This window comes from Cloeon dipterum, chromosome X (assembly GCF_949628265.1).
Source record: "Cloeon dipterum chromosome X, ieCloDipt1.1, whole genome shotgun sequence".
Lineage (NCBI taxonomy): Eukaryota > Metazoa > Arthropoda > Insecta > Ephemeroptera > Baetidae > Cloeon > Cloeon dipterum.
In genome coordinates, this window is record NC_088790.1 from 29054310 (window position 1) to 29332319 (window position 278010).

General features: G+C 38.1%; 9 protein-coding genes across 16 annotated transcripts; 4 read left to right on the plus strand and 5 right to left on the minus strand.

Moving 5' to 3' along the window:
- Positions 1–18016: 18016 nt before the first annotated feature.
- On the plus strand, positions 18017–21162 carry LOC135947027 (uncharacterized). The gene is made up of 7 exons (XM_065495581.1): positions 18017–18319; positions 18429–18493; positions 18843–19078; positions 19140–19324; positions 19996–20157; positions 20219–20384; positions 20442–21162. The coding sequence occupies exons 1-7, from the start codon at positions 18270–18272 to the stop codon at positions 20568–20570; spliced, it is 993 nt and encodes a 330-aa protein (XP_065351653.1). The 5' UTR covers positions 18017–18269; the 3' UTR covers positions 20571–21162.
- Positions 21163–26081: 4919 nt separating this feature from the next.
- LOC135945834 (uncharacterized) lies at positions 26082–42052 on the minus strand. The gene is made up of 15 exons (XM_065493742.1): positions 41942–42052; positions 36920–37416; positions 36683–36772; positions 36261–36423; positions 36153–36197; positions 35829–35867; positions 35593–35683; positions 35332–35537; positions 35099–35280; positions 34903–35038; positions 34628–34850; positions 34308–34564; positions 34034–34248; positions 33902–33980; positions 26082–33839 (listed from the first exon to the last, which is right to left on the minus strand). Exons 2-15 carry the CDS (start codon positions 37340–37342, stop codon positions 26566–26568), a joined length of 9423 nt encoding a protein of 3140 aa, XP_065349814.1. The 5' UTR covers positions 37343–37416; positions 41942–42052; the 3' UTR covers positions 26082–26565.
- Positions 42053–44942: 2890 nt separating this feature from the next.
- Positions 44943–205322, plus strand: LOC135946215 (diuretic hormone receptor-like). 7 transcript variants are annotated; one of them, XM_065494334.1, is made up of 15 exons: positions 44943–45086; positions 91754–91816; positions 134934–135090; positions 137734–137959; positions 165112–165301; positions 169708–169801; positions 169883–169976; positions 173791–173871; positions 181487–181560; positions 183750–183887; positions 188724–188909; positions 195932–196098; positions 202264–202444; positions 203480–203574; positions 204169–205322. In XM_065494334.1, the coding sequence occupies exons 3-14, from the start codon at positions 135052–135054 to the stop codon at positions 203558–203560; spliced, it is 1551 nt and encodes a 516-aa protein (XP_065350406.1). In that variant the 5' UTR covers positions 44943–45086; positions 91754–91816; positions 134934–135051; the 3' UTR covers positions 203561–203574; positions 204169–205322. The 7 variants fall into 7 exon arrangements, 6 of the variants coding, with proteins under 6 accessions (XP_065350406.1, XP_065350408.1, XP_065350409.1 ...); XM_065494336.1 differs by having other exon boundaries at positions 195932–196050; XR_010575498.1 differs by lacking the exons at positions 203480–203574; positions 204169–205322 and adding an exon at positions 198899–199020 and having other exon boundaries at positions 202264–202399.
- LOC135946470 (uncharacterized) lies at positions 61988–65029 on the minus strand. Its single transcript, XM_065494694.1, has one exon. The coding sequence runs from the start codon at positions 64551–64553 to the stop codon at positions 62760–62762; it is 1794 nt and encodes a 597-aa protein (XP_065350766.1). The 5' UTR covers positions 64554–65029; the 3' UTR covers positions 61988–62759.
- Positions 205323–207350: 2028 nt separating the features above from the next.
- On the plus strand, positions 207351–218834 carry LOC135946387 (gastrula zinc finger protein XlCGF26.1-like). The gene is made up of 5 exons (XM_065494597.1): positions 207351–207551; positions 207629–207707; positions 211981–212631; positions 217924–218663; positions 218739–218834. The coding sequence occupies exons 1-5, from the start codon at positions 207351–207353 to the stop codon at positions 218832–218834; spliced, it is 1767 nt and encodes a 588-aa protein (XP_065350669.1).
- A 1559-nt stretch (positions 218835–220393) lies between these two features.
- LOC135945908 (uncharacterized) lies at positions 220394–222198 on the minus strand. The gene is made up of 2 exons (XM_065493853.1): positions 221619–222198; positions 220394–220611 (listed from the first exon to the last, which is right to left on the minus strand). The coding sequence occupies exons 1-2, from the start codon at positions 222017–222019 to the stop codon at positions 220446–220448; spliced, it is 567 nt and encodes a 188-aa protein (XP_065349925.1). The 5' UTR covers positions 222020–222198; the 3' UTR covers positions 220394–220445.
- Positions 222199–227307: 5109 nt separating this feature from the next.
- Positions 227308–228712, plus strand: LOC135946388 (zinc finger protein OZF-like). Its single transcript, XM_065494598.1, has 2 exons — positions 227308–227379; positions 227429–228712. Exons 1-2 carry the CDS (start codon positions 227308–227310, stop codon positions 228710–228712), a joined length of 1356 nt encoding a protein of 451 aa, XP_065350670.1.
- A 1333-nt stretch (positions 228713–230045) lies between these two features.
- Positions 230046–249089, minus strand: LOC135946508 (uncharacterized). 2 transcript variants are annotated; one of them, XM_065494736.1, is made up of 5 exons: positions 248789–249088; positions 248199–248729; positions 247156–247608; positions 231286–231827; positions 230046–230286 (listed from the first exon to the last, which is right to left on the minus strand). In XM_065494736.1, the coding sequence occupies exons 2-5, from the start codon at positions 248721–248723 to the stop codon at positions 230121–230123; spliced, it is 1686 nt and encodes a 561-aa protein (XP_065350808.1). In that variant the 5' UTR covers positions 248724–248729; positions 248789–249088; the 3' UTR covers positions 230046–230120. The 2 variants fall into 2 exon arrangements, with proteins under 2 accessions (XP_065350808.1, XP_065350809.1); XM_065494737.1 differs by lacking the exons at positions 230046–230286; positions 231286–231827 and adding exons at positions 242679–242919; positions 243918–244459 and having other exon boundaries at positions 248789–249089.
- A 404-nt stretch (positions 249090–249493) lies between these two features.
- On the minus strand, positions 249494–250288 carry LOC135946096 (uncharacterized). Its single transcript, XM_065494145.1, has 3 exons — positions 250005–250288; positions 249777–249944; positions 249494–249711 (listed from the first exon to the last, which is right to left on the minus strand). The coding sequence occupies exons 1-3, from the start codon at positions 250152–250154 to the stop codon at positions 249505–249507; spliced, it is 525 nt and encodes a 174-aa protein (XP_065350217.1). The 5' UTR covers positions 250155–250288; the 3' UTR covers positions 249494–249504.
- Between the last annotated feature and the right edge of the window lie 27722 nt (positions 250289–278010).

Sequence of the window (278010 nt, forward strand, 5' to 3'; positions counted from 1 at the left end):
ATGAAAACCCTGGGAGGAGTAGGCTTTGGCGCGCGGCGCGGAAGGGTTTTTTAGCTCCCATAAGCTTAACATTGGAAATAGGAATTCGGATTTCGGGCCGAAAAAAATTCTTTTCGGCCGCGATTGCTGTGCCACGCTCTTCCGCCCGGCGAAGAGTCCCTGCAAACCGAATTTGGTGGAGATCCGGCCCATAGGCGAATTACGGCGACGCATCGAAAATCCGCGATTTGCCCAGCACCAAAATGAACAGGCTAAAAAAACGCGCATCGGCGCCGCGGAGCCGCCGCGAGTTTAATCTCGAATTTGACCATCGCAGACCCACGGCTGAGTGCGCGGGGGTCTGAATCCAAATTTTTACCATCGTAGCTCTTCCAAAATTCATTTTATAAGGGGTTTTCGGTTTTGGGTGTGCAAAACGTGTGCCCGGCGGCAGCGTGGTACGGCGCGGCACCGTGCCGCACACATTTATTTTTGCCAAAATTCGAGTTTTCGCCGCAGGGTCGACCGCGACCCCTCATTCGAAAGCGCCCGCCGAGCGCTTCAACCTGGCACGGTCAAACGACCTTCCTCAGGGTCCCACGACCTGAGACCCTTCCGCAGGCCGAATTTAACCGCGATTTCGGCGTTTTCCACCAAGTTTGACGCTGCATTTCGTCGACCAGCCGCACTTCAAACCACCAACCTTCCCCAGGTCACCCACCCTGAGCACCTCCACTGCGCGATTCGGCCGGCCGCATCCACTCACTTCGCTTCTTTTGGCGCATTTAGAGTTCGAAAAAGTGCGTTTCGCATTCGCACGAGCGGCGCAGCGTGCGGTGCGGCACCGTGCCGCACGGATTTATTTTTGCCAAAATTCGAGTATTCGCCGCAGCGTCGACCGCGACCCCTCATTCGAAAGCGCCCGCCGAGCGCTTCAACCTGGCGCGGTCAAACGACCTTCCCCAGGGTCCCCCGACCTGAGACCCTTCCGCAGGCCGAATTTAACCACGTTTTCGGCGTTTTCCAGCAAGTTTGACGCTGCTTTGCGTCGACCAGCCGCACTTCGAACCACCAACCTTCCCTAGGTCGCCCACCCTGAGCACTTTTACTGCGCTATTTTGCCGGCCGCAACGACTCATTTCGCTTCCTTCGTCGCATTTAGAGTGCGTTTAAGTGCGCATCGTATTCACGCGAGCGGCGCAGCGTGCACTGCAGGCGCATTTCGCCCGCCGCAAAGACACAATGTAAATCATTTTTTTGCCAAAATTCAACCGTTCGAACTACAGAAATATCCTGCACAACAATGTTCAGCTACTATTTGCAGTCCTATAATTCATGAACTTTTCCTGTCCCGACTAGGGGCTGAGCTGGACATTATTACCCTTAATAGACCCTCTCTTGGGACGCAACCCTGATGCTATACTCCTCCTATTTCCCCCATTTTTAGGGTGTTTTTATTTTATGCAGTTACTCAGACGAAAAGACGACCAATCCTTTTTCTCACTATGTGCTTTCTATTTTTAAAAGCAATGAGAGGTATTTGAGCAGTTCGGAGATCTAATACTGGCTACCCAATGTCAGAAATGGCAAAAAGTGGTTAGTTTAGTGACTCGAATTGCTCGAATTGCTCAACGGGCTGGGAGGCGCACCGGCGCCGACTCGCTACTTGCTGGTTTGCACCTTTCCAGCATGCGTGATTTGGCTTCACGGGACGAATGTCTAGCGTTTCAATGCAGTCCTCGGTGCGGAGGCAAGTGGCCCTTCAGTGGTCTGGGTCCCTGTGCGGCCTGGTGCGCCCATGTTATCCGTTCGCGGTGTTATTGGGACCCGGGTTTCAGCATTCGTGCTAGTGCAGTGCGCGCCCTTCCCGGTCCTCCGGTCCTCGGACAGGGATAAAAAGAGCAAAAAAAAAAAAAAAAAAATTTTGACAAATTGTTTTTTAGCATGTATGATGTTTGGTGAGGATAACCAAGCAATCATGTACATAACGGTTTCAAGCACATCATTAAATAAGCCAAAATGTCTTCTGTTCCAGAGCTGCCCATAGGACCCTTGCCCGCGTGATTTCTGTCCAGCATGCAGAGCCAAAATAGCAGCACTTCGGTCTCGGCCATGCTATCTGAGGCTCACCGCCTCTACAACATTTCGCTGGCCAAGAGCACCCACTTTAGCACCATTGGCAGCCTGCAAAATCAATTGCTTGTGACCTCCGTGCTGCGTAAGACAGCATGCCATATTGTGGAGTGGTGTGCTTACTCGGACTGCCAGAGCTCGGACTGCGAGAGCTCGGACGGCGAGAGCTCGGACGGCGAGAGCTCGGACGGCGAGAGCTCGGACGGCGAGAGCTCGGACTGTGAGACCTTTAACAGTCCGAAGCGTCGGAAGATGAGTTATGAGTGTGAGATCGAACAGGCCGTCCTGTCCATCCTGCCAGAGAAGAGCGAGTCCGATTTGGAAGACTCGGCCGTCGTGGACCTGATCCTTGAGCTGGAGGAGCTTCCAGATTTAGAGGACCCGTCGTTAAGCGACCCAAGCGACCCAATCAACAGCCTTGTGTCCATGGCCAGCAGCTTTCCCAACCCGGATGCTGTGGCGGCTTGCTCTTCGTCCACCGATCTCATCTCCCTGCAAGTGGCCGAGAACTCGAGCGAGGAAACGAGCGAAGAGGGAATAGAAATGGCTGCCGCAGTGTGTGAAGCGGACGCTATTCTCTATTGTCATGTATTATAGATAGATGAACAATTCTTTTAATTTATCTTGAGTCGGTGTTAACATTGTTGACTCATTTAAACATGTCAAATAATCTAATCGAAGTTACGATTATACATATTTTTATAGCGATGTTATTTGATGAATCAAATAATGGTTGTGACTCCCATATTCCCTGCTCCTATATTTTTTTAATAAATTGCGCCGCGCGTACGAGTTCATTTATCACGTATTATATGATTCGGTTGGGAACCATTTATCTTGTTGAATCTCGAAAGATATTTGACCAGGAAAATGGGAATTTGGAATATTCTTGTGTCAGAGAAAATGCGCATCAACGTGACACTGTCGCGTATTTTTTATTGTGGCCTGCAATATACTGTAGTTTTCAACAAGCAGGCAAAAATAAAATTTAAGTTTAGTTTGTGAAAAAGGCATGATACTGAAAAAGCATGGAAAATGCTTGTTGCCAATGCAATAAAACTCATCCCTTAGGAATCAGTCAAAGCTTAAATTGACCTAAGAAGCACTGTAATTTTTTAGAAAAATTGGCTGGAAAGTGAGCTTGCTTTTCAAATGGTAATGGCTGTCTCCTTACTTGAAATCTGATTAAATTTCAAAACTAAGAGTTTGCCCAATAAGTGTCAGACACCGTTGGACAGATCTCGACGAAAGGAATCGAATAAATATGCCAAGAAAATATGATCAAGCACTGTAAATTTTGGAATTGAATTTGTACTGTAGGAAGGTCCTTTGAATTATTGCAAATTGTTGAAAAATTTGTTTATCGCTCAATTGTGTATAGCATCCAACAATTCAAACAATTTTCAATTGTTTGCCCTGTATTGTTTTAACCTAATATTTGTCAGCAAAATATAATTTTATCCATCAAAGGCAGATCAAAGAAATTTTATTTCACTTAAGTAAGTACCGGTTTCAGGATTATTATTCGGCAGTTTTAGCTACATATTTGAGCTTTACAGTGGTGAAAACCTATAAAAAGACACCAAGTTCAATCAAATTGGAAATTTTCGAAATTTTTTTCTCAGGGTCACGTCAGGGACAGACCCTGAAGGACGATTTCAACCTTCCTTGGTCTACCCTAGGCCCCATTGGTGTTTCTAAGCAAGTGAAATGCCAAAAAAATCAACTTGAAGAACGATAGGCAAACTCACCGCTCAAAGTGCATGCGCGGTCAAGCGGCCTCGAGAAGGTTTTCAAACTTCAAATTCGAATTGCAGCAAAACTAACGCGATTGCACCTATTAAACTTGGTGTGCTTGTGCAGAATTTCACGGGCTTCATTTCAGCCCTGAACCCCAAAAAAATCGTAGGGGGCTATCATCCCTTAATTTTGAATTTTCAAAAAAAGGTCGCAAAAGGTGACCTTGACCTTCAACCTGGGAATTTTTTTGTAAATGCAAAAGTTGTTCAGGATTAAAAACTAGGTTGGGCAGTAAAAGTTTCAAGGTGATGCCTCAACGCAGTCAAGAGTTGCAGTTTTCATTTTTTTTTTTTTTCACCTACATAGAATATGGCAGGTGTGGACCTTAGTTGGAGCGCCGAAGGCGCGACCCACCGCCAAAGTTGCGCCTCCGGCCGAAACCCGGGGAGCCCCGAGGGTTAAGCCCGCGAGCCCCTAGGAGCCCCGCGGCGCCCCCGCGACCGAGCCGCGTCCCTATGCTCGCGGGTTAAAAAATCGCCGAATCGGCGCCGATCGGCGCCAAACTCGGTTTATCTTTAGGCCGCGCCACCAGAACGAGGGTCCGCAGGGCGAAATCGGCGCCTTTTATAGGCACTACCCTGACGACCTTTTTCAGGGTCGCCCGACCTGAGATCCCTCCGGAGGCCGTTTTTTGAGGCATTTTTCGCCCTTTCCGCCTCAATTGGCCGCACTTTGACTTGATTTTCGACCCCCGCCACCGCCGACCTTCCTCAGGTTGATTTACCTGAGAATCGGATTTACGCGATTTTTTCGTTTCTTTCGCGAATATTGTGATACTTTGATGGTGTGGAGCCGCACTTTTGATTATTTAGATTTTGCCAAGCCCGCGGGGCGAGAATTTCCGCAGTGTGCGGTTTGGCGCCACACGAATCGCTTTTCGACAAAGCGAGCGAGAAGCGGCGGTGTTTTTGGTCGTGGTGCGGCGGTGCACACTCGGTTTCCGACGATTTTGCGCAACGCGCGAGCGGAGGTGCGGTTCTACGCTGCGCTGCGGTGGCGCTCGATCTGCCTTTGGACGATTTTGCGCGTTAGCGCGGAGGTGCAGCTTTACGCTGCGCTGCAGAGGCGCTAGATTTACATTTTGACGATTTTGCGCGGTGGCGCGCAGAGGTGCAGCGTTACATGGTGCTGCGCAGGTGCGCTCGATTTGCCTTTTGATGCGTGCGCCCACTGTCGCGCCGGTCCATCGCCCGCAGGGCGGCGGGCCGCTCGCGGCCCGCCGGCGCGCACGACGCCAAGTGGCGACGAGCCATTTGTTTTTAAAGGCATATTCTCTTTTAATGAGGTTTTACTTCCCTCAAATAATTCCCCTATATTAATTTAATAATTGTAACACACACAGTAAAAATGTTTTACAAAAATGAAAATGTGATTTAATTTAATCCATACGTTTTTACTGTTTTTTCTCAAAAAATACATGAAAACATTCATTTCTCCGATATTTAAAATGTGTTGATGTGCATTTTTAGCTCACAAGACTCCAACTCAGCTAAATAATAAGGCCAAAAATCGGTCATAATTATTACCATCTCGGCTGCTCATAGTCAGGCGCGGCCGCGAGTTGGAATAATTATGAGACGTTAGAAATATGAATTGCCTCACTACCTGCGTGAGCAGTCAGAAGTCAGAAATCTTCAGAATGAATTGTGCGTCTTGCTGGCCTTGCATTTCCTGAATTTCCTAATCAACCTCTAAACTCAAATAAAAACTAGCAAACAATGAAAATCGAAAACTGATTGGCTAATAATTAATCTCGTTTCTATAAATTACTTTCTAATCTTTGAATTCTCAAATGGAAAAGTACAAATTATATACAGTGGTGTGAGTTTGATATAATGATTAATAAGTGATTTATTGAAACGTAATTGACAGGTGGTTGCTACTGGGCAGAGTTCGAAAAACCGTCTTCTAAGAGTAAGCCCAAATGCAGCCTTCTCTCGATAACTCGTGGGGACAGAGATCGAGGTTGTAACTCCTGTTTAAAAGTGTTGGTTGCCTTGTCCAGGGTATGAATAGTAGGCTGAAGCATTGTACTGCTGCTCAGAATTCCCCTGCTCCATATTAATTTTGCCTTAAAGTAGAGCAAAAAATGCATTATTTTAATTTTGAATAGACAAAACTAGAATTATATTAGCTACCATTTCCTGCTTTCTGGTAAGGAAAAAATTGCTGCTCGAGTTTCTGCTCACTTCCATTTCCTTCGCAGTGATTTGAAGCGATGCCTGAAATAATTTGGTCTTAAAGTAGAGCAAAAAATGCATTTTTAATTTTGAATAGTTAAAACTAGAATTATATTAGCTACCATTTCCTGCTTTCTGGTAAGGAAAAAATTGCTGCTCGAGTTTCTGCTCACTTCCATTTCCTTCGCAGTGATTTGAAGCGACGCCTGAAATAATTTGGCCTTAAAGTAGAGCAAAAAATGCATTTTTAATTTTGAATAGATAAAACTAGAATTATATTAGCTACCATTTCCTGCTGCCTGGCAAGGAAAAGATTGCTGCTCGAGTTGCTGCTCTCTTCCATTTCCTTCGCAGGGATTTGGAGCGATGCCTGAAATAATTTGGCCTTAAAGTAGAGCAAAAAATGCATTATTTTAATTTTGAATAGATAAAACTAGATTTATATTAGCTACCATATCCTGTCTGGTAAGGAAATAATTGCTGCTCGAGTTGCTGCTCTCTTCCATTTCCTTCGCAGTGATTTGAAGCGATGCCTGATGAGTTTGAAGACATCGCATTTTGTGATATTTTGTATAAACGGTACTTTGGGCAGTACAGGTTTGTGCAGAAGCCGTCAATATTTAATTTTAGCCCGCAGCTAGCGATAGTACAATTCATTTTACTGAAGATTGATTACTGTTCCTGAAATTGATACAAACATTTATATAAATATGCTATTCACAATAGGATCTTTTATATATTGTAACTCAAATTATAAAAGGTAGTAGTAAATTTGTGTGTGTGTTTTTAAAATGAAACTGTAGGAGCCACCTTTTACAAAATCCAGGTGGTCTTTGTCTTTAAATTGGGATTTTTTTGTTACCCAAAAAGATGAAAAATATTCTGATGGCACAAAGATCGTGCAGAAATTTCGATTGCAAAATTATTTATTGGAGCAATAAGAGATACACGTATTTGCCATGGAACGCGCAGCTTGAAAACTATTGCGTTGACTGTCAGTTTAAGCAGCCTGCGCCCTCTATCATTGAACCGATGGGCGACGTTTAAAATAAATTCCACGAGAGGAACGAAATACAGGCGGACCACCTGCTTCTCTGCAGAGAAGCAGGTATAGCTGATTGTACAAAAGGCTGCGTGAGGTGTCTATTGTTGGGTATACGCGTATTGTTTGCCTTGGAAAACCTCCTCTGCCTAGCACGATCCATCAAATGGCAAAGAGTTTATTCAGGCACCAAATAAAAATAACAATTTCTGCTCGCAAGGGGTGCATTGAGGGTGCATTGTGCATTGCCGACACTCGGGAAGGCCAAAAAAGAATGTGCATACTTGTGCTCAATAAATGAATACAATCCCCTTTCATACAGAAGTCTTTTCGACGAACCATCTAGAACGACACAGCAAAATAAATCATTTCTTGAATCTATAAATAAGAAACCATTAAATAATGGGGTAATAAATTTTGTATAAACTTCAATCGGACTTGGGTGAGGCACGTCTTTTTCTTAAATTCGCTCCACTAGAAGCTACCCAAATAAATCTCCGTGAAAAAAATTGCAGATCTAACTTTTATAATGCAATTCTAGTCGGTTCTGGTTGGCCTGTATGCAAATTTTGTCCTCTAGTCCGTGAAATCTCTAAACAGTTAAGCAAGAAAAAATACTGCCCAGTTTGATACTTGAATTTATCATTATTAAATTGTACTTAAAAATAAAAAATAAATTTGACGGAATCTAGTCCTGTGCGCACGGGCGCCGCAACTGGAAATGAACCGCGGATAATTAGCTGTATTTGAGTTCTAATAATCGTTAGGTTTGCGCGACGCCTTAAAACAAGGCTCTATTTCCGGATGGGTCGGAGGAATTGTCTGTATCTTTAGTCTCTTTGGGAAAATTATTAGCTTTTGGCCACCGTCCGCACCCGGTAAATGAAAGGACTTGTTATAATATCATGCTTACGCTACGCAAATTGTACTTACACGACTGCTGCTAAAGAATTGCTCTTGAGAGAGAACTGAAACCACTGATGTGCGGGGAAGGAATGAATCAGCGAGGGATGAGATGCATTGCACTGATGACGCTGGCGGGCCGAGGGCATCTCTGGCCGTTGCTCATTGGTCAATCTCACATTTCCATTGCCCAACATAGTTGTGAAACCCCCTGCAAGTGAATAAGTGTACATATATAGGCAACCTGATAAACCTTCTTGCGACACAGTGAACCTTTTCACTGTACGCGGGGTAAATGTTTCGATTCGACAATTTCAGTGATTTAAATATTATTTTTAATTGGATGGAAATTTCGAGAACCCAGAACTTTTAAAATATATTGTGTTTGCTGAATTTATCTGAATTTGATTTCAAACCATTATTTTGATGACCATTATTAATCTTTAATTTTTATCGTAATTTTTATCATTTTCCTTTAATTTCATCACTGATGTTGGGAGATATTAAGGAGGAATGATAGTGGATTTCCCCGCAAAATCCTTTAACACACATACAGATTGGGTCCTAAAAATCATGTACAGTTAAAAAAAATACATAGGCAGCACTGTAAATTTTCGAGAAAATCGGCCTCAAACTTAGCATTGTTTTAAATGGAGAATTTTCAACGGAATTGTGTAATCACGATTTACTCTGAAATTCCGCATTTCCCCAAAAAAAGACTCTGGCTATCCGATAGATCTCGATGAGAGGATTCCAAATCATGTGAGAAAACATAGTGCAGCACTGTAAATTTCGGAGAAAATTGGCAAAAACAATCTGATTGGTCAGCGCCCAGCGCTGCTGGCCAACAGAGGGGGGCGTTTCACGCCGTCGCTTCTGGTTGCATTACAGAAGGTGGCCGGCGCGCAACTCAATTATCATTTTAATTACGTTTTCATTATCAGAAAAAATTGAAATTTTCGCACATGGTAGCAAATGAATCTGTCCTTGAAAAACAATAAAAAATTTATTTATATTATACGCAGTCTCTGAAAGCCATAAGGGTCCGAGTTTGCCTCTGAAAATCATTTAAATTATTAAATTAAAAGAAACATTTTTTTCTAAGATGATTCTTGAATAAATTAACTTAATTTTGGGTATTTTGATTTTTCCCAAAAAAAATTTAAACGTTCTTTAACGGCCAGCTGAAATTTTCAGACGATTTTTTTTTTCAAAAATGGTGAATTTGAGAAAATTTTGCTGAGTGGGGAAAAACTGAAAATTTAAGCAGTATTTAAAGCTACTATGAACTAGTGAATTTTAATGAAGCCAAACACAGACCCCTTTTGAAAATCTGCAATTTTTGAAAAAATAAAAAATTTCTTTCAAGACTCAAAAGCACTATTTTTCATTTTCTCACTGTTAAATTTTCATAAATTTTCTCACCCCGGAAGCAATTAATTTCCTATGCTAAAAAAAGAGGGCGTAACCGGTAAAATTCGAAAAATTAGATTTTGGGGCACTTTTGGTCAGATGTACATGGAAAAAATAGGTCGGTTAGGGTTAACTTTACATGAAATTTCATTTTTTAAAATAAAAAAATCACTATCATTCCACTTTAAGCATCGCTCAACTCTTGACTACTAATTTTTCACTGTGTTGTATTGTATTTTTTATTGTTGTTTTTTTTCTCAACAAGCAGGCGCAAAAAGTAAATTTTGTTAAAGAGGAATGATACACTGCAAAAGCTGAATTGTCTCTTTTAGCAAGGTGATAAATATGGCGATTAATTAAATACCTGTAAAAAAATTAAAAGGTACCCTCTGGTGTTCTTGACTAATCAAGACAAATACCGATTAATAATTGAAGAATTAATTAAAGCAGATTTAGCAGGATCTTGCATGCATAATAAAAAACTGACGTGTAGGTTTCAGTTAACGTGTATTAATTAATTAAGAAAACCTCAATACTTGTGCATATGATTTGTCAAATATTCACTCAAATCTTGATTCTTGTCAAGTCTTTTTCACTTGTGTGTCTTTCAGTTCGTTACTTCACTCGCTTTTGTATTTGTACTCACGGCTTGTTGACCTGGTCATTTATGGACCTGAATGGTATTGCTTTGCTGATCACCTCTGTGCTACTGCTGGTGACCTCTTGCTCTCATTGCAGTTTTCTTGTGGTTGCTTATTGTTGAAAACAATGATTTTCTGCTTCACTTGAATGTACCTTTCTAGTGTGGGACAGGAAAAGTAGTTGCTGCCCGTTTGGCTTGGCTCGGACACAGGGAAACCCACATAAAACCTGTATCGCAGAACTCACTCTCACCGCAGGTGCTGATAGGGCCTGATTGCTGAGTCTTTGGCCACAGTTAGCACTTTCACTGCAATTGGACAGACTGAGAAGACAAATGATGTCTTCTTAGTCTCGGGTGTCTCGAAAGACTGATCTCCAAGATCTCGCCTCGTCCGCTTGGACGCAGCCTTCGCAACAAACCTCCTTCAACTTGGTTGGTGGAAAATAACCAATTGTTGGGTCTTGTAATCTCATTGGTTCATATAATAATGAATAGCACCGTTTACAGAAACAATGTCTTGTCAAAAAGGTCGAGCACTCTCGCCCTTGTCATAAATCTACATTTTGTTATTATTCTATTAGCACACACATGTGCATGTCGAATTTGCTTATCCTGTTCGTAAACAATAATAGTTTCCTTAGAAAAACACATCTGGACATCATACAGAGAGGGTCAGTCAATGCATTATTGTCAAAGCACACAAAAGCGGACGGCTGCAAAGGAAAAGTTTGACCTGCGAGCGACTTTTTTAATTGTGAAGCAGCGCGCCCCCTTTTGATGCACAGCCTAAATATGTGCACGGGCTAAACACCCTCGATCGGAGGGTGCTGCGTTGCAAGCTCCATCTCTCGGGTCACAGTTGAAGCGAAATGAACGGCAAGTGTGACTCGCGGCAATCGTGCCCAAAGTAAAATTTTCAGAATTTAATTAAATAAGAGCAGACTCGATTGTCATGTTATTATCCTGATATCAACACACAATTTAAATATATACGATGCGAATTAAGCAGGAAATTAAAGATATTGTAAGCGTTTTTTTAATTAAAGTATAGCATTACTTTGAGGCCACAACCACCCTCGAAAGACCCTCCCTAAAGACGAAACCCTGATGCCACACTCCTCCTCCTCATTCGAAAGTGCCCGCCGAGATCTTTAACCCGCCGCGAACGGCCGACCTTTTTCAAGGTCCCCGACCTGAAATCCTCGGACGGAGCGCCACGGTCTTCGCCGCCAGACCACCGGACCGGCGGAGCGATTTTCGCGCGCGAAACCCTCCCCGGAGGAATCTAGCCGGCACGCACACCCCCTAACAACCCCCGCCGACCTTTCTCAGGGTGGCCGCCCTGAAATCTCTCAAATAGCCGGATATCTCGTCGTTTCCGGCGCCGACGCGCCCCCGCCCGGTGGTCGCCGCCTGCCACCCCTATCGGGGGCGCCTCCGAGTTGGCCCCCGCCCCCGAATTAGCCCCCGACCCGAAGCGAAGCGCTACAGCGCTTGTCGAGCCTTACAATATTTCATTTGTGCAGCGGAAAATTTGCCGTCGAAAATATTTTTTGTACGAATCTGAGGTCCATATGAATTCATAAAAGAAATGGAGATGGGTCAATTTTAAGCTTGGTAAAAAACAACAGAGGTAATTTATTGACTGAATTTTTCTGTAGCATATTATTTTATCCCCGAAAATTAGCTTCATAATTGCGTGGAATAATTTTTTCAACTATCTAATTTCCTCAAACTTCCTGGAGGACTACGCTCTCAGCTCTGATACAAAGGATTTTCCAGTCAAAATATCAAGTTCAGGGATAAAAAAATGAATTACTCGTCTAGTATTGAGTACTTTGATAGCCTATTTTTCACTGTCACATATTATTGATTGTTGCCTATAGCTTTCAACAAGGAGGCAAAAATTAAATTTGAGTTTAGTATTCGTCAGCAAAATATTATTTTATCTATCATAGCATCATAGGCAGATCAAAAATATTTTATTTCACTTAATTTGTGAGATTCTATTGTATATTTAGGACTTCACCGCGAATTATGTTGGGGAAATGAAATAATAAAAATACTCAATTGAGAGCCTGATGAATTTTATTATCAAAGAATCAGCTATGTGGTTGAAGGGGTTGGTAGAGGTCGAGACGAGTAAGTAGTTTTATACGCGCCAGTCATTGGTTGGTTTTGTCACGCGGCACTGGAAGAGATAAGTGCAATTAAATTTAATTTATAAATATATTTGATTTTTTTGTACCTGATGCTGCGTTCTGCGTTGCAACTCCTGTTGAAGTGTTTTGGTTGCTTGGTCCAGGGTGTGAATAGCTGTACTGCTGCTGGGCAATCCCCTGCCCCATCTTAATTTTGCCTTAAGTACAGGAAAAAATAATGCATTTGTAATTTTTAATAAATAAAACTAGATTTTTTATATAGCTATACCATATCCCGCCTGGTATGGAAACATTTGCTGCCCGACGTGCTGCTCTGTTGCATTTCTTTCGGGAGGATTTGACGACCTGAATGACGACTGCGTATTTCTTGCCATTTCATTTATGCGATGGTAGGTTGGGCAGTTGGAGTGGAAGCGGTATCCAATGATAGAATAATATTGCTGGCAGTATGGGCAATAATTCATTTTAATCAAGGTTGGCTGTTGATCCTGAAAGTAAAAAAAATGTATATAAATATATGACAACACTCTGAATGTGCATAGCGTTTCAATTCAGTCCTCGGTGCGGAGGAGTGGGCTGGGTCCCTGAAATGTGCGGCCTGGTGCGCCCATAACATGTATTATTGGGACCCGGGGGTTTCAGCATTAATGCTAGTGCAGTGCGCGCCCTTCCCGCTCCGAGAGGACAGGGATAAAAAGAGCAAAAAAAAATATAAATGCGCACTGTTTGCCAGAGATGAAAAGCAGGTACAGCCGATTGTACAAAAGGCTGCCTTGGGTCTGGTTTTCTGATGGGTGGTTTTCCTCGAAAACCCTCCCCTCTGCCTCTATAGCGCGAACGGCAGGGAGTCCATTCAGGCACAAAATAACAATATAACATTCTCTGCTCGCGGGGGGCAGGCCATAAAAGAAGGTGCATACTTGTGAACAATAACATACAGAGGTTTCCCCTTTAGACCCGAGAAGAATCCTAAGCAAATCGTTTTCCTAAATATGGCAGAATTAATTAATTTTTATGATATGCTATTCTCTTCGATTCTGGTTGGACTGTAAGCCAATTTTGTCCTCTAGCCCGTGAAACTTCTAAATAGTAAGCAAAATACTGCCCAGCAGTATGATAATTGAATCTATCATTATTGGGCGGTTTATATGATTAAATTTTACTTAAAAATAAAAAATACATCTGACGGAATCTAGTCCTGTGCGCACGGGCGCCGCAACTGGAAATGAATCGCGGATAATTAGCTGTAGTTTAGCTCTAATAATCGTTAGGTTTCGGCGACGCCTTAAAACAAGGCTCTATTTCCGGATGGGTCGGAGGAATTGTCAGTATCTTTAGTCTCTTTGTGGAAATTATTAGCTTTTGGCCACCGTCCGCACCCGGTAAATGAAAGGACTTGTTATAATATCATGCTTACGCAACGCAAATTGTACTTACACGAGTGAAGCTAAAGAATTGCTCTTGAGAGAGAACTGAAACCACTGATGTTCGGGGAAGGAATGACTCCGTGAAGGGACGAGATGCACTTCACTACTGACGCTGGGGCCGTGGGCATCTCTGGCCGCTGCTTATTGGTCAATCACATTTCCATTGATGCACAAGGTGAAACCCCCCTAGCTGCAAGTGAAGGAGTGTATGCTGAGGCAGCGGCTTTTGCCAGTATCTGCGCGTGGCAGCGAGCGGCAAAAGCCTGACAACGAAAATGCCAGGGCGGTAAATACCAGTATCTGCGTGTTTCCAATTTTTTCAGGAGCATCAAAAAACCGGTTTACCACAACACAGCAACAGATAGAATGAAAATTTGTCGATATTTTGTATCTGCACTATCATCCGGTTATTTTCATATGCTTTACCGATCATCAATAAGCCTTATCTGCAGGATTCACTTGCTCGAACAAGGCAATGTCGGGGGCATTTATCGTTGCCACTTGGTTTCCACGTGATAATAATGTTTTACAGACATGCTATTCAATTTTTATGGAAAGTTTAATATATTTTTATGGATATTTATTATTTCATTCATTTTATTTATTAAATTTCGGGGTCAACCTAATACACAGTCATATGACACTTTTCGACTTTTTGTTTTCTTTGCATCTCCAAATCTCGGGTTCTAACCATCAGAATCTTAAAAACTACCCACCGTTAGACTTGTCTTGACCTCCCCTGACCAGCTAAAGAGTTTAAGGGTGCTTACCCCCATCCCCCTTCATCCCCATATTGATACTATTTCGATAATAAAATTTTTAGCATGCATCCTCTGGCCTTAAAAATATATTTCAAATTGTCTAAAACTCCTTCTAAACTAACACCCCATCCCTTCTTTCAAACCGAAACAGACCAAATATTTAAAAAAAAGCACATTAAATACAAAATCCGAGAGCTTTAAAATGTTTTTCTTTTTTTAAGGGGGTTGACGTATAGCAACTTAGGGGTGGAGGGTAAGCACCCGCAAACCCTTTAGCTGGTCAGGGGAGATCGAGGCGAGTCCAACGGTGGGTAATTTTCGCTATTCTGATGTTTAGAACCCGAGATTTAGAGTTGCAAAAGTAACATCATGCGCGCCTGGGCATGAGTTACTAGTTGGCTGTATTATTGTTCTGGTTATTCTATTCACCCAAAAGATGGCTTCCTATGTTTGTAATGATGTAAAATTTTGTCAGGACGTCGGTCATCCCGAACAAAAACGATTTCGAGCGAAAACGTGTTTGGCAACGAAATGCAGATACTGGTATTTACCGCCCTGGCATTTTCGTTGCCAGGCTTTTGCCGCTCGCTGCCACGCGCAGATACTGGCAAAAGCCGCTGCCTCAGCGGTATATTTTGTACAACCATGAACAGTGCTATATAGAGAGATTGATTTTGAACAACTGTTAAAATTTATATAATACCTTAGCCAAAATTGAAAAAAATTTAACAATGTCCAAAAAATTATACATTATTTATTAATCTAATTAACCCAAATAAATTTAATAAGCCGAAACATGTTCCAGAAATTTGTGGGTCATAATATGGCAGTCGCCAGCTACAAATTCTAAAAAATTGAAAATTACCGGAGAAATAAATGCCTATTGACCTACAGCAGGTAGATTGGAATATTACAATATTTTTAATTCTTAAAAGACTAAAATATTTTCGTTTTTATTTTAAGTGGCCAGTCGCCAAAAGCTGCTGTGAATTAGGCTAAACTGCGCCAGCCCTGCCAAAAAGTAAAAAAATCGAAAAATACTGGAGAAATAATTCAGTCTTATATGTTCCGATTCATTCTCAATTTAAAATTTTGTCAGCCGGTGCTGTCGCCGCCTCACCGGGCCGAAATTCGACTACAACTGCCAGTTCAACCAGCCAAAAAATTACGCGGCTCGCACCTGACTTAGACACTTTTATTTATTATATTAACGAATAATCAATGTCTGGAGACTAGGATTTACACAAAAAACGCCATATACATAGCGCTGTTGTACATTATAATTTTAACAAGCGCTTCGCACTTGAGCTCCGTTTTAGGGGTTGACTCGGGGGCGGGAGCCAACTCGGAGTCGCCCCAAACCCGGTCGCGGGCGGCGGCGCGCCGGCGCCTGCGGCGCCGGAAGCGCGGAGAGTTCCGCCTCAGTGAGAGGTTTCAGGGCGGCCACCCTGAGAAAGGTCACCGTGGTTAGTCAGGGTGTGCGCGCGCCGGCGAGACGCCTCCGGGGAGGGGTCGCGCGTGAAAATCGCTCCGCCGGTCCGGTCGTCGGGCGGCGAAGACCTCAATTCGAGGGTTTCAGGTCGGGGGACCCTGAGAAAGGTCGGCCGGTTGCTTCAGGTTAAAGCGCTCGGTGGGCGCTTTCGAATGAGGGGTCGCGGTCGACCCTACGGCGAATACTCGAATTTTGGCAAAAATAAATCTGTGTGGAACGTTGCCGCTCCGCACGCTCCTCCTGCCGTGCACGCGCGTTTCGCACACCAAAAACCGAAAATCCCTTATAAAATGAATTTAGAAAGAGTTAGACCGGTCAAAATTCAGTTTCAGACCCCCGCGCACTCAGTCGTGTGGGTCCGATGGTCAAATTCGAGTTTAAATGCGCGGCGGCTCCGCGGCGCCGTCGCGCGTATTTTCATTTGCGTGCACGGCAAATTGCGGATTTTCAATGCTCCGCCGTGATTCGCCTATGGGCCGGATTTCCACCAAAATCGGATTGCAGGTACTGTTAGTCGGGCGGAAGAGTATGAAACTGCAATCGCGGCCCAAAAGAGTTTTTTCTGCCCGAAATCCGAATTCTAAATTCCCATGTTAAGCTTATGGGAGGCGAAAAACCGTTCCGCGCCGCGCGCCAAAGACTACTCCGGGGATCTTCGTCCGATCAGGTCGAATTTGGTCTCAAAATGTTTGCAGATAAATTTCGCATCGACGATTGAGCCAATTTTTTCATTTTTTGCCCAGGTCCGGAGATATGTCTGGCGAAAGATACGGAATGGAAAATGGGCAAAATTTGCCCGTTTAATAACTTTTTCGCTATGGGGCGGAAAAATCTTTTCCGCACACCGTTGGCTTTGTGCACTTGTCGCCTACTCGAATCTCGAATTTGGGGGCGCTGGGGTTCATAGGGACCCCGCGGGGGGGCCGCGAGTCCAAAAAAATCGCGTTTTTGAACTTTGAAGGGTCACCGCTGACCCTGAGGAGGTCACACGGATTTCATACTCGCTGTGCCTTAGTTTTTTGGGCAAACTGAAAGATTGGGTATCTTGGAATTTTGATCCCAGACAAAGTGGGCTCCCGTGTTAATCTTATGGGAGTTTTGACTTTGCCTGTTTTTAACCCTTTCGGCCATTCCAACTTCCGCGCGGTTCGAGCAGGATGGCGAACTCGCACATTAAAATGAAGCTAATTGCAGCTTCTTTTGAATGAGAGGTCGCAGCGGGCCGTCGGACGTCCTGGGCCTTCGTGGGGGCTCCTCAAAAAAAATAATTCTTGTCCAAACCACGTTTTTCGGCCTTTAGAATTTTATATCTCGGCACCTATGGGAGTTGCGGGCCAAAACCGGTGTCGGCTGAACTCGGGGTTAAATTCTGCAGCCGATGGCGCCAGTTTCAACCCTCCATCCCCCGCGCAACCCCCGCTGCCCCGGAAAGACCCTCCAAAAGGCCCATTTTGTTTTTTTTTTTAATTCGCCTATGGCAGGAATTTCGGGTTTCTCCGTTATTTACGCGTTTGTTGGCGTCCCTCTGTCGACCATCCGGGTTTCGGCCCGATCGGCCCCGTTTTGGCGATTTTTTTTACACAGGAGCATAGGGCTGGCTTCGAAGGGGCTCCCCGGGCCCCTATGGGGCGGCGGTGAAAAACCTCTCGGGCCCGGACCCTCCTCAGCCACCCCGCCCTTTAACTCTGCCCCCCTCCCCCCCTTGTCGATGGGTATTATTTAAGTAGGGTCCATCCATAAATCAATAAATCAATAAAATTCTTCCTCTATTGCATGCACAATACTTTGCAGTTGTAAAGTTGTTGCATACCTTACGCCGCACACATTCTGTTTCTGCTATGAATTGCCATTGTTGCCAACCTGCCACAGCTCCCGCCTAGACATCACCAAATGTGTTTGACTATCGATATAAATCGATATATATCGTCTGAAAAAATATCGATGTTAAAATATCGTCCTATATTACATATGTTAAGCCACAAAAAACATCGATAAAAATCGATAAATATCGTCAGAAAAAATATCGATTTTTATTTGGCCATGTCTACTCCCGCCTCCCTCCTCTGTCAGCACTGGTCAGCACTCACACTCGCTTTGCAGTTCTAGCCATGAATTTTTAAACATGGATCCGGAACCGTCAGAGCGCACATAATTAATACTACATTTACATATTATGTGATTGCCAGTCTGAATCAATATTTTTTTGTCCTCCCTACATTTTTATTGACATTTCCATCCGTGTGCATAAATCAACATATCACGGATCCTGTGTATCTATGTGTGGATTTTGGACATTCTTCAAGACAAAATCTTCCCAAGAATTTCCAATTTACAATGAATTCTCCGGGATCAAATATTGACGCAGTGGCCGCCGAAAGCGACGAGTAAGTAGCAAAATTCGCGAATGTTTTTCTGTCCCAAAACCCAGAATTCCTGTATGTAATTATGTAGCTATGTATGTACATAAATTAATTTTTCGTTGATTATCGACAGCGACAGCAGTTCAGATGAAAAAGGAGGACAGATTCCCGCTAAGAACGAAGATTCTGCTGCAAAAGGTAATTCAAAAGGCTTTTATTTTACATAAATGATGAAGATTTAATAATGCAAATTTTCTTAATCATGAAATTTTACGAATAATACATTTACATACCTTTTTTGCCAGTTTTTTGCCAGGCTTACGGAATTGTGTTACATATTCTATGCAAAAAAGCAATTTATGCGTTTTTAATACTTATAAGACGACAAAAATGATAAAACTTTCCTGTTTACCTATTTAAAAATTTAGTTTTACATACATGTGTACATTATTTTTATTAAATTAGAAAAGGCACACACATAATAATTGTGGTAATACATAATTCAGTTATGAAATTGTTACATTTAGCCATCGAAATCATGTTTTAGATTCATCAGAGAGTGAAGCAAGAACAGATGACTCGCAGGCATCCACAGTTCCTTACGTGGAAAAAACGATTGAGAGCCTTCTTGAGACTTCATTCTGCAGCAGTGAGGATAATGAGTCTATACATCTCAAAATATCAAGCAGTGAGGGAGAGGAAGATGTTTGCAAAGATCCATTCATGGGCATTTCCTTCTCTGATAACTCCCTGAAAAATTGGGTCAAAAATCCGTCACCCGAGGTATGTAAGTTTAAAGTTGGCTTTTTTTCATAAATTTGATCTCGATGTTTGTTAATCAAAGGAGCCGCCGCTTTCATCGACTCCAGTCTATGTCGACTCGTCTAAATTAAATAGTGGCTTCAAATTTCGTCCCTCCAACCAGTCTCTCAGTCCAAACCAAAAATCCACCACAAGGTCAGCTGTAAGCCCGTCCTGGTCGACAGATATCTGTCTCGATGAAGAGAAACCAACCAGCGAAAGCAGGAGGTAATTATGATTAGAATCTAGATATAAATTCTTAAGTGTGCTCCAAGGGAAAATATTCAACAGATTTTTTTTTAAAATTTTTTTAATAATATTTTTGTGTCTTTGTTCCAATCGACTTCTGATTGTGAGGGTCGAAATATGAGGTTAACAACTTTTCTGATGGAACATTTATTTGTTACATGCGAGCCGAGGTGCAAGGCAAAACGTACGTTGCTTCAGCGCGCAAAACGTGTGTGAATCTTGAGGTTGCTACTGCAAATGCGCCACCCCTCTGACCTCACTATAACTGCCGTGCTTCGTGTTTTTCACTTCGTCCATACCGCGGAAATTTTGCCGCCCACTTTTATATTCGCATCGCCCACACGAGTCAGCTGATCGAACTGAATTAATTTTAGCTCCATGTAGAGTACTATCGCCTAAAACTAACTTACCTTCCATCAAGCTGGATTGTGTGGGCGATGTGGGGATATAGAAGTGGGCAGGGTGAACTATCGGCTAAATTTCCGCGGCACAAACGCTGGCTGTGACGTCCTTGCGCCTCTACTCGCACGTCAGAAGCAATTTTACAACTGGAAAATTATTATTTATCAACCCTCAAGAATCAATAATTGGAACATACAAAAATGTGGTTTCAGTGGGTCTTTAATTTATAAAATAACCAATTTTTGTAGCTCTGATACAGTCAGAAACTTCAAGCCAAATCCCAAGATGCTCAATGACTCGACGATGAAGGACAAGCTGAATCGTTTTCTCGACGTGCTGATTGGTCACGAGCACGCACGATTTGTGTTTTCTCGAAGCCCTTCAAAATCGAAACATTTCGTCAGCGAAAGGTACGTTTTTCTTTGGGCCTATACCTGATCTGAGTTTTGTTTAAATTTCCTGCAATCACAGGCCCATGAACATTGAAGGTCTTCGGAAGAAGCTAAACGACGGACTGTTTTCGTCCGGAGAAGCTTTCTTGAGGGATTTGAAACTGATGCTGCAGGATGCAGCCTTGCTGAATCCCACCGAAAGTGGAATTCCTGAGAAGGCTTGCATCATGGAGGGCGTCTTGAGTGTAATTTTTACAATTTTAAGAGTTATATTTATTCAACAAGTTTTTAATATTTTGTAGTACCTGTGGTCAGCTACTTTCAAACACTTCCCTCTCAAGGACGACACTCCGAAACCTACGAGTTTTGATGCAGAAGCAGTGAAGACCAGTTTTCCCTTATCAAAGGGAGCTTTGGAGCGTCCACAATAATAACCAGCGAGTCAAAGTCTGTACACTTCTTTTCTATTTTGAATTTCAACTTATGAGAGGACTGAGATTTAATGGAAAATAATACTTGATGAAATTTAGTTAAGAATTTTAATGCAGCGAAGTAGTATTGCTTCCGTGATATATTATGGAATGCTGAAACAATAAAACCAATTGAATTTATAGCAGGAAACAATAATATGCGGTGTGTGTATATATATTAGCTGATATTTCATATTATATTCGGTAGAAATGAGAGTTAGAGTATAAAATTTAAAACGAATCTAGAAATTTTGATGACGGACAAAATAGTTATTTTTTCTTGAAAATAAATCGCAAAACGTCAAAATGCAGACACGAATCTACGATTTGCTTTGATGTTTTTAATCTCGGACTGGCATTAGTTGTCTAAAAATGTTTTGTTGTGCACTAAAGTGTTCGAGACACTTGAGAAACTCTTGAGTGAGTGAAATTGTTGAAAGAAGGGTTAAAATGTGCACCTGTAGTTTAAATTTCGTTCTAAGAATATTTATTCACCCTTAAATTATAAACATTGTATTTTGAACAGAGTCGTTTGGAAAAAAGGCGGACAATTATGGACTGTTGAAAATGCCTTTTCCACCACGAAATTCGATACGATTTTCTTTTTAGTTTCAAAATTTAAGTTTATTATGGGCTGACAGGGCAACTCTGCCCCAAATCAGCACACATCCATAAAGTAATGATACAATTATGTGGAACAACATTTGGAAGGAAGTAATAATTAATGGTAGCTTGAGAATATTGCTTCTTCAATTTTCTTCTTAAATGCACTTGAATTCTCGTTCATACACAAATTTGGTGAAAGACTATTCCAATGACGATAGCACTGCACTTGGAAGCACTGTTCAGGCACAGTAACATTTACACGCGGAGCCAGAAGCCTCAATCGATGAGCTCTGGACCTGCCTATCAAGTCAACATCGCGCATGGGGGTAACATAACATTTTAAATATTCAGGGCAATTATTGTACAAAATCTTATGTGTTTGTGTTAATACATGCAATTGACGTCTGTCTGTAATCTTTAAGATACGACACTTTTTATACAAAGATGACAAGTTTTGCCCGCGTTTGACGTCAAATATATACCTCATGAGGTTGTTCTGTAAAACTTGCAGCTTATTCAGTTGCTCCGCGCTAAGGTTACAGAACACGATATCACCATAATCAAAATGGGGTAGCATTAGAGTTTTTACTAGTTTAATTCTTATTTTTTCTGGCGTGACATTTCGAAATTTTTCTACATTTTTAAGTGAACCATAAACTTTTTGAAATATTTTAGAAATTTGACCCACCCACTTCAGATGCTTGTCAAAAACAACTCCTAAATTTTTTACTTTGTCACTATAGTCAAATTCAACACAGCCAGTTTCCACTTCATCACTGAATTGAATTTCAGTGTCGTTCATTTTAACTTTACTTAACTGCGCCAAGTTTAGCTTTGAGTGCGATCTCTCAGAGCCAACAACTAGCACCTGCGTCTTGCGCGGATTGAGCTTTAAACCGTGCTTTTCCGACCAGGCGACCACGTCGCACAAAATATTGTTCATAACCGCAATAGCGTGCTCCAACTCCTCAGGCTTGCAATTAATATACAATTGAATATCATCTGCGTACATATGGTACTTACACCGATTTTGAAAGAGATACACTACGTCGTGGGTATAGACGGAAAACAAAAGCGGACCGAGCACCGACCCCTGAGGAACTCCGGCCTCGATGCGGACCCACCTTGAGAATTTTCCGTCCTTGTCACGAATCGCGTGTTCTCTCTCACTTAGAAAGTTTTTAAAAAAATTTAAAACTGAATCAGAAAAATTTAGCTGCGTCAGCTTCCTGAGCAGCAGAGCGTGATCGACCAAATCAAACGCCTTTGAAAAATCAAGGAAAACCATAAGGGTTACCTCACCACGGAAATTAGAAATCCGCAAGTCCTCAGAGATTTTCAAAAGCGCTGTGGTCGTGCTATGCTGCCTGCGGAAGCCGGACTGGAACTCGTCTATCACGTTATGTATATTTAAGTACGTAATCAGCTGGTCGTGGACGATTTTTTCAAGCACTTTAGACGCAGTGCACAGGACGCTAATAGGCCGAAAATCATTACAAGCAACCGCGTGTCTAACTTTAGGTAAAGGCATTAAAATAGCTTTTTTCCACTCGGACGGGAAGTGACCTGTTTGTAAAGAGGCATTTACAATATTTGTTAACGATGGCAAAATTGAGTCAGCTGTCAATTTAAGCATTTTGGTACAAATTGCGTCCACTCCTTCAGCAGAGGAGACTATTCCGCGAAGTGCGTATTTTACCTCCAGTGGAATGACATGACTAAAATATAATTTCTCACCGCCCACGATTGCATGAGGCAGGCGAAAGTCCAAGTCAATACGACTCAAAACTTCCGCCCGCCGCCGCACCGTGAGCCCAACAACCAGCTCATCCACTGGAATAGGAAAATCCGCACCTCCCGTCTTTCCTCTCATCAGCCCTAGCTCACGCAATTTGCCCCACATGTGCTTAGTTGAAGCAACCTCATTTAAGGACTGGAAAATTATTGACTTTTTGAAATTAAGCGTTTTTTGTTTAACCTTATTGCGGAGTGATTTATACTTATTAAATGACTCGAGACACTTGTTCTTCTCGGCTACCTTGCGCGCTTTGTCCCGCTCTCTCGCAAGCTCATCAATGTCTCTTTTTAATTTGGGTTTAAATTTTACCGATTTTACGATTTTCTTTGTGGGCGCGACTTCATCAAAAAGAGAAATTAGTTTTTTTGAAAAATTTGAGACGCGCTGATCAAGAGAAGCCACGTCCATTCCCTCATGCCACTCGATCTCATGCGATCTCTGCTGAAGTTTTTCAAGATCAATTTTGTGAAACTCGCGAATGGATCTCACAACTTGATCTTTCAAAACAATCTTGACGTTTAAAATCGCAAAGAGAGCACTATGGTGAGAGAGTGGATTAGCTAACTTCCCAAAAGCGGCGCATGACAAATTAGACGAGAGAAAAATTGCATCTATTGTGGTAGTCGAATTAAAAGCTACATGAGTATCATTAATTGGCAAACGATTCAATGCGAAATCACTAAAATTATTTAATAGGCCATCGAGTTGTCCAGACTGCTCCGCGAAGTTAACATTGAAATCACCCATTATTACGCAATTATCAAAAAGTGGAAATAGGCTGTGCAACGTCTGAAAAAAGCGTCAAAATTAACGCATCTCATAGGGCGACGGTAAACTATGGCTGTCAGTAAACTTTTGGATTTTGTCTTAATTTCAAGAAAAATGAATTCAGCTGAACTAGAAAGTGTACACTCTGACTGCAGCACGATTTTAAAATTAATACCCTCTTTAACATAAAAAGCAACGCCGCCGCCACGTGTTTTAGGCCGGTCATGCCGCACTAACTTGTAACCCTCAATTTTAAATTGTTGGTCGATATCATGCTTTTCTTTTAGCCATGTTTCCGAGATTCCGATTATGTCTACGCAATTATTAGATACGAAGTGTCTGAGCAACCTCATGTGATTAATATTTGCAATAGATTGTGCGTTCAAACAAATGATTTTGATAAAATCGGTAGGCAAAAACTGTTTATCACACTGAAAATGAATTGATTCACCTTTGACAAAGAGCTCAGGCTTCTTTATTCCCCGTCCGACTGGCCGCTGCTGTTCGCCGCCTCGGTGGTCTTCAGCCTCTCGATGCTCCGCGCCGACCTGCCCCTCCGAGGATTGCCCACCGCCTTTGTCTGGCTTTGTTCTGGCTGATTGAGGGGCGCAGTGGCAAAACCCGAATGGGACGGGCCAGCTTGGGGCTCGGGAGGCCCATGCAGCTCTTCAGGAGAGAGCTGCGCTGCTGCACGGTTCCGCTTTTTCCTCTTGGTCACTGGTCGGTCAGCAGCTGGGGCCGACGCACTCTCACACTCGTCTGCATCATCATCATGGTGGAGGACTCCCGGTTGTTTGTACTTTTCGACCCAACCAAGCACTCGCGTATCCTGGACATAAACTTTTTTGCCAGCGACGAGCAGATGGTCGCGGCGCATCTTCACTTGTACGCTTGCTTGGAGGGCCGACTTTCTCGCTGTGTTTAATTCCCGTTTTACTGCTCGCTCTTCCGGTGTGAGATCGTCCGAAATCACCACATTCGTCCCTTTCAACTTGTAGGCAATCCGCAGCGCTCTAACTTTGTATTCCTGACTGAAAAAGCGGACTACAATGGGACGAACACGACCGTCCGGCCTGCCAGTGCGAAATGCAGATTCTACCAGCTGCTCCTGTGGGCGCTTCTCCAGTTCCAGGTGCTTGAACAGAACGTCTTCAAGGGCTTGTTCCAGTGTAACGTTAGACGGGATCCCAAAAATAACCATATTTCGGCGACGATTTTCAGATTCCTGCACGGCCAGTCGCTTTTTAAAATGATTTAAAATTGCCTAAATTCTTCACCAACAGTTTTGAAAGAGAACCGTCATATTTTCGCTTGGAATTTATAATCTTAGCCTACATGAGACATCTAATATCGTAAATGGGTGCTAAATTACAAAAATAAATACAAGAGAACGAATTCTTAACTAGTTTGCTTTTATTAACACATTAGAAAACATAGCAGAAAGTTTCAACCGTCTGGAAAAACTGGACGGACAAAACTGCAATAAACCCTGCTCGAAGCGTGAATATTTTAGCATGAAATTAAATTATTTTTATCTAAACAAGTCGACTTGTCATTAAAAAATGACTTAGATTCCTTTAAAATCTATTGATCAAATCACAAAAGGCCTAATTTTCTGGTTAATTAAGGCAATTTGAAATTTTTTGTCCAGAGATAAATCTCGTGAAGAGAAAGTAAATATTAGAAAATAATTGAAATGTAATTAAAGAGTAAGTGAATAATGCGAGTCGTTGAGTACCAGGACGTCACGGATTGTTTGCACGCGCGTGTGTGAAGTTGAGCGCGTCGGATTCGGGTAATGAAATGGCCCAGAAGTGAGTACAATCCATCTTCTGGGTGTCAAGCGTCCCTGCGAACGCTGGAGTGATGCTAGCTCGCGCCTCTCCGCTGGCCGAGCGAGCCGGCAACTCGCTCCCTCGGTCCTTCGTGTTGCACAGTTCAAATATCGACTTTTACCTAAACTCTAATACTGTTAGTTTTATGATATTCTAAAGTTTTTCAGAAACTGCAAAACATTTTTTGTACCGTGCTGACGAGCTGAGTGTTGAGCCATTTCAAAATGGTTAATTTAGTAAAATTCTCATGCTGTTTATCTATTAAGTCTGTTTATGTGTATTTTCCAAATTGATTGAATATTTATTAAGTCTGTAAAACCAGTAAAAATTAAATTAAATTTTTGAATGATGTTTTCGGAGAGTTAATGTTTTCAATTGAAATAAATATATATTATTGACTTCAATTTTATCGAATAAAGGTATTAAAGCTGGTTAAATTAGTAAAAAAACGTAGAATTTTTTCAAACATAAATTTATTCAAAGAACAATATATTTTACAAATATATACACGTCTTCTCTAATTGTGCCTCATGAAATCTGCATATCTGGTAGTACACTAATTTCGAGCCCGTGGGGAAATGTCACTTTTTATGGCGCTTTTCTGCTATCACGCTCACCCTCTGCATTAATCACAATTTAATTACAAGCGCTGCGGGTGTTTCAAGCTAATGAGTGATGGCTAATGGTCCTCAAAAGCATATTCTACTCAGCCACGAGCGGGGCCAAACAAAAACAGCGCTCGTTAAATAAATTGCAGCTTGAATTTTTTGTTATTTGTAAAACGAACAAAGAGACCTCATGCCGTGAAGCGAATGGAGGGGTAAATTTATAACTACGCAGATTTTTACAACATATTTTATGGAAGAAAATTAGGAAAATATTAAAGACTTAATTCTTAACTTAGATTAAGCATGCAAAATTAACTTGTTTTAAACCGACTTAAAAAATACTATTTTAAAGTTTCCATTATGTCTAACTGTGTCGTCTGGTTCAGTAGTTCCAGCCTTCGCACCAATTCCGAACGCTTGAAATTCGTGGCATATTGTAAAGCCGTGTTTCCTTCTCGGTCCTGTTTGCTGACGATTGCATTTTTGTCCAGCAAAAGGTCAACCACTGCCCAATTTTCATTCCGACACGCAACCAAAAGAGGGGTTTCGCCACTTTCGTTACTTTCATTTAAATCAACTTTGATTTCATCGAGGAGCCAATTGATCACTTCCATTGAGCCGCGAGTAATTGCCAAGTGCAAACTGGAGTTTTTGTCTTTAGAAATATCTTTCACAAGCTCATTGTTCAAATTGTGAAGGAACGAAACTGTTTCGATATGACCGAGGGCAAAATGCAGCACATTGAATCCGCTGCTGTCTTTTAAATTCAATTCGGCACCGCGCTCTAGCAGCGTTTTCACGATTTCTAATTTTCCTGACCCAGCTGCGTAGTGCAGAGCGGTTTTTCCCTCGGGGTCTTTTGCGTTGACGGCCACGTCTTTGGTCAACATGAGGTCGACGACATTCCAATTCTTACGCTTGCATGCAATGAGAAAGGCTGATTCGCCATTTGAGTTTAATGCGTTCAAGTTAATTTCTAGTTCCTCGGCAATGAGCCAAGAAATCACTTTCTCGTTAACATTTTTATTACGATCGACCGCCACGATCAACGAGGTGTTTCCAAGGTTGTCAACATCCCTTGCTAATTTACCGTTTTTCTCTTTGAGGAACAAAACCATTTCCATGTTTGTCAAACCAAAATGAAGGACGTTCCTACCATCGTTGTCTTTTGATTTTACGTCGGCGCCGTGATCGAGTAGACTCCTGACCAATTCTAAGCTTCCTGATTGAACCGCGTGGTGTAGAGCAGTTTGGCCTTTTTGGTTTCGTTTGCTGACATCTGCGTTCTTATCCAAGAGAAAGTGGACGACGTCTAGTCTGTTCTTCATGCTGGCAATCAAAAGTGCAGTTTCGCCTTTCTCGTTTGTACTGTCAACATCGAAATTAATTTCCTCAACAAGCCAGTGGATCACTTCAAACGAATATTCTTTTTTTGCGATCGCAAGGTGCAAACTGTTGCTTTTATCTTCTGTTAATTCTTTCACTAATTCTTCGTGTAAGTCGTGAAGGATGAAAACGACGTCGATATGTTCCAGGGCATTGTGTAGGACATTCTTCCCTTCGCTGTCCTTCACCGTCCAATCAGCGCCGCGTTCGAGCAGCGTTTGCACAATTTCTAATTTTCCTGACTCAGCTGCGTAGTGTAAAGCGGATTTGCCACCAGAATTTTTAATACTGATGTCCACATTTTTGGTCAACAGAATTTCAACGACATCCCATTTCTTATACTCGCATGCCTTAAGGAGCGCTGAGTCACCAGAACTGGTTAATGCGTCCAAGTTTATTCCGGCGTCCTCAATAAGCCAACGTATCACCTTCTCATCTACCTTTTTTTGCGAACACGCAAAAATCAAAGCAGTGTATGATGATTTCGACTTTTCTTTGACCAATTTTCCGTTTTTCTGATGAAGGAACAATGTCATTTCAATGTTGCTGAAGCCGTAATGAAGAACGGTTTTACTGGAGTTATCCTTAACTGTCAAATCAGCGCAGTGATCGAGAAGCTTTTGCACCAAATCAACACAACCTGATTTGACAGCGTAGTGTAAGGCAGTCCTTCCATCTTGATCTGTTTTGTTGACCTCTACACCTTTGCTCAACAGAAGCTGGATGGCTTCGCTACAATTATTTTCACAAGCAATCATAAATGGCGTTACACCTTTCAAATTAGTGGAGTTCACGTCAAGCTGCATTTCTTCTACAAGCCATTTAACAACTTCAAAGGAATATGTATCTTTACCGAAAGCAAGGTGTAAACAAGTGTTTCCGTTATTTATTACTTCCTTCACTAGCCCAACATTTAATTCGTGAAGATGGAACACTACGTTAACATGTTTTATGGCATAGTGAATCGAATTCATTCCTTTATTGCACTTCAAAGATGGTTCGGCGCCTTGTCTGAGTAGCGTTTCAACCAAATCCAAATTGCCTGATGCTGCGGCATAGTGCAGAGCGTGTTTCCCGTTTAGTTTTCTTTTATTAACATCTACGTTTTTAGCCAGTAGCAAATTTATAATTTGCAATTTATAATATTTGCAAGCAAGCATAAATACAGTTGAACCTGAGCGGTCGACTGCATTCACATCAACTTTAATATTCTCGAGGAGCCAGCGAACCACTTCAACTGATGAGTGCCTGGTTGCTATATGTAAAGGGGTACTTCTCTCGCTTCTTTCATTGGTTACTTGATTCACCAACTCCTGATTTTTTCCATGTAGGAACGAAACTATTTTTGAATTTTTATGTCTTGCGGCAATGTGCACGAGATTATATCCATTTTCAATCATCTTCCCTGACAAATCGGCGCCATGTTTGACAAGTTTTTGCACCATTTTCATTTCTCCCGATAAAACAGCATAATGAATGGCTGTTTTTCCTTTCCGATCAACCTTGTTTACGTCCACGTTCTTGGTTAGCAGATAATCGACAACTGGCCATTTCTTGTATTTGCACGCATATATTAAGGCATTCCGACCCGAAATTTGGGTCATATTTACATCAACTTCTACTTTTTCAACAAGGAAAAGAATCAATTCAAGTGAATCAGCAGTTGAAACATCAAAGTGCTCAATTGCCAGGTGCAAGGAAGTTTCCCCGTCTCTGTTCACTTGTTTGACCAAATTTTGGTCTTTTTCGTGCAACATTAAAGCCATTTTCAAGTTATTATACTTGACAGCGCGGTGAAATAAATTTTCGCCGAAGTTATTTTTTGCAGTTGGTTTTCCGCCTTGCTCGAGCAGCATTTGAACCAATTGTAAATGATTCTCACTCACAGCAAAGTGCAGAGCGTACATACCTTTTTTGTCTTGTAAATGAACGTTAGCGCCACTGTCGATTAGAATTTGAACGCATTCCAAATTTCCCTTTTTCACAGCGAGATGCAAGGCAGTATTTCCAACATTTGTTTGTGAATTTACATTGGCACCGCGTTGAAGCAGTGTTCGCATTATTTCTGGATGGTTTTTATCTGCGGCTACATGCAAAGCGGACCATCCTTTTTTGCTTCTCAAATCGACGTCAGCACCGTTGTCCAGAAGTTTTAGAACAAATTCAAGTTTGCCTGTTGATGCGCTTAAGTGCAAGGCGCACTGCCCGTGTCGGACGCTTCTAAAGTTTATTTCGGCACCGTGATCAATCAGTTTTTGCATCACTTCTAGTTGATACATTTTTCCTGCGGCTATTATCATATTGGAGTGCCCATCATTGTTCTTTATGTTAACGTCAGCGCCGTGCTTTAACAGCTTTCGTACTACACCAGGGCTGCCTTTTCTAACAGCATGGTGCAGAGCTGTAAACCCTTTCTCGGATCTTAAATTTATCTGAGCCTTATAATCAAGAAGTTTTTGCACCAATTCACAATTTTCGTCCCTGGCAGCCACGTGCAGGGCAGTCCATCCACGACGGTTTTGTACATTCACGTTGGCGCTACATTCAAGAAGCTTTTGAGTCATGTCTGAGTGTCCCATTTTAACAGCAAAGTGCAGAGCTGTGAAACCTCTTTTGGTGGTGACATTTACGTCAGCGCCGTGGTAAAACAACGTTTGTACCAATTCAAAATTGTTGTTTCTCACAGCGATGTGTAAAGCACTCCAACTCCCTTTAATATTTGAATTAATGTCAGAGCAGTGATCGAGCAGATTTTGAATCAAAACTAATGAAGTATTCCTTGGTCGTGTTCGGTTTATACCACAGTAGTTGAATTGCCTGAGTACTAATTCTGAATTGATATTTTCGACAGCAATTCGGAAAGGAGTCCCTCCGTAATTATTTTTCAAATGTGCGTTTGCCCCGAGTTTGAGCAGTTTTTGCACCAAACATAGATTATTTTGGCCTACTGCGAGGTGCAGAGCGGTTATTCCATATCTATTTTTAAAATTGACGTCTGCACCAAGTTCACACAATTTTTGTAACAACTCTTGATTGTTCTTTTGCACGGCTAGGTGCAGAGCAGTTGATCCATAGTTGTTTTCCAAATTGGTCTGTGCACCGCTCAAAGCAAGCAATTGGACCAAATCCAAATTATTCCTGTAAGTCGCGTAAAGTAAAGAGGTTGAACCATTTCTATCCGAGCAATTTACATCAGCGCCGAGTCCTACCAATTTCTGCACCAAATCTAGTTTTTCTGAATATACAGCGTGGTGAAGAGCAGTTTTTCCTTCTCGGTCTTTCTTGTTGAGGTCCACATTAATCGTCAGATACTTTTCGACCATGCTCCAGTTTCTGCTGCGACATTCGCGGAGAAGTGCGGTTCCTCTGTTCTTATCTGTGGCTTCGAAGCCATCTTCAAAGTCAATTCTCTTCTTGTGCAGAAACTCAAGTTTTCCTCCTTCTGTGACCAAATGCAGTGCCGTCCGTCCTAACTCGTCTCTCATGTCCAGGTCTCCACCCAACTCAATCCACTTTTGCAACGCTTCCAAGTCCCCTGGATTTGTTGCAAAATGCAGTTTCGGCTTCTCCCGCTGCTCATCTTCCAAAAATGGGTCATAGTATCCTGTTGCTAAATATGATATCAATATTTTGTCCAATCCTTTGACGTGAGCGATTCTGGAAGCTGTGATTTTTCGATTGTCCGAGGCATTCATGTTCACTTCACCTTCTTCAATCAGAAATCGTGCAACTCCAAGAGCATTCTCGATGGCAGACCCAAAAGAAAATTTGCTACAATTTTCAACTAGGATGTGCAGCGTTGTTTGACCTGTTTTCGTCCTTTCTTTCAGCAGGAGAGGGTTTTTGCTGTGCAAGAGTTCAATCGTTTCAATGCTTCTTTTCCCGTGGCAAGCAAAGTGCTGAGCGTTCCATCCGTTTTTATCTTTTGCTCCTATTTCGGCACCAAGTTCGATATATTTCAAGACCAGTTCAGTATACCCGTACTGGGCAGCGTAGTGGAGAACTGTCTTCCCTTTATTGTCCTTCTTAGTGACGTCACCTTCCAGCATCAGGAAGTGTTCGTAATTTGAACAATCGTATTCCATCATGTACATTTGTTCTTTAGTTGGCATTAAAAAGCTGTAGTCAGCGCTGGCTTCTTTGGCAAGCCATACAAACATTTTTCCTTTTCTCAGAACTACTGCCAACTGTAGGGGACTCATTCCATCTTTCGTTTTGACGTCTTTTAGGGTTGGGCTTTTTGAAAGCAAATACGCGGCAACATCTCTGCGTCCGTAGATTATGGCATATTGGAAAGGATTCCACATTTCCGTGCTCCCCTCAATTACGAACGTTACATTGTCCCGTTTGTATCCACTAATTTTGTCCTCCAAAAGACATTTGACAAGGTCCAAGTGCCCGTACTCCACAGCCAGAGTCAAAGGGTCATACGAAGTCTCTCCGCAAACAACTTTTTTAGCCCCGTGCTTTAGCAGAACATCGACACACGTGACACTGCCATGTTTGCATGCTCTGTAGAATATACTCTCATTCTCATCAAAGTCATCAATCGAACAAATTCCATGGAGTATGAGCAAGTGTAACAGTTCACCATAACCTCGTTGAGCCGCTGTGAATCCCAATTTGATGTTGCAGTGTAGGGATAGATGTGTTTGATTTCCATCAATTTCATTCAACAAAAGTGGAAAGTTTGAGATAAGCTTTTCAAACAACTTGGTTGCGTTATACTCCTCAATCTCTCTCAGCACTTCAGGCAAAATTTGGGTCAAGGTTGTGAAATCGATTACGCCCATTCCCACCAGTTCAGTGACAATTTGTTCACTTCCAATCGCTCTAATAAACAATGCGGGAAAGGGTTTCATGCGAATTGGAGCTCGCAGCTCCTCACTGAATGAAATGTGTGTCTTGACTATTTCGAAAATATGTCGCAGATTTTCTTCAGCTATTTGCATCATAAAGATATTTGGATCGACAGATTTAGCCGTGGTCAAAAGAGCTTTACGGTGCTCGTTTATTTCCTCCCTTTTCTTCAACGTTGGATAGAAATAATCCAAGAACTTCCTACATTGAGACAAGTTGTTCTGTTCGAACAAAGCCGTGTCTAAAACCTCAACCTCTTTCACAAATTGCTGTATGGCGAGGAATTCAGCAAACGTCTGATGCAAAAAAATCACTTCTCCGTTTAATACTGTTGCAACTCCCAAGTCATTCATCTTTTCCAAATCTTTCATATCCACTTGAAGATCCTCGCCTTTCATGAAACGAAATGCGATCAACCGAAGAAAGTCCAAAGCTTTTTCAATTTTCTCCTCTGCGACATCTTTGTATCCATTTTCCCTCACTAAACACATTTCAACTTTCTTTCGTACAACCTGATCATAAAGAAGGTACAAGTTTTCTTCACCATCGTTTTGTGCGAGCAAGGAAAGGTGAAGAGGATTCTTCAGAATGCCTTTCTTTTCAAATCTGTTCAAGAAACGCTTACTTTCCTCCTCGCTCTTCCCCTCAACAGTCTGCAGGAATTCGATTTGCTTTGCTCTGTTCAGTGGTTCAATTCCAACGTGAACTGCGTTCTTTGCAACATTTTTTATATACTCAGCCTCGTGAGGCCTTGTCCCAATCCAAAGAGAAATATCCTGTTCCGTTAAAACTTTAACTAATTTGAGAACTTTGTCCCTGTGATCTGGACAGATTTCGTCAAATCCGTCCAAGAAGACAACGGCTGTCTTATTTTCGATCCAACTTTTTATATCGTCAAGAGTATTGTGGGTAGTTTCTGCGAGGAATTCTATCTCTTTAATTTTACGCATTTTGGATATGTAAAGCGAGTGCTTCTTGAGGAAAACGAGCAAGACTTTGATTTCTGAATCGGATTTTGCCAAATGACTTGCAATTTCCTTTAGAACAGTCGTCTTTCCCGCTCCCGCTTCTGAACTTAGTAGCAAAAATTCACGTTTTTCCACTGATTTAGTCACTCTTCTCATTAGTTTGTCAAAGCTAATTATTTTCGCGAGGGATTTTAGACCGATTTTAAGTCGAAAGTAGGGTTGTACGAAAGACATAGGCCAATTGGGGAAGTCGAGAAGATATTGGAGCGTTGAATTGAACAAAACCTTATCACCCTGTCCTTCATTTTTGGAGATGAGTATCGGCACTAGCAGATCTTGGAGACATTTACCTCGTTTCAGCTCATCGCCTTGGAAAATTTTAACTAGCATCTTTGATGCCTCTGTGAAAGGTACCATATAAATTTGTGATTTATTTAGTCATTCAAAACCACGCTCTATATACCTTGGTCTTTCAAAATCAAAGCGAGCCATCCACTGTGGTTTGTTGCAGAGATGCTGTATTTACACTCTTCCACAGAGATCTAATGGAGAAAACAATACAAAATCACGACTTTAATATGACATAGATGCTCACAGAGTCGTTTCCTTGAGCCTCTTGATCCACAATGAACAAGACTTTTGGTTTTCCGATCAATCTGTCATTTTTTGGGCCAACCAATCCGTGCAAAATATCTGCAACCGGAAATTCTTTACCATCGACGAGCACGCACGCTTCTTTTCCTTCATTTTCACACACTTGGCCATATACACAAGTCAAAACGCAGCCGACATCACGTTCCAAGTCAGAAACTGAAAACCGCCATTGTAAATGTAAATCTGTCATTATCTAACTTAATTTAAGAACCAACCTTCTTTAAAATAGCAACCCATTGCATTTCTACTTAATTTACATGTCTTGGTTTTGAAGTCGAAATTCTGACGGAGAGCCATCTCCATTTCATGTGCTTCTCCCTGTTTGCTGTTGGAAAATATATAGGCTTGTCGACCCCTGATGTTTTTTTGTACATCCGACTTCCAAGTGAAGAATTCTGAATATGTAATCATTGAAGCTGATTTACCCTTCAATGCATCCGTGCGTGAATCAGGGTCTGATGTTTTTAATGGCCTGAAATCGCAATGTAAATTAAACACATATTATATATTCGTTTCCTAAACATGTCTTGCTCACTTTGAAAAGACGAAGTTTCTCTCTTGAGCAAAAATCTTAACTTCCGGTGTCTGACCCAGAGGTTCGCCTGTTTCAAATTTCATTCTTGCGCGAGACGCATTGTGGATATTGCTCTGTACCGCAGTGTAGAATCTCACTAGTGGCTTTTCACACGCTTGATTTAGACAAACGCAGAATCCTCTTACGAACCAGGATCCATATTCATCTGTGTTGGCCAAGGTTGCTGAAATTCAATAAATTTTAAACCATGATAGAGGCACTATTAAGCATCTTACTTTCAACAGTCGAATAAAATACAACCAAGTTACGAATTGCTGGATGAATCGTAATGCGACAAGAGTTTCTATTCTCGTATTTGTTGTACTCTTTGTTGGCGTCAAATTTAGCATCTTCCATTAATCCACGGCAAGGCTAGAAAATAAATAATCTGTATTTTAATTTCTTAAATTACGAGTCGGACGTAAAACTTACACCGAAATTTATGAGTTTAAGGCATTTGTCGAAGCTTGACAAGTTCTGGATCGATTCAAAGACGTCATCCGTAGTAAAGTGGACGAGTTTATTTCGATCCTCAGTGGAGTATGTGTCAGTATAAATTAAACCGTTTTCGTTGCCATGAGAAAGAACAAAAATTGCAAAAACATCTGGTGAATCTAAAAAAACGTGTTTAATATAAATGAAATCTCGCAATTAATTATTCGCACCAGTGGAGCTGAAAAAGTGCAAGAGTTTTTCCTGGTCGGAGAGGAGGTCTAGCAAATCCTCTTTACTCGGCGAAGAGAGCTCTCGGAAGTTGCAATTCCTGTTAGTTCTGTAGAATGTTTTCAGCTTTTTCACGTCCTTCGAATCCCCCACTCGTCTCCATTGTGGGTCATTTTTAAAGTCGTAATGGACGACCAGCACAAAAACGCTTTAAATAACCAAAGTTTTGAGTTTTAGACCGGTGAAGTATTTTGGTAATTTACCTGTCTGCATTTTGTTTCTCAATTAGGCTATCTGAAGGATTTTCAAAGTAACCTAGACTTGCTGGTCCTTCTGGTCGCCCCACTTTATTTCCTAATTAATTTAAACTGTGAGAAAGGTAGATCAAAAATAAAATTATAATTTTACTGTGTGCCTCAAACATTAAAAAACCAAAAAACATTTTCCCTGATAGACTGAAATCAGTGAATTTTGTTTTACATTTTAATTATTGCATTACCTCGGTTTAGAATTTCCTCCATTGAGCCTCTAGTCAATCCTGTAAAAGTTAAATTATTAATTATTATTTGGAGACAGAAACGCTCCCACTGAACTCGGCCGAAATGTGTTGTTAGTTGTATCTTAACTAAATGATTGTTTTGGTTTAACAAGGGTAATGGATATTTTTTATGCAACCCGCTCTAAAAGACTGTTTTGCGTCACAGTGTCTCCATTTGCAAGGCCTACATTTTTTTTTATAAGATTCCAACATAATAATAACCTAATAAGATTTCAAAATATTGTAAAAAAAATATTTCGCATCATTTTTGGAAAGGGACAATACCTCTCTGGGGATTGTGAGCTGCCTCTGCTTCCTCTCCTGCGTGTGCTAAAGGGAACATTAGAGCCATAATCAAAATCAGGAATGTGGTTCGTGAAAAATCAGTAATACCATCGGCTCGAGATTTTTTAGAAGAGTTTGACTTCTCCTTGAGACTTTTTGAGCACGATGGCCTGTCGTCTTCGTCGTTTCCATCAGAGTCGTGACCACTTCCGCGTTTTCTTTTTTTAGACTTTTTATCAAGCTTTGAGCTCGATGCCTTCTTTCCGGTTCGCTGAAGTGTTAGAAAAATATTTTGGTTATGATCACACAATTTTAACTATTTATAGACCGTCAAAAATAATATTGAGAAAGAGTGCAAAGATATCTTAGAAGAATAATTTTCGTTATTAAAAAAAAATTTGTAGAATGTCCAGATAAATAATTTGCCGAGAATTTTCTTATTGATTGTGCAAATCTGCAAAATCACATTTTCATTTTTTATATTTAATTTTTAAAATAAAATTTGTTGCAGTAAATTTTGCATTAGTTACCTCTGTGTCTTTTGTTTTCTTTCGCTTTCCATTTTTAGCTTCGATGTCCAATTGAGGACTTGATGCCTTTCTTCTAGATCGATGACTTTCCTGAATCAAAAGTGTTTCAAATTGTTTTCTTTTAACATCACGTGTTATATAAAATGACAAAATTTTGTCTCAAATTATAATAAATAAAATCTCTGCATCTAAAGAGGCATGATTTGACTTCACAGTTCTTAAATTCGTTTATTTTACCTTTGGTTCATCATCTTTTTCTCCTCCAGTCACAAAACCATGCTGCCGCTTCAATATTTCAGGAATTTTGATCATGTGACGTCCTTCATTTTGAATGAAATTTTGCAGTTCTTCTACGGATGAAGCAGTGGCAAGGACGAAGCAATAGCAATATTCTGCCGCTTGATCCAATAAATGCTCGAAATCCGCGTCAAATTTAAAATTTTCATCCAGAAATTTTCCGGTTTTCGACTCGACTTCCAATTTCTCGGACCATTTTGCTTGAAATACAGCATTCTGATACTCCTCTCCTAGAGTGACTGAACATATTCCAGGTGCAGCAACTTTCACTCCAGGACTCGGCTTTAAATAGCTGGACGGAAAAATTGCATATTTCTTGCTAGCCGTGAATAAACAGAATGCAAAGTAACGATCCGAATCCATTTTTATAGCAGATTGCCCACTGACTCCATTCTTCACAGCGATGGACTCGTGATTTCCTTAAGATTTTGTTTTATCTGCGAACAAAAGAATTTTAACGCTGGATTAAATACTGGAATAATTATTTATTGTGTCAGAAAAATCCTTAACAATTTGTTTTATAATTAAATTTTCTGGATGTATTAAAAATTGAGCATAAGTCAAAATTCAATTTACTGTACTCTGAAAGAAAAATGATTTCCTACTTTTTTATTTGGTGGTTTCGTGCAGCATTTAAATATGGGACCCTCCATTGAGCTAATCTTAAAGCGCACGAATCTCAAGAAAATATAATTTGTAATTTAATTCGTAAGGATTTTTGGATTGTTAGTGTTTGCGTCCGATTTCGAGTGGCGGCTCAAAGAGAGCGATTTAAAACATTTTACGCGACGTTGAATACCCGTGAAGGGGCTCGCTGCACAGTTTATTACCAGCGTTGAATATTCAGTGCAACATTTTAACATAGCCTACACTAGAGCTTACAATTCGAAAATAAATATTTAAATTTGTCTTCGTTTTTAGGGAGGCATACAAAAATGACAAAGCGTTAATAAATTTCGAATTTGTTAGGAATGACAAACATTCAATCGTCTTTATTTATTTTTGGAATTTGTGCTTTGGTTAAAAATGCAAGCAAACACTGTTGTTCGACCGTCGATCATACTCTCTCGCATTGAAAGTGGATGAGGAATATATGCCCCGTTGCTTGCGTCAAAATATTTCAGACTTGCGAGTAATTTGAAAAATTGTACTGGTGACGTTCCAATCGGTTTGTGCGTCAATTCACTCACGTCGGAAAGCCAGCAGTCACCGTGATCTTTTGATCGCACCAGGGAGAAGAAACTTTTATTTCGGAGGTACGTTTTATTTTGTAACATGAACAAGTGATTTTCTAATTGAATTGCATTATTTGGAAACAATTATTACTTTAAAGCGTACGTCAGTCAATACATATTTTTTTGTTCCATTCCGTGCATGTTCCAGTAGGAATAATATTTAACAATGACGATACGGTGCGATCATTGTACAAGTGAGACGGACGACAACGGTTTTTGCACCAACAAAGAATGCAACAGGTACCCGCACCCACCACTTATTTAATTTTTGATTAAATTATGTCCTTATGATTGGCAGCAAACCGACTGGACAGACAGGAAATATTCCGCAGCAGTCCAAAAGCGAGCCGTGTCAGAAAGATGAGACGATTCGTGATCAAACGACGAGCAGTCAGGTTATAAATCTGATGCAGCAGTTGCGACAACTTATAAGTATGCTCCTCTGAGAATCTTCATCAAATATTAATGATAAATAAACAGCGAGCGACGGCGAAATTGATTTGGCCCCTTCTACTGGACAAAGCAAGGCCCAGAATAAGGAATTACTTGATTTTCTCGCTTTTGATAAGAAATTTTCGGAGGCAATGGTGAAAATGAAACTGAGTAAAACGCCAATCACTCTACCTCGCCGCACTCCCAAGATTAATGAGTTTTGCAGGTAAGCTTTCCTCATAAGATAACATTTTCAAAACATTTTTATCTCTTTGAAACATAGACCACAAGCGCGGAGTTGCAAGACGGTTGACCAAACTCCACCCATTGAATTCATTCCTTCCTCCGATGCGGTTGATGCACAAAACGACGAAGCCCTTGATCTTACAAACCGCTCAGGTATGATTTTCTAAAGGTGGCGAGTCCTTTTTTCCCAATCCAAATAAATTTCCTTCGACTTTGGCACCTGGGTTTTTGATATTTAAAAGTGCTATATTTTTTAGACAATTTTTATGTGCGTGAAACCGAAATGTTCCGCGTCGAAAAAGCCAAAATCTGCCGCAGAAGTAACCGAGGGAATGTAATATGGCGGCGTTGTCACGACAGGCAAGAGTGCACTGCTCGCCGCTCAAAAGGGGCGTGGCGCGCCGCCATATTGTAGTCCCTCGGTTACGCCCCCCTCTTCGGCTGTTTCGATTGCGGTGTCACGTACATCAAACAATCAAGCGGGGCCAGATTCGTGCGACGCGCAGCTATGGCGTCCGGTGGAGTATGACGCGAAAAAACGGTCTTTCGTGTGAAAATGCGCGAAACTAATCAAGTTTTGGTCAATATTGTGACGTATAATTTGCATTTCTCTTAACTAATTGCGTCTTTTGGATCGTAAAATCAAACTCTTGACACTCGTACGGCAATCCAAAGAGAGCTTTTTGTTTCCCACATTGAGACGCCATCTTGGATCTGCGCAGGGCGAACCAATTTTATCGCACGTCTGGTTCCTGCTGAAAAAATCGGGCAAAAAATCTAGTTTTTTTTATACCAAAAACCCGGTTGAAGAAAACATCCCTAATCATTGATCTAAATTTAAACGATATGGCGTAATCTCCGTTCTACCATCCAAACCATTATTATCACATCTTAACATGTATTTTTCGGTTATCTAGGCACCATCCCTTTTCCAAAACTTCCACAAGTTAAGGGATACTACGCAGATTTTGGTTTAACGACTCTATCTCAGCCTCGGGAGCCTAGCCTTCCGACAGAAAAGCTAAACTCTGAACACCCTCGTGACAGACCAGTTTTTTGCGTGGTGTGCGAGATGACGATAACACCGGATGCTATTCCCCAGCATACTAACCACGCAGACACAGCAACTGAAGATTATACAAATATCGCAGGAATAAAATTTCCTGTTGTTGTACCCATAGGAACGCTTCTGGCTGATGAATTAGTGCAATGCGTGCGCTGTTTCGTGGTGGTTTACCACCAACGAATGCTCTCACACTCTTGCAGCGCTGAATTTATCCCATCTAATGTCCTTATCCTGGAGGATAATCATCACTATTGTCTGATGTGCCAAATATATTTCGACAATCGTGAAGCACTTTGCAACCACTGGAAAGATCGTCACGCATGCAACGAAATTTATTTCATTAGAAAAATTAGAGGGCTGGACACTCTTCTCCCAAAAACCACTGACCTCAGTGAAGCTCTAAATTTCTGCTGCGATTTTTGTCAGGTTTTCACTTTCAAACAACGCCGAAATGCTGTATGCGTCAAGCAATACCAGTAAATTGAGGTGATGAGTTTACATTTATGATGCAAAATACTCTTCATTCTAAACTTACTATAGGCAGTGCTATTCTGCCTCATTTTATAACCAAATTCACCTTACCTTTTGAGAGAAAATTTCGATCTGTAACACATGTAGAGGAAATATTCAGCTGATTCACTATACGCACAAGGAGTTCAGCTTACTGATCAAGCTTGTAAAAGTAATAAATTTTTATCCTCTATAAAAATCCGTCTTTTATTACATTCGATATCCAACGAAATTGTCTAAATCAGAACAAATATCTATAAATTATTATAAAAAAATCAGCGGGGGATAGATTTGCGATCAAATTGGTTCGCACTGCGCAGATCCAATATGGCTTCTGAATGCGGGAAACAAAAAGCTCTCTTTGGATTGCCGTACGAGTGTCGAGAGTTTGTTTTTACGATCCAAAAGACACAATTAGTCCACAAGTAATGCAAATCATGCGTCACAAAATTGACGAAAACTTGCTTCTTTTCGCGCATTTTCACGTGCGACCGTACTCCACTGGACGCCTTATCTGTCGCACGAATCTGGCCCCCGCTGAAAAAGCTCATGTATCGATTGAATTAAAATTATAAAAAATACATATAATTTAATAAGTATAGCACGCAACTATTCGCTTTTCTATTTTTCAATTTTAAAGAGGAATTATGCTGCAAAATCCTTGGAAATGCTTGTCGCCAATGCATGACTTTTTCTAAAATTCACAATAATAGAGGTCCTAGCTTAAGCATAAATTCCAAATTTACTGCGCTTATTGGCCACATTTTCTTGCAGATTTCGATGGCTCTAGTCGAGATCTGTCCAACAACCTTTTAGGCAAACACTTTGCTGTGAAATAAAGTAATATTTCGAGTAGGGGGACAGTTCTCTCCATTTGAAAAGCATGCAAACATTGCTGCTTTAATTTGCTTCAAAATTTACACGAATTTTTGCTGTTCATTATTTTTAAACACAACTCTTTAGGCAGTTTAATAAATCTCAATTTGGTTGAAGTTGAGAGTAATAAGATGATCTGAGGTTATAAAAAGAAAAAAATACACTCACTGTATTTCATTTAAAAAATCTTCGATTGAAAAACATTAAAAGTAAATTTTATTCAGCATAGAGGAAAAATATTCAATTTTGTTGACCCCTCTAATATTTAGATTAGAACTTTTGGTTACACAAACGCGAAAAACTATGTCAAGGTTAGGATATTCTCTGAGGGTTAAAGTCTAACTTTACCAAAATTAAAAGAGAAAGGATGTCCTGCAGACCTATATTTTGATGAATTAAAATTTTAAAGCAATATTTAAACTTGCGGTTTCATAAATAATGTCGGAAAATTAAAATTTATTGTTTTTTAGAACATCCAAAATAATTAATTCCGGTCTAAAATTCTTAAAATCAACAATAAACTCAAAGTAACGACCAAATTTGTTAATTATCGCAATTACGAAAGTTGTTGTTTGTATTCAACAGTTATTAACTCACCGTGGGAGATGTGCAACCAGCCGCTTTTTGCCGCAAATTGATAATTCCGATAATTCCGAGCACCGGCCCGCTCGTCGCACAGCTGGCGCACCCACAAGCAGCGAGCTGAACCCAAACAGTGTGTGAGGGCCCCTTGGAGTCAACGGATGCCAAGAGCCAATAAGCTAGACTTTTTCTCACCACGCGTGGTGCGCGTGGTGACGTTATTATATGCCTGCTGCTTTTTGCCGAGTCGAGAGTCGTGCTCCACCTCGTGCCCAACGAGCAAATCTTCAAGAAAGAGACGCGGGGACTTTAATTTGCAAAATAAAAATTCATGAATGGAATTTTCTGATAATTTTAATATTGGTAATAATTAGAAAAAATATAAGAACATGCGTCTCCAGTTAGATCATTAAAATTATTTTTGCATAATAATATAGAATTTATTTTCCTATTCATGGTCGATCTCGTCGATCTTCATTCTATATTAATTCAAATTTAAACCATTCAATAAAAATTCCCTAGCGGCTGATAATTAAATTTTAATTTAAATAATTAAATCTTTTTAGCTCACAAAGGCAAGAAGAAAGAGGAAAAAAGAGTTCAATCAGTTGATGGCATATTATCTTGGCAGCTGGAAGCCCGATTTCGCGCGCCTTTGCTAATTAATTGCTCAATTAGCGCGAGCAGGAGTGACGGTGGCATTGATCGAGTTAGGCGCGTTGAGAATTGGTTTTTCTTCGCAGCGCGCGAGGTCACTTAAATTATGGCAGAGGAGCTATGGCGACACTCTGATCAAATTTAAATTGACGTGTTCACGCAACACGCCGTCCTCGACTCCTTTTAACGCGACCCGTGCAATTAGCCACTTATACGTTCGTGCCCGCCGCGCGGTGACAGACAGACACGCGCTTACTTATTGTTAGAGCTGCTCGCGTGGGTGGGTCGCTCGCGGCGCTTTCTTTGTTTTACTTGCGCTTCGCACCTTCTCCAGACCGGTTTTTTTAATTCACAGGTTGTTCCTCGTCGTCCCATTCAATCGCGGAAACCTGCTGCAATTGATATCTCTGTGAACGGCAAATTTTCTTGACTTCTAAATATCATTTTGCTCATCGTCAGAATATAAAAATACAGGGCTGCGTGAATTTAAAACAGTTAAATTTTTTTCTGAGCTTTTAACCGTCGTTTTTCTGGCGAAACTCTCAGCTAAAAGTAAGTCGATTGCTTAAAATTATTGCAAAAAATAATTTTATGCAAATTTAGTTGTTTGAATTGATGAAAAAAGTCAAATTTTATCTGCAAGGGAATTTTGGAATGATGTCCGGAAAAATATTTCATGGCCAAAACCAATCTAATTAAATATCTCATTCCCCCCAGCAGGGTCCAGATTCGTGCGACGGTCACGTGAAACTGCGCGAAAAGACGCAAGCTTTCGTCAAAATTGTGACATAATTTGCATTATTCGTACTAATTGTGTCTTTTGGATTGTAAAAACAAACTCTTGACACTCGTACGGCAATTTTACGGTAAAGAGATAACTTTTTGTTTCCCACTTTCAGACGCCATCTTGGATCTGCGCAGTGGGAAACAATTTTATCGCACATCTGGACCCCGCTGATTCCACCTTGAGATTTAATTTTTCCAATTTAAAACGAGATAAATAAAAATTACTTGGTTTTTTTAAAGTAGGGGAAAGGAAATAAATGATACACGACTATGCATTTGCATTACTAAATTAAATATAATTTTGTAAACCAACTTGTTCATTTTGAACTTGATATTCCTGAGCTAAAAACGAGCCCCACTAGGACTAGGACCTTGAACTTGTTAATATTCTGGCCTTGTTTCCTACGTTTCCTACACTGTATTGAATTTTCTTTTACTTTTAATGATAATTACATAAGGCTCACATTAGTTTATGCTCGCCTAATTTAATCTTTAAGGAATTTGCCCAAAATGTTTTTTTTTGTTTGGAAAATTGATTGATATTCTTTTTGGACAATATCCAAAATATATATTTCACACAAATTCCATTCGAACAATGTGCACGACCCCTGCTCAGTTAAATTTTGTCTTTTTTGTCATTAGATTTTACAGTTGATCTAATTAATTAAAATTAATGGGTGAATAGCTAGAAAAGTACGTAAAACAGGATTAATTAATATATTTTAAAAATACTGCCGCCCCATGTTTGCATTTTCTTACCACCCGAATTTATTCACTACTGGTTTTTACCACTCAATTTTTACCAATTTCTTGAGCAAAAAATTAATTTATTCCATTTTTCCCTTTGAAAATCTAAAATTTGCGGTCGTAGTGCTCAAAATTCCCTCCATTGTGCAGATATTTTCTTTTAAATTGCCATTTGCTGCCTCAATTTCTCCAAAAATTTCTCTCTGACAATTTTTCAAGTCGAGGTCATGAGCAAACAAGTAAAAAATTATTTAAAACTGATGTGCAAATTGTGCCTGCAAGAAACTGGGTAAAATTGAAAAAAATACCATCGCACCGCATTAAAAAATGCGGGATTTTTGCAACCCTGTGCCGCACTGACCCACAAATTACAGACATTTTGTAAATTATCACATAAGAATCTCATACTTTTTTTCAAATCCTCCTAGACAATTTTTTTCATTAAATTAATTATATATTTTTTAAAACTTCAAGTACAAGAGGGTAATTCTTTCTTTCATTTAAAAATATTAATTAATTCTTTTTAGAAATTAAACTGATTTGACGGAAAAATTGGCAAAACATTGTTTTCCTTGCGATAGTCGAAAATATTCACTTACGCTTATTTCACTGCTAAATAATATATCTTTGTAACCTTACGTTTGGATGACTGTTGAGGGATGCAGGTAAATTGGGGCAGCGCAGGGGTGCATACATAATATTGGCCGCGAGAGAAGGAGCGAGAGCACCGGAGCGCCGCGCCGGCGGCGCGTGCGACCGAGGAAAGAGTGAGAGAGCGCGAGGAGGCGCGCGGATGGGCTGGGCTGGCTCTCTTCACTTCAGTCGCCGTTTGTCCTGTGCCGGCGCCGTGTCCCGCGCGAGCACCGCTGCTGCCGTCCTCCGCGCACTCGTTCGCACCACCCAAACTAACACTCGCAGTGTAATACGGGGAAAAAAACAGTTCTTTGTGTCCGTGTGCTACGCCTGAAAGGTAGGAAAAATAAATAAATGCCCTTTTTTGTTTTTGTTGTGAATTTTGGGTTGCTTTTTACTTCATGAGATTTTTGCAATTGAAACAAATTTTCTGATAATCTTGATTTAAAAATAACTGCGAAATTTTGACATTTTTTATCTGAAAATATAGACTTTTTCTTAATTTATCATCTGCATGGGTCAATTAATTTAATTTTTGAGAAATTTAAACATTAAATGGTTCTGACAATGAGAGCTTTGTGTTTGGCAGGCGTAAATGAAGAAAATTTCCACGCTTTGATTAAATTTTTACCTGCTGATCCGAGAACGAGTTTAAAGTTAAAGACCGCCAAGGGCGTTGCTTTTCCAACCATATAACTGTTTTAATATGAATCGCTGTGAATTTTAGTTAAGATTTTACGCAAAATGGTTAGTTTTAGACGATTTCTTGGTCTCGTGATCTGTATGAAGCGTAATTAGCTTATTTCAAAGCTTTAAACTCTCGGAGGAAAATATTTCACTATTTTTGCACGACGCTCTTGAGCAATTTGTTGCAGTTCAGGTTTTTAAATGAATTTTTTATGAAAATAAAAAAAAATTGTCTTTCGTAAATTACTTTTCCTTTGTTTTGAAAATTTTGGAATAAAATGACGTGTCTGAATTGTAAAATCCAGACAGTTATTGCAAGAAACTTGAAATTCTGAGTAAATTTTTTTATGTTTTGTTTCAAAAATGATCTTTTTTTAAATTTATTTAAATTCAATTACTGAGTACGCGGACATCAAGAGTTATTGTTAAATTCTAATGGCCTTGCGTCGGATCGTTTCTTAAAACATTTTCTTAGTAAAAAATTTCAGAAACAATTTTATGCTGCTCAAAATTAATTTGAAATTTTAATTTTAGCGTAAAATTTAAAGAATAATAATTTACAAAAATATTAAATGCATGAAAAGGAGCAAATATTTTGGTTAAAGAAGCCGAAATTATTTATATTGATTCGATTTGAGAGCATTAATATACTTTTAAGCAAAATGTTTGATAGTTTTATCTTTAAAATTATTATAATAGCAACAAACGGTGAATTTTGCCTTGAAATTCTAGTTTCAACCAATCAAAGTCAAGGCTAAATGACACACCAATGATATTGTAATCAAGATATTTTGAAAATAAAAAAAAAAACGGAAGATAATTTAGCTCTCCAGACAGCAGTAAATTATTTTAATGAGCAGGTTTTGTAAAACACAAAATTCAATCAAAATACGCATAATTATTCTAAAATTGCAATGTTCTGTAATAAGATTAATAAGACGATTTTCTAACATTTAATTCCTAAAACGCAACAAAAATAAGTAATCCAATCTAAGGAAATCTGATAACAACTGATTTTCTGATGTCTCGCTCGTCTCAGTATTGAAATCGCATTAAATTCAAACTTTCACAAAAGTACTTTTGAACAGGATGATTAACTCGAGATCACATTAACAAAGCGCCCTATGGTAATAGGGCTGGAAACTAATTTATTTGTAGCGACTCCAATTAATCTCCGAGCGTTTTTCAAAAGCGCAATTTCTTTCTTCCTTTCGTCGCACGCCGGAGAAAAACGAGAGCCTTTTGACTGCTGCAGTGTGGTGCTGCAATTTATTTTTCGTCGCCTATATATATACCGACATCTTTTTTTTCTCCGATATAAATTCTCGTTTTTCATCCAGTGAAAAATAACTCGTGTGCGCGGTGCTATAATATAGTACATATCTGCGCGGATGCTGAGCAGAGTGAGTGCGGTTTGCAGATCGCTTCTATATATAATGAGAATTGCTATGGCATTGGTTTCTGCCTACTGCCTCCCTCCATTAATTCAACCACAACGATTTTTTTATAAAATATTTGCGCGTTAAACTGCCAACATTGAGATAAATTTGTGTGTTTAAAATAATAAAAATTTATTTGATGCCTCTTAGTTTTAACTGGCCGTAAGAGCAATTCCACGCGAGATTGGACGGGTTTTTTGAGAATTATAATTAAATTATATGAAAATTATAAACAGAGAAAAACTAGAATTTTTGTTCCGAGTTAAGATGTAACTTGAAATTTTCATCTGCCACTGACTGTTGTTGTGAAAAAATATTAGTTTTTGCGCTATGGAGTGATAGTTTATAGGCCAAGTCTACTCTTTCAACCTTTATAGTCTGCATTCCGATTTTTCAGGGTGATAGCCCCCTCCAATTTTTACAAAATGCATTGTGTAGCCCAAGAAATTCTTTCTAAGCAAAGCACACTAAATTTCATTCACACATGCACTCAGAAATTCGAATTCCAGTTCGAAGCCGATTAAGCTTAACCCTGACGTGACCCTGAGAGTCGGGGTTTTGAAAAATTGTCTCAAATCTTCGAGCAACGTGTCGTTTTATGATTCTGGACCCGGGAAACTCAATTTTGGCGTATAATTAAAATAATCAATAGCATGATATATGCATTTTTATTCTGAATTAATGCATCTAATTCATCAATTAGCTTAATTTACCTTGTCTTTTGAACAAAAAACACTCAATCTCCTACAAAGCCTTTTTAAAATTTATTTTTAAATTGACCAGTTGTATAAACCCTTAGTTATTGAAGCCGCCAACAGATGGCGCAACCACAGACTTTCTTAAAAAATTTGTTTTATGCGGTTTTAAGGCATTTCCGCTACGATTTCAGACTCAATTTAGCTATTTTGCTGTTTTTTAATTAATTTGCTTTTTTTTGACGTGCTGAAAACCAAAATCGGTTCTGCCATTCGCCGTAGAAACGTTGGAAAAGATTTTTTTATTTCAAAAAATAGTTTTTCACGATTCTACGGCGATTGGCTGAACCGATTTTGGTTTTCAGCGCGTCATAAATTAGCAAATTAATTGAAGAATGCACAGTAGCTAGATTGAGTCTGAAATCGCAGCGGAAGTGCCTTAAAATCGAAAGTCTACGGTGGCGCCATCTGTTGGCGGCTTCGAACACTTAGGGTTTATGCAACTGGTGAATTGAAACACATATTTCGTAAGATTTTATTTACTTTTGCTAAGAGACACTAAGGCAAAATAAAATAAATAAATTTTATTAAAAAAATAAAATTAACTTTTTACTACCCTGACGAAGTAATTGAGCTGTTTCCTGCTGGATCTTGGAAAAGACTCAACTGTGGCGTTGCCGATTGCCGAGTCTAACAAAAAATATCATCCAACTGGCAAGTCATCAGAAAAATAAAACGAACACACTTCCCGGAAAAGGGCCAAACTTGGAGGCCTGCGCCTGCCGCGTTTGATAAACACAAACTCACTTTCCACGACCGAGCAGGCGAGCGCCATGCAGCGAACGAGAATGGAGCGGAAAGAGAACAAAACGACGAGCGGCAAGCCAATTTCAAGAGCGGAGAGTAAATATAAAAGGGAGTGAAAAGAAAGTCGATACAAATCAATGGCAGCAGGGTTGATTCAATTAAAGTGCGAAACGCTTATTGTTAGGCCAAGCCAAGCGAGTGCACTGCTTGCTTCTTTTTCCTCCCGCCGAGGCAAGCACAGAATTTATTATTTCTATTTCACGTCGAGGAGATTAGATCCGCAAAAAAAGATCCCCTCCGTCTTCCTGCTTGGCAGCAAAGACTGCTGGGCGCGGAAGGAAATTTTAATTTTACCGCCAAATCCCAGTATGGACCACTTTTCATCACGCAAAAAATTCAATTTAAAAAATTCATGAAAAATGTCAAGGTTATATCAAAATTATATCAGAAAAATTATTAAACCTGCAAGAAAAATTCCAGTAAAGGATTAATCTTTTGAACCTTTCAATTTGCTCTCTGAATATCCTTTTCTGAACGAGACTCCATGAATTTAGAACTTCTGGGTCATAAAAAATATAAAATAATTTACTTAAAATTTTATTTAAGCAGTTATTGGCTGCTCCCGTGGACGCCATATTGAATAGCTCTGCGCAAAAAATACAAAATTAAAAAATACCATCCGAAAAATTAAGCTCTTGCATAAATTTTAGTAATTTCGTCTTTTGCCCATTTGCTCCAAATAATACGCAAATCGCGTTGGCCGCTTCTGCGTAGGAATTATAGTACGCATTACAGTTCCTGTTTGAGTGCAGTGGTGCGGAATTCCAAAGGGAAGCCTGAGGCGACCGGTACTGAATTTTTCAAAGCCCTTGGGCATCTTAAGTGCTTAATTTTGCGTCGGCAGCCGCTTGAAAATTTGATGAATTTCTCTGGCCCGCTTAAGCAGGCTAACGAGAGTGCCTGCCTGCCTGCCTTTTTGTTCTATTCTGCTCTTCATCTCCCGGGACGAAATTTGCTTATGGCAAATTTGAATAATTCCGGCCTGCCCGATGCCAGATAGACTTCGCATCGTGTCAACAAGGAAATTGAGACTTTACTATTTTGCAGAGGAAATTTTTTCATAATTTCTTTCTGAAAGGAAAATTTTCACATATTGCTAAATCTATTTTGGAATTAATATTATATATTTTTTAATATAACTACAACAATTTTTGAAAGTGCTTAAACCAGCTCTGACGCATGCGCAGTTCTCGCATTCATATTGTTTTGGCGGGAAAAAACGTTCGCACGTCGCGCTGGACTTTTTGGCCAGAAAAAATATCCATTTTACCTAATTCGACCCTCAAGAATCGATTGGTGTGCTCAGAAACTTCATCAAAGACTGTCTTTAACCTAAATTAAACAAAATCTGACTTTTTAAATCATTTTTTATATTTTAAATGATATTTTAAACACCTGTAAATTGCTAAAATTCTCAAATAAAAAGTTCAAGACCCATTATATAAACTTGGCTCTCGTCAGTTTAAGAAAAAACAAATCACTGTGGACTAAATCCTAGAATGTTATGAGAGTTTTCTTATGAGATAGTGCGGTAAAAAACATTCTGTCCGTTCGTCAACTCGTCAGAAAGCAACCTTTTCCATCTGGACTGCGGTCGTTACGAACGAAGGCTTACTTTTGTGTTCAGCCAGCCAGTTTTGCAGCGCGCGCCGAGGATCAGTGTCAACGCACACACACATGTAACACACATATTACTCATTCACTCACTCGCTCACTCACTCCCGTCCACCGATGATAATAATAATAACAACAAAACAACGGTAACAGGAATAGCAGATTCGCGTTGCATTGCACGGTGCGCTTTTTATTCATTTATATAACAAAAGGCTTAAATGCCACCGAACACACACGTCTTTTTACCCTTTCGCGGGATGCCTGCACATTTGCAGCGCGCTGTATTTTTAGCGCCCGCGCGGTGTCGATGGTCTAACATTTTTGCGAGGTCTCTCCTAATAAAAAGCACAGTGGCCAAGCCCCACGAGTGTTATCTACGCGCGCACGCACGTTGTCGAGCTTCTCGCAATTTGCAAACGGCCACGCAAAAAAAATTATATATCTGACCTCAATATGGATGTGAATACATATTTCCTATTTTTTCATTGGTTATTCATGTTTTTGTTTTATTAGATTCGTTTTCCTTGTTCCTACGTCAGGGTAAATCAAATTATATTGTTAATTTGCATATATCAATTTCAATACTATATTTATTCCTCTTATTTAGATCAACTCCATCATTGGAAATTCTAATGAACGAATGACAGCGCTTTTCCATGGGGAAATTATTTTATTTAAATTCAGCCAGCAAGGAATAAAATTACGAAAATTATTCCTATTCGCTAAAATGTAATAAAAAGGGTAATCTTTACTGTACGAAATAGAAATTAAATCGAGTCAAAAGCTCACTCTGTCTCATTTTCATTGATGGGAAACTCTTTCAATCATGTAAATTTGCATCTTAGTTTATTTGTTTAAGAATCTAAAACGTATGATCTTTGTTTCTGCTTGTTTTTCAGTTATAATTTTTTCCTTCATTGGCGTCATTTCCACTGCGATCTGTATTGGTTCCCACCGGTCAGAAGTCAATATGGCGTCGAAATTCATAGTTGTTTGAAAATTATTCGCCCATTTTGAAGCTGCGCAGTAAATTTGTGCGCATCTTAAGCATGCGCAATATGGTCAGATCGCTTCTTAATCTGACAGGATGGCTGAAACTCATCACTGCGCATGCGTGACCTAAATTTAAACCTTCTGCGCAGTCATAATTGCCACCGGGGGCCTGGTTGCAATCTGTGTTGGTTTACCGGCAGTCAGAAGTCAATATGGCGTCGAAATAATGGAGGCCAATCAGGAGACAGTCCAGCGGCCAATCAGAAGCGTCGAAAAAGAGCCGTGCCGACCTAATAATTTCATTCCCGCGTATTCTGTTTGAGACGACCTACACCATGCAAGATATAACCTGTCAATATATGTCTGTATGTAAATGAGGAGTAGGGGACAAGCATATAAATAAAGCGCGCCTGCTCATATTCTAGATCATTCTGATTCTGAGTTTGCTACCTGGCCGCTCTAGTTAGCCGGCCAGAGCAGGAGCGATACAGCTCAGCTAGTTAGAGTTTTATTCCTAGATCCCAAACCCTAACTCGCTATCGGCAAGGGAGAAACCGGCCTGCGGTTTCCCCTGTACAGCCCGGCTGTTCGTCATACCGTTCTTCCGGTTGACGCCGATTGCGAGTGAAGTCCCTTTCTAAATTCGCGCGACCGGTCGGCTATTCCCTAGTCGTCGTCGGAGTGCCCGTCACGTTAGCTTTTGTTTTAGTATTTAGAACCTAAACCCCTAGACTAACCGGAAGGCCGCTTCAGTGGGGGCTCGGCAGTTTGTGATTCTGGATTAGGTTGATGGAAAATATCACCTAAATCTTTGGAGCTGGACATAGTGATTGCAGTGAGTCTCTAACTTTAACGCGAGTTCCGATTTTAATTTTTGCCTAACTCTATGTGAAATAAAGCTAAACCGATCTAGCGCAAGGTGTTCCTAACTTAGGTTCTTGATAGATCTTAAATCGGGTCGGTTTCAACTTTTATTAAGTATTTTTAATAGGCCGAGCCCCCACTGTAGCGGCCTACCGGTTAGTCTAGGGGTTTAGGTTCTAAATACTAAATTAAAGTTAACGTGACGAGCACTCCGACGACGACTAGGGAATAGCCGACCGGTCGCGCGAATTTAGAAAGGGACTTCACTCGCAATCGGCGTCAACCGGAAGAACGGTATGACGAACAGCCGGGCTGTACAGGGGAAACCGCAGGCCGGTTTCTCCCTTGCCGATAGCGAGTTAGGGTTTGGGATCTAGGAATAAAACTCTAACTAGCTGAGCTGTATCGCTCCTGCTCTGGCCGGCTAACTAGAGCGGCCAGGTAGCAAACTCAGAATCAGAATGATCTAGAATATGAGCAGGCGCGCTTTATTTATACGCTTGTCCCCTACTCCTCATTTACATACAGACATATATTGACAGGTTATATCTTGCATGGTGTAGGTCGTCTCATGTTACATTTCCATCAGCTTGATGTGCCATCTAACGGTCGATTCGCCAATTACCTTGCTAATCAGCTTTAAGTAAAGAAATAACAACAGAAATATTCATTGTGCTGAAGCTATTTTCATGATAAATTTTCCAAGCCAATTTAAATTTACGCTTGTAACTTTTCCGCCTGTTTAGTATTTCTAAAATTCTTCAAAAAACGTCTGGAAAACGTTTGCCATTTTGTTGCAACAATTTAGAAAAATCAAGGACTATTTTTTATGAAAACTTTAGTTTTTTTAGTGCCGTAGGAATTTAACACAAAATTCTCCCTGCACAAGCAAATTTTGTCGTTCCTTTTATATTGTTATTTTGGTCAAATAATTGTTGCCGACTTGAGGTTCTGCCCGCAAATTACATTAATAAACAAAAATAATTAAATAATCTCCAACTTCTGAGAAACGTTGGAGCGCCATTCTTTTTTATTCATTCTTCCTTCGTTCATGTTTATTAGGCTTCCCGTATAGTCTTTTTGCTCTCGAGGGTTTCCGCAGAGCAGAGAAAAAGCAACATAAGCACGCACTTTTCTGGCCCGCAGAGCCGGAAAGCTGCTCGTTTTTCATCATATTTCATGCAGAGACGGCGGGAATTTTCGCCAGTAAATTGGGCGGCAGGAAAAGACACGCGTAATAAAATTTGCAAATTATCTGAGAGCGCGCGCGCGCGCTCGCGGGGCTGCAAGCCCGAGACCGAGAATGCAATTAGTGCGAGTTTTTCGTCTTCCGTCGCGGCAGCAAGAGCAGTGCCGGCCTTTCTCTCTCTCGCGCACAATTATTCAAAGCGACTCTCTCAGCTGTATGTGGAATTATTTATCACCAAAGGTCATACCCGCATAATTCGTCCGCGTTTGCGTTCGCGTCTTTGTTCTCGCGGCGACTCTTGTATTCGTTTTATCGACAAACATTCAGAGCAAAGAAGAAGCGGCGAAAATAATTAATTAGTTTGCCGCCCGTATATATGCAGCGTCGGTAAATCAAGAGCTGTGTTTGGGCTTGTCTCGATTGTGCTCCCTGTTCAAACAGAACGCCAAGCTTAATTCAAAGCAGCTTTCCATACCCTCCATTTTGTTCGTAATTGAAAAATCGACTGTTTGACAAAGGGAACAAAACACCAATCAAGTTTTAATTGCTCGAAAAGCACTGTTTGGTATTGTTAAATTTAAATAATAAATTACTCCTGTTGTTAAATAATTTTTCTGAGATGATTTTTTATTTATTTTGATTTTTCCCAAAAAATGTTCAAGGTTCTCTAATGGCCAGTTGAAATTTGGTAAATTTGAGAAAAAATTGCTCAATAGGAAATAACTGGAAATTTAATCAGCTTTCTGAATATAGACAGTTTTTGACGCTATTATCAACTATTGAATTTTAATCAGGCCAAACACAGACCCCTTACAAAAATCTGCAATTTTTAGAAAAAAAACTTTCAATACTCAAAAGTACTATTTTTTATCGTCTCTCACTGTTAAATTTTCATATTTTTCCCACCTCGGAAGCAATTAATTTCCGTTGCTCAAAAATTTTTCAGGATTTTTGGACACTTGGTCAAAATAAAAGTAACTGAAAAAAATTAGTTGGTTTTAGGCTTGACTTTTTATGTAATACCAGTTTTTTAAATAAAAAAATCACTAAAATTCTACTCCAACAATAATTTACCTTGCGAGAAAAAATCTCGCGTGGCTTCAGCTCTTCCTCAAAAGAAACCAGGATGCCATTCACCGCATTCAGCACCAACGCTATGCAAATTGACTCAATAATCCCGATTTGGCGAAACTGCATGGAATTCCGCGCACTTGCCTCATTAAAAAGTTATAAACACACAATGTCATCTCGTTGATCCCAAGGATGCGCCGGCTCTATTCTCGATTCTCGGTGGACGAGCCGACGCGAAATCAGCGCAATAAGAGATTATATTTGCGCTGAGTATATATAACGATCCCGTAAAAGTGTCGCTTTTGCTGCAATGCTCACGCGTGGATAGCTACTCGCCGCGCTTCACGAGAAGTCGAGAAGCGAACCAACAATAATAACAATTCAATATTGCACGCTGCTGGACAAAGAAAGAAAAGAAAAGGTCGTTATCGTGCACACGAATCAAAACTCCAACTCTAAAACTTTCCTGCTTGAAAACAAGAAAGTATAATAAAAAATAGTCTCTTTCTGGAAAAAAAATGTGTAAAGGAAAGGAATCACCGCCAAAATTGAAAAAAAAATACTAAAATGTACAATTTATTTTAAATTGTGATTTTTCTTCCTAGCCGTAAAAATTCCTAGTGGAAAAAACCCTCAAAATAAAGTATTTTTACTGAATGTTCAATTTCTTGTCCTTGGAAGAGTTAATAACACTCGAAAAAAATTAAATTTTACGTTATTCTTGCAAAATCAGAGAGGAAATTGTTGCTGAAATGCATGTGTCAGCTTGGCCCAATAATCATACGCCTCTTTGAGACCAACGTTTTGAAAAAAAATTGATTTTAAAGTGGAATGATACTGGGCAACAATTGAAAACTATTTAAATTGTTGGATGCCTTAAACAATTGACCGATAAACAATTTGTTCAACAATTTGCAATAGTAAAAAAATGTCCTTCTTACGGTAAAAATTCAAATTTTGCCAATTTTCTCCAAAATTTCCAGTGCTTGAACATATTTTCTTGCCATATTGCGATTCCTCTCGTCGAGATCTGTCTAACGGTGTCTGCCACTTATTGGGGAAACTCTTGGTTTTTCAATTAAATCGGATTTCAAGTAAGGAGACAGCCATTACCATTTGAAAAGCACGCTAACTTTCCAGCCAATTTTCTCAAAAAAATTCAGCGCTTCTTAGGTCAATTTAGGCTTTAACTGAATCCTAAGGGACGAGGTTATGCATTGGCAACAAGCATTTCCAGGCTTTTGCAGTATCATTCCTCTTTAAAAATCCCGATTTATTTTGTTTATCTCTGAATACTTCTTGTCCTTTCTCCATTCCTTGAAGAAAATGCAGTTAAATGCATCAAAGAGAGTAGCGGAAATTCAACCAATCTGTTGGCAGCCCTCTATTGCTCCATATCTCCACCTCGTTTCTCGTTAACAACTTTGCCTCAAACCTGAAACTTCATGCCGCGCCGAAATGAGCAACGAGACTCGCTCCTCCGGCTGCTCTCCTCCACTTCCGCGTGTGTGCATGCAGTTAATTTTGCTCTCCGTTTGACGAGATGAGTTATCGAGTTTGAATAATTCACTCGGGCGCTAATTGCTCCGGCAGCGGCGATGATGATTGTGTGTATTGATCACGTCGTTAGCGCCGACTCTCAAGCTGCTCCACCGCCGCACTCACCACCACACTTTTACTCTCCTACCTTGACATCTTTTAAATCTCGAAATATTTGCTTTGGATTTTTGTTTTTACTAGACAACAATTAATTGGAACTAAACTGATTCTGAACTATTCAGTCAACAAAAATTGTTAAATTTATTATTCAACATCACGTGTCAACGACGAATAATTTTTTTTTTTTGCTTCGGAAAATGTCATTTTTTGCCATTGTTCGTGATTTCAATAATTTATGCATTTAAATATTTAAAAAGAGTAATAAACAGGAATATAATTTAAAAAACCTAAATAAAAATGAAATTAGTGAATTTAATTCTACTGACTTTACAATGGTTACTCCTACAAAGCTTCTAGAAATTATTTTCGCGATGTTTGAAGCACCTTTTCTATTTTTGGTTCAAAATTCTCTGCAGCTAATACTGTGTGGTATTTATGAATTTCGTTTTGGAATTGAACTGCTGCTGATCCTAAGTCTACAGGGCCAAAACAGTCGGTACGAGAGTGTGATATTAATTTTAATTTAAAATTTTTCTAATTGCTAAGATTGTGAAATTCCTGTTTATTCTCTTCCATTGTAAAATCAGTAGAAAACCCTTTCATTTTTTTAATTAAGCAGAGTAATAATGATGAATTAATCTTAAAATATTTACCTCCACCTTTACCTCGTTGAAATATTAATTTGTAAAACATTCCGATGTGATTTGACTGCAATTTTTTATATTAAACTTGACACATTTATTTTAAAATCAAAATAAGTGAAAGTATTGCTTACAGGCGAAAAAATTAATATTAAACTTAAAAAAATGCGAATTTAGATTGTGAAAACTATTTCTTCTACATATAAAAATGTAATTTGATTTAAATTTAATTACACTGTATGTCTCTTACACTATTTACCATTTTAATTAATGAACCTCATCTAACAAACGTCAATATATTATTACAAGATGTTGTCTGAGCGTTTGCCAGAGGCATTAAACAAGTTATGTAAACACACGTCTCGCTATCATGACAATTATATGTATATTTACTTTCCAAGCGACAGACAAATGTTATTTATTTTTACTACCGTAATTAAAGCTACTCTCCGTGAATCAATAAGGGCATATATACGCGGCAGAATGAAATTTATGCCTGCCTTTTTCCAATACTGCCTGAAATGGAGGAAAAACGTTTTCCATTCGACGTAATTGTGATTGGAAATAAATGAGTAATGAGGAAATGTGATGCGCGCGCCCTTCAATAATTAAACAGCACGGAATTGCGAGCTATATTTGACTGGAAACGGGAAAGAACGAACCGGGGAAAAGCAGGAAAGTTTTTCAAATATGCCAACTTCATCAAATGTCTGCCACCGTGAAAGCCGAATTCAATATCGCGCGCGAAAGGCTCCGTCGGCTGGACCACTTAATTTCATCGGGCAAAACTTTGCCAAGGCTGCGGCTACCAGGGGGGGAAAATAGAAAATAAGTCTGAACTATATTTTCCATGAGACAGAGAGGAATTTCTACGATCGAATTTATTTCCTAAATTTTGTCTAAATAATTATTTGAAATTAAGCATTGAATTTGAAATGAAGCGAGCTTTTAGTACTTCGCAATCTTTGTCAATCTGTAAAATAAGCTCCAAGTATTGCAGAACTAATAGAATGAATGTTATTTTCTTGTCACTATATGCGGCAGTGTGAAACGTGGATAAAAAGTCGCAGAATAAAGCAAACAAAAATACAGCAACTTGTCAGACATGCCATAAAACTGCCCATCTTATAAACCAGCTAGAAAAAGCTCAGAGCGTTTTGGTGTTAATCTGTTTGGCAGGACGAGAGCACCAAGAATTAAATTACTGGCTTCTTTGTCAGCGAGTGAAACACTTCTCATATCCTGGTCGTATAAAGCAAATAGTTCACTTCCATCTTTACAATTTTAAAACCTTTATTATTTTGCCAAACGTTATCTAAACACATGAATTTAATTTAAAAGCCTTCCTCTTACGTTAATTTAGTTACTTATCAGAGCATTTAAGACTTTACTAGAGATATAAATAATAAAAATGTAATGAATAAAATTAACATAATAAAAAGTAGGTATGTTTTTAATTTAATTAGAATTTTTGAACGTTTAACTAGCTGCTTATTCTAAAAATATAAAAAAATAATGTAAGTTTCCAATGAGATAGTTTTGCAAAATTGTTTGTTGGTTTGTTTGTTTACTTTTCCTCTAGGAATTTTTACTTTTTAACGAAAATAAAAGGCTCTTTCAAAAATATTCAGACCACGGGGGGCCTGGTTGCGATCTGTGTTGGTTCCCGCCGGTCAGAAGTCAATATGGCGTCGAAATAATGGAATCCAATCAGGAGACGGTCCAGCGGCCAATCAGAAGCGTCGAAAAAGAGGCGTGCCGATCAAATAATTTCATTCCCGCGTATTTTGTTACATTTCCTTTAGCATGATGTGCCATCTAACGGTTGATTCGCCAATTACCGGGCTAATTAGCTGTTAGTAAAGAAAAAACAACAAAAATATTCATTGTGCTGAAGCTATTTTCATGATGAATTTTCCAAACCAATTTCATTTTACGTTTGATTCAGTCCAGGAAAAGCCATATTAATTTTTAAAAAAATCTGAATTGACTATTCAAATTGATTGCGATTTCTCCTGATATTTTGTTGGCACGATTCTTTTTTTGATATTATCTACTCAACTGGATGGCGAAATTCATAGGATGCAGAGTGGATTCAAAAATTTATTCATATAATATTCTGACTGAAAAACCTTCTTTCCTTCTCCACTTGATAAGAAAAAAAGTAAAAGACGCACATAGAAGTGAATAATTCAAGCAGGAGAGAGTGCATTTCTAGGGAAAACTTGAGTGCGCCGAGTGCAGATCAAAGAGTCGAAATGCAAATGACGCAATTTAGTGCGCGCCAATTGAATAAGCACCTTGTCGGCTGCCGTGAAAAGTCAGTTTGAACGAACCCTTTGACGGATTATATGTATGCTTGCTCGGTGCGGCGTGAACGAGCGTCAAAAAGCGCGTTGTCTGCGCCGTGTCAGCGGCGGCAGCGTGTGTGTCGCCGCGGGCGAACTGCAAATTTAATTCCGCCGCTACCGCTTCCCTGTATTTTTTTTTTGCTGCTCTTTCTGTCTTTTATTAAGTGAATGAAACAACTTACTGCCGCAGATGCTTATTTACGGCCTGTCCGTCACACGCCGCAAATTGATCAGGTTTATTATTTTTTAATTATGCTCCCGGCCTTATCGGGATGAAGGGAATGTTTATTTATTCTGTAAAGTAATTAATTTGAAGGAGAGATTGGCACTAAAGGCGCTGTAATGCTGCTATTTTTATCGATTAGTCGCTCCTTTGAGTCATTTCGATATTTTAAAATTGTTTTGTTTTTTCATTATAAACTTTCAAAGCAGTGTTTGCAAACTCCTTTTAAGTCGATAGAGACAGAGGTTAAAGAATTATGTAACATTTCAAAGCAGCAGGAAATTCTTAAAAGGAAAAATGTCATTGTCAAGCAAGAGTGAAATCAGCCGATGCGTCAGGAAAAAAATCAACCAGCAAAATGATTTTTAATCAATTAAGGATATTATAAATAATACAAAATTATTTTTATATATTAGTAATAAATATTAAATCCTTTTTAATGTGATTGTTGGATGGATTTTCTTATATATCTCATGCATTATTAATTTTAAACTAAAAAACCGTCAATGGTTAACAAAGGGACCGATTAAAAAAATTCAAACGCCACTCTGATTTTTAGAATTTTTAGCTTTCTTACATCAAATTTTATTTATTTGCCATCCATGTAAATTATAAATAAATGATTTAAATGCATTTCATGCAATTATTAAAGCAGATTGAAATTCTCTTACAATAAAAATGCTTTCATGATATATTATATATATTTTTGTGTGCTGGAACTACCTGACGATCGGGTTAGATTTTTAATCTGTTTTTAATGGTCTGGTCTGACCTCAGGGATTGACTGCCTGCGTCAAAGTAATCCTATCGTGCGATTTCTAATTACTGGATACTAGAAAATGCCGATTTTTAAAACTTTGAACCTCCGTATCTGTGAGGCGTTAGTATTATAACTCTAACGCCCCTGACTTACTTTCGCTGGTCGCCGTGCTTGCGCGGTGCATTTCTCGTCTCGCTGAGTAGGCGGATGCCTCCTGCCGGTCGTCAGCCTGCTTCTTCACCGCTCGGACACTCCTCTACGCTGTCGGAATCACCTTTGCTTCGCAAACTTATCTCTAACCTTCTAACCTACCTACCCTTACTCTAGGCCCTAACAACTCGCCCCGGGGAGACCCGTGAGGGAGGGAAACGACAAACATTGGGAACAACCACGTACCTTTATTTTCGCAAACATGATGGTGATACAGGATGAGGTCGCAGAGAGAGAGAGAGAACCACGGGATGGATTTCCAAACGGATCTCTTGATGATGACTTCTCCTGGGCTCCAGACACCAACAGATTTAATCCTTCACTCAGTAGCACTTCACTTCACTCAACTGCACCCTCGGCCGCACCCGACCGAACTGTCCTTTTCTCCGTCCTTTTTCCACGTCGTCACCCCGTTCCTTCTCTCTCTCCTTCCACGCCTCTATTAATTGCAAGCACATGCTTTCACACATAGACATAATATGATACATTGTTTCTCTTTTTATTTCTCGACCCAAGCTATTCCGTTTTAATTACCCAACTTGGGTCCGCACACAAGCAATGCTGTTCTACATTTCCAGCTAACTCGTTAATTTTATGTTTTCGCCAGCTCGTTCAGTTTTATGCATTATCGACTGTTTTTAAGCGATTGTTTTCGTTTCGACACTTCACGCCTCGCCGGCGTGAACATTTTAATGATCTGTTGGCGCCAACTAACGACTGATCACGTGACCGAATTCTCCAGAATTCCGGTCACATCCTCCCCACCTGAATGTTGGGAGAATTGCATAAATTCTTCCAACCCTGTTGCTTGTGCACGGATCCCCTGTGGGAAATAGACCATTTCTGTTTAATGCTTTGACTTCGCGTTCGCTTTATCTTTATTTCAAAATTTTCATCCTTTGACTCTAGTAGTATCGTTCCCCATTTTTTCTATAAACTCATAAGATGTCAAAATGACTTAATACTGTTAGTAATTCAAACGATAGTATATAAAAATAAACTACTTTTGTTAATGCAAACTATAGAAAAGTAACTGCCTCTGTTCGTATAGAATATAGAAAGTTAAACTGCCTTTATTAGTACAAACTTCAATGAGGCACTTTATCATAATTGCCACTACTCTATATTATGCCAACGGGCGTTTTTCCTCTAATCGTCACACCGATATTGTCTGCCGACCAATCGTGAATTATTCTTTTGCGGTCAATCCGTGTTCGCCAATGAATGTTGCCTGTTTTTGACAAGAAAAAGAAAAAATTTCCTTTTCCTCGACTCTTCCTGGGTGGATAAAAGATATCCACCCCTCCCCCCATCAAATAATAACACGCACGCAGCGTGACCTTCACTCAAGCGTCCTCGCGGCGAGTATTGTTTTCCTCCAACAGCTGGGTACGCGAAGCCGTGAGTTATTGCATACGTCATCACAACGGCACCCATTCATTCCATCGAGCACACGACCTATGTTACGGCCGGCCCTACGCGGCGCGCCACGACTCTCCTCTTTCTGCCACGCGCTTACGATCGCCCGGTTTTAACGAGGTTTCCCAAACGCGCGCATTAAATCTCAAGAGCGGGCGGCTCCCTGCAATGATGTGATGGTCTGGCCCCCTTCGCTTGTATCGCGGTTCGGCCCTCGGGATCTTACCCCTTGTAGTGCCGCATGCAGCCACCGCCAACCCAGCCCCGTGTACTCATTCACCGCCCCGCGAGACGCTCCTGGCTAAAGGTCCTCGCTACCTCTTTACCTTTACTCATTATTTTGCGTTTCCCCAGGCAACCTTCCGTCGCGAACGTCCGCTCCCAGTTATTTAAAATATTGGCACTAGCGGCCGACAATATTTGTGTGAGTTATTAATATTCCAATAAAATAATAAAAGTTTGGATAAAATATTGATTAACATATTCGTTTCCATTTTTTTTTTTTTTTTTTTTTTTGCTTTTCCCTTCCCAGTCTGCGCCACTTCAGGGCCTTGAAGTTATTCAAGGATGAAAATTTTCGATCGGGATTGACGTGTCCCGTTTCCAACTCGCAACTGAGGATTTCTTTTTTCTATGTTTTTTTAAATTTTCTTTCCTCACAACGTTCGTACTGTATGGTCTCTTTCCCTTACAAAACAAAACGTTATTACTTGTTATGTATGCCATGCCGCAAGCGTCTTCGCCGTCTGCCGACCAGCTCCTCTTGCGGCGTATCTCCGCTCCTTCTCCATCGCCGTCTCCGCCTCCTGCAAACATGTGCAGCGATTAAACCTAATTCATAACTAAGCACCGCCTCGTGAGTGACGCCAGCCTTTTCGCTCAATACTCCTTCATTCTTCCTTTTGCGAAATCTTTCACAAAACTTGCATTATTCTCTATCTCCGTTCGGAGTCTTTTACAGCTAACAAAAAGTATGCTCCATACTCTTCGTGATAAAATATGCGTGCAATAAGTATATGCGCACGATAAGGATATTTGCACGATGAGTGCGTTAATAAAGGTATGCATAAAATATTCCTATAAAATCTAGTGCTCTTGGCGCGGCTCCATGCGCCTTTTGTGCGCCATGCGCCAATTTCTATTTAATGTACGTTAACGCTTATTGGAAGATTTCCTTCTCTTTTGTTTCTCTTAAACAATATTCTCTCAAGGCATAGCGATACTCACGAGCGGTGGAGGCGAATGCCAACTTGCGCCGGCATTGACCTCCCTTAACCTGCAAAGAATAAAATTAATCCTGTAAGAAGAAAAGATAATTAGAGGGGTTATTAAACGGGTCTGTCCCCCCTTACATCGGCCTCAGACTCTCGGTCCGCTTCCGGTTTGCGGTACGTTCTCATTTTGGCCACCTCCTTCCGAAATTTCCTCAACTCCTCTCGCGGAGGGGGTGTCCAAATTCCCGTCCAGAGCAGTCCCGGACTGCGAACGATGATCCAGGCCAACAATCCGCCGATAAGCCAAGTCGCGTAAGCATTTGTATGCTTCGGAATGGGCCAAGTCGACCAGTCATAGATCGAAACCGCGACCTCCTCCAACTGCGGCGGCCCTTCAAAAGCCGCGCCCCAGCTGTCATCGAGTACGGTCGTCACGTTATCCAGCGCCGTGACGTGCTGAACGAAACTCTTTTCTGCGCCCTTCAGCCACTGTTGTGGCATCACGATCTTTATCCCCGTGTAATTGTTTTGATGGATGCACGGGAATTTTGATTCCACCATGATTCTTTCCCCTTTTCGCAGCTGGCATTCGCACGGCACGTAGACGAATACCGCTCCCAAACTCCACTCCGTGCTAACGATTGTGCTTTTCTTTCCGCAATTCATCACTAAGCCGTTCGCGTTCGTTATGACGTAATCGCGCTCGGCTAAATTCCGCACTATCAGCGCCGTCGATCGAGTGCACTTCAGCGGGCACGCTTGTTTCAATTGATCTACGGTCGTTTCGGCCCCAAAGATTTTCTCGAGGCAATCGTGCATCTTGCGCGCCACGGGTGTTTCCTCCAGAACGGCGAGGCCGGCAAGTCTGCTTTTCTTCGTAGCGTGAAACACGCTCGCTCCCATGTCCCGTACCCCGCGCGCTACTTGCTTCGGCACCTGCAACGCACAAGTGTGATCTTTAAACCGAAAATCAATTGGCTGAAGATTCAAAATGCTCCACTCCTCCTTGATGCGCATGACGGGGACCTGCAATTGAAATTCCACTTTGTTTTCCCCAAAATTACACCGAACCAGGCCCGTCCCGTAATACGCAGCAATTTCCTCGATCGTGTACACTATTTTCCGATTATTTTTCTGCAAATGTATGTTTAAAACCAACAGTGCCTTTCTTAGCTCCTTCTTTGACACCACCATCGGGTCCAGTGACCTTGCCGCGCAGCTGTTTAGGATTTGCTCCATATATTGTACGTTCCAATTGTTCATTGTGTGCGTCTGCATATGTATCATTCGGATGTATGCCTGAGCCATGTTATCAATTAGCGCCGCATCTTCCTCCTTCGTCATTCGATCGACCATGTTCATTACCTGGTCGTGAAATCTAATCATTTTCTCCCGCATATGAGCCAAAAATTCGGTAACTTTCCGGTTGTTTCCCGTCACGGCATCGAAAGCCTCCGTGACCTGCTTATTTAATGCCCGCAGATGGTCGCGCATCGCCGGTCCCGTCGGGGGCAATTCATCTTCCGACACCACACCGCAGCAAAAGCTTAAAAACGTTCCGACAAACCCAAACAGCGCACGCTTTTCCCTCCGGAATTTCACCTGCTCTGAAACGGCGTCAAACTGTTCTCGCGCGAATTGCTGCAACTCCTCGTCCCCTTCGCCCAACACGTACGTCATATTCTCTAGCGCGTGTTTCGTCTTGTTGTTTCTGTTCGCATCGAACCTGATCCGCATTGGCTCAATGAACTGCGGGAGTTGCGCGCCAAACACAATTGGATAGAAATCAGAGAATACCTTCTCATGTGCGTGAGTGTACACGATCCCTGGATGGAGCTCGACCCGCGCTTCCGTCAGCTGGCTCGCGCTCGCCAGACAGAGTGCCGTCACCCACAATAGCTGCCGCATGCTCCCCCCACTCTTGAGCTGCTGGTGCTGTTCGTTTCGCGACGGCCGCTGAACATCTTTTCTTTTTACGCTCGGTGCTAAAACATAATTCCCTTAATTTATACGCCGCTCCTCTTCATTATGCTTAATCTATTTCTAACTTATTCTCTAAATTCTGCGCAAATGTTATCGCGCCCCTTCGTTCGTTTTCCTGATTACTTCGGTTCGGTTTCCACTTCAGGCAGCCCTTCCTCTGCTTTCGGCGGTTCTTCCTCTTTGTTCCACGGCTCTTCGTCATAGTTCGGTGTCGTAGTTCCGAACATAGAGTGAAGCAGCCCCCTGATCTCGTCTTCCAGTTCCGCGTCCATTTCAGTGGGTTTGCGCGGTTTCGCCGGTGGACATTTGTGACCCTTCTCAATCCACTTTTCGCGTTTTTCTTCTTGCGTCTTCGCGTAATCCCAGTCGAAGTCGTTGAAATATTTCGACACATCTCTACGTGGACCGGACGGCTTTGTCCTTGCCTTTTTCCCTTTCCACAGTTCTCCGACGTCCCATAGCTTTGCATCTTCCTCGTCCAAGATGACGATGACCCTGCGTTCACTAAACTTCGGAATTTCTCCGCTGTAGCCTGCTTTTATGGACTCCAGTTTATCTGTCATTCTTCCACGCTGATGTTTTTCTTCTCGTAGCTTGCCTGTAATCTCTTCGACCTTGTATTCTAAGTCATTCACTCGGCGTCGCAGTTGGCGTCGTTCGCCCAGTAATTCAGCCACCATGCGGCTGGCTTGCAGAACGAGCGGCATGTCCCCTTTTAACACAACCTCTTCTGCCAACGAAGTGGGATATTCCCTGCAGAGCTGTTTGAGCCAGCTGGCTCTCTTGCTCTCCATTCCACCTAGGAGTTTTATCAAATTTCCGCCCTTCTCCTTGTAGCCTTCCTCCAGCACCGCATTTTTCAAGTTGAGATCACCCACTTGCTTTTGCAGCTCCTTGATTCTGCTAATCGCCCCGTCATACTCGTCTGCAGTGCGGGCAAACACGATGGGCCGCGCTAGGTGTTTCACGATATGGTTCGCACTTCTTACCGCGATTCCTTTCAGATAGTACTCTTCCTCATCGCTATCGCACGCCCTCCAATCGTGCCACTCATCGTATTGTCTCTCGGCGATTTTTTCTACTCTCTTCCGCTCGTCCTTCCAGCCCTTCGGCATCTGATCTTCCACCTCTCGCCCCTTGACCACCGTCTTGAGTTGCTTGGTAATCCTCAGCGCCTGGCTCACTCCTTCCGTCTCGAAATATTCGTTCTGCTTCCATTTAAACGTCTTCAATTTCGTCTTCTGTTCCATCTTCGGCAAGAACTTCTCCCACGATTCTATGTCCGCGTGTACCGGGCGCTTGTAGTAGAAGATCTGGGTCGGCGCCAGGCGGAGATAACGCGCCATTTGCATCTCGATGTACGTCGCGAACTCGTTGGTGCCAAATTCCTCGACGGGTAGTTCCACCGCAAAACTTTGGTGCGAGTACCCTTCCCTCTTATGGAGCAAACGCAGCACCGACTGCAAAGCCGCTACCATCTCTCCTCGCAATTCTCCGCTCATGGTGGGCTTGGGATCCTCCGGCAGGACCCCCAACCACAAATAATTTTCCTCGGCCATTTGTATGTTAGTTTGCACAAGGTCTCCGGCCTCAGCCCCTATTGCGTGCAACTCACGTCGCACATCGAAATCTCCCATCGCATTAATCAGTTTCTCAGAAATCGTCGCCTCTTCCCTCAGAGGGCAAAACATCAACATAACATCAGCGCGCGCATGAAATATATCCATCCTCGGCCCCCCGCCGAGCTTCCTGGATGCAATTTGTGCTCCCTTAGGTAACATTGCAAGTTTACCTTGTTCCAATAGCGTCATGCACATCTCGTAATGATCCAGTGGCTCGCGGTACTCGAGGAGTGTCTCCACGTCGAGATTGTCCTAAAAAAAATAATGAAACCATGCTCCAATCATTGCCCGTTTCTGCAATTTTCACCACACAAATATTTGTCAGACCACTCAATCGCTTCAATCGCCTAACTCACAACCATTCTTTTTTCACGGCAGACGCGTCCGCCCGCCGTTGCGTCAGTCATTCATGCATTCGCAGATCTGGCAATTTTCATGTACATTCACTCGTCGCATTTTCTCGTTTCGCAATTAAAGAGCGCTCTTTCCATTCAACGTGGGATGGCGCCCACGCCCATTAGGTCGGTTTACTGTGCAGAACCCGTACCCCGCTATGGTTTCCCATGACCATGGATTCGTATTTCCCCAGTTACGTTCGTTTCCCTTTTCTTTTCCCTGTTCCCTTTCCCCAAGACAAATCCATTTCATCTAAGAGCATAACTTTTTGTTCTGCTGATATGCCCCTCTTTCGACAAAAAAAAATATCCAATATCTTCATCGTAATTATCCAAAAACAACAAAAAAAATATGATGCGCAGTCCGTCGCCACATCATCATTGCCGCGCGGCTAAATTCCAATATCCTCTCAATATCCTCTCATCTCACAAATGAACAACAAAACAAACGTCATGCGCCGCTCCTCACAACAACTCCACTTCTTCTTTATTTTCTCTCCCGGCTCATATGTCGCTCGACCCACATTTATGCGCTGAGTCATCTCGACCGTGACCTTGTGCTGGCTGGCTCTTTTTCCTTCCGCGTATACTATTTCGCCGCTCGCTTCGCTTTTTCTCTCCTCTTCGTCTACAGTGTATACAAACTAAATTCTCCCGTCTCGCGCCCCGCGCGTCTCACGCCTGTTACACTTTTATTGTTTCGTCTCGTCCTCGGTCTCCCATTCTCCGTCAGAGTTAATCGGCCGAATGTAAAATCGTCTTAGGCGGGCTACGTTCACCTGCTCCCGCCGAGAGTGGTTTTTGCTTCCGCGTTCGACGATGTACGTTATCGGTGATATTTTCTCAACAATCTTGCAAGGTCGCGAGAATTTCGGCATCATTTTTCTCGGCTTTCCCATAATTGATCTCGTCTTCAAGACCAACACTAGGTCTCCTATTTCGTATTTCTCGGCCTTATGCCGTTTGTCGTAATATTTCTTCGCGACTCGCTGGTGTCTGCGGTAGTTTTCTTCTACCAATTTGTGGCATAGCGTCTGCCTGCCTCCCAACCGCGTCACGTACTGTTCGTCGCTGTCGGCTCCTTTTACCCGCTGCTGCTGAATAATAGGCTGACGGCCGTACACTAACGCGTAAGGCGACTCCTTTAGAACCGCTGACACCGCCGTGTTTATACTGAAGGCCATTTCCTTCAAGTATTCGTCCCAACTTTTCGCATTTGTTTCGTCCGCTAATATTTTGCTTAGCATTGCTTTGACCGTTTGCACTGCCCGTTCAGCTTTCGAATTTCCCCGCGGGTGATAAGCGCTAATTCGTGCGATATAGATGTTATTTCTGTCGCAAAATCGCGCGGTTTCCTTACTCGTAAATGCCGATCCCCGATCGCACACAATTACCTTGATTCCGCCGTGTTGCAGAAGGTATTCTTCGTAAACGAATTCCGTCACTACTTTGCCTGTCGGCTCCTTACAAGCGCGCAGACACACGAAATTGGAAAAATAATCTACCCCGACCAGTAGATGCTTGTTTCGTCTTTTCGTTTGAGGAAACGGACCCGCAAAGTCCAGTGCAATTTTACTAAACGGATATTCGCCTCGCTCCACCGATTGCATTTCTCCCGGGGGTAATGTGGTTGCCTTATTGAATCTCTGACATATTTCGCACGTTTTTACAAATGTTCTAATGTCCTTCAACATGTGGCACCAGTAAAATCTGTTCACCAGTTTGTCATAGGTTTTTCCGAAACCTAAATGTCCGCCCCCCGCGGGCTCATCATGGAACGACCGCATTAGCTCCATTTTGAGCGAACGAGGCACTACCGGAAGATACAGTTTTTGCCGCAGGTTCGTTCCCTTTCGGCACAAAATTCCGTCGCGCACTACAAAGTTTTTCTCGCGATGAGTTATTTCGTTTGCACGAATTCGCTCTTTGATTTTCGCCAAGTCCGGGTCTTTTTCCTGTTCTTCCGCGAACGTTACACTTTCACACGCAAACATGGGCAATTCCAACGCCCCACTCAGGTCCCCTTTGTCAGCTTCTTCGCGTCCGGTGTCGTAACGACTCAACACGTCACAAAACGTGTGTTTCTTCCCGCTCACGTGACACAGGGTGAAATCGTATGCTTGTAGCCGCATCATAATTCTGCAAATGCGTCCCCATGGATCCTTGAGTTTCTTTAGGCTGCACAGGCTGTGGTTGTCTGAGAGTATCGTAAAATGCCGCCCAAGCAAATACGTTCGAAAGTGCAAAACCGCCCACATAACGCCCGTCGCCTCGAGCGTCAACGAGGGGAGTTTGCTCTCAGCTCGGCTCACTGCCCGCGACGCGTAAGCGACCGGTCGCCGCTCTTTCGGCGCGATTTCTTGGGACAGTATCGCACCAATCGCCAACGAGCTCGAATCGACTTCCAAATATGTCTTCAGCTTTGCGTCAAAATGCTGCAACAACGGAGGCTCAGTTAGCGTGGCTTTCAGCGCGTCGAATGCCTCTTGCTCTTTCTCTTCCCATTTGAATTCTGCTCCCTTCTTCGTAAGGTCGTATAAGCACGCTGCCTTTTCGGCCATCTTCTCACACGCGCGCCTGTAATAACCCATTAACCCGAGCACACTCTGCACTTCTTTCACATTCCGCGGCGCTTTTAATTCTCGAATGACCTTCACCCGATTCTCGTCGAGTGTTATTCCCTCACGCGTCACGTGCCAACCGAGCAGAGTCAGCTCATCGTAGCCTATCTTGCACTTTTTCGCACGGAAGCACAAATTTGCTGTTCTCATTCGCTGACACACGTCTCGCAACACACTTATTAGTTCACCAAAGTCCTTGTTGAATAAGTTTAAATCGTCCATATAGTTTATGAGACTCTTATATCGCAAGTCCGCGAACAGCTGGTCGGAGAGTAGCTGGAACACGCTAGGCGCCGTCGATAGGCCCATCGGGATTCGGGTAAATTCGAACTTGCCACACGAGACTTGGAATGATGTCAGAGGTCGGCTATCTGGATGTAGTCCGACTTGATAATACGCTGAGGCCAAGTCCAAACTGGAAAAATATTGGTTTCCCGCCATGCTTTCCAATATTTCCTGAATTTGAGGGATGAAGTATGTTTGCGGCCGCACTCTCTTGTTCAGTTCGATGTAGTTGATTACTATTCTTCCAGTCCCATCGGGCTTGGGAACTATAAAGGCTGGAGAGTTAAAAGCCGACGTGCTCGGTTGAATGACTCCCTTTATGTACAACTTCTCTATTTCCTTTTTCATAATTTCCCGCATCTCCGGCGTTTCTCTGTATGGCCTGATCTTCACGACGTCGGTGCCCACATAGTCGATTTTATATTCCATTTTGTTAGTCACGGGAAGAATTTCGTCGTCGCCAGGAAATAAATCTTTGAATTCCCACAACAACTTCCGTATCTGCGCAATTTCATCTTCTTGCAATTTTGGGTTTATTTGGACATCTTCCACCGTGCTAGGCCGCTCTTCGCAGTCGGCGCCCAGCGCATTTATATGATAGCACGGCACGGCCGGCACAGCACTCGCTCGCATTAGCGTAAATATGCGAGTCCCCTCCATCAGCCTCTGCTCCGTCTTGCCGGTGTTGGTTAGCTCCGCCCCACATTCTCGTCCGCCGCCGCTTGGCAACAAAAGTCTCGCCACTACTCCCGTTCGCGCGCGTAATGAGTCTATGACGTAATAAGTATCGTCAGCAAGCGCCTGTTCGCATCTCACCCGCACATATTTACAACTTCGTCCAGCTATTGCACTTTGTTCGTCTAAGACGATTTTAATTGCACTCTCCGCTTCGTTCGACTCTACCGCGTCTTCCTTTTTCACCACGGCGTTCACTTCCTCTACCGCCGCTGGCAAAAGCGAAATAGCGTGCTCGTCACAACAAATATGTACATGAAATTTTTTACAAAAGTCCATTCCCAATAGACAATCATACGACAATTTTTCCACAACGGCAAATCGATGCCAAAATTTCCGCCCGCCGATTTCCACCGCGACACTCGCGTGTCCACTGATGACCACGCATTGGTCACCCACTCCCACGAGCACCACAGGGGTACTTTCGTCCAGAACAACGCTCGGGATTATTCGTCGGCGTATGATTGATACCGCCGCGCCGGTGTCTATTAACCCTTTAACATCGCACTCGTTTATCCGCGCGTTTACATAAATTGCTCCCGCGCTTCTCCCGTCGTCTTGGACTGTTATTTCTCCGGTGGCCGCATGCGCTCGGCTTAGCGGCTCCGTCCACTCGCCATCCTCCACGCACGCATTTACTTCTAGTCCGTTCTCTACGCTACCCATATTTACACCTTTTAAACACAGTATGGGGACTTCCATTTTCCTTTCGGGCGCCCTTCGCTCCCCTTCTTTACGCCCGCTTTCTAGTTTCCCTGCCGCCCTTGCTGCTCCGGGCCAGGGCCCCTGTTGTTGCCATTGTTGCCGCCGCCATTGTTGTAATCGTTCCTTCTGTCGTTCCTGTAATCGTTGTTATTTCGCAGCGGTCGTCGGCAGTCACGCGCGAAGTGGCCCTCGCCGTAGCACCTGAAGCAAGTCGGCCCTCCTTGTCCCGGGCTGAATCTGCGCCCGCCCCCGTTATTAGTAGAGCCGTAATTTCGGACCGGCTGCCACTGAGGTCGGGTGCCGCCAGCATTGCCTTCGAGCGCGCGGCGCGCCAGCCCGAGTATGATGTCATTAGCCTCGCTTAAGCCCCTCCCTTCAACTTCGCTTGCTGACTGAGGCGCTTGCAGCTGACCTTGCTGCGGCACGATACCTGCGACATATCCGCCATGTGCTGCTTGTGCCGCTTGCGCTGACGGTGCATAACCCGGCGTCATGTTCCTCGGAATTTGATTTACGCTAGCCACTTCTTTTACCATTATCTTCATCTGCTCACATATCTCGTGCATTTTTTCCGCGTGCTCTGCATCCTTGCCCACGGCGATCATGTTGACTTCTTTCTTCTCTTTCTTCTCTTTCTTCGTTTTCTTCTCCTTCTTCTCCTCGTTGGCTTCCAGTTTTGCCATCAGCGCGTCCAGTTTTTTCATCGTTTCGTCCTCGCCCTTTCCGGCACTTTTCTTGTTCTTCTTCTTGTCCTTCCGCTTCTTATTTCTGCGATCCACCTCTTCATCTGAGTCCGGATCGGACGAGCTGTCCTCTTCGTCGGACGACTCCGGCGTTGAATATTCCGAGTCAGAGCTGCTTTCGTCGCTGTCCTTTGCTCTCTTGCTTCGCTTCTTTCCGTGTCCCTTTTTCTTTCGGCGCATTTTCGCTGTGTCGCGATACACGTCAACCTCCTTTACCCGGGCTATCAGCTCTTTAATGGTATCAGGGCAACGGCTGATTTTCTTGAAGTACTCGGAACGAAGCGCGCTGTGGATTTTTCTAGCTTGCCGCGCTTCTGACATGAACGGGTCCGCGAGTTCGAGTAATTTTCTCATGCGTTCCACGAATGTTTTAATTCCTTCGCCCTCCCGTTGACGCACAATCTCGAGTTTCGCTTCCGCCTTTCGTTCTCTCGTGGCGTCTTCGAATGCATCTTTAAAATCGCTCATGAATTCGGCCAACGTTGCGCGTGCGTTCCCGTTCTGGGCCATCCAGCGGATGCACCAACTCTCCGCTGTGCCTCGGAGCTTGCTCTGAAGAAGCTCCAATCCGACCTGATCGTCCAGCCGAAAAATCTCTTTGGTATGCTTGAATTCCCTTAGAAATTCCTCGACCGTCTCTTTGTCCTTCCCCGTAAACTCGGGTATGCGTTTGGCCGCGGCGGTGTATCGCCGGTTGCGTTCAGCTCCGGTGTCCGTCATCGTTTCGGCCTCTCGATTTTCGCTCCCGCTGACGTTAGCACTTCGCACGCCGCTATTAGCGCGACTTACCGCGAACGTCAGCGTTTCTCGTCTTTCGTTCTCTTCGGTCGCGAGCAAAGCTGCCGCCTCGCGCCCCTCTCTCGCTAAGTTAGCAAGTGCAGCAATCGGTTCCTCTAAATCCGGAATTTCGGCCACCAAACTTCGCAAATTTTCGGCTCGATTTTCGATCTCTGCGGCGCTATTTAACGTGGCTCTATAGTACTCGCGATTGAAATTTCCCAACGTGTCGTCCAAAAATCGCACCTCGATTTCCTCCACTATATCCGACAATGGAGTTACCGCTCGCGAGCCGCTCTGCCCTTGGTAATAATACGCATCGATTCGGCGGAGGGTTTCTTCCTCCGGCAGGCCCGCGGCTTCGTCGACCCGCCCCGGACGGCCTCGCTCTGCGTGCTCGACCGATTTCGCGCGCGTCCAAATCGGTGACGAAAAGAATTGCCGAATTCTTTCCTTCGCTCTCGACCCTTTCGATTGCGCAACGGCCGCTTGCCCTTCGGGGTGCACGGGTGTACTAGCTCTATTTTCCCCGGTCTCCGCGAGTGTTTCCCCGTTAAGCTCTGCAGACGTTTCGCTCGCCTGCTCCGACATGTGTCCGCATTAAATACATTCGTCCAAATTACGCCCCAGTCTCGCGAAAGGGACTATCTCGCCGGTGGAGCCTCCAATTACTGTGAGGCGTTAGTATTATAACTCTAACGCCCCTGACTTACTTTCGCTGGTCGCCGTGCTTGCGCGGTGCATTTCTCGTCTCGCTGAGTAGGCGGATGCCTCCTGCCGGTCGTCAGCCTGCTTCTTCACCGCTCGGACACTCCTCTACGCTGTCGGAATCACCTTTGCTTCGCAAACTTATCTCTAACCTTCTAACCTACCTACCCTTACTCTAGGCCCTAACAACTCGCCCCGGGGAGACCCGTGAGGGAGGGAAACGACAAACATTGGGAACAACCACGTACCTTTATTTTCGCAAACATGATGGTGATACAGGATGAGGTCGCAGAGAGAGAGAGAGAACCACGGGATGGATTTCCAAACGGATCTCTTGATGATGACTTCTCCTGGGCTCCAGACACCAACAGATTTAATCCTTCACTCAGTAGCACTTCACTTCACTCAACTGCACCCTCGGCCGCACCCGACCGAACTGTCCTTTTCTCCGTCCTTTTTCCACGTCGTCACCCCGTTCCTTCTCTCTCTCCTTCCACGCCTCTATTAATTGCAAGCACATGCTTTCACACATAGACATAATATGATACATTGTTTCTCTTTTTATTTCTCGACCCAAGCTATTCCGTTTTAATTACCCAACTTGGGTCCGCACACAAGCAATGCTGTTCTACATTTCCAGCTAACTCGTTAATTTTATGTTTTCGCCAGCTCGTTCAGTTTTATGCATTATCGACTGTTTTTAAGCGATTGTTTTCGTTTCGACACTTCACGCCTCGCCGGCGTGAACATTTTAATGATCTGTTGGCGCCAACTAACGACTGATCACGTGACCGAATTCTCCAGAATTCCGGTCACAGTATCTCGAAAACTGTTGGTTTCTTCATCCTAAAAATTTCTAGGCAATTTTATAACAGGCACAAACTTATGCCAATATTTCCATATGCGAAGAAAAAAATTTAGATGACTTATTTTTGTTATAAAAAATGTTAAAAATTTGGAAATTTGAGTGAACTTAAAAGTTGTTGGCCATCTAATTGGCCATCTTTTAACACCAAATTTTATCTTCTTTAGAACTCGAGATATTCACGATTTTTTCAACTCCATTTCTACAAAATTCACACTGATTTTCCGGAAAAGGTACTTCAATTTTCTCCTCGAAACAAATGAACAAAAACTGTGAAAATAATTGCAAGCCCATATAGAAAATCCCTCCTGGAAACATCCCCTTCAATTTTTGTTTCTATCGAAAGCAAACTTTACGGCAAAGTAATTTTTACGCCCTGATTCCAGATCACTCAATTTGCGTGTAGAATTCAATATCTGCTAAAGCTCTAAAAAGGCTTTTCGTGTGCTCTCATTGTTAGCCTCTTACTCTTAACCTCTACTGAGTCGCGGCGACGTTATGAGATTTCACCCTCTTGAGACCGAGAGTTTCTAAATAATACATCATTTTCTATCAATAATAACACACCGCAGTAGCAGCCGATAAACGGTTTTACGCATTGACCTGGAAATCGGTGTGCGCAAAGCTGCAGCAGCAGTCGAACGACAATAAAACAACCCAAACACACATACACACATACACGGCAAGGGCTTTTTCGTTGTCGTGCGCAGCCATAAAACGAACGGTCTCGTAATTTGCTCGGCGCGCGCTAATTAGCCAAAGTCGGCAATTTCGCCCTGTGCTGTGCGGGACAAAAACTCATTTCCAATCAGCGCAGAGAGATGCGAGAAACTTTTATATATATGCGCGCAGTGCGGCGGCCGGGGCAAACTTTTCCTTTTTCCATGAGCACGATTCCGTAATTTCTGGCCCTTTTAAGCCCCATTATTACCGGCTGAATTGCTTGTGTAAGTGCGAGAAAAGATGAGAGAGCACGAGCAAATATTTTCCGACTCCGAATTCCAGTTCATCGCGCTCTCGCACGTTCGATAAATGCCTTTCTCGTCGCACAAGCGTCTCCACTGAACCATTCGCGATTCTTCGATAATTATTGCTGGAAAAGGAGATCCGCTGATATGGAAATTTGTTTACTCGGGTTTTTTTTTATAAAAAAGATAGCAAAGGCGTAATCATACATAATTAAAGAGCACAAAAATTTATCTTATTTCTTAAATTTGCTAAACACAAAAATATTCAGTTGAGCCATTGCGAGGTTTTTTACTATTGAATTGTAAATTTATAAAATCAACCACCGGCGTCCGGGTTGCGATCTGTTTTGGTTCTTGCCGGTCAGAAATCAATATGGCGTCGAAATAATGGAGGCCAATCAGGAGACAGTCAAGCGGCCAATCAGAAGCGTAAAAAAGAGGCGTGGTGACCTAATAATTTCATTCCCGCGTATTTTGTTACATTTCCTTTAGCCTGATGTGCCATTTAACGGTTGATTCGCTAATTACCGGGCTAATTAGCTGTTAATAAAGAAATAACTACAAAAAATATCCATTGTGCTGACCGGTATTTTCATGATAAATTTTCATTTTACGTTTTCGTACTCTACCAGACGCCATATCTACGCGTTCGTGAATCCAGCACCCAGTGAAATAATCCAAATTAAATATAATCTAATAACATTTTGCTATTTTCGTTTGTAAACCTCATCAAAAATCTTTGAAGCAATTAACAATTAGTTTTCGCTAGGGGCTGTGCGCAACGGAAATTACATTAAGCCTCTCAACAATTACTATTATCATTGATTTCCTAATGAAGCCGAACGTACGTTGTACATGACGTCCTTCCTCCCGATTTCTCGCTCGAATGAGTGCAAACTTCACTGGCAAGTGCGTAATTGCGTTGCAAAATATATCGAATTACGGGCAAAACATGAAAACAGGCGGCCGAGTGAGTTTGCGAAACTCTGGTGAATCCGTGTGCCGCATAAACGCCCACATTATGCACTTTGCGGCGGCAATTGCGGTGCAAACTCCGCAAATTAATACGCCAGAAGCGTGCAACTCAAGGTTCGCTCGCTCGCTCATTGTTTGTTGGGTTTGATGCTTGCATGTCTGTCAAATCATCAATGATCGCGAAGAAGGAAACAATTGAGCAGAAAAGTCTTCTCTTAACTGGATATGGGTACATTATGAATGGATGAATGGGTTCGATTGTGAAAGAAAACTTAAGCATTCAATTGTAATTTGAGACGGAAGAGAAAATAGAATAATGTCATTGTTTCTCCTTTTGCTACACAAAGAAAAATAATAAGCTGTGGTTTGAATTTTGTGCCAATACCAAGGGAATTTCGCAAAATAATATTTTTTAATAATTAAAATCTCTGAAGCTATTCAAAGTTATTTTTTTCAAAAGCAAATTAAAATTAAATTTGTTTCATTCAAGCACTAGTTGAGCGCCAACCTTCTTTTTCGGAATGTTTTTAGGCTGTCATTTGTCTCTTGACTTGAATGTAAAATTAAATAATGTAGTGCATCCAGAAAATCTCAGGGCGAAATTTGAACAAAAAAACGGACCTCTCGACATTCACAAAAATGAAATTGTTTTTCAAGTTCTAATGATATGTAACATTGAAGCCAAAAGATGCTAATTTTGAATATACAATTTTCTTATCTATATTAATATTGCATTTTTGGGATTTTTCAAAGTTGAGTACTTTTAAAATTTAAATTTCATTTCTAATTATCTTTTAAAACAATAAAACATTTAATTTAGTTTTCTTTGCATGAGAAAAATGTTATCTTTTAAGTTCGAATATGTGGCATACGTATAAATTTTCAGGATGGTTGATAGATATGAAGGGTCTAAGGTCGAAAAACGGCTTTATTCAAGTTCAGGTGATATTTAAAATTGCATTATCGAACGATTTTTATCTGTTGAAAATGTTAGGGGATCAAAGAAGACCATGAAAACAGATAAAAAATAGCTCTTGAGTCAGGGTTAATTTTCGATCCTCGAGGATCGATATAATTCCCATTTGCAGCCCCTGTTACGATGCCAGACGGGCTTTTCCTTAATTGGTTCAATTTGCGAGATTTTTGGATTGGAAAAGTCAAGAATTCCCAGGATATGTGCAATAATTCGACCCTTTAGAAGCCATCAGGGAGCCACAATCTCATTCCTGAGCTCCTTGAAGGCTTTCCAAGAGTTGTATTGCACAGTTTTTGAAAACTCTCGACTTTGCTGTTCCGACAGAGTGAAGATCGTGTGAATTGAACAGTTCCTCGTAAGTTTAAATGGAAAATTCTAATTTAATTCAAACAAATTTTTTTTACTCCTACACGTAAAAGGTTTTAACCTACATTTATGTTTAAAGTTTAAATTCTCTTTTCCAGCAATAAATAAAACAACTGGAGTTGAGTAATAGTTCCAGGCTTGCCAGAGAGCATTTTGCATTTCCATCATCCATCATACACATACCCTTACAAAGTTATTAGTTTGGCATCATTCCAGCGTAACCGCCGCTATGATGCACTGCATCCGCAATATATGGAAAAATAATCACAGATGTAGAAGCTTTTCCGGAATGGAAGCAATTTTAATGAACTTCGCCCACGCCGCGCGGGAACTAGTGCATCTCCGTCTGTCTCTGAGAGTCTCGTGTGTCGTGTGCAATAATTTATCAGCACGGAGCCCTGTATGCGCGGCGAGGATGAATATTGAAGGCGCACATGGCAGATTCCTCGGAGGAAACGCATGCAAAAATATTCATGTCGTCTTCGAGAGAGCAGGTCAGGCTCATCCGGCCTTGTTGCTACCGCGAGTGAGTAATATTATGCGTCCGTCAGCGGCACACACATACAAGCAAGCAGCGAAATCCCTCGGCAAACCATGCGATCAGCAATGCTCGCAAGACTGGAGATGCATTCATATATGCACACGCTTTAATCTGAATTTTTCATTCCGCACTACGCCCTTTGCTTCATGTTTTTGTAGCGGATTTTGCTCTCTGGAGGCGAAGTTTATTTCCTGACGAAAAGAATTGAATCGATAAATGGTATTGGGTTTCGTCAGAAGTCCATTTTTTGCCCTACGTTTGTTGAATTGGAACATTAAGGACGCTGAATTGAGTCTAATGGTGTGTGGATTTTGATAATAGAAAATCTAATGGTTAGAAGTCTGATTTTGTGCCACCATTTTTAATTTTTTTTTATAAAAGACCATCTTTGACGAAGTTTCTGAGCACACCAATCGATTCCTGAGGGTCGAATTAGATAAAATGGATATTTTTTCCAACCAAAAAGTCCAGCGCGACGTGCAAACCTTTTTTCCCGCCAAAACAATATGAATGCGAGAAGTGTGCATGCGTTAGAGCTGGCTGGATCTGACAAAGAAGTCATTCGTACATAGGCGGTCTCTCTTCAAGTGCTCAAACCAGCTCTGTCGCATGCGCACTTCTCGCATTCATATTGTTTTGGCGGGAAAAAGTTTGCACGTCGCGCTGGACTTTTTGGTCGGCAAAAATATCCACTTTACCTAATTCGACCCTCAAGAATCGATTGGTGTGCTCACAATCAGAAATAAACCTCGTCAGAAGAGTCAGGGACTGGCGCCTCTAACGGCTAGATGAAGAATTAAAATCATTTTCCTGCTCACCTATTTTGTAATAATTCTATTGTTGAGTAAAAAATTTCTCTCCATTCAATACCAAACTTGAATTAAAAAAGTTCGCGTATTTATTCCCTCCTATCCATTTTATTTTCTTTTCGCAGAACTTGTCTTCAGTTTTCTAATTATATTCCGCGAGTTTTCCGGCTTCCGCGGAGAGTTTAGACCGCGGCGAGGCGCTCTCTCATTCTTTCTTTCCACAGCAGCCGAAGCCAAAGCAAGACGCAAATCGCAATCTCATTTCCCCTGGCCAAAGTATCAATTTCGACGGTCGGCTACGCGGCCGCTTGCAAACTACAACTCGTTTTTCAGCGCTACGCAAAGAGGAAAACAAAACGCAAAGCTGCTCCTCTCTGCCTGCCTGTTATATCCCTCGGCGAATTCGCGTTTTAATTAAAACAACCTGCATTATTATCGCGTCGCAGGCTGCGTTTCCAGAGCGATTATAAAATGACGGACGCTCGTCCCGACTCCCAGCTACAAATTAAAACCGTGCACAGCCACAGCTTTATCTCTGTGTGCACTGCACTGTTTTTTGGGGTCACCTCCTTTAACCTGAAAATTATCTCTGAAATGGTTTTTAGGGGAGGTTAAGATTTAAGATGACTCTTGAGGGTGTGAATTTTTGTCATTCTTATTGTTAGAACTGGAGATTTGGAATGACTTCTGTTTTAAAATTTTAGGTTCACCGCAGGGGCGAAGTCCCCTTAGTGTTTGAAGCCGCCAATAGATGGCGCCATTGGTTACTTACGATTTAAATGCAATTTTTCGCTTAGATGTGCATTCTGCTCCTAAAATTAATTCATTTGACGGCTGAAAACAAAAATCGGTCCAGCCAATCATCGGTATAAACTTCCGCATAGATTTTTTTCATCGCAAAGGAAGCGATTTGATGCTTAGAGATTCAAGCTTAACTACAAAAATTTCTTCAGGAGAGTCAGGAACTGGCGCCTCTAACGGCTAGAAGAAGAATTAAAACCTTTTTACCTGCTCATCTATTTTGTTTGATTATTTTTTTGTAAATCTGTAATTAAATTAAATGATCTTGTCCGTTCAATAACAAAAACTAAAGTCAAAAATTAATGCCTTAAAAACGTGAAGGATGATTTCGCGCAAAATTAAAAGATGGCACTATATTGCAATAAAAAAATTACCTGCCAAAATTAAAGAGGGTGGATTTATAAATAAAAAATCGATCGAGAGAAATGTATCTACAGGTGAACCACAAAAGCGACGGCATTTATTTCTCAGCCGCCACCACCGAGCCCTTTGGTGTCTTGCAAATTGTGTGTCGCGGTCTTGCCAAAGCGAAAGCGCGCGGTCGACAGTGCGGTTGCCGCGTGAGCATTCCACTACTCGACTGCTGGATACCAGCCAGCCCTTTTGCAGAGGAAGCGGAAGTGTTTGGGGGCGCGGAATTTGAGCAATGGCCTGCCTTATTGATAGACTGCCTGCCGCCTGTATACGCTCCCCGCAGCCCAGAGAGTGCTCTCCTCTCGTCGGCCTTTTAACTCCAGAGAGAGCGAGAGAGAGAGGCGAGTGCTTTCCGCCTGATTTAATGACGGTAATGTACAGTATTCGCACGCGCAGCAGATGCAGTCGCAGGCGGCGTGTGTGTCGTTTTATTCAAATAAGATGGATAGAGGCGGAGAGTGACGAGGAAAGTGCATTTTGCGGCAGGAAACCGGCTGAATGCGAATGAAAAACATCTGGAGCACGAAATTGCGCTGATGCACTCTACGTGTTTCTCTGATTTTAGTAATTAATTTGGAACTTATTATGACTACTCGAAGTGGACAGAGCACTTCTACAATACGAAATAAAAGGTGTTTTAGTAGAACTCTACGACCACTGTTTCCGCGGGGCTCTAGTTCGGGGCCTCGAAGCCCTATCCGAAAAATTCCAACGGTGGTATAAACTTGTCTGAGGGGAAAAAGATCCCTAATTGGTTTCTTCCCTCTCTGGTTAATTGTTGCGCCGCTACAATGAAAAGTGCGAGGGTAAAAAATGTGACTTTATGGAAAACGCAGGTAAATTTTTCAATTTTTTACATTTTTTGATCGTGCTAATAGGTTTCCTGTGATAAAATTTCACGGGGAATCCGAATTTGGCGCTATTTTTTCAATTTGCAATGTTAAATTTTTCAGGGAAGCTAAATTTAGAATATCAGGTTAGCCAAAATTGCGGTTTTTCCAAATTTTCACAGAAAAAATGAAGCACCGTATGGTTTCTGGGTGAGATTTCCGGCGAAGCCAATGGTGGTGTGAACAATCGAAAAAATTAAAATTTTTCATAAAAAATGGAGAAAATTTGAACTCCTGCCACACCTCAAAGGGAGACTGAGGAGGCAAATCTCGCCGAAAAAGGTTAAAATTTGTTATGCGGCTAGAAAATGGCAAACTGATTTGGAAAAATGTTTTAAATTAGACCAAAATTTTCCATTTTCATAAGGGCTCGTAATTCGGTCTTGCAGCTCGGCACCTATGTGTCCAAAACCAAAATTAAGCACAGATTCTGAAAGCTGATAAAATATGCATTCTTATTCGTGTGAAAAGAAATTTTCCAGCATCTTCGAATTTTCCGAAAAAGTATTGTAAACGTATTACTTAAATTTGTGAAAAAGGAAAATATCGGAAAAATTTGCCAAAATTTTGCTCAGGTCTTCATAAAAAATTAAAACATTTGTGCAAGCCGTTATCGAGTTGCACGAAATTTCCTGGAAAAGTGACCACCTGGAAAAGCCAAAAAATCGAAAGTTTACAAAATTGGTATTTTGGAATTTTAAGTCTAAAAAAAATTAAATCAAAGACAATGAAAACGTATAGTTCGAGTTTGATTTAAATTTTTTAATAAAATAATTTATAAAACTTTAAAATTTACTTGGTTTTTTTATTTAATTGACAGGGTTAATGTTTTTTATGTATGATTTAATAAATACATTTTATTGCATATAAATAAGTATTTAAAAAATTTGCTACACATAAGTTTGGATATTATGAAATTAAATTTTTTTACTACTTATTCTTGTGATGTTCCTGGTATGGCCTCGAAAGCCAAAAATGGAAAATTAAATTTAAAAAATATATTTAAGAGTGAATTAATGAAGTGGCAGCATCTGTTTTGATTCCATCGAGCACTGCAATATTCCTAATCTGTCTATAAAACTTTGAAACTTGAGCTCGAAATCAATTTCAGAGCTTTCGCAACAACTGCGAAACTGTTTACGGTGGCGATGCGTCGATGAGGAGGAAAGTGCAGAGAGTGCGGCGACAGCTGAGCTGAAAATTAACTGCAGCAATCAGAGTGGAAGACGGTGGAGGCCGCCGACACCTTGCATTGTGCGATATTAAACTTTGGCCTGGCTGTGCTCTGCGCTCTGCTCACTGCTCACTCGTCATGAGCTGCGCGCAATTAAGCGTGCGCGCGGCTCGAGCACAGTTTGCAAACTACTCGGCTTGATTTCTAACGAGATTAAAACAAACTTGTCGACGGCCGCCGTGTTGTTGCATCCCGACGAAATAATCATGCAAATTGCGCAACTACATGCACACCAATATATGTATTCAAGGCGCCGACGACGACGTGAAGCTCGTTACGAACGCGCTCTTTCTAACTCGATTTTCGGCGCTGATAATGCCATTAACTGCTTAGCCAGCTAGAAAATAACCGCACCCTCTCGTGAGGTAATCACCCCCCAACTCCGCACGGCAGCCAACACGAAAAAATAGCATCAAACTCGATCACGCTCCTGCGTTTTACGTAAAGATTTTTGTTGGCTTAGAGCAACAGAAGAAGCTTTTCGTTCCAAAAGTTGGATTTTTGGCAGAAATTTTGAATTGATGCGGCAAAATCCTGGAAAATCTTTATTGCCAATGCATGAACTCTTCCCTTTGCATTTAGTTGAAGCCAAAATTGAGCTAGGTAGCAGTGTAAATGTTTAGAAAAGTGGCTGCAAAGGGTGAGGACTGTCTCCTTACTTGAAATTCTATTTTATTTCCCAACAAAGAGTTTCTCTCAGAGGTTTCATAGGCTTTTGGACAGATCTCGACGAGAGGAATCGAAGTCTTCCAAGAAAATATGGTCAAACGCTGCAAATTTTTGAGTAAATTGGAAAAATTTAAATTATTACTGTTTAATTAATTATTAAATCAGGACCAAGTAACCGTCAAATTTCAGATTTCTCTAAAAATTAGGTGGTTTGTCAGTGATTTTTTGCTTGATTTCAAATTCCTCTCATTACGAAATATCCGAACGGTGTGCGAAATTTTGAGGAAAATTCCTCTGAAATAATCACAATTATCATTACAAGCAACAAATAATTCTGACACGTGGGCACAAGGGATATAAACATTTATTTACTAATTTTTTCTATTGCTAAATGGACAGTGACAATTAACTTAGCAAAGTTTTCTTGAAATGTACGTATATTTAGAAAATTTTGACCAATGAAATTTACTTTCAAAACAGCTACAAAACCTTAAAATTTATTTACGAGAAAAACTGGTACGTATATTAAAATGACGAGGAAAATTTTTCGTATTTGAATAACAAATTTTTTTAAGATTAGTTAGTTGTTGATATTAAATATAATGCTTTGCTTTAAATTTATAAAAAAAATTTCCGAGCACTAATTCGCATCCTAAGATATTTTAATTTGACATGCGAAGGCTGTTTTAAGAAGATTAAACAAGTTATTCTTCCTCACACAATTATATTAACTATCTTCATTTTGCTATCTCAAACTTTTAAAATAAATAAGTTAATATTCGTCCGGAATGTTTATCTTTTCCTTTAAATTGTTATTTTTTTTTATCAAAAATTGCGAATTCATTAGTTTTATTTCTTGTTTTGTCAGCGGGGTCCAGGATGTGCGATAAAATTGGTTCGCACTGCGCAGATCCAAGATGGCGTCTGAATGTGGGAAACAAAAAGCTCACTTTGGATTGCCGTGCGAGTGTCAAGAGTTTGTTTTTACGATCCAAAAGACACAATTACTACATTTTTGTCACAATATTGACCAAAACTTGATTCTTTCCGCGCATTTTCACGTGAACATACTCTACGGGACGCCATATCTGCGCGTCGCACGAATCTGGACCCCGCTGCTCACCACAAACTTTTGCAGCCGATTTTCTCGGGGATTTAGGAAATTTCAAAACTTTCCTACTTATTATAGAATACTTTTGTCAGAAGGTAAAACTGATTTTTCAGGAAATGCTGCACAAAAGATTTTTTAAAACAGTCCTAATTTTGCGCGTGAAATGAAAAATTCAGATAATTTTAATAAACAAAATTCACGATATTATTTTATAGAGAAACAAGCAATGCATGCGTTACCAAAATATCACACCACTATCTATTCACACCTCATATGAAATGTTAAGCGTGTTCCCGCTGAGACAGGTCATGACACAAAAACAAACGTGTCCAAAACGAGTTTATACCAAAATGCGGAGACACGCGCGCGCCCCCGTTGGGACGGGATTTTTTTTCCTGCACGCAGACGCGTTTGCAATTTATGCAAACAAGTGCGACAGCAGAGACAATTTTACGACACTCTCAAATGCTAAAACGAATTTTTGAGCGCACTCTCTTTTTTATATTTTTGCTCGTCGCCCGTTAGCATCAAAGAGGGAAAAAACACGGTGGCGGCGGTGTTTTGCTGCTCTCTTCCACGCACTTTTGAATCGCGCTTTAGAAAGCAAAAATAACAGCGTTGGCGATAATGTTGCCAAAACAAAGGTGACATCGCATCGATCGACAGGCGGACAACCGAAAAAAAGGTCCAGACGCGAGGAAATGTGCGTTTCGCAGATCCCATCGCGTCTAATTAATGGCCGCGTCGCGTGTTTTTTATCCCCGTCTACCCCGTGCGGATGAGGAAATATAGCGCGGCCGCACGGAAATATAAAAAAAATAGTTCTTATACTCCATCACTCACGATTTAAATCTCGATAAAACTTTTCGGGTGTGACATGTTTTTCGAGATTCTTGTGTTCGAGGCTGATTTGAAATGGCCTGTTGAAAATCAGAAATGCAACAAAGCGAAACCGGGAGTTTTGCAATTTAAAAAATAGTCTGATAAGTAAAAATAAACTAAAAATGAAACAAAAATTTCAAAATACACATTCAATACCTTTTTAATCTATTGTGAAATTTTCAAAATAAAAATACTGCTCTCTAGATATACATAAAAATTAAATTGCGGATTACAGGACATTAGTTTTCTCGTGGTTAAATTACAAATTTCATTTATTTTGATTCCTCTTTTCGAGCCCAATCGAATGAACATAAAAATTAACGTCATTAGTAAAGTTCAAAAGTCATTATGGGCCATTTTCTGAAATTGCAATCATTTTTTAACATTCTCTATTTATTTTAATCTGAAAAGCCCCTGAAAATAAGTCTAAAAATGCCACGTGATTGACATTTTTAAAATTTTAGATTGGTATATATGCACAAGTGATTTGAACAATGAAACTTTTAAAGCACACATTTCCATTACTTCCTGTAGCAAATTATTAATACTTGCAAATATTATCATTTTTAAATATATGAAAACAAAATTTGTTCAACGTTTAGACTCATCTTGACCTCACTTATAATAAGCTGTAGAGTAAAGTGTTCACCCTTCACCCCCAAATTGACCATTATTACTCCATATGACAGCAAAATTATATCACGTTTAACATTGATGAACACTGAGCAGCATAAAGTCACAATTAAAATATGACCAAAAATTCAATTATTAAACAAAACACTTTTGGTTCTATAAAAAATACTGTGCTGATGGTTAATATTTATAGAAACATTTTTACATAAATATTACAAATTAAAATATATATTTATAGTTAGTCCCTCCGGGGTCCGGATTGCGATCTGTGTTGGTTCTTTGCCGGTCAGAAGTGAATATGGCGTCGAAATAATGGAGGCCAATCAGGAGACAGTCCAACGGCCAATCAGAAAAGCGTCGAAAAAGAGGCGTGCCAACCTAATAAATTAATTCCCGCGTATTTTGTTCAATTTCCATTAGCCTCATGTGCATCTAACGGTCGATTCGCCAATTACCGGGCTAATCAGCTCTTAGTAATGAAATAACAAGAAAAATATTCATTGTGCTGCAGGAATTTTCATGATTAATTTTCCAAGCCAATTTTATTTTACGTTTGTAACTTTCCCGCCGTGCTCTACCAGACGTTAATCCTAGTATTTAAAATCACCCTCACAAAATTACATTTTTCTTTTCAATATAAACCGAAAATCTAAAATCACTGAAAACAATTTCTATTAATATCACCAAAACTAAGAAAACAGGAGCAATTTATTTGTTTAGAATTTACGAAAAGCGCGTGGTGTGTAACTCAAGAGTGGATCCAATCAGACAAGACACTTAACGTGCTGCTGCTCAGTCGTTATTGCAAATCGGCATGTTGACGAAAATCTTGAATTTCGAGTGCACAAGCTGAGCCTTTTCTTCGTCAAACAAGATCGAGTTTCGCCAGTGCGGAGGCCGAAGCCAAAGGCAGCTTTTTATAGAGTACACAAACATAATTATCGATCCCCTCATTCTCTCTCTCTCTCTCTCTCCGCCTTTTCCAATTAAGAACGAAAGATTTATAATACTCTTTGCACACAGCATTTTTCTGGCGGTTCGGATTAGCCCCCTCCCCTCCCCTCCCCTACCCTCGCCTCATCGCAAAATCTGCTGAATAATTAATTGCTTTCCGCGCGCGCACTCACCAAACTTTTGGATATGAAGAGATCTGTGATTCGTGCAAAATTCATCCGACTCCATTAAAAGTTTTCGCACCTGAAAAATGGGCAAAGCAGCCGGGAAATTGATGTGCGGGCCTTATCCGCCGCCGCGTCAAACCACTCGCATATTAATCCTGCAGCGCATGCCCTAATAAATCCACGTTCTTCTCAGCACAATCTTCAACATCAAAATTAATGGAAATTTCGATAGCATCTTGAGCAGTATTCTTGCCAATTTAATTGAAATTTACAGCACGGAAGGAATACGTAAGAGAGAGACGGCATATTTATGCCCTGTTGATGATTATATGGGCAGCACGATTTTTATACACTTTTACGGAACGACTACAGAGATGATGGACTAGAATTGAGCACGAACTATGATTTTTAGAAAATGGGAAATCATTTATTTTAGCCGTCGATGCCGATTAATCTTTTTTTTAAATTCACCTATAGTACAATTTCATGTATAGTATTTTACCATGACACTTTGCTGAGATTTATTCGAAAATTTCTATTAAATTTTCCGCCTCTTTTATTATAACCTTATAAACATTTGACTTGCAAATTTTTCCTTACGTCTAGGAATTTTTTGTTTTAAAATATAAAACATTAAAAGAAAATCAAATAAATTAAAGATATTGAAAAAATGTCAAGCGTATGAAAAATTTGTTAAATTAGAAATTAGCATTATGTGTAGGGCAGTAAATTTCAAATGATTGTTTTGGCCAAAATAATCGACTAAGAGCAAATTGGTCGGCCTGAAATGGTTTTATTTTTCATTGCTTCCTTCGCGTTTTATTATATATTTCACACAAATTCATATGTTTAACTTATTTAATGTATTTTTCAGAGCCAACCTACAGATAAATTTAGATTTGACGATTAATTGACAAGAATAATCACTGGTAGTTTTAAGTTAAATTGAGCAGTTTCATTAGAAAATAATGGCCCATTTGGACGGGATGTAAAGACTTTGAAAATTTGAAGTGGTTTTATTTGATAAATTTTATTTTATTTCTTGTTAGGAAATGGAGAAATTCCAGATTTTGTGGCCCGGAAGATTTTTTCATGATTTCAAAAATATAGTAAAAATTAAATTCTTAGAATCGAAGTCGGACTCCAACTTTTGATTGCGTTGAGATATCATCCTGAAACTTTCACTACCCGTCCTAGTTTTTCACCCTAAACAACTTTTCCTACCCTACAAAGGTTATGGGTCAAAAATCAAGATCAAATTTTGAGACCTTTTCCGAGAAATCGATTTTTAATTTAATTTTTTTTAGAGATAGTCAAATTTGTAGCTGGTGAAATTCTGTGCAAGTAAACAAATTTTCAGAATTGGCAGTTTCGTGGCAAACAAAGTTTGAATTTTTTTTAAACTGGTTTGAATCTGTTCTCCCGAGCATGACCTTTAATTAAAAAATGTGCCCGTCATTAAAAAAAATGATTTTCCGTGTCCTGTCTTCTTCAACGCACTGTGGGGGTGTGGGGATCGAAATTGAGCCACCATAGGTTGATTCCGACCTTCAAGCTCGTACCCTGACATGACCCTGAGGGTCAGATTGCGAAAAATACCCAAAATTGTAAAGTTTGGCGTCTCTTCACTGGGTTTTGACCCATCAAGTTAAATATTTTGTGTGAATATATTTCTCGGCATAAGAAAATTATATTTTTGGATATTTTGCATGCCAAACTTAGCTATTTGGACGGTGTTAGACGGTTTTTGGCATATTCAGGCAGTTTTATACGATTTTAAATGTGGCTTAAATAGCTTAAAATTGCATGATTCTTGCTCATTTGATAGTCTCGCAATGATCTGAAGCTTAGAAAAAAATAATCAACCGTCTAAAACTCAAAGCCCTAATTCTGTGTTTCACAAACTGAGCATTTGAAAAAATCAGGGCAACTGGAAAAATTGTCATCGTTCATAAAAACCTTTTCGACTTTATTCCATTTTTTCAATATCTTGCGTCGAACTACCGCAAAGTAAATCCCACATATCTTATGGAAAACCGTTGACACATTTTCAGATTTGCACATTTGAGTGGCAAACTGTACCGAGAATCACCATCCGACCACTTTCAGCTAGATCGATAAATTGGAGAGCGGGCGTTGTTGAGCGCACTTTCATCCAAATACACGGAGGATTTGTTTTAGCCGCGCGGGCGAACTGGCGGTGCGTTATGCGTCCGGAAAAAAAGTAAATATGCATTGTGCGTCAGCGAACAAATGGTACATATGCATTCTGCGTCAGCGAACAAAAGGTAAACCTGCACTTTTCACGATTTTACAGGAGGAGGTTTTATTTGTTTGCTGACATTACCTAAAACTAACCGGTTTAACGACTCCAGACATTGAATTTGAGACTGAATGCCGCTCATTTCAAAAAATGATTCGACTTGATACATGCAACAGAAACGGAGAAATGGCACATTTCTCTGCCAGCATGCACGAGAGCCAGCAAATCAATCGATCAAATTTCAAAATTAAAATAGAAAGCGAAGCTGATAAACCGATTTCCACGACACAGAACTAATGCCAACCGATTTAACTACATAATACGACCGGTATTTAATGAATTAAAAAACCCATATAAGAAAGAAATCTGTCGATTTTTGACTTGAGCAAAAAATACGAGACTCTGGAACGCGTCTTTTTTCGTCTCTTAAATTAAAATAGCGATTGCAATTTGAGGTTGCGGCATCTGTTGACAATAAATTATCAAAAATAAATTGCAAAGTTTTCGTGCATTATCCAAGAAGCACTCTGATAAATTGAGTCGCAACTAACCTCTTTTATCAAATAAAACGCATCACCAAATCTCGGGTTTGAGCCATCAGAATTGCAAAAATTGAACACCGTTTGGCTCGTCTCAACCTCCCCTAGACAGCCAACGGGTTTTGGGGGTGGTCACCTACCCCACCTACCCCACCAACCCCAATTTCTGCTTTTTTCTACCTCTGGAACTTTGTGCCACCCGAATCTCGGGTTTTAGTGGTCCTATTTACAAAGAATACGTACTGTTTGACTAATCTTTGAATGAACTAAGTAACTGAATTGGTTTGAAGAGGGCAATTACTCGTCAACGTCGTGCCAACGTGTTGAAACGGACGAAAAATGCTAAATTTCCCGTTATTGAGGGGGTTTAAAAGGGGGTTGGGGGTTGGTTGGTCTCATACCCCTTTATTGCACTTGGGTACGTCAAGACGAGTCTAACGGTATGCGGTTTTTCAAAATCAGATGATTAGAAGTTGAGATTTGGGCGATCATCGAGCATATTATTGCATCGCGTCTTGATAAAAAAAGCTTTGTGCACCCGAATCTCGGGTTTTGGTGGTCCTATTTACGAAAAATATGTACCGTTTGACTAGTTTTTAAGTGAACTAAGTAACTGAATGGGTTTAAAGAGGGCAATTACTCGTCAACGTCGTGCCAATGTGTTGAAACAGACGAAAAAATGCTAAATTTCCCGTTATTGAGGGGGTTAAATGGGGGTTGGGGGTTAGTGGGTCTCGTACCCCTTTAGTGCACTTTGGGACGTCGAGACGAGTCTAACGGTATGCGGTTTTTCAAAATCAGATGATTAGAAGTCGAGATTTAGTCGATCATCGTTTTTTAACAACCTCGAAAAACAAGGTTTTTCTAAGTTTCCATTTTTTTTTAATAAAACGAAGAAAAACTCCAATCCAAATTTTAATGTATTTAACTAAACTTTCTGTACTCTACAAAATGGCTATGGAAAAAATAAAAAATTTCAGTATATTCAATTTCAAATTCGAGTTTTAAATAAAAAATCAATTTTATGACCTTGACCTTTGACCTACCACTTTGAGGTCAATTTAAAAGTTGTTTGCCATGTTGAGACGAGTTAAACGGTTTTTTAATTTTTGTTCTAGAACCATCCTGAGCAAAGTTACAAAGTAATCAAAATTCCCAGATTTTGACTTTCGAACGCCCGCAAAACCCGCAAAAATTAGAAATTCGGAGTTTTTTCAACTATTTTCTCGGTCAATTAAGGCAAAGTTTGCGCAAAAAAAATTTCTTCAAAGTCCATTGATCCCTGGCCAAAAATTTGTTGATTTTCACCTTTTTCACAGATTTTTGCAAATGACACCTTTTGTCAGGCTATAAGCTAAATTTAAATTTTCCTTTATTTGCATATAGATGTCACTAGTGATGCAAAAATGAGTCACCCCATGTATTTTGACCCAAATTTTTCATTGGTGGAATAAAATCGTTTTGCGTCAAAAGTGCATATTTACCATTTTCACGATTTACCTTTTGACAGATGTACCATTTGTTCGCTGACGCACAATGCATATTTACTTTTTTTCCGGACGCATAACGCGGTGTCGAATTGCAAAAAGCATCGATTGCACTTACCTCTGCTTTCAAAGTGTGTGTTTCGCGTGTTGCGTATGTGCGAAAATCATCGAGCGGCCGCGCCTGATACGTTTGTCGCGGCCGCAAAACAGTCCAGCAGTCCGAGCGAACGGACGCGTGTGTTGACGCTGCAAAATTTGTATTTTGCTCTCGGGCATCGCGGCAACAAGCAATTGCGCCGAGCAAACACGACACGACGAACAATATTTATATTTATTTGCTCTCTCGATTGAAAGCGCACTGTAATGAAACAAAGCAAACGCGATGACAATAATAATTACAATTCGGCCTGATCGCACAAAGCGACACACCATTTCGTAAATTTCGTGGGTATTCAACAGGGACATGTTTTATTATTTATTTTTTTTTGTTAAATCAATTTGCTGCATATTGGAGCGGTATAATTTTTTATTTAATTCAATCGAACAGAACTCTGCTGGAAATTGCTAAATTGTTTGAGGTAAATGGAAAATTTTAAGGCTTGCAAACGCAAAAGCAAAATTGGAAAAATTGACGATTTTCCCTTTTTAAAGGTCAAATATAAATGTCTTTTCAAAAGAGAGTTGATCAATATTATAGTTCATTGATGCATGAAAATGTCAACAAAAAAATTAATAAAGAAAAGAAGAAAATTCGTGGACAGAAAAAATATTCAAGGGTTAATTTAATTTAGTTAGAATAATAACATTATTGCAGCCAATTTTAATTTTAAAAATAAAAATATCTCTGCTGCAACTTCTCTATCTTTTTTCTTTTATTAAATATTTTAATTGTGGCCCTTGGTGAGAGACTGTCCATATGTTTAGAAATGTTAATTAATAAAATTTATTTGAGGTGCATTCGCAGTAAAAATATTGTGTTTTTGATTTCAGGCGAAAAATTCGACTTTGCCGTGTTGTTTCGACCTTTGTGTTCCAACAAGACCAGCAGAACAGGTTAGAAATCAAATCCTGGTATCAGGGTAGCCCCTGAATGCTTGAATTATATCGATAGCCATGGAAGTGACTCTGCTGACATTTTACGAGAGAGATTATTGGGACAAAAATGGAGAAATATTAGTTACAATTAATAAAGGAAATTTATAAAATTTAAAGACTTTCTTTGACGAAGTTTCTGAGCCCAACAATCGTTCTGTTTTGATTATTGCACATTGTTGCTATCGTTTCCGTGAACTCGTGCCTCGAAAATCAGTTTGTGAATTGTTTACAAGGATTTTGCGAGAGTTTTTTCGTATTTTAAACATGGCGATTTAATATTTAAGAAGCGGCGGGAAACAATCAAACAGCAAGTAGTAGATTTTGTCCCAAACTTGGCTCGTAACAATCAAACTGAAACACTCTGCGCGCTCATAAACATTAACAACCAGCCGCCGGGCAGCGATGGCGTTCGGAATAAATTTTATCACCGCGCCGAACTAAATATAGATTTCGTTTCGAATTTCATCCGGTTGATAAAGCACAAAGCGGTATATATATTTTGTTAATGCGCCGCGCACACACATTATTTAAATACACACACACATGAGTTGGGCTGCTGAGTTGGGAATAATATAATGTGTTTGAGCGGCCATTAAGTGCGCAAAGTGGAAATTCAGTGCGACCAGAGTGAAATGCTCAAGTGGCCGTTTCATCTCGCGCGCGTCTCCATTCATATTATATGTATATTTTGGCCTTTCGCCGTACCGCGTGCGTGGATTATAACGAGCGGCTTTTTGCGGCGCGCGCGGCGCGACGGCCTCTCTCCCGAATTTACGGCTGCACTCTCAGGATTAACAATGCAGATGCGACCCCCTGCTGGATTTCGGCTTTGTTCGAGCCGAAAGATTGTGATCGATGTGCCCAAGTGGCAAAAAGCTCAACCTTTCTTATCTCCACTTCCGCTAAATTTGCTAGAAAATTACCTTTTGGCGCACAAAAGCCACGGATGTCACATGAAAAAAAAGAAGACAGCAAAAAATTAAATTTTGGAAAATCCGTAGCTATTTGGAAAATGAAAATCCTAATATTCTTTGGTAAACAAGTGTGGAACTTTTCATTTATTTGACAAATACAAATAACGATTGCAATTTTTTAAACATTTCTTGTGAGCAATGGCTGAGATAATTTTTGTGACACATTTTCCCGTCCAGGATGAATAGCAGCAGAAATTATCTGAAAACCCCACTGAAAAGTAGTTTAAAACTTGCAATTTGACGGTAATGCCATCTGTTGACTGATTAACACACAAATTTAGAATTTTGGGACAGACATATTTGCAAAAATGTTGCATTAGTTTTTTGAAAAAATTGTAAAAAATGAATTTTTTAAATGAGGAAATTTAGATTTTTTTTTAACTAATTGTAAACTTGGACTCTTACACAAATTTTAATACTTCTAATTTGAAAAATAGCTCCGAAAATCGATTTAAAATCCATAGTCTCTGGCCAAAACCGACATAAAATGACTATATATTGGATAAAAAAAACGCGAAATCACAAAAATGCGAACAGAAATTTAGTCTTCATCTTCTATAAATTTAATTTCGTTGTGGCAAAAATTTAGACCATTTAAAATTACTGTGCCGACATCTGACTGTTCTGCGTACGATGGCCGCCATCAGAGTCTCCACAAGAATGATTGAGTTTTAAAAAAGTGTAATTAATTACATAGCAAATATCCATAATTCCATTCCATTATGAAACTTTTGTAAAAAAAATGACGAGATTCTGCCCAACGCGATCGTATGACGGAATTTAAGATTGTGTGTATAAAAGTCCAGGAAATTATTGTTGCACAAAATGCATTGGTATTTTTTAACAAACCTGAGATTTTAAGCCGAAAAAACTTAACTATCCAAAATTCACAAGTTAAGTTATTTAAATCTTCTCTAAAACAATTTCTGCAGGTATCACTGCCAAAAATTCCCAGTTCTGTTCAACGATAGATTACTCAACAAAAAACCAGTTCTCAAGGTCAAAATCTCCAATGCTGGTGCCAGCTCCAAATCTCATATTTCAGACATTTGATAATTTATTCCACAAATCAAAAACCACCAGCGTCAGCATAAAAAAAATATGAAAAATAATGAATCTATTTATCAAGTGACAGTGTCATCCTGCTTTTAATGAAAAACGTGGGTGTTTTATCAAATTTAATTAAACAGAGCAGGAAGTTGTGGGCTGGGAAGCGGGTCGAAAAATTCGGTCTCGCAGCCGGTGGGCGGTGGGCAGGAATGAGGCGATGAAGAAGTGCGAAACGAGGAAAAAGGCCTCTCCAGCACGCTTCGGTGGTCTCGTGTGTCCGCGCCGCAAAACACGTCTTCTCCGCTGGCTACATTTGAAAAAGTGCCCGGCGGAAATAATGGAGCTCGCGCGCCCAACAAGCTGCACGATCGAAATATATATACGTCCCGACAGATTCTCCTCTCGTCTCTTTCTCTCTTTCTCTCTCTTTTCCAATTTTATCTCGGTGGCAGGCCGGCACGCGCCCAAGAACAAAGGCGCGCGCGGCGTGTTCGATTTGTCATGTCAGGGTATGCAAATAGACAACAAAGGTCAGTGATTAGACGAGGAATCCAACAGCCTGCTGTCGTCCCCAACGGCTGCTCTTTCCCAATAACATTGATTCCCTTTTCTGCATGTCACTCCCAGCTAGCCAATTCCAATATCCCACTCAATATTACGTTTTTGCTCTGGTGAACTCTTATTTGATGTGTGATACATTTCTTCAAAAATGACACAATTCTATGAATTTATTTTAGTATTATTTTACGTGTAAGAAAAGTTAAATTTAATTTATTTAACGCTTTATAGGGGGCATTTATGGCCAGTCAGGCCTTTTTCTAAGATCAGTTTTAAAAAAGTTCGCCCAAAATGTATTTTTTCCCTTTTTTTTCTCCACATGTTTAAAGGAAAACTCCCTAATTGTTCTAATTTTCCTAATTTTATTGAGATTCATCGTAAAAATACCTAAATTTGACCTCTTTTTTAACAATCGCTTTAAATGGGAATTTTTAATCTAACCCTTCTTGTGGAAAATGGTAAACGCACCATTACAAAATCGTCTGAATTAGCTCCAAACCTAAATAACAAATATCTAAACAGTCTGGCTACCACAATTATGGTTTCAGGATTGTCATTCGACAGTTTTGGCTTTAAATTTGAGCTGTACAGCGGCGAAAACCTATGAAAAGACACCAAATTCGATGAAATTGGCCATTTTCGAAATTTTTATTCTCAGGGTCACGTCAGGTACGGACCCTGAAGGTCGATTTACTCCTTCCTAGGTCCACCCTAGACCCTCTTGGTGTTTATAAACAAATAAAATGCGGAAAAATAGACTTAACGAACGAGAGGCGAACTGCGCATGCGCGGTCGAGCGGCCTAGAGCCAGATTTTTAACTTCAAATTTGAATTGTGGCAAAACTATCGTAATTGCACCCATGAAACTTGGTGTGCTGGTGCAGAATTTCACGGACTACATTTCAGCCCTGAACCCCAAAAAATCGTAGGGGCTATCATCCCTTAATTTTGAAATTTCGAAAAAAAGGCGCGAAAAGTGACATTAACCTTCGACTTGCGGAATCTTTTGTGAATTGAAAAGTTGTTCAGGAGCAAAAACAAGGTTGGGCAGGGAAATTTTCAAGGTGATACCTCAACTCAGTCAAGAGTTACAATCCTCCTTTCATTAACAGAATTCGAATTTTGTAGATGTTTGAGTTACCGAAAAAACTGGTAGCTCAAAATTGCTGAATGTTTGAAAAAGATAAATTAATTAATTAAATTCTCGAGCCACCCTTAGTTTTAACCCAGCTTTTCACGGTAAAAAATGCAGTTAACATTAAAATTACAGTAGAATTTCATACCCATATTGAATTTTAAAACAAAAATTAAAATGAAAACATCAAAAAAGTTAATTTAAAACTGGAGAAGCAGCTTTTCAAACGCTCTACTCTATACAGTGAATTCACAGCAAGAACAAAAAGAAAAACTTCTGCAACATGCAAGTAGCTTTCTGCCACAATCAAAGCAAACTTTGCGTTCGCAGACAAAACTTATTTTGTTTCGTTCTACGCAGCAACTTTCCATTTGCAAAACACACACACATGCACCAATTTGAAGTCGTCAAGAGAGACGCTCGAAGCGCAAAGTGTGTATTTGTCTTGAGCAGAGAGTTGCTCGTCAGAAACTCTGCTGTGAGAACCTCGTGAATGTGTTTGCCCATCAGAAAATGCTTTTGCAGCCCACCCGCCCGGCACAAAAGCGCCTCCATCGCCGACTTCTCTCTCTCTCTCTATCACTCTCTGTTCTTGGCTGGATTAGTGGCCACGATTTGCTCCAGTTTATCAGTTAATTTCGGTTGCAAAATTACAAAAAAGTGCAAATAATGGGGCTCAAACTATCCGATAATTTGAAGAAGAAAATGTCAATTTGGGATTAATTTTTTTCAAAGGAAAATGATACGTGCAGTTATTTTGGTGAAAATATTTGAATTCTAAATCGAATTAAATTTGAATTTAATTCGGCTTGTTTTACAATGGATTTACTCAAAAATGGCATAGAGAGATATATCATGTACGTATTTACCGCTGTGTTGTAAAATAAAATTTATTTTGTGGGTGTAAGATTTGTTCGGCTACGTGAAATATTTAAATACCACCATTTGTCTCCTTTTACAGGCGTGTATTTATTGTTGAAGTAAAAGTTGAACTGTAATAAAAATAAATTCTTTAAATATTTCAAATTTCTTAAATCGCAATTATAGTTTTGTAAAATTTCAAAGAACGGTAATCAATTATTAACAATATATAAATTAACCCTTTCAGCACAATGAATATTTTTGTTGTTTTTTCTTTACTAAGAACTCATTAGCCCGGTAATTAGCACATCAGGCTAATGGAAATGTAACAAAATACACGGGAATGAAATTATCAGGTCGGCACGCCTCTTTTTCGACGCTTCTGATTGGCCGCTGGACTGTCTCCTTACTGGCCTCCGTTATTTTCGACGCCATATTGACTTCTGACAGGCGGGAACAAACTCAGATCGCAACCAGGCCCCTGGTGAAATTAAAATAAACAAAATTGTTCCCCTTTTCGAAAAACTTCTTGCTGAAAAGTTTAATTATTTCTTGAAATAGATTGAAAATTCAATAATAATTCCAAATCCTTTGTCAAAAGCTGAAATAAAATGATCTATTAAAACGCTAAATTAAAATTAATAAGGACGCTTTAAGTGCTGACGACAGTTTGTTGTATGAGAAGATGCTTGCTTGCTCTCAGTGCAAATTATCGGCCGCGGGTCAATGCGCACGGACAATAACCGCGAATTGCATCAATAAGTTCACGGACCGAAACGGTGGCAGACACAGGGATGGTAAATGAAGTAATTCGGTCAGCGGGTTCGGTCACGTGACACGGTTTTGCCCAAAGCGGTATATGCAGTTTGCATTCGGTATCGATTTGGGGCGCGCGCGAGCGAGCGACCTATTAATGCTCTCGGAGATAGCGCCGGAAAGAGTGCATTCGGCTGCAACTTGCTTGGTCACCGCCAGCGTATCGAGAGGCACCCGAAGGGTTCTCGAAAACTCCTGACCTAAAATGGAAAAGAGAATTTTTGCATATACTGTTTATTAAAAATTACTTTAATTTGTAATTTACTCTTTCATTGACATTAAATTGTTTGTTATTTTTTAATTTCTCCATAAATATGTATTTTTCAAGTTACTGGATGGTGAATAATTTTAAATAAATCTAATTAGAACGAATAATTTAATTTTCCCCTTTTAAATATTTTATAAATTTGGCTAGAAAGTACACGTCTACTTACGATTAGGATAAATTTCTATATTACTATAGTACTTAAAAAAATATTACTCTGCACGGCCAAATGTATTTATTTCCTTAATTAACTTTTCCTGATATAATCAAGAAGTACAAAACAATTTTTAAACCATGCCAAAATGATTCCATATGGAGAAAGTTTTTTGTTTACGATAAAAATTACAAAATGAATTTTGGCGGACTTTATATTTACACAATTATCACCACCAGGGGCCTGGTTGCGATCTGTGTTGGTTCTTTGCCGGTCAGAAGTCAATATGGCGTCGAAATAATGGAGGCCAATCAGGAGACAGTCCAGCGGCCAATCAGAAGCGTCGAAAAAGAGGCGTGCCGACCTAATAATTTCATTCCCGCGTATTTTGTTACATTTTTATTAGCCTCATGTGCCATCTAACGGTCGATTCGCCAATTACCGGGCTAATCATGAGCTGTTACTAAAGAAATAACAAAAAAAGTATTAATTGAGCTGACGGTATTTTCATTTTAATGTAAAAGTTCGTGCATGTCCAATTCATAATAAGGATTAAATCACCTGATTCGTGTTCATGTGATGATTGAAAGCTGAGAAATAATATTAATTGACAACCGTCTAAAATTAACAGCTCTATTAATTACATATATGGCGTGTTCAAAGCCGCACTCAATTTTGTTCAATAATTATATCGGATTATAAGCTAAACCAGCGAACAGCAAAAGTTTAACACAATTTCCGTTCTATGAATAATTCAAATGAAGGCACATATTAAATCAATATAATAACGCGAGAGCAAATTAATTCATAGGCGGTCCAATCAACTCGGGCTGTTTGATGTGTGGGCAAAACACAGTGCAATGCAATTATGTGCTTTACGCACACACGTACTTGTGCATGTGTGTGTGTGTGTGCTCAAACACCATATATATGGTAGTTAGAGCTAGTTGATCAAAGTGTCTAATGAGATGCAAAGCGTGTCCTCGTGCATGCACATAGACGCTCTCTCTCGCATTCATCGGCGGGTGGTGTTGGGGGTGATATGGTGTCTGACTGGCTTGCAAGGGCTGCATCTCAAGGACGCTCTAGCTGCCGATGCCGATTAGGGCCGGAATAAATTGCCGAGAAGAGAAACAGGGTGCGATGCGAAGCGCAAATGCACGCCCCAATGCATAATGCACCTGTCCTCGCTGCGGCTGACCCAGATTTCGCTCCTTTATTTGCGGAAAGTGGCAATTTGGTTTCACTACGTCTTAAATTGAAAGCAAATAATGTTTATCGGTTAATTACATTGTTTTATTATTTTTGCAATAATTTGTGTAGTGGTAATCAGTTTTATCTGAGTGCAAAACAAGTAGGATTTTCAAATGAAATGATTGCTAAGTGTAGACGCTCGCAGCGGGGGCCAGATTCGTGCGACGCTCAGCGCAGATATGGCGTCCGGTGGAATATGCCTCAAAAATGCGAGTTTTGGTCAATCTTGTGACTTATAATTTGCATTACTCTTAACTCATTGTGTCTTTTGGATCGTAAAACAAACTCTTGACACTCGTACGACAATCCAAAGAGAGCTTTTTGCTTCCCACATTCAGACGCCATCTTGGATCTGCGCAATGGGAACCAATTTTATCTCACATCTGGCCCCCGCTGGACGCTCCCAGCTAAAAAACATCCAAAGCTAAATTAACGTGCAGATTTTAGTGGATTGATAAAGAGAAACAGTATAAATATAAAACTTTTGTATTTTTAGATCAATTTCAATTTAAATTAAACGCCAACATAAAAAATGCATTTAAATCACATTCCTTTTTTTAATCTGCTCAGCGAAATAAATCAAATGAATTAAAATTTCATACTTTTGGAGAAATGATAATTTCCTTTAGTTCCTATTCCCTCAGAAACGTGTTATGGAAAAAATCTGGAGCAGAAATATAACGATCTTTTTTAAAGATATTTTATATATATTGTTTATTCTTGCCAATTATTTCTCATGAAAATAATCATTTTTTGGCCTTTTCAAATTGTTTTGCTGTTTAATATATACAATTAAATTTTTAAAACAGATTTTCCGGGTAATGGGTATAGAGGAAATTTCTTGCACAGAATACTTAAAAAATTACAAATTTCATCAGGCATTCCTAAGTTGCCAAGATGCGATAAGTGTATAGCACTCATATAGCCAAATTCAATATCTTGTACTTAATTTGAATTAAAAATTATATTTAAATTTTCAAATCAGAAAAATTAATCTCTAGATTTCCTAATTTTAAACTTAATAACCAACTTTCCTTGCCAAAAATGGGATCTTGCGGTCTGGCTAAAATATCTAAAAATATACTAAAAAAAGAGACATTCACTTATAAATCACCACACTTACAATTTTTTCACCAAATAAAGCAACCGTTTAGTTAATATTTTCAACCATAGTTTTATAGCATATCGGATACAATAGTTTTCCTCAGATAAAAAGGATAAAATTTATGATTTTCGGAGCAAAAAATAGATTTTTTAATTAATATTTAACTAACACAGTTTTTGCACTGTTTTTTTCTATTAGTTGAAATAATTTTAGTTACCATAACATAATAAGGCAAAAAATACTGGCTATCCTAAAAACCGTAAATTTAACTCGGCAAATAATGTTTTAGAACGATAATTCTGAAAGAAAACCAAGTTTTAAAATCAAATAATACATTTTCTTGGCGATTCAGCTGGCGTTAGGTCCAAACTAGAAATAGTCGATTTTAAAAGAGAATTGATACTGGAAACCCTCTGAAAATGCTTTTTTTCTTTAAAAAAAGGCTACGAACAAACGAGCCGTTCCTCGAATTGCAAAGAGGAGCGATTTGCACAAAAGAAAGGCGGCGTTCTTGTACAAACAACGTTGGTATAATTAACCAGAGCAAATTGTAATTAATTCTATATGCCCGCTCTTCTCGTCTGCAGAAAAAAACGAGCTTGAAACTTCGATACTGCGCAAATAGCCGTTTATTTAACGTAATGTGTCTGTGCACAAAATGAACTTTAATTAAACCACGGTGCGCGTATCCCATTTCTCTATCCGAGAATTTTCAATTAACTCGGCGCTAAGAAATGAAGCCACTTAACAGCTGTGCCACTGCCACGTATTGCCAATCGGAAAAGTTAGATTGGAACTCGTCTCTGCGTTTGCTCCATTCAATATGATGAAGCGAAACTGAAACACTTCTCAACTTTTCGAAAAGGTAAGCTGAGAAAGTGCAGTGATAGTATATATATGCATTAATGCGCGCTAGAGACATACACATTGAGATGTAGATTCTCACTAAGTTAATTCCATTTCTATGGAACTGACGGCGGAGAGACTTTATTAGGATGTTCTGCAGAGCAGTGCGCTTACTTAAGAGTTAAGAGCAACTTACTTGTTCGGAGAGACCTGATTAATTGCGAAACTATATTTTTCTATTCGTTTGAATTTTATATAGAATTAAAAAAACAGACGTAAACTGAAGTAAATAGCTCAATAGATATTTGAGAATTAATCTGATGGTTTCGAATTTGAACCCCTAAATTCAAGAGTTGAGAGCGGAATGATTATTCAAATTGAATTCACCAGTTGTGTTTGGAGCCGTCAACAGATGGCGTCACCGTATACTTTCGTAATAAATTTAATTTTAAGGCACATTCGCTGCGATTTAAGACTTATTTCTGCCACTGTGCATTCTTCACTTGAAATGATTTCTTTTGACGTGCTGAAAATCAAAATCGGTTAAGCCAATCGCCGTAGAATCGCCAGAAACTATTTTTTGAAATGAAAAAAATATTTTTCGAAGTTTCCACGGCGAATGGCAGGTCTGATTTTTGATTTCAGCACGTCTAAAGAAATAATTCAAGAAGCAGAATGCGCAGCAGCAGGTTTGAGTCTTCAATCACAGTGCTTTAAAAAATCTAAATAAACCGCTGGCGCCATCTATTGGTGGATTCACGCAACTGGTGAATTTAATAAATTTTAAACTGTTTTCAAGCTCATTTAAGAGTCACGTCAATTGAAAAGCCAGGAAAAAATTACATTCCCATTTTTTGTGAGTAGGAAAAGGGAAAGTGCATTTTTTGTGTAGCTGGTGATTTGGTAAAAAAATATTTTTTCTTTTTATAAATTAAAAAAGACATCAACTAAATCTTAATTTTTAATTTCACCATTTACAAAAAAATGCATTCCGCCTGACTCGTCTTCATTTTACATAATGCGCTGAATTGGTTTGAGAAGGAATAGAAACTCTGCTCTGTTGCGCAGAGAGGCTTGTAAAAATTGCGTATTTTTACGCATTTCAGTCTGCATTTAGAGGGTTGCACCCTAAAACCCCTTTATTGGCCTCTTCGGAGGCCAAGCCTCGTCTAACGATGGAAACTTTTTGAAAGTTTGATGTCTAGAGGCTGAGTTTTAGAGGACACTTTTTGTATTAGTCGAAGCCTCGAAAGGAACAATTACTAAACTTTAAAATGAAATTAGCCATCATTATTTAAATTTTTCTTTATAGGTAAAATTAAATTCGCAACAATTTATATGAGCATTGCATGGGAAAAATTATGCTTTACGATGTCTGGCGATGATTTTTAAGTTTTCGACAGTATGTAAGTGACCTTGAAACTAAATGCAGGCTTGTTAAAAATTTAATTAGCTTTTAAATGGCGTTGGATTTGTCTTATTCACGCATCTGGAAGCCGAGATAATCGTATTTTAAGTATAAGTGACGTTTTAAACAACTGATCCCTGTTGAATTAGACAATTTTTGGATTTTTGGAAAAAAATCACATTAAGTTGATGCTCTACCTGGAGGCTATCATTGCCATATTGCATTCAAAACCATTGACAATTGATTACTATTTATTTTCTGATGGTCTGAAAGATTCAAGTTCATTCTAAAATCAACAAGTTGCAACAGTAGGGAAATTTTTACATGAAAACCCCGATTGTAAAAATGACCAAGCTTTTTAAATTATATATAAAGGTACTCAAAAGACACAAAAATTTAAAAAAATCCCTACCGTTCCAACCTCTCAAGTTTAATAGAACCTATTTTAGTTCTTGGCTGCTCGATGGTTATTATACTTCAGCTCCCAGAGAAGCAATAACTCATTTTTTGCAAGCCATTTTAATAGAAATTGCGCCGTTCAAATAAAAGTTGAGCTGCTCGATTGTAAACCGCAGTAGCTGAAAGTGTCTTTAAACATTTGGCGAACGATCCTTTTTGTTGGCAGCAATAAAAGCGATTGCGTCTGTTCGGAGCTAGCTAGCAAGTAGGAATTGCGCGCGCGGGAGAGTGCTCTCGGGGCAGATTGCGAACCGCGCACCGCACGCAGAACCTGGGCAATCGATGCGTGCCTCGGCAGGGGAGAAAATTGAATGGGCACTTAGAGGCGAAGCAACACGCACGTCTGCTCATCATAAATGCCGTCCTGTCGCACCAAAAAAATACGCGGTTTGTATTGCGTGGGATCCGCGCGGCAGCGCGAGTATATTTTCGGAACACCTGTGGCTCGTCTCGCATGCAAATTCGCCAAAATCATTTCTAGCTGCTGATCTGAATCGAGGATTTTATGCTCTCGTAAAATGCTTCGATTTATTTCGGAACTTCTATTTGAAGACACGTCTCTTGCAAGAGCTTTCTTCGATCTTTTTCCTCTGCCATTGGAGACAGTCTTCAGTTCATTCTTGACGTTTTTACTGCAAAATTTAAAACGATTTCTTGCACTGGAATTAAAGACCGTATTTGACGAAGTTTCTGAGCACAGCAATCGATTCCTCAGGGTCGAATTAGGTATATTTCCGACCATAAGTGCAGCGCGACGTGCGATTTTTTTTCCCCGCCGAAACAATATGAATGCGAGAAGTGCGCATGCGTCAGAGCTGGTTTGAGCACTTGCGGAGAGACCGCCTGTTACGAATGACTTCTTTGTCAGATCCAGCCAGCTCTGACGCATGCGCAATCCTCGCAAATTAGTTCATATTGTTTTTGCGGGAAAAATATCTACAAAAAGAGCAGTGACGACATCACTGCGCTCAGAAAATCGTGAGAATGATGAAAACGTGTCAATTTTTACACTAATTTTAGGCTCCTTCTTGGATTTTCCTTTGTTGCCCACGAATAATCAGTCTAGAAGGAACCTAAAATTCGCGTGTCCTGAACATCAGTGGCCTAAAAGGCCCCCTAATGATGAATTTTTTCACCATTTAATTAAAACGAATTATTGAGAAAGATTGTTGAGTAAAAACTACTCATTGGAATCAAATTGTTGGTGATTATACCGGCCAAACAAGAGTTTTCAAACATTAAAGTGCAGAAAGAGGTTTATTTTCAGTGGCCTTTAATACTGATGACGTCACACTGTTCTCCTGAATCCAACAATTGTACAGCAACGTGCGGCGGCCGTTTTAAAATTGCAGCTACACGGCCGGCTTTCCGGTTTTCCGAATTTTAACCAGAGGAAACTATTTTTTTTAGTGTTTGTAATTAGTCTTTTAAAAAACATAACGGTGTTAGATGGTTTCAAGGCTCATTTTCCACCGCGTTATATATTTTAACAACTGAGTACAAAATTTGCAACTTCCAGAGAAAAATTGGCAAAGTTTTATTTAACTTTTTGCAGAAAATAAGTGCATGCATGTAAAGTTAATTATCACGCGGCCAGGTCCAATTTGCAAGGGAATAAACACAACGATAACATTCCAATTATTGTCGATGGGGAGCAAAAGTGTCTGTGGCAGAAAGTTTTATGCTCCGAAAAACATTAAAAGGTCAAAGGCGAAAACTGGTCTGCGTGCGCTTTGACATTTTTCTCTCTCTCCCTGCACAGGAAAAAATGTTCGCCACAAATTGCCGCGAGCAAAGCTTGGCAAACAAAAGGAGAAGCAGGAAATATCGGAGTGAAGCTCACAATTAGCTTTTGGTATCTCTGCTGCTGTGGAGTCGAATTCAGAAGAAATGTTTCTGGTTTCTTGCGAAACATTAGCTAGACCTCATCAAATTACAAATTTTCATACAAGACTCTTCCGTAACTGTCTGGCTGTATTGATCTGCTCATTAGGAAAACAGATGCTGAAATTCCGCGGGGAGCTGCTCTCGTGTCGCAATCAATAACATTTCATTATGCATTAGTGTTTGTGGAACAGTACCAGAGATTACTATTTATGTTGCACTGCGAGCATCAGAGAGCAAATGTGGTCGGTCGCCTTTGCTGCGCGCATCCTACTTTATTCCGCACGCGGTTGTCGTGGTAAACAGTTTCATACACTCGACTATTTCAATTTTCTCCTACAACTCTAGTTCGAATGTAGGATGTATGAAATATTCAATGATAATCTAGAGTTAGGAAAATTATTTAGAGTTGTGCTGAAGCAAAAGGCAAAAGAGGGGAAGTCCAGCGGAGGCCAGCAGATTCGTGCGACGCGCAGATATGGCGTCCGGTGGAGTACGGCCACGTGAAAATGCGTGAAAAGAAGCAAATTTTGGTCAATTTTTTGACATAATTTGCATTTCTTGTATTGATTGTGTCTTTTGGATCGTAAAAACAAACTCTTGACATGCGTACGGCAATCCAAAGAGAGCTTTTTGTTTCCCATATCAGACGCCATCTTGGATCTGCGCAGTGCAAACCAATTTAATTGCAATTCTGGCCCCCGCTGATCCTTAATTTTTTTTATCTATTTAGGGGCTGAATTATTTGAGTAAAAATCCAGATTCTTTCATTCCGTGATTGGTCGTTCCCCTCTCTTCCTTTAAGCGAGGAGTGGGGCTGGCGAGGGATAAACCAATCAAAACCACCCTTCTGCGAATTTGCTCGTTTTCTCTTAAAACAAGAAACAAAATCGCTTAATGCGCACCTTTGAGATGCGAAACAGACAGAATTATTTGCTTGCTTTGCATGTAAATGTGTGTGTGCAACGGGAGAAAACACGGTCGGTGCTCGCGGAAACAACAAACACTGTGTGCACTGCGAGTTCAAGCCGCGCGCGCGCGTGTGTAAATGTGAGTATGAATGCACAATGAGGAGCAATAACTTGCACGGTAGTGCAGGGTGCAATTTGCAAGTATTGTGTTTGCGACACACACACACAGAGGCGTGCAGCTGATTTGCACATTGCTGTGGAAAACTCGGTGTGTCGGCGAGAAAGGAAATTGCTCGCAGTACGTCACACGCGGCGGCCGAGATAATTCCTGCCGCGCGGATTTATCGGCGAAGGGATGAAGTTTGCTCTGCATTCGACAGAAATGTGCAATAATGGGCTTTTACTGGGAGGGTTAATAATCGTTTGATAATAATTGTGGGGCGCTTTGGAATTCCTCCGCCAAGAAATAGCTTGGCCGAGATGACAAACAATCGCGGAATAGTTTGATCGAAGGAATGTTGTTGTCTATGCTTAAACTTTTGCTAGGCTATTCAGTTGAATAAATTTTCAGGCCAGAAGGGAATTACTGAGGGTTTTCTTGACTCAACTGACATACTTTGGTGAACTGTTGTGGGTTTAAGAAATAGTTTTTATTTCAAAATCGTCGACAAAATTTTCTTAGAACATATTTTTAAACTAGATTTTAAATATAAATTGCTTTTTGTTTAATATTTTATTCACAAAGCGATGAAATTGACCAAAAGACTCAAATAGAAGCGACGGCGGAACCGCAAGGAAACATTCCGGGGCTGAATCTCAGGTCGCGCGACCTGAGGAAGGTCGGTGATAGACAAGGGTTACAAAATCGTCACCGAGTATCGCCAAGTGTGCTCTAAATTACTGAAAAAGCATTAACAATATCCTGGGACCTGATCTCAGGTCGCAGGGTACCCTGAAAAAGGTTGTTAATGTGCCGCAGGTCAAAGCCCCATCCAAGACGTGTCAAATGAGGGGTCGTGGTCGATGATCGGACGAAGGGCTGAATTTTAAGAAAAATAAAACCATTTTCGCCGTCGCGAAGCCGAAAATAAAACAGAAAAAAATTAATTTTTCTATGGGCGCGAAAAATCTGAAAATCGGTTTCTAGACTGGCGGTGGTTCTTTGCATGCGATGAAGTCCGTAAAACTCTTTTAAGTATGCTCCGTTTTGAAAAAAATTTAATTCCATGCTATCCTTATGAATAGAGTGCAAAAATCACATTTTTCAAACTTCAAAATCTATCTAGTCCTAATATTTTGATCCGATAGGCTTGTATTTAGTCTGAAAATGTTTCCAAATAAATTTCGTGTTGATTTACCGTGGGGTTTGTCGCATGTTTTCCCCAACCACGAGATATTTTAAATAGAAATTGCTTTGTTTAATATTTTACTCACATTTTCAACAAGAAATTGCGTTTGACAAGTTCTAAACAGTTTCCCTGTGTCTTTTAATAAGAAAAGTCATGTTCAGTTTCAGTCGTCTGAGCGAAAGATATATTTCCCATTTGGCCTTAAGCCGGCGTTGCAGATCTTGTTGTGCAGACTTTTGCCTTCGGCCAGGGGAACTGCTGGCAAACCGCAAGTGAAAGCGAGCGAGCTAGCTTTCAAGTTCAAAGTTGAGAAGCCGTCTGAAGTCTGAGCCACAGCATAGCGCAGGATTTGCCGCGAGCAGGCGTTTCATCGCCGGTGCGCGTCTGTTCCGGGTGTCCGTCCGAGGTGGAGGCGCCCGCCCGCCCGCCCGCGATCGATGATTATTATTATTTTCTGGCCGCTTCCTGATTTCCTCCCGTCTCCGGCGTACGCACAGGCACACAGCAGTATAGGTTCATCTCGCCAGGAAATTGGTCCAGGCCGCCGACTTATTGCCGAGCAGCCTCCGCACGCTCGTCGGATATCGTGTTTGCGACGACCCTGCCGCAAATATTGAATTCTGCCCACTGCGCCGCCGTCGGGATTACTCTTTTTTTGTTTGTTTGCGGCCTCACGGAATCACCGAATAATTGAGCTGAAACGTGACCTTTATACCATCCACAACGGAGAACGGGTCATTTTGAGCCAGAGTAACTATCAGAAATCTGCTGATTAGATCGTTTTGGGAAAATCAGTGTGAATGGAATAAAAATTGGAAATTATAGAAAGTTATTTTTATTGAAATGGTTCCCGTTCAACGTGAAATATGTACAATAGTTTGATTCCAACAAGCAGTTTTTATTTAAATCTCTCCTACAAATTGGTTTCAATATAACAAAAATGACAAAAGCAAGACAGGTTTTTGATGAGCCTGGTTGTTGCAAATGGTATAATTGTCCAAAATCATTTTTTTCAATTCAAATGTCAGGAAGCCTGTTGATTTGGATTAAAGTGGAATGATACTGGGCAACAATTGAAAATTATTTAAATTGTTGGATGCCTTAAACAATTGACCGATAAACAATTTGTTCAACAATTTGCAACAATAAAAAAGGACCTTCCTACAGTAAAAATTCAAATTTTGCCAATTTTATCCAAAATTTCCAGTGCTCGAACATATTTTCTTGGCATAATCCGATTCCTCTGGTCAAGATCTGTCCAATTGTGTATGCCACTTATTGGGGAAACTCTTGCTTTTGAAATTAAATCGGATTTCAAGTAAGGAGACAGCCATTACCATTTGAAAAGCACGCTAACTTTCCAGCCAATTTTCTCAAAAAATTACAAAGCTTCTTAGGTCAATTTAGGCTTTAACTGAATCCTAAGGGACGAGTTTATGCATTGGCAACAAGCATTTTCCAGGCTTTTCCAGTATCATTCCTCTTTAAAAACATATCCCTTAAATTTCGTTTTAATCACAAAATGGTTTAAAAGAGACAAACTGTAGCATTAAATCAAAGTTCTGCTCGTTTAGATATTTTTCCGTACGTGTTGTACGCAAAATGGGCTTAAGTTAGTATAAATATTGGACTTTATTAACACAATTTAGTGTCAAAATAAATTCTCTGAATACTGAACAGACAGGATTCCCGGATTTTCCCTCTATTAATATGTTTTGCACTTAAAATATATTTTTAGTAGTAAAATAACAGTTAAAATCACAAGTGCAACAAAAAATCAAACTAAATAATAAGCACTTTTGTTGTAAATGCAAAAAACGTATAAGTGGGGCCTTTAAATTTGCTTCCATATTTTAATATTTTGTTTTCCCTTCCACGTAGAAAAAATTCCATGAATAATTCCAATAAAATTTTAATAAAAATATAACTGAACTTTCCGCGTTTGCCATCGCAAAACTCAATTTCCCAGCCAGATATTTCTCCGTTTCTCCGCTGCACCCTATTCGGAAAGGCCTTTATCAAAATTACAATTTAAATGAATTCCTGCTCTGTTTTATATTTTTTAGCCGCACAGTAAATACACCTCTATATATACGTCTTTTTATTGTGTCTCCCCGAAACAAGCTAGAGAGTGTGTTCTTTTCGCGTGCGCTCTCAAAGAGCCGCTCTCTGCTGTGTTTATAAACAATTCCCTTTGTTTATTAAATATATTGCGTCGCGACGTTCCAATATCAAGTGAAACTATATACGAGAAGCAGCGGCAGGATTCTTGGGCTGCGCTGTCACTGAGAAAAGGAAACAATTTGCATAACTAGCTGCGGCTCAGCCCTCAGAAGGAGCAGATATGCGGCATCAAACTTTGGGCAGCGTGCGCGCGCGGTGTTAGGCCGAAAGTTGGGCATAATAACAATAAAGCCGCGACTCAATTTTCAGAAAAGCAAAGAGAAAGAGAAAGGCAGAGATGGAGAGACTGCGGCTCAATTTGTTTCATTCTCTTCCTCTCTCACTGCGGGCTGCCTGTTAAACGTTTTGTTTGTTTGTTTGTTTGTCCTCTCTCATTACCAGCCGCTTTAAATTCCTTCCGTGCCTGCTGCTCGCGATTACGAGCGGGTTTCGCTCTGTGTGAGTGCGGCTATCTCTTGTTGCCCAGGATTAAACACAACGAGACACGCTGGCGGTTGGCGTGAAATTCGTCTCGGGCTGTTTCCAGAATAGGAAAACATGGGAACCGGCGCAATGTTCACCATTGATAAATTGGCAATTTGGACGATTGACGATCTTTTTCTGGGCCTCTGAATCGTAGCGGGATCATCGAGGGAGCATTTTCAGGCCATTTTGACACTCTAAAATCGTGATAATTGCATTTTTTTTCTTTGGAATAGGATTATTTCCAGGTTTTGCCAATTTTGCAATGCGCAAAAATGCACCACTGGTTTATTTTGCGCTAAAAATCAGCTGGAAAAAAACAACATTGTAAAGTTTTTCTGTATTTTTTCCAAATTTAACGCCGAGGAGGTCACATTTTGCTCCAAAATTTATTAATTTTGGAAAATTACGAGGATCGTGTTAAACCAGTGGTTGTTTAATGATTTGTTAAAAATGCCCTGCTTTTGGTCATCCACTAAGCTAATTTTTTATTTTTTAAAAAATTGCGCAAAATTGCAGAAAAACAGTTTTGTGCAATGCTGTGGATTTTCCGAGAAAATGCGGATTTTTGCGAACACTGCATTTTGTTCACTTTTTTTAATAGAATATTTGAGCGATTTTAGCAAAAAAATTATTTTGGATCGCACTTTGGAATAGATATGTATTTGTTTGAAAATATATGAAGAATTTACGGTCACGAAGAAAAAAAATAATTTCAAAATATTAAATTTATTTTATGGCTAGGCAGTAAAATCTCCTTGGCAGTAAATAAGGAATTAGAATAAATCAAAATATTATTAAAATAAAATAACATAAAATTTAATAAATTTTTTATTTTTTAAAGTTAAATCAAAATGTTTGTTTATTGTTTTGCATTTCTTTTTAGCTTTTGCGGTTTTCTTTTTGTATTTTTATATTGACTTATTTATTTTTAGAACCTAAATTTTTGCTTTCTTTTGAAAATAAACTTAGATTCAAGTAGGGAGACGGTTCTCGCAGTTTTAAAGAGGAATGATACTGCAAAAGCCCGGAAAATGCTTGTTGCCAATGCAGAAACTCATCTCTTAGGATTTAGTTAAAGCCTAAATTGACCTAAAAAGCACTGTCATTTTTCGAGAAAATTGGCTGGAAGGTTACCGTGCTTTTCAAATGGTAATGGCTGTCTCCTTGCTTGAAATCCGACTTAATTTCAAAACCAAGAGTTTCTCCAATAGGTGGCACACACCGTTGGACAGATCTCGACGAGAGGAATTGGAATATGCCAAGAAAATATGTTCAAGCACTCTACATTTTGGAGGAAATTGGCAAGATTTGTATTTTTATTGTAGGAAGGTCCTTTTTTACTATTGCAAATTGTTGAACAAATTGTTTATGGCATCCAACAATTCAAATAATTTTCAATTGTTGCCCTGCATCATTCCACTTTAAATGAAGCTTACTTTGCCGCCACTGTTATAAAAAATAAAATTTAAAAAATGTAAATTTTTACTTGAGCATTGGCAAAAAGGTTTTTTCAGGGCTTAAATTTTATAAATATTTGAAGAAAAACTCTAAAAACCGCTTAAAAACAATTACAATCCAGCAAAACTCGCTCAAAACGCATTACAACTTGTTGCTTTTCGGGGGAGGGGCATAGGCTTATAAATCCAATTCACCTCAGAACAACCAAACAAATTCCCGCGGGGCGCTAGAGATTTATTTATTTATTTATCTATTCACTCTCTCACTTTCTTACAAAAGGAGATTTTCGGGCTCGAGACTCACGTGTCGGTCGGAATTCAGCACATGAAAGAACCCAACGCAACACCGCGCGTGAACTGGCAATCCTGTTTACCCTCTCCGTGCGTGAACCCGGCCATTCGCGCGCCAGGAGCAAAGGTTTCGTTCGTCCTTTTGAATGTTGGCGAGCGAGCGAGCAGCACTCAGAGAGCCGTCGCCGCTGACTATATATATGAGAGGCTGCTCCATCCACGCACCCGCACCACACACACACACACACACACACACACACACACACACACACACACACACACACACACACACACACACACACGCACCCGCACCCACATACACACATACACACGTATGAAATATGCATTGTGCGCGCGGCCGGGCTCACTCACCGGCCATTTGTCAGTCCTCGCCTCTGCTTTCAGTTCGACCCTTTTTCTCCCGGCACACACACACACACACACACACACCCGCGCTAATTCCCCCCACACCGAGCTGTGGATAATTGAAGGGACGAGCGCCCAAGTGGTTTTATAATCGACGCCAATGGCCAAAACCGCCAGACACTGCCACTGCTCTCGCTGAGGTTGCATATTATAACCGCACGTTGTGCGGAGAAAAATGGCTAGGGAAAATCTAAAAATTTTACAAAGGCTCTCAAAAACCAATTAATTTTAAAGAGAAAGACTTAAAATACTGTCCAAGAATTTCTTATCCCTTTTAAAAGGAATAATTTTGGAAAGGGAGGGAAAATAGCTCGGAAATTTGCAACTGGGATCGATAATAAGAGAAAAGGACACGTTTTAAAGCGTATATTTTATAGTACAGACAAAGCTAACTATTTTTTTTACAAATTTAAGTTATTATTGAAACAACTGAAAGAAAAATTTATTTTTTGTGTGTAAGAAACTCTTTTGGTGGTAAAAATCGGAGCTGGAAATCGGACACCACATTTTGTTGCGGGCTAGTGTGACGCATAAATATTTATAAAATTATTTAGAGCTACATTGTGTAACACAAAAAATTGACCAGGTAAGTTAATTTGATACTGTTGCTTGAGATTCTGCTCCACACACGATATTAATTTACAATTTTGGCTAAAAATTCAATGTGAACAAATCCTTACAAAAATTAAATTTGGCAGACACCCTGAAAAAAGGTTAAAAAATAAAAAAAAGAAGAAATATTGTTTTCAGCTAGAAAAAAAAACACGAGAAATAAGTTTTTTAATTAAAAGAGTGAGAAATAATAATTACAAAGGATTTTCTTAACTATTAAAATTCGCCTTTGATCATTAATTTGTTTAAAAATGTCTATTTTTTAGTTATTTACATGCAGATGATATAAAATTTTGTAGGTTCACTTTATTCAACAAAAACCGAGATTGTAAGAAATCAGCCTAGCAAATTTGTCAATTTATGATTTCATAAAATTTCCTGCGAGTTTAATTTCTTTTATAAGTACAAACATAAAAAATGCTATTTTTCAGTAGAACAGAAATCTCCAAAATTGGCTTACACTACAACGATGAGAGGAATTGAAATCAGTCTTAAAAACATGGTCAAACACTGAAAATTTCGGATAAAAATTTGCAAAATTTGAGTTTTTATTTTCGATTGACAGCTAATTTTTAATTGTTGCCAAATTATCGACTCTCTTTAAATTAAACGCGTGAAAATGACTTAAATCGAGGAAACTAAAATAAAAATTCCTCGACTCTAAGTATTTTGACTATTGAATGCGAAAAATCTGTCATGAATATTAAAAATAAATCAGGAAGCATCCTCTTATTGTTAGCCACAGAACTGATCTGACGCGGTGGCAAAGTTCTTGAAAAAATGGAAAGCAGTTTCTTTTTCCGCCCTGATAATTTTCTATCTGCTCTCATATTAAAAATACTTTTCTCCTTGAGTGAAAAATCGGTTGGCGTTGAAGTGTTGGGGGAAATTGCCTCCGCAATTTATCATCGACAAGGCCCGAGAAGACGAGCTTTGAACGCGAGAAGAGGCTGTCTATGCTATTTGCTGGATTCGAGCCAAGCAGCACATTTGCACCCTTATATTTCACCCCGCGCGGTCGCCGCAACGAGCACCGCGCTGCTCCGCGACACACGATGCACAGACAGAAAAGCAGGCGCTTATTATTATGCAAGCGCGCGACTCTCTGCGATGGAAGTCCTATATAAAATACAATGCGCTCGCGCTACACACGTAAATAATCAACCTTGCGTAATTATATAAATTTACTCATTGTCAGTTACTCTGTAATCGTTCGCCGACATGTTTGATTATAGCTAATTACATTGATTATCCCTTTTATGCTATTTGCGTATCCTAACTGCGGGTAATTTGTTCGTTTCATGTTTGTAAAGAGGGGTTTAAACAAAACACTGTCGCTTTATGAAGTAAAAACATGAATAATATAATTTAGTTTAAAATTTTTGATAGGTCTGGCTTGCTCTAATGATGAAATTTTTATTGTTACTCTTCTAAATAATAAAAAGGTATAGCCAGTGATGGTTTCCGAAGCCTTACCCCAGTAGTGAACTGATCCCAAAAGATTTCTGCCAACGACCAAACCGCCTCCCTGTCTTCCTATGTTTAAAAAAAACGCCAAAAACACGAATTTCGGTGCCAAACCCGGCCAGTCGACGCCTCTCGGTGCCAAATGAAAGAAAAGTAAAGTCACAAACACCCTGCGGCCCATAGGTGAATTAATAAAAAAAATCAGAAGAGAAAAAGGGCATTTCGTGCAGATTTTGGAGGCTTTTCGCGTAACGGGACCGCACGGGGGCCGCTTTTGAGTCCATTCAACGCAGAATTTCATCAAGAGTGCAACAAACACTGGTTTTTGGCTGTACGACCCATACAAGCCGAGTTATTAGTTTTTAAAGGTGAAAAAAAAACGTGAATTGGACAGTACAAAATATTGGTTTTCGGGACCCAGTGAGGGCCCAATGGGCCCTACGGTGATAATTCTGGCACCAGTTGATGCCCCTTTGTAAGGCACGTCTGTCCGTGCTTGATTTTCTAAAATCTGACCATTTTTTTAATTACTGCAATTTTTTAAAGATCCGAATTTTAGAAAATCTAAAAATTTAGAATATAATTCTTAGCCACAACTCCGGCCCAGGAATAAATTCTGCACACCGAAATCTATTTCGATGCGAAATTTATCGGGGAACATTTTGAGACTAATTAAGAGCCGATCCGATCAAAACTCTGGGACGAGTAGACATTTGAAATTCGAAAAATGTGGTTTTTGGACATTGAAACTACCTGGGAATTGAAAATTCACCACTTTTTTCCGCAAATGGACCCAAAATGCGTTCTTTACTGTTCCATCGCACATGCAGACCCAACACCGGTCTGGTGACCGATTTTGAGATTTCTTGCGCCCATAGAAACTTTAAATTTCGGTTTTCCGACTTACAACTCGAAAATGGTTATATTTTTGTTAAAATTTGACGTGTGGAGGGATTTAAAGTCACGAGGTCTCAAACGAACCGTCTTAACAAGCCCTACAATCTGGACTATCTTGACGACCTTTTTTCAGGGTACCCCACCCTGAGAACGGTCCCGGGGCCTCTTTTCGCGATTTTTCCGACACCGCCGCGCCTTTTGCCACTTTCAATCGGCCGGCACCAAACGTCAAGTTCACCTTGTATAATCTGGATTCGAAGCTATAACATTTTCTTTAACAATCAAAAATCCATATCGCCTCTTGATGGAGAGGAGGAGAGAGCGGATAATATTATCAATTACTCGCAGAGAGTTTCGACAGGCCTCAATTTTGCGCGACACGAGCTCTCTAGCGCAGAACTCGCTTTGCCTTTGTCTCGGGCCGCTCAACCACACGCTTATTTGCGACTTTGACGGCTCCATCGCACGCACAAATGGGCTTTGTGCCGGGCCGGGCGCACGTCTTTAAAATCAGGCTTCTCTCTCGCGTTGCGTATAAAGCGAACGCGAGGGAGAGAGAGGGCGGTCGGGGGCTTCGTGCAGTTTGTCTGCGTCTGCACTCGACTCCACGGCAAATAGACAGACACACGTCTCATGACGCGCGGTGTTTGCTCATCCGACCGATAATTTGATTGGAGAGCTTGCCTGATTCATTGATTCCTCACCGGCTGCAACCAGAGAGTTATTGTATGTTTATACAAATACGGCAGAATCAATCGGAGGACATCGATACAAAAGATGCTGGGCCCTAAATCTCAGAAGGATAGGGATGTCTGACAATGAGGGACTATTTTGGACCAGTGAGCCTCTGTAAACAAGCAAACAAACGATCAGGGTTCAGGAAAAAGTAAAAGAACCGTCTTTGACGAAGTTTCTGAGCACACCAATCGATTCCTGAGGGTCGAATTAGGTTAAGTGGATATTTTTCCCGACCAAAAAGGCCAGCGCGACGTGCGAACTTTTTTCCCGCCAAAACAATATGAATTAGGGAAGTGCGCATGCGTCAGAACTGGCTGGATCTGACAAAGAAGCGATCTCTGCTTGTTCTCAAACCTTTAAAAAAAATCCGAGGGAGCCTATTTTAATTTTAATATTAATTGAATTGATAAAATGAAAATTGTAAATTTTTTCCAGATTTCACCTCGCTTTTTTGGAAAAGATACCACAAGTTTTTACGGAACCTCATATAATTTTACTTTAATTTTAAATTTGCACCTTGATTAAATTTCCCAGAATGTTGGCTTTGGACGCAAACGTTTCATTTAATTTTTCCACATATAATTTTCAACAATAGCTGACCATCCAAATTTTATTTTTCCACACATAGTAAACACTTTCAGATTTATTAGATTTAAAAATTAAACCTTTGAGTTCGTGTAATTATTCTATTTTTTAGAAGAAAATTAAATATGAAAAAACGGCTTACTTTGTGCCAGAAAACTCATTTTTGGTTTCAGAGGAAAATTAGAAATTAAATTTCCAAAGAACGGAAAAAATGAGAAAAGACTTAATTCAAAGTTTTTAAATATCACAATTTAGTAGATTTTTACGTATGTAAGAGTTGGAAAGTGTCATTAAAATTTATTCTCTGGTGTTCAGTGCTCAGCGAAAGGCACAAATCTGTTGGGAGACATGCTAATTAGGCTGCATGTTCCCGACCGAGCAAATCTCGTGTTTGTGCAGGATGAGGACGAAAACGAGAAGAGTTTCTAACTCGACACGACACATGCGCTGCCCGCCGCAAAGATTAATGACACAGCTCGTTTACGAGGATAAATACATTTCAGACACACCCACGCCATAGCGAAATTCAAAAACAAAAAGTCGAATTTTGGCGGCTTTTCCTGCTTGAAATTAAATTCAGACGTTAATATCAATGGCAATTAATATATAGACGGCTCTAAATTAGTTTTATTGAATCGGGCTCGTCTCATTCAGGGAATGCACATACAAAAGCAATCAGAACACAATGGCGCGGGCACCTCGCAGCTCGCAATAATACGACAATGGCCATTTTGCCGTTTGATTGGCTCGATTTGAATGCGACGAGCCAAGTGATTGATTATAGAAACATTATAACACGCGCGGAAAGAAAATCGACGACGCAGGCCAGCGAAAGACATCAATCAATCACGCACGGGACACACTTGGCGGTGGTAAACAAGGAAAAACAATCTAAAAAAAAGAGTTGTCGCGGCAAAAACTAGGAAAGTTACGTCTCACTCCAGTGAACACTTTTAGGCAAGTTTTCCGCGCACCAGATGAGTTCAAAATGACGATGACTGGCAGGAAGCCAAACTGAACACCTAATTTTTGACGTTTAAATTTATAATACTCAATGAAACCAAATTTTTGTACGTCTGAATTGATTCCTGAGGGTCGAAATAGGTGGGGAATATGATTTTCAGGTTGAAAAATGTTTTGAGACGTGCGAGAAGCGGCACAAAGCAAAACGCACGTTGCTTTGGCGCGCTAAACGGATAAATATATTTGTCGCTACTGCGCATGCGTCACAGCCTTGCTTCGTGCTTGACATTGGCAGCTGAGAGAGCTGTGACGTCAGATGGGAGGCGCTTGCGCAGTAGCGACAACTATATTCAAACGTTTTGCGCGGCAAAGCAACGTGCGTTTTGCTTTGCGCCTCTGCTTTTAATCACAAAATGTTTTTTGACCTGAAAAATAATTTACCCCACCTATTTCGACCCTCAGGAATCGATTGGAACGTACGAAAATATGGTTTCAGTGGGTATTTAAGTTGTTTAGTCAATTAAAAAAATTTAAAACAAAAATCAAACAATCTCTTCTCTTCTACCGCTTATAAATTTTTAATTAAAGAATCCGAAACTCGCTTTTTTCTCTTACGCATCTACCGCTTGGGTTATTTGTATATTTTTCTTGCTGGAGCGAGTACAATGCTTCCATTTTTTTGCGTGGCTGGCTCGCACCAAGGCGTATGAAATATGAGCCCGCTTTGTCTAGACACTACTTAAGTGTAGCAAAGAAAGGGAATTAGGAAAGTAATTGTAAGAGTTACGCTTACAGTGGCGCAAAAATGTTTTCCCATCTGTGTTTTTGAACAGCAAATATTTTTTATTTGCAATGTAGGCCAGTCAACATTCGCAGGAAAATCCCTGATTAATATCCTGCGGGAAAAGGCAGTGGCAGTGGCAATATCCTGTCGCCGAGCAAATTGAATAAAAAGGAGGATTGACGTCCACGCATCGGCTTTAATCGGACAGGCAGAGTGTCCGAGAATAGTGGACAGATGGGTGGGAGAGCCGGGCCAAATTGAATTTGGTGCGTGCGTCTCCTGAAAGCAATTATCCGCGCAGCGCCTTGATGGTGTTTTCCGCCGCAGAGCAGCTCCGCGAATAATCGCGTTAGCCCTAATTTGCAGGAGCAAGCCAATTTTGCCACTCGCATTGATGCCTGACAAGTGGAAATTCTGCTCCAGCTGTCTTTTCCATTCGCCGGATTTCGCGTCGTCTCGGCGGTGTTTTACGAGTTGTTTTCACCGCGGCCGGTTGACCTCTGCTCCCAGGAAATTTCGATTTTCCCCGCCGCACGCTGCATTATGCTCATGCGTGCGATTTGACGCATATGTATTTGCCGACTGCAAATTGGACCGCGCGCATTAAGTTGAGTTAATGTTGACCCGCATTAATGTTTAATTTTCTAATCTCGCTCTCTGACGGACGGTTGAATTATGTATATTGACGCGTTCCGCCAAATCACCGCACAATTTGTGGTTGGACCGAGAGGACGCTGATTCGCCGACGATTTACTTGTTAATTTCTCATTCATTCTCTAATTATATATTTAAATCAAACCTGATAGGGATTTTTCAGCCTATAATATCAAGAGTTTTTATGTAAAAAGGCAAAAATGTCAATGAATTTTTTTTAATTGTCGTATTTTCTGATATATGTCAAGTTCCAAGAGAACAATTTTCAAGCAACCAAGATGAAGTTAATTTTTACTTTAATTTTTGGAAATTCATAATATAAAATTCTGGCCAATAATCCCAAAAATTGTTGTTAGCTAGGTCGACGTCATCAGTCATCAGATAGGTACAAAAATAAATTTTCTAGATTAAATTTGTGTAGAATTGAGGAAAACACAGTGGGGGCCAGATTTGTGCGACACGCAGATATGGCGTCCGGTGGAGCATGGCGCGAAAAAACGGTCACGTGAAAATGCGCGAAAAGAAGCAAGTTTTCGTCAATAATTTGCATTACTCTTAACTAATTGTGTCTTTCGGATCGTAAAAACAAACTCTTGACACTCGTACGGCAATCCAAAGAGAGCTTTTTCAGACGCCATCTTGGATCTGCGCAGTGCGAAACAATTTTACCGCACATCTGGACCCCGCTGGGAAAACAATAGAATTTGAAATATTCTCGAAATCCCGAACTTTTACTTTGGAAATTTTTTAAACCATTATTCGAGGACAACAAATGATGACTTTGAGTGAAAGGGTTTAAATTATTGATAGCTTGAGAGAAACCTAAAATTTATAAACAATTAACATGGTTCCTTTTTTTAAAAAAGAATTTAATTTCTAAATTCTAGATATGACCTTTACGTGTTGTTCTTTTTCCACTTTCTTGATTGCTTCAAACGTATACCGAATCATTGCATAATTCAAAGCACTTTACTGACGACGCGAGAACTAATTAACGAATTAATTAGCGTTCCAGTTTCCTCAAAAAGTTTGATACATTTGGAACAAGTTCCAGCCTTGAGATGGAGCAAAAGTTTTGAGCTCTGCTGCTGGTTAACATCTTTTTCCTGCTCCCAGTCCGGAAAAAAGTATATATATAGTCGAGGAGCGAGTTGCAAAGTTTCGCAAATGATGGGAAGGGCCAGGAGAGAAACGGGGCTGCATGCATAATTCACCTGCACGCCGATAATGGATTCATTAATGCGCGGGACTCGCTAATTAGGCGTCGGTCGGCCACGGTCTGCCTGCGAAAACACGGTCTGAGTACTAATCAATGGCGCGCGGTCAGCGTGATCGATCAGTGCCGGCCGACCCGTCGCACACCTGCCTCTCTCTCTCTCTCTCTCTCTCTCTCTCTCTCTCTCTCGCGAGGCAAAGGGGAATTTTCGAGGCAGCCCGACCGAGTAATTCTCTCTTTCTGTAATGTAATTGGTTTTAACTTGTCTCCGGACGAGCACTATACATACTGTTTGCTCAACGAGCGAGCACTTCAGTTCGACGTGAGAAAAGGAGTAATTTAGCTGCGGCCCCGGCAAAAGAAGGAAAATATCATTAGGGCGTCGAGAAATCCGGAGGATAGTGAAGAGGGAGCGCTGGAGTATTGGGTTTCGAGAGGTTTTCCGTCCTAATCTGGAAAAAAGGGGGACCATGTGTTGTGTTGACAGAAAAACTCTGTCGATTTCTATAGTTGGATGTTGGACAAGGAAGTTAAAAAAATTATTTTTTCTCTCGATTATGCTCGATTTTATTTAGAGAGGAATGATAGCGAATTTCCCCGCAAAATCCTTTAGAGAATTAATTTAATTTTGTGTATTTTGATTTTTCCCAAATAATTTTAAAGGTTTTTTAACGGCCAGTTGAAATTTTCAGACGAATTTTGTGCGGAAATAATAAATTTGAGAAAATTTGCTCAGTAGGAAAACAAACTGGAAATTTAATCAACTTTCTGAATTTAGGAAGTTTTTGACGCTACTATCAACTGCTGAATTTTAATCAGGCCAAACACACACCCCTTTCAAAAATCTGCAATTTTTAAAAATATAAAAATTGCTTTCAAGACTCAAAAGAACTATTTTTTATCTTCTCACTGTTGAATTTTCATAATTTTTCTCACCCCGGAAGCAATTCATTTCCTATCCTTAGCTCAAAATAGGGTTAACTTTTCATGTAACGTCATTTTTAAAATAAAAAAATCACTACCACTCCAATTTAAAACAATGAGAATTCTTGTCTGAAGGCCCGCCATGGATAAAATGCCGAAAAACCAATTAAATGCGTAAGTGTAGCGTGTCAGTCGTTTAACTCTGGCAAATAACCGTTTCTAGTCCGGATTTAGCCCGTTTCTCAAGAGTCGTAGAGCGAAAATAAACAAAGCCGTGGCAGCAATTTCATTAGGCGTCACTTTGGTGCGGCGTAAATCCTGATTATCCGCTTGAGTAACCGAACTCGCCATTAAAAGTCAGTCGGAACGACTCGCCGAGTTTTCTAACACTCATTAATCCGTTGGGCGACGACGACGACGACGACGAAAAAGCCGCACGATGCAAATACATCGTATTATTTCTGATGTGCACAGCCCGGGGCGGATCGAAATTTAAAGCACCCCGAGGAGCCGTTGAAAACGTGCCTCCCGATTCATCTCGCACCGCCCCGGCCTGCTGCCGTTTGCAAATTGAAATGATGGTCTTCGGCAACGATCTAGCCGAGCAGAAAATATGTATTCCGCTCCAGCCCGAAAAGCCCGTCCTCTTGAGACCGTTTTCGCACTCTTCACCGAATTCGTCATCTTTATATCCAGACAGCGCTCATCCCCTAACACCTCAAAGCTTTCTCTTTCCAGCTGCTTTCCTCGTTTATTCTACAAATTGAGAAGATGGGAAATTGTAGTTGGATTTTCGTTGCACCAAAATGATTGAATAAAATTCAAGTTGGTAAAAAATAAAAATTTAAAACAAAAAGGCTAAGGTTGCTTCAACAGCTTTATCGGTTTTTCTATTTTATTTTAAAAACTGTTTAATTTCTGCAAAATAATAATAGTGGATTTTAATTTTTTTCAGTTTTTTTGTTGACTTTTGAATTTATGAATCTCGGTTGATTTTACATGCTGTTTCTGGAAAAACTTAAACTCGATCAACTTAACTTTTTTGAGTATTTTGGTCCAAAAAACCTATTACAAAAACAAATAGCCCTTTTAGTGTTTGAAGCCGCCAACAGATGGCGCCATCGTATACTTTAGTAATACATTTAATTTTAAGGCACTTCTGCTTTGATTTCAGATTTAATCTTGCTGCTGTGCATTCTTCACGAAATATGTTTTCTTTTGACGTGCTGAAAACCAAAATCGGTTCAGAAAATCGTCGTTGAATCGTGAAAAACTGTTTCTTGAAATAAATAATATTTTCCAACGATTCTACGGCGAATGGCTGCACTGATTTCGGTTTCCAGCACGTCTGAAGAAAGCATATTAAGTGAACAATTCACAGTGGCAGGATTTAATCTGAAATCGCAGTGGAAATGCCTTAAAATTAAATTTATTTCGAAAGTATTCGGTGGCGCCATCTGTAGGCGGCTTCGAACACTAATTGTAAAGGCTCACACAGTTAAATTGAATTAAAAAATATGATTAATATATCGGTTTCTTACATTCAGGGATTTTTCCTTTTGAATGTAATTTCCCAGACAACATTTGATCAACCACAAATTCTTTTCCGAGAGAAAATCAAGCCAATCCTTTCCCCCTCGATATCCCGTCGGACCAAATCAATTCGATGCTCGAACAAACCAAAATGATTGCACGCGTGTCGAGTGGTCGTGACTAATTATCTTTTAGTGGCTCGAACCCTGACCTTTCGTTCGCTAATTGCTCAGCGTAATTTTCTTTGAGACCAATCAAGGAGTCGGTCCATTCAGCTGGAAAAAGGGCAGTGGAGCGGACGCACTCATTCATGTTTTCCGGTCTAAATTTAGATCGCGGTGTGCTCTCCTGAATTGCGTTTATTGCCACAAAAGAAAAGCGTGAAGGAGCGCCGCGGCTATTAGCAGATTTACGTCACAAGAAGTTTATTTGCGGGCTTTTCAGACGGCGCAGACTGGAAAAACGAGTTGTGCGTTTCCGCTGATTGAAATGGGAAACCTTACATGCTTTAAGAGGTGCGCACCACAGAAATAGACCTCACTGCATAATATATTCGACGGAAACAACCTCAACCTTTGACTTTTTCACGCAAGAAATAAAGCCTCACGTTTCTTATTCAACCGACTTAATTTTCTAAATTCCACGCGACGCGCAGACATGGCGTCTGGTAGAGTACGAAAACGTAACATGAAATTGGCTTGGAAAATTTATAATGAAAATACCGGTCAGCACAATGAATATTTTTGTTGTTATTTCTTTACTAACAGCTAATTAGCCCGGTAATTAGCAAATTGACTGTTAGATGGCACATCAGGCTAAAGGAAATGTAACAAAATACGCGGGAATGAAATTGTTAGGTTGGCACGCCTCTTTTTCGACGCTTCTGATTGGCCGCTGGACTGTCTCCTGGATTGGCCGCCATTATTTCGACGCTATTTATTTATTTTTCACTTTGCTTTAGATTTTTTTACTGGATTTACATTTTCTTTTTGAAAAAAAAACTAATGAAAAGGTCTAATTTTAACAGGTCCCTTTCGCTTTTGACAAACAGCCTGAAATTAACCTTTTCAGGCTTCCTTTTTTCTTCCAAATGGGATTAAGATGGACTCGGTGAGTGGGATTAACAGTTTAAAACAAGGTTGGCAGTCGGAGAGACTAATGTTGACCCGAGGGCTGAACGAACGAAGTAAAAGCTGTTGTCACTCGAAGCGAGAGTTAGCACTCGACACGACGACGACTGCAGTCGTGTCACAGAAGTGGGTTTGTCTCGAGCGCATTACTACGTGTCAAGCAAGTGCAACATGCGCCCACCTGCAGTGGTTACCACACGCCAAATAAATGCCGATACTGCCGACTACCAAAAATTGGGAATTCAAGGGAGTTAAAAAATGATTTATTTGCATTAATTTTTTTACATTATACATTTTGTTCACTGTAAATAAAAATTATCAGAATCAAGATGAATTTCTGATTGAATCAGCGGGGACCAGATTCATGCGACGCGCAGGTATGGCGTCCAGTGGAGTATGGCGCGAAAAAACGGTCACGTGAAAATATGCGAAAAGAAGCAAGTTATGGTCATTATTGTGACAAAATTTGCATTTGTCTTTTGGATCGTAAAAACAAACTCTTGACACTCGTACGGCAATCCAAAGGATGCTTTTTGTTTCCTACATTCAGACGCCATCTTGCATCTGCGCAGTGGGAACCAATTTTATCGCACATCTGGCCCCCGCTGGATTGAATTAAAGCAAATATTATTATACGCTAATAATTGATTTGTAGGCGTGTGGCAACCCTGATTACATGTATTCGTTCTGCACTATTATTTGGCGTGGAATGGCAATGGCGGCGGCCAGACAGTTGGCCTAGTTGCATCGTGGCCAACGGGTTGTGTAACTTACCTGCGAGTGCGCCACTAGCCAATTCTGCCCACTCGGGGATTATGCTGCCACACGGACCGCAACATTTTCGCAAACATTTTCCTCCCCCGGTCTGCTTTGCCCCATTTTTCACCTGTGTGTGTGTTCTCGTTCCCTCGATCCATCCGCCTCGTTAGCGATCGCTTTTTTCCTCTCCTCTTATTAGGTTAATTGGCTCCTGTGTGTCTTTTACCAGGAAATAGCTGTCATTATGAGATTATTTTCAGTCGGGATGAATGTTTGTTTTTGCGAATCGCAACCTTTGAATGTAAGCACTCACGCTATTCCTGCTTTGAAAATTCTCTTTGATAAAAACAGACACGACGGGGATGTTTTTAAGCTGGAAGGTTGATTCATTAATGTAAAATTCGAAAATGTTCACAAATTCTCAAATAATGAGACTTCATTTTGAATCTTTTAATGATTGTAAATTGCTCAAACCGAAGTTAAAGACCTTATTTTTGGCGTGTCTCCCATCAACCCAACGCTCCAAACAATCCAATCCGCGAGAAATAGTCGGCGCACGGCAGGATGCAAATTAGGTCGGCGCGGCCAAGTGGCTTTGGCTGGTTGCTCGCGGATCTTTCTTTGAGTTCTACCGCCCTCGTCAGGCTGCTCATCGAGCCGAGAGTGCAGTCTCAATCTTGCCTTTTCCTGCGTTTCTTTTGATCCGCACTCTAGGCTTGTTTCATGCCTCTTTAGCGTAATTACAAGGCACGCCAACAAAACGAAAGGATAAGGCACAGAAACACGCTGCTCATACTTGTACTTTGCACGCGCGTTCAGGCTCGCCCTCATCTATGATCTAAAGACGTTAATTTCTTTTTTTTTAATTAATTATCAAAGCAAAACTAGATGTTGTGTTGTATTTTAATTAAGTATGGGCTTGTTTCCTTATTGAACATCATGATGAGTGAAATTTTCCTCGCCGTTGCTTATTGTTAGATCATAATTGACAGAACCAATTTCATTTTTTTAAAGTATTTCCCAAAATGGACATTTAATTGTTATTTTTAAGTCCTAATTTAATTATAGCATATTGTTGAGACTCAAGCTAATGCCTGTATAATGGAAGCAACAATTCAAATTAATTTCAATTGATATGAAGTTTCAAGCCACTTTAAAGTGGAATGATACTGGGCAACAATTGAAAATTATTTAAATTGTTGGATGCCTTAAACAATTGACCGATAAACAATTTGTTCAACAATTTGCAATAATAAAAAAATTACCTTCCTACAATAAAAATTCAAATTTTGCCAATTTTCTCCAAAATTTTGAGTGCTTGAACATATTTTCTCGGCATATTCCGATTCCTCTCGTCGAGATCTGTCCAATTGTGTATGCCACTTATTGGGGAAACTCTTGGTTTTGAAATTAAATCGGATTTCAAGTAAGGAGACAGCCATTACCATTTGAAAAGCACGGTAACATTTTCTCAAAAAATTACAGTGCTCCTTAGGTCAATTTAGGCTTTAACTGAATCCTAAGGGCCGAGTTTATGCATTGGCAACAAGCATTTTCCAGGCTTTTCCAGTATCATTCCTCTTTAATTAGAAATTTTTGCTTTTGTCTGGAACAGTTATTTTAAAACTTGTTAATACTAGTTGAGACAGCATTTTCACTGTTAAATGATTTTAAATGCTGATTAATTTTAAACAACATTAATAAAACTTTTTATTTAAAAAATTATTTCTCATAATATTGTTAAATTGAATGAAATAAATATAAGCAATTTCAAGTTTTGAAAATTGAACTTTTGCTTTTGTGATATCGAAATTATTATTTTCTATATTATATTCTAAAATAGTTTTGACAAGGAATTGAAATTTAAAATTGAATCACAGCTTGAATCTCAAGGAGTCTCAAAAGAGTATAAATTTTGAGAAAAAATAATTGATATAACGAAAGAAGATCATCAATTGGCCAAATTAAATGTTTGTGGGACGTCACGATAGTATAGATTTATCATCTGGAAAATAAAACAGCAAATGCGAATATCAAATCAAATCCTATCTTCCCTAGTTGAAAGATGGCAAACGTCGCATGATTTTCCGGAAAAAAATCAATTTAATGGCCACAAAATACTAATTTGGACATCTCTAATTAATTCAAATTATAAAGAGTGACACTAAAACTTGTTACCGGAACAAAAATTAAATTTTCCTCTCATAACCCAAATCATACATCAAAGAGGCTTTTCCAAAGCCCTTTTGTTCGGCTATAAATAGAACAAAAAAGACGCATACTTGACCCTCGCCCCTCGCACATCAGACAAAGGGCAGGGCAACTGGGGGCGATTGTTTGTTCCAACTTTAAAGAAAAGGCGCAGCATCCCATTAGCATCGCATTAACTTGTACGGCAGCCAACCGGCGCTCGATCGCGTTTGTTGCGCTTGTTTGTTCCGCGCAATTGTTGCGCAGCCTTTGGCTCAGACTGAAGCTGGAAATTCGTGCTGCCTAATCCGTGCGCATCCACGCTGATTAGAACCAACGGCGGCTTTGAAAGACGCACTTGCTCGCAAAATTAATCCCCTTGTTGCCCTTTTGCAGGAAAAACTGCTGGTTCAAATTATTAAAATGTTTAAAACTACTTTTATACTTGCCGCCCAAAAATGTTAGATATTATTGGACAATATTTTGTGGTATCGTAGAATTTAATTTTAATTTTAATTAAGTTAAGACAGGAGGAATAACTAATACAGATATCAATAGATTTATGTTATCAGAATTTCACACCTCGTTCAATTCATTTTTTAATGCCATATTGACTTGCCCAGCATAAATTTTTTATGTTATTTATAGTTACCGCCGATATCTAGATATAAATAATATTATATAAAGCTTCATTTTTAAATTCAAAAATCATGCTAAATCATTCAGATGAAACTAAACTAATTAAATAATTTTTTGCGTGCTTTTAGAACTTTTATTTATAATTTAGTTTACAACCTTTGCAATAAAAATTAACTTAAAGAGGAATGATACTGCAAAAGCCTGGAAAATGCTTGTTGCCAATGCATAAACTCATCCCTTAGGATTCAGTTAAAGCCTTTATTGACGTAAGAAGCGCTGTAATTTTTTGAGAAAATTTGTTGGAAAGTTAGCGTGCTTTTCAGATTGTAATGGCTGTCTCCTTACTTGAAATCCGATTTAATTTCAAAACCAAGAGTTTCCCCAATAAGTGGCACACATCGTTGGACAGATCTCGACCAGAGGAATCAAAATCTGCCAAGAAAATACGTTCAAGCACTGTAAATTTTGGAGAAAATTGGCGAAATTCGAATTTTTATTGTAGGAAGGTCATTTTTTATTATTGCAAATTGTTGAACAAATTGTTTATCGGTCAATTGTTTAAGGCATCCAACAATTTAAATAATTTTCAATTGTTGCCCAGTATCATTCCACTTTAAAAGGCTAGAAAACGAGAAGATTAGATAATTTTAGAATAAATTCCCGCATTGAACGCACATTAAAAATTCGATTTATTTTTGTCAGAGAATTTTGTAACATGCATGCACTGAAACCTGATTTCGTTTGAAATGAGTCAAAACTGTCTCATTGAACCAATAAGCCTTTGACTAAAGATTGTGTTGCGGTGCAGGTAAATCTGCCTAAATTTAAAAAAATAAAAAGAATCACAATAAATTTCTCTCAATGTAAATCCTCTTTTATCCTGCCAAAAATTGGAAAATTCCCTCAAAAGCCTCGCATTGTTGGAAATTGTAACAGAGAATTAAGCCTTTTTCAACCAAGGCAAAGCAGCGTAAATTTTTTTTGGCAAAATCTGGATTTAAATTTCCACATGGCTGACTTTTGATTACATATTACTCTTGATAGAATATCGGATTTTATTTTAACAATTGGCTTGATCAGATTGGAGCTTTGTTCGATTGAAGACGCACATGTATGTATGTGCACTCGACGAGCTAAATTGAATCTCGTTCGAGTTGGACGACTTTATACTTACGCTCGGCTCAGCTGATCGCGAAATAATTGAACCATCGCGCAGCTCGAGAGCAGACTAGCTCGATCTGTAATTGCCGTTTGCACGATTAGGTTATGGATTTCTTTGCTCGTGGCTTGGATTTCAATTACGTTTTAATGCAGAGGAAGGGACACAATCAGAATGACGTTAGGATTCGAGCTAATAGCGGATTGGGGCTGAACAAATGTCACCGCGCGTTCACCCCCTAGAGGGCTGTTTGCGGCTTGTTAGCTGTAATTTGTGACAACTCGCACTGCTCAAAGTGCTCAAAACTAATTCCACTTCATGAGGCTTCTGCACCTGGTGCAACATTCAGCAAATCGATAAATAATTTCGGCAAGAGAAACGTTGTTTAAATTCTATACAAGCATTGGGGGCCAGATGTGCGATAAAATTGGTTCGCACTGCGCAGATCCAAGATGGCGTCTGAGTGTGGGAAACAAAAAGCTCTCTTTGGATTGCCGTACGAGTGTCAAGAGTTTGTTTTTACGATCCAAAAGACACGATTAGTTAAGAGTAATGCAAATTATTGACCAAAACTTGCGTCTTTTCTCGTATTTTCACGTTAACGTTTTTTCGCGCCATTCTCCACAGGACGCCATATCTGCGCGTCGCCCGAATCTGGTCCCCGCTGGATGGAACACAAAAATTAATAACAATTATTGAGCTTTATTGTAATCTTAAGGTGGCAAAACTAGAAAATTTAAAGAAAAAATCAGTAGATTTTGTCAGGTTTAAATTTTTTTCAGTCAGAAATCTATTTTGTTTGTTAAATTGTTGATTTAAGTAATTGTTCTATTAATCAGCGGAAAAAAATTCCTCGGCTGAAATTTTTAATATCGTTGATTCTTTATTAAACGCTCAAAAGCCAATGTGAAGTTTTGTGGATCAGAGTTGATCGCACTTCATTCGCTCTCTCACAATCAGTCAGTGACGAGGAGGAAAGCAGATTAAAAAGGCGAGACATGACGGCGCCGATTATTAGACGCGCGGTATTGGTTGTCATGCGATGTCGGCTCGGCTCGCACGCCTCTGAAAACTGCTGATGAGTGCGCGAAATGCGCATAAGCGCGAAATTCTCGCCGCTATTTTCTTAATAACGAAACGCCCACGCTCTGCTCATTTGCATTAAAAGCAAAAAGCGCTTTTCTCTCGTGTCTCTCCCCCTTTTTTTTGCCTTCACGCCGTATGACGTATGACCTTTACCGCACGACAAGCACAAGTTTGAAAAGTGGATCCGCAGGCTGCCCGCCTTCCTTCCTCGGGCACGACAATTTTTCCTCTATACTGTGTTTTGTAATTAATCAATTAAATGGTCTAAATTATATTTCTGTGAAAATAAGGGAAATTGTGTTATTTGGGAAAGCTCCTGAAAACCTAGAAATCAGCAGAAAATTCCTGATATTTTATTTTTTGAATCAAAATTCAATTGAAAACAGGGGGGAAGTAAAATAAAATTGAAACTTTGAAGTAACTCGTGCTGAACTCAAACTAGTGGAATAAAATTAGATTATTTAATAAACTAGATTATGGTCAAGGATTTTCAGGAATAAGAGTAGCTCAACTTGTCAATATAGACACAAAAATGAAAAAAACACCAACCAGGGGCGGGAGAGGTGGGGCTTTGCCGTTAAATTCATTAGGGCTTAATAGAAAATTCCAATGATAGGAAATTTTTGTATTCGTGACAAGTAGAAACAAAAATACTAAATTTGAGAGGTTTCACAAGGTGGAAAAATATTGTGTTTTCGAGTTTCAAAGGCGGAATGCTTCGAAATCAACGAAACAAATCATCGCCAATTTTTTTAGGCAATTAATTAATTTATTGAGCAACATTTTTGCCTATTTAATATATTATTTAAAAATGTAAATTTATTGCTTTACTCTCCGCCTTTGAAATATTGCACTCTCTAAAATTTAAATGATATTTTGACGATTTCGGTGTCAGCATCAAAGTTTTGGGACGGGCAGCTGTGAGTAAAGTAAAACAGAGTTTACTGCGTGTCAATTAAATATTTCCCCTTTTATATTTAAGGTGCGGCTCTAATCTAAAAATATTTATCAATTGAGCACATGCAGATTGGACTAAGTAGTGTGTTTGATATAATTTAAAAACGCAATTGAATAGCAGATGGTATGAATTTACTTTAATTTGTAGCCATGTAAAAATTTATTTCCCGTGTGAAAAAAACTCTGATTTTAAGGCTTTGGCTCTACTTTTGGCTTTAATTTTAACAGAAAATCATAACGGTTCTAGAAATATCTCTAACAGTATCCCTAATTTGATTCATTCTTGAAAAACGGTAGATGACAGTAATTTTCTTCGAAAAATAAATAAATTTAGGCGAAAAGAAAGATGATGAACTAACCTTAATTAACTTTATTTATACTTATGTATGTTCGTATTTTTAAACGGAAAAACATTAATCCATTTGTCTAAAAATAGAAAAATTATCTTCCCTCTTTCTGCAAAATAAAATTAGAATTTATTAAAATTAAGAACGATAAAGATAAAAATATATTAAATATTTGAACAAAAGTAAAAATGCAGGAAATAAAAAAATCTTCAAGAAGATCTAAAAAAGATTCCTAATCCAACTTTTTCAACCTTTTATCAGCGGGGTCCAGATGGGCGATAAAATTGGTTCGCACTGCGCAGATCCAAGATGGCGTCTGAATGTGAGAAGCAAAAAGCTCTCTTTGAATTGCCGTACGAGTGTCAAGAGTTTGTTTTTGCGATCCAAAAAACACAATTAGTTAAGAGTAGTGCAAATTTTAGTCACAATATTAACCAAAACTTGCTTTCTTTTCGCACATTTTCACGTGACCGCCATTTTTCGCGCCATTTTTTATCTGTGTGTCGCACGAATCGGGTCCCCGCTGAGTAAAACTGGGTTTACTTGTGAAATAAATATTTCCCAACTTAAAAAAAATTGACATTTAAGGTGCGCGCCGCTCTAATTTTAAAATAATTATCAATTCAGCACATCATGCAGATTGGACTGAAATTTTTTGATAGCATATAAACTAAATTTAATAGCAGATAGTAATTTGCAGCCATGTAACTGTGTGAATAATTAATTTCCTGTGGGAAAAATGCAATGCCACTGAAGAACTTTGATTTTTAAGCTCTACTTTGGCTTAAAATATTAACTGAAAATCATGATTTTAGACAAATCTCTAAAAAATCCCTGATTTGTTTTATTCTAAAAAAAGCCAATTGACAGAATTTTTATCGAAAAATAATAAATTGAATCGTAATTATTGAGCAATTAACTTACATTAACTCTACTTTATTTACACTGATGTATCTTCGTATTTTTAAACGGATTTGTCTTAAAGAGATAAAACATCTTTCCTCTTTCTGCGAAACAAAATTTGATTTTTTTACATAAAGGACGATAAAGATTTAAATTAATTAAATATTTGATCAAAAGTAAAAATGCAGGAAATAAAAAAATCTTCAAGAACCTTTACATCGTGTTATAAGCGTAAATATTCAGAAGTTTCGGCCCAAAAACAAACCGAAACAAGCTACCCTTTGGTAAAATTCAGAAAATTGAATTATTCTCGTGAAATAAGCCCACCATATTTTTCCTTTGTTCTCTCTTGTCTCTAGAATGACTAAAAAAACAATATTTAGAATCTGAAGAGAAGGCTGGCGCGTGTGATCGAAATTGCAAATGTGCGGCCTGTCTATGTGATAATCAGGTCAGCTGTGATTTGAATTCGGCCTGCTGGAGAGCAGTGGCGCGGCGAGAGGCGCGCGCGAGAGCAGAATACGCAAGTAATTATTGGTGGCGGGCGGCGTGTGTCAATAAGGCGGCTCATTAGGCGACGCGACCCCGACCCTCGCTCGCTCGCTCGCTCGCGGCCAGATTTGCGCTCAATAGCTTTCGCCGCGGCAAATGGAGTGACGTGAAAAGGCGCCAACTTTGAAAAGCCTCTCTCTCTCTCTCTTCTTCCCGTCCAAACTAATGAGGTGCACTTTAATTACGCCAGCCGACCGGCCGCGCGCGGCCGGTGAACCTGCGTATAAAGCGCGCGCGTTATCCCCTCTGGGATAATGAGTGATGACCGGGATGACGAGTGCCTACCCCCTGCCTACCCCTATCACTGGCTGACTGCCTGCCTGGCTGGACATTATTCTCGCAATCACTTCAAAGCGGCGGTCTTTACAGATATAAATCTCTCTCCTGCTTCCGCCTTCCGCGCGCACTACCATCTACTATCTGCGACTCAACAGTTTTTTTCTGTATTTAGTTTTAATTAAATTGAAAAAGTTGTGGAGATTTAACTTTTAAAGGAATTAATTAAGATAGCTGTTTTGTTTCTATGGAAAGACGTCTATTGCAAAAGGAATGGGAAATTATAAGACAGACAGACGATTTTATTTTTCTGCTCATGAATTTTAAGAGACTTAAAGTGGAATGATACTGGGCAACAATTGAAAATTATTTAAATTGTTGGATGCCTTAAACAATTGACCGATAAACAATTTGTTCAACAATTTACAATAATAAAAAAGGACCTTCCTACAGTAAAAATTCAAATTTTGCCAATTTTCTCCAAAATTTACAGTGCTTGAACATATTTTCTTGGCATATTCCGATTCCTCTCGTCGAGATCTGTCCAACGGCGTAATTGAAGAAACTCTTGCTTTTGAAATTAAATCGGATTTCAAGTAAGGAGACAGCCATTACCATTTTAAAAGCACGCTAACTTTCCAGCCAATTTTCTCAAAAAATTACAGTGCTTCTTAGACCAATTTAGGCTTTAACTGAATCCTAAAAGATGAATTTATGCATTGGCAACAAGCATTTTCCAGGCTTTTCCAGTATCATTCTTCTTTAATGTGGATCAACACTGGGCGACAATTGAAATTAATTTGAATTGTTGCAGGCAAAAAACAAATTTGTTCTAAAATCTTCAACAGTATAAAAAACGGACCTTGCTGCAGTAAAAATTTAAATTTTCTCTAATATATCCAGCGCTTGAGCACATTTTCTTGGCAGATTTCGATTCCTCTCGTTGAGATCTGTCCAACAGCCTATGAAAAACCTTTTAGGGAAACTCTTTGTTGGGAAATAAAATACAGATTTCAAGTAAGGAGACAGTTCTTACCATTTGAAAAGCATTTCTAAAAGATTTACAGTGCTATTTAGATCAATTTTGGCTTGAACTGAATCCTAAGGGATGATTTCATGCATTGACAACAAGCATTTTCCACGGTTTTGCAGTATCAATACTCTTTAAACCACTCGCAAAAACCTGCACTTTTCCGTAAAATACCATTGCACCGCAAAAAATATAATTTTACAGTTTTGCGCATCTTCTGAAACACATGCCCGAAATATTAATTTGGCAACTGATTTAACAAACGAATGGGTTGATTTATTTGAATTTTTCATACTCTCCGATTGTTACTTTTAGCGTAAAACATGACTTTTTCCGGTCTAAAACAAAAAACGGTGGGTTCTAGCTACCATATGGTTTTCGCCCATTGAAAATTTGGCGAAAATTGAGACAGATGAATAATTTATGTTAAATTTTGTAATTTCTCGTTGTGCGCATTTTACGAAATTGCAGTGCGACGAGAAATTTGTTGAATCACATACTTCAAGCGTGAATATATTTAAAGAGAAAATAGTTGCGTGACTTTTGTACGGCGTACCGGAATTGATTATTCAGAACAACGCCAAAATTTACCAGAGCACAGCCAAGAAAATGGTTAGTAAATGGGGGTAGTAATAATATAAATTACAAAATTTATATAATAAATTACTCGTCTGTCTGGATAATTTACTTGTCAATATCGTCATGAGCCTATAAATCTAATAAAACTGTGTTTGATGCGTTTTTCAAAGTTTTGCGTATTTTGTCGAAACACGCGTGCATTTTAATTTAAATAAAAAATTCATTTCTGTATAGGTGGTTTATTTTAACTGGTGAATTACGTTTTTCCACAATCATATGAATCAAAATAAGTTACTTAGAAAATTCCATTAGAAAGCATGGGCTTAAAATTGAATTATTTGCTGTTGCTTGATATAAATAAATAAATAAATAAATAGAAATAAAACTTTTGCTTGTAAAACGTTTTTTTTTTAAATTAATCAATTTGTAACATTTTGAAGACAGATAACTTGTAAAAACATTTGTTATAGAAAATTATCTCATGATTGTAGAAAAGCGCAATTCTCCGTAATGTAAAACCTCGTATATAGGGGTTGATTTTTAAAGTGAAACTGCATGTGCTTCGAAAAAATGCGCAAAATTGCGAAAAACACAAGAAACAGTTGTTTAATTTTGTGCAATCAGGGTTCGCCAATTTTTAAATGTGCTAAAAATCACTTGGTTAATTTAAATTCACCAATTTTGTTTTTTCAGCCATTTTCAGCGAATTTACCGAATGTGAATAATTAAATAACTACAACAAAACATTAAATTTTAAAGCCAAATTTCAACGAAAATTAGGAAAAAACTGTTAAATCTTTAAATGTTTTATTTGTTTAATAAAATTTCAGGTTACTTAAGAAATAATTTTAATTTATTGAAATATATGTTTCATCCAAAACTGAGTAATTAGACCATTTTCCATATTTGTAGGGTGGTTTCAAGCCTTGCCAACCAATTTAGATGATTTTAGACGGACTTTTCGCCCCTTAAACTATTTTAAATAGTCTGAAAATCACGTGAATCATCTAAAAGTAATTCAGATGAACAAATTTTCCAACGCAGCGAGTCAGATTTTAAAAACTGAACTATTTTAGATGGTCAGATAACTGGAACAAATATTGTTTTCGTATCCACAGCAGTAGAAATCATAACAGCATTGTGGCTTCGTATCTGTCGGCGGTGATATCACCGATTTCTATGTTTGCCCGGCGAATTGATTAATAAGGATTCCACTCCACACGTTTGTGTGTTTGTGTTGCAGGCGAGGCATCGAGAAAGATGAGGCCGGTGCGAGTTGAAAAGCGGTGGCGGGTGCGGCCAGGCACGTCAACCTTTTGAGCCGTCGCGTGACTTCCGATCCAATTACCTCTCCGATTATAATGTCCAGCGGTGATGCTGCAGATACATCGGATCAGCAGGTGCGTTAGTCCTTTTGCTTCGCCAACCAGAAATGAAAATGAAACCTTAGTGATTAATAATAATGCCCCACGCTGGTGCGGTGTACGTGTTACATGCCCACCCACCGTTATTGAATTCGTGTGTGTGTGTCTATATCATTTTTTCTTTTCATAACGCGCGCACGCAACAAGAGCTTTATTGCGTTTTCATAAGTGTTCATCACGCCTCAAAAGCTGCGAGAATATAAAGAGTCAATAAGGGTTTCTCTTGAACTTTTGTGTAAATATTTATTCGTGATTTTAAGACTGTTTTTTAAAAATAAATTGTCAATAATTTTTGTGTGTGCAAAATATGTTATTTTTAGACAGTTTCTGAGCCAATTAAAGAGGAATGATACTGCAAAATCCTGGAAATGCTTGTTGCCAATGCATAACCTCGCCCCTTAGGATTCGGTTAAAGCCTAAATTGACCTAAGAAGCTCTGTAATTTTTTGAGAAAATTGGCTGGAAAGTGAGCGTGCTTTTCAAATGGTAATGGCTGTCTCCTTACTTGAAATCCGATTTAATTTCAAAGCCAAGAGTTTCCCCAATAAGTGGCAAACACAATTGGACAGATCTCGAGCAGAGGAATCGGAATATGCCGAGAAAATATGTTCAAGCACTGGAAATTTCGGAGAAAATTGGCAAAATTTGAATTTTTACTGAAGGAAAGGTCCTTATTTATTATTGCAAATTGTTTATCGTTCAATTGTTTATGGCATCCAACAATTTAAATAATTTTCAATTGTTGCCCAGTATCATTCCACTTTAAGACGCTTTTTAAGACGAATATGCACGCTTATAATTTAAATTGCAATTTTCTTAATGATTCTTACGATTTTGTTCAAGATTTCAATCATGAATTAATTTTCTTAGGGAGTGCCTTGCACTGAATTCACGAAATAAAATGGGTAAAAGTAGATTATTTTGCATGCTGCTAGCCAAATGGTGCAATTTTGCACTCTTCTTTTTCATTAATTCACCAGTTGTTTAAACCCTCAGTGTTCGAAGCTGCCAACAGATGGCGCCACTGTATACTTTCGTAATAAATTTAATTTTAAAGCACTTCCGCTGTGATCTCAGACTCAATCCTGTCACTGTGCATTTTTCACTTAATATGTTTTCTTTTTACTTGCTGAAAACCAAAATCTGTTGAGACAATCGCCGTAGAATCGGGAAACACTATTTTTTGAAATATAAAATATTTTCCAACGTTTCTACGGCTAAAGGATGGACTGATTTTGGTTTTCAGCACGTCAAAAGAAAGAAAATTAAGTGATGAATGCAGAGTGGCAAGATCGAATCTGAATTCGCAGTGGAAGTGTCTTAAAATTAAATTTATTACAAAAGTATACGGTGGTGCCATCTGTTGGCGGCTTCGAACACTAAGGGTTTTAGCAACTGTTGAATTTAATAGTAATATTATTTAAGTCGTATGTACAATTTCTTAGCCTTAAAAATTCTCACCGCCATAGAAAGAAACTAAGAAATTATTTCAAAATAATATTTTTTCATACTGCCTTAGATAAAATTATTTTAATTAAAGTAAATTCCTTTTTAGCTATGCCCAACTTTATATTTTTGTCAATTGTATTTTCAAACAAAGTAAAAATTGGAAATAAACAAAACATTTTCACAAACAACTTAACAACCCACTGCTTTTTTGTAAATCAATAAAAATTGTTCGTTATTACTAGTCGTCTGAATAATTAAATTGGCACAAAATTGCTGGTTAATACAAAAAATATTTTTTAAAAAATAAATAGCTTGCAGAACCATGTACATTTTTAAAACAAACTTTTTTAATTGCATATAGTGCCATTAGCAAAATGTGAGAATAAACAACGCAATAATTAAGGTCCTCCCGCTTCCAATTCCATTATTACAATAAATTTCGAAATGTACTATAGCCATTTAAAATCAGGTTTCACAAAACCCGATTTTTTCTAGAAAAAAAATCCCATCGCATTGTTTTTTGCTGGGTTTTCTGAAACCTTACGCGTTTTTCCGAAACACTTGAATTTTTATGAAGATCACATGATGAATTTTTATAAAAATACGAAAAATACGGATTTTTACCAAATCAGTTTTGTGGCCACTGTGCTCACCAAAAGACCGAAAATTTAAACACTCTGATACTCGTAATTTTCCAAAATTAATAACTTTTTGGCGTGAATTGTTACCTTTTCGGGGTTAAATTCAGAAAAAATGCGGAAAACCCCAAAAAACTGGTGGTTTTTTCTGCTGATTTTTGCGCAAAAAGCATTGGTGCATATATCCTTCGGATGTGTTTTTTCAGTTAATAATAATCTGAGAGATTCCTCATATATTCTTTATTGGTTTTGTGCAATCAAAATACAACTAAATAAATAAAATCATTTTTTTCTCGTCAAAAGCATCGATTCCTTTCCCTCGTGTTTATCTTTGGCGTGATTGAAAAAGAAAAATTGCAAATCCTCTGTATCATTTTCGTCTTTCTCCAAGTTTCGAGGGAGAGCAGATGTTCGTTGCGCTTTTCCAATCGCGGGCGGTGCGGGCAGAGAAAGAAAAGTTGCAGCCGCACGATTTGCAAAGTTTTCGCGTTGCCGACCAAAAAGTTGACGGAGCGAATTTCAACTTGAGCAGGCGGAGTTGGGCAGCGGCCTCAGCCCGGAAGACCTAGAGGCGCTGAAGAACCATCCGGAGTTGCTGTGTCTGCAGGAGGGTCTGCTGCAGGAGCCGCTCTTCGAGGCGAGTCTCTTTTGCCGCAGCAGCTGGGACACGGTGCTGTGCTGGCCAAACACCGCCGCCGGACACCTCGCCTCCCAGCCCTGCTTCGAGGAGCTCAACGGCGTCAAATACGACACTTCACGTGAGTACAAAATCTCACTTAAAAGCCTTACAGTGGAATGATTGTGAGTTTTATTTATTTAAAAAATGATATTACGTGAAAAGTCAACCCTTAAATGACCAATTTATTTCATTTACTTGAGCCTCAACAATTTTTAGAATTTTACCGGTCACGCCCTCTTTTTTAGCAAAGGGAATTAATTGCTTCCCGAGTGAAAAAAATTATGAAAATTTAATAGTGATAAAATAAAAAATAGTTATTTTGTGGCTTGAAAGTTATTTTTTATTTTTTTAAAAATTCACCAGTTGCATAAACCCTAAGTGTTCGAAGCCGCCAACAGATGGCGCCACCGTAGACTTTCGATTTTAAGGCACTTTCGCTGCGATTTCAGACTCAATCTAGCTACTGTGCATTCTTCAATTAATTTGCTAATTTTTGACGTGCTGAAAACCAAAATCGGTTCAGCCAATCGCCGTAGAATCGTGAAAAACTATTTCTTGAAATAAAAAAATCTTTTCCAACGTTTCTACGGCGAATGGCTGAACCGATTTTGGTTTTCAGCACGTCAAAAATTAGCAAATTAATTAAAAAAAAATCAAAATAGCTAGATTGAGTCTGAAATCGCAGCGGAAATGCCTTAAAACAATTTTGTTAAGAAAGTCTATGGTCGCGCCATCCGTTGGCGGCTTCGAACACTAAGGGTTTATGCAACTGGTCAATTGCAGATGTTCTAAAGGGGTGTGTGTTTGGCCTGATTAAAATTCACCAGTTTTAAGTAGCGTCAAAAACTTCCAATGTTCAGAAAGCTGATTAAATTTCCAGATTTTTCTTTTGAGCAAATATTTCTCAAGTTTTATATTTTTGTAACAAAGCGAGAGCGGGAAAGTGCGTGAAATCAGATGGGTTTTTGCTTGTTTTCTGCGAAATTTCCATCGCTTGACCATGATTTCTCCCAATGTTTTGGAATCCTCTCATGGAGATCGATCTGAAAGCGCGAGTATTTTTTGGGGGAAATGCGCAATTTCAGTGGAAATCGCGATTGCAAAATTCCTTTGAGAATTCTCCATTTAAAACATTGCAAACTTTGATGCCGATTTTCTCGAAAACGTACAGTGCTACCTATGTATTTTTTTAACTGTACATGAACCTTAGGACCTAATCTGTCCTGTCGCGCAGAGCATTTTATAGTGGCGTTTGGAAGCTCACCGGGTTGTGCCAGGTAGAGCGTGAAAAAGTAACACATTTCTACCATTTAACTATCATTTTCTTAATTTTTTACTCCATTCATCGCCTAATTCATGCAACTAATTATAGGGCGGGAAATTAGGAACGTTTATATAGATTGGAGGCTGCTTGAATATTTTATTTATTATAAATAATGCCACAATTGACATCCATAGACTGTACTGGACTTTGCGAAATAGATTTAGATACATACAAATTAAATATGAGCTCAACAGTGTTTATTATATAATTCAAAATATTAAAATTTAAAAATTACTTGCTATTTTACACAAATTAAAAATATATAATGCTTAAAAATTTGATAAAAAATGTAATAAATTATTTTAATAAATAATTTTTAATATTTACTTACATTAAATTATTTTAATTTAAAAACCAAATTACAACTTTTAAAACAATAAACACCTTAGACAATTTTTAGAAAATTCAGAATATTATTTTCCTGCAGAATAGCTTTACAAAATAACGAATAACTTTTTTTCTATCTTCACAAATTCGGCCTGAAAGTGTCTTTCCTCTTTGAAAACTTGTGACGGACGGAAGTCGCTTTTTCCGCACTCTCCACGTGACGTGCGGGTAATCTCCAAAAGCGTTGAAAGGGTTAGTGTTTTCTTTTTATCAAGCTGCGTTTATGCTTTTAAAAGTAAAAGCCGCTTCGTGTTTTGGAGCTAATTTGAAGAGCCAGCAAAAAGCTAGACGAATAAGGCTGGCAGAAAATAGTCGAAGCGTGAAAGGCTTCAATTTACAACTTGAGTGGGCGAAAATTGCCAATCCAATATGCATAAAATAAATTATTTGCTGAGGTAGAAAAATTACTAAAATTTAAAATTGAATAAAAAAAGGAATTTGGTTAAATTTGATTTGAAAGAAACAATTAGTCCTACATTAAACTTTCGAGAAATAAATTATTTAGTGTTTGTTCTACTCTCTGCACTTTTAATATTTTTGCAAAATTAATAACTTTTGCTGAATAATTTGTTTTTTAAATACTAGTGAATTTTTCCATTTTTTTCTAGAAAATTTAATACTTAAAAGATTAAAATTTAATTTAAATCTCAGAAAGATAATTCCTAATAGTTTAAAATTAATCTTTATTGTGTCTTCTTAAAAATATTACTCCTGCTCATTCAAACATGTAATTAAACCAAGTGATGATAACCCAGAAATCTTCCCTAGTAAAATAATAGCTGTTTTTATTAAATTAGACAGTTCTGATGTGAATTCTCCAACAAAAGCGCGTTTTTTTCCGTTGGGTGCTGGGCTATGGGAGTTAATGAACAGTGATAAATAATAAAAATGTTTTGGCGCGTTGGCGAGCTGCAAAGACTGACAAATGATCGGCGTCAGTCACGCAATTTTTTGCCTCGCGGCTCATTTTTCTCCTCATTTCGCGCACCAGGGAAATAATTCTCGAGGCGCGGCTAATAAATCGGCGCCAAAAAGCAGCTCGCCGCATTAATTTTCTCTCGTTGCTTTTCGTTTGTTCAGTGCTGGAAAAGCGCGAAATCTGAATGGGATGAAAAGTGATCTGACACGAGAACGCGCGGTGCTTTGTGGCGCGGAAATTGCAAGTGCGGCCCTGAATCACATTCACTGACATCGACTCACACCTCGTTCTCTGTCGTGTCTGACGAGGAAGCGACTGAAATCGACGGGAGTCAGCTCATGAAAGTCAGATTTGCCCATCACTTTCTTTCCGCTCAAACAAGAGCGACCTTTCTTTGCTTTCGCAGCACGATCGATGGTTTGCATATATTCGGAAAGTCGTTTGAACTTTCTAAATTATATTAAAAAAATACTTGGCGAGGAACTTGATTGTTTTAAATATTTTTGAAAGTTTCTTTCAATAGTTGAATACTTTCTTTTTGATTTTAACAAATTTAAATAAATAAATTCCATTTATCTTGGCTTCAATGGCTTCATGTCTAATTTCTTGAATGTAATTTGACACGACTTGCATTTTTGTGTGAGCTGTAAAGTATATTTGCTCTATTTAAAAATTAACGATATTTTTTAACCCTTAAAATTATTGGATACAAATTTTAAAAGAATATAATAATTCGATTTTTTACTGTGGCGTTGTTAAAAATTGTTAGTAATTTTAATGGAAGAATAAATCATCAAGCAAAGCCACAATTTAAAGCGATCCGCGGAAAAATTGCATGCAAGGCACTATAATGAATGCCAATTTTAAAGATCGGCTGCTCGATGACACTTTTCAGCGGAGATTTTTGCTCGGGTTTAGTGTTTCCGTCATTTTTCACGCACTTTTGACACACTCCGACGCCTTTTTAATTTGAGAGAGTGGCGTGAAAGGCCTGCTGAGGTTCATTAAATGTAAGCAACGGCAACACGCGCGCGGCTTCTGGTTTCATTGCGCTGCGCTCCTTTCATCGCACTCGCTCCGTGAAAGGAAAAGGGTCTTGGCAGCGAAAAGAAGCGCCATTTCCGGAAGAGACCTTTTCCGTTCCGTTTCGTGAAATATTGGCGGAATAATTTAATGGGAAAAATTGAGCCAGCCTTTAATACCAGTTGCAAACTTTTACTGCCAAACACATTATAACTTTTCCGGCGCTTCTCTGCGCGTGTCGACTGCCAACAAAATTGGTCTTGCGCCAGAAATAATTGCCAAAGAGGGGTTTTTTCAATTGGGATGAAGGAGGAAACACATGTTTTTCACCGCACATGGCAGGAATAAAAAGAAATGATCCGAAGAGAAATTTTCACAGTGAGATTTATGGTATTTTTAGCTCTCAGAAATGCCGAAAATGGCTTTGAAAATAAATGGCTCACAGTTCAAGGAAGTTGTTTTACACGGGGTAGCACTTATTATTAAAATAAATTAACCTTATTCGCGTGACGCGCAGACATGGCGTCTGGTAGAGTACGGCGGGAAAGTTACAAACGTAAAATAAAATGAAAATCCCTTCAGCGCAATGAATATTTTTGTTGTTATTTATTTACAAACAGCTGATAACGTCGGTAATTGGCGAATCGACCGTTAGATGGCACATGAGGCTAATGGAAATGTAACAAAATACGCGGGAATGAAATTATTAGGTCGGCACGCCTCTTTTTCGACGCTTCTGATTGGCCGCTGGACTGTCTCCTGGATTGGCCTCCATTACTTGGACGCCATATTGACTTCTGACCGGCGGGAACATGGTCGTCATGCCATATTATCCGATATTTTTTATACAAAATGTCAATTTGCCGAAGGAAAAATCCCCGCATCCCACAAGTTATGGTTCGCTAGATCCAGATTTAGACAATGCATCGGAAAATAGGGCTTTTTGGGTTTTAGCAAATTTGCAATTAAACTTCTAGTTAATTAGGTTACACTGACTGACAAGCAGCTCTGAAAATTTAAAGAACCTACCCATATTATGAAGAAGTTATTGAGCTTATACGGCTGTGATGTGAATTTAACCCTTCGGTTTACTCGTTTCATTCCGAGGATAATTGTGGAGTCCTTTATTAAAGACCCGCCAATCGACTCCCGAGATCACAATTATTGACATATTCAGGGTAGCACCGTGACTATGATAAGTTCTATAGCTGAGAGTACAAAATTTTAACCCTCCGTGAATTTAACCCTTTTTCCAACCCCTGGCACGTTTAATGTATGATTTCTACTTTCCTTTTAGACTATAGTATACAGTTATGAACATATCAGATTCAAATATTCAGGGCCGAACCTTACATAAATTATTTAACGGGTGCTGCATGAATTTACGTAACCCCAGGAGACAGAGCAGATCAAAGAATAGATTGCTTAGGAAAATTGGATCAAAATTAGAGTAAACTAAAAAATTGGCAGCTATATCTTTGTCTGAATACAATTATCCTTTTCTTATCACCTTTCCCGCAAATGATCCCGCTTTAAACCGTGCTTAAAGACGAAGTAATCATTCAGACACTAAAAACGAGGCTAATAAATCAAAATTACGAGCAATTTGCTCGCGCACGGCAACAGAGAGCAGTGTCAAAAAACGCAGAGCGGCTCATTCACCCTCGTTTGATAAACGAGCAATAAATTTTTTGCCCGGAATTAATCACTGAACACGTCAGGCTTAATTTTTTCCCCTGAACGCTGAGCAGAAACAGGGGAAAGAGAGAGAGAGAGAGAGAAAAAAAGCCGAATGATCTTCTGCAGCATAAATTTTTTAACATCTGCAGCAAAGAGAATTTTTTCCCTAATTATGTCCTTTTGTGCAACTCTCGCTTATACAAATGAAGGCAATTATTAGTAGTCTGCTGCTGCATTTTATTTTTTTAATTTAATGAGCCGAGCGAGTAAACAAACAGCTAAAAATGTTTTTATATTAAACTGATGTGTTGTTTCGACAGCCAGATTTTTGTTTTCACTTATGAATTATTACACGCGCGGTGGTGTTTTTTTAATGTGTGTGTATTATATGTATTGTTCCACTTGTGCCACTCCGCTCGTCAGGGAGTGTATTTTTTTATGAAACTGCGCGAGAAATATAATGGCTCGTCCCAGGAGTCTTTTCCCGCTCTCGCTGCTGTATTTTTTACTCTGCTCACGCTAACTTGCTTCACGGGGGAAAAGTTTCTTCTTTTTCAATTGCGCACAGCACAATGCCGAACAAATTTCAATTGAAATAAATTGGAAATTGAAAAACTTTTATTTTCACTGAGGGTAGCTCAAGAAGAACAAGATCTGACTATTTCTATTCATGTTCATTGAAAAGCGATTTTTTTTTATTTGAAAACTAGACTAAATCAAGAAAAATTTTAGGAAAATTTTTTTAAAGTACATCTGAGCACAAATTAGGGAATTAAAGCAATTCACAAACATGAAAACAATTTAAAATCAACTATTTCGGCCTTTTTTTAAAGAAGTTTCTCATTTTTCTTTGTTTTCCGTATCATGTATCTATTTTATTTTAACTTCTTTTTGCTCTAAATGAATATAGAGCGGGATAAAAATGTCTCTGAATCGCTAATTTGAAACAAAAATCGTTTCAAAATTCTTAAAGTCTCAATTTCTCAGCTTAAGAGATGTTAAAGCAAAAAGAACTTCAGATTTCTGTCCTCATTGTTTTAGTTTGGTTGGTTTTTGGAGAAAATAATAGTTTTAAAATAAAAGTTTTTGAAATTAGAACCATAATTTAAATTAATTTTTAATTTAGAGCGTGATGGCTATTTTACTAGAGGCTTCTAAATTTGGTCGAAAATTAATTATTGACGATTTTTATTTTTAAATTTTGAAAGAGTGATTTTACAACAATAAATCAAAAATTTTATTAGATGCGAGCTCTGATTCTAATATCAAAATTTCATAATGTTTGAAATAGATTATTTTGACTTCCAACAGGAAAATTGGTTGAGATCCAAGATGGCGTCTGGATGTGGCCAACTTTTAGCTATATTTTTTATGTTTTTGCATTCTGTGCGAGTTTCACAAAGTGAGTTTTGTCTATTTAGTCATAATTTTATTGTAAACTCGATTCTGTACCACATTTTTACCAAAATCTTTGTGCAATTCACCAATTGCATAAACCCTAAGTGTTCAAAACCGCCAACAGATGGCGCCACCGTAGACTTTTGATTTTAAGGCACTTCCGCTGCGATTTCAGACTCAATCTAGCTACTGTGCATTCTTCAATTAATTTGCTATTTTTTGACGTGCTGAAAACCAAAATCGGTTCAGCCAATCGCCGTAGAATCGTGAAAAACTATTTTTTTGAAATTAAAAAATCTTTTCCAACGTTTCTACGGCGAAAGGCTGAACCGATTTTGGTTTTCAGCACGTCAAAAAAAAGCAAATTAATTAAAAAAAGCAAAATAGCTACATTTAGTCTGAAATCGCAGCGAAAATTCCTTAAAACCGCTTAAAACAAATTTTTTCAGAAAGTCTGTGGTTTCGCCCTCTGTTGGCGGCTTCAATAACTAAGGGTTTATGGAACTGGTCAATTAACGTAAAAATTCAAAAAGAAATTTTAAACCAAAAGGTATTTGCTTGGTAACTAAGTTTAAATTGTTCCAGTATGAAAAATGTCGTCTGCTTTAATTATTTAGTATAGCAGCGCTCTGCGTGGAAAATTTGCACACTGCATGTATTTCTTTTTGCGCCGAATATGAGAGGAGAGAAAATTTACGATAGCAATTCCTCTTATCAAAGCGGAGAAAGAAGCAAGGCACGAGCGCGGCATGGCATTTCACTTTCAAGCAAAAGTGCTCCTTTGCTCAATATATGTATTTTCAGAGCCAGCAGCGTCTCTGCTCCGCGGGCATTCCTTTTGTGCCTTTATTGCCGGAAAAATTTCAGTACCGCGCGCCGGCTCTAAATCAGCAAATTTAAACTGGAGCAAAAAACACGCAAAAAATAAGTGTAGTGGACTTTTCTGCTCGGGAATCAATCACGGTGGCCGTAATCCGACGCTAAAACACACAAACATGGCAGAGAGAGAAGAGAGAACAGAGAAGGCTTTCAGCAGAGTACGGCTCACATTGGAATTAAGTCGGAACAGCAGAAAGAAGAGCCGAGAGAGAGCTCTGCAATATTGATATCGCTGCGACGAGAGATGGCCTGATTCTCCTCGGGCAATCTTACTTTTTATAATACTTAAATGTTGTGTTGGCGCACTTTGAAACTGTCGCACGAGTCTTGGTTAAGATAAGAAAAACAATTGCAACAACTACTCGGATAAAAAACAAAGGGAAAAGTGAGCCGATAAAAAAATCACAAGTTGAATGGACAAAAGGGGGCGTGGCTGGTCATTATATATCTTAACAATTTAAATATGTAATCGGCTAAAATATAAATAATTCGGAGTCCCATGTAATTTAGCGTAAACTAGATTAAAAATGATATTTCTAACGCAGCGGGGTCCAGATGTGCGATAAAATTGGTTCGCACTGCGCAGATCCAAGATGGCGTCTGAATTTTGGAAGCAAAAAGCTCTCTTTGGATTGCTGGATGAGTGTCAAGAGTTTGTTTTTGCGATCCAAAAGACACAATTAGTTAAGAGTAATGCAAATTATTGACCAAAACTTGCTTCTTTTCGCGCATTTTCCGTTTTTTCGCGCCATACTCCAGCAGACGCCATATCTGGTCCCCGGTGTTCTAAGGGAAAGACGCTTCACAACAACAAACAAGCGTCAAATTACAAGAAATCAACACCAAAATCGTAGAACTGATTGCGAGTTTCCTTGTCTAACTTGTTTGTTAATTCAAATCAATTCCCGCTGCATCAAGGAAATATAATCATTCCGAGAAGAAAACTAACATCTGCTTGCAGAAGATAGCACATTTTCAATTCAGAATTACATTCGCAGACATATCTTTTTGCAGCCAATTCTAATTTCACGCGTCGTTTGATTGGCTGTGCGCGTGGCTTCTGCTTCGCGTGAAATATTACATCTGCCATGGGGGCAAATGTAATTTCCATTTTTTCCGCTCTCACCTCTATCTCTCTCTCTCTCTCGCCGGCAGAAAAAGGGAGAGCAGCTAGCGAGAGCTTGATTTCTTTTTCTGACAGCACTCACAGCCAGAGCCAGCCAGAGCATCCAGCAGCTTCTGCTCTGTGCGTGTTGATCGGGGAAATTTATATCCCGCCGCGCGTGAGGCAAATAGCGTCGATTGTGCCCAACACCCACCACCTACACGCTCCTTTTGATTAACTCCACTCGCATGCGATCGAAATTGTGTCTTGCAACTTGCAAGACGAATTGTTCGCACTCTCCAGGGATGGTTTTTGTCGCGCAGGCAAGCCAGTTTCGGTCCCTTCAACTGGGGTAAATATTTTTCTGGAGGGTTTGAGTAAAAAATTGATACGGACATATTTTATATCTAGCGTGGACGAGGAATCTGTCGGAATCACAAAATCCTTCTCTTGTTAAGTTGTCAATAATTTTTTTTACCTCAAAAACCTCACACATCTTCCAATCAACACCTCGTTAGTTTTGGTGGTACAAAAAGAACTAAAACAAATTCAAATTAAGGGCAAAGCATAGGTTTTAATATAGCATAAGATTAAAACGTACGTTTTTACATGATTTATGCTCACCAGCATGTAACCCAAGATTCATAAAATTCCTGTATTTTTCTATTAAAATTAATTATTTTGTTTTACTATAAAAAAGCCACATCTATTATAAAGTAAAAGTTAATTTACGTTATTCTTCAAACAAATTTAACTTTATATTAAAGGTCTCATGTTTAAAATATTTAATTAATAAATTTATTAATTTAATTTTAGTCTATTCAAAGTACATATTTGCTTTAAAAATTTGTACTTATTATTAATTATTATTATAATTTATAAAAAACTCGTGCATTAGTGAATAATTGAAAGTTATCATTAATAAATTAGATTGGTTGCAAAAAGACGGTTATTTATGTCATATTGTGATTTACCTTGATTAATTATTAAATAGATTGCGCAGAATTAAATTAAAACAATCTCAAAATTTTCTTAAAACCTCGAAATTTAATTTTTAAACCAAATTTGAAATTTCTTCCCCACATTATAATTTGGGGTCACCGCAATCATTTAACTCCAAGATCAGCAGTCCGCAAAGTAGCGGCACCGCAGAGAGTCCTATCCTATTGTTTCGAGGTTGGACAGCGATCACGAGCATAATTAGACGGATGGGACGATTGAAGGGGCCCTGAGGCCTGTATATGAGTGTGTGAGAGGGGAGGAGGAGGGTAATTGGCCTCGTTGCGTACGTCGCGCGTGTTACGCCGCATGCAAATTGCCCTCGACGGCTGCGCAATTGCGCATCAATTATCCACGGCTCGCATTTGCATACATTCGCCCCGCAGCCTCGCTTTCCCTCTCGCCAGAGCGAAATAAGCCGCCCGACCACACGAAAAATAATGAGATAATAATTAATAAGGGCGCTTGTTCTGCTCTGAAAAATAGACGTTAAAACTTAAAACAGATGAATTTAATATTTTTTGCTTAAAATTATTTAAAAATTCAACATTTTTAAAAATAGAAAGGCCTATTGAAATAATAAAAGCGGAAAATAGACCAGAGGAACGGCACAAAATACTAAATAATTGTCAATTGTGCAAGAAAGCGAAAATAAATTATTTTTCAACCCTCTATGAAAATGTTTTTATGTGTTTGAAATTTTAAATTAAGTTTTCAAGCCAAGAGACTTAAATTTTACCTTAATTCTCATTCGTTTAAAATTAAAATGAACTTCCTGAAGAGCCGAAAATATTAAAATAATTAAATTTTTGCCTAATTTACTCAATACTGCATGAAAAACAGTCAAATTATCCTCTAAAATTAAGTAAAAATAAGAATTGCTTTTTATAGACAATTATTTTTACTTTCAAATTCGATTTCTTGACCTTTTTGATTGGTTGAATGTGCGAAATCGTTAGTGTCGGCGAAACGCCGTCGCGGAAATGAGAACGGACCGACTTTTCCTTTGCTTCTTTTTGACAGAGAGCATCCTCGCTGCTGACGTTTCGTGTCGGTGCTGTTGGCGAAATTTGCTCGCGACAGCAGTTATCTGCGTTGCTTTCACTCCGTCAACCTCTTTTTTTGACGCGATCCACGGCGGCCGGACGCGCGCATGGAAATTCACTGGATTGCTCCAGTTCCGCTTTTCAACTGCGTTTTTTGCCTATCGTGTTCTGTTATTTTTGCTTTGAATTGCAGAGCAAAAATACAAACGATGTTTTATTTGTTCTTTTCTGTTTCATGGAAAATTCCAAAGCAAACTATTCTTTATAAAATAAACAGTTGGCTTAAAAAATAAATTTTCTACATTGCTAATGGCATAATTAATTAAATTAGCAATTAACGTCATGTAGCTCTTTTTTCTTCTGTTCAAGCGTCTCGCTTCTCGTCACGCAAAGTGAGACAAAAGCCTGGCGTCGTTTCCTTTCCTTGCAAACTTTATACAAAACAGCACGGCTGCTAGCTGCTATCTTAATTGCAATAATTGAAAGGAGCTCATTGAAAAGATGGCGTGTACAAGTTTATGAACGCGTCTCGTGTTGGACTAGTGCTGCGAAAAGGGTGCTCTTTTGATGAGCATCCCGACTTCAGATGCAATCACTCACACACGCCGTTTAATTGCTCCTCGACGCCTTTTGCTCTGGCAATTTTATTGCAGCGCAAAAAGGCAATATGCAAAGTAGGTCGAGCGTGGCACGATTTTTTACTTTGTATCAAACTAGAGAGGGAATTTTTGTAATGGTGGAGATAAGGGCAAAAAGGTCGTTACCGAGGGATTCTGGCGGGAAAATTTGACATAAATGGACAAAAATCTGATTAGTCCGATTTTTTAAGACGCTGTTATTTATTTGTATTTTAAAGACTGTCTTTGATGAAGTTTCTGAGCAAACCAATCGATTCTTGAGGGTCGAATTTGGTAAAGTGGATATTTTTCCGACCAAAAAGTCCAGCGCGACGTAAGAACTTTTTTTCCCGCCAAAACAATAAGAATGCGGGAAGTGCGCATGCGTGAGAGCTGGCTGGATTTGACAAAAAAGTCATTCGTACAGGTGGTCTCTCTGCAAGTGCTCAAACCAGCTCTGACGCATGCGCACTTCCCGCATTCTTATTGTTTTGGTGGGAAAATAGTTCACTCGTTGTGCTGGACATTTTGGTCGGAAAAAATATCTACTTTACCTAATTTGACCCTCAAGAATCGATTGGTGTGCTCAGAAACTTTGCCAAAGACGTTCTTAAAAATTAAAATTCAAAAAGAAATATTAAAAAACATTATTTTAAATTTGGCGGGCATTTGGCAACCAATGGAGTTGAGTGTAAACAATTTTCCTACTGGCTGGAGGAGGGGAATAAGACACAACCAGCCAATCAGAAAGCTCCTTTAATGTTTTTATTTAATTTCCCTTCTTTTTCCTTCAAATATCTCATATTTTTAGCATTTAACTGTCTTTTATTCGTATCACTTTGTTTTGCAACACATTCTGGTGTTGTCAAGAGGGAAATTTCACGCGCAGTGTTGCGCACCTTATGTAATCAAGGCTGTGGAGCGTGCCAAATCCTCTTTGCTCAGCTAATTAATTGGACTCCAGCGGCAGCAGCTGGAGTTCACACTGTGCGACATTAAAAGGGATCTTTGTGAGTTATAGCTGTCAGAAAACGCCAAAACATCCTCTCAGCGTTTGCTTAATGGGTCTTTTAAACCGCTGGCTGGGCCAGGAGAATTTTCGGCAGCATTGCTCAACAGACACAGCTATTTTTGATAATTTTGGTTTCGGAAACACTTCACGTTGTTAAAATTAAATTAATAATAACTTCGTGAGTCTGCCGGGGGTTGGATTCACGCGACGCGCAGACATGGCGTCTGGTAGAGTACGGCGGGAAAATTACAAACGAAAAATTAAATTGGCTTGGAAAATTTATCAGCACAATGAATATTTTTGTTATTATTTCTTTAGTAACAGCTGATTAGCCCGGTAATTGGCAAATCGACCGTTAAATGGCACATCAGGCTAATGGAAATGTAACAAAATACGCGGGAATTCAATTATTGGGTCGGCACGCCTCTTTTCCGACGCTTCTGATTGGCCGCTGGACTGTCTCCTGATTGGCCTTCATTATTTCGACGCCATATTGACTTCTGACCGGCGGGAACGAACACAGATCCCAACCAGGCCTCCGGTGAATCATTCCACAATTTCTTGAAGAGCATTTTCTTTATTTCTTTGATTTTTTATTAAGAGAGACTGACAATGAGAATCTCCCTCTCTTACTAAGAGATTTTTCAATTGAATTCCGCAAATTGACAGAATGAAGCCTGTCTGTCTCTTTTACAAGAGAAATAACATCAGTTTTTCCATAATAATCTCCGTCCACATTAATCACCGCGTCCGCCTGCTTTTGCGAGTCAATCAACTTTGCAGGAAAGAGACAGAAAAAGTTTTTCTCTTGATTGATTACACCCGTCTTTGCAGAAAGTTTTCCAGCAAGGCGAATTTCTGGTTGTCTCGAGGACGCGCGTGGCAACTCCGACCGTCTCTCCCGCGAGATATTATATTAGCCAGCGCGAGCGAAAGTTAGTTTATTTGCAATTCAGACGTGTAACAGCGTTCTCTCGCTGCTTGTCGCTCCATTTGCATCTGATTTGCAATCGTAGCGAGTGAGATGAAACCTCGTCCCCAACCACCCCAACTGGAAAGACATGTTTCACCGCCAAAATTCATTTCCGAAATAGATAAAGCGAACCGAATGTCGCCACAAATTGAATTTTTATGCAAATTATTGCAAAACTAAATAAATATTTATCTCTGTTGCATTTACAATACAAACAGATAATTTAAATACCAGTTTTTGCAGCGGGGGCCAGATTCGTGCGATGCGCAGATATGGCGTCCGGTGGAATATGGCGGGAAAAAACGGTCACGTGAAATTGCGCGAAAAGAATCAAGTTTTGGTCGATATTGTGACGTATAATTTACATTACTTTTACTAATTGTGTCTTTTGGATCGTAAAAACAAACTCTTGACACTCGTACGGCGATCCAAAGAGAGCTTTTTGTTTCCCACATTCAGACGCCATCTTGGATCTGCGCAATGCGAACAAATTTTATCGCACATCTGGACTCTAGACCCCGCTGAGTTCATGAAGATCAAATATTTTCCCTCTGCTCTGAACTCTTTTTTTAATAATTAAATGAAGCTGAAAATCATAAAAATTATTAAATGTCTAAAATGTATTTTATTTCATATTTTTTATATTAAATCAAAATAAAATATTCTGTCAGTAAGAAACTTGTCCATTATAATATGGGATTTATTACCAAGAAAAAGTTTTTTACGTCGTGTGTGTGCTTTCCACGTAGTGCCGCGGCAGTTTTTTGCGTCCAATATTTACGAGCTGGCTGCTCCGTTATTTTTACTGCCTTGCAAACCCCGAGTTAGGCAATCCCGCGGCACATATGCGTCCGGCCGGTTGCATACCGCCCTCTTTTTACTCGCGTAACGAGGACGAGAAGGCACTAAAACAGCGCCGTCAGATATCATTCACGAGACGTTGAAGCGAAAAGTACGGCTGCAGATAACGATGAAAATAATGGAAAGTTGCTCCCAGCATATAGATCTTCTCTTTTTAAAAGAGTTTGCAGCCTTGATAGCAGGATTTTATATTTTTAATCCATGCAGATGAACGCTTGGAAAAGAAGAGAAACTTTTTCTCAGAGCTAATCCCAATTATTAGCTAAGGAAACTTTTTTTTATTTAATTTTACGGACTTTTCCTTCCTAGAAAAGGAAGCTGCTTTTAAAATTTAAAATATATTGAAGAAAATAAGGAAAAATGTTGTTGGGGAAATTAAAAAACTTTGAGGTTCTAAGTTTTAGGAGGAAAATAATAAAATTATCTATTTGATTTATCTTTTGACTCACAGCACATCATCTTTCTGGATTTATCCAAATCCCTTTTTTCTGTAGCTTGTTTCAAAAGAGAATAGTATATTGCAAGGCTCATTCCAATTTTAAATATAGATTTGCATTTTCCTGTGCAGCAATATTTTTATATAGAAATCTGATACTCATGATGTGATTTTTCTGCGCATTGCATTTTTCTCCTGAACGTAGCATGCAGCAACACACGCCACGTCAGATATCCAATTTCCATTTTGAGATAAAAATTGTTTGGATTTTATCAAGGCCTTTCAGCAGAAGATTTTTCTGTGAGAGCTACGTGATGGAAGATAACCGATTTCTTGCACCCAAGTTTACAGCTTTTTTTGGATTTTGTGGTTGTTTAAAAATCATTTGGTTTACTTTCGTGGTTGTGGCGTTCATTAAACGAAGAATGTCACAAATTTAAATAATTTCTAAATAAAATATTTTCTTAAAACCTCGTTGTATTTATTTCTGACATTCTTAAGGTTTTGTGCAAACTGCAAAACCAATTATCCAGTTTCGGGCCAATTTGTGAGTTTTTAAGCTATTTGATGCATTTTAAATTTTTTATTTTTACAGCGGGGACCAGATGTGCGATAAAATTGGTTCGCACTGCGCAGATCTAAGATGGCATCTATATTTTTAGGCAATGAAAAGCTCTCTTTTGATTGCTGCGTACGAGTGTCAAAAGTTTGTTTTTACAATCCAAAAAACACAATTAGTACAAAAAATGCAAATTATGCGTCAAAATATTGACAAAAACTTGCTTCTTTTCACGTGACCGTTTTTTCGCGCCATACTCCACCGATCGCCATATCTGCGCGTCGCATGAATCTGGTCCCCGCTGGATTTTCAAATTATTTCTGTAAATATCTAGGAAATATTGATATAATAATCACGATTTAGGATAAAAAGCTCAATTAGAGAATCAAATTATACTACTTTCCCGCGCTTTGTGATACGTGCCACACCTTATTGTTTATTTTTTCCAGGAAACCACGCCCCTATTTGAAAATTATGAAAGTAAATCCCTCTTCCAGTGGTCGATTTTCAAAGGGAACCGATTGGACGGGTTTTTAAATAATAAATATTCAAAAAAATCAAGACAGATTGGAAAATTGCTTCATGATTAAAAATGTTTAGAGTAAAAAAACTGGCAATTCCCAAATTATTTACCTATTTAATTATTTAATTTATTTCGCCAATATATTTTTGAGCGAGTTTTTTTGTATAAAAGACATTTTGCATATAACCACAATTTATATTTTTAATGTGGCTGATTCGATAATAGAGCATCTAATTTAAGTAAATTTGGTTTTTTTCCAATCCTCACCTTTTTATGAATAAATTTTTTAAATTACAGCATTTATCCTGGAATATCTCCCAAACGAAAACAGGAAATAACGAATTTCCCGAATTTCCAATTAGCGCAGTTTCCTCGTTTGCCTGGACACATTGGCACGTTGGAACGTGCAATTTTTCCCCTTAGCCTTAAACGAGCAGGCTGCTTTTATCGAGCGCCAAATCCGCTGGGTGGGTCCCGCGGGATTGGCCGTTGTTGCCGCCGGCGTTTTCATTGGAAGCAATTAAACTCTCGTCTCCTTTCGCTTTTGGGCCGACTCGTCGAAAATAATAATGCCGGCGTGGGCGGCCGCGCTCGTTGAGGAAGAAAAACCTCAACACTGCTAACCTCTTTGTTCTGACAGAGGACGCGTTGATAAATGCTGATGTCCGGCAACGCTTTTCATCCATCGCAAAGCCGCAACGCACACAACCCTTGCTCGTCCCGCCGCGACCAATAAAAACATTTTTTCCTCTTCCTCGTATCGACTTTCCGATACGAAAATTAGCCGCTGAGCTCCACGTCGAACCCGTCAAAGCAGCCTTTTCGGCTCTTCGTGTTCTGTACACAATAATTAATCATTATGGTCTTTTTTCTGTTTGTCCTGACAGGCTGATGTAAATTAATTATTTATCTGATTGAATGGGTTGATTTATGGAAAGCCAGTCGACCAAAAATGACAAAATTCAGAACGGGAAATATTTAGAATTATTGTTCATTTATTTAAATTTAGGAGAGTTATTATATATTTAAAGGCGATTAATTCTAGTTAGCTGTAGGCAAACCCAAAATTGTTTTTTTTTAGTTTACATTTAATTTTAATAACAGTTTAAACATTACTGTATAAATATAGAGTTTAAAAAAATCGTTAAAATAATTTTACTTTTTTTCCATAAATTTTTTTATTCATTTGTTTTATTTATTAGGTTTATATTGAATAAAATTTAAGCCATTTAATCCTTATCACTAATTCTAAAAACGGTAGTATAATTTAAATAAATTTTCAGGTTTTAACAAATTTGTAGAGTTGTACATTATACAATTAAACTGCTTTTACCTATTTTCCATGATAGTTTCGTCTTATAAATATAAATACACTAAAATTCCTCTCCTTAATTTAGAATCTTTGTTTACTCCCCGTCGAAAAGAGCTGGAGCTGATCTAAGATATTAAGAACAGTCGGGCGTGCGAGTGAATAAATATTGCCTACAACTTTTAATTTATTCCTGGCGCCCGAATGAGTGACAGCCGGCTTCACCGGGCCAAGATAAATGCATTTGCTGCGGCACAAAATTAGAAACGTGGTGCATTTCAGCCGGAAGCACATTATTTTTCTTTTCCTCTCGGGTATCGAGCGGCGGCGGCGCTCCACTTTTTTCCCTCTGACGAAATGCACCCGCCAACATTTTAACTCGAGCGGTCAAGCTGAAGCAGAAGAGGTCTGCCTCTGATTTGCGACACTTTGTGGTTATTTATTTCTCAAGGAGCTATCGACCCTCATTTTTCATGTCAACGACACTCGCAGTTCCGTTTCGTTCCCACATAAAAATGCTCCGTATTTTTTCGTACTGATGAATGAGAGATTGAGAGCCGTGGTTGATTCTTTCTTGTCATTAATTAAACAGAAGATTAAAAACCATAGTTAAATTGAACCAAATTAGAAATTTAAGAGGATGTTTCCTGCAATCTAAATCAAATTTTAATGTAAATTCATTCTCAAAATAATATTAATAAGTAATTTGAGTCAACAGCAGGATTTTGTTTAATTTTAAAATGAATGAATTTGGTATGTTAAAAATCGAATTCTAAACAATTTGGGTATTTTGCAATTTTTCCTCATTTTAAAAATAAAATGAAATGAATCAAAAGCGAATTATTTGGATAAAAATCCACACAATATTTAATTCCTGGCATTTTTAAATTTTTAAAAAAATCAAGGAGCAGAAAGTTGATTTTTAAAAAGTAATTTAAAAAACTTAATATTATCTTCCTCATTTCCTGAATTGATATTTTAAATAAAAGCTCAAAATAAACATTTTCTTCTCAAGGAAGGTCTTAAATTCCCCCTTTTTCCTTTCCTCGAGAAGAGGGATCAATTTTGAATCAAAAATTCAGGTCAAGTTATGCTCTTTATTGCTGAAACACGCGCCTTGTTGTTTTCTCGGAAGGTTTCGGCGTCAATTAGCGATGCCAAACGAGCCACTTTGGACGGATTTGCGTTAAATTTGGCGTGCTCTTTCATCCCCAACCGGCGAATTGCGAGCAAACTCCAATTGGCAAGAGCAAACACAGCAGGCCGTGAGAAGCAGCGCTTGGGAAATGCGAACACACGCTAATTAAACGGGCCAATCTACCCTGCTTAAGCCAGGCGAAATGCAAATTTTGAAATTTCACTTTGTGCCAACGCAAAATTGGTTTTTAAGCTTCAATTTATTTCAGATAAAATTTTTGTATATTTTTTAATAAATTAAATTTATTTGGTATTTTTTCAATTAAAGGGTGGCATATCTTGTCTGATTTCTATATTAAATTTTTTAGATGGTTTCATATGAGATAGAAAAATGTTTATGAAATATGTAGGGCTGGATATCAATTTATGAAAATTAAATATAAGATTTTAGTTAATCCGAGAGTACCACGATATTTCAATTTTTTTTATTAAATAGTCTTAGTAAAGTCACAGTCACCTCCACAATTCAATTTTGCTGCCCTCTTTTCCTCGTTTAAACCAACTGCCTCATTTATATGTACTTCTTTTATTCCAATTCCCTTACATTTAACAAAAGCTCGCGTTTTTATTCTCCGGGGTGCAATCGAGCGTGCGTCTCTGGCAATAAACACAACTACATACGAAAGAGTAATCAGAGAAGCAAGCTAGCAAACGCGAATAAAAATGCAAGGGCTGGACTGATTCTGTCCGCTGGGGGTGGCCGTTCGTTCATATAAATCAGCGCGTGAAATAGGTCGTAAAAAGCACGGACGAGCTGACTGCATGCATCCTTGTTGATTCGGCCTTTGAACGAGAGGCAATTTTCTGGCTGCTCGACTTTTGAGTTATTCGCCGCGATTGGCAAACATTGCAGCCAGAGTGAGAGATAGATAGAGGGTGGAAAAGGGAGGAAAATCAGTTGTCCCTTCTGTCATCCGCCGCGTCTGCAAAGTTTCGCGAAATGATTCAATCTCGAACTCATCGCTTTCTTCGTTCGAGTTTCGAAATGAAAGTTCGACAATTCGCAAGAGGACTTGACAACATAATTTAGGAGAAGAGAGATTTTATTTAGGTAAGAACCGTAATAAAATGTGGTCTACAATTTAATTAAAATTCGTAAATTAATAGGTGGGTTTTAACTATAGATTAAATGTTAAAATAATTTAGAAAAACCTCCATTTATTTATGTGAATTGAGAAATTAGGTCCAAAATTCAGGGATTGTCATTTCAAACTATGGCCAAATTTTCTTTGGAGAAAAATCGGTGCCTTAATTAAATTTAAATCTCGAAATATTTTTAAACACAGCTAGTACACCGAATTTACGGACAACAGCAACCACTGGAGGAGGGCGTAGCTCGCGGGAATTTTTAAATGTGGGCGTGGTCCCTCGGAAAATGTAAATAGAAGGCGTGGCACGTAAATTAGGCTTTTTTTCATATTTTCAGATGAGATAAACCCCAAATTAAATTATCGATTTACTGGATTTGCTGCTGGAATATTTGAAAATTATAGACTTTTAAAATCAGAAGTCAATATGGAGTCAAAATAGCGGAGGCCAATCAGGAGACAGTCCTGTGGCCAATTAGAAGCGTCGAAAAAGAGGCGTAAAATCAACTCTTTAGGTCCAAAAAAATGACCAAAATCACAAAACAAAATGAATTTTTTTTTGTGCTTAACTTACATTTTCAGTATTTTAAACGCACTCGAGAGCAGTGCTATTCCAACGCTATCCTAATATTTGCCTGCGCATTTTAATTAAAATCTATCTGCGGGCCATTTAATTGCAGTGGCAAACACATCTCTTTGATGAGTTCGTTCCCCAAGTTTCGCTCTGCCGCGTCTCCACGTGCCCACCTTGAGATTCCACCAGTCTACTCTACACTGAACTCCTCTTGGGACGAAATATACACGCCGAGAAAGCCGTGTCTGTTGAACACGTTTTTGCTCATCACTAAATTGCATTTATTCCAAATTCTTATAAAAATTGTACTCTTTTTCATTCTTGCTATGGTCAATAAAATAAATACATTAAATATTAAATTAATTTTTTTTTTAGATCATTTATATTTTTCTATTTCATTTTTTCCAGTTTGTGGAGTGTTTTTCAGGTTTTAAGCATCATACAACGAAATTATTAAAATATATAATGAGGCAGGGCGGAATAATGAACATGATTATTATATAAAAGAAATCTGAATCTGATCAATAGTAAGTTTTTTATAATTAATAAATAATAATTACTCACACCAATTATGGTAAATGGTAAGATCAGTGAATTATTGTTTAAATTGCTAAAGAGAACAACAACAGATAAGTTAGACTTACTAAATAATAAATTAGAACAATTTAATTCACATGAAATTAATTCAGATTGACTGCAAATATATTATTTTTCTTGGCGGTTTCAAAACAGAACAAATTTAACGTAAAATAAGTTCAAATAATAACAGTAAATCATAAACTTAAAATATATCTGCAGTTTTTTATATTAAAATTGTTCCTGCAGGTGTTTTATTATTATTAAAAATTTAAATCGTCAAAAGGTCTCATAGAAAAATAATTTAGAATTTTTAAATTGAGCCATCCATCACTTCCATTTCGAGTCTTCTCACGCACGCCTTTTTCAGAGTGAGGGAATTCCGCGGCGGCATCAGAGAAGCTGTTGAAATTAAAAGGCGAGGCGAGCGAGGCGCCAAATGCAAATGCAAGGGGGTGAAAACGCTCGAAATTTCAATTTGGTGGCTGCGAAACCGCCACCGCGGTGGAGGCGATTATGCAAAAGACGCGTGTCTCGCGCATCCAAATCGGTTCAAATTAAATGCCTTATCAAAACGGGGAATCTCTCTGCGTCTGCGTCTGCGGGCCCAATTTGGCCGCTCGACAAACATTTTGCGCTTGGACAAGTTTCACTGCGTTCTGGAATTGCTTTTCGAGAATATTCTGGTAGCAACTTATTCGGCGCAAGGAGGAGAAGGAAAATTTGCGTCAAACTTAAGCACGACTGACTTTTGAAAAATTAGTCTGAGAATTCCGGCTCAAAGGCTAATGCTGGCTTTAAATTATCTAGTAGAAAGTTAGTAAATATTTAAACACGTACGGCTTCCAGGATAAATTCGCAACTATACCGATCAAAGACAAATTTTCCTGTTTACTGCTACCCAATCAATCGTAAATTTAGGCTTTTACTATGTAAAGTCTGTGACGCTTTTAATTATTTCCGGCTGAATGTGTTTTTTGCGGTTGGGAAGCGATAATAGATTAAAATGGAACGAAAATGCGTTACATAATATTACACTAACAGCTGATTAGCCCGATAATTGGTGAATTAACGGTTAGATGGCACATCAGGCCAATGGAAATGTAACAAAATACGCGGGAATTCAATTATTAGGCTGGCACGCCTCTTTTTCGACGCTTCTGATTGGCCGCTGGACCATCTCCTGATTTGCCGCCATTATTTCTGAATTTCTGACCGGCGGGAACCAACACAGATCGCAACCTGGCCCTCGGTGGGAATTACGACTGCGCAGAAGGTTTTAATTTTGGTTCACGCATGCGCAGTGATGAGTTTTGCCCTTTCCGTGAAATGAAGAAGCGATCTGAACATACTGCGCATGCTTAAGATGCGCACAAGTTTACTGCGCAGCTTCAAAACAATTATAAATTTCGATGCCATATTGACTTCTGACCGGCGGGAACCGACACAGATCGCAACCCGAACCCCGGTGATAAGAACAAAAAGGTTATAAATATTTAATTTTCAAGGGTTTAAATTTTTCCAGAGCGAAAATATTGAGAGCATGAGAGGAACATCAAAGTGTAAATTTTAGTTTAGTAAAAGAGTTTGCTCTTTGAACTGCTGAGAGTTACAATTATTTATATATTTTCAAGATAGAAGCTGACAATAAATTATTAATAAATAAAAAATTTCATACATAAAATGAGAATCAGCTAAATTATTTCCAGAGAGAAAAATAGTTTTAATATTACTCTATATATCTCAACTATAAATTTTATTCGAACTCCCCGTTAAAATGGGAACATTTATTCTCTCTGCTAAAACTCTGATTTTCCACGGGAGAGAAATTCTAAAATGAAACACGTCCATTAGCAACTTCAGAGCAGTAGTGAGGGTGCATGCTGTAAAAAAGTTGGTTTATTATCGTTCCACCCTGCACAGAAATATGAAAAAAGCCGCTGAAATCATAATTAAACGTGAAGGGAGCAGAGCAGCGCGTTTTTTTTTGCTTTACATGCCTGCGAAAATCAACAGAATCGATGAAGGGGAAAACACACATTTCGCTGCAGTGTGCAGTGAATTTCCTTCATTTCCCCGGCTGTTTGCGCAAGAGGCGAGCCGCTGGAGAATTTCGCGGTCAGCAACAAGTCAAACATTTGCGAGAAATGCGACACAGCTAGCAACCCGGGAGATTGCTGCCAGCAATTGTCTTTCAATTGCAAACACAAAGCTGCCCCTGAAGCTTTTTTGCACTCTCGTCAAGAGCATGAGGGATGAGTCAGCCTTTAGACAGGCCAAATTTATCTGTTGCGCCCCCATCGCTTTTGTTATTTGCACAGGCCTGTGAACTTTCCATTGCACTCGGCGTCGTCCCTTTTTGCTTCTTGTTCAAACGTTCAAAGAGGGGAATTAGTTTGATGCCAAATTAACAATTGTTTCGCTCTAAATATTACGATTTAATTTATTTATTAAAATGGAAAATGATACATAAATTAATAGAAATATGATATTTAATTAATTATTATTTTAAATTGTGAAAGTTCCCCATAACTGTAGTTTTCTTATTTGAAAATTTAAATTAATTTTGTAAATAAATCCGACAAATTTTGTTGATGATTTATCAAAATACCGAATTAAATTTATTATAATTGAAGCATTTAAAGAAAATGTTAAAACTGAATTAATTTCATTTGTTCCAATGAACTTCGTTATTAAAATAATAATTAATTAATAAAATTTACTTGCTTCAAGACACTAGTGGTTTTCTTGTTAAAAAATTAAAAATTGGCTTTATTCTCTCGTCTGCTTGAAAACAATCTCTCAATTCAAATAATCCCACTTAATTGTGGTTAATTTTCTCCGTACTTGAAGCCATTTTTCAAGCTGATTAAATTATGCAAAATAATAAATTATTGCCAGTTGCAACCACCCAAAATTGTCTAGGAAAAATTTATTTAAAAGAATAATAAGCACCGAAACAAAATAAATAACCCAAATGGGACCCAAAACGCCTAAAAAAATTGTATTATTTTTGTCAAATGACTATTTAAAATTCTAAACCGTAAAATCAGTGAAATTAAAGTAAAAATTGTCCATTGTAAACTTACCATTTGAACCACGAACTAAAACAATTGTCAATTTATTCAACCACAAAATCTTCTCCAAAAACAAATTAACTATAAAAGCTGGATTTTTTCCTAGTGCTTATTTGCAAACCATAAAAATTTCTCTGTTTTAATTATTTATGATATTAAAGCTCCTCCCGATTTTTAAATGTAAATTATACTAACCTGTAATTTTATCAAGTAAAAGAGAATTGGTACCGCAAAATCCCGGAAAATCCTTGTTGCCGAAGCAAAAACTATGATTTATTATTTTATTTATTTACTTTTTTTAAGAAATTAGGCTGCAAAGTTAGCACGCTTTTCAAATTCTCGACTAGAGAAATAAAAATTAGCAAAGAAGGTTATCGGTTTATTTCTTTCAATTTTGTGTTTATAAAATTACAAAATCAAGTTCATACTAAAGCCAACAATTGTAATAATTTATTTCAATTATTGCTTCCCTGTATAAATCCATCAAATCAGCATTTCAACCTCTGGTGCTCCAAAAATAAAAGCAGAGAGGCGATTTTTTCCCGTTAATCCTTTCAGGAATAATTAATTCAAATCCAACTGCGTGGAACCGAGTTTAAACCTTTACCTGGGCTGACTACTTAATCGAATCGGTGCGTGCATAGCGTCACGTAGAGAGCGAGGTAAAATTAAGTTGCCAAATTGGAAAGGACAGCTAACAGTAGCAATAGCAGTGCAGGTAGATGAGCGAAAGTAAGTTGTAAAGGACTTTCCTCGTATCAATTCAAACGGCCAGCGCAGGATTCGGGGAATTTCAGCATTTGATCAATTTGCTTTTGGACCGGCCATCCATTACGCCGGCGGATGACATTTCAAAGGCAAACCCTACACTCTCTCGCATGCATACAGAGAGACTGGCAGGCGCGATAAATTTGTCACCCGCCGTTGGAGACATTGTGCTCTCTCTCTCTCACTGGGGGTTATTCGTTTTCGATTATTCCGACGAGCCTTCTGTTTGAACACCAGACCTTTCGCCAAATGCCACTTAAGCTGACTGAGTGCAAGAGTCTTTCTGCTCTGCATACTCGCAAAAAGTCGCCCTTTTGATTTATTCAGACGTCCTTCCCACGCGTCATTAGCGATAAAAGATTTTTATGCTGGAGAATTATTTCACCACACTTGACTTGGGAGTTTTTTTGTTTAAATCTCGAAAACACAAGTCTAGTAAAGTCCAGAAAGGAATTTATGCAAAAAATTGAATTTGCGTTCCAAAAAATACTAAAATAAAGTTCAAAAAAATCAGAAATATCGCTTTTAATCAATTTTTATCCAGAAATATCAACTTGTAAATTACTCTTTGGGCAGGAACTCATTATATTTTGCTCAAATTTCTTAAATATCAATTAATTAACATTTTTACATGTATTCACGTTGCGTGTTTCAGAATTCTGCTGAAATTACTCTCGCTTGCTTTCGTATCCGAGAAATTTAATAAAGCTAACGATGTGTTTATGACCTGCTTGTCAGCTAATTAATAGCTGTTTTTAATCAAAATGGAGCGTGGAAAAGGTATGCGAGGCATGAAGCTATTGATCAATAATTAATTACGCTGCTGTTGCTTTACCTCCAGGAAGAATCACAGAAAAAAGAGAGCACCTCTGTTTTTTAGACACTTATTTATTACAGGAACCAAACAGTGATACGTATTTGTCAATTTTATAACATAAAAAATAATTTCCAAAATGTGCGAAAATCAAATCAGTGTCAAGTTTAAATTAAACTTTAGATTTTATCTAATTTTTCGAAAATCTAAACAGTTTGTTTTTAGAAATTAGGCACCGTAGAAGTTTTTAGCCCTTTCACGAATTTTATAAAATATTTTTTGGTTTGTAAAATACAAATTTTCAGAATTTCGCTAAACCGCCATCATTATGATCATTAATGTATTTTTGTAACCCTTGGAAAGGATTTAATTAATGTCAGCAGAGTTCTTTTTTAAGGGCATTTTTCTACCTGCAAAACGGAACGCAATGGAAGCAAAAAACTGATTGAAGAGAATAGGAAAACGGGTCGAGCGGAGTAGCACTCTTTGATTGCGAAACGCTTTGATGGAATCTCGGAGGGCGGTCCCGACTCGATCCCGACTCTCGAATTCGGGCATTGCGTAATGACCCTTTTAACCGGGCCGGCCTGCTCCCGTTTCCCGGCCTTTTCCGACTTTGTGCCGCAGACACACACGTTCGAATTTTACGCCGTTGGCGGGCGGGCGGACGCTTTTGCGGCGAGACATTAAAAGGCGGCTTGCGTCTCTCTCTCTCTCTCTTCATTGAATATCGGATTACGATTACAATTTTATGGCCGCTGCAGGCGCGCGCCTTCCATTCATCATTGTTTGCAGCAGCCAGTTATTTTTATATTTTTATACATGCCTCTCTCGCCTATTATATCGAGAATCAGAAGCTGTCAAATATTTACGATTAATTTCACCCTTTTTGGTACTCGGTTTTTTTTGCGGTATAGCGATAAAAATCGATTGGCAAAAAATAATTTTGAGGCGAGTAAATTGCGGAGAGAGGCCCATAACAATAAACGCGACTTTTATGAACCAGAAATTGAGTGTTGTGATAGCAGGACAAAAATAAGCGTTGTAGTTTTTACTTTTCAGGTGCAAATAATTTTTTAATTTTAAAGTGGATCGATACAGTGGTGACAGTTACAAATTTATTTGAATTAATTGTTGGATGCAATTCACCAGTTGCATAAACCCTAAGTGTTCGAAGCCGCCAACAGATGGCGCCACCGTAGACTTTCGATTTTAAGGCACTTCCGCTGCGATTTCACGCTCAATCTAGCTACTGTACATTCTTCAATTAATTTGCTAATTTTTGACGTGCTGAAAACCAAAATCGGTTCAGCCAATCGCCGTAGAATCGTGAAAAACTATTTCTTGAAATAAAAAAATCTTTTCCAACGTTTCTACGGCGAATGGCTGAACCGATTTTGGTTTTCAGCACGTCAAAAAAAAGCAAATTAATTAAAAAAAGCAAAATAGCTAGATTGAGTCTGAACTCGCAGCGGACATGCCTTAAAACCGCTTAAAACAAAATTTTTAAGAAAGTCTGTGGTTGCGCCATCTGTTGGCGGCTTTGATAACTAAGGGTTTATGCAACTAGTCAAATTTATTTTTTTTAATAGAAAAATTATTTTCCCCCACTATTTTGATCCTCAGGAATGGAATAGAAGGTACGAAAATATGGTTTCAGTGGGTCTTTGATTCAAATTCAAATTAATAAAGCTTTGAACACTTAAAAAATTATCTCTGCGCATTTTTAACCGTCAAAGCAATTTTCTCAAACGGTCTCAATTTCCCTAAAAGAGGTCCTCTAAAACTCCTGAATGCCACTCTGGAAAAAAGGAACACGTATAAAAATTTAAAGCCAACAAATGAAACATAAAAGAAGAGTTAAACAGCACTACTTCACTTTCGTTGGCTGGAAACGTTTTAAGCTGCGAATAATGAAAAGCGGCAGAGGGTTTTTGTTTAATGTTTAATTCAGACGCGAATTTTGCATGCACGCGTATGTGTGTGAGTGTGTGTGTGTGTGTGTTGGCTGCTGTGAGTGAGTGCGTGCGGAGGAAATTAAAGCAAATTTCAGCAGCGCGCGGTACAAACGGTTGCCTTGGTTACAGAAAACGCCACGAAGCTGTGCCAGGTGGACGGAACGTGGGCGAATTACAGCAACTACACCCTGTGCCGTGACCTTTCGACCCCGCCACCAATAGAGGCCAGCGTCGAGGTCACCACCAGCATTTACTACGCCGGATACACGCTCTCCCTCGCCGCCCTTGGCGCCGCCGTCGCTATTTTCCTCTATTTCAAGTGAGTAGATAAATATATTGCTTGCCCAAAATTAGAAAGATGAACCCTTTTTGCTGGAAAACTAACAAATGTTACATGTATTTAAAGTGGAATGATACTGGGCAACAATTGAAAATTATTTGAATTGTTGGACGCTTTAAACAATTGACCGATAAACAATTTGTCCAACAATTTGCAATAATAAAAAAGGACCTTCCGACAAAAAAAAATCAAATTTTGCCAATTTCCTCCAAAATTTACAGTGCTTGAACATTTTTTCTTGGCATATTTCGATTCCTCTCGTCGAGATCTGTCCAATTGTGTATGCCACTTATTGGGCAAACTCTTGGTTTTGAAAATAAATCGGATTTCAAGTAAGGAGACAGCCATTGCCATTTGAAAAGCACGCTAACTTTCCAGCCAATTTTCTCAAAAAATTACAGCGCTCCTTAGGTCAATTTAGGCTTTAACTGATTCCTAAGGGATGAGTTTATGCATTGGCAACAAGCATTTTCCAGGCTTTTCCAGTATCATTCCTCTTTAACAAATATGGATATTGGCAATGAATGGGAGGAGAAAGTATAAAACTTTTAAAAGGAAAAATTAATTCACAGGCTTTTGTAGAGCACAGCAGCTTTTTCGGCTCCAAAACAAAATTCATGAGCAATAATTTAATTTAATTTAATTTAAGTAACTCTCAGCTTAAAATTTTACTCTAGAATATTTATTTTTATTTTAAATAATTTACGAATTTGTTATTAAATTGGATTTTACAGAAAGCTGATAAAATTTAGGTGTGTTCTCTGGGAAAGACAAATTAGAATTTTTTGCTTGAACTAATTATAAATTGTATAAAATTCAGTTCGTTTAATTTAAATTAATTTTTTGAAAAAAATTACGTTGTAAATAAGTTGATATCATTTCGGGTAATTTGTAATGCTTAACAAAATGGTTATTTAATATTTCAAATTGTTGCTTTCCTAAATTTTTGTGGTGCACACATGTTAGAAAAGTGACAATATAATTTTAATAAACATAAAAAGACAGTTATATTCATTAGGTTTTTAGCTATAAATTAAAATTTATGCATCATCACTTAATTTTAATAAAAAACGTCATTAAATAATCTTGCACTACTTTTTTATTAATTAGAACTTACAAAAGCTGTTTAAATATAGTGTGTACTCTGGTAAAGACAAATTGGGATTTTTGCTTAAGCTCATATATTATACAAAGTACGAGTCGTTTGATCTTAACCAACGAACTGATATTTAGAGAAAATTTAGATGCCCATACTTCGCTGCTTTGTTTCATAGATTTTAATGATTGTTAAAAATTGACAGTAATTTTAATAAACATAAAAATTTACAGTTTTATTCAAACAGGTCGCAACAAAGATCAAAGAAAAATATAATAATTCAGAAATGGTTATAATATAGGCGTGTATTATAATTTGCAATGAAACAGAATAAGAAATCGCATTACCTAGAAAAAATCCCCTAGATTTCTCACTCAAGCCAATAATTGCACAATTTTTACCATGAATTTTGTCAGATTTAGAGTATCGTTTTTTACTACAAATCCAAATTCATGAGCCATTTTTTAATTGATTTAACTTTCAGCTTAACACACTTTACTTTAAAATACATAATTTAATAAAAAAATGTAATCAATAAATTTTTACAATTTTTTTTAAATAGAACTTACAAAAAACTGTTTACTCTGGGAAACACAAATCAGGGTTTCCTTAAATTCAAATATTATATAAAATTCAGGTCGTTTGATAACAAAAAGAGAAAATTCAGATTTCATTCTTGCTAGGAAAGCTTGGCTTCGAAGATTTTTATGATGCAATTGTTAAAAAAATGACAATAATTGTAATAAACATAAAAAGTTACAGTTTTATTCCAACAGGTCGCAACAAAGATCAAATAAAAAATATCATATAGGCGTGTATTATAATTTGCAATGAAACCGGATAAGAAAACTCCCATTACCTAGAAAAAATCCCCTAGATTTTTCATTCAAGCACAATTTTTAGCTCAAATTTTGTCAGATTTCGACGTATCAATAATTTTGGCAGCTTTTTACCTTTTTAAAAAACTAAAAATTGCATGATTCAAGCTTATTGTCAGAAAAAATCCCATTACGTCTTGTTTATTTTCCTAGAATTAATGTGACATTCAAGTAGGTTGAGCTCCAACAAAATATAAAAATTTAACGTCCAATTTTCTCACAAAGCTTGACAAAAATAAACTACTGTGCCGGCAAAAAAGGCCAACAGTCGAGAAAGTAGCTCTGAATTTCGCATGTTATATTTTTTACCCTCTCTCTCTCTTTCCCTGAGCATTATTTATAATGACACACAACAAGTCGCGGCGTGTTTTCTGCTTTTGGCCTGCTCTAAAATGTAAAGGAGGAACCTGCGCTTCCTTCCTTTTCCCTCTCTCTCTCCTTCTCTTATCTGCTGAGTGTGCACGAATCTCCTTATTAGATCAGATCGAGAAAAGGCACGCCCAGTTAAATTTAACGTCCTGGCAGGCTTTTTGTCGTGTAACCGACTCTTTTTGTGCGCCAACTCGCTTCGCTCGCGACCGACTTTTGTTGATCAGGCAAAAAATCTGCTTTATCCGCAGTGGAACGACTCTCCTCGTGTAATCGAGATAAAAAGTCGTGATGAGATAAGGATTAGCTTTATGTTCAGCAATAAACCTTTCCATTTTTGTGTTCAGTACATTTAAAATTATTGTATTTGCCTATGGATACAGTATATTGTATGTTCTAAATTATTTTAGAACTTCAAATTAAATAATTTAAAATATTAAAATTAATTATTCACTTTTGCCTTTTTATTAGTATTTTTCTATATGAATTTTAAATTTGCTGTTTAATTTTTTAAACCCTAGAACCCATCAAGTTAAATTTAAAGATGAAACAAATGTTAACTGTTTATGCGTTAATGCTCTTAAATGAAATTAATCTTATTTATTTTTACTACAAGCATTCTAGCTAGAAACAGAGCAAATTACAAATTTGGACCAATTATTTTTAGAATCTCTGAAAGTTCGTTTGAAAGAAAAAATACGGTATTTAATTGAAAGTGCAGTCGAAATCGTAGCGGAAAGTGGCTGAAAATCGTAAGAATACGGTGGTGTCATCTACAGGTGAACGTTTTAGGGGAAAACTGCGGACACGCTAGAATTTCAAAAAGATTTTTTCTCTACGAATGAGAAAAAATCAATTTGGACGTTGATTGGACTTCTGTAAATAAAATTCTGATATAGACCAACACTAAAATGGGAAAAACGTTTTATAAGAAAATAGGATGTAAGGTTACGTTTCAAAATTTGATTAATTTTTTACGATGAAGGATTTAGTGTAGACAGTTTTACCTGAAGTACAATCGTTATAATCCAATTATTTACAACTGAATATGATTTTCATGAATTTTTATTTAATAAATAGGGCTGTGAAATAAAGATTTTTATTTCAGAAAATACTTGAATAAATGAAGACAGATTTGGACGGTTTCTGTGCCGATTTAGACGTTTTATTAAACTAATTAACACGTTTTCGGCTACAATTTTGCATTTTCACGATGTTCCTTACCTAGACGTTATTATAAATGTCATTTTATTGAGGAGCAGGGATGCTCCAGAAGCACGAAAAATAAAAATAAAATTTGATTTGACATTGGTGAGCGAAATTATTCAGCCGTATCATTATTTATCCTTTGCTGGGAGGGAATCCAGTCAAAGGTTATTCAAATTGTTCCCTCAATCAACCCTTCATATCAATAAAAAGGGAAAATATAAAAAAGTGTCAAATATTTATAACTTTTTTCTGTTTAAGTTGGGAATTGTGCTAGGGGGAGGGTAGAAGGGACGTCTAAACTAAAAACTCTGACAAAGAGAGCATCACTTTTATTCTCTTTGAATCATAAATTTCCTTAAAAATAAAAACTACGGTGAAAATGTCTACTTGGGAAGCAAAATCACAGATTTTGAGTCAATTTAGACGCTTCAAATGGCTTAAAAGTGCTCACTGGATGCTCCCGCAACGATTGGGAAGCTCAGTAAAAAATAGTCGAGCGTCTAAATTTCCCAGCCCAATAAATAAATGATCTACCGAACATAATTTTCAGCTTACTTTCAGTTAAATGAAATCAGGAAAGCCAAATTAATTTAATTCCTGTTTAAGACACTGATTTAGAAGTAACAAAATTATATATTCTTTTACTTTATGAAGGTTGTGTTTATAGGATATCAAATTTCCTGAGTCTTTTCCTGGATAAAAAAATAGAAATCTAATCTTGACTGTGTGCAAAAATAAATTTCGCGGAAAGAAACGCGAGACCCATCATATATATGATGTGTCCATCCATTTTGCGACAAACTAATCGGATTGGCGGCGGTGTTTGCTTACAGGGATTTGCGATGCCTGCGCAACACGATCCACACGAATCTGATGCTGAGCTACATCCTAGCCGATTTCATGTGGATCCTGACCATCACCATGCAGGTAGAGTTATATTTAATCCTTTCTGTACTATTCTATGAGATGAAGAAATAAATAATAATCATGTGCGGCGTGAAATTGCAGATGTCCCTGCAGTCGGAGCCGGCGTCGTGCGTGGCCTTGGTCATCCTGCTGCACTACTGCCAACTGACCAACTTCTTCTGGATGTTTGTCGAAGGTATTCAATTACCGCACGGAAAACACGTAACACGTGGGCGGCTGGCTGGCTTATTACCTGCGCGCAATCCGAGCCGTTCGTTGGTTGGTTATGCTCGCGGATTGATCGCTTCTCTTCTTGTAGGCGACGGCAACGCGCGGCGGACGGAAAGCCGTCGGATTAGCAGCAACTTAAGCGACGTAAAGCGCCTAGTTAAATATGGATAAGTGAAATATTCAGCAGTGTCTTCTACGTAGAGGAGAGGAGAGAGGGCACTAAGCAGGTCGACTCGCTCTCGCTCTCTCTGTTTAAATTCGTAATTAGCTTGCGGATTTCGCGTTTAAGCCGACGACGGCCTGCGTTTGCAATAATAATACCGTGTCTTTCGCTAATGCAAATTGACGGCGGAACCAGGGCCTTTTTGCGAAAGTCGCACTGTCTAGACGCTAGGAATTATTAAATTATTTGCAGAGTATTTCTTTGAAACAGTTATTTTTGTCTCTTAAAACCTCCACTCACTGCAAAAACAGCCAGAAAATTTGTTTTTAAGACACAATCTGAACTTCGTGTGTTGAAAAATACATAAATTAAATAATTTTAAAAATTTAAAACCATTTTTAACATCACGTCAGGATTAATGACTACCGCAATTATATCAAGAACTGGTTTCAGGGTTGTTATTCGGCAGTTTTGATATTTTATTTGAGCTGAACAGCGGTGAAAACCTATAAAAAGACACCAAAATCGATGAAATTGGACATTTTTCGAAATTTTTTATCTCAGGGTCACGTCAGGGACGGACCCTGCAGGTCGATTTCAACCTTCCTAGGTCCACCTTAGACCCTCTTGGGGTTTCTATGCAAATAAAATGTGGAAAAATACACTTAACTAACGAGAGGTAAACTGCGCATGCGCGGTCGAGCAGGTTTTTTAATTTTCAAATTCGATTTGCAGCAAAACTATCGCAACTGCACCTATGAAACTTGGTGGGCTTGTGCAGAATTTCACGGGCTACATTTCAGACTTGAAACCCGAAAACATCGAAAGGGGCTATCATCCCTTAATTTTGAATTTTCTAAAAAAGGTCGCAAAAGGTGACCTTGACCTTCGACCTGCGAATTTTTTGTCAGTTGAAAAGTTGTTCGGGATCGAAAACTAGGCTGGGCAGTGAAAATTTCAAGGTTATACCTCGACGCAGTCAAGAGTTACAGTTTAAAATTCGATTTTCGGGGAATTTTGAGATACCTAAAAATTGGAAACGCCCCCTTTCCCGAGCTTCAAACCTGGAATTTCTCCTTCTATTAACAAGTATACCTTAAACAGATGTCACCTAATAATTTTAACGGCAACCTAGACCAATTCAACCCTTTTTTTCTAATTTTAAGAAATGATTTAAAACGACTTTTCAGGATTTTGCCGAGCAAATCATTTTTTAATTTAATAAAATTTAATAAATTCGACCCGTCATTGTGGAGACCACGAAAAAGTAGATCATTATATTTTACCGCTGGACAAAGTTCCGTTTTTAATTCCCATGTACTTGTACACGCGTAGCTGCGGCGGGAAAATCGATAGTCGTGCTCTGGCTGCACACCAACTTGTTGAAACTTTTCCAACGGGTTGTATGAGCGTCTGCTAAGCGTATTCGGCGTTTTCTCTCCACAGTCCAAAATGTAAATATTTATTTACAGCCAAACGCACTCAGAGATCGATTGCGCGTCCCACGAGTCAAAACTTTGCTTATTGGCGGCGGGCTGCAAAAGTTTTTCGTCCTCTTCAAAAGTGAGATAATCAACCGCCGCCGCCGCCGCCATTGCCAATCGAGACTTTTGCAGCAGCAGGTGGAATTCGGAACAAAAGAGTCTCTGTTGCTCGTTGAAACGCGCACTCGAGCCCAGAAAGAGAGGCTGCTCCATTATCAAATTATGCCCTTCTCCTTTTTCCGGCGGCGCCTCTTGTCGCGAACGCGTGTGTTTCGCATCGCCCGCAGCCAAGAGAGACTTTCTTATTTGCTGTTTGCATGCAAAAGTTGTTGCTCGCAGATTTTCTATCATCCACATTCGCAGAATAAATAATAAAAAGGTCCATGTGGGCCGAATATAGACGGGGTTTAAATTAAAAAATAAAAAAACACGCGCCGCCGTCAAAGAGACGACTTTGCAAATATTAATATTTCTCTATGCAAATACACCCTGGTCGTTTTGGAAAATTGTTCAGCGTCCGTTAAAACAAACAAAAAGTGCTGGGTATTTTTGTAACTCTTTGCACGTCTTGACGTCAAGAAAAACAAACTCTTGCCTGCCTGAAGAATAATTTTTGTGGAAAAATCTCAAAAGGATGAATAAAATTAGAGCGAAAGACAAATAAATATCTGCTGTTTGTTTATTTTGGAATATTTCATTAATTTTTCTATTAAATTCTATTTTGTCTGGAAACAAATTATTTAAAATTACAGTTTCTATTCATCATCAATTTTTTAGAAAATTATTTTTTAATAAAATTGCAATAAAGTTTTCTTGGTTGTAATGCGAAGAGAAAGATTAGTTTTATTATTATTATTTCATTCCTTTTTTTATTTTAATAAAGTTCATTGAGGCCTTAACTGAAGATTAAACTGTCGAAGGTCTTGTTTGAGGAGTAGTTCGCATGCAAAAGTTGTTGCTCACTCAGTCAGAGATCTCAGAATAAATTAAAGAGTCTGGATTGTGGATTTATTTAGGCCGAATATAAACAGATTTGTAATTAAAAATACGCTGTCAAAGAGACAACTTGGCAAATATTAATAAATCTCTGCAAATACACCTTTGTTGTTTAGAAAAATTGTTAAATGTCCGTTATAGCAAACAAAAAGTGGGTATTTTTGAAACTGTTTACACGTCTGACGTCAAGATAGACAAAATCCTGTGTTGTGGAAAAAACTCTAAATGAACATAAGTATCTCAGTTAAATAGAGCAAGATTGTTTCTACTAGAAATTTGGTTAAACGTTTAAATTTTAGGTCCGCGAGCATCTCACATTAATAGCAGCTTTCGTTTCATTTAAACTTTCAGTATTTTTTTTAATATTCAAGAAAAGGAAATTTTGAGTTTAAAAAATATTTAAAAAACATTGATTTTTTATGATTAATTATGATTTGGTTTAAAATAAAAACGAGAGTTTCTGTTGAGTGAACCCTTTTCTTTCGGTTTACTTGGTTTTAAAAATATTTTATTATTCTTCTCGCCAATATAAATTGTTCATAAATTTATTTAAAAGTTATTTTAGTTTCGACTTGATGGACTCTGTAAAACATGTAACACCAACGAGTAACAATAATAATTAATATCGGATAGTTTAGCTTTGTCTTTGTCAGCGCAGCAAAATTTATTCCCTCGTTTGAAAAAAGAATTAAACATAACCAGATAAAAAATGCACAGCAAGAAATATATATTTTTAAACAGTTTCTCTGCCGCCTTGTTTTAAATAAATAAATTATCATCCTGTTTTATCCTTTATTGTTCAATTTATAAATATTAATTAAAATATAATGCCTTAAAAAAAACGAACAAAAAATAGTCTTGAGACGGGCTCTTTTGTTTTGAAAGCACGTATACAAAAAGAATTCAAAGGAATAACAAAACAACATCTAAGTTATTTCGCATTCTTTATTCTGCGAAACGCGGCTATATGTACCACGTCCAGATTAAACAAGATCACAGAATGCAAAATGCAAATCCATGCGTGAGCAGAAAAGCTCTCGTTTTTCTTGTTCCCTTCCTCTCCTCCTCATCCTCTTGCATCCAAACAAAAAATAAGAAGACTAATGCTGGGCTTTCGTCCTCCGTGTGTTGCTTAGGGCTGTACTTACACGTTTTGGTGGTGGAAACTTTCACGGTGGAGAACATCAGACTGCGCGTTTACGTCTGCATCGGATGGGGTAAGCCGTATAACCACCCTTCTTTCTTCCCTTTTTCTCTCTCTCTTTTCTTGCACGTGACTCTGCTTGTTTGTGTTCGCTTTTTATTATTCCGCATGTTCCGGATTTAAAGTGGATTGATACGTTATTTTTAAGTGGGTGAAATCACCAGTTGCGTATAAGCCATTTTGAAGCCGCCAACAGATGGCGCCACCGTATACTTTAGTAATAAATTTCATTTTAAGGCACTTCCGCTGCGATTTCAGACTCAATCTAGCTACTGTGCATTCTTCATTTAATTATCTTTCTTTTGACGTGCTGAAAACCAAAATCGGTTCAGCCAATCGGCGTAGAATCGTGAAAAGGTATTTTTTTAAATATAAAATCTTTACCAACGTTTCTACGGCGAATGGCAGGACTGATTTTGGTTTTCAGAACGTCAATAGAAAGAATATTAAGACAAGAATGCACATTAGCAGGATTGAGACTGAAATCACAGCGGAAGTGAATTAAAATTTAATTTAATACGAAAGTATACAGTGGCGCCATCTGTTGAACGCTAGGGGCTTTTATAAAAAATGCTATTTAATCAGGACACAAAAATTGGTGTATTTTTAGGTAAAAATTCTATAATTTTAAGACAGGTTTGTGTTTGATCCAATTAAAATTAAACGTTTCATAATATACAGACATATAAAATATAAACTGAATTATTTGGAGTGTTTTAATTTGAATAAATTTCCATTTTTTACAAATTTTGCTACCACTTTTTTTTCTTGAAATAATTTCAAATTTTTAGGATCAAACAATTCACATAAATTATCCTGATTGATATAAATAAATTTGCAAAATATACCTGCAAGAGTTAATTAAAAAATAAATAAATGAATGAATTGCAGTAATTCCTCTATTGTATAATTTAAAATTAGTTCTCTCATAGCATTGAAAGCGTCGCATAAATAATTTATTTATCTAACTATGCATTCTCCCGCTGAAACCAATTAATAAGCCAATGTGATTTTTCTTCAGGTTCTCAAAACGTTACCATGTTTTCCCTGAGCGATTTTGAACCTACTGAAAGAATTGGAAATATTTTTATTTATTACGCATAAAAAATTATTTCAGATAATTTTGGAATAGTTGGTAACTTTAAATCCATTTTTTTGCAAACAAAAATCACAGTTTCAATCCCGTGTAAACTCTAAGCGGTGCTTTAGAGAGAATTTGAGTCAGAGAGTGTAGCAAACTCGGTGAGTGCAAATTAGAAAGTAGTGGGCCCAAAGTGCTCGCTCGTAAATAGTGTGTTGCCACTTTTGGAGCGCCGCCACGATTTTATCTGCGCTTATGCCTAAAACTTATTGCGGCATGGAATTCATCGTTTTGCGCGTCACGCCGAGATTAATTCGCACGACGCGCCGTCTTTAGCACCCGCCACCGCCAATGTGTCTCTCTTAATAGCTTCCGTCTGAAATTTAACTCCGCGCAGCCTTGGGTACGCCGCAATCAAAAGCAAATCAACAGATTCCGCATGCAATATGATGAGCTTCTTATTTTTCAATTTCATGTTGAGACTTGAGACAGCTGCTTTGCTTGTTTTTTTTTCCTATTCAAAGGCGTATAAATTGTTTGTTTACTTGCTTACTAAAACATGAAAAGATGCTTCGCGGAATTATTATCGATGTTCTTTCTAGCGTGGTTTGTAATTACTTGTTCCTTGAATCCTTTTGTGAAGACAAACATCAACAACAGGGAAATAAACGCATCATGAGCTATAAAAAAGAGCAAACAGAGAATTTGTTTATAAACAATTTTCGCAATATTTTATTTATTTTAAACAAAATACAGATGAATGAATACAGTATAATTTAGAAATAGACATGATATTGGAAGGTTCGTTTAAAAAATGATATTACATGAAAAGTTAACCCTAAAACCGACAAATTTTTTCGTTTACTTCTGACTAAAAGTGTCCAAAAATCCAATTGTTCTAATTTTACCGGTTTTTAAGCCTTATTTTTTGAGCAAAGGAAATTAATTGCTTCCAGGGTGAGAAAAATTATTAAAAATTAACAGTAAGAGGTTAAAAAATAGTTATTTTGCGACTTAAAACTTATATTTTAAAAATTGCAGATCTCCGAAAGGGGTGTGTGTTTGGCCTGATTAAAATTCAACAGTTGATAGTAGCGTCAAAAACTGCCTATTTTCAGAAAGCTGATTAAATTTCTAGTTTATTTCCCATGGAGCCAATTTTTCTCAAATTTACAATTTTCGCACAAAATTCGTCTGAATATTTCAACTGGCCATTAGAGAACCTTTAAATTTTTTTGGGAAAATCCAAATTCAAGTTAATTTATTCGAGAATCATTTCGGAGAAAATTATTAATTTCATTTTAATAATTTCTATCATTTTCAGGGGTAAATTTCAGAGGATTGTGGCTCACAGAGACTCCGCCGCATGGCACAAAGAAATTTTTCATTGGTTTACAAGAACAGATTCATTGCTTACCACGTGCGAAATTTCAATTTTTCGTGATATTGAAAAACGTAATTAAAATGATAAAAGGATTTTGCGGAGAAATTCATTAAATGAAATTAATAGCACACGCTCTAGTTCTATTATACAGCAGCTGTTTCGCTCCCGCATGCCTTAACCTGCAAAACAAAATTCATAGCCTCCGAATTTTGAATCAGCGACTGTCGGAAACATTCACCTGCACTCATTTTGGCTCCTACAACAGTTCAACTAATAAGTAAATCGACGTCAAATTAAATGAGCTGCATCCTTGATAAATATGCTGTCAATAAAATTGAAGTTAAAATACACAATGAAGAAAGACTAAATTTTAAATAATGTTTTTTAACTCTTTCTTATTTTTTTTTAATTTTCTGTGCAGTAAAAATTGAATTTTGGCTTTAAAACATTTTTTATAATGTTTTCCTCTTAATCACATAGAAAAATCTACTTAAAATAATAATCCGTAGCTAAAAAAATAGTTTTAAATTACTGTAGTAATAATAATTGTTTCATACATATCTCCCCAGTATAAAAAATCATTAATTAAAATTTTTGCAGCGCACCATTTTACTCATAAAAACTCCTGGTGTTAAGTTTATAAATTTATTGCTCCGATATGTCTGCGATGAAAGCAGCGAAGCAGTATCAATTCACTCGAGCAGACAAATAATTTACGATTGCTCCACTAAATTCTATTTTGCTCACTCAATAAAACTAATTGAGAAACGCACGCTCAACTGGAAACTCCGGAGAGTCTAAAAACAGCTGCTCGCGCGCGTCTTAAGGTCACAGGGAAATTAAAACATGTGTATGTATATCCGTGTCGCCGCTATAATTAAATCGGGGTGCGTGTGCGTGTACACCGCTTGCAAAATTAAAGAGTGCAAATTCGCGCCGGCGGCCACTCGCGCAATTATTAGATCGCGCGCCCTAATGACGACGCCACTCAATGCAAATTGCTCGGCTCAAGCTGCACATACACGTGCCTGCATTGCGACTTTGTTGCATCCAATTTCGATCCGACCCACATTTCGCGAAATTGGCGCTCGCGGCGGCGGCGGCAGCGGCTGCTTTCTCGGCCGGAAAATCCACCCTTCCGCCTCTCGTAAAAGGCAGACAGAGTGCAATTTTCACCGGGATGATTAAAATTATTATTAGAGCTTTGAATGATGAACATCAAAGGATAAATAAAATCTGTTGTTGGTTTATTTTAAAGTCTGTTATTAAATTTGTACCGTGATGGATTTATTTAGTGATGAAATGCGGAAAAAATCACATTATGCGTCTGAAGTTTGAAAAGTGAGTTTTAATAATAGAGGTACAAAGCAAAATATTTAAAATTAGAAATTCTTTGTTGTTTCATAGAATGTAATTTTGTAAACAAATTATTTATTGATTCAATAATAAATTCAAATCATTCAAAAGTTATCGTGAAAACGTTTGGAAATATTTTTAAAAATCAAATGTTAAGAATTTTTATTAAACTATTTTTTTAATTTTAAATCTTAATTTATTTATCGGTGTTATTAATTATTGCTGTGACATATTATGAAAAATAATCAAATATTTTGCCGATTTAATTTATATTAGACGGGTTTTTAGTTTCTATATCCAAAATAATATTTTGAAGTCGAATTAAAATTCTTTTTTACTATTTAAATGTGGGATCTTGCCAGCAGTAATTTGTGTCTTTTATCAAAATATCACGATGACAAATTCTTGTTTTTGTTGAATGGATAATTCCAAATAATATTATAAAAATTGAAAAAAAAACAAGATATAATCATTCCAATTTTATGAAATGCCAAACGATTTTACTGAAAAGAAATAATTCGCTCTGGTTTTTCTCCATTGGCACTCTTTCCGATAGAAATTACACTTTAAATGTTAAAAATGCTACTTATATCATAATTAGGTTTTTGAATTTTAGACAATTATATTCAGAAAAATAGTCGACTATATTGAAACGGATTTTTGGAAAAATTTTAACAATTTTAGTCGATATATTTCTATTTAGACATTTTTAGATGACTTTGTTTATTTATTATTATTTATATTTTCGTGATTTATGGCGTAATTTGATCTGTAACCCCACATGTCAACACATGGTGCTATGTTAGAAATTTATTGACCTCGCACGCAGAAAAAATAGGAAATTTTCAAATACATCGATATTTATGCAGATCCAAATCTCCGGTTCTAATTATCAGAGTTTCAAAAACTGCGTACCGTTCAACTCGCCCTAATCTTCCCTAGATAGCCAAAATGTTTTGAGGGTGATGAACCCTCAACCCCCTTCAACCCCGTTTATTAAAGTCACAAGAAAAATCGCTTCATTGTGCACTTTCAGCAAATTTATCCACTGTTCAAGAAGCTCTTAAATTGAAAAAAACTACCCCAAATTCCATTGGCTCTCTAGAGGGGGTTAAGACAAGTCGAAAGGTGTGCAGTTTTTGCAATTCTGACAATTAGAACTCGAGATTTAGCGATTGAAATGTTGGCAAAAATTCTATCAGAAAGATTTATTTTTTTGCGAATATTGTCACTGCCAAATCTTTGGTTATAACTGTTAGAATTGCGAAAACTACCCACCGTTGGTTAAAGCATATCATTTTCATAATTTTTTTCCACGAAATAGCCGGTTTTAGATGATTTCAAATATGGTTCAAACAGCACAAAAATTGCATGGGCATTTGATTGTCCCCCTATGATTTGAAGTAGAGTGTATTTCAAGAACAAGACCGAAAAAAAATACCGGAATTCCGGTATTGTTCTTGTTTTGCCGGATTTTTTTCAAAATTCAATACCAGAACAATACCAAACAATACTGGAAATGGCAATACAAGAATAATGTTTTTTCCTGAATTCTTTATGGTGATAGAGAAATTTTCATAGAAAAATTGTTCTAATTTTTAAAAATCCCTATTTTTGGTCGTGTAAATTTTTTATTTTCAATAAAAATTGCAGAAAAATCCGCAAAAAGGTTTATGCAATGCAGTTGGTTTTTTTTCCAAAAAAACCCGTGTTTTTGCGAACCCTGCATTGGTTATACCAAGAGACCGAAAATTTAATCTCTCATTGCAATATTCCAAAATTTCTGACTATTTTTGCACGAAATATGTATACGACTCTTTCGGGGTAAAATTCGGAAAAATGCGGATAAAAACAAAACTAGGTGTTTTCCAGCTTTTAATTTTTGCGTAAAAAACCAGTGTTGCTGTTGCATTTTTGCGTATTGCAAATTTGGCGAACCCCGATAGCTTTCTTTCCTCCTCGAGTTGACAAAGTGAGAATCTTTAGGCTTTTAATGCTGCACTTTGCCATTGCTGCCGAGAAAAGTGTCCCTCGTCCCGCTGAAGATTGTCCCTGTCCCGTCCCATCCCTGTCTTGAAATAAAAAATTCAACCCGCGTCCCTCAGGGACGGGACGGGAATCCTGTAATCCCTGTCCCTGGTCCCCTCTCTAGTTTCAGTTTTAGAATATATTTAATCAAGCAAAACGACAATTTTATTAAAATGCTAAAGTAAGATTTGATAATATACAACTTAAAAAAGATGTCTTCCAGAAAAAATCCCAAAAACAAGAATTTTTTCAAAAAAAAAAAAAAACAATACCGAAACAAGATTTTTTTGTCAGAAAAGCAATACCAAAACAAGAAGGTTTGAAAAACAATACAAGAAATTTTTAAATATTCCTTTCAGAAACAATACCGGAACAATACCAGTTTCGGCAAGAAAAGTTCCAGACAATACAAAAATTTGGTCTTGAAATACACTCTAATTTGAAGCTTAGGAAAAAATAGTTAATCGTCTAAAATTCACAGCTCTAAACATCATCAAAATGATTGATTTTTTTAATTTTCAAAATTATCAACAATTTCTTTCTTGGAAATTTCCCAAAATAAAAAATACATTTTTCTATTATATTTTTTGCCAATAATCGAGGAGATTTCGGTCTGATTTCATCAGCTGTTCTAATAATCGCAACAATACGTAACTTTGCAAGGGAGTAAAAATGTTTTGAACTAAAAATTCCTGAATCTTAAAGTGGAATGATACTGGGCAACAATTGAAAATTATTTAAATTGTTAAATGCCTTAAACAATTGATCGATAAACAATTTGTTCAACAATTTGCAATAATAAAAAATGACCTTCCTACAGTAAAAATTCAAATTTTGCCAATTTTCTCCAAAATTTCGAGTGCTTGAACATATTTTCTTGGCGCATTTCGATTCGTCTCGTCGAGATCTGTCCAACGGTGTATGCCACTTATTGGGGAAACTCTTGCTTTTGAAATTAAATCGGATTTCAAGTAAGGAGACAGCCATTGCCATTTGAAAAGCACGGTAACTTTCAAACCAATTTTCTCAAAAAATTACAGCGCTCCTTAGGTCAATTTAGGCTTTAACTGAATCCTAAGGGATGAGTTTATGTATTGGCAACAATCATTTTCCAGGCTTTTCCAGTATCATTCCTCTTTAAACCGTGTGAGAAATAATTCCTAACAAGAAGTAAAAATTGTCAACTTTTCATGAGTTTTGAGCTAGTTTAAATGGTTTTAAAGAGGATTGATGCCGCAAAATCCTCGAAAATGCTTGTTGCCAGTGCATGAACTCATCCCTTAGGATTCAGTTGAAGCCAAAATTGACCTAAATAGCTCTGTAAATTTTTGGTAATGCTTTTCAAATAGTGAGGACTGTCTTTTTTACTTAAAATCCTATTTTATTTCCCTAAAACGCTTGTTGGACAGATCTCAACGATATGAATCGAAATCTGCCAAGTAAACGTGGTCTAGCGGTGGAAACTTAAGATAAAATTAAAAAAATTGGAATTTTTACAGTATCAAGGTCCTTTTTTAATTGTTTATCGATCAACCTGCTTATTGCATGCAACAATTTAAATATTTTTATATTGTTTCCCCTGTGTCAATCCACTTTAAATCTCATTTTGCGAGTTACATTGAACATTGTTCTCGCAGACAGAAACAAAAAGTGATCCAAGATTGCAAGAAGCAATTTCAATATATATTCGCTGGTGTAAAAGTTTTGATTAAAGTGGAACGACGGTAGTTTACATTGTATGTGTGCTATGGTGTGACATGCGAATTGTTCTGGTTGCAGGCACCCCGATGCTGATAGTCCTGATTTGGGCTCTAGTCAAGACATTCGCCACGACGTCGCCGTCCGACATGCAGGTTGGTAGACGCGCCATTTTAGCGCCCCCTTTCCTCTGCACCTGACTCAGAGAAAATAAAAAATAACCAACCAACCAACTTTGTGCCACTCGAGCAGTTTCCGTTTCACTGTACATAAAATTTTTACGCGCGCGCACACCACTTTGTCCGAGAGAGCAAAAGGCAAACTCCGTCGTCGTCGTCGCCGCTGTTGGAAACAAGGCGAAGCAGTCTTTTGAATTTTGCTCACTTGCCCGTCGCCAGCTGCAGTGATATTAATTTATAATGAGAGTCTCTGTTGGCGAGTTTTTAATTGCCTTGTTTCTTCCGCGCTCTCTTGTCTCTTTCTCTCGAAGCAGAATAAGCGCAATTTTGTTTCCTCGGGCTGCAGGACTCGTAGGAAACGGAAAAATATTGTGAGAGAATGTTATGACGGCCTAAATTTAGCTCCAAGTTTTTGTCTCTCTCTCCTGTTAAATTTTTTTAAGATCAAAATGTCAAATTCTTTTTTTATAAAATATTATTGTGTTAAATTAGTAGGACAATTTATTTCTCCCATTCACGAAGATTTCCTGCTGCTGCGTATATTTATTTATTAATTTTTGGATATAAAGTGGGCAGCTACAAAATGTGTTTATTAATAAATTTGAATTTTATCGCACTATATCGGGAGAGCAATCATTTGGTGATTTTCTACATATTTTAATTTCGCACATTGGTTTTTGTTGCTCAAGAATGCCATCCTTTTAAGCGTGCGTATATCATTATATAATTAATTTAATTTCTTTAATGATTTTTAATTTTTTTTGTTAATTATTAAAATAAAAAACAGTAGTTTTTGTAACTGTCACATTAAATTTCTAACAAAATATACAGGTCAACACAAAATTTTGGCTCTTTCGAGCTTAAGGTCATTACAGGTCGTTTTCTAAAAATTCCTGGTGATTTTCCTGCCTTTTAAAATATTGTCATTTTTTTTAAAAAATCTATGCAGCCTCTGGAAAGTAGTCCTAGGACTTCTGTGATAATTTCTGAGCAGTTTCCTCCTTTTCTTGAGAGAAAACTCCTTTTAAAACCAAATGAAATCGGAATTTTTTATTATTTTTGCCAATCCTAATAAATTAAATCTTGGTTTCTACGCGTCAGAATAGTGAAAACTGCACATCTATGCTCTTCTTGACCTAATTTGAAGAGCTGAATGGTTTGGGATGAGCTCATTACCCACCACTTACAACCTTCTGCCTAAAATATTATTTTATTAATTTTTCAAATTTGTTAGGTGTATATTTAGACTTGCCTATCCCTCACACCCAGGGCTGGGCATGTTTTCCTCAGATCCGGTTATTTTGCAGCTAGTTTCTAACACTAAAACTGTCTAGTTTCCCCTCAACAAAATTTTTTATTTTAAATGCATATATAAACCAGATTCAAAGTTGTTAGGATAACATGACTTAGATTGAATTTAATTTCTCCCGGTTTATTTTAATAAAATTGTCCACTGTTAATTCTTGCTCTCTTTCAAAATTGTATGAGGAAAAATTATAACAAAATTTATTTAAAATTAAAATGTTATTTAAAAATCAATTTAAAATAATAAACGTTGCGAACCCCAGATTTTCAGTTAAACATGGATAATGATGGAAAAACTGGACGATTTCGAGTTTCTAAAATTAAAAAAAACACTCCACTGCAAGTTCGATAAGCTCCCCGGGATCACGTCACAGTGCAAAAGGAATAAAAAATGCCTACTACCAGTGCTTTTTATACTTTTTTTGTAATTTTCGTAGTGCAAGAAAAAAACACAAAAGTCCTATCTATTTTTAACTAAAGCATGTTACGCAAAAAGGACATTGTCCAGCCCATATAGGAAAATTATTGAAATGCACAGTTCCAAGAACTAAATATGCACATAATGAACTGTATCTATTTGCGCAGTGGAAACAAAAAATATGCAATTTCCCTGCTGAATATCGAGTGCCAACCGGCATTGAATTTGGAATATACTAACGGCAAGCGTGTGCCCATTTTACCTTTGAGAGCAAAGAGACGTGCATATGCGCTGGACTAAATTGCACCGCTCTCGGGCACAATACTAAAATAAAAAAGCCGGTCGGCGGCGCACAAAGCGCGCGCGCTTTTCCTTGTTCCAAGCTCGAGTGTTTTGCACCACGGCGCAATTTCCTGCTATAAACTGTCGGGTGTATTTGCAGGGCGGCGCCGCGGGCCCGATGGTGGACATCGTGCAGCACTGTCCGTGGATGGCGCCGCACAACTACGACTGGATCTACCAGGGACCCGCCGTCGCCGTCCTCTGCGTCAACGTCATCTTTTTGTCCATGATCATGTGGGTGAGTTATCCAGTTTCTTTCTTTATTATTGCAGTTGCAAACTTTTTCTCGAATAAAGCAGGTAGGTGTGTGTGATTTATTTGTTTGTCGCTCGTGATCGGATGGCAAAGAGGGAAAATTCATTCTTAAAAAAGTTTTATTTTGCTTGCATAACAAGAGGAGAAAATTTTGCTTCATTTTCTTGTTTGGCATTATTTTATTTTTGAAATCTCATTTTAAAACTTGATGTATTTATTCAATTTGTGTTTCCTTATCCTATTTTGAATTAATTTTTACCTTTATAGATTTAAAGAAACTTAAGAAAGGTTTCCCTCTATTTCACGATTAGAGATTAATAAAATTATCATTTTACATAAATCAAATGGGGAGAGAATTGACCAGTTGCATAAACCCTAAGTGTTCGAAGCCGCCAACAGATGGCGCCACCGTAGACTTTCGCTTTTAAGGCACTTCCGCTGCGATTTCAGACTCAATCTAGCTACTGTTCATTCTTCAATTAATTTGCTATTTTTTGACGTTCTGAAAACCAAAATCGGTTCAGCCAATCGCCGTAGAATCGTGAAAAACTATTTTTTGAAATAGAAAAATCTTTTCCAACGTTTCTACGGCGAATGGCTGAACCGATTTTGGTTTTCAGCACGTCAAAAAAAAAGTAAATTAATTAAAGAATGCAAAATAGCTAGATTGAGTCTGAAATCGCAGCGGAAATGCCTTAAAACCGCTTAAAACAAAATTTTTTTTAAAAAAGTCTGTGGTTGCGCCATCTGTTGGCGGCTTTGAACACTAAGAGTTTATGCAACTGGTGAATTGTGTTGATTTTACTGGAACGTTACTTCAATGGTCTCAGAAATGATAACATTTAATTAAGACAAAATCGTAAGCTATAAAAAATTATTTTTAACTGTTTCAACTGTCACTGGATAAAATTTTTATTGTGGAGTGGAATAAGTATTTTTTAAAAAGGTAAAAAACAAAATAAAAATATTGTAGCAAATATATTTAAGTACTTTTTGTCAACATATAATATTTTTTAATATTAGATAATACAATTTATTTTATTTCTAAAACTTATATTAAAATTGTTAAATCAATTACTTGGGTTTATTAAAGAAAATTTTTATCTGGCATTGCATTTTGTTTTTAAAATTGACAATTCTTGCATTTTATTTATTGTTGATTGTTCAAAGTTAAATTTTATTTAAAAGTAGGATTCAGATACAATAAAAACTCATTTTAATTATAAAATTGTTCAATACATTTTGTTAAATGTCCCGTATCAAATTAGATTCCTTTATATATCTTTAATTTGTAATTTAAATAGTATATAACCAACAAATAAAAAACTATTTGTTGAAAAGATGCCTGAGAATGAAAATAATCTGTACAACATTCTGATCTTTCCCGACAGTTTAAGGTACTCAATATATTGGTTTTACGAGCATCATTGTTTAAAGAAATTATATGTAAGCAGAAGCACGATTAAAAATAAAGTATATTGAAAATTCCCGGATTTTTGCAAATGAGAGATTTCTAAAATTGCAAGAAAATGTTCGGCCGCGCTTCAAAGAGAGAAAATTCAATTAGCAAAATTTTTTGCCCTTGCCTCCCCCGCGTCCTCCTCCAAGCCGCACAAGCTGGCTGGCTGGCTTTTAAATACGAACTGACATATAGTGGGCACATAAACCCTTTTAGCAGGTTTAAAGAGAATTTGTTTAAATTCAGTGACGTCTGTCCGCCCGCCCGCCCGCCCGTGCGTCCGACCGGCAAAACCCACCGTGCACCTAATGCTCTTTTTTCCTCAGCGGCGGTGGCGGCTTTTCTGCCTGCCTTTGGTTTCAATGGACGCATTTTCCGCATTTTCATTTCCGAACCGTGTAAACAGCAAAGAGAATTTCCACTTTGCGTTCGTTATCATATGCGTAATTTCGTTTCTGCGGCTCGAGTTACGCGCGTGCTGCGGCAATAAATTAAAACAGCAGTTAGGTAAATATAACAGTAATTTAACGCTTCACATTGATGAAATTCGCTTTTATACTCGTTGCGACACAAAAATCAACTCCAGCTGCGAGTGAATTAATTTATGTCTCGTTGCTTTGTGCGAATTTTCGGAACTGGATGGAAATAAATAACAATTCCCAGACGTGCTTTCGAAATTTGATAACAAATGATGGCATTTATCCTTTTCCTGCAATCAAATTAGGAAAAAAAATTCAATCGCGTGAACTACAGCAAAAATTGCAAAATTTGAAGTGCCATTGGAAGTTTCGTAATCGATTGTAAATTTTTGGCACATTTTATTGGGTGGATAAGTTCATTGTGACGTCATCCCTGCTCAGGGTGGCCGAAAGTACAATTTCAACAGTGTTGTTTTTTTCCTTTGTTGCCTAACTGTGCTGTTTTTAAACAAAAAAACCATAGGGCAACAGAAAGTGAAATGTCCTGAACGTCTGATGACGTCACGATGCACTGACCACTCTCTTTATCAAGCGCTTAAACGTCTATAACGCGGCACTCGGTTCCCAAAATTCCAACAGAAGTCAATTTTTTAAATTTAAATTCGACATCAAAGCCAATTCAAAATTTTCAACACTAGGATTGAGGAAAAACCAGGCGTACCAACACAAAAACCAAGATGGTGGCCAGAGCATTGTGACGTCATCAGTTTTACAAGCCAAATTGTAAATTTATATTCTAAGCTATTAAAGATTAGGTTTCACCTCGCGTATTTTGTAAAATTAATGTAAAAAACCTGTGCAAAACCAAATTAGTACACCAGAAAAGTCTAAATATTACGGATATTTATCTTGAAAATAAATAAATTAAATCATGAATCAGTACGATCGCTCACATATTTTCTGGTTATGGAAGTACCAATTTCTCCCGTTCTCTTTAGATGTATATTTTTCCCTAGAACAACAGGAAACATTTTTTATTTATATCTCTTTATTTCCTGCTCTTTTTTATTATTTTATTCTAAAACAGGCGAGTCAATTACACCACAGGAGTTGTCAATTATAATGTTTGTTTGCTCCACGCTTTGACACACTCAGCACTGCTCATTTGCATGTAACTAAGCTTGATTTGCATATTATTTAAATCACCTGCGATGGGCAATTTCGCAACGCAGCAGTGCGAATTGCGAATTATACAAAAACACAGGTGAGGTGTAGCAGCAGACTGTCGATCATTTCGTCCGTGCACAATTTTTTTAGCAGCAGCAGCAGCGGTGGCGGGGTTTATTCCATTTTTGAGGCGTCAAAAAGTGCAAACGCAGACCCTGGGCAGTCATTCAAGCGCGTCAGCCTGCCGCATTTCATATAAAATTGCGTTCGGCCGACTCACTTCTCTGTTTTGCACGCTCCACCGACCAACAATATATTATGGAATCGAGCCGCACACACACACACATTGCTGCTCAAATATCCATCCTTTGTTTCTCATCTGCGCTGAATCGGAGGGAAATGACTGCTGCCACTCTCTCTCTCTCCCTGCGAGTGAGGAGGCAAGTGTTTCTCTGAACTCACAGTCAGCCAAGTGAGTCGTCGCTGCTCCCAAATAACTTTTCATTTCAAGTTTCTGTACGTGCCGATCGAGCCAATGAATGCCCACCAAATTTATTCTCCGCGTATCCCGGAATGAACTATTTCAAAGGAAGTGAAAGGTTCGCTTGATCATTTCGTGTTCCTGGGAAAATGGACGGCTTCGTAAAGAATATCAAATCAATAAATTGATTTTTTGAGAGAAAATTAGTAATTAAAATTGCTATTTTGACTTAAAAACTCACTGAAATAACATTTTTGTATGTTCCAATCGATTCCTGAGGGTAGAAATAGGTGGAATTAATAATTATTTCGATCTAAGATTGTTTTGTGATGTCTGAAAATAGGCGCAAAGCAAAACGACCGTTGCTTTGGCGCGCAAAACGTTTGAACCTTTTGGTCGCAACTGCGCATGCGTCGCCCCTCTGACGTCACAGCCATGATTCGTGCTTGTCATTGGCAGCTGAGAGAGTTGTGACGTCAGAGGAATGACGCTTGCGCAGTTATTCAAAGTTTCAAACGTGTTGCGCGCCAAAGCAACGTGCGTTTTGCTTTGCGCCTATTTTCACACGTCACAAAACAATTTCAGATCGAAATAATCATTTATCCCACCTATTTCAACCCTCAGGAATCGATTGAAACATACGAAAACGTGGTTTCAATGGCTCTTTAAATGGTTTAAAATTTTAAATTAATATTTAGGTGAAACTAGGACAGAGGAGTATAATAAATCTTGGGGAAATAATTTGTCTCGTGTCATCATAGCTTATTTAGATACCTTTTTTTCATAAAGATTCCCCTTGGAAAAATAAATCACAATTCCCAAGAGGGAGGCAGTGCTTGGCCAATTTAAACACGGAGATGTTCTTTAAAATTTATGGTCCACCTGAGGAATTGACTCGATCCTCAAGAGATCGTAACTTGAAAAGCGTTAAATAGATTTTCCTGGATTTCGAAGCCATTATTTACCTTTAAAAATACAAATATATTGGAACGTCTTCCTCTGGTGTCGTGCAGAAGATAATAAAATCTATAAACCTAAATAGCGACGAATCAGAAGAGAAATCGATTCTCGCCACGGCGGGAGCAGGTGGCGTGAGGAGGAAGCGAAAGATTGGCTGCGCGTGTGTGGGTTTATCTCGCCCGGAAAGAGGTGATACGAAAATTCCACCCCCCGGGGGTGTGTGTACTGTGTGTATGTGCGTGTTGTGTGTCTCCCGAGGCAAAAGTTAGATTTGCGCAACGCTGCGTTTTATCTTTATTCAGTGGAAATAACGTTCTGTTTAAATGTTTGCAGGTGCTGATCACGAAACTGCGCTCGGCCAACTCTGTGGAGACGCAGCAGTACCGCAAAGCGACCAAGGCGCTGGTGGTGCTCATCCCGCTGCTCGGAGTCACTTACATCCTCATGATCGCCGGACCCAGCGAGGGGCTCTCGGCCGCCATCTACGCCTACGTCAGGGCCATCATGCTCTCCACCCAGGTGAATATACACACACACCACATTTCCCGACTCAAACAGTGGAAAAGGGATGCCGGGAAACGGAGATATTTACACTTGAAGGCACTTGTCTGTACTAAAAAACAATGGACTGTAGGCAGTCGGACAGTTATTTCTGTTCTCACTTCGTTGCGTTTTCAAAATGGCGTTTTTTTCATGAATTTGTTAATTTTTAACAGCACATATTTTTGTATTTACAAACTCAACAGGGTCAGGAATTTGAATTATTTATTAAATAACCTACTGAAACCACATTTTTGTGTATTCCAATCGATTCCTGAGGGTCGAAATAGTGTGGATTAATAATTATTTCTATCCAAAATGGTTTTGTGACGTGTGAAAATAGGCGCAAAGCAAAACACACGTTGCTTTGGCGCGCATAGCGTTTGAATCTTTTATTTGCTACTGCGCATGCGTCCCCCGTCTGACGTCACAGCTATGCTTCGTGCTTGCCATTGGCAGCTGAGAAAGCTGTGACGTCAGAGGGGGACGCTTGCGCAGTAGCGACCAAAAGATTCAAACGTTTGCGCGCCAAAGCAACGTGCGCTTTGTTTTAAGCTTCTTCTCGCACGTCACAAAAAGTTTTTCGGTCGATTTTAGCCGATTTAAAGACTCTTCTGGATCGTTTTGATAGTTTTATAATTATTTTATAAGTTTTGGTGCATCAAATTGCATGATTTGTGCGCTCATTTAATGTTCCAACGGCGCTTGAAAGCTTGGAAAATATGATCAAGCGTAAAAAATTCCATTCACGTATTTTTTTATTATGCAAAAAGCTGCTGTTTTTATTTTTAAAATTTTTTATTATCTCTTCAAAATGCTTAGAAAAATCAGTTTTGGAAAAGACACAAATTTTCAAACTCTTGTGACGAAATTTTACAAGTAAATTCACCAGTTGCATAAACCCTGAGTGCTCGAAGCCGCCAACAGATGGCGCCACCGTAGACTTTCGATTTTAAGACTTCCGCTGTGATTTCAGACTCAATCTAGCTACTGTGCATTCTTCAATTAATTTGCTATTTTTTGACGTGCTGAAAACCAAAATCGGTTCAGCCAATCGCAGTAGAATCGTGAAAAACTATTTTTTGAAATAAAAAAATATTTTCCAACGTTTCTACGGCGAATGGCTGAACCGATTTTGGTTTTCATCACGTCAAAAAAAAGCAAAATAGCTAGATTGAGTCTGAAATCGCAGCGGAAATGCCTTAAAACCGCTTAAAACAAATTTTTTAAAGAAAGTCTGTGGTTGCGCCATCTGTTTGCGGCTTTAATAACTAAGGGTTTATGCAACTGGTCAATTAACCAGCTTTTAATTGAAAAAAATCTAGAGAATTCAATTTATTAGTTTCCTTTATTAAATGTAATCCAAGAAAATCATTGGCTCTCGTTATATACTCATCAACCTAATCCCCCGAATTGAAATTATATATTTATCTCACATAAGCAGAGCTCGACGCTCCCTCTCTCGCTTTTCAATCCTCTCAAGGGCTGTCCTAAACAGTTTTGACGAATCTAACTAAACCATACTTGGAAATAGACTGATCTTCTCCGGGGCAATTACGCCAACACGGCGGTGGAAACACGCGCGGTTTGTTCACTACCGCGCGCACCAGCACACGCAAAACTTTTAATTGAGTTCGTCTGTGGTGCTGCCCGCGCCGATTAATAATCGCTTCTGCCGGGCGCGTGGGCACGTTAGCGCCGCGAGTTAATACAGAATTAATTGTTTTGTTGCGTATGAGCCGCCCACTGAAAGGGCAAATTTAGTAACTAGTAACTGTGCCCAAATTACATTAGCGCACAGCAGGGATAAATTTGATTTTAAACGAGAGAGTTTAAAATTTATATTTTCTATGATAAAGAGGAATGATTGCGATTTTTTATTTGAAACATGAAAAGCTAACCCTAGAAAACGACAAATTTGTTCATATACTTCTGACCAAACGTGGCTCAAAATCCAGTTTTTCGAATTTTATCGGTTACGCCCTCTTTTTTTAGCAAAGGAAATTAATTGCTTCCGGGGTGAGAACAATTATGAAAATTTCATAGTGAGAAGATAAAAAATAGTACTTTTCAGTCTTGAAAGTTAGTTTTAATTGCAGATTTTCGAAAGGGGTCTGTGTTTGGCCTAATTAAAATTCACCAGTTGACAGTAGCGTCAAAAACTGCCTATATCCTGAAAGCTGATTAAATTTGCAATTTTTTCCTATGGAACAAATTTAATCTTTCTCAAATCTACTATTTTCGCACAAAATTTGTTTGGAAATTTCAACTAGTCGTTAGAAAACCTTTAAAATTATTTTGGAAAAACCAAAATACCCAAAAAAGTTCATTTATTTTGCTAAATCTTCTTAAAAACACAAAGGTATATCTTTAATCCTTGATGACTAAAATTCTACTTTGAGAAAAATAAAATTAATTTGTTATTATATTTTAATTTAAAATTAAATTACATTTCAGTTTAATAAAATTTAATTTCCGCGTTTTTATTTTTAGAAATAAACAGATAAATTAATTAAACAAATTTATATATATGCAAATAATGCAAAATCTATGAGTCACATCAGTCTCTGCTAAATTAAAATAATTTTAATTAAGCAGACTTATGTGTCTAAATTTTTTTTGGATCTAACAATGAGAAAACAAATATAATTCTATGATTATTGAGAACTGGTGTGGTCCAGATTTTCCCGACTGACATTTTTACAAGATTTGCTTATCATGGTTAATATGGTTATCACTTTGCTTTCTGTAACAATGCAATTTTCTATTATGAACCTAATATTGATTGTAGATGTCAATTCTGTGGCGAGACATGTGAAAAATGTCATATTCAACCGTGTACGGCAAGAAAATGGAAAGTGTTGCACGCATACAGTATGCGTTTAATAAAATCAATAATTAATATATGCAAATGCGGCTGGACAGTCCTGCTAAGTGAAACAAAAATTTGTGTTTAGAATTCTTCAATTATCCTTACCCAATCTCCATTACTTTAATGAGAATTTTTAATTAAAACATAAAAATTGGTAAAATTGTCACAGATTTTCCCGTCTGAAACACGTTGCTGGGTGTGATTTTTCCGTATTACCCAAATGGAAAAATCAGAGGGACAAGATGAAGTGGCGCGGAACGTGCATACGCAATTTTCACACCTTTTGCTAATATGTATTTTTAATGGTCTCTTACGATACAGCAGCATTATCTTTTTAGTTAAAATTAAATTACATTTTAGTTTAATGAAATTAGATTTCCACAGCTTTAAAAGAGCTCCGCGATTTCGTTCGCTTTTTTTAATAAATAAATGTTTAATCAATTGAAATATTTAAAATTTATATTTCGAAATGCGGCTGGACTGTCTTTCTTAGTGAAAAAATTTATTTAAAATTATCGCTATGCAATATCCATTATTTTAATGAGATTTTTTAATTATAACATAAAAATTGGTAAAATTGTCACAGATTTTCCCGTCTGAAACACGTTGCTGGGTGTGATTTTTCCGTATTACCCAAATGGAAAAATCAGAGGGACAAGATGAAGTGTTGCGGAACGTGCATACGCAATTTTCACACCTTTTGCTAATAGGTATTTTTAATGGTCTCTTACGCTACAGCAGCAGCAAAATTCTACTTCGAGGAGCATAGGATCAACTCAATATTATCTTTTTCATTAAAATTAAATTACATTTTAGTTTAATGAAATTGGAATTCCACAGTTTTAAAAGAGCTCTGCTCTATTTTTTAGAAATAAATTAATTTTTAATCAATTAAAAAAATTTAAAATTTATATTTCGAAATGCGGCTGGACTGTCTTTCTTGGTGAAACAAATTTATTTAAGATTATCGTTATGCAACGTCCATTATTTTAATTATAACATAAAAATTGGTAAAATTGAGAGCTTTTCCCGTCCGAAACACGTTGCTGGCTGTGATTTTTCCGTATTACCCGAATGGAAAAATCGGAGGGACAAGATGAAGTGGTGCGGAATGTGCATACGCAATTTTCCCTCCTTGCTAATGTCTAATATGTATTTTTAATGGTCTCTTACGCTACAGCAGCAGCAATAATGGGTTTGGCAACCTCGTTTCTGCTCGGTCGCCCTTTTCCAGCCGAGCTGCTGATTTTCTTGACGCGCTTGGATTAAACGCGCAATCCAGCCGTCACACCGCGATCAAGTGCGTGAATTTATTTCGTGCTGTAAATCATCCGGAAAATCCGCCGCCGCACGCGCGGCAGCGGCACATGATGCATGCAAAATAATAGTGGGCCGCGCGCGGTGACGGTGACACACCGGCAATGCGGTCGGATTTTATCTGTGACGCGATATTTTTGCACTTTTTCACCAGTGCTCTGGCGTTTTATCAACAGATGAACAGAGCAGACAAAAAAACGACTGTCTGTGCATGAGGCTTTGTCTAAACTCTAAACGCGGCGCGCTTGGGGATTTAATTTTTTGTTTCACTCTGCCAGAGTGCTAACTACAAATGGAACTCATTCTGCTGATGCAATAATGTGGAATTGCGCGCCACCTGCACAGATTTCCACAGGGATTGCTTCTCGGGAAATGGAGATTGCTTGCTAATTTCTTTTTTAAATAAAGATACGCAACATTTTTCCATACAAAAGCTTCAAGAAAATGCCTTCTTCACTTTTTAAATCGAGCAGTTCCTAATTTTCAAACATAGAAGTTTTATAAGTCTGGTGAATATTCAAAATCACCCGTTTTATTATTAGGGTTGTAAATTTATCCCTTAAAGAGGAATGATACTGGAAAAGCCTGGAAAATGCTTGTTGGCAATGCATAAACTCGTCCCTTAGGATTCAGTTGAAGCCTAAATTGTAATTTTTTGAGAAAATTGGCTGGAAAGTTAGCGTGCTTTTCAAATGGTAATGGCTGTCTCCATACTTGAAATCCGATTTAATTTCAAAACCAAGAGTTTGCCCAATAAGTGGCATACACAATTGGACAAGATCTCAACGAGAGGAATCGAAATCTGCCAAGAAAATGAGCTCAGGCGCTGGATATTTTAGAGAAAATTTAAATTTTTACTGCAGCAAGGTCCGTTTTTTATACTGTTGCAGATTTTAGAACAAATTTGTTTATTGCCTGCAACAATTCAAATTAATTTCAATTGTCGCCCAGTGTTGGTCCACATTAAAGAGGAATGATACTTCAAAAGCCTTGAAAATGCTTGTTGCCAATGCATAAACTCGTCCCTTAGGATTCAGTTAAAGCCTAAATTGTTATTTTTTGAGAAAATTGGCTGGAAAGTTAGCGTGCTTTTCAAACGGTAATGGCTGTCTCCTTACTTGAAATCCGATTTAATTTCAAAACCAAGAGTTTCCCCAATAAGTGGCATACACAATTGGACAAGATCTCGACGAGAGGAATCTGAATATGTCAAGAAAATGTTTACAAGCACTCTAAATTTTGGAGAAAATTGGCAAAATTTGAATTTTTTATGTAGGAAGGTCCTTTTTTTATTATTGCACATTGTTGAACAAATTGTTTATCGGTCAATTGTTTATGGCATCCATCAATTCAAATAATTTTCAATTGTTGCCCAGTATCATTCCACTTGAAATGAGCACAACTTATGCAATTTAAACCTTATAAAAATCTTCTAAATAAAATCATCTTAGCACAGTCGATATCCATGTGCAAAACGGCTTAAAATCCGAGCAAAAAGTTAATTCTTCTTTATTTCAGCGTCGAACTTTTTCCAAATTTTAAATATTTTAGAGATAATTTCCATTTGCAAAAATTATTTATGTTTGAAGAAGGAAAAAAATAAATGTTAGAACTTCACCGGTTGAAAACTTTGGCTGTTAATTCAGACGGTCAACTGTTTTTGTTTTTTAGCTTCCAATCAATCTGGGATTATCAAATTAGCACGAATCATGCAATTTAAAACAATTTGAGCCTTCCTGAAGACCATCTACAGTAAAGCTGTCAAAACAGTATCAAAATCGGCAAAAATCCAATGATTAAAATTTATTTTGATCAGTTTTCCAGTCAAAACAGATTTTTTCACATGCGAGAGAAGATTAAGTGTCCTTGTTTCTTGTTTACAAAATTACAGATATGCTCAAAATTTAACGTGTTAATAATAAATTAAAGTTAAAAAATAAAGATTAAACTTTAAGATAAATAACACTACAAAAAGACTAAATCCTGCTGCTGTGCATCTTGTTTCTAGAAATATTTCTCTAGACTTGTTGAAAACAGAAATCAGTCCAGCCATTCGCCGCAGAAACGTTGATGTTTCAAAAAATACTTTTTCCTGATTGGCTTCGCCGATTTTGGTTTTCAGCACGTCAAAAGAAAAAATATTAAGAGAAGAATGCACAGCAGCAGGATTGAGTCTGAAACCAGCAGCGCAAGTGCCTTAAAATTAATTTTTTTGTAAAAGTATATGGTGGCGCCATCTGTTGGCGGCTTCGAACAAAGGCTAAAATCGTCAAAATCGGCTCAGAAATGATCTAGAACCGGAAAAAATAGTTTATAAATGACTATTTAAAAAATCACAGCTGTCCAGTCGTTCATCTTTATTCAATTTTAAAATATATGAGTTAACAAAAGTCAGATTTTTGCCTTCAACAAAGTAAACTCCTAAGAAAATAGATACAGATCATGTCAAAACGGTCAAAAATGCCATTTTAACCCTAATTTACTCTAAAATTGCATCAGGCATTAATTATATACCATAGAGAAAATTTTTGTTATTAAAAAAATCCAACTGAAATAAATTTTTCGAGAGAGCTAAAATAAAATCAAACCTCAAAAATATTTTTTGTATGAAAATTATCCAACGAGGAATGAAAATAGTAAAATAAGATCCTAAAAGCTGAAAGAAAATCACACAAAGTGCAAAAATAGGTTGGCGAAAAGCGGCCGCAGGCCGCTCGCTGATCCGATTTGCAGAGAATGCGTGGGTTCTCTCTCTAAGATATCGCGAGCAGAGTCGATAAATATATAATATTTATGTGTGTGTGTGTTGCAGGGCTTCACCGTGTCCCTGTTCTACTGCTTCCTGAACACGGAGGTGCAGAACACCCTGAGGCACCACTGGCAGCGCTGGCAGACGGCCAGGTCGATCAACGGCACAGGAGCCGCTCGGAGGTACTTCAGCAAAGATTGGTCCCCAAAGTCCCGCACGGAAAGCATCCGGTAAGCTCCTCCAGAGGCGGCCCCTGCATGCTCGATCGCTGTCCGGCAACCGGCGCGACTCCACTGCAACCCGGGACGCATATTCGCACGCACAAAAGCCAATTCACTTTCTCTCTCACACACGCAAATAATAATAATATTTTGACTCACTCTTTCTCGACTGACTCACTCTCGCATCGTAACCGCTTGACTGGTCTCAGGTATTTTTTTTCTGTTATTCCAGAAAAATCATATTTTAAAACCTCTTAAAGAAAAAAGTATTTGTAAAAGAAAAAATGTATTTGAAATAACTAAAGTACATTCAAAGCGAGATGAACCTCAATGATTATTACAATTTATCCCGAACTCAGCTCTGGCATTAAATTTATATAAAAAAATGAAATTACGATTACAAAAAATTATAAAAGTTAAAGTTCAATTTTTTTCTTGGGTAAAAAAATTAGCTAAATTCAATAAAATGTATGAAATATTTGAAACAATTTAAACCAATAATTGAAAAACCCTTTGAAACTGCATTTTCATACGTTCCAATCGATTCCTAAGGATCGAAATAGGTGCAGTAAATAATTTTCCCGATCAAAAAATGATTTGTGACATTCGAGCAGAGGCGCAAAGCAAAACGCACGTTGCTTTGGCGCGCAAAACGTTTGAATATGTTTGTCGCTACTGCGCAGGCGCCACCCTTCTGACGTCACAGCCCTCTCAGCTGCCAATTCCAAGCCCGAAGCATGGCTGTGACGTCAGAGGGGAGACGCATGCGCAGTAGCGACCAAAAGATTCGAACGTTTTGCGCGCCAAAACAACGTGCGTTTTACTTAGCGCCTCTGCTTTCACGCCAAAAAACGTTTTTCGACCGGAAGAAATATTTTTCCCACCTCTTTCGTACCGCTAACACCGATTGGAACTTGTGAAAAATTGATTTCAGGGGGTCTTGAAATTCTTTTTTAAATTTTTAAACTTGTAAATTTAAAAAATGCATTTTATACAATTAGGCATGCTAGTGAAAACATTTTCACTTAGCTTAAAATAGAAACAAATTTAGGGTAAGGTCTGTTTGTTCTCGTTTCTAACTAAAATCTAAAAAAATTAAGATATGAAAAGTCTCAATTTCTTAAAATAAAATTACAAGCTTACCAAAGGCCTTTGGGAACTTTTGATTCAGGATTTTATGCTCGAAATTACACTTTTTTAAGCAAAACACTACCCAAGCTAATTTTTGGGGTGTGAAAGTCTATCTTTTGAACAGAAAATAAATTTTTCTTTGATTTTATGTGTTCATTTTGGAATAAAAAAGTAATCACAACTCTCCACCCTGTTGAGATTTACTGAAATGACGTAAAAATAAACAAAATCAGATAATTCTTGGAGATGACAATATTTCTTTTCTAGTACTATCAGAAATAGAAAATAAAAATAATTAATAAATATAAAATCACAACCTATTTATAGGCACTCATTAAATTTTGATTATTTATTACATTATTCGTAGTCATGAATGGGTGCAAATTTAAATAATACTTCATCTATAAGGCTAAATTTAACTTAAAAAAATTTATGGCATCTTCTGCACTGCTTAAAAACTCTGAATGTTCAAAAATAATAAAATATATTCTATAAACACATAAACTATATAAGAGATATTTTTATTTATTTTAATGTTTTAGAGGTGACAAAAGTTGTAAATATTTTTTTGTTATCTTAAAAAAAGCTACTAATTTTCTTGTAAGCATTCTCTGTTTGAACTTTATTCAAAAGATCTGAGACCACTCAACGTCGATGGCAAGAATCACATTACAATTATTTCCATATTTCACAAACGTGCGGCGGTGAGCGAAGTTGGTTCGCGAGGTCCTAGAGATTAATAAAAAAAATAACCATTACGCGCACCCGGTGGCGAACAAAGATCATTAGAGTCGCTGGTGGCGCCGAGGTGTTCCCCGCTTGCTTGAGTGCTTACTGATGCTTTTTGCCTCGCATGCCGGCCCACATTAACCTTTTTTGCATCTTAATCAGCATCACAATCAGACACACAGCACTGCCTCTGACAGCATTCTACTGCACTTTTTTGGCGTGATTGCAAAAACCAGCAAAAAAACGCTTTAAAGGATTTGGAAAGAAATAAGCACTGAAAATTTTACTTCAACTCTGAAAAAATTAATAATTATATAGATAGTTATTAAAATTATTTAGGTTTTTTTAATTATTAATACAACTTAATTTGAATTTTATTTATATAGCACTTATTAAAGGTTTTAAAGTTGTTAACTGTAGTCTAAAATCGATACTTTTAAATTACAAATTAAATCAAAACCTTGGATAATTTCAGAAAAATGTCACAAAGACAATTTTGACGAGAATTGTATTAATTTTAATGTGATAATTAATTAAAAAACACTGAACTTTAAGAAAGTTAATATCCCAAACCACAAAAATGATTTATTATTAATTTTAATTATGGCTGCAAACAAAGCTACAAATGCGAAAATACATTAATTCTTTGAAAAGAATTTTTTAAAATGCATTATTCTTTCCATTCCACGCTTTAAGCAAATTTCCAATTTTGATCTATCCTTTAAAACCATTATTAAAAATCAATTACGCACTGCTGTGTGCTGCATTGTCAAGAAAAGGGACGGAATTTCATCTTCCGCCCCTTTTTCAAACTTGTGCGTCAATTGCTTTTTCGTCTCTCACGGTGTGCTGGATATTAACAAACAATGTTTGTTTCCCATCATTTAGCTTAGACTTTAGATAATCATTTTGTGTATAACGTGGACTGTGTGTGATCCTAAATTTCTAGCATAACGCAGCACCGCTCAAGCAGCGACGCCGATGCCGACTTGTAGTCCCAAATCTGTCTCTCTTTCGTCCGCTGGATTAAATAATTACAGAGTCCTCTTGACAGGGCCAGAAACACCAAAGGTACACTTTTTCTAGCGTGCCGCTTCTTAAAAAAAACGTACTTGCAAGCAGCGCTCGTCACCACCACCTTCACAGATTTGGACAGCTAGAAAAAAGCTTGCTATCATCATTTCTTCGAAATTCATATCCGTATTATGATTAAAGAATGTCTTTGACGAGGTTCCTGAGCACACCAATCGATTCCTGAGGGTCGAATTAGGTAAAATGGATATTTTTACCCACCAAAAAATTCAGCGCGACCTGCGAACATTTTTTCCCCGCCAAAACAATATGAATGTGAGAAGTGCGCATGCGTCAGAGCTGGCTGGATCTGACAAATAAGTTATTCGTCTCTCTGAGTGCTCAAACCAGCTCTCACGCATGCGCACTTCTCGCATTCATATTGTTTTGGCGGGAAAAAAGGTTCGCACGTCACGCCGCACGTTTTGGTCGGAAAAATATCAATTTTACCTAATTCGACCCTCAAGAATCGATTGGTGGGCTCAGAAACTCCGTCGAAGACGATCTTTAAAATCAGTGCTCCTTCGAAAATTCAACAGAATTTTATTTTTAATTTAAAAAAGAGTTTAAAAGTCAAGCCTATAAATTATTTTATAAATTAATCAATTCTTCTTTTACGCAGGATTTAAATTATCATGCATCTCAAAGTCCATTCGTTTTTACAGACTTAACAATATTACAAGCAAATCTTTGTTTTGTTTAACTTGATATGCAATTTTTTTACTAAATCTTTGTTTTCATGTCACCTTAAGAAGATAAAAAGAATTAAAATTTAACACTTAATTTAAAAACCTGAATATAAATAATTTTAATAATACTTTTAATAAGTATTTTATAGAAGATATTTTGTCAATTTTTAATTATTTTCTCCTATTAATGCAATTGTACATCATTCAAATTAATTATAAATTTTAGATGTATTGACATGTTTAACATACAAATTTATATATAATTAATAATCGAAATTGTAAATGTGGAAACCCCTTTTATTATTTACTTGCTTGTCAAATCCAGTCTCCAGCCAATTAATTAATAACAACGTTATAGATAAATAGTTAAAATCATATGAAAACCTACGTAACTCTCCAGGAAATTGTGAACTATTAATTAAATTTCTCTTCATATTTAAAAAAATCTTAAAATTATACAAAAATGACTCATCTAGAAGAGCCTGCGTGCTTTTAAAATCTAAACACAATTGGGTACTTGGCAAAAATATTATTTGTAATTAAAATAATGCATTTTTTATAATAAATTTTTGTTCTAAACTGGAACGAAAACTTAAGCTCTTTGTAAAACTCAGTGAATTTGATTTTGTTGTATTAATTTTTTATTTATTAATTTTTTTAAATAGTTTGAGACCTATTTTATTTATTTTTTTATTAAAGAATCTTTGCTTTTGAGAGTAAGTATAACATTTTTCGGGCGATCCAGAGTGCGCATAGAGCTCTTTTCCTGCTTAACCCTTTGAACAGATACTTCGCATCCACTCTGTACGGTGGAGAACAATGCAAATGTTTTGTTTCGAAGCTGCGCACTCTCATGACACGGCGGTGTTTTTGCCCCGTAGTCATCAAGGGGTCACAGCGCGCGCGGTGATCAATAATCTCTGCTCTCATCGCTATACTCATTCGGTTGTTCAAACACAAAACACTTATTACTCTTTTAGAACGCACATCTATGCTATACACACACTCACACACTTGTCTTTCTATGCTAATTATGTCACTCACCTGATCTTCTTTTTTCCTGTACTTGTACATAGCTAATTACGTAGAGCTTTTTGTACCAGCAGTCTCTTCGTCTCTAATTGCCTCTTCTCTCGTTTCTCTTTTGCTTTGTGAAAGGAAATATCAGCTGGGGTATTCAAAACTCATTTCCTGATTGGATCAATTCAGAACTCTTTTTGACAGTAAAAAATAAGTAATTTTGTAAAAGACTTAGCGATAATGAACTAAAAATTGGAAAAAATTCGAATTATTGGAAATTAAAATTTATGCTCAGCAGTTAATTTTTTTCTGAAGTCTCTAAATGAAATTTTGACAAATTAACAAGCGCGGTGGTAATTAAACATTTTATTCCTTATTTATGGTTAATTTTTTTACGAAATTTGTCATCTATGGCCCAAATTCAACTCAAGAATTTAGTTTCTCGTGGTAAAAAAGCATTGAAATGACACCCAAGAACGCTCAGTGCAAACTGCTAGTTAATTTAATTAATAAATTCCATCCCCTGGGGGCAGGGGGTGGTTACCAACACTGGATCATGTATTCCAAACGTGAAAATAAATTCTTTTCGATTCAATTTAGACCAAATTAGCTTGTATTCTGCACAAAAATTGCCCTATTTTTAAAAACTCCCGATTAACAGGGCGCAAAAAACACGTTTTTTCAACCTTGACCTCTCGATCTTCTTTAAAAAAAAAAAAGGAAAAAGCAGTGGGGGCCAGATTCGTGCAACGCGCAGATATGGCGTCCGGTGGAGTATGGCGCGAAAAAACGGTCAAGTGAAAATGCGCGAAAAGATTGTGACGCATAATTTGCATTACTCTTAACTAATTGTGTCTTTTGGATCGTAAAAACAAACTCTTGTCACTCGTACGGAAATCCAAAGAGAGCTTTTTGTTCCTAAAATTCAGACGCCATCTTGGATCTGCGCAGTGGGAACCAATTTTATCGCACATCTGGACCCCGCTGGAAAAGGCACAGCACCAATTTTTTATTCTATATTAATTGTCACGTTTAAGAACCACTTTTTTGCTATTTCATATTTTCTAAATTTAATTAATTTTAACTTTACAGTCATTTTATTAATTCTGATAAGCCGAAAATATTTTCCTAATCAGGTTATTTTAAATTTAATCTATTTTCCAAGGATGATGAATAAAAAAATACCTGATATTTCCTTTAGACCTAGCAGCTGTTGTAAAAACCTTGTAAATACATATAATTATACAACTTCATACTCTTTCTCTAACCAAAAACTGTTTGTGTTCATAACTAACCGCAAAAAATACTGTGATTTCTCATTATAAAACAACAACAACAACAAACGAAACTAATCCTCTGTTTGTGTAATATAAATGCCTGGCACTACTCCTCTCCTTGACGTGTTGCGTGTGTGATTTTTCACTAGCCGTGTAATTAAGGGCGTGTAGTGTGACCCTGACGTGACCCGACCTGACCCTGACTCGACACCAGCGCTCTCGCTGCTCACCTCGTGCCGGTGGTTTCTGTTTGCCAGTCTGTACCACCAGCCGACCAGCGGGCGCGGCAGCCGCTACCACAAGAGGGAGAGCTGTGCCAGCGACGTCACCATGACCACCTTCGTCTGCAACCTCAACAACGGACAGCCAGGACAGTTGCGCGTCTCGCCAGGGACGGCCACCAATGGGAGCAATCCGGCATCCTCCAACGCATTGCTAGTGCGTCATAATTGTTTTTCTTCTCTTTCTCTCGAGAAAACAATTCAATTTGTTAAAAATGTTATACCCAAAAAGTGGCTTGCATCCCTTGGGCCCTTTGGGCCACCCCTACGCGCCCCAGCCCTTCAGGTTACTTTCCGTCGAGGATAAAATTGACCAAAAAGACTCAAATATAAGCGACGGCGCAGGCAAAACTACAAAAAAAACAGTCCAGGGCACGATCTCAGGTCGCGTGACCTGAGGAAGGATGATAAAAGGCAAGGATTAAAAATTGTCGCCGAGTATCTGAAAAAAATTACTGAAAAAAGCATTGGTAGCGGATCTCAGGTCGCGGGATACCCTGAAAAAGGTAATTAGGATGCTGAAAATAGAAGCCCTGTTCAAAACCTTTTTGATGAGGGGTCGTGGTTGATGATTGGATGAACAGCCGAATTTCAACAAAAATAAAACTATTTTCGTCCGTGAACATTGCGCCGAAAAAATTGATTTTAATTTTTCTATGGGCGCGAAAAATCTAAAAAACAGTTTTCAGACCGGACGCAGTCCTGCGCGTGTGATGAATCGGTAAAACCATTCAAGTTTTCTCCGTTTGGAAAAAAATCGCGTGAATTTTCGATTTCCCATGTAAACCTTATGGAGAAAGTGCGAATATCACGTTTTACACAAAATTCAAAATCCATCTCTTCCAAGCATTTTGATCGGATCGGCTCGTATTTGATCTTGAAATAATCCCAGATAAATTTCACGTTGATTGAGCTCCCTTTTTTAATTTTTGTCCTGGACTGGAGAACCGGCCTGTGAATGTCATTGAAAATTGCGACTTTCTCGAAAATTCGGCTAAAATAAATTCCTAAAAATTCAAAAAATGGTCCGATTTTTAATAATCACACACGGGCAGACGTGCTTTATTAAAAGGCGTCGATTGGTACCAGAATCAGCGCCGTTTGCCTCTGAGGGTCATGTTCGGGTCCAAAAATTAAATAATTTCTGGAAGTTGAATTAAAGTCTTGATTTATTTTAATTTTTAAATTTCAGGTGAGAACATCGCCCAGGACAGTGGGTCATGACACCTCTCTCAATGCAGCCTCTTACTTCTCCCATGAAAACGCGGTTTAAAATATTTAGTCCAGGTAATTCAAATTTCTATTTTTCACATAATGTGATTTCTGAACCTGTAGGAAGAGAAATAATATAAAAATAGGGTAGGGAAGATGTGCAATAAAGCATTAATTTTAACATTTATCAAGAAACAGTTCAGGTTGTTTTTTAGCTCCATAATTTATCCAAATTAAATTCTATGAAAATTTTGTATTTAATATAAGCTGAATTTGTAGTTCGTTCTTGAGATAAATTTTTATTTTCTATGGACTTTTGTTTGTATTATCCAAAAATACACCCAAATTTTGTTGTGTAAGGGTTGGCGAGTCATTTTTCACTTTGAAATATAACATTACATTTTTACAGACCACTTATTTAGCAAATTAAAAATTAATAATTACTCTAAAAATAAATTTACCATAGATTATTAAATATTTTCTTTAATTTAATGCAAATCTATGTTAAATGCGTTTGATGCAAAAGTTTAGCATTCATTGCGGTCCTTGGGCGTGTCAATTTCGCCTGCAGAAATAGAAGTTAGGCAATTTTCTCCACAACAATGACAAACGCATTGCATACCCCATCTCCTTTTTTTGTAAACTGATAACCTGATTGTTTGCTTGCAGTTGACGGTAAAAAATACTCAAGGCCAAAGATTGGAATGATCTCGACAGCACAGATCTCTTTTAAGACGGGCGAGAAACGAAGCAGCGTGTTGCCAAATATAAAAAATAAGCCAGCAGATAACTTACTACATGTTCTCCTCCTCTATCTTCTCTCAGTCGGAGCAAGAAACTCTCACTTTCGTTCCAATTGTAAATCTACGTGCATTTCAAGATGTGTTTTATTGCATATCAATAAGTCGGAACCGCGCAGAATTAAAACTAATAAATGTAGAGAGCGTTGAATAAAATGTAAATCTATATAATTATTGATTTAGAGCTGTGAGCTCGACTCTCTCTCTAATTTATTATTGCGTTTCTTTGGCAAATTCGCTTAACCACTACAAAAAATGGGGGAAGTTGTACGCTTTGAACCCTCCATTCAAAACACACGCTATTCCGCATCAAAACCATTGACAAAAAATATAAATAATGAATCTATTTTTGTTTTCTCGCCTTTCTTTCATTGCTCAACACACAACAAGTATTAAGAAAAGTCTCACAAAACACAATGCAGGAATTCAGTATGTGTGTGCGTGGATTAATATTGAATGTCGTCGATCCGAATACAAATTTCATGTTTGCGTGCTTGCGTGGATAAACATAGGATTAATAATAATTCTTAAACATACATACATATATATATCAATGTACAAAACTCATTGATGGAGGCCAAAAATTTATTTTTTCTTTTCCGAGAATTAAATTATTATAACCAACAATTCTCCTTCTCAGTGTGTGATATAAAAAAATAAAAATAAGAGATGGGATTTTAACCTCGATGCTTTTAAAATAATAAATAAACTGCTGCTCACAGCATTTTTTGACGTGTCTCTCTCTCTCTTTCTCACTCACTTTCTCCGTGTTATATCTGTTTTTACTGCCAACGGAGCGACAAAAAGCTATTCAATCAGGGTAATAAAGTTCCAACTGCGTGAAATAATTATTATTACTCACACTCAAGTAGCAGGAAAATGGATTTGTGTATTTTTGAACTGCTGCTGCTGCTACGAATTTCAGGATGATGTAAATAACTGTGTACATTTTGTGTTGAATCATATGTATAATGATGTTTATATGTACAATGGCAAATAAAAATTTTAAATCTTTGTTTCAAAGTCTCAAATTTTATTTCTAAAATACAGCGATGAAAGTCAAGTTTTCTGAACAAATAATAGATTAGCTAATAAAATTCAGCCTTTTGTTGGACGAGCGCTCAAGGTCCCTCAGGGTCGGCGAGACGGCTACGAACCTGGAAACAGAAATTCATCTCTTTTAAATTTGTTTTTTTACTATGGTTTATTTGGATCAAAAATTACTGTAGAAGTGAAAGCGACGATTTTTTGTAACGTCTCACAACGAGTGTTGGAATAATAATGGCTCAACAATGGGCGCAAAAATTTAAATTAAATTCTTTCTCGGAATAAAGAGGAAAAATTGTCTCTGCCACATGAAAACCTCGTTTTAGATTTTAAATTGATGAGCTAGTTGAAATTAAATTTTGCTTGACAGACCAAGAGTTAGAATATTTGCATTGTACTGGGATTTAGAAAGTGGTCCTTTGAGCTAGTTCACCAGTTGGGTATAAGCCCTTATTGTTCGAAGCCGCTAATAGATGGCGCCACCATATACTTTCGTAAATTAATTTATTTTTAAACACTGCGATTTCAGACTCAATCCTCTGCTGTTGTGCATTCTGCATCTAGAACTATTTATTTAGACGTGTGCTGAAAACAATAATAAGTCCAGCTTAACTGGTCTCTATATAACTGCCGACTAAAAGCTGTGAAGTAAAAATCTTTAACAAGAGAATGACCAGGATTGCAAACAACCCGCATTTTGTTAAGAAAAATAAATGCAGAGTGCAATGGTAGCAACCGTGTTATTTTCAGTATTTCGCAGACAATATTTTTTTGCGCCTGACTGATTTAATCAGATGATTGGAAAGAGATAAATTCATCTCAAAAATTGAGGCAGCAAATGACAATTTAAAAGAAAAAATTTATGCAGTACAACAATTTTTTACCAGTTCGACCGGAAATTTTAGGATTTTCCTTGGGAAAAATTTCATTTTTTGCATTTATTTGTAAAAATTGAGTGTTAAACAATAGTGATGAATAAACTAAGTAGTGCAATAATGCAACCCTGAGAGTAGAGCTGCTTTAGCCTACACGGGCCACCTGTCAGCCGGGAAGGTAACTTGTCTCCCCTCCCGTCGCAGGTTGCAGCTGCGATTGTCGAACTCAATTTCCCTGCAGCGGCCAAGCAGTGCAAGTGCATCAATTAATTCTCAAAGCGGTCTCAAGATTTGAGGTATTTTTTTAACCAGCGTTATAATGTGCAATTCTTTTTTGTTGATAAAATTTGATTGATTTTTTAAATATTGTCCGATTGTGATTTCCAGTTCCTACTACACGAGTGAATTGCATAGCATTGAGCGCGTGTGGCCGTGGGCTAGATGCAACAATTTGAGCCCTGACTCAGGGTGAGCGAAATTCCTTGATCTCTCGAACTATTTTTAGTGTGTGCTATTTATAAATTGTTTGTTGAAAATATTCTGCTTTATTAAAATTGAACTACTATATCTTCCTTGGCAATGAATTTATCAACGTTGCTATTTGTGCTATTCTAGATATTCATGATATGTTGAAATTTTTCAGATCCAATATATCTGACCGCTCAAAGAAATTGCTGGGAGTTTTCGAGTTTCACGCAGCCGACAATCTCACTCCCACTAGCCAGTAAGCATTGATTACATCATGCAGAACTCACTTCAGGGAGGCGAGAGCTCATCTGCTGCTCCTGAGGCTGTGGAAGAGGCTTATGTTACCTATTGTGGCCAAATTGTGTTCCGTTGCCCAGAGTGCAACCTGAGATTCATATACAAAAGTATGTTTGAAGAACATCGTCTCCTTCATCGTAAAATCAAGACGTTTATCTGTGAAATTTGCACCGTTGGTTTTGATTTCGAATATGAGTTGAACAAACACAAGATTGTCCATAAGACTGAGCGACCGTTCGTCTGTCCGGTGTGCGAAAAGGGATTTAAGCGCAGGGACACCCTGAATCGGCACTTAGTCTTTCACTCAGGAGAGAAGAAGCACATCTGTCAAGAATGCGGTATTGGCTTTTACCAAAAATGCGATATGCTCCGACACATAAGCACCAAGCACCCCACCAAGAATGGTGACACACCTGAGCGGCCGTTTAACTGTTCGGTGTGCAAAAAGGGATTTAAGCGCAAGGACACCCTGAAGCAGCACTTAGTCATTCACTCAGGTGTGAAGAAGCACGTCTGTCCTGAATGTGGCAAGGCCTTCAACCACAAAGGAAGCATGAACCAACATGTACGCAAGTGGCACCCGTCACATCAAAAGAAATAATTGGGAAAAAATGAACAACGCAGCCATGCAATTCAACTTAGTATCCGCATCTCATGGTTATGGAGATCGTACCGTCAGTGGACACACCCTCACCCACCGACGACCCCTCAATTGATAAACGTCTGCCAAAGCGATGAAATTCGACTTTTTCCATCAAACAAAAATAATCAAATCAAGAAACAAGAGAACTTCAGTCGAATCAGCATGAAAGTTTGTCTATTGTTGGTGAAATTTGTAAACAAGACAATCTTCTTAACGAACCTTTGATAATATTAAATTCCAATCTCCCAACTAGACATAAATTCATGCATTTTCATTTTCAAACAAAATCGCAGAATGAACAACATGCTCGGTGTCTGGGCGAATCAAAGAACGCAAAATGATGGCATTGAATTTATTTTAATTTTGTTTGTGCTTATACCGTGCGTGGTCTGTAAATTGTTTTTTAATTCATTATAAATTTACCTAAATTATAGAGGAATATACGCTACAATCATGATTTTTTTGCCATATTCTGCATTTCGATTTTACATTTTCATTCATAAGAATGGTTGCGGGTTGATCCAGGGAATAACTTTTGGCTTCAATCTCTCCAGTAATGGATACGGCTGGATAATATAGCTGAACAATGTGTCTATTTTAAAATTTAATTTTGATATTTTTTATAATTAGAGCATAAATCATAAATCATAAAGAAAATGACATTAATTTTTAGGGTTCATCTACTTTGAACCCCGCTTGCAATATTTAAACCTCTTCAAAAAACAGGTGGAAAAAACCTCCTGTTTTTTATTTTGACGAATTTTCAGAATTGAGCTATGAAAAGGTCAAATTTCACGCCAAAATTCAGAAATTTTGGAACATACGATTTGTTTAGAAAAATAAGTGAAATTGCCTAAAAACCTTTAAACAACAGTTTTTTCTAAGCAGTGGATATTAAAGGAAAACTATGGGTTTATACACAAGCCCTGTTAATTAGAGAATTTTACGACATGATTATATTTTACTACTGTTTATATTTATTAATTAATTTATTTTTTATTTTCCTATGTATATGTATATTATAACTGTTTGATATAAATTAAAATACTTTTGAAATTTGTTTTTGGTTGTGTTGCAAATATCTGCAACACAGCTATACCAAAATACTTGATTAGTGCCCTCCGACCCCTTAGCTTACAGCCCGCAGAACTGGAGCGGCCTCTTGGCCTCGCCGAGCCTTCTCGCTGCCGCCGATCCATCCCTCTAACTCATCGTCGCGTAGGCTGTCTCTCACGATCAATCGTCTCTCACTTATTGACAATTAATTCTTACTATTTTGCTCTAATTCCTTCATCGGCCGGAAGGGCCCAAACAAGATCAGTCGAACTAAGATTTACTTGTAAACAATTGATAAGTCCCGGAGCCAATCTGAATTATTCAGCGTCGAAAGCCACGGGAGTCCACAAGCCGAGAATAATCAGGACATGCCGCGGTAATATCACTTTAAATCGCTTTAAATATTATTCAATGAGTTTCAAGACAGAAAAAGAATGCTCCTTAAGTGAGCCTTTAATTAATGATGAATTATTCAGGTTCTTTTGTCGTTCCTTTAATTATATTACTGGTCAAGAAAAGGACAAACAGCGGAGAATTCGGCTTAAAAACTAGTTTGTTTGGTTTATTATTCAGAGTGACTCTAACAGAGCGAAAAAGACTTTCAATCGCGAAATAGGCCATAATTACGTTACTGAAGTTAAGTTACGTGGGCGAGATTTTTAAAATAAAAGATAAATTCTTACTGTGACTGGCAAGGAAAAAGAGGGGCAACTAATAGGCAGAGACGCAGGAGAGATGCTGCTCGGCAGAGGCCAGGAAACCGTCTGCGTTCCGAGCCGGCGAAAGCCTCCTCGAAGCTCGGAGGGGTGGTGTGACACCACTTTGGGTGTCCCGTGCCAGCCAGAGATGGGAAAATTACAGTTTGGGGCGCCCAAGTTACTTTAGGTTGCTTGAGGAGTGCTCACTTATCGTTTAAGGAAAAATAAAGAAAGACCATTTTTATACATAAAACAGTGTAGTTCTTGGGTAGCGGCCGCGCGCCACGCCTAAGGTCTGCAGGCGCATATTGGGGCAAATCAGGCCGATTCGTGTCACGACAGGTTGGAATTTAACTTAATAGACGTAAATTTCTATGATATCTTTAAATAAATAATATATTGCGTAACTCAAGCATGGCTGAAAGAAATTCTTTAAAATAAAAAAATGGTCAGATTTTGATAACCACACACGGACAGACATGCCTCATTAAAAGTCGTCGGTTGGTACCAGAATCAGCGCCATTTACTTCTGACCAAAAAACAAAAGCTTGAAATGTCACAGTTCACTTTTTTTCAACTTAATATAAAAGTTAATAACCCGGCGCTCTTATGGACCGTACACCGTACGATGTAAAATATAATTAAAAGGGATTTTAATATGTTTAAAATAATGAATTCAAACTTTATTATTTTCAGAACTATTTAACTAATAATTTAATTTTTAATTTTTGAAACTGCTGCTCACAGCATTATTTGACGTCTCTATCTAAAAATCGGGTCGGCGAGACGGCTACGAACCTGGAAACAGAAATTCATCTCTTTTAAATTTGTTTTTTTAACTGATTTATTTGGATAAAAAAAAATACTGTAGAAGTGAAAGCGACGATTTTTTGTAACGTCTCACAACGAGTGTTGGAATAATGGCTCAACAACGGGCGCAAAAATTAAAATTAAATTCTCTGCCACATGAAAACCTCGCTTTAGATTTTAAATTGATGAGCTAGTGTAAATTAAATTTAGCTTTACAGACCGAGAATTAGAATATTTCGCATTGTGCTGGGCTTTAGAAAGTGGTCCTTTGAGCTAGTTCACCAGTTGGGTATAAGCCCTTATTGTTCGAAGCCGCTAATAGATGGCGCCACCATATACTTTATTTTTATTTTATTTTTAAGCACTGTGATTTCAGACTCAATCCTCTGCTGTTGTGCATTCTGCATTTAGAATTATTTATTTAGACGTGCTGAAAGCAAAAATAAGTACAGCTAAACTGGTCTCTATACAACTGCCGACTGAAAGCTGTCAAGTATAAAACTTTAATAAGAGAATAACCAGGATTGCAAACAACCCGCATTTTGTTAAGAAAAATAAATGCAGAGTGCAATGGTAACAACCGTGTTATTTTCAGTATTTCGCAGACAATATTTTTTGCGCCTGACTTATTTGATTTGATTAATGGAAAGAGATAAATTCTTTTCAAGAATTGAGGCAGCAAATGACAATTAAAAAGAAAAAATGTATACAGTACAAGAATTTTTCACCAATCTGACCGGAAATTTTAGGATTTTCACTGGGAAAATTTTCATTTTTTTGGATTTATTTGTAAAAATTGAGTGTTAAACAATAGTGATGAATAAACCGAGTAGTAGCAATAATGCAACCCTGAGAGTATAGCTGCTTTAGCCTACACGGGCCACCTGTAAGCCGGGAAGGTAACTTGTCTCCCCTCCCGTCACAGGTTGCAGCTGCGATTGTCGAACTCAATTTCCCCGCAGCGGCCGAGCAGTGCAAGTGCATCAATTAATTCTCGAAGCGGTCTCAAGATTTGAGGTATTTTTTTAACCAGCGTTATAAAGTGCAATTCTTTTTTGTTGATAAAATTTGATTGATTTTTTAAATATTGTCTGATTGTGATTTCCAGTTCCTGCTACACGAGTGAATTGTATAACATTAAGCGCGTGTGGCCGTGTGCTAGATGCAACAATTTGAGCCCACCCTCAGGGTGAGCGAAATTTCTTGATCTCTCGAATTATTTTTAGTGTGTGCTATTTATGAATTGTTTGTTGAAAATATTCTGCTTTATTAAAATTGAACTACTGTATCTTTCTTGGCAATAAATTTATTTACGTTGCTATTTGTGCTATTCTAGATATTTATAATATGTTGAAATTTTTCAGATCCAATGTGTCTGACCGAAATTACTGGGAGTGTTTGAATTTCTCACAGCCGATCATCTCACCCCCACTAGCCCGTGAGCATTGATTACATCCTGCAAAACTCAGTTCAGGGAAGCGAGAACTCATCTGCTGCCCCTGAAGCTATGGAAGATGCTGATGTTGTATATTATGGCCAAAGGCTGTTCGGTTGCCAAGAATGCAACATTGAATTCCCAAACAACCTCCTGCTTGAAAAACATCTTCTGGATTCTCACAATCAGTATAAGTTAATCTGTGGCATTTGCGGCGGGATATTTAACTACAAATCAAAATTTGAGTGTCACAAGAATGTCCACAACCCTGAGCAACCATTCGTCAGTTCGATATGCAATACGGGATTTAAGCGCAGTAGCGACCTGAATTGGCACTTAGTTGTTCACTCAGGAGAGAAGAATTACATCTGTCAAGAATGCAGCGAGACTTTCAAACGAAAAGATAACTTGCGCGAACACATAAGAACCCAGCACCTCACCAAGAATGGCGACACACCTGAGCGGCCGTTCACTTGTCCGGTGTGCAAGGAGGGATTTATCTGCAAGAAAAACCTGAACCAGCACATTGCCATCCACACAGATGTCAAGAAACACGCCTGTACAGAATGCAGTAAAGCCTTCAATCGAAAATTCTCCTTGCGCCGACACTTGCTCGTTCACTCACAAGAGAAGAACCACGATTGTCCAGAGTGCGGAAAGGCCTTCAACCATAAAAGCGACATGCGCCGACACTTAAGCGAAAAGCACCCCGCCAAGAATGGCGACAAACCTGAGCGGCCTTTTAGCTGTTCGCTGTGCCTGAAGAGCTTTAAGCGCAAGGACAACCTGGACCAGCACTCAGTCAGTCACTCAGGTGAGAAGAAGCACGCCTGTCCAGTATGCGGCAAGGGCTTTATCCGAAATTTCCACATGCGCCGACACATAAGCAACCAGCACCCCGCCAAGAATGGCGACGAACCTGAGCGGCCGTTTAACTGTTCGCTGTGCCCGAAGAGCTTTAAGTCCAAGGGCTCTCTGGTCCAGCACTCTGTCACTCACTCAGGTGAGAAGAAGCACGTCTGTCCAGAATGTGGCAAGGCCTTCAAACGAAATCAAAGCATGCGCCGACACTTAAGAACCCACATCGCCAAGAGAAAGTCGGAAATGAAGAGTGCAGCAAACTCAACGCAATAGTTTACTCGCTATCCTTCAGTTAGAGGTTGAGATTATCGTACCGTCAACGATCACATCCTTGCTTTCTGACAAACCCCTCCAGTATAACGTCTTTTAAAGTGAAGAAATCTGACTCTCATCAATCACAAATAATCAAATCATGAAACGATGTAACTGACGTCATGTGTAGCGTGAATGTTTGTCTTTTTTTGGTGTAAATTGTAAACCAAATCAAATTTTTAACGAATCTTGATTACTATAGCAAAAATATCAAATAAACGCTAGGCATGAATGAATGCATTTTTATTTCAAGCAAAGTCACTGGATGAGAAACAATGATCGTTGCCTAGGAAATTCGTAGACTCACGGCTGATCGATGACAATAAATAATATATTTTTATTATTTTGTACCTGTACTGTGGGTTGTCTCTTTACTAATTTTTTAAATACATGACTGAAAATAAATTTCAGGATATTCGTAATACAATTCAGCTTTTTTGCCACTTTCTTCACTTATCTTATTACTTATTATTGATAAGGAAATGTTGAAGGGTTGATCCAGGAAATAACATTTGTCTTGAATCCCTCCCAGTAATGGATACGGCTGTATAATTTAGTTGTACAATGATTATTTCAAAACATAAGTTTTTTTTTTATTTCTTGTCGAGTTTCGGAGCATCATAATTATTCTTTAAAGAAAACGAAATTTCTAATCATTGTTCGATTATTCTGCAACGCACGTGCAATAGTTAACATCTGCAAAAAAACTGGATAAATCCGAGAGTTTCGGGTTTTTGACTCATATGTTTCTGAATTCATCCATGAAAATGTCTCATTTCATGCCAAAAGTCAGAAATTGTAGAAACTTACGATGTGCTTCGGAAAAGTTAAGAAAATATTATAAAAACTTGATATAAAACAGTTTTTTCTAAGAAGTGGATTTTGAAGAAAAAATTGCGGATTAACGCACAGCTAGGGATGTGCAAAAATAGTCGATTTTGCAAAGAAATAATCGATTATTATAGTCGGAAATTCAGAGGCAAATAATCGATTTTATAATCGGTTTCTAGTCAAATAATCTATCAAATTATCGGTTTCATATGTGGTTTCCTGTTCCTATATGGGCGATAAATTATATATTTTTCTATCTATATGTTTTTTGTATTGGAAAAGCAAAAGAAGTTCGTTTAGGATATTAAAATGTGTAACATTTTGCCGAAAACAATTTAAAATTTTTATTTCACTATTAGCTCTTGTGGAATGTTTTAATCGTGTTGTAGTATTTTTAGACAGTTAAAATTTAATTAAAGTCGCACAGATAGGTCAAAATACTTAAACAAAAATAATTGTTTGAGTGAAAAAGTTAAATAGAACTTACAATTAACAGTCCGCTAAAGATTAAATATTTTTGCATTGTTGGCTCTATATTGTTTTTGGAACTAAGCAACTTCTACAATGAGCAACAATGAAATCAGGTCTGTCAAACAATTAAAGTTCAGATATTGCCTAACTGCTTGACAAATTATAGAGTTTGTCAAAGAGTTTTTCGCTTAAAGAGGAATGATACTGCAAAAGCCTGGAAAATGTTTGTTGCCAATGCACAAACTCATCCCTTTTAGGATTCAGTTAAAGCCTAAATTGACCTAGGAAGCACTGTAATTTTGCGAGAAAATTGGCTGGAAAGTTACCGTGCTTTTCAAATGGTACTGGCTGTCTCCTTACTTGAAATCCGATTTTATTTCAAAACCAAGAGTTTCCCCCATTAAACCGTTGGACAGATCTCGACGAGAGGAATCGGAATATGCAAAGAAAATATGTTCAAGCACTGTAAATTTTGGAGAAAATTGGCAAAATTTGAATTTTTTATTGTAGGAAGGTCAATTTTTTACTATTGCAAATTGTTGAACAAATTGTTAATCGATCAATTGTTTATGGCATCCAAAAATTTAAATAATTTTCAATTGTTGCCCAGTATCATTCCACTTTAATTTTGATCCCTTTCGTCACGATCTGTCCAATTAATGGTATGTGATTTATGATCTAAATTTTTCTTCTGGTGAAATAAACTATGATTTCAAATCAAAATATTGATTAGACAATTTAGGCATTTAGGCTATTATATGACTAAAATGCAAGCTTAAAAGCCGATTTTCTCGCAAATTTGGAAAAAAATTAAGCTTTTCTCTAATTTCGGGTAAATTTAAAAATATTTTTAGTTATACTTTAAGTAACAACAACTTTCTGCAACTGGTTACCTCATGCGATCCTTCAAATTATTTCATTGCAAATCAATCATTGCTCACGTATTTTACTGTTAAAAGATAAAAATGTTAAAATTTGAGCTATTAAAGTAATCACTACTGTATATTTAAATGATTCATTGTTTAAAAATTATCTGTTTTGTAAGATACCTTTAAAAAATTTGCTTTGGCAACCTTACTGATGTTTAAAACACTGTTGAACGTTCGCGGATTGCGTGGTTTTCGACAAAATACAGTGGAAAATAACCCCTTTTTAAGATATCAGACAATAATTGCTTTTTTTAAGGGAGATAATCGAAAAATAGTCGGTTTGGATGAAATAATCGAAAATAATCGATTTCGAAAATCTGTCAAAATGCTTAAAAATTGATGATTCGTACTCATTTGATAGTCCCGATATCATACAGGCAAAAGAAAAAATAATCGATAATCGGTTTTGCACATCCCTACGCACAGCCAAAGCCCTGTTAATTAAAGCATTCCACGATAATACCTTGATCCTACTGCTGCTTTCATATTTATTTTCTGTTTTCTTAATTTTTAATTGTGTCATATAAATACAGTATTAATAATTTTAAGTGAAGTTTTGGAAGGAATTTAACTTTATAGACGTAATATATAGAAATGTCTCTTTCAGAAATAATAGATTGCGTAAAACTGAAAAAAGTTTCTAAAAAATCAATGTAATGGTCATTTTGACATTTACAGCTGCCAACTATTGAAGCTTTAAAGTAAAAAACTTTAACAAGAGAGTAACTTGTGTTGGAAACAACCAGCATTTTGTTAAAAAAAAAGAATGGTGCAATGCAATGATAAAAACACCGTGCTATTTTTAGTTTCTCGTAGATAATATTTTTGCACCTGATTTTATCTCTTGATAAATCTAAGCAGCAAATGACTATAAAAATCTGTAGAGTACAAAGAATTTTTTAATAATTCAACCGTTAATTTTAGAAATTCCCTTGGAAAAATTTACTTCATTGCATTTACTTGAAAGAATCGAGTATTAAAAAAGAGCTATGAGAAAACTGAGTAGTGCAAATAAACCCTGAAATTAAATGCTTTAGCCTGTCAGCACGGAAGGTATTCATCCACTCCCGTCGCAGCAATGATCGTCGAACTCAATTTCCGTGGAGCGGCCGGTCAGCGCAAGTGCATCAATTAATTCTCTGAAAGCGGTATCAAGGTTAAAGGTATTTTTTTTAACTAGCGTTAAAAAGTGCTATTCTTTTATGTTGATTAAATTTCTATATGACTTTTTAAATATGATCTAATTGTGTTTTCCAGTTCCTGCTACACGAGTGATTTGTAAAGCTGGACAATAACGTAAATAAGAATAAATTTTGACCACTGCAACCGAAATATCTAGTTTTTCCTTTGGGGGAAAAATTAATTTGTTGCATTTATCAGTAAAAACTGAGTATAGTAAAAACGAGTGGTGAAAAAAATCGAGTGGTTTAGCAAATCCTTTGCTGAGAGAAAATGCTTGCGCCTATGAGGGCCACCTTTCATTGTGTGCAGCCTGCTCGGTAGGTAACATTTGCTTTATTATAGTTGATCTCGCTGTGACCACTATGCAATATGACCGTAGTAATTTTTTAAATTGTTAAATTAAAGCAAACGTGGCTTAAATTCCCAATGTTTTTTTTAATCACAAGTTAAAAATCGGATAATGTCCTTTGTAACAGGGGGAGTCATGCAAAAGGATTCTGTATTAAAAATCTATATGAATGAGAAAATGACCTATGAATTGAAGCTAAGAGGTAGTTCCAATTTGTGAAAAATTTTGTGAGAATTTACTTATGTCCAAAGTCAAAAGAGAGCGATGCCGTATCTAACGCAATTCAAAAATTTTAGTAACTGTTAATGTAAATCCTGCAAAGTAAAATCATTTTTATTCATTCCATCAATTTTACCCCTTCCATAGTCAGCAGGGAAGGTTACTTTTTCTCCCCTCCCGTCGCAGGTTGCAACAGCGATTGTTGAACTCAATTTCCCTGCTTCGACCGAGCAGCGCAAGTTCATCAATTATTTCTCAGAGCGGTCTAAATATTTGAGGTATTTTTTTATCAGCAACATAAAATACAGTTTATTTCGGTTGATGAAATTTATACGACTATTGTAATGCTGTCTGATTGTGATTTCCAGATCTGGCCACACGAGTGAATTGTAAAGCTTTGAGTGCGTGTTCTCGATACAATATTTTGAACCTGGACTCAGGGTGAGCTAACTTTCTTGATTTCTTAAATTTGTTTTAATGTGTGCCTTTGACCAGTTGCATAAACCCTAAGTGTTCGAAGCAGCCAACAGATGGCGCCACCGTAGACTTTTGCTTTTAAGGCACTTCCGCTGCGATTTCAGACTCAATCTAGCTACCGTGCATTCTTCAATTAATTTGCTTTTTTTGACGTGCTGAAAACCTAAATCGGTTCAGCCAATCGCCGTAGAATCGTGAAAAACTATTTTTTGAAATAAAAAAATCTTTTCCAACGTTTCTACGGCGAATGGCTGAACCGATTTTGGTTTTCAGCACGTCAAAAAAAGCAAATTAATTGAAGAATGCAAAATAGCTAGATTGAGTCTGAAATCGCAGCGGAAGTTCCTTAAAAGCGAAAGTCCACGGTGGCGCCATCTGTTGGCGGCTTCGAACACTTAGGGTTTATGCAACTGGTCAATTGATGAGTTTTTACATGAAAATGCCAATTATCTGTTATATTGAAATTTAGCTACCTCTTATATAGTTTAACGTTGCAATTTGTGCAACTCTAGTAATTTATGAAATGTTAAAATTTACAGATCAAATATAACTGACCACCAAAGGAAATTGCTGGGAGTTTTTGAATTTCACGCAGCCGAACATTTCCCCCCACAAGCCATACAAAACCCGCGGCAGGGAGGCCAAAGCTCATAATCAATTGAAGCTCCTGAGGCTGCTGCTCCCGGAAAGGCTAACAAGGGAAAGGTGGAAGAGCCGAAAATGAGGTCTGGAAAGGTGCAGCTGCTGGTCGGCGTTGATGGAACGCCGCTTTTCGGTTGCCCAGAGTGCAACATGGCTTTCCCAGTCAAAGATCTTCTTGAACAACATGTTTGTCTAAAACAATCAGTTGCTTCCCCTGAGGCTATGGAAGATGCTGATGTTACACATTATGGCCAAAGGCTGTTCGGTTGCCAACAGTGCAACATGGAATTCCCAAACAACCATCTGCTTGAACAACATCTTCATGATTCTCACCAACTCTCTAAGTTTATCTGTGACATTTGCGGTGCGGTATTGAAACACAAACAAAACGTGTTGGCGCACAAGAAAAAACACAACTCTGAGCGGCCGTTCACCTGTTCGGTGTGCAATAAGGGATTCAAGCTCAAGCAATATCTGAAGGACCACCTACTCATTCACTCAGGTGAGAAGAAGCACGTCTGTCCAGTATGCGGCAATGGCTTTACCCAAAAAAACCACATGCAACGACACTTAAGCAACAAGCACCCCACCAAGAATGGTGACACACCTGAGCGGCCGTTCAACTGTTCGGTGTGCAATAAGGGATTTAAGCGCAGGGACAACCTGAAGCAGCACTTCGTCATTCACTCGTCAGATGAGAACAAGCACCTCTGTCCTGAATGTGGCAAGGCCTTCAACCAAAAAGGAAACATGAACCAACATGTACGCAAGTGGCACCCGTCACATCAAAAGAAATAATTGGGAAAAAATGAACAACGCAGCCAATTCAACTTTTAGTATCCGCAATGCATGGTTTTGGAGATCGTGCCGTCAGCGGACACACCCTCACCCACCGACGACCCCTCAATTGATAAACGTCTGCCAAAGCGATGAAGTCCGACTTTTTTCATCAAACACAAATAATCAAATCAAGAAACAAATAAACTGAAGTCGAGTTAGCGAGAAAATTTGTCTATTTTTGGTGCAATTTGTAAACCAGTGACAATTTTTTAAACGAATCTTGAATACTAGTAAAAACCAACCTTTACACTAGACATAAAATAATGCATTTTCATTTTCAATCAAGATCACAGGTTTAACAACATGCTCGGTGCCTGCGGGCGGATCGTAGAATAAAGTTTTATGACATATAATATATTTTTTTGAGCTCATGATGTGGGTGGTCTCTGCATTGTATGAAGTAAATACGTGACTAAAAAAAACTAATTTTAAGAATATCCACCACAATCATGGTTTTGTGCTCTTCCGCACTTTCATTTTTTACACTTTTTATTGATAGGAATGGTTGAGGGATTGATTCAGAGAATAACTTTCGTCTCGAGTCCCACCTAGTAACGGATAAATAATGGTACGTGTTTAATAATTTAGCTCAACAATTTCAATTTCTAATCATAATAGGTTTAAATATATTTAAGCGTTTATATTTATTTGCAGCATCATAAAAAATTACAAATTAATCAGGGTTCCTCAACTTTGCAATGCGAAAAAAATACAACTCTTGATTTAGGGAATCCAAAATCAGTCACCTCGAACGACATCATATCATTTTTGGTTGCGCGTGTTCGAGTCAATACTCGTCGTGGGTCACCACTTTGGGGGTTATGAGGTGAAAATGAAACCTTGCGGGATCTTCAACAAATCTTCTCTTTATACGACAGTCACTTGGCGACTATAAGTCTAACAGAATACAAGGACCTTTAAACAGAATTGATATTGGACTTTAGGATTGACAATTTAAGAGAATTGACTTGAAGATCAATTTAAATTAGTAAATAATTTACCCGGATGAGCCGGGTCCTTCTCAATTAAACGCTTGGAACAATTAAGATGCGACACCCCCGAAAGCGCATAAAAACAGCTGGAAAGAACCACAATTGTGAGGATTTTTTCAAATCGATCCTCGAAAGGGTCACATTTCGCGCCAAAAGAGTGAAATTTAAGAAAATTACGCATTCTGCTTTTGTCATAAAATATTTTATCTTCTGGTGCAGCCTAGTGGCTTGTTTATATATGGAGTTTGGGGAAAAACATTTTTTCCTCATTAAAATTGCATGTGGTAAACAAAAAGCGTTAAATTTTAGAGAAACCACACAAAAAATATAATATTTTCAATGCGAAGGGTTTTTTAGACGAAAAATTTACGGCTAATGCAAATCCAGATTATTAGAGTTTTAAGCGGTTTGACTTTTGCAAATCAAATATGGTGGATTGCGAATAAGGTTTTCCTTAATTTAAACTACGTGAAATAATTTTATAACTTGCACTCAAGTAGCAGGAAAATGGATTCGTGTATTTTTCAACTGCTGCTGCTAACAATTTCAGGATGATGTAAATAACTGTGTACATTTTGTGTTGAATCAAATGTATAATGATGTTTAATGTACAATGGCAAATAAAATTATTAAATCTTCACTTCAAAGTCACAAATTTTATTTCTAAAAAACAAGCGATGCAAGTCAATTTTCCAGAAAAATAAATATAGCATTAGCTGATAAAATTGAGCTTTTTGTTGGACGAGCGCAGTCTGAGCGTCTCTCCGCGGTGGATCCGGGCGAATAGTCTCAGCAGCTGGATCTCCTTCTCGGTGGTGCACGGGTACTTGTTGTTGTTCATACATACCTCCCTCAGGGTCGGCGAGACGGCTACAAACCTGGAAACACAAATAATTGTTCTATTTTATTTTAGTTTCGTTTTTTTTATTTAATTTTGAATAAAAATATATGATATTTGTGGCATAATAAGTTTTGAAATAATAGCTCGACCGCTAATGCAAAAAATAAAATTGAATATTTTCTCGGGATTAACAAGCAAAATTGCCGCTGACTAGCAATAAAAGCTAAATGTCATTTAAGCTTTTTTAGTTTACAAGATACACTGTAGAAATTAAAGCTATACAGGACAACAATATATAACATTTTTTCTATTGTTGGCTTTACAATAAGAAAGTGGTTCTTTGAGCTCTGATAGGGATGTTTCTTTTGATCACGCATTCGGTTAAAAAAATACTATATTTTATGTATGTGAAACCAAAATGCGTCGAAACAGCTGATATCGGCCCCCTTAGAGAATAAAAAAGGTGGTGGACCACACCCCCTTTTTTAACGACAAGCAGTTCACTCTTGCCTGACATGCATGTCCGCACCGCCATATTGTATTCCCTCAGTTGCGCTCCTCTCTTTGGTGGCCCATATCGGCTGTTTCGGTACCGCATAGTGTCAAAACATCAAGGCAAGAAACAGGAAAGTTTTGATTTTTGTTATGATTTAAATCAGAACGAAATAATAGAGATAACTTAGAGAAACGTGAAGATCCAAATAAAAGCTAATGTGGAATATTGCGTGAAAAATAAAAAAAAATACACAGATGAGGAAGAAAGGATTCATATTTTGACTTCTGGAAATTGAAGAACAAATTGATTTTAATATATAAAATTTTTCCCCGCCATCAATCAACTTAAAAATTTCTAGAATTTTCAAATTTATTTAATTACCAATTTTTTGGCTTGATTTTTATTCCATTCGTCGAAATCTATCAAACAGGTAAATTCTAATTTAACAAGAATTATTTTCTAATAACCATTCCTCATTTGTAAAACCTATATTTATTTACGGTAATACCTATAGCTTTCGATGAAAAATGATTGAGTTGAAGTCATACCTGAGAAGCAAAGTTTCCTTGTCGAGAAAGCTCTCAACGCCAACATGCTCGAGTTTCACAGTCAGGAGATGCGCGTAGACGACCTTTCCAGCCTCCGCTTCATCGAGCAGGCGGTGCATTAGCTTGACGGGCAACACGACGTTGGTCAGGGCCATCCTGTGAAGGCAGGGCGATGTCAGGGCCGCCTCCAAGGGCGCCAGGGGCAGTTCCTGTAGCTCCGCCGGCCGCAAGTCCAGGGTCTCCAACTTGCGGAAGTGAGTCCTGTTTGCTTTGGTGCCGATATCCAGGGGACACTGCAACTGGAGGTGCTGCAGGAGGGGACAGCGCAAGGCCACCAGGTCGAGGTCGAGGCTGTGCTGCCCGGTGATGGATAGTCTGGTCAGCGAAAAGGCCGACAGCATCAGCTCCACCTCAGACACCACGTTGACCGAGTTGAAGTGCAGCAGCTCTAGGTTGGACACGGCCTTCAGCTTTAGCAGAGGGGACACGTCAGGTACCCTGGACAGCGACAGGCTCCGCACCGACGGCACCAGACCACACACCTGCACATTTTGGGCAATTTTTTCAATTTAATATGCAAATAAACATTAAAATAAACAAAATAATGATAATTATAAAGTGGAAACTAGAGCACTGTGCGGTTGCGGTTTTGGTACTAAAAACCGCCAACCGCACACCACAACCGCAGATGCGGTTATAATTTTGCGGTTGCGGTGCGGTTGCGGTTTCGTTTTTGCGGTTGCGGTGGAACCGCAAAAAACCGCAAATCTTGGGAATCAAAATTTACCATTTTTAAATTGCGACTTTCTTATGTATTAGAATTAAGACCAAAGTAAATAATGGATAAAGAAGACGAGCTCTGGTCTGACCACGACCAGTGGCTCTGACGGTGACAGTTGAAATAAAAACAAGACGAAGACAGGGAGGGGGAGGAGGGGGAGGCCGGCCAGAAGGAGATTGGGATTGGAAGATTGGAGGTTGGAGGGAGAATGAGCTTTGAACGGGAAACGTGATTGAGACACATGGAATAGACTAGACACTTAGACAGCAGCAGCGTTAAATTTTACATTGCATAAATTAACACATAGATTGCTATTACTAACTTATTACGTGCATAATTATGTATGTATTGAAAATATTGAAAGACGGAAGACTTAGTATTTAGTACAGTCATCGCTAATCGTCCGTTGTTGATTTAAATTCATCACGAATTTATTAAATGAACTTTGGATGGGACGCAAGCACAAGCAGAAATTAACCTGGATTTCCTTCCTGGACGACAACCTGGACCTGACAGTGGACATTTACAGAATAAAACATGGACTCTGATCGCGAAACGTATGAAGGAGCCGGCGTGCATGAAGAAAATAGCCAAGATTTGCAGTCTCGTATTTCCGTTTCTAGTAATAGTGATGATACAAATAGTGACTACGAAGAGGATGGTTCCGCTAATACTGCTAGGGCTAGTGCCAGGTCAAATTCAGAAGAAAGAAAGACATCCAGATCACACAGGAACCAAAACTAAAGAAGAAATCTTGAAGCTGATCAGGAACAAAGATGAACGGATTTCATTCAAAAAGCAGAAAAACTGTCGAAGCAAATTATGGAATGGCTTTGAAAGAGTATGTATTGGAAATGAGGAAAGTGCTTTTGTTTGCTGCTCAAAATGTAAAGTAGTATTGAAACAAACTCGCAAGACAGGCACATCTGTGCTTAGTTCGCATAGATGTGGATCCTCGTCCAAAAATTCAACCCCAAATGCAAGTACCCCATCCGTTGCTTCTCTTCTTGTGAAGAAGGTTCCTTCAAAAGTAAAGGCTGATCTAATTGACGCAGTTAGTGAGTGGTGCTCAACCAACTATAGGCCATTTACAATCGTTGAAGATGAAGGTGAGTTAAAATTTTTAATTACTTAAATGATTATTATACACTTTCGCATGATATGAACGTTGTTTCGTTGTTTATTTAGTTTTATAAGATAATATGAATAAAGTTAATACACAGTATATATATTAAAAGTCAAAATTTGCTTGATATGGTATAGTTTATAATTTTAACATGTTTTTAGGCTTCCAAAATGTAGCAAGATGTTTGCTTCGGGTTGGCCATATCTATGGACCGAATGCTCCCTTGAAAGACATCTTACCTGTGGCTACTTCAGTTTCTAGCAAAATTTTCACACTGGAAGAAAAAGTTGTCAAAGCCCTTATCAACCGTTTAAAAAATGTATGCATTATCAATTTTCCTGTCAAAATTTCAGTTGTGTTAATTTCACCAAAACATGTACGCAGTATCCAGGTCCAAAAGCATTTACATGTGATCACTGGAAGAGTTCAATCTCCCAGACTGACTATCAAACCGTGACCCTGCACTACCTGGAAATCGACCCTACCACAGGAGAGTGGATCTTGAGAGACAGGATTTTGGGAACGCCAGAAATTGAAGAAAGAAAAACAGCTGAGAATATTCGTGAGAAGAGCAAGGAGGTTCTTGCGGTAAGGAATTTTCCCTTAAATAGTAAATTTTAATGAAAAAATACGGTCAATTTAATTAAATATATGCCTAAATTAGAAAGAAATAGCATAATGCGAAATATCAATATATAATTGTATATTTAAATTTGTTTATTTAATGATTTGAATTTTTTTGAAATTCTAGAGATTCGGCCTAAGCTTCAACACTTCTGTATGGAGTACAGACAATGCCGCGAATATAAAATCTGCTTTCAGCGGAGTGATTTGGGTTGGCTGTGGAGCCCACGATCTTGATCTCGCCAATCAATGCGGCCTTTAAAATTTTGAAGAAAGAGGAGGATGAAAGCAAAATTTTAGATCTGATTAGCGCTGCCAAATCAATTGCTGAGTTTTGTAAAAGGAGTGGGTAAGTTAATTTTTTATTTCCGAGGACTCGTGGGGAAATGCGTTGATTTCTCTAAAAAGCTGCAGCTTAAAAAGCGGAGATATCTTTTAAAAAAATTCAAGAAAAATAAATATATGCATGCAACGACCATGTATCATAATAATTACATTTATTCATTTTTAGAATCCAGAAGAAACTATCAAAAGAGGGGCTAGGAATCCGCCAAGAGGTAGAGACGCGTTGGAACAGCCGACTGGACTTGCTAAGGTCAATTCAAAAAGCCCTTCCCAAGCTTCGTGTGCTGCTGCTTGAAAAGAACAAGCAACTGGGAAATCTGCATAAGCTTGAGACTCCTTTACTAGGGAAACTTGTGGAAGTGTTGTCGCCTTTTGAGACGGCTACAAAGCTTTTTTCTCAGAAGTTTTCCCCTACACTTCACCTTAAGGCCACCACCTATTTGACGCTGCTGGCTGAGATTGAGAAATTTGAAGCAAAGATCCCCAGAGTTGATGAAGACGCGGACGAAGAAGAGATTGTTGTTGGCGAGGAATTGAAAAAGGTAAATATTTTTGAAGAAGCCACATGGCAAAATATACATTTTTACATTTTCAGCTCCTGTATGGCTTGCGTCGTGGACTTGAAACCAAGTACCATGTCCAGTTGATTCACAAAGCAGCCTCACTTCTGCATCCGAAATTTAAGAGCCTGATGATGAAGAGGTGGAGTAAAGAAGAGCTGAACAACGTGAAGGATTTCATTAGAGACGAGCTCATTGTAAAGTTTTCAGGCTTCATGGGAGACAACTTGCCCTTCACAAAAGGTTATTAATAATTCATTAATAGCACATTATTGTTGGTGTAAATTCGTTAACCTTTCTATTCTAATTTTAGGAGTGAAAGAAGCTGAGGTTGAGGTGATTGCATCCAAAAAGCCCAAGATGGTAAATGAGGTATTCTCAATAATCATATATTATTTGAGCCTTCATGGTAATCATTCTCAAAATTTTAGGACCTCTTCTTTGAAACGCTGTTAAGTGATGCAGATGGAGGAGCAAAAGAAAAGGAGGATGAATTGGAAAAATACCTAGCCTTATCACACCACACAGAGCACGACGTGCTGAAATTTTGGCAGCGAAGTTTCTGTTTCCCTACCCTTCTTGAAGTCTGCTTCTACCTTTATTCCATCCAAGTTTCCAATGTGTCCTCGGAGAGAGTTGGCTCATGCTTACAAAATACACTGAGAGCAAGGAGAAGCTGCCTTGACCCTGAAAAAGTTGATGCTATGTTGCTGATTAAGAGCAATAAAGATCTTTCCTAATTGTCCTATTCCTAATCTTAATAATTACTTTAATCTTTTACTCAAGTTGGCCCTTACCATTAATTTCCTATTTTTAATATTCGTTTTGAAGTTATAAAATTCATAAATTTGAGATAATTTAAAATATTTAATAATATCATATATATTTGTTTAAGTTTTCGATAATTTCTAATATACGAAAAAATGAGCATGTGAGCAGATGAGCAGATCATGTCTTAAATAATGCAAAATAAGAAATTAACTACTTTTCTTGAATTATGGTTATGTATCTTGTTCTCCGAAGCACATCGATTTCAAACAATTCAAATCTTGCAAAATAATGCGCTTTTTTCATTGCTTTTAAAATTTTTGCAAAAATATTGACTTCATTAACTGTCAGTAATCATTATTTTTAGTCTTGTGGGTTTGCTATATGTTAAAAAATTTAATTGGAGTTAAGAACTAAAATAGAGACAATGAAAGTTGAGCCGGAGTCAGCCGAGCCATATAATGGCCTACACCTAAAAAAGCTATATAGTGTATGTATACAGTATACATACAATTAATTGCGGTGTAGCGGTAAATTTGCGGTTACCGCAACTGCGGTTGTGGTCAGGACGGCTGCGGTTGTGGTGCGGTTGTGGTGTTTGATTTTAAAAAAGGCGGTTACCATGGTAATGAAAATTGACACCGCACAGTGCTCTAGTGGAAACACCATAGAAACCTTTTCAATGACTGCCAGATTTTTATTTTAGTCCTAAATTATAATTAAATCTGAAAATTTAGACAATCGGCTATGTTTTTCTGAGATTCCAATCCAATGACCGCTAATCAAGCAATTTTAAGCAATCCGAACTTAATTTAAAAATGTCTACAACCATCTAAATTGACTCAAAATATGTAGAAAACTTTCGCTTCTTCTTTCTTTAGCCTGTATAGGGGCGGACTTTGAGCACGGGAGGTAACTATTTCTCCCCTCCCGTCGCAGCAGCGAATGTCAAACTCAATTTTCCTGCAGCGGCCAAGCAGTGCAAGCGCATCAATTAATTCTCAGAGCGCGGTCTAACGATTTAAGGTATTTATTTTTTATCATCGATATAAAATGCCGTTATTTCTATTTGATAAAATTTAAATGATTATTGAAACATTTTTTTATTGTGTATAGCAGTTCCTGCAGCACGAGTGAATTGTAAAGCTTTGAGCACGTGTGCTGGCTGCAATGATTTGAACCTGGACTCAGGGTGAGCTTACTGTATTAATATCTTAAATTTGTTGAAATGTGAACTATTGATTAATTTTTAGATGAAAATGCACATTTTCTGTTATTAAAATTGAGCTAAAGTTAACGTTGTAATTTGTGCTATTCAAGTTATTTATGAAATGTTGAAATTTTCCAGATCCAATATATCTGACCGGACAAAGGAAATTGCTGGGAGTTTTTGAATTTCAAGCAGCCGAACATTTCCCCCCACAAGCCATACAAAACCCGCGGCAGGGAGGCCAAAGCTCATAATCAGTTGCAGCTCCTGAGGCTATGGATGAGGCTGCTGCTCCCGGAAAGGCTAACAAGGGAAAGGAGGAAGAGCCGAAAATGAGGTCTGGAAAGGTGCGGCTGCTTGTCGGCGTTGATGGAACGCCGCTTTTCGGTTGCCCAGAGCAACATGGCCTTCCCAGACAAAGATCTGCTTGAACAACATGTGGCTACTGAAGAGGCCAAGAAAGGAAAGCAGCAGAAATTAATTCCTGGGCAGGAGCAGCTGATCACTGCCCCTGGTGGCACAAGGCTGTTCGTTTGTCTAAAACGATCAGTTGCTTCCCCTGAGGCTATGGAAGATGCTGATGTTGTATATTATGGCCAAAGGCTGTTCGGTTGTCAACAGTGCAACATGGAATTCCCAAACAACCGTCTGCTTAGACAACATCTTCTGGATTCTCACAAACTTTCTAAGTATATCTGTGACATTTGCGGTGCGGTATTCAACTACAAATCAAGCCTGGGGAGGCACAAGAAGGTTCACAACTCTGAGTGGCCGTTCATCTGTTCGGATTGCAGTAAGGGATTCAACTACAAATCAAGCTTGGTCAGACACATGAATGTTCACAACCCTGCGTGGCCGTTCGCCTGTTCGGATTGCAATAAGAGATTTAAATACAAAACATGCTTGGACAGACACATGAAGGAGCACAACCCTGAGTTCGTCTGTTCGGATTGCAATAAGGGATTCAACTACAAATCAAGCTTGGTCAGACACATGAATGTTCACTACCCTGCGTGGCTGTTCGTCTGTTCGGATTGCAATAAGAGATTCAAATACAAAACATGCTTCGACAGACACATGAAGGAGCACAACACTGGGCGGCCTGAGCACGTCTGTTCAAAATGCGGCAAAGCCTTCAAAAGAAATTACGCCTTGCGTATACACTCAAGCATCCACACAACCGCCGAGAGAAATGAGTTGGAAAAGAAGCTAAAGCAAAATCTGAGTTCTTATGAAATCGAGTCATCAATCTGTGAAACTTGCGGCAAAAGATTCGAGTACAAATCACAATTGAATCAGCACAAGATGTCCCATAGCTTTGAGCGGCCGTTCATGTGTTTGGTGTGCAATAAGGGATTTAAGCACCGTGTCACCCTGAATCGGCACTTAGTCATTCACTCAGGTGAGAAGAAGCATGTCTGTCCAGTATGCGGCAAGGGCTTTAGCCGAAACGAACACATGCGCCGACACATAAGCACCCAGCACTCCACCAAGAATGGCGATGAACCTGAGCGGCCGTTCAACTGTTTGGTGTGCAAAAAGGGATTTAAGCTTAGTGACGCCCTGAAGAGGCACTCAGTCATTCACTCAGGTGAGAAGAAGCATGTCTGTCCTGAATGTGGCAAGGCCTTCACCCGAAAAGAAAGCATGGTCAAACATTTACGCAAGAGTCACCCGTAACATCAAAAGAAATAATTGGGAAAAAATGAACAACGCAGCCAATTCAACTTTTAGAATCCGCGATGCATGGTTTTGGAGATCGTGACGTCAGCGGACACATCCTCACCAACGACGACCCCTCAATTGATAAACGTCTGCCAAAGCGATGAAGTCCGACTTTTTTCATCAAACACAAATAATCAAATCAAGAAACAAAGAGAACTTCAGTCGAATTAGCATGAAAGTTTGTCTATTGCTGGTGACAATTGTAAACAAGACAATCTTCTAAACGAATTTTGATTACTAGTAAATTCCAATCTCCACACCACTAGACATAAATTCACGCATTTTCATTTTCAAACAAAATCACAGAATGAACATCATGCTCGGTGTCTGGGCGAATCAAAGTATGAAGAATGATGGCATTAATTTTGTTTCCAGTATCATGCGTACAACAGTGTGCTGAGGGAACCCTAGTGTTTCAAGCGGCCAAATAATAGATGGCACCAGAATATACTCGATTTTAAGGCACCCCGCTGTGATTTCAGACTCGATCCAGCTTCTTTTAGAATCATTACTTTAAAAGTGCTGAAAACAAAAATCAGTTCAACCATTCACTGTAGAAACGTTGGAAAATATTTTTTTTTTTTCGGAAAATAGTATTTCACGATTCTACGGCAACTGGCTTAACCGATTTTTTGGTTTTCAGCATGTAAAACACCCATCTTTAAAAAATGCACAGCGGCAGGATTATAAGTATCAAATCGCATCGAAAGTTCCTTTAAATTAAATTTATTTTCTTGCAGCGGGGGCCGGATGTGCGATAAAATTGGTGACCATTGTGCAGATAGTATAATATATGACATCTGAATGTGGGAAGCAAAATGCTCTCTTTTGAATCCCGTACGAGTGTCAAGAGTTTTTGTAAGATCCAAAAGAGACAATTAGTTTTGAGTGATGCAAAATATACGTCATAATATTAATTTTGAGTCTGGAAAGTTATTATTAATTTTTCCCAAAAATTGCATATTTTCGAAAGAGGTCTATATGTTTTGCCTCATTAAAATTCACCAGTTCATTATAGCGTAAAAAACTGCCGAAATTAAAAATGCTTATTAAATTACCAGTTCCAATGGCGGTATTACTTTTGCCAATCAAATATGATGGATTGCGGTAGCGGTTTTCCAGTTCCAACTGCGTGAAATAATTTTATTGCAAACTCCAGTAGCAGGAAAATGGATTCGTGTATTTTTCAACTGCTGATGCAGGATGATGTAAATAACTTTGTACATTTTGTGTTGAATCATAGGTATAAATATGTTTAATGTACAATGGCAAATGAAAATATTAAACCTTCGTTTCAAAGTCACAAATTTTATTTCTAAAAAACAAGCGATGCAAGTCAATTTTCCAGAAAAAAATAATAGCATTAGCTGATAAAATTGAGCTTTTTGTTGGACGAGCGCAGTCTGAGCGTCTCTCCGCGGTGGATCCGGGCGAATAGTCTCAGCAGCTGGATCTCCTTCTCGGTGGTGCACGGGTACTTGTTGTTGTTCATACACACCTCCCTCAGGGTCGGCGAGACGGCTACAAACCTGGAAACACAAATAATTGTTCTCTTTTATTTTAGTTTTTTTTTTAATTTTGAATAAAAATGTATGATATTTGTGGCATAATAAGATTTGAAATAATAGCTCGACCGCTAATGCAAAAAATAAAATTGAATATTTTCTCGGGATTAACAAGCAAAATTGCCGCTGACTAGCAATAAGCTAAATGTCATTTAAGCTTTTTTAGTTTACAAGATACACTGTAGAAATTAAAGCTTTTCAGGACAACAATATATAACATTTTTCCATTGTTGGCTTTACAATAAGAAAGTGGTTCTTTGAGATATGATAGGGATGTTTCTTTTGATCGCGCATTCGGTTTTAAAAAATACTATATTTTATGTATGTGAAACCAAAATGCGTCGAAACAGCTGATATCGGCCCCCTTACAATTAGAGAATAAAAAAACGTGGTGGACCACACCACATTTTTTAACGACAAGCAGTTCACTCTTGCCTGACATGCATGTCCGCACCGCCATATTGTATTCCCTCGGTTGCGCTCCTCTCGTCGGTGGCCAATATCGGCTGTTTCGGTACCGCATAGTGTCAAACATCAAGGCAAGAAACAGGAAAGTTTTGATTTTTGTTATGATTTAAATCAGAACGAAATAATAGAAATAAATTAGAGAAACGTAAAGATCCAAGTCAAAGCTAATGTGGAATATTGCGTGAAAATTAAAAAAAAATACTCAGATGAGGAAGAAAGGATTCATATTTTCACTTCTGGAAATTGTAGAAAAAATTGATTTTAATATAAAATTTTTCCCCGCCATCAATCAACTTAAAAATTCCTAGAATTTTCAAATTTATTTATTTATCAATTTTTGGCTTGATTTTTAATCCGTTCGTAGAAATCTGTCACAGGTAAATTCTAATTTAACAAGAATTATTTTCTAATAATTATTCCTCATTAGTAAAACCTATATTTATTTACAGTAATACCTATAGCTTTCGATCAAAAATAATTTAAGAAAAGTCATACCTGAGAAGCAAAGTTTCCTTGTCGAGAAAACTCTCAACGCCAACATGCTCGAGTTTCACAGTCAGGAGATGCGCGTAGACGACCTTTCCAGCCTCCGCTTCATCGAGCAGGCGGTGCATTAGCTTGACGGGCAACACGACGTTGGTCAGGGCAATCCTGTGAAGGCAGGGCGATGTCAGGGCCGCCTCCAAGGGCGCCAGGGGCAGTTCCTGTAGCTCCACCGGCCGCAAGTCCAGGGTCTCCAACTTGCGGAAGTGATTCCTGTTTGCTTTGGTGCCGATATCCAGGGGACACTGCAACTGGAGGTGCTGCAGGAGGGGACAGCGCAAGGCCACCAGGTCGAGGTCGAGGCTGTGCTGCCCGGTGATGGATAGTCTGGTCAGCGAAAAGGCCGACAGCATCAGCTCCACCTCAGACACCACGTTGACCGAGTTGAAGTGCAGCAGCTCTAGGTTGGACACGGCCTTCAGCTTTAGCAGAGGGGACACGTCAGGTACCCTGGACAGCGACAGGCTCCGCACCGACGGCACCAGACCACACACCTGCATATTTTCAATTTAATATGCAAATAAACACTAAAATTTAAACAAAATAATGATAAATATACCGTGGAAACAATATAGAAACCTTTTCAGTGACTGCCAGATTTTTATTTTAGTCCTAAATTATAAATAATTCTATGAATTTAGACGATCGGCTATATATTTCTGAGATTCCAATCCAATGACCGCGCTAATCAAGCATTTTGATGCAATTCGTACTTAATTTAAAAATGTATTCAATTATCTAAAATGATTCAAAATGTGTAGAAAATTTTCGTTTCTTCTTTCTTTAGCCTGTAGGGGTGGACTTTGAGCACGGAAGGTAATATTTTCTCCCCTCCCGTCCCAGCAGCGATTGTTAAACTCAATTTCTCTGCAGCGGCCAAGCAGTGCAAGCGCATCAATGAATTCTCAGAGCGTGGTCTCATGATTTATTGTATTTATTTTTTTTATTTACGATATAAAATGCTGTTCTTTTCTTTTTGATAAAATTTAAATGATAATTGAAATTTATTATTTTTTAATTGTGAATTGCAGTTCCTGCAACACGAGTGAATTGTAAAGCTTTGGGCACGTGTGCTGGCTGCATAATTTGAATCTGCCCGCGTAGAAATTTTTATTCCAAAAATATTCCGGTTAATCTTAGAACATTTCATATTTGTCCGGAAAAATTATTCTAAAAAATTAATTCAAAATCAATTCTGGGCTAATTCAGATTAATCTGGATTAATTTTGGAACAATCGTTCGATCGAAATGAAAATTATTCCTTAGAAACATCCTTAGAACAATCTTTTGGAAGAAAGTTTTTGAAAATATTTGAGGACATCCCAAGAACATGCCAAGATTATCCCAAGAAATTATTTTCTGAAATCATTCCCAGAACATTTTATTTCACTTTCAAGAGAACAAGTAAGTGAACTTACAAATTTTCAAGACTTTTAATTTTTTCTATTACAGCTCGAAAAATTTTTAAAATTAATTGTAATCCGCAGAGAAAATCTGCAATCAGATGATTATTTTTATTGTTTAAAAAATTTTGCTTTTATAATTATAATTTTGTCAAAATTATCAATAAATTAATTATTATAATTTTTAAATTCTGCTTTTAATCCACACTCTGTATATATAATTTTCTTGCAAAAATTTAGGAAACATTTGACAGTTTAAATCTTCTTAAAAATTAATATTTTATTCAAATTCAATAGCGACGCGGTTTGTATAAATAAATTTATATTTAATCGGATGTATTCAAGTTTTGCGGTTTGAAATTTTCCTCTGCCCCGCAGTTACAACGTAACAGTTAATATAGATGATTAACCGCGTTTATTTAAATATATTTCAATTGGTCCTGCGATCTTTTTTGTGCACATTTTATTCTTAATTTTAATCGAATTCACATATATTATGATATATCTTCCGCACTTTTAGATTCAACAAAATGGTTCTCGCGAAAATTAATTTTGCCGCAATTAATCCATAACATATTTCTTTTTTATTTTTATTGATTTTAAAATAAAACACCGGACAATTTTTTTTATTATCTGACTCAAAATTATTATGCCGTTTTTAAAGAGGCCTAAGAATAAAAAAATTATCGATAAAATTACAGCGTAAACTCAACTGAATAAAATATTTTCTTAGCATTAATTATAACAGCCAAATAAGCAGTCATCCTTAATTAATCCATCCATACTAAAGAGAAACGGGCAAAATTATCGAAGGTCATCTAGTCTGAGGATTAAAACTGACGATTTTAGGTCTGTGCTCGCAGTGGCGGCGGCTGCACATGCATGCACGCTCCTGTATGGTATGCCTGCTGCCTGCCTTATAGTTATGAGGTGGGGGAGGGGGTGACTGGTGGCGGCGGCAGGACGGATAGGTGAGCACTGTGAGCATCGAGCAGGAGCAGACAAGAGCCGACGTGCAAATTCACCAAATTCCTGCTCTATGCCACTTCTCTTTCTTCCTTTCCCGCGTCAACGCCATCCAATTTTCTCATTAATACGCCAGTTTCTGACGCAGCAAGAGTGAAAGACAAAAAGTGTTAAACAAAAGCATACGGCCCACGGCTTGGACAGTCTGGACACTGCCAACTGCTCTTGAGAAGACACGCGTCTGCATGCCAGTGGCAATGCATCTATAGCGCGCGGGCCCGTACAATTAATGCTAAGGACATCCGCGTGCGATTGAATATCATTATTCAAAAGCCATGGAGGTAATTAAAGAGTATCTATCATTCACATTATGTATTATATTATTTTTGGGAATGCATAACATTTTGTTACGTAGGAAATATAGTTTAATTATAATGTATACATGGAAATACTACATAATATATACATTATGTAATGATTTAATATTTACGTTATTTGCATACATAAAATACCATCATATGTATGTATTGTATGTACTACATTTTATTTCCCATGTTAAATGTTATGTAATCCCAACAATGATGTAACTATTTCTTCGATATGATCAAATTCGTGAGTAAATCTGAAAAATTATTCTTCCAAAGGCATGAATTCATAACAAAAAATGCCCAATTAATTGGAATATTGCTATGTATATGCGTTTTTTATGAAATCATAACTAAAAACGTATATACATAGCAATATTCCAATTAATTGGGCATTTTTTGTTATGAATTCATGCCTTTGGAAGAATAATTTGTCAGATGTACTCGCATGATAATAGCAAACAAGTATGAACGTAGAATTATGTTCATGATTATTGTAAATAATTAATATGTTAGTATGCATCATAATTTGAATTTAGAGAAAGCTTATTTAAGTTTTACTATGTGACGCTCTCTTTGTTTCAGCCTCAGAAGCTCACAGATTTGCTTAACGATGAATAAAATTTATATTGATGAGAGACATATACGCGTATAATATGTATGTATGTGTGTGTGCACATAACATATATTACGTATACATATACATACGTGTGTCTATTTTTTATACGTGCCTATATGTACACACTCTTCTGTTTTCTTTAATAAAGACTTTTACAAAATATTGGAAATAATAATATTAGTTCCAATGAGTTTTCAAAATCAATCTGCGCAAAATATGTTTAATAGAAAAGAAAATAAACGGGGTATATTTGTAATTATGTACATACGCACTAACAGAGGTTTCAGTTGACTTTAGATTTTGGGTCTTTTTAGTTTCCGGAAATTTGGACACTAAAGGCCCCGAATATTCTAATTTCTAATAAAAATATTCAGTTTACTAGTCAGTTTTTCGTTGCTTTGTGAAGGCAATCTGTCAGCTGCCACATAAAAAGCTTAGAAATAAACTTTCAAACTTCTTATTAAATTTAAAGATTTCCCATCCAAAATGTTTTGACTAAAAATGACATAGTATATTGACATAGAAAATACATTGTACTATTTTTGTGTATATATATCTAATTATGAATCACATTATTTATTCCAACAATTTTAAGCATTTACCAAATACATTTTTTTCTAAAATTTGAGATCTGTTTGTAAATAATTTTAAAAATATCTGTAGGGCTATATTAAATATATGTGTTCAGTGAAGATGACGTTGACAAGTTGGATTTTAATTTATGTTGTAAATTTTCTTGTTTTCAGACCGTGCAGATCAAATTGCATGATGGCAGCCCATTTGCAATCGTAAAGTTTATTCGTGATGTTCTGGATCTGGAATTCAAAGAAGGGGATAAGGAAGAAATTCCATTGGGATGGATCTGGTCTACAGACGAGAGCTTTTTAATCAACTACCCCAACCAGATGACAACAAAAACCCTTGCAAAATTCAAGGAAAAGTCAGCAAAGGAAGCTCAGACTTCATTTTTGAATATTTCATACGTTGAGCTCTCGCCTAAAGATGTCAAATTCGTAGCAAGCGCCAGTGAGTATGCATCTTTAAAGGTTTTTAATTATTGCTGATTTTCGTTGAAATTTTAAAGAACTATTAAAAAAATTATTATTTTTTTCTGGCAATTACACACGCACACGCGCGCGCGCGCGCGCGCACGCACACACACACACACACACACACACACACACACAACACACAACACACACACACAGTTTCTAGATTCAGTTATAAAAATTTACCAAAATGTATAAATAATATTTTTAACCATGTAAAGATGCTCTTAAATTTTCTGTCCTAGGCACAAGACTCAGCGCAATTTCTAAAATCAGAGCTAACGAAAGGAAAAATAAACCTTTCCGCAAAACCACTGATGACGAGGGTGGCCCTCGTTATCGACAATCATCTGTTTTGTTACGCGACCAAGTCTTGGCGGAGCCATCTAAAAAGAGGCCCAGGCCCTCTGCATGTCCCACTGACAGAAACATAGTTGGTATGATAGGAAAATCGATTTAATTAGATTTTTAAAAGAAAGATTTACTCATGGGACAGGTTCTGAGAACCTTGATACTGAAGAAACTCCTGCAACTCCTGAAACTCCTGAAGATTTTCCTCCAGATGATGCACTTCCTGCAGTTCAAGCTAATGGTGCAGTAGAGAAAGAGCCGGACCAAACAATAAATAGTAAGAATATTGTCATTTTTTCAGTGAATTTTGCTTTTTGATTTCATCATTTATTATCAAACGCTTAAATATTTAATTTTCCTATACAAATGTTTTTTTAAATTACCAAAAATGTATAGGCCTACATATTATGTTATAATAATTTGTAACTTTCAGCGTCTGTGACTCTGCAGGATAATTTTGAGAAGCTGAAATTGGAAATGAAGAAATTATCAGATCTTGTTCGATTTCAAAGTATTTATGACTTTAAGAACCTTATATCAAATTACTTATCTAATCGTTTTAAAGGCTCTCAGATTGACATCCTCGTGAGACAAAACGCAGAGGCTGCTGTGGAGTCCAAGGAGCATCACAAAATTTGTGAAAAGAGCTACCAGGTCTTACTAAAACTAGGACAGTGTGGCTTGGGTTCAAACCCTCAGGGTCTTGTTAGCCGAAATGATCTCGCCGAAAAAGGCGTGTCGCTCCCCTTGTCGACCGTGGCAGACATTGACGGCGTATCCAATAGGATTAAGTCGGACACCAACTTGGAGAAATCAGTGGTATGTTTTTTTAAATTTTTGGTAAGGATAATTGAATATTTAATTTCATCTTTTATTCCAGTCGACACACTTGCTGAGTAGACTCAGTGGGGGCACGGTGCGCCAAGTGGCAACATCAGCCCTGCGGGAAATGATGGTGCCTGCACTTATGTCTCAGTTAGTACTCCGCTTCTTGCACACGACAAAGGACAAGAAAATGAACAAGAAAGGACAGAAAACTGTCTTTTCCAAATTTCATATCTACAAGACTGTTCGAGGTATAATTCTATTATCTTGACAAAATGTGTTTTAAATATATATATGTTGCTATATTTCAGAATGCGTCTTAACTTACTGCAGTATTCATGGCATTGGCACAACTCCATCACTTGTTGACACTGCAATGAGCATTAGGCTAACCAAAGAAGGCCGCTCTGCAGAAGTTCCTGATAAAGGTATATCTTAAATTAATTTCATATTTTTTGGCATAAAGTTTGGATAAATGCGTTTTATATGTTACATATTGTTAACCATTAAAATTTTTTAGGCTCTGAAAGTGAAGAGCCAGCTGAAGACCAGCAAGCTGGCCATCAGTTTGAGAAAGAAGTAACTGCCAGGGCCAACAAGGACCCATCAACCAGTACTTTGAATCCCCTACCCGTGACATCGGAGCTAGACAATTCATTTGTTTGTGACTCTTCAGGAATTGAAGACGATTAAGGATGCCCAAAAGTGCACATTCGAGGACTATGAAGTGGAGGTATAAGAAACGGTTTTTAAACCTTGCCCAAGAGCACTCGCAACAAAGTTTGAATTTAGAAAAATCGGTTGTTCCTGAAGCAAGTCCCACTCTCCACACTAATAAGGACTTAAACTCTGATTTAATGAGCGGTGAACAGTTTGATGAAAATGAGTCAGGGCACGGTTTAAGTTCAAACATTAGTGTGTCTCATGTCGAAGCTGACTCCTCTTCTGAAGCTGAATCTATTCCCGAATCACTATCCGAAATTGAAGATGAAATTTCCGATGATGATTCTTACGAATCTAGACTACCATCAGAAATATTCGGTGAACGCCTTAAATTAATTTTTCACAAACATTCAATGACTTTCGCTTGCCTGACAGATATTCTTAAGGCAGCGAAAGATCATTTCCCAGAATTGCCAATCAGTGCTACAACATTTCTTAAAAATCAGGCATGCTCATCCTCGTCAGCAAAATCTATTGTTAATGTTACAAAAATTAATTCGACTGCAGGGCAAGAGTGCGCGCAAGGACAGTACTTTTATTTTGGCATTTTAAATAGTCTGGAACTGTATGTAAATCACTGTGAAGAATTGAGAGAACATGTGCTGAAAGAAGGTAAAGTGACACTGATCTTTGGGACTGACGGTGCGCAGGTGTTTAAACAGTCCAGTAACAATCTCACGATTTGGCCCTTGGTTGGTTTAGTTTTCTGTAACACAATCAATTTTGAACCTTTTTTGGTAGGAGCTTTTGTCGGTCAGGGAAAGCCTGAACATTCAGCTTTTCTTAATGATTTCAGTCATGAGTTGAAATGCTTGAACAACAATTTTTTTTCAATTGGATCTAGACAGATTAAAATAGAATTGCTTTGTGTTGTTGCCGACACACCTGCACGAGCGTTTTTGAAAAATACTGTTTGTCATAATGCACGCGAAGCTTGCGAACATTGTTTTGCTCGCCAGGGAAAAAATGGTCTCACCCGTTGTCATTTCCCGAGAGTTGAATTAAGTGAAATTCAACATAGAACCAATGATTCATTCCGAGCTCACGCAGATGTGCGGCACCATCGTGGCAATAGTGAACTTGAGCAGATCGAAAATTTTGACCTCGTTAATGATATTATTTTGGACGCGATGCATTGTATCGACGAAGGCGCTGCCAAGCGCCTTTGTTTTCATTTGCTCTATGAAAAGAAGGGAAAGGCAAGGCTGCCTAAGAATTTTCTTGTCTCAATTAACTCGCAAATTAAAAAGTTTGAGATTTTTACACCTTCAGTGTTCTCTCGGAATTTAGCACATTTAAAATACATTTCATATTGGAAAGCTACCCAATATCGTTTCTTCGTTAGCTATGCTGCCCCAGTTATTCTTAAGAACAAATTATCTAATGAGATATTTACACATATTTTGAAACTTGTTGTTGCTGTTCGCATTTTGCGAGACCCAAGCAAAGTTGTTCTTGATTTTTGGCTTGATAAAGCAGAGGAGCTTCTGTTCTCTTATGTCAACAACTATGAGATGTTTTTTGGAAAGGGACATCGCGTCTTTTTGATTCACTCCTTAATTCACATTGTCAAACAGGTTCGTGTTTTCAAATTAACCGTAGACCAGTTAAGTTGTTACTGGCTAGAGAACTTTTTGAGGGAGATCCTGAAGCAGGTTAAAAGTAGCAACAGAGTTATTGAGCAATTAATCAGACGTATGTTCCTTTACAAAACAGATTACAGATTTACTCGGTTGTTCCACCAAATTCCTAAGATCAGCCAATTCAACAAAAAATTCCAAGTAAAATACAGATCTTTTTGTATTGCTTTCCCTTCTGAGAATGACTCGTACATTGCCGATAACAATGGAGAAATTCTAAAAGTGGTCTCACTAGTTTCAAAAGATCAGGGTGAAGACACACAAATCAAATGTCAAGTATATAAAAAACTGGGCCCATTTTTCATTGAACCAATTGATTCCGCAATGTTGAATATCTTTGTTGTTAGTTTGACTAATAGTTTTATCGTTAAGAAACTCTCAGATATTGGATCTGTTCTTGTCATGCTGCCTTTGCCTGAACCAAATAATTTTGTTGCACAGCCTCTCCTTCACTCTTGTTCTTATTGACATGAACTGCATGATTAATTTGTCAAAAGCAGTATTTTGATTTGTGTTTAATTTTAAATACTGATATTTGTGTAGTGCCCAAAATTTTTGGATGCGTATGCACTCTGTCATTGTGAAACCATAATTATTATGCTCTACTGCCTGTATGTGAAATTAAAAATAAAATAATTATTCTTGGAATAAATATATATGTTTAATTATTGTGTAAATCCCAATTAAAATTTAAGACAATAATAAATCCAATTTTATTAAAAATAAAGAGCCAAGGACTAATTTTTTTCACGTTTTAAATTGATCCTGGATTAATTCGAGGAAGTTCCTAAGGAAGACCGAAGAATGTTCCAGGAATATTCTTAGGAGGAACGCAAGAGTTTTCTGACATCTCCCTAAGAACATCCCTGGGACATTCTAGGATTATCTTTTTGGGATATTCCTAGGATTAATCTAAAAACACGAAAAAGCGTCACCAATATCAGCCCATAATTGTTCCTGAGGATTAATCCTCGACCAAAGAGGTATAATCCTAGAACAATCCTGGACTAAATTTTTCTACGCGGGTGGACTCAGGGTGAGCTTACTATTTTGATATCTTAAATTTTTTTAAATGTGAGCTATTGATGAATTGTTGGATGAAAATGCATATTTTCTGTTATAAAAATTGAGCTAAGGTTGTCGTTGTAATTTGTGCTATTCAAGTTATTCATGAAATGTTGAAATTTTCCAGATCCAATATATCTGACCGGACTAAGAAATTGCTGGGAGTTTTTGAATTTCACGCAGCCGAACATCTCATCCACACAAGCCCGTGTGCATCGTGTATACAATAAGCAAAATTCCCTTCAAGGAGAGGAGAGCTAACAATCAGTTGCTTCCCCTGATGCTATGGAAGATGCTGATGTTGCACATTATGGCCAAAGGCTGTTCGGTTGCCAAGAGTGCAACATGGAATTCCCAATCAAATATCTGCTTGAACAACATCTTCTGGATTCTCACCAACTCTATAAGTATATCTGTGACATTTGCGGTGCGGTATTGAAACACAAACAAAACGTGTGGACGCACAAGAAAAAACACAACTCTGAGCGGCCGTTCACCTGTTCGGTGTGCAATAAGGGATTCAAGCTCAAGCAATATCTGAAGGACCACCTAGTCATTCACTCAGGTGAGAAGAAGCACGTCTGTCCAGTATGCAACAAGGCGTTCGGGCACAGGCAAATCTTGCATAAACACTCACGCATCCACACAACCGAGAGAAATGAGTCGGAAAAGAAGAACGCAGCCAACTCAATATCCAACACGGACAAAGATTTGCTAAAGCAAAATCGGATTTCTTATGAAATAAAGAAGTTCATCTGTGAGACTTGCGACAAAAGATTCAAGTACAAATCAGACTTGGAAAGGCACAAGAAGGCCCATAGCTTTGAGCGGCCGTTCACCTGTTCGGTGTGCAGAAAGGGATTTAAGCGCAGCTACGCCCTGAATCGGCACTTAGTCATTCACTCAGGTGAGAAGAAGCATGTCTATCCTGAATGTGGTAAGGCCTTTGAACCAAGAAGGAAACATGGTCCAACATGTACGCATGTTGCACCCGTCACATCGAAAGAAATAATTGGGAAAAAATGAACAACGCAGTCATGCAATTCAACTTATTAGTATCCGCAATTCGCATGGTTATGGAGATCGTGCTGTCAGCGGACACACCCTCACCCACCGACGACCCCTCAATTGATAAACGTCTGCCAATGCGATGAAATTCGACTTTTTTCATCAAACACAAAGAATCAAATCAAGAAACAAGAGAACTTCAGTCAAATTAGCATGAAAGTTTGTCTATTGTTGGTGAAATTTGTAAACAAGACCATCTTCTTAACGAATTTTTGATACTAGTAAATACCAATCTCCACACTAGACATAAATACATGCATTTTCATTTTGAAACAAAATCGCAGAATGAACAACATGCTCGGTGTCTGGGCAAATCAAAGAATGAAGAATGATGGCATTAATTTTGTTTCCAGTATCATGCGTACAACAGTGTGCTGAGGGAATCCTCTAGTGTGTTTCAAGCGGCCAATAGATGGCACCAGAATATAATCGATTTTAAGGCACCTCCGCTGTGATTTCAGTCTCAATCCAGGTTCTTTTAGAATCATTACTTTAAAAGTGCTGAAAACAAAAATCAGTTCAGCCATTCACTGTAGAAACGTTGGAAAATATTTTTTTTTCGGAAAATAGTATTTCACGATTCTACGGCTACTGGCTTAACCGATTTTTTTTGGTTTTCAGCATGTAAAAAACCCATTAAATATAAAACGCACAGCGGCAGGATTATAAGTATCAAATCGCATCGAAAGTTCCTTTAAATTAAATTTATTTTTCTAAAAGCGGGGGCCGGATGTGTGATAAAATTGGTAACCACTGCGCAGATCGAATAATGGCATCTGTATGTGGGAAGCAAAATGTCTCTTTTGAATCCCGTACGAGTGTCAAGAGTTTTTGAATGATCCAAAAAAGACAATTAGTTTAGAGTCATGCAAATTATACGTCATAATATTACTTTTGAGTGTGGAAAGTTTTTATTTATTTTTCCCAAAAATTGCATATTTTCGAAAGAGGTCTATGTTTGCCTCATTAAAATTCACCAGTTCATTATAACGTAAAAAACTGCCTAAATTAAAAAGCTTATTAAATTTCCAGTTCCAATGGTGGTATTACTTTTGCCAATCAAATATGATGGATTGCGGTAGCGGCTTTCCAGTTCCAACTGCGTTAAATAATTTTATTTCTTACACTCATGTAGCAGGAAAATGGATTCGTGTATTTTTCAACTGCTGCTGCTAACAATTTCAGGATGATGTAAATAACTGTGTACATTTTGTGTTGAATCATAGGTATAAATATGTTTAATGTACAATGGCAAATGAAAATATTAAACCTTCGTTTCAAAGTCACAAATTTTATTTCTAAAAAACAAGCGATGCAAGTCAATTTTCCAGAAAAAAATAATAGCATTAGCTGATAAAATTGAGCTTTTTGTTGGACGAGCGCAGTCTGAGCGTCTCTCCGCGGTGGATCCGGGCGAATAGTCTCAGCAGCTGGATCTCCTTCTCGGTGGTGCACGGGTACTTGTTGTTGTTCATACACACCTCCCTCAGGGTCGGCGAGACGGCTACAAACCTGGAAACACAAATAATTGTTCTCTTTTAATTTAGTTTTTTTTTAATTTTGAATAAAAATGTATGATATTTGTGGCATAATAAGATTTGAAATAATAGCTCGACCGCTAATGCAAAAAATAAAATTGAATATTTTCTCGGGATTAACAAGCAAAATTGCCGCTGACTAGCAATAAAAGCTAAATGTCATTTAAGCTTTTTTAGTTTACAAGATACACTGTAGAAATTAAAGCTATACAGGACAACAATATATAACATTTTTTCTATTGTTGGCTTTACAATAAGAAAGTGGTTCTTTGAGCTCTGATAGGGATGTTTCTTTTGATCACGCATTCGGTTAAAAAAATACTATATTTTATGTATGTGAAACCAAAATGCGTCGAAACAGCTGATATCGGCCCCCTTAGAGAATAAAAAAGGTGGTGGACCACACCCCCTTTTTTAACGACAAGCAGTTCACTCTTGCCTGACATGCATGTCCGCACCGCCATATTGTATTCCCTCAGTTGCGCTCCTCTCTTTGGTGGCCCATATCGGCTGTTTCGGTACCGCATAGTGTCAAACATCAAGGCAAGAAACAGGAAAGTTTTGATTTTTGTTATGATTTAAATCAGAACGAAATAATAGAGATAACTTAGAGAAACGTGAAGATCCAAATAAAAGCTAATGTGGAATATTGCGTGAAAAATAAAAAAAAATACACAGATGAGGAAGAAAGGATTCATATTTTGACTTCTGGAAATTGAAGAACAAATTGATTTTAATATATAAACTTTTTCCCCGCCATCAATCAACTTAAAAATTTCTAGAATTTTCAAATTTATTTAATTACCAATTTTTTGGCTTGATTTTTATTCCATTCGTCGAAATCTATCAAACAGGTAAATTCTAATTTAACAAGAATTATTTTCTAATAACCATTCCTCATTTGTAAAACCTATATTTATTTACGGTAATACCTATAGCTTTCGATGAAAAATGATTGAGTTGAAGTCATACCTGAGAAGCAAAGTTTCCTTGTCGAGAAAGCTCTCAACGCCAACATGCTCGAGTTTCACAGTCAGGAGATGCGCGTAGACGACCTTTCCAGCCTCCGCTTCATCGAGCAGGCGGTGCATTAGCTTGACGGGCAACACGACGTTGGTCAGGGCCATCCTGTGAAGGCAGGGCGATGTCAGGGCCGCCTCCAAGGGCGCCAGGGGCAGTTCCTGTAGCTCCACCGGCCGCAAGTCCAGGGTCTCCAACTTGCGGAAGTGAGTCCTGTTTGCTTTGGTGCCGATATCCAGGGGACACTGCAACTGGAGGTGCTGCAGGAGGGGACAGCGCAAGGCCACCAGGTCGAGGTCGAGGCTGTGCTGCCCGGTGATGGACAGTCTGGTCAGCGAGAAGGCCGACAGCATACGCTCCACCTCGCACACCACGTTGACCGAGTTGAAGTGCAGCAGCTCTAGGTTGGACACGGCCTTCAGCTTTAGCAGAGGGGACACGTCAGGTACCCTGGAGAGCGACAGGCTCCGCACCGACGGCACCAGATCACACACCTGCACATTTTGGGCAATTTTTTCAATTTAATATGCAAATAAACATTAAAATAAACAAAATAATGATAATTATAAAGTGGAAACACCATAGAAACCTTTTCAATGACTGCCAGATTTTTATTTTAGTCCTAAATTATAATTAAATCTGAAAATTTAGACAATCGGCTGTTTTTCTGAGATTCCAATCCAACGACCGCTAATCAAGCAATTTTAAGCAATCCGAACTTAATTTAAAAATATCTTCAACCAGCTAAATTGACTCAAAATATGTAGAAAACTTTCACTTCTTCTTTCTTAAGCCTGTATAGGGGTGGACTTCGAGCACGGGAGGTAACTTTTTCTCCCCTCCCGTCGCAGCAGCGAATGTCAAACTCAATTTCCCTGCAGCGGCCAAGCAGTGCAAGCGCATCAATTAATTCTCAGAGCGCGGTCTCACGATTTAAGGTATTTATTTTTTTTATCAGCGATATAAAATGCAGTTCTTTCTATTTGATAAAATTTTTGTGATTATTGAAATATTTTTTTTATTGTGAATTGCAGTTCCTGCTGCACGAGTGAATTGTAAAGCTTTGAGCACGTGTGCTGGCTGCAATGATTTGAACCTGGACTCAGGGTGAGCTTACTTTATTAATATCTTAAATTTGTTGAAATGTGAGCTCTATTGATGAATTTTAAGATGAAAATGCACATTTTCTGTTATTAAAATTGAGCTAAGGTTGACGTTGTAATTTGTGCTATTCAAGTTATTCATGAAATGTTGAAATTTTCCAGATCCAATATATCTGACCGGACAAAGAAATTGCTGGGAGTTTTTGAATTTCACGAAGCCGAATATCTCATACCCGAAAGCACGTGTGCATCGTATACAACAAGCAAAATTCTCTTCAAGGCGAAGAGAGCTAACAATCAGTTGCTTCCCCTAAGGCTATGGAAGAGGCTGATGTTGCACATTATGGCCCAAGGCTGTTCGGTTGCCAAAAGTGCAACATGGAATTCCCAAACAACCGTCTGCTTAGACAACATCTTCTGGATTCTCACAAACTCTCTAAGTATATCTGTGACATTTGCGGTGCGTTACTCGAATACAAATCAAGCCTGGGGAGGCACAAGATGGTTCACAACTCTGAGTGGCCGTTCATCTGTTCGCATTGCAATAAGGGATTCAAGCTCAAGCATCATCTGGAGCAGCACTTAGTCATTCACTCAGGTGAGAAGAAGCACGTCTGTCCAGTATGCGGCAATGGCTTTACCCAAAAAATCCACATGCAACGACACTTAAGCAACAAGCACCCCACCAAGAATGGTGACACACCTGAGCTGCCGTTCAACTGTCCGGTGTGCAAAAAGGGATTTAAGCACCGTGACACCCTGAATCGGCACTTAGCCATTCACTCAGGTGCGAACAAGCACCTCTGTCCTGAATGTGGTAAGGCCTTCACCCAAAAAGGAAACATGAACCAACATGTACGCAAGTGGCACCCGTCACATCAAGAGAAATAATTGGGAAAAAATGAACAACGCAGCTATGCAATTCAACTTAGTATCCGCAATGCATGGTTTTGGAGATCGTGCCGTCAGCGGACACACCCTCACCCACCGACGACCCCTTAATTGATAAACGTCTGCCAAAGCGATGAAGTCCGACTTTTTTCATCAAACACAAATAATAAAATCAAGATACAAATAAACTGAAGTCGAGTTAGCGAGAAAGTTTGTCTATTTTTGGTGCAATTTGTAAACCAGTGACAATTTTTTAAACGAATCTTGAATACTAGTAAAAACCAACCTTCACACTAGACATAAAATAATGCATTTTCATTTTCAAACAAAATCACAGAAGGAACAACATGCTCGGTGTCTGGGCAAATCAAAGAATGAAGAATGATGGCATTAATTTTGTTTCCAGTATCATGCGTACAACAGTGTGCTGAGGAAACCCTATTGTGTTGCAAGCGGCCAATAGATGGCACCACCGTATACTCGATTTTAAGGCACCTCCGCTGTGATTTCAGACTCAATCCAGCTTCTTTTAGAATCATTATTACTTTAAAAGTGCTGAAAACAAATATCAGTTTAGCCATTCGCTGTAGAAACGATGGAAAAGATGTTTTATTTCAAAAATTAGTTTTTCACGATTCTACGGCAATAATTGGCTTAACCGATTTTGGTTTTCAGCACGTCTAAAAAAACCGTTAAGTTTAAAATGCACAGCGGCAGGATTTAGTCTCACATCGCAGCGAAAGTTCCTCAAAATTAAATTTATTTTATTGCAGCGGGAGCCGGATGTGCGATAAAATTGGAAACCACTGCGCAGATCCAAGATGGCGTCAGAAAGTGGGAAACAAAAAGCGCTCTCTCTTTGGATTGCCGCACGGCACGAGTGTCAAGAGTTTGTTTTAACGATCCAATAGACACAAATATTTGAGAGTTAATGCAAATTTTACATCACAATATAGACCAAAACTTGCTCCTTTTCCCTTATTTTCACGTGACTGTTTTTTCGCGCCATATACTCCATAGGACGCCATACCTGCCCGTCGCACAAATCTGGCCCCCGGCCCCCGCTGTTTTATTGGTCAAAAATTATGTCTCATCTATTTAGTACTAAATAAGTCTAAAAATAATTGACTATTTCCTGAAAAAATCTGTCTTATTCTCTCAGCACTAATTATCTATAATTAGCAGTTTTACAATACCTGTCTCAGGTGGTCCGAGGTGGCGAACCTGGCGCGGAATGGCAGTTCGGCGATGTGCAGCGACTGAATGGAGGGTAGCGTCCGGTTTTTGTGTCGCTCCTTGAACGCTTTGAGCACCGAGTAGCTCGAGTTGTGGCGCAGCACCTTGAGTTTCGGCAGCGCGGCGAGCGCGTGGACACCGCCCATGATGCCGACGCCCGTGTTGGTCACGTCGAGCTGCTCGATGGCGGCGCAGCGGCCCGCGTCGGCCGTCGAGCCAGGGCAGAGCAGGAAGACGCCCTGATTGGTCACTCCGCGGTTTCCACTCACGTTGAGCCGCTTCAGGCGCGGACACGTGCGCCCAACGATGCCCAGAGTTCGGTTTTCCACGTAGCAGTTCAATTGGAGCTCCTCCAGGTTCGTTAGCTGCGACAGAAGGTTGTTCACCAGGCCATGCATCACCTGAGGGTCCTCCTAAAACCATTTGTATTTTAAGTTGAATGATAGTCATTTTTTTATTTTTTTTTTTAAAAATGAATTTTCATGGTAAGTTAGCCCAGACTGACTATTTTTTAATTTACTTCTGACCAAAGGTGCCCCAAAATCGAATTTTTCGAATTTTACTGGTTACGCCCTCTTTTTTAGCAAAGGAAATTAATTGCTTCCGGGATGAGAAAAATTATGAAAATATAATAGGGAGAAGATAAAAATAGTGCTTTTGAGTTTTGAAAGTTATTTTTTATTTTTTCAAAAATTGCAGATTTTCAAAAGGGGTTTGTGTTTTGCCTCATTAAAATTCACCAGTTGATAGAAGCGTCAAAAGCTGCCTAAATTAAAAAAGCTGATTAAATTTCCAGTTTTTTCCCCTAAATTGAGTAATTTTGTCTGTAAATTTCAGCGGGCTGTTAATAGAGAAACTTAAAAAAAATTTGGTAAAATTAAAAATACCCAAAACTAATAGTTTTTATGATTTTCAGAGTCAAACTCGGACCCTTATGGCTATCAGAGACTGCGTATAATACAAATAAATTTTTATTAATCCTATTAAAAACTTTTAATCAAACCTGAGAGACGAGCGTGGTGGAGCACCTGGAGTAGTCTTTCATCCTGAGGTCGAGCGTGGTCAGGTTGGGGCTGTTCTGCTCGAGTTGAGACACCATGAAGCGCTGGACGGCCTCGGTGTTGCCGCGGCACTGCTGGAAGTCGGCGCTCATGATGGACGTCTGCTCGGTGACGAACAGGTGGAGCAAATTCGGATTGGTGAGCACGTGCGGCGCCTTTTCGGCCACGTAGCGCACCAGGTCGCCGATGATGTTCCACGGCAGGACGGCGAACGGCGCCTCCTTCAGGGAGTAGAAGTGGCGCAAATTGGCCAGGATGCTGCGCTGGCACAGGACCTGAAGCGCCTGCAGGTGCTCCAGCCGAGATTTGAGGCGCAGCGTCTGAGAGAAGTCGAACGGCTGCGAATGGTTCGGCGGCGGCTCCATCCGAACGCCCGGCTTCTGGTGCATGTCCGACGGACAGCACATCCGCTTGCCGTCCTCTGGGAGGTCATCACTGTCCACGCTGTCCCGCCAAGACCTCTTCATAATTTTCTAAATAGACATAAATTAATTTTAGATGTGCATTTTATTGTATTTTTGAATAAATTTACCTCGAGTTTAAAATTTTGATATTTTATCCATTGGCTCGCTTCCTCTAGCCCTTTAAAGGGCCATTATCCCGTTGAAAAAGTGAAAACGAATTTAAAATCCGTGTTTGTTTACACTCCGCATCTCCGATAAACATCAAGGTGCCTTTTTCGGGGAGAATGAGGATTCTCTTGAAGAGTTTTCTACTTTAACCGCCACTGTTTGATCTTTTCTTGACTTTTTATGAACGATTTAATATTATTTTTATGAAAATCCGTGGTCACTGACAATAATCCTCGCAGCTCCACTTCCAAAACAACAGAGAGAGAGCAGCAAAAGGGGGCGGGGCCTATGGGCGGAGCTTAACCTCGTGAAAATATAATAATATTCAATCTCTTGAAGAATTTTCCGCTTATCGCCTTATATCGGTTAATTTTTCAGTTTTGAGTTCTTTAAAACGAAAAACGAACGCGTTGGTGCCCAAAACAAAAAATTCTTGATACTTTTTACTAGAAAAATGATTGGATTCGCAGCTGTATAGGTGGGCGTGGCACAATTCCAACCTGCAGAGATGCAATACCTCAGAATTTTACTTTATTTATGATTTTTATTGCTCGTGCAATTACAAAACTGATATTACGGGACCATTCGGACTTGAATTTTTGTTGTGCTTTACTTTACTTTACAATCAATTAAGTTATTGATTCTGAATAAAATAATTTTACTGGTCTCTTTTAGATCACTTTTTAGATCGTTTATTTCTACTACACATGCCGCTGGGGCCAGCCTCGTCTTTTAAATTGCAATTATTATGACTCCTCAAGTTCATCCTTGAAGATGTTGGCGCTTGCCAATCAGTTGCAGGTCTCTTCCTCGTGACACGCTCCTTCAGCTTAACCTTCTCCTCGCTACTTTTAATTCCGCTTTGCTCCTCTTCTTCCTCAGACTGCAAAACGATGATTTATTTTTTTAGCAATCGAGGCATTTTAAAATTTGAATTTAAACACGCACCGAATCAGTTGTGCTCTCGACCATATTCTGCTGCATATTTTGCTCTTTAAGCATTTTTAACAGGTGCTTATTCGTCTCGAGAATTTTTTTCTTGAACGCGGTCCACTCCACCAGAATGAGAGCACACCTTTCTCCAATTATCCGGGGCTTTCTGTCATCTTCCGTGGGCTAGATAGAATACATATTTTACGTACATTAATTCCAGTTAATAAATTGTAATGAACATACCTGGAGATTCAAGTGGTCTTTAAGTAACGTGGCGTAAGTCAAGTTGCTGTTTTCTGGCCCCGTCTCAAAAATGTCCACAGCTTTGCAGTCCTCGTCCAGCCTCTCTCCGCACATCCGACACATTCCAGTTAAATCAATTAGACTGCGCATCGTGATACTGCTTGTTTACTGCAATATTTTAGGTCTAGCTGGGCACGGATATTCCGGACGAACTAATTCTAAAACAGTTCTAAAACTCATAGCGTGTGTTTAGTGTTTACGGCCAGAAATGTAAACAAGCTCAAGCTGCCATAAGACAGCTGGAGAGTTAGGAAGGGAGTGGAACATACCGATAATTCTTTGCAGTATTTAACCGAATTAAACGCTATTTTTCACGTTTTCCTCCATAAGAACTAGTTTAAATCTTTATTTCAGCTACGAATTTATTCAAGCCAAGCAATTTTTAGTTTTAAATGTGTGTATTTGCTTTGATTCTGAGCAATAATCGGTTTTTATAACTCAATTAAACCGGTATAAGTGGAACAGTTATATCTCTTCAATCCTATTGGTTGCTTTTTAATAAAAAACGGCGCGAATTTTTCCTCTTCTTCCGCCAACATTGCACACGAGACAGGATCCGAGAGTGCGAAATTATTGCGAATTTTAAGAGCTGGCAGCAATATAGCAGCGTGCGAACGAACGTGCTGCGTGTAAAAACCGTCCTTGGCTGCGTATGATGGGATTACCGGCCTTGGTGGCAGCCTGCAGCCACCTGGCGGCTACCATAAAAGGACCGCGGCAGGACCAGCAGATGGTGAAATTTCGCGAATTTCAGGATTTCACCATCAAGTAAGTACATAATATATTGCTTTAATGTTAATTTAGGGTGGGTTGAGAGAATTCGCGCATACCAGTGTGAATTGGTTTCCCGCCAATAATTGTTTCACTCATTTTCCGTCTCATTTTAACGCGGTCGTCGGCCAAATTAGGACTGACAGCCAGCCAAATGGCCATAAATGGTTTTGATGAAATAACAAATGCTTTGAATTTTAAGTGCAATTTTTTGGAAACTCAACATGAGTTTATTATAAAAGGAAGACGAGAAAAACTGTATACTGAGTGGTTTAGAAAATGACGGAAATATTTTGTGGCCTTTGAAGCATGGCCTTTTTATGCGATGGGCCCTTGGAATTTCAAACTCAAGATTCAGATACTGCTACAATTGAGTTAAAGCTAGCGGTGTGCTGGAATAAAGAAGGAACGTGTTAAACTTATTAAATATCTAGCCATATTATATGTTGTGAAATAAACTCGACAAATTTTCTGCTTAGATCTTCATTGTTTATTTAATAACTGTAAATTCCCGTTTAATCAATAATCTTGCGACAGAATAAAAATAGATAAATTCTGAATTAGATGAAGTTTTAAAATAACCGAAAAATATAATAGTTAAAAATTTATCGTAACCATAGAAAATTAAACTAAATATATAAATTAAGCTGTGTTTATTTTTCCATTAAATCTTGACTGTCCGTAACGAGGAAAAATAATCTGCTCAATTGATTGATTTATTTCTATGGCTGTGAATTTTAGGAAAGGTTTTTTTTTCAAGACATAGAGTTGGTTTTATATTTTTGACTGTTTGTTTCTGTTCAAATTTGATACAATTAAGACGGTCTCTGGGCCAAAACAGACGAGTTTTTCAGAAAACGTTACAGTCAAACCTGATATCTCAAACTGTCTGAGGTTTTTTTCCAAAATTACAAATGGAAAACAATAATTAACATGTATGGGATAGAGTTTAATCAAACTTGAATAAAATATAACCACGAGAAATACATAAATTCAAACTAACCATTCACTTTTCTTTGGTTTATAGCCAATTTCGATAGTTGTAGACTGTTCCTAGACTCATTTTAGATGCTTTTTAAAATGTTCTGGCAGTTTTTTAAGGTTTAAGTTTGGTTCTAAATGGTTAAAATTGCATGATTCGTGCTCATATGATGATTATTAGCTCAGAAAAAAGAGCTGATCGTCTAAATTTCACATCTCTGATGTTATAAATCTTGTAAAAGTATGAAAAATGTTATGGAAAACCAAATAATCTGCAAAAATTTGACCTGAATCGGAAAATAAATTTATTTTAATTTAAAGATATTAATTTTATTTCATGAAATTGCCAAAATAACATAAACTTGATGTCACGCATTGTAAAAATTGTTTAGTTTTACGTTTTTTCAATTGGAATACCATTTTAAACTCATTTTAATTTATAAATTTAATAAAAATCTCAAACGAATATGAAAAGTTTTAAGCTTTTGAACTTTGAACACATTAAAAATCAACACAAAATTGTGTTGATTGTTTATCTAATAAAATCAAATAACAGACGAAAGTAAATAAAAAATTAAACCTTGAACTCCGATTTTACTCGCTGATCCCCTCCATATGCACTTCATTGGCGCTGAAGACTTCTCAATATCGAATTAGTACTCTTCAGCGAGTGTTAGCAGAAGGTTGTGTCTGAACATCAGTAGCTCATCTATTATGGCAGAAAGCACTATGGCCATCCAAGAGCAACCGACCAGTCCTCCAGACACATTCACCGGTGATGTGGAATCGATTGTTGAGAGTCTGATGGACACAGCATCAGGAAGTGAGGGACTGGAATCATTTCCTCACAATCAGCTACCGACAGTGGCTGCGAGGGAATTATTCTTGAACACTCTCATGGCCGCCAATGAGAAGAAGACGCCCGAAGACCAGACCCCGACTCCGCGACTCTTCGAAATTTTAATGGCTGTGCTCGAGAAGCCGATTGAAAATCTCGACTTCCGCTTCGTCAACACTTCAGGCGTGGCCTTGGGTACCACCTTCAACCCTCAGCTAATCGAAGCCCTCGACAAGCTGGAGGCGAATAGCTCCAATACCCTGAGGACCCTGACGATGGTCATGAGCAACAAGGGGCTCTGGCTCACAGCGAATGGACGCAGAATCCTGAGCAGTTTCCAAAGTTTGCAGCAACTCCGCCTGCCCAGCTTTATTTTCCATCCCTTGGACTTTGACATGGTGAGCCAGCATCTGACCAGCCTGGTCACCCTCGAGTGCAACCTGCACATCACCTTGAGTGCCGGAGAGATGGTTGAGAAGCTAAAGCGACTGGTTAACCTCAAGGAGTTCTTTTTCGACGTTCTGGTGGACTGGGAGTTCAAGTGGCACTCCTCATCGCACAAGGACGAGGCGCAAAACCTGAGTTTCCCGTACAGCCGCCTCTGCACGAAGCTCTGTCCGAACCTGACCGTGGTGGGCTGTGTACCTACCCTGACGCCTCGTCCAACGAGAAAGGCCTACCCTCGCCTGGAAACCAGGATCTGCCACGTTCTTGATAACGAGGACGCTGCCGACAAGCTGGACGGGAAGAGCAACCTGGAGCACCTGGTGGTCACGAGACGAATGCACCCTGCCCAGGTCATCTGGCATTCGGAAAATGTCGTTTCCCTCTGCGTGGTGGGCATGACCAGGTTCAATGACTGGTATCCTCTCGTTCAGCTGAAAAACCTCAAAGTTCTCTACACCATCGGCTGCTCGCCTTCAGGAGGAATGGCTCTAAGGGTGGCAGAGCCTATTTCCCGTGAGCTGACGATGCAGAAGTATTCGATGTTGCAAATTACCAACGAGGATTCTGGCTACTACAGTTTACTACAGCTAATTCAAAAGAATGAATTGGTTCCCAGGAAGTTCATCATTCCTTCTGACCTGAGCACGCTCACGATTTTGGATTTCTTCGACCTGCCGAACAATTACGACAGATTGGTCGAGGTTTTCACTGCAAAGTGCCTGCAGAAAATAAAAATATCTTTTAACAATCTGGATAAATGCAGCCTCGTGAAGGCGACGGATGAGCTGAGGGCTAGAGACGACGTCGCTCCTAGTCTGCTATTTTTTGAGAGTAGGTTTTTGCTTTCAATTTTAAATTTTATTTCAATAATTTGTTTGTTACTCCTTTGCAGTCACGGCACCACTTGATCTTTCGAAGGATAATCGTACAATGTTGGCTGCATTTTATCAAGTGATTTGCGAAAAGGCCAAGAACCTGCAAAAGTTCTACTTGCATTTTATCAAAAGTAGTAACTGACCTTTCGTTTGACGCAAGAATATTTCTGAAGAATATGTACTTCAGTTATTTGTTTAAATAAAATATTTGATTTATTTTTATGCTTGATTATTTTATTGTTTGCCCTCCTTGAAAAGACCAATTAAAACAAAAACTGCTGGTAAAACAAAAGTAGGGCATCGAGTAAATAATACAAAGACAAATTTTCTCGGGCGTTAAGATCTCCTACTTGTTGAATTTGTGCCGTAACCACTGCTACATGAAATGGGATTCTTTCGTCGAGATTTATATTTATTAAAAACCATTTTTTTCTTGTATAATTTACACTACTCACTCATTCAGATTCAGAATTCACACGATAGCTCTTCATTATTGACGTGAATTAAATTGGATAATGCTTTGTTTTTCAAATCGAATAAATAAATATTAGGTTTAGAAGAGGCTTGGCTTCATAAGGTCTCGATAGTCAGGAGTGTCAAGATGCGGAATATTTTTTAATCAAAATATATCAACCAGTTGATAAACATTTAATCTTTATTATTTAACTACTTTCATTTGGTTTTGCCCGCATAGGTTTAGATAAAACAACAATGTTATTTTTTCCTTATTAATTAAAAGGAACGCTTATTATTATTATGAAGTATAACGCTTCTTCAACTTTAGAATTTGAGTTGAACTTATTTTGTTTTCTATTGTATGTTTTTTCTAATTAAAGTATTTATGGAAGGTGAAAAAAACATTCTTAATTTCATCTCATTGAATTATGTATGAAATATTTATTAGACACCAACGATTTACAACAACAGACATATACATGTATTTCATCTTATTACAAATATATTTTATAAAAATATATCACAAATTATGGGCGCACCAGGCCGCGCAGGAACCTAGCCCACTGAACTACCACTTCGTCCGCACCGACAACTCTCTGAACATTCTTGAAGAGCGCTCTGACGACCTCTTCTGATTTGTCCGTGCCTCGCTAGTATTTTTTCTTCAAACTTAAATTTTTGAAGCTGTCTGACAAGTCTGCTTCATTCCGCTGCTGCTCCTTGCTGGGATCCTCCCTGGAGTACCGGGGATCTTTAACTAAGGGCACGAAATTGGGTCTTTCAGCCCTCAATTCTTCGCCTGCTCCATTTGTTCCTTGGTTGGCTTGGCCAGCAGTTCTCCGATTGGGCGTGGACGAATCATACTTGTCTCTGCGAACAGAAAAATAATAGATCTTTTTATTTAATTTGAATGTTTAAATTTTAATTAGGGGAATCGAATCGGAGGCCAAAGCATTATTTCCAGGGATGCGAATCTCCAAGAGGCGTGAATGTTTCAATAATAAAATCCTCGCAAGGAATCGAGCGCCGTGCAGATTATGCAACCTGCTCTGCACCTTTGCGTCGCACTCGTCACCGCAGCACCAGCAGACACGCGACTCCCGAGCAGTCTCAGTTTTGAGGTGTTTTTATCGAAGTCATTTGTGCAGTTTATTTATATTTTTAATTGTATTTATTGAGGAATTGGTTTGATAATTTCCAAGTTAATGCACAAATGCCGCGAGCAAGGCCGTGTGTGTTATTTAACACAAATTATTTAACCCCAATAAGCGATTTACTTATGCGATTCTCTGAATTTAATGATTTGCGGAGACGAGTCTGGTGTGTTGAACGGCATTTAAATTGCTATTTAAAACTCTCCTGCCGCCGTCGATGTAGAGCGCACTATTTTCCGCTAATCCGCCTCTGCTGCACTGGCCTTTAACTTAATGATGCGGGGGAAAAATACCCCCCCCCTCTCCCCCATGGTGAACATTCTCAGCTTTTCATGAAAGATTTCAGAAATAATTTATCCCTTTCCGCTTTTGTGCCCGAAAATGAGCTTTTGCTGTGGAATGTTAATTATTTCCAACTATCCTTTCTATTTAAATTCCAAGCATAAGGAAATGACCGTTTTTTGTCACACTTTTGAGAAGGGTTGACAGCCACGCTGAATTTATAGAAATATGCAACTATTGCACTGGTGGAAATAAATTTAAATTTACTCGTTTCCGAGTGTTGGTAATTTAATGTCCCGCACGGTTATAAAAACTCGCTGCTAATTTGGAAATTTTCACACACGTTCCTCTCTTTTTTGATACCAAGAAAATTTTCCTTCGGGAATTCTGTAAGGGAAATCTTGTTTTTCGTAAATTCGAGTAGGATTAGAATCTATTTTTCGAGGTTTTTCCCAACCCAAACGCGGCAGAGCACGCGGATACGGAATAGTCAAATACAATTAAAAAAAAATGTAACACATACCTGAAATTAAATATTAATTCCATTTCTTTTCAAGTAATATTAAAAATGTGGACCTAGATAGGAGAGAAATGTATCAAAAAATTCGAGCGATTCCAAATTGCATTGCTCATCCAATTCCAAGCCACCGCCTGACGAAAAGAGGAGAATTATTTGCTTGGAAATCTCTGGAATCAGTCACATTGCCGAGGCCTTGCTCGACGAGTGCTTTAAGAAACGGCTGTCAATTTCAGCAGATGAATTGGAGGATTTTTTCCTAGTCTCTTAAAGAAATCATCATTCACGCCGAATTTTAATGAGGATGGAGCGGAACAATGATGGAGCACGTTATTTGAGTGGTTTGTCAATTTCCATACTTAAATTTTTATTTCTTTAACAAAAAAGAAAAACCAAGTCGATTGCTTTGTAATTTATAATTAAATTTTGGAATTTTTACTAAACATTCCGTTTCAAACAGCAGGTCGCAGCGCCCTAGTGAGAGATACAGGAGACGATAGAGAGTGCCTATTTTGCAGGAAAGTAATACAAAAATCAAAACCCTTGAAAAGAGGAAATTGCAGCCATTACGGCCACGTTTGCATCGACTGCGAAGTAACTGAGAGGTAAAATAAAGAATTGTGTGAGTAAGGTTCAACAGAGTCGTGAGAGTAATTAATCATGTTTTTAGTTTCACTATGAAAGATCTGCAAAAAATGACCCGAGCTGATATGGCAGCCCTCAGAAGGTGCAGCATTCTTCAACAATTCGAAGTTCATCCTGACGGTTTGTTTAAACATTTCTAAATTTTCTAATTATTTATTTAAAAATTTGTAACTCAGGCTCTGACGTGCTGATTGGCTTTTTTGAATGGCAAACATGCGGAATTTGTCGCAAAGCCTTGAGAAAGAACGACAGCATGCATGAGCACAATGTCGCTCGTCACAGTTCGGTTCAACATTGTGATTTTGGGTGCAATCAGTACTCAACTGCGCCAAGATTCGAAGCCCACAACAAAAGTTGCGGTATTTGGTGTCCTTGGTGCGAAGAGAAGGTCGACTACGATTACTGGGAACATTTTGCGAACGAGCGCGACAGGGTCTTCGTTTGTCCAGCCGACGGCTGCTGCACGGCTTTCCTGCGTGACGACCTTGAAGGAGCTTGCGCCCACCTTCTCTCCAATCATATCTGGCGATCGCCTTTCAGCTACCTGTGAGTCTAGAATAGAATAGAAAAGCGTTTTTGGAAGTTAATAATTGTAATGGATGTCGAATTTCAGCCATTTTATTCCGGAAGATGATGAGGAAACGATGGAAAATTAAACTACAGGGTGAAAGAAGATTAATTGATTTCATTCTTTTATATCGATAGAGTTATTTCTGATTTTTTTCGGAAAGAACTGTTGTATTTAAATTTAGAAAGAAACATTGATTTTTAATGTACATTTATTTATAATACAAGAGCTTCCTTTTCTTTGAGAAGAATAAACTTTGACATCAAGAAAATAATCTATTTTTTTGTCGTTTTAATTTAAATCCAAAGAAAACCTGAATGATTGACAAATCGTAATCATTATTTTAGCTGTTTCAGTGTATTCTCATTTAGTTTATTATTATAAAAAAACTATTATAAAGTGCAGAAACATAATTTTAATCCTTGGGTTGCTCAGAAGAACGCCTGCAGCATTCGGCTGCTAGCATTCCGCGTAACAACTATGCGCCGCGTGTTGCATAATCATCGATCTCTTGCTGACATTTAATTTTTTATTTTAATATTTAATTACCCATCAATTATCAAAGGTATTAAAAGGTTTGCTTTCTAAATAAATTCCTCGAAAATGAAACAGAAGCTTCGTGGTGAATGTTTAAATATGAAAATAATCTTGCCTAGCTCAGAAAAATATGAAAAATGCTGGGAATGTCAAGTCTGGTGAAAATTTAGAATGTCTACAAGAAAAAAAGACTTTAAATAAAGCTACATTTGAGGAAATAAAATGTAAGAATTGCTTGGCTTGGATGGAATTCGGTATGCCTCAAATTTTTGAACATTTCCACTTCATCTCTCTTATAAATACCACACACGAAGCTGAAAAGACTCGCATTATTTATTTGGAACGACAAGAAGACGGTCTTGTCTTGGGTTTGGTCGAAACAGATTCCATAATTTCGAAATTATATATTGAAATCTATTAAATTCGTCTTTCCAAATTTTCATATATTTTTAAGTGAATTAATTCACTTGCTTATCAACTGCTAAGATGATGCCATCCCAAGGTGAAGCTGCTGGACCAAGTGGTACGATATCAAAACAATTTTATTAAATTTTCTATTCAGTTGAAAAAAAATCAAATTTTTTGGCAGCATTCTGAAAGGTCTAAATTGTGAGATACATTTTTTTTTTGCAGAAATCAAGATAAAGTGTTTATACTGCGATCTACCTGACTACAAACTGCTGGAAAAAATCTACAGAAGTACAGGGTCAGGACCGAAATACATCTGTTCCTACTGCGAATTTACAGAACGGTACATTTATTTCCTTTAAAAGTTTTTTTGTATATTTATCAAAAAAATTCTCAGCTTTACAGTTGTTGATTTGGCAAAGAAGATAGGTGTTAGTTCGACTGACCTAAAAAGCCTAATAAAAAATATGGAATTTTTTAAAACATTTTACAATGAAAGAGGTAAGTTTTTCCCACAAAGCTCTAAAACCATTTTTGAAATTCAATTCTGAAATCCTACGAAACTCAATATTTTCATTTTTTGAATTATTATTATTTAAAAAAAATGTAAAACGCCACATTTCGGCATATCTGTTTAGAATTTACTGGCTTTAGGCAATGTCGCCAATAATTAAATGCCTGCTGTTTTGAGTAATAATTAAATTAATTTCTTTCTTTCTACCGCTTTTATTCGTGCATTTTTAGGGATTGACGTGAACAACGCACCGCTTGGATATTTGGAATTGGAAATATGCGGCTTATGTTCTATGCCAATTTCAAGAAATACCTCGACCGAAGATCACAATAACACGGCGGCTATGCATTATTCTGGATTCATTAAAAAATGCAATAAAGGATGCGGACGCTACATTTGGATTATGTCCCTTCACGAACAATATTGTAAAAAATTATGCGAATACGAAGGTTGCAAGAAAAAGTTCGATCTGACCGACGTTCACTTCAAAGAGGTCCACAGACCTTTCTTCTGTCCAATCGCGGGCTGCGACAAAGGTTTTCCACCACAGGATATCGAACAAATTTGTACCCACATTGTGAAGACTCATTTATTGAACACCGTCAAAACGTTTTCCCCGCCAAAAGAGCAAGTTTATCATATTTTTTCTTATAATTTATTAAGATTTTTTCTTATAGATATTCATTCATGCCTGAAACTGTGGAAAACCAGCCTGACGATGTAGCTAAACCAAGTGGTAAGATATATATCGAATTTTAAAAAACGCAAACATAAAATTTAGTTTTAAGACACATATTTTGAAATGAGCGTAATTGCATTGAATTTTAGCGACCAAACTAAAAACGAGGAAAATAATAGAGAGGCACTCTTACTCCTGCAACAAAAAAACTAAAGTAACTAGCTTATAATTTTGGGAGTGCAACAATATCCATTGCCAGGAATGCAAAGAAAGAGAAAAGTAAGCAATTTGTCAATTTATTATAGAGAGTTTTACTGACGAGGTATTTACATTTTTACAGATTTTCGGTGGAAAATTAGTAGATATGATGAAGAAGAATGGTTTTGAGCCAGTTGTCGACTTGCAATCCTTCAGAAAAAGGCAAAATTCCTAGAGGTAATTCAGGAGACTAGTTTGCATTTCGATTCTTTGAATTCTTGGAAAATACTCGATGGCATCCTTTAATTTGCAAGGGTGCCAAAAATCTAAATTAACTGTTTTTCCAAGAGTTTTTATGTATATAGTCCTTCCAAAGAATAAAATACATCATTTGACTTCTTATTCTTAGGGTCAGACGTGTCTGATGTAACTCTAAGATTTCGGAAACTAGATAGATGTCCTGGATGCGGTGAGAATCTCTGTCGCAACGAGTCTCTTGAGAAGCATTTCCAGGAATATCATCCTCTTAAGAACAGTCCTGAGGATCTCGTGGAATGTAGCAGAGGATGCAAAGGTTTTAAATTGCCACTCACGAAACGTTTTGTGGAGCTAAATGCCAACACGAGGAATGCTCTTTCACTTTTTACCATCGGAACGATGACCATTTTAAATCGGTTCACAAGATTTTCTTCTGTGAAGCTATGGGATGCCCCTGTTATTTTCCACCTGATGATATTGGAAATATTTGCATGCACATTGTGAGAGGGCACTTGAACCGTCTCCCACAGCATATGTAAGATTATATTTTCATCATTTTTTCCTTGTGGCAATTCACCTGTTGCATAAACCCTAAGTGTCCGAAGCCGCCAACAGAGGGCGCCACCGTAGACTTTCGATTTTAAGGCACTTCCGCTGCGATTTTAGGCTCAATCTAGCTACTGTGCATTCTTCAATTAATTTGCTATTTTTTGATGTGCTGAAAACAAAAATCGGTTCAGCCAATCGCCGTAGAATCGTGAAAAATTATTTTTTGAAATAAAAAAATCTTTTCCAACGTTTCTACGGCGAATGGCTGAACCGATTTTGGTTTTCAGCACGTCAAAAATAAAATCAAATTAATTGAAGAACTCAAAATAGCTAAATTGAGTCTGAAATTGCAGCGGAAATGCCTTAAAACCGCTTAAAACAAATTTTTTAAGAAAGTCTGTGGTTGTGCCATCTTTTGGTGGCTTTGAACACTAAGGGTTTATGCAACTGGCCAATTGAGAACTTTTTCAGCCCGAGAAAAAGGACAGTGCTGTCGAAATTGATCCAGTATCTCAAGTGACGATGAATCCGAAGCTTATAATATTTAATTTATGTGGATGGTGTCGATTCTTTTAAAGATTAATTAAGCGACCAGGAATTCACGGAAAAATACCCAGTAAATGGTGTTCACTTTTAAATTATACATTAGTTTCGATACAAAAGGCTGCAATTTGGCATTGAAACAAAGGGATCTTGCCGTTTTTCAAATATTTTCACAACAAACACTCTTAGAGATTTTTATCACTCAAAGCAACGGAGTTCCAAATTCATGCGTACAGAAACATAGAGCATTTTCAGGCGCACAAACACTTCTTGTAAAATATAACAATCAAATATAGTTCCAATATATATCATGGGGATTAAAAAATTCTTACATTTAACATACCAGATTTTAGCATTTAGTTTTATGATAATTTATAATAATTTTGTATTTAATATGTATAAAATTAGAAGTGGAACCCTTCTAAAAAACAAGCTGGCTGAAACAGCTTAATAGATCAGAACAATTTTTCCTATGCTTGGCTGATTAATTGATTATGTATACGAATTAACTGTCATTCATTGTGCGTCCCTAGAAATTTGTACATCTAAAAATAAATCTTGATCAAAGAAAATGTCTACAAAAATTGATTTGTGTATTTGTTTTTCTTCAAATTGGTCTCTTTCGTCGTATTAAAATGAATGCCAATAAAATCTCACTGACTTTCCTATCGTGAACAGCCCATTTGCTCTTTTAACCTAATTTAAAATCGGAATTTAGCTGCATTTCAAACTAAATTTGTATAAAATGCAATTAAGACATTATGAATTAACTTGCAAAACATTTTATACATTGCGGAAATACAGTTTCAAACTAATAAACTAAATATTTACTGGTTTTTGTCTCTAATAGAGAAGGTTGATCAATGGACGCCTGCGGAGTGCGGCTTTACCGAAAAATTCCATGAATTTTAAAGTACATAGGTGTGTGCATAATTTAAACTTAAGATGTATATTTTCGGCCGCTGGTTCGTAATTAGAAAAATCATGCTTGTCTGAGGAAATAATGAAAAATGATTTTTAATGTCTAGAATGGTGAAAATTCAGATTGTCTACAATAAAAATTAGCTTTATTTGAGGTAAGAAAATGCTACAAATACTTGGCTTGCATGGAAAGACCAAGACAATTCAGTTTGCCTCGAAATTCTGAACATTTCCAGGCTGCATCCATTCCATTTTTCTTACGTCACTCACATTATTCTCTTGGAACGACAAGAAGACGGTCTTGTCTTTGCTTTGGACGCAATGAATTCCGTCATTTTGAGGTTATTCACCACCTGCCAGCCAGATTCCAAATTAACTCACCTTTCCCCATATTCATTGAATTTTTAAACTAAATTAATTCAGTTGCTAAGAAGATGTCATCCCAAGGTGCGGCTGCTGGACCAAGTAGTGGTACGATCTCAAAACAATTTTTTAAACTTTTTATCCAGTTGAAAAGAATCAATTTTGAGAGAGTCTGAATCATGTATCAAATATTTTTTTATTTCTATACCGTGAAAAAGCTGGTCAAATTTGGCTCTGCCGTTAGACACCATAAAGTGTATTTATTTTGGACCACACAGAGCAAACAAAAGAATTTACGAAATTTATCCGTCTAAAGTGTTAGGAATTTTTTGCAGTAATCCATCAGAAGAAGTGTTTATACTGCACAGAACCTAAATACATTTTATTACAAGTTCGAAAAATAGATGGGTGCGGGCCGAAATACATCTGTGTCAGCTGCGAAGCTAGAGAGCGGTAAATAAAAATATAAAATATTTATTAACTTTTAATATGTTTATTATATAAAAGCTTCACAGTTGCTAAATTGGCAGAGAAGATAGGAATTGTTGATTTGACGGACCAAATAAAAGAAATGGAATTTTTTAAAACATTTGAAATTGCTGAAGGTAAGTTTTTGCCATGAAGCTCCAATACTATTTTAAAAAAAATCAATGTGGAAATTCTACGAAACTCAATCTAAATTTTTTTTCTGTATTTTCATCCAATACATTTCAAAATAGAAAAAGAACGTCAAGCAGCGCTGACAATATAGTTTGAGTTAATCCATCTATTGGAGGCTTTCTTGATTTTTGATTTAATATTTTGCAAATTAGATCAGGATTTTGAAACGTCACATTTCATGAATTTATTGAATTTTTGAGGAAATTTTCCCTATTACATGCTTGCTGGTTTGCACAGTTTTCCTGCAATCTCTTAACTACCGCTTTTATCAAAGGAAATTGACCTTATAATATTTCCATTTAATCCGTTTAATTATTTTTAGAGATGGACGTGAATAACGTAATGCTTGGATATTTGGAATTTGAAATATCTGGTGTAAGTTCTAAGGAAATTCCAATTAATTCCTCGACTGAACAGCACGATGGGGATAAACACGAAAATTGCGAGGGTTGCAAGGAAAATTACGATCCATCCCATGACATTCCCTTCTTAAACGAACTTTTCATCTGTCCAACCGTGGGCTGCACCCAAAGTTTTCTACTAGAAAAGATTGAAGAAATTTGCACCCACATTGTGATGACTCATGTATGGCGCCGCGTCCCTAAGATGTATCTGCCAAAAATGCAAGTTAAAATTTTTCTTTTCTTTAAGCTTATAAATAATTTCATTCAGGCTTAACACTGCGGAAAACCTGCCTGACGTTGTAGCTGCACCAAGTGGTAAGAATAAATATCGAATTTTTGAAAATTAATCGTTTTGGTGGCATCCTATCTAATTTTAGACAATTTTGAAATTAATGTAGAATAGCACTGATTTTTATAGCTACCATAATTAAAACTTATTTAATATTTTAAATTCCCTGAACGTCCAATACTGAAATTTTTAATAGTATTTAATACCAAAATGTTTTTGTAAATAAATAATACATCACCGGGGGCCTAGTTACGTTCTTGTTTTGGTTCCCGCCGGTTAGAAGTCAATATGGCGTCGAATTAATGGAGGCCAATCAGGAGACGGTTCAGCGGCCAATCAGAAGCGTCAAAAAAGAGGCGTGCCGGCCTAATAATTTCATTCCCGCGTATTTTGTTACATTTCCATCAGCCTGATGTGCCATCTAACGGTCTAATCAGCTGTTAGTAAAGAAATAACAACAATAATATTAATTTCAATCATAACTTTTCCCTGCCATTTTCATTTTACGTTTGTAATTTTCCCTCCGTACTCTACCAGACGCCATATCTGCGCACTGCCTGAATCTGGCTCCCGGTGTAATACATCAGATATCATTTAATAGATAAATAATAAATTATTTACAGGAAGCAAGATAAAGTGTTCATACTGCAACGATGACAAAACTGACCTTATAAATATAAAGGCACATAATAAACTTCCTTTATACATTTGCTCGGGATGCAGAGAAAAAGAAAAGTAAAAAAATTGTCTTGTTTTATATGTTGAAGATTGTTTAACTATTTTATACAGGATGACGGTTGCTGAATTGATAGAAAAGATAAAGGAGACTGGCATTGAGGTCGACCTGAGATCCATCAGAAACATGGAATTTTTGAAACCATACAAAATACCTGAAGGTAATTCGGGGAATGAAATGTTTTTCGATTCTTTCAAATCGTGAGAATACTCTTTAATAATTACTATAATTCGGAAGGGTGCCAAAAATCTATAGCTTTATTGTTTGCACACATTTTCAAGCAATGCTTTTGCTTTGAGTTGCAGTTCCATTTTATTCAGAATACAAAAAAAGAAACGATAAAGGGGAAAATGATAGTAAAATTGCCGATTAATTGAATGTCTTATAAGATTTTTCAGAGTCTGACGTGTCGGACGTAACGCTAGGATTTTGGGAACTGGAAAAATGTCCTATATGTACTAATGGTGTGAGTCGGAAAGTGTCTATTGAGAAGCATATTCAGGCTAATCATCCTGAGGTTCGTCCTAAAGAGCTCGCAGAATGTGGCCGTGGATGCCGTAAAATTATTCTCAAGCGTGGAATTGTCATTCACGAAAATTCTTGTAAAATGCTCTGCCCGTACCAGGGTTGCAAGCAAGTTTATGAGAGTCGGAATCATAATCATTTTATGTGGCACAAGCTTTTCTGCTGTCCAATCGGGAGATGTTCCACATATTGTCGACCTGATGAAATTGGAGCTATTTGCAAGCACATTGTGACAGAGCACTCAAACCGACTCCTGCAGCATTTGTATGAAAATATTTTCATGATTTTTTCTTTATATAGCAATCAGGATTTTTTTCAGCCCGAAAAGAAAAGGAAAATGCAGTGCCAAGCGATGGGGTGAATCCGAAGCTTAATCTATTGTTTACGTCGAACCTTTCAAAGATTAATCGATCTGATATTCAACTGTGGCATGATGAAGAGTGCGACGGAAAAAACCCAGAAAATGCATGGCGTTCACTTTTAAATCATACACTTAACTTGTGTTCGATGCAAGTCTCCAATTTGGCGTCTTTAGGTTTTTTTTTCAAACATATTTGCAAGAAACTCTCTTGGACTTTTTTATAACTCAAAGCAATTGAGTTCTGAATTCATGTACATACACATAAATCCTTTTTCAGGCGCACAAACACTTGTAAAATACATATAAAAATCAACTATGGTTCCAGTAGCTTTTTGTGAATAAAAAAAATTCTCTTGTCTTTGTTAATAATTTTTTGTAAATTAATTTTTCTTAGTTTTAACGTAACTGATTAAAGCATTTCTCATGACTTTGGTTTCATAGAGATCAAAAGTAATTTTGTAATTATTGCGTACAAAAAGAAAGAAATGGGACCCTTTGATTTGTACAACCGAACGACAACCCTACGAGAAAAATCACGTGGTAGACACGTGAAAAACTCGTGGTTTTTGCCACGAGTTCACGTGTCTTGAAACACGTGTCTACCACGAGTTAGACACGTGTGAAGTCTCGTGTAAAATCACGTGTTTTTGGAACGAGTCACGTGTTGACACGGGTTTGGAACGAGTTGAAACTAGGCTTTAATTTTGCATTAAATATATTTATTTGCATCAAATAATGACCATTATACATATGCAATTACAATTATTATTCGCATACATGTGTTCTACTGCTCGCGGCTAGCTCGTTGAAGAGCTCGGTTCGCACTCGAGAGGGGGTTCCGACCTGGCTCTTGCACTCTCACCCTTGCAGGGAGGGTGGTGGTTGTGATTTCGGTCTTCTAAGGGAGAGTTTGACCTCAATTTTGATTCCCCACTCGCGGAATTAACAGTTAAGGGTGAATTTTCGCGAGAGTATAAAGGGTAATTTTCAATTAGGCGGTATTTTGACTTTGACCTAGATCAAAATCCCCCATAAACAACCAAAACCACAACCACCACCATCCCTGCGAGTGTGAGAGCGCGAGAGCCAGGTCTGAACCCCCTCTCGAACACGAACCGAGCTCTTCGACGAGCTAGCCGCGAGCAGCGAGGCAGTCGGCACAACATCCTTAAAGTAATGAAATGAACATGCAGACCTATGCAAAGGAACAATCCTTAAAAAACTAGTTTAATACAATGTTTATAACGATAAGTGATCTTAACAATACTAACAATATTAAATTTTGTTAAAAAATATATTAATTTGACGACTTAATAAGCAGAAATTAAATTAATAATTAAACTATTAAAATTACAATGCAAGTACGACATTAAATGTATTCATAAACTCATAATGGTTGGCATGTTAATAAATATAAAATTTAAACAGTTTCTACTGCTCGCGGCTGGCTCGTCGGCGGGCTCGGTTCGTACTCGAGAGGGGTTCCCATTCTGGCTCTCTCACGCTCTCACCCTCACAGGGAGAATGGTGGTTGTGGTTTAGGTCATCTAGGGGAAGGGAAGAGTTTGACCTTACAACCATGACCACAACCACCACCCTCCCTGCGAGGGGGGGAGCGCGAGGTTGGAACCCCCCTTTCGAGTGCGAACCGAGCCTTCCGACGAGCAGTAAAAGCAGTCGGCACAATATCGAAGACGATTCAGTCGAATCAAAAAAAAAAAATTGTCTCACGTGGCTCCGTGTTCTTCATGGTCTTCTTCTTCATCAGCTGCTTCTACTGCTTCCTCCTCTTCATCTTGGGCCCACTCTAAAACAGACCAAAAATTCAGTTGTCAATTATATATTAATGAGTGGATACTATAAAAATTAATTGGTTTGTAAGATAAATTTTAGTCTAATTTAACAAATTTTGTGCTCGAATTTTAATTTAAAGGTTTGATAGTGACTTAATTTTGCGCCTTTATCTAAATAATATTATCTTTAAATAAACATTCATTACAATTCAAACTATCAATAATAGGATTTAGATCCTTAAGAATTCCAGACAAAGCTAAATAAATGTAAGAATAAAAATTACGGGATTTCAACAAATTCAAGGCAATGACAGGACTTTTAGTGATCGACAAAATTACATTCCTTTGTTACTTACACAGGAAATATAATTAAATAGGATATTATCAAGTAAATTGCGAATATATATGTATGTTGTCACTCGCGAAAATGGAAATGCACACAATGTTATATGTTATACATTACTGGATTTAACTTAGGTGTCAATATATGACAATGCAAATTGTTTGAGTTCATAGATTATCATACACTATTAATGAAAATTTTAGACATCATGACCATACCTGCCAGAAATATAGAAGCCTTTGATCCCAGGGTTTCACTCCAAAACAGATCCGTGTTCAGCAGCCTCAATCAGCTTTCTTCCAGACGGCAGAGGCGGGGGCAGCGGGGCCAATTTCGATTTAAGTCGTCGTTTCACAAATTCTCAATCTGAAACATAACATTGTAAACATTTTAATTCAGCAATAGAGCAAAAATAGATAATATTTGTCAAAGTGCATGCTGTTTATTCCATAAAAAGTAGAAAATTTACGTCATGAAACACGTCATGGTGCCGTACAAATTGCGCATAGCTCAACAAACAACTTAATTTTCAGTGTCGAATTGGTTGTTGCCTTTTTTGCGACGAAGAAAATCGCGTTTGGTAGTTGAGCTTCGCACAATTTTTACGGCACCTTAAGACGCGATGCAGTTTACATTTCGTGATTAACAAGCTCATATTATGTACATGCAGATATAGAAATAAGAAAACTACAATGATTTTAATACATTACACACCTGCATAATATGATGGATGGTCGAGTTCACACAGAAATGCAGCAGATTATTGATGAATTGACGGGTCCAAACACACACAGCCGCGAGACGCGTAATTCCAGAAGGGTTTCCGCGGGTCGTGCGTGCACTTACACCGGTGTTTATTAGCGGATTGCGTACGTAATTATGCGTGAAGAACTGAAGACGATGCGCGCGTGTGTCCTTCACGTTAGCTTTTCTCTTTTTGCCGTTTGACCGTTGGCTGCTTACGCGTTGTTTCCGATCCTGCCTGATCCTGCTTGGTGCATGCTTGTGCTTCACCAGCTCCCGCCCCCACTTTCGCTTTTTCTCTCTTGCCGTTGCCGCTTACGCTGCAAGCAGCAACGCCAGCCGCTCCTGCCCCTCCTGTCCCTCCTTGCTCTTCCCAGCTGGGATCTTTGTTGCGCGCTTGGATGAAATTTAAAAGTTGGTAAATAACCAGCCGCGCGAAGCGCAAGCAGTAGAGTTGCTGCGGCGCCCTGCACTTTAAATTCCGCAAGCGAATTTTTAATATCACATCAATGAAATATAATTAAATTTAATTAATTAAAATTTAGTTAATAAAAATTTAAATAATATATTGAAGAAATATAATAGGAGCTAATTAAAAAAAATATTAATAAATATCAAATTATTAAATTATAATTTTAATTTGAATAAAATATTATGAATTATTTCTAGTAAATCATCATTTGACTTTAAATGTTTGTAAAATATTATGATTTGTTTGAAGAAATAAAAAGGAATTGAAATTAAAATTTATTAAATTTAAAAATTAATTCCTCGAAAAATTTTCTATGGTTAAAGTGGGAACATACAGAACTTTATTATACCATATATGTAGCGTAATAGCTAACTTAAGTGCAGGTTTTTTCTTTTAAAATTATTTTGAGGGCAAATTATTCAACCGAACTACTCGTGAAACGGTACTCGTGTTAAACACGTGTTAATCTCGTGGTCTCCGACACGAGTTAAATTGACCACGTATTTTCTACGAATTTTGAAAATTTGTGCCCATTTTTCAAGTAAAATGGGCAAATTTTTATATATTGTAAGTAAATATTAAATTTAGCTACTCGTGTATTTTAACTCGAGTTGAACACGTGATCTCTGACACGTGTTCATCACGTGATCTCGGACACGTGTTCATCACGTGATCTCGGACACGTGTTTAAAAACACGTGTTTTCACACGTGTTCAACTCGAGTTAAATTACACGTGTAGCTAAATTTAATTATTTACCCTTAAAATCATTAAATTAAGAAACAAAACTGCAAATTACATATTTGAAATGCAATTGAAGCAATTAACAAGTAATTTAATTTTTAACTCGTGTCCGGTAACACGTGTTTGTCACGTGATGATCACGTGATCCAGAAATATTAAAAACACAAAATAAATCAAAATTTCCAGTCAATATTGACTAAGGGGACCTCAAATAACCCGGGAAAAATAACAAAAAAAATATTTGAGGAGGTCACCGAAAACTCGTGTCAACACGTGATTTTTCTCGTAGGGAAGCTGGCTAAAACAGCTAATAATAGAACAAATCAAATTTTTCCTTGCTTGGCTGATTGTGTATACGAATTAACTGTCATTCATTGTGCGTCCCTAGAAATTTGTACATCTAAAAATAAATTTATTTGACCTCAGAAAATGTCTACAAAAATGAATTTGTGTATTTGTCATTCTTCAAAAATGTCTTTCGTATTAAAATGAATGCCAAGAAAACAGCCCATTGGCTCTTTTAATCTAATTTAGAAACAGAATTTGGCTGCAATTTAAGATCTTCAGAAAAAGTTGAAAATTTAAACTAAATTAATAAAAAAATGAAATTAAGGCAATTTGAATTAACTTGCAAAACATAATAAATTGCAGAATGTTTACAATAAAAATTTCTTTTTTTTTTCTACATTTGAGACAAGAAAATGCTAGAAATGCTTAGCTTGCATGGAATGACCAAGATATGAAAATAAATCTTGATTCGCAAATATACATTGAAAATTTCGTTTTTTGTTTTTTACTTTTCAAATTACTGGCGGAAGGGCTCGGACGGCCCGTTTGCGCGTGGCGCGACAACCACTTGTTTTAAAAATTAAATTTTACACCATTTTTAATATTCTGGTTGTCACTCTGCCCTCTTTATCAACGATTTGAGATATTAAGGAGGTTCAATTTGAAATTTTGTATTAAATTGTATTATTTTTATCTTTATACCACAGGATCTAAAAAAAAAAATACTCGCAGAATTCATGACAAATCAAATATTCTGGAAATGCAGAGCGTGGCTGGAATGAGCAGTTTTTTTAAATTTTCATCGTCACGACTCCGATGTCACTCAGGAAGCCGTGAATGCTCGCATTATACGCTCGGAATACCAAGGAAACAGTCAAATCTTTGCTTGAACGGCTGCGTCAATCGATCGTTTTAAGAAAAATTCCAATTTCTCATTTAATTTTCTTGGAGCGTTTATTTACGTGCATCGGCAAGCTAAAAAAGTTGCCAAAACAATCAGGAGGAATCATGGCTGCAACAGGTGATATAGATTATTTTATTCTTGTGCAACTCATGTGGTTGAGAATTTGAAAATTTTTTAATTTGATCATTATTCCTGCAAACTCCATGTAAATTTGAAGTATCTCCGATCTTTTCACTAAAAAAAAATGTAAAAATTCACCTGGTCAATTAAATTTGTGTCAGAATACACGAGTATATTAATTTAATTATTATTACCATCAAAATAATTTTATCAAGGAAAAAGATAGTGAAGACTATTAGTTAAAATTAACGCAATTGTAGCATCAATAAATTTATTTTATTATTGAACTATCTCGTATACATGTTTTCACGTGAATTGCACGTGTCCCGCAATAGATGCAAATTTCCGGTCAAAACTGATATATATGGGACCTAAAATAACCAGAAAAAATATTTAAAAATTATTTCGAATGGATCACCAACAAACTCTTGTGATATTCCTCGTTGTCACATGTAGGTAAACAGTCCCACCATTTCAAAGTGACTCTGGCTGCCACTTGCTGATAATGGGATTTTTTTAATTTCCCATTTGATTTAAGACAGATTTTTGTGGCACCAGCAAACAATAACGGATTCAAATTGAGCTATTTTTCCTTTTTGTTCACCTCAAGTGACACATGCACCGATAGGCTATGCCAGCCGCCGTTGAAAAAGGGCAAATAATTAATAGTCTTCAGGCTTTCAAGGGTCAGGGATCAAACTTAGCGTTTAAAAATGTTGTCAACCACGCCAGTCGCCGCCTTAAGGCTCGAGGTCATTTATCGAAATTTGCCACGATTCTCAGCAGTTTACAACTGCTCCCTTTCCTCCCTGTACAGAGATGACAAATAAATTCTTCGCTTGTAAAAGAAGCAGACGCCAAAGACCACGTTGAATAGGAGTGACAGAGAAAAAAGCCAGATCCAGATTAGGGAGCTGCTGCTTTCTGCGCTTGTAACTGGATAATGGCGCACGTTGCCGTGCTCGTAAGTGATGCTCAGTTTTTGTGGACAGCCACCTTTCATGCCGTCAACTATTAAAGCAAAATTTAAATTGCATGATTTAATTGATAAAAATTAACGTGCGGTCTCTTTTTACCTGAGTTGCTGTTGCAGTTGACGGAGAAGTATACCGAGCCTTCCTCTTCGTTTGCAATTCGAATCACGGTGCAATTGCATTTTTTTCTTATGTTAATAGGCTTTTCTGGGTCATTGAGGCACCGTTCGAACTTTTCTGATGCGTCGTACCAGCAGAAGTCGTACAGGAGTTCCTTTTCTGGAAAATTAAAAATAAATATAGCGGGACAAGAAGCGATGAGTAGCTAAAAATAATTTTTTTAATTATTTAATGCGGTGTAACTAGGTTTAAATGTATAGTGGATATTCTCTAAATCTATACAAAAGCAAAAATTTGAACTCGATTCAAGGGAAATGGCCCCGGACCGCCCATTTATGCTAAAAACAAAGTGCGTGTGTCAAGGAAAATATTATAAATATCAAATTGAAAATAAAACGAGCGCTACACGGTTTTTATAGACGGCTTAGAAAATTTTAAATGGCTTAAAATGCATGATTCGTGCTTATTTGATTATCCAACAATGATTAGAAGCTCGTAAGGAAAAATCATAGATCGTCCAACTTCCACAGTCCTACCTAATTGTTCGTTATTTTCTAAACCCAATATATTTTTAGTCTCTAATCGGTCTTCCTGGTCAGCAAAAGTTGCAGTTGGAAAAAGAGGGCTAAAACTGAATTGTACTAAAACACGCGAAATAATTAATAAAGAAGCCATAAGGAAAATTTTTTCCCACGAAAAAGGGTCGGAAATATAGAAGTTAGAATGTGATTCTTATTACCATTTCCTCCGATGAGAAGTTCCCATTTGTTGGTTTCCTTCTCTTGAAAAGAGATGGAGGTGCAGGAGCATGGTGTGAAGATTTGAAGACAAATCGAAAGCAGTATCACAAGCTGTAACTTTGCTCCAGTCTCCATCCTCTATCTGTATGAAAAATATTTAATTAACTCTTGATATTTTGTTTGCCACCTCATGAATATAAGAATCAGCAGTGACAAGCCGCACCACCTAGAGTCGCGAAGGCAGAAAATTAAACCCCTTATATAAGAAATAAATTAATCAAGTTTTTTTTAGCACAAAATTAAATTATTTTTCTATTTTCTAATAACTCTAGCAATGTGTGAAAAATATTGCCATAAAAGACGATCTCTCAGTTCTTTTCTATGATATGATTTTTATTGGAAGATTGGATATTAACAAATAAAATAATAAATTTATGATCAGTATTTTCCTAATTTAGAATTTAAAATGGAATTCTGTTAAATCGGTTCATCCCAGAATTTCTTTGAAAAATCACAAATTTAAATATTTGAGCAGTAGCTTGACAAGTTGAGAAAACTAGGCTCTTTTCAAGAATTTTCATGGCGTTATCTAATTTAAAATAGACCCTCTTCTATGCTAATGAATTGTTTAACTCGATTTAAAGCATTTTGCGCCTTCCTGTTAGTCACTGATAGCATTTAAATTCACTCTGCGGCTGCTAATATTATGTGACAGCATGCCCAGACACTCTAATCTTTAATATAGCAACAAAAAGGCAATTATTTCCCATGAAAATTGTAGTTGAGGTATTTTTCCCTTTTTTGATCACCTCGAGAGACTCGAACCCTCTCTTGCATCATCCGCATTCACCGACTGCCTAAGTTAAAAAGTCTAACTTCCACCCTAATTGAAAGATATAAAGGGATGTCCTGTTTATTCCTTTAATGTGATTGATTTAAATTTGTACAGCAATTTTTTAAGCTCGGAAGAGCAAAATCAAAAAATAAAACCCAAAATACCTAATTTTAGGATTATAATTTTTAAAATAAACATTATCACTAAATTTGTTAATTATTTATTATCTCAATTGAGAAAGTTAATGTTTGTAATCAACAGTTATTAACTCACGGTGAGAGATGTGCAACCAGCCGTTGTTTTTTGCCGCAAATTGATAATTTCGAGCACTTGGCTCGTCGAACAGCTGACGCACCCGCAAGCAACGAGAGCTAAACTCACACAGCGTGTTGTGTGCCAGCGGATGGGTACGAAAGAGCCAAGTAAGACTTTTTACAGCATGGATGTGACGTATGATGATGTTACCAGCACCTTTTTACCGAGCCAAATCCCTTTGCTCCACCTCGTGACAAATTAGCAAATCTTGAAGATGATATGGGACTAAGAGACGGAGTCTTTTATTTGCAAAAATAATTAATTAATGGATTTTCTGCAATTTTAAGATGGTAATAATTAAAAAAAAACTATAACTGCATATTATGTGATATGAAATTTCTCAATTTCTACCCACTCATTCAGAATTTACACGAATTAAGCTATGAAAATTGTAGACGTGAATTGAATTGGGCCTAGATTTTCGTTTTTTCGCAATTCTTCCTAAAATAAGATGTGTATATTGGAGCCAAAGTAACATTTCTGAACTTTAATCGGTGGTGAAAATATAGTCCAAATCTGCTTAAAATTCGGTAAATGATTTTTCCTGTCGGAATTTTCTCTAAACTTATTAGGCCAGCTTTTTATTCTAGTCAGTTGCAAAATTTCTTCTAATTTTATATTGTCATCCATCCAGTTTTTAAAGTTTAACTGAAAATGACAGTGACTTTCGATGCTAATTAATATTTTATGCAAAAGCGAGTGAATTTTAATCTATTTTTGATAAAGTGTATATGAAAATCCTAAAAAATTCTGCCTATACAAATTTCCTGTGGGGTCTAGTTTTCCGTGCAGAAAATTCGAAAACTATAGAAATTGCGTGACACAAGTTATCTAGCAGTTTGTTTGGATCGTCGAGCGCGACCGAAATGCCTGCGTTTGACTGACACACACATTGCACCGTCAAATGATTAGCATTTGGGCCGACGTGCGAAATATAGATAAATATTTCCTGCTGCTTTTGTCAAGAAGATGAGGGGTATTTTTTTTTATCAAAACATTTCACGCAGTTGACCAACAATGATCTTTATATTATCATTTTATGGTTGTGCCCAAATATATGAATGACACAATATGGTTAAAGCGAAAAACAACCAGGAGCTTATTTTAATTAAAAATCACACTCGTCCCCAAATTTGATGGAACACTCTATCAGTTTTTGTCAAACAAAAATATAAATTTGAAGTCAGAGTTAATTTCATCAGTTTGATACAAATATTATTTAATTTTCGTCTGTAAAATATAGCTTAAGCATTTAAAATTTCAGTAATACTCTTATTTAATTGACCAGTTGCATAAACCCTTAGTGTTTAAAGCCGCCAATAGATGATGCAATCACAGACTTTCTTAAAAATTTTGCTTTAAGCGGTTTTAAGGCATTTCCGCTGCGATTTCAGACTTAATCTAGCTATTTTGCTTTTTTTAAATTAATTTGCTTTTTTTTGACGTGCTGAAAACCAAAATCGGTTCAGCCATTCGCCGTAGAAACGTTGGAAATGATTTTTTATTTCAAAAAATAGTTTTTCACGATTCTACGGCGATTGGCTGAACCGATTTTGGTTTTCAGCACGTCAAAAATTAGCAAATTAATTGAAAAATGCACAGTAGCTAGATTGAGTCTGAAATCGCAGCGGAAGTACCTTAAAATCGAAAGTCTACGGTGGCGCCATCTGGTGGCGGCTTCAAACATTTTAGGGTTTATGCAACTGGTGAAATTCACAAAAATATCGATGTAGAAACCGGAGGGGAGAAAACTGGCTGCCCTGCTTCTGTCACTACCTCGGCGACTATCTGCAAATATAAAAGGGCCGCTTTTGTTCCACACCTGAACTATTCCGCGGCGTTTTGCTTGCTCGTAAATACGCCATGTTCTCGCGAGTTGTGAGTGCGCGAATTTTTCTCGCTATTTACCTGAATAATTTTGCCTGGCAGGTGGTGATCGCTGCTCTTGTGGCCGTAGTTGCGGCCCAGTATATCCAGAAAATTAACCAACAGCCCCCTTTCTACATTATTGAGTCCCAGGCGGAGGCCCAAGTCCAGCTGTCCAACGAGCAACTTATTGACCCAGTAGATGCAGCAGTCCTGGACGCGAGCGATTATCATCCAGTTCGAGTTCACCACGTTACATCTTCTGGGTAGTGGCTCTTAAATAATAAAACTCTTTTTTGTCAGTTTGAGCTGAATTTTGAAGCGCTATATAGTTTTAACTGATTGATTGTGATTTATTTTGAAGAAAACAATATAATCATATGAACGTAACCATAATGTTTTGATAAGAAGCAAATCAATTAAAATAGAAAAATCATATACGAAAAATTGGAGCAATATTAATGTTTAAATTGGCACCAAAATCACCTCAAATTAAGTAGTTTTGTCTATTTCGTTAAAATCACCGTTCTCATATCATAAATATAATTGAGCAAGGAAAAGTAAAATTTTCCAAGTGTACATATGCAATTAAATTATTTATTTGTATTTTTCTACTCATTAAGTCTAACGATTTGTGACTAATACTGAAGCCTTCACAAAATTATTTCATATTTAAACATAAAAGAAATCAAGTAGAAACGGTACAATTTTTAGTTTTTTCCTTATTATAACATTTTTTTCTAAATTACAAATTAAAAAAATTATATATTTAGTAGGTTTCGCACGAAAAAAGTTTAATATCATATCATGAATATATTTTTACCAGGTATTTCTCAAATCATCAGTGCAATAGACATTTCATAGGCACAATTTTAATTTAAAAAATGAATTCTATAAGCTTAATAATTTTATAAATTTAATATAATGGCCCAATATTTATTTTTCATGTTATTCGTTTCAAAAACACCACTAGTGCACAACGGACATTGATAATATAATATTACAGTTCACTTACACGCATGAGCTAATAATGGCATCTTGTCGCAATTAATATTTCATGCTGCGTAATATTTTCCAGTTCGTATAGTTTTCAATTTGTAAACGATTCGACCTGGCCAGTTTCTTTTATTATTTTTCAAAAATATTGCTAAACCTGTACCTTATTGAAACCTTGCAATTCGCCCAAGAAGGATGGAGGAATCTGATTTGTCATCAAGCTCAGACGAAGAAGCTCCATTTCCATTCCTCACAATTGCACAGGTGACTGCAAGCATGGTGGTTGACTACGTGACGTCTAATTAGCTGGCACAGTGCTGTTAGCTGAGTTCTCTAAAGTGCGAAGACTCAAATAAAAATAATCAACTCCCGTTCCTATTTGCTAAGTCTACAATGAAGCCACAAAATGTACTTTGTCACTCATTTTGATAATAATAAAATGCCTGAATTTATTATATTTCCAGACAAATCCTCTGATTTAAAACGTCACAATTCACCAGTTGCATAAACCCTAAGTGTTCGAAGCCGCCAACAGATGGCGCCACCGTAGACTTTCGATTTTAAGGCACTTCCGCTGCGATTTCAGACTCAATCTGCCACTGAGCATTCTTCAATTAATTTGCTAATTTTTGACGTGCTGAAAACCAAAATCGGTTCAGCCAATCGCCGTAGAATCGTGAAAAACTATTTTTTGAAATAAAAAAATATTTTCCAACGTTTCTACGGCGAGTGGCTGAACCGATTTTGGTTTTCAGCACGTCAAAAATTAGCAAATTAATTAAAAAAAGCAAAATAGCTATAGATTGTGTCTGAAATCGCAGCGGAAATGCCTTAAAACCGCTTAAAACCAGATTTTTTTAAGAAAGTCTGTGGTCGCGCCATCCGTTGGCGGCTTTAATAACTAAGGGTTTATGCAACTGGTCAATTATACACTAATAACTTTCAAGACAATATACTTTGGTTTATTTATGAACTGTGTATAATTTAGAAAAATATGTGAAAAGGAGTTAAATAATTATAAATGAACGCATTTAATTAAACCATATAGATTTACACTATAACACAATTTGAAATTTTTTTAAATGGTTTTATTGAAATGAAAGTCAAGTCTTTTTGGAAAATGTACACGTTACATTAACGATTTTTATTTTTCTATCACTCTTGGTCAAGTGTGGGGAGGGAGTTACAAATATCATGAAGGATTAATCAGACCT

What these genes read in the sequence shown, in the direction of transcription:
- LOC135947027 (XM_065495581.1), top strand. Translation starts at nt 18,270, where the DNA reads ATGAATTCTCCGGGATCAAATATTGACGCAGTGGCCGCCGAAAGCGAC. An exon ending in GTGGCCGCCGAAAGCGACGA is followed by an intron (nt 18,320 to 18,428) that starts GTAAGTAGCAAA and finishes GATTATCGACAG; the next exon opens with CGACAGCAGTTCAGATGAAA. An exon ending in CCAACCAGCGAAAGCAGGAG is followed by an intron (nt 19,325 to 19,995) that starts GTAATTATGATT and finishes CAATTTTTGTAG; the next exon opens with CTCTGATACAGTCAGAAACT.
- LOC135945834 (XM_065493742.1), bottom strand. Translation starts at nt 37,342, where the DNA reads ATGGATTCGGATCGTTACTTTGCATTCTGTTTATTCACGGCTAGCAAG. An exon ending in AAAAAGATGATGAACCAAAG is followed by an intron (nt 36,773 to 36,919) that starts GTAAAATAAACG and finishes CTTTTGATTCAG; the next exon opens with GAAAGTCATCGATCTAGAAG. An exon ending in AGGCTCAAGGAAACGACTCT is followed by an intron (nt 33,981 to 34,033) that starts GTGAGCATCTAT and finishes TTTCTCCATTAG; the next exon opens with ATCTCTGTGGAAGAGTGTAA.
- LOC135946470 (XM_065494694.1), bottom strand. Translation starts at nt 64,553, where the DNA reads ATGCGGCAGCTATTGTGGGTGACGGCACTCTGTCTGGCGAGCGCGAGC.
- LOC135946215 (XM_065494334.1), top strand. Translation starts at nt 135,052, where the DNA reads ATGTCCAGCGGTGATGCTGCAGATACATCGGATCAGCAG. An exon ending in CTTCTGGATGTTTGTCGAAG is followed by an intron (nt 169,977 to 173,790) that starts GTATTCAATTAC and finishes TGTGTTGCTTAG; the next exon opens with GGCTGTACTTACACGTTTTG. An exon ending in TCCCGCACGGAAAGCATCCG is followed by an intron (nt 196,099 to 202,263) that starts GTAAGCTCCTCC and finishes TCTGTTTGCCAG; the next exon opens with TCTGTACCACCAGCCGACCA.
- LOC135946387 (XM_065494597.1), top strand. Translation starts at nt 207,351, where the DNA reads ATGCTCCGACACATAAGCACCAAGCACCCCACCAAGAATGGTGACACA. An exon ending in AAGGAAGCATGAACCAACAT is followed by an intron (nt 207,552 to 207,628) that starts GTACGCAAGTGG and finishes AATTCAACTTAG; the next exon opens with TATCCGCATCTCATGGTTAT. An exon ending in GCACTCTGTCACTCACTCAG is followed by an intron (nt 212,632 to 217,923) that starts GTGAGAAGAAGC and finishes AATCAATTGAAG; the next exon opens with CTCCTGAGGCTGCTGCTCCC.
- LOC135945908 (XM_065493853.1), bottom strand. Translation starts at nt 222,019, where the DNA reads ATGCTGTCGGCCTTTTCGCTGACCAGACTATCCATCACCGGGCAGCAC. An exon ending in AAGGAAACTTTGCTTCTCAG is followed by an intron (nt 220,612 to 221,618) that starts GTATGACTTCAA and finishes TTGTGTTTCCAG; the next exon opens with GTTTGTAGCCGTCTCGCCGA.
- LOC135946388 (XM_065494598.1), top strand. Translation starts at nt 227,308, where the DNA reads ATGGATGAGGCTGCTGCTCCCGGAAAGGCTAACAAGGGAAAGGAGGAA. An exon ending in CGAAAATGAGGTCTGGAAAG is followed by an intron (nt 227,380 to 227,428) that starts GTGCGGCTGCTT and finishes TCGGTTGCCCAG; the next exon opens with AGCAACATGGCCTTCCCAGA.
- LOC135946508 (XM_065494736.1), bottom strand. Translation starts at nt 248,723, where the DNA reads ATGAAGAGGTCTTGGCGGGACAGCGTGGACAGTGATGACCTCCCAGAG. An exon ending in CCACCACGCTCGTCTCTCAG is followed by an intron (nt 247,609 to 248,198) that starts GTTTGATTAAAA and finishes AAATGGTTTTAG; the next exon opens with GAGGACCCTCAGGTGATGCA. An exon ending in AAGGAAACTTTGCTTCTCAG is followed by an intron (nt 230,287 to 231,285) that starts GTATGACTTTTC and finishes TTGTGTTTCCAG; the next exon opens with GTTTGTAGCCGTCTCGCCGA.
- LOC135946096 (XM_065494145.1), bottom strand. Translation starts at nt 250,154, where the DNA reads ATGCGCAGTCTAATTGATTTAACTGGAATGTGTCGGATGTGCGGAGAG. An exon ending in AAGACCACTTGAATCTCCAG is followed by an intron (nt 249,945 to 250,004) that starts GTATGTTCATTA and finishes TATTCTATCTAG; the next exon opens with CCCACGGAAGATGACAGAAA. An exon ending in TCGAGAGCACAACTGATTCG is followed by an intron (nt 249,712 to 249,776) that starts GTGCGTGTTTAA and finishes ATCGTTTTGCAG; the next exon opens with TCTGAGGAAGAAGAGGAGCA.